Below are 243,526 nucleotides of genomic sequence, written 5' to 3'. Positions count from 1 at the left end.
GTTAATTATCATCAGGAAAGTTTACACCAAATTGTGCTGCACTTAAATATGCTGATCATAAACTACTCAGGGTCAAACTCTTGGCAGTTTGAACTGATGTTGAGTACTTAGTCATGTTGAACTTAACTACTTTCTTGTTTCCCAAGGATTATTACTCTGCTGGCTGTGGTGGTTGCAGAGAACCCTACATTTACAGGATCATGAGTTCTTGCTGTTTGTTCACAGGAGCATGGGCACCTTATCAGTGTCTATGCCCTGGGGAAAATGTCTCTCCCTTCCCCAGAAACCATCAACTGCATGTAAATCCTCAGAGATGAGAGGGGTCCCATGAGCTCCTCTTCTTCCTGTGGCAGGATGTTGACAAACAATCTTGAGCAGATACTCACAGCTGCTGTGAGTTTAAGAGTGTAAGGCTGGAGAGATGGCTCAGTGGTTAAGAGCATTGGCTGCTCTTCCAAAGGTTCTGAGTTCAATTCCCAGCAACCACATGGTGGCTCACAACCATCTGTTATGAGATCTGGTTCCCTCTTCTGGCCTGTTGGCATGCAAGCAGGCAGAACACTGTACATATAATAAATAAATAAATATTTTTTAAAAAGTATATAACAAGGGACATCTCATGCCAGGGAATCTATGTTACTATTGCTTTCCTTCTTTCCTCCAGCTCCTACATTGTTTCTGCCCCTTCTTTCTTGATGTTCCTTGAGCCTTGGAAGAGATAACATAGATGTCCCATTGATGGACATTCAGTTATCACTTGTTTTTGGTATTTTGTCTAGTTATGAGTCGGTGCAGTTGCTGCTAATGACTGAAAAAGGAAGCCCTTATAAGCAAAATTGACAGCAGCACTACTCTATGCACATAAACAGGTGGTTTAGAAAGCAATTTGACAAGTACATCCTGTCTATTTAGCAATACAACAGTAGCAGTTTCCCACTAGTACCTGTCACAGAATCATCCTTGTTGCTAAATATTTGATTACACTGTGTAAAGATATGTCACTGTGATTGGTTTAATAAAAAGCTAAACAGCCAATAGCTAGGCAGAAGGTATAAGTGGGACTTCTGGACAGAACGAGCTCTGGGAGGAAGAAAGGAGAAGACACTAGCCAGGCAGAGGAAGCAGGACAGGCAGGAAGAGAAGTAAAATCCATGAGTCACGTGGCAGCACATAGATTGATAGAAATGGGTTAATTTAACTTTTAAGAGTTAGTTAGAAACAAGCCTAAGCTAAGGCCGACCTTTCATAATTAATAGTAAGTCTCTGTGTCATTATTTGGGAGCTGGCTGGTAGGACAGAAAAAGACTTGTCACATATGGCACCCAATGTGGGCCTTGAATATCCAAACATAGGGCCTGAGAAAGCTAACAAAAGTTCTGGACAAAGAGCCAGACATGGCTTCCTAGTCCTGCAGTCTCTTAGGTAGCCGGTACCTGGCATACAGAGGCATGACTACAGGCCTCTGTCTGTGGGCTGGAGGCAGCTGCCAGCACCACACATGAGCTCCATGCACTAAGCTGAGTCACACGGTGGCTAACATAACAGTTTAAGTGGTCGGAGAATGCTGAAGGTGCTTAGTCAAGTGAAATTCAGACAGAAAATCTATAAAAAGGTTCAGCATGTTTAAAAATATGCTTAGATGCTGAAGAAAGAAAAGAAAATGGGTATGGACAGTCATAAGAATAAATAGTTTAAAAATAATAAAGTCTTTAAGGAGAGAGTAAAGTAATATAAGAAAAATAAGCCATGTAAAATATATAAGGTGTCTAGATCCTATATGGTGTTTTGTTTATTTTTAATTTTGTGAATGTTGATGAGTGAATGGCAGCTGCTGAAAGGCATGGGACTGTGGAAGAGAGTGCTGAATTAAACCAGCCCATATACTTTAGAGATGTCTTGGCTTCAGAATGGAAGCCAAAAATGTGTTGTGTTAGGAAAGAGGTTGTGTTTTTGTTTCCACAGGAAAAAGTTTTCTTCAAAGTTAGTAGAGATTAGATTTGACTGGGGGAGATCTCCTGAAAGTCTTGGCTACAAGCATTAAAAAAAAAGGAACAAAAGAAAAACTATAAGACAGGTGATGTATATGCTGATCCTTTGACATGGGAACAGCTCTGAGACTGAATGAGACATGATAAATCTTGTTGGCTACAGAATCCTCATGACTTATTATTACATGCCATCTTTTCATATGGCATGGATAGAGATTTATATTATAATTTGGTTATACAGTCCAAACAAATTTATAAAGTTAACAGATTTAACAAATGCCTTTAACAAATTACCTGTTCAAACATAAAACAAAACATCATCTTTAACTGACTGCATATTCCATATTTGAGTTTATATATATGTGTGTGTGTGTGTGTGTGTATATATACACCCATACACAAATATCACACACACACACACACACACACATATAAAACACCTTTATAAGTTTGTGTGTTTTCAGAAAAGAAAAAGGACCAGCCGGTCAGTGGTGGTGCACGCCTTTAATCCCAGCACTTGGGAGGCAGAGCCAGGCAGATCTCTGTGAGTTCGAGGCCAGCCTGGGCTACCAAGTGAGTTCCAGGAAAGGCGCAAAGCTACACAGAGAAACCCTGTCTCAAAAAACCAAAAAAAAAAAGACCAGACACCAATAAAAAACAAGTAACAGCCCAGGTGATCCAGCCTTTTAGAATATCTCTTTTGCAGTTTCCTCAAAACTCTGCATCCAGAACATCTTCAAAGCTGCTAGCTGAGATGGTCCAGCCTCACAGACTACTCTCACAAGGTCTTCAGATAAGCCTTGCACTTTCTCATTACACAGAGAATGGACAACAAATGACACAGCTAGCTCTCCCAGGACTTGGCCATTATCCCAATTTTCTCAGGATCCCCTAAAGATGCCATCACCCCAAGACAACAGGAAGTAGTATAGAGAACATGATGCTCTCATTCCCAGGAGGTGGGGTGGGTAGTTTTTGGTCATTCAGTGGGTTGTGGATGTTTGTCATTGTTTAGGGGTGGTTAATTACAAGTTGTTATTGGTAATTGACAGGAAAAATAGATGAACAAAGGAGATTAGATTTAGGGTTCTCTTTCTGAAGGAAAAAAGGGGGTATAGTATATAAATGATAGGATAAAGGGGTGTATTATTGAGTCTACTTTTGAAGAACCACTAGTCTCAAATATTTTACATTGGTATGGATTTTTGTATGTTGATACAAATTTAAGGTTATTTTTGTTAACTGTATATATGTTTCTACTCTTGTTTAAGGTATTGTACCTATAAACCTCATTTAACAATGTAATGTAACGTTCTAGTCTTCAAAAGCTATTTAGTATAGGAAAGAAATACAGGTTAATAGTTATCTATAATGATCAAACTTAAAGTTATGCTTTATATATTTTCACGGTCATTCAGAGACGTATTTTAAATAGATGGCCTTCAAACACTTCACAGACCTATACAATATGGCATTTTATTGTTTTAATAATATAGGACTTTTCTTGACCATGAGACATGTCTGCTTCTGGCAGCATCAATCTACTTCATAAAAGGATGATGGCATTGAAGAACCTCCATATAAAGCTTGCTTTTATTGTGGCAAAGTTAGTGATTGGACAAGAAACTGCCCTTGTCTCAACTGCTGACAGTATGCTGTCCAAAATGGACAAGCAGGACACAAAAGAAGGTAACTGTTGAACTTTGCCAAGACAGGGTTAGATAGTCCTTCAAAGTTTTGCTTCACAAAAAAAGTCTGTCAGGAATTCTAGGCCTGTAGGCTGAAGATGGATGCCTCATCATTGCAGAGGAAACTTGTGTGACTGTCCAGGCAGCCAGCTGTCTCTGTCATATCTGTAGTTTTGGAGGTTGCTTGCTCTGTACTTCCTGTTTATTCAGGGGTTGAAGACTATATAGTTATAGTTTTATAGTTTTCTTTGTTGCCAAATTTAAAAATGAAACTTATATCAGACATGTAAAGTTTATAAGGTTAAAAAACATTAACAGTTAAGTTGCATATCTAAAAAATGTTTTGGGATCTTGATAGTTTGGGGTTGGTAATGCAAGTTATGATAAAAAGTGGTTTAGGTATAAAATATTAAACTTATCAAATAGGATATTTTCCCCTAAATTACCAAATACAAATGGACACTGTAAATATAATCCTTACTTGATAATTGTTCTTATTGTATATAGTTTTACTATGTAATGGTTAAACTCTCCTTTTTATTTAGACAAAAAGGGGAAAATGTTGAGAGTTTTTGATTACACTGTGTAAAGATATGTCACTGTGATTGCTTTAATAAAAAGCTAAACAGCCAATAGAGAAGCAGAAAATATAGGTGGGACTTAAGGACCAAGAGAGCTCTGGAAAGAAGAAAGGGGGAGTCACTAGCTGAACACAGAAGAAGCAGGACATGCAGGAGGAGAGATAAAGTCCACATGACAGGCCTGGAGAGATGGCTCAGAGGTTAAGAGCACTGACTGCTCTTCCAGAGGTCCTGAGTTCAATTCCCAGCAACCACATGGTGGCTTACAGCCATCTATAATGAGATCTGGTGCCCTCTTCTGGTGTGCAGACATACATACAAACAGAACACCGTATACACAATAAATAAATAAATCTTAAAAAAAAAAAAAAGCCGGGTAGTGGTGGCACATGCCTTTAATCCCAGCACTCGGGAGGCAGAGGCAGGCGGATCTCTGTGAGTTTGAGGCCAGTCTAGTCTACAGAGCGAGATCCAGGAAAGGCTCAAAGCTACACAGAGAAACCCTGTCTCGAAAAAAAAAAAAAGTCCACATGACAGCACATAGGTTACTAGAAATTGGTTAATTTAAATTATAAGAGCTATTTAGAAATAAGCCTAAGCTAAGGCTGAGTTTTCATAATTAATAAGAAGTCTCCTTGTCATTATTTAGGAGCTGGCTAGTGAAACAGAGAAAGACTCATTATATATCATGGCTGGAATACTGGACCCTACACCCTAAATTTATCAGGCCCCAAGCTTCACTTCCCTTTTCCCAGCTTCTCTTTCTGTTTTGGCCATGAGCGTTCTTGGCTTCTTGATCCTTTTGGCTCCTCTCTTGGTCTTGCTGTGAAATAATGCCCTTGTACACACTGGTTTAATAAAATGCTGATTGGCCAGTAGACAGGCAGGAAGAATAGGTGGAGTGAGCAGACTAGGTGAATTCTGGGAAGAGGAAGGCTGAGTCAGGAGTTGCCAGCCAGACACAGAGGAAGCAAGATGACAAGGCAGAACTGAGAAAAGGTACCAAGCCATATGACTAAACATAGATAAGAATTATGGGTTAATTTAAGTGTAAGAGCTAGTCAGTAATAAGCCTGAGCTAATGGCCAAGTACTTATAATTAATATAAGCTTCTGTGTGATTATTTTATAAGCAAGCCACGGGACTTCAGGGGCCTGTCAGGACTGGAGAAACCTTTGGACTACATGGTCCAATTGTCCTCTGCCTTCTTCTCTCTTGCTCTTCCTCCCTCCTCACAGTCAGGCCTATTATGCTGGCCACATTCAGCCTGGACTCTTCCAGATGCCTCTTGCTTTTCTCTCCTCTCATATCTACAGTAGAAACCTCTTCTCAATCATACCTTGGAGGGGTCATGTCCTCATTTTCATTCAGAGCCCTTCCCTTGTTTGGTTTTTTTCCTCACTCAATTTTATTTCTTTGTTCTTCAGATCCTCTCTTCTCTTGTGCTTGCTCTATCCCCCCAGCTAGAGGATGTCCTAGAAGTATCAAAATCTCAGTGTTTCATTGCTTTCAGGTAATTTTAATTTACTCAAGTGATCTTACACTCATTTTTGTTTCCTGGCAGCGTGTTTGTAAGAGGTGTCCTGAGACCTTGATTGTTTCTAGCTCATGTTTTATTTTTCTACTTCACAATGTTCTATAATAAATGTCATCACACTTTGCCTGCCTCTTATCTGGGTGAAGGACAAGTGAGCTGTCTCCACAGCTCCACACTACTTTCACAAATAACGCTACGTTAAACGGGCAATGTTCCTTTAGTGACCTGTGCAAGACTGTCTTGGACTCTGAACAAGGAAACAGCTTATTGATTTGCCTGTCTCTGTTATCTTTTGTTGATTTCCCCTTTCACCCCTTGGTTTTTATTTACTTTTCATTGTCATTTTCTATTTGATTTATACTGTTTCTTTTTCTGTTAATACACTTCCCCACTTTTTTCTCCTCTTCTATACATTTACTCTCTTCTTCCTTTTCTAGCTTCTTGGCTTAAGCTCAGCCCATTAGTTTTTAATTGTTTAAGCTTTCTGATAAATCCAAACTATAATATTTCCATTAAACATTGGTTCAGTAGTATTCCAAAGACTTGATGTATAGTATTAAGTGTTTCAAGTCCCCCCCATCCTGCTGTGGGATGTTCTGTATGTCCTGTGGGAGCCCATTCTCGGGTTCCTCGTGGCTTTACCCAGCAGGTCCACATAGAGGATGATTAGGACCATGGGCCTGAGTGCAGGTGTCTGAGATGGTCTGCACTTGGCTGTGCTGTGGGATGGTCTGTATGGCAAATGTGTTGCTCTGATTGGTTAGTAAATAAAACATTAATTGGCCCGTGGCTAGGCAGGAAGTATAGGTGGGACTAACAGAGAGGAGAAAAGAGAGAACAGGAAGGCAGAAGGGGTCACTGCCAGTTGCTGCCAGGACTAGCCGCATGTGAAGATGCTGGTAAGCCACGAGCCACGTGGCAAGGTATAGATTTATGGAAATGGATTAATTTAAGCTATAAGAACAGTTAGCAAGAAGCCTACCATAGCCATACAGTTTGTAAGTAATATAAGTCTCTGTGTTTACTTGGTTGGGTCTGAGCTACTGTGGGACTGGCAGGTGAGAGTGATTTGTCCTGACTGTGGGCCAGGCAGGAAAACTAGCTACACCAACCCTTTTTTTTTTTTTTTCTGTTTAACCAACAAGTTGGTGATTGCACATGCCTATTAAAGTTTTCAGATGCCCTGGAGTTCCAAGATATGTCTGTATGCTTGAATGTAAAGATTAACTATTCAATATACTGGAGGGAGCTAAAAGCAAGTTGCTGCCATACTGAACTTACTCAGATGTGCCCTGAAGGAGCATGTGGAAGGGAGCCTCCCAGAGGGTGAGGCTTCAAGCAGAATGAGACTTTACTGTAGATGGAGAAGCAACCTGAAAGAAGGCTACAGGTAAGATCTGAGAAGCCACTGAACCATCTCCAGTCCCGCCACAAAGTCTTTGATGTACCAGTCTCTGCTGCTGGTAGATCTGGAATTCACCACAGTCATCTGCAGTTTCTCAGGCCATCTTCCTATTGTGTGAACTCCTTCCCATTCTATTGTGACAGTTCACTGAAATGAAGATCAGCAACTAGACAAAGGATTTAATATGGCATGAAGAGGCCTGTGTTTTGTAAGGGTGGGTGTGTTATAGCAATTTTGGCCACATCCACTGTGCAATCACATTTTGCATATGCTGTAGTTTGGATATGGTTTGAGTGTTTGCCTCTAATGCCCATGTCCTGTAGGCTTTGTTCCAGCATGATAATGTTTAAAAGGTAGAATCTACACCAGGCAGTGGTGGCGCGCACCTTTAACCCCAGCACTCGGGAGGCAGAGCCAGGCTGATCTCTGTGAGTTCAAGGCCAGCCTGATCTGCAGAGTGAGATCCAGGACAGGCACCAAAGCTACATGGAGAAACCCTGTCTCGAAAAATGGGGTGTGTGGCTTTTTTTTGGGGGGGGAGAGGTAGAATCTAGTGGAGGTGATTAGGTCACGGAGGCATTTTTAGAAGGGATTGATCTAGTTCTATAGGAACCCTAGTTGGTTCTTGTGAGAATTTTTTGGAGACAGGGTCTTATTATGTAGCCCTGGCTGGCCTAGAACTTGCTTTGTAGACCAGGCTGCCCTTGAACTCACAGAGATCTGCTTGCCTCTACCTCCCAGAGTGCTGGGATTAAAAGTGTGTGCCACCATGTTGTGGCTGGAGAACGAGTTCTTGTGGAGACTGAAGCTGACCTGGTTTCCTGTCTTACCACATAAGCACTTTCATATGTATTCAAACCAGAGTGATACAATCTGTCGACAGAGGGACTAACTTGTGGTGCTAATACTAGAGGATATTCAAGTTTTGACTCTTAGTCCTCAAATTATGAGCCACGATGATATGGAATGGGAAGTCTGGAACTTAGGGGATTCAGTGGATGACACAGCCACGGAAAACAGGGCAAGGAAACCACACGTCGTAGTAACTGCTGAGGTGGAGCATCCAAAGCCTTTAGTCGGAAGAGTTCCTGTTCCTCAGGAGGCTGTGTAGCATAGGTGGGGCGTACTGAAACCTCCACAGAGTAACTATCCATGGAAGAAGCTCTTAATCAATGAGGGACAAATGGCCATTATTGCCCCTGCCTCAAACAAATCTCAGGCATGCTCTGTATCTCTCAAAGGGCTCCAGGGAGAGTTAGCCCCATATTCCTAAGTGATAACTTGCTCATGGATAACTGTTTGATATGAATTGTTCCCCCCCTCCAAAGGCTCATGTGTTGAAAGCTTGATGCCAGTGGGTAGATCCAGTTACTGAGTGGCAACTGGATCGTGAGGCTCTGAGCTAATCAGTGGATTACCTTATTGAGAGATTTATGATGTGATGGCACACTTAGGAGGAGGTGGGGCCAGGATGGAGGAAGCAGGTCACGGAAAGTATGTCCTTATAGCAGTTTTATCTTCCGCCTAGACTCCTCTCCGTCTTTCTCTGCTTCCCAGCTGCCATTAACTGAGCAGATCTGTTGCAGTGTGATGCTCTGCCTCCATAAGTGCAAAGCAACTGGAGCCTGAAACCATTTAAAGAGTGAGCACAAATAGATGGTCCCCCTTCAAGCTGGTGATGGGAGGTGTTTTGATACAGTGACTAACGAACTTACTAATGTGCCCTGAGTCTACTATCTTCCTTTCCACATGTCTCACTTCTGCATTCCTCTCTGCAGATGTTCTTGGAATCATCAACACATTAAAATATCTGCATTCAAATTCGAGGTTCAGGTTGTGGTTCTAGGAAAATCCAGCCTAACACTGAGTATGTTCCCTTCAAAGAAGATTGCGAAGATCCTTGTCCTAGCCCTCTTTCGGCTCCTACCAATCTTTCCATTCTTTTCTAGCTGGGCTGACATTATAATTCATCCACCTCAGAATCCCTTCCCCTTTTGATACTGTTTGTATGAAACAGGAAATGTTACTTATTCCACTCTCTTCTTTGTGGAATGCATCTGAACAAAAAAATGAAATCAAAGGAGGAGGTCATGACGACTCCTAAAGTATGGAGAAGATTTTTATTGTAGAGATAAGAAGAAAGCAGGCAGAGGGACAAGTACAGGCTAAACATGGCCGGAGACTATGCCAGACCATAAGAGGAGAAAGTGATAAGGAGAGCAAGGGAGGATCCCCTGGCCAAGAGAAGTGGCCTGGGTCCAAAAATGGCTGAGTTCTATAAGGGTCTTCCAGGAGGAAGGGAAGTAGAAGCCCCCGACCCAGGGAGGGAGAGGTTTAGGGTAGGGCAGGATGAAAAGTCCTAGGAATCCCTAAATGTACTGAATGAGGCTGGGAGAGCTGGTTAATGTCTGCTTTGATGTGTTACTAGGCACCTCAGCCATTCCTCCGGGGTTTCTGAGACCTAACAGCATCTACCAAAAGTGTTTTCAAATAATAGGGATATGTGATTAAACTACTCAGACTTTATATTATGAGAGCCAAAGTGACATTTTAACTAAGACTTCCCTGAAACAAAAATACCTCTGATCTGCAAGCCCCTTGCCCAAGGACAGAGTTCCTAAAATGCTGGAGGATATTGCTTATGGGAGATAACAAGTTTGTTTGACCCATCTGCACTGGATGTGCTTGATCACATGTGGGCAGGAGGCTCAAAGACAGGAAATATGTCAAGATATGTTTGTCCCTGATTAGACCTGATGGGAAATGTGATGAATTATGGGTTTTCCTTCTTTTTTTCTTTTTCTTTGTGATTTTTTGAGACAGGGTTTCTCTGTGTAGCTTTGGTGCCTGTCCTGGATCTTGCTCTGTAGAACAGGGTGGCCTCGAACTTACAGAGATCAGCATGGCTCTGCCTCCCCAGTACTGGGATTAAAGGTGGGCCCCACCACTGCCCAATGGGTTTTCTTTCTTAAGGCCTTGCCATACTTCATTCTGAGCCATTTCCTGGGAATCTGGGTATGGACCTGGCCAGAACCCACCCACCTGGCCAGTGTTTACTTAAAGATTGCTTCAAATTTGGCTTTAAACTGTGGTAGTAATCTTATTCTTGATCGGTGGAATTAGCAATATGATTGAGAACATTTAAATGATTACTTGGATATAAAATTCTAAATCAAAATTTCTTCAATGCTTAAAAAAAAAAATGTGACTCTTTTGTCAAGCAAACAGACATACCCGAGCTTCAGACAGCAAGACTGTCCAAGTGGCAGGTTTTCCTGAGATGTCTTTTGAAGCCTGTAAGAAGTTTGTTTTGTACCACACATGCTATTAGATGCACGTGTACATACGGTGTCTCTGATAACCAACACTGTTTCTGAATCTGTAAGGGATTTAAAACCTTAACTGTCAATGCTATAGACTTATCCTACTCAGCCAAAGACTGTAAATTTTGTTTTAGAAGTAGAAGCTAAAGTAATACAAAACAGGCTTTGGTGTAGTTCTGTGTAACGAAACTAATTGTTGCTGGCTTTGTTATATGTAGGGATGCCACTTACACTGAGATACTCTTTAAGCCTTCTACAGATTGATAGGTATTTTGGATATTTGTAAATCTGCACACAAGTACTAAATTATCAAATTAATTTTACTCTTGTTGCTTGTGTTTTTGTAAAACTTTATAACCACATATTGGCTGTTATTTAATAAGTGTGTTTTTGTGAACCCTTATAATGGTCTGTTAATGTCCTTCAGAAGTGCCACTTCAGAAGAAGGAACCTGAGCATATTTTTGATATGCTTAGACATTACTCACAGGACAAGCAGAATGGACTTCAGGCAAGCCATCCCTAGGAGCAACCCCTTCTGCGCCTCCCACTTGCTTAAAATTGGGCCCAAAGGGTTTATTGGCATGAACTCCTTGTTATTGGTTTCTTACCTGCACAATGTGGGATCAAATCAGACCAGCCAGGACTGATGTGGTCCTGGCGATGAAGGGAAATAGAGAACAAGATACCAGACGGTTGATCGTGAGGTCTTCAGAGTGTAACTATAACCTTTGTAGACAAAGAGAGAGTTATCAGAACGTCAATGAAGTCGTGGAGGGCGTGTTGGTGTTTGCCTGTAATCCTAGGACTTGGGAAGTTGAAGTAAAAGGGGGGGGGCTAAGTGTGAGGCCAGTCTAGGCTTTGTGTCGAAACCCTGTCTCGGAACATCAAGAAGGAACTGCTTGTGCCAGCCCTTCCAAAAGTCATTAAGAGCTAAGAGGTTGAGCTAAGAGGTTATTCTGAGATGGTAGTTATGCTAGCTAACCCGACACTAACGGAATGTGTTCTAACCTTGGTTTCTACAGGTATTTGCTTATGATCTTTGCAGGCACAGACGTACCTTAAGATTTAGGTGTTAAAACAGACTGAGGAATAAAACCTGCTTGCCTGGCAGGAATGACTGACTATATATATATATGTATATATGTGTATATATGTATGTGTATGTTTGGTTTTTTGAGACAGGGTTTCTCTCTGTAGCCCTGGCTGTCCTGGAACTCATTCTGTAGACCAGCCTAGCCCCAAACTCACAGAGATGCCTTTGCCTCCTGAACGCTGGGATTAAAGGTGTGTAGCTTTTACCTCCAGGCCGGGAAATGATTTAAGCTTCTGCTTTGGCTATTGGACTGTTGAAAGAATGGACTCTAAGGAATTAGAATTTCTCCAGGAATCTCCTGCTAGGAGTGCAAGTGGCTGAAGCCCTGGGGGTATTCAAAGGTAAAGCCTACCTTCCAGAGAAATATTTAGAGCCAGTCAGATGATCTTGCAGCTGGGGACTGACCTTGAAGACGAGGATTAGAGCCCGTGCAGTTGTGGGCGAGGTACCACAGGTTGCTGCACTTCTGTAGTTATGTATATCTCTTGCTTTCTGTTTAAATTCTACCTTTACAGGACCCCTGGAGATGACCTTGACCTTTGGGAGTTGTTGGGTGGGTGTAATTTTTCCCAGTGTGGCCAATTGAATATATCTCCTTTTTCTGCTTCTTTCTTACACACACACACACACACATACACATACACACACACACACACACACACACACACACACACACACACACCTCAAGGCCAGCCAGGTCTACAAAGGGAGTTCCAGGACTACGAGGGAAAAACCCTGTCTTGAAAATAATGAAAAACAGCCCGACCGTGGTGGCACACGCCTTTTTTTAATCCCAGCACTAGGGAGGCGGAGGCAGGAGGATCTCTGTGAATACAGAGAGAGTTCCAGGACAGGCTCCAAAGCCACAAAGAAACCCTGTCTGGAAAAACCAAAAACAGAAAAAAGAAAAGAACAAAAATAATAATTCTTGCTCAACTGTGAATAGTCACGATGATTCTCCCTAGAGTATTTTCCCCTTTGTACATAGTTTTCACATTAACTGTAGTATCAAATTGTTCATATGAGATGTTGCTAAAATAATACACATTATATTTGACAATCAAAAGCATTGTTATGATGGGGCTGTAGCTCATTGGTAGGGTGTTTGCCTAGAATGTGCAAATCCCTGGGTTTAATCTACAGCAACTCTCACCCTTTCCCAATCTCAGTAAAACGATTTGTTATTACTGAGAAAGAACGCTTCAAGGGCCACCATAATTTGAATGGCAAAAGGGGCAACCACAGAAGTAGGATGCTACTTAGGTGTTCCCTCAAGAGAGAGCTTCCCATAAGCAGAGTAATGAGCAAGACCATCTTGAAGTCTCTCTCATCAGTTCCCAGGATAAATGAACCACAACAGGATATTAGATGATGAAGCTCAGGGTACTAGACAGAGAAAACGCCTCTTCAAACTGAAACTCCTTTATGAAATTCGAGTTCTGCACTGTGACGACAGAATTCTCAGTGCTGTACCCTGCTTGGGTCTTCCCTTCCACAACCTCCTTTCCTTCCTCCCTTTCTCAGGGAAGATGGTGTTGGACTATTAGCTCCCCTTACCTACTCTCCCTGCTCCCCCACCTCTAATGTACCGTGACATGCTCAGATTTCTAATTGCATCATGATGCCTGTTTCCGGGAGGACGGAGACCCATCAGAATAAGCGAGTATACTCTGTGTTAATTATTTAAGCCCAGGTCAGAAGACTCACTGTCTGATTGCTTCCTTATATGCAGGTGTTCTGCTTCTGTAGTCTACGATCCTCCATTTTTCTCTAGAACTCAGCAATGTTTGCAGTGAACTGAATTTGGGGCTCGTGTGTGTGTGTGTGTGTGTGTGTGTGTGTGTGTGTGTGTGTGTGAACAAACACATTATGCACACAAATATTATATACATATATACACACATATGAATATGTATTTATCACAGAATCTTCTTACAAGATTGCTGGCTTGATATGGTATATTTCACATTTATACTATAAAAAGAATGTCAATGCTTAGAATTATTATTATTATTATTATTATTATTATTTTTTTTCAAGACAGGGTTTCTCTGTGTAGCTTTTCGCCTTTCCTGGGATTCACTTGGTAGCCCAGGCTGGCCTCGAACTCACAGAGATCCACCTGGCTCTGCCTCCCGAGTGCTGGGATTAAAGGTGTGTGCCACCACTGCCCGGCTTTAGAATTATCTTTTGAGTCCATTCATAGTTTACTAAACAGACCAATTTTGTCACAGTAGATAGCAAGTAGGATATTGGCTGGCAGTACTTTTATTTATTTATTTATTTATTTATTTATTTTTTTGAGACAGGGTTTCTCTGTGTAGCTTTGCGCCTTTCCTGGAACTCGCTTTGTAGACCAGGCTGACCTCGAACTCACAGAGATCAGGGCTGGCAGTACTTACAATGTCACTCCTATTACTGCTTTAGCTTCAAGAATCTGTGAGCAGTTCTGATTCCTAGAAAATAAATGTTTCCCATCTTTTGCATTTTATGTTTTACAAAACATTAAAGCTTAACTCAGACACAAGTAATTCAGAGTATGTTTCCAGACTCTAATATCAACTTCATAAAGATGGTTGAAGAATATTAATTTTTTAAAGATTCATTTTTTCACTCTTATTTTTATTTATGTGTGTGTTTGTATGTGGATATATGATGTGTATGTGTGTTTATACTGAAGCCAGAAGAGGGTATTTTAACCCTTGAAGTTGGAGTTATATGAAACCTCTAACCCCATGGTGCTGAGAAGAGAGTTGGGCCATATGGTTGGGCAGCAAGTTCTCTTAACCACTCAGCTATTTCTCCATAATATCCATGTACTATCATAATATCCATGGTATGCAGATATGAACAGTGATGTTTTTGCTCAGTGGGAAGCACTAAATACTTAGCTTTCTGTTCTTATCTAAAATAGACTACTGTGGAAATACTTCATTGAACTCATACTTAGTTGTTTTTTTTTTTTTAAATAAAAACCACAGAATTAGGAGGCATTGCTTAACAGCTGCATTCTGCAACTGTACCTCAAAGCCACACCTGCACTAACACTGGGCTCTGAGTATGTACATGGCAGTCATTTTGAGGCGTTTCTTGTAAGAAAAATACCCTTGATTATCTGTTTCTGGTGTGTGTATGCTTGTGTGAGTATGTGTGTGTTTGTGAATGTGTGTACATATGTATGTGTATGCATGTATTTGTGCATGCTTGTGTGCGTGTGTGTGTGTGTGTGTATGTGTGGCTTGTGTGTGGGTATGATGGGGGAACATTTTTTTTGTAGATGCACTAGAAGTTTCTTGACTACAATGCAGTATCATTGATTTTTATGTACAATTTAGCACTCAATAATTGTTAGAAATTAGTGCCTGCTTTTTTTTTTTTTTTCCCCGAGACAGGGTTTCTCTGTATAGCTTTGCGCCTTTCCTGGATCTTGCTCTGTAGACCAGGCTGGCCTCGAACTCACAGAGATCCTCCTGGCTCTGCCTCCCGAGTGCTGGGATTAAAGGCAGGCGCCACCACCGCCTGGGCCTAAGTGCCTGCTTTTCAAGACAACTTGTTAAAAGTTGAAAATATGAGCAAGCATGAATACATTTCAAACAGTTTAAATTTATTATTAACTTTTACTAATAATCAAATCTCTTGTAATCTATAGATTGTCACACTTATAATTTCAGGCTAAATGTCTTCTTCGTCCTCCTCCTCTTCTTTCTCCCTCTCCTCTTCCTCTCTCTTATCCCCATTTTCCTCCTTTCTCTCTTCTTCTTGCTGTCCCCAGTTCCCTTCCTCATCTTTCTCCTCTCCTGGAAAAACTCTTAATGTTGAACATTGAGATGTTGAACAGAAGTCTTAATGAAGGGAATAGGCTTTTCATCTCAAATGACCGATATATTAGATGATTCTAGATCTTCTAATCTCTCCACAATGACCATTTGTAATCCTAGTGTGATTTGTCTGGCTTGGTGGTCTAACTCAGATGTGATGAAATCTCTACCTTTGACTGTATTTGTAACTCTTTTCAGTGCCTTGCTCACCCCTGCCCCAAAGTGGGGAATACCAAAATTGTATCAGCATTCTAGGAGTAGTTTGGGAAGGGTGATAGCAAGCATGTTGACATGTGAACTTGGTCTTTTTTTTTTTAAAGATTTATTTATTTTGGGATGAGTGTTTGTTTGCATGTGTATATGTGCATGATGAGCACTCCTGGTGCCTGTGGGGACCAGAACAGGGTATGGGATTCCCTGGGAACTGGAGTTACAGATGTTTGTTAGCTGATGTAGATCCTGGGAACTGAACTCATGTCCTCTGCAAGAGAACTGAGTGCCTTTAACCTCTGAACCAACTCTTCTGGCCTACCTAAATCCTTTTCGGATTCATTGCAACATTGAGTGGGTGTAATAAAGGATTGATGGGCTATTTCCATTTTCTTTTAAAGTGGTAGTGTTTTCCGTTGGTAGAAGTGTCTGTACTATTGTTTCAGTATGGTCCTCTAACGCAATAGAATTGTTTCCTAGTTATCCCCTACAACGTTTGTTTTAGAACTATGGTAGGCTACAAGCTAAGGAGGGAGAAAGAGATAGAGGAAAGACGGCACAGTGTACTAATTTGGTTTCTGTCGCTGTGATAAACACACATTGAGAGGAGCCAAGTGAGGAACCTGGAGGCAGAAACTGAGGCCAGAGATCATGGAGACATGCCAGGCTACCTTTCTTAAATATCCCAGGATTCCCTCCCTAAGGATGATAGGACCAAGCATTTAGAAACTAATTGGTGGGCATCTAAATAATTCATGAGTCAAAGAAACCCAAAGAAAGCCAAAAATTTTATGCTGAATATGTATCTTATTTTTTTAAGTGTAGCTTATCCAAGGTATATAAGGCTTATTAAACATTCAAATGTCAATCAATAATCATATTGATAAACTAAAGAGAAAAGCTGTATTATCTCAATGGATATGGAAAAACCTTTTAACAAAATCTAACACCCACTCTTGATCCAAAATAAAAACCAGAAAGTTTTAGTAAAATGGAGATGGGACATCTTCAGCTAAAAATAGAGATTTTTGAAAAACCTACAGTTAGCACCATTTTTAAAGGTGAATGCCAGCCATCTAGGATCAGAAAATAAAATACAATAATACCAAAGCTATAGTATCAGAACTCCTATTGACCACTGTGGAAAAGGTCTAGCCAATGTAAATAGGCAGAAAAGGAATAAATCAAAGGAGCATGGTCTAAAAAAGAGATGCAATTTTCTTAATTAGACAGTGAGGAAATAATCTACATAGTAATCCCACAAAACCTACAGGACAAAAATAAAACAAACAAATCAATCTGCTATGTTTATATAATCATAGGCATTAACATAGCTGGTAGGGGCTGGAGAGATGGCTCAGAGGTTAAGGGCACTGGCTGCTCTCCTAGAGGTCCTGAGTTCAATTCCCAGCAACCACAGGGTGGCTCACAACCATCCGTAATGAGATCTGGTGCCCTCTTCTGGCCTGAAGGGACACATACAGGCAGAACACTATATATAATAAATAAATAAATCTAAAAAAAAAAAGAAAGAAAAAAAAAGAAAGAAAAGAAAAAAAAAACAGCTGATAAAAGAAGAAATGAAGTTTCCACTCCCCGTGTAGAGCTCTGTCTGCAATTGTAGACTGGTAGATGCATGACTCCCCTGTGGAGAACAGGCTGTACTCTGCATGGCAAGAGGACAACAGTCCCACTGCTGTTATGACAGTGGCACCCAATGTGGTGGGCTGCTCTACAGAGTTATTTTTTAATTGTTCCTGAAAACCGCTCAAACACACAAGCTAGCTTTTCCTTGGTAACAGCCCCTCCCCCACTCCCTTTCTTCATTCCCTACTATCTCTCAAGTGTAAGATCCCACCTGCTCTGCTTTGCTCTTCCTCCATTCGGTTTCATCTAACTGCAGTCTGTCCTCCACGACAGTTATTGAAGTTACCTCTTAGACTTGAAAGGGAACCCAGTCCTTCTCTGCTTTACAGCCTTCATTGGCTTCCCTTGCCTCTGAGGCATCCACACTGTTCAGCAAGGTGTACAAGGTTAGTCCTGCCTCCTCTCCAACTTCATTTCATACAGAGAAATAAATCCCTACACTTAATATTCCAGTCAACCAAATTTCCAAAATCCTGATCAAGTTTTGTTTTCGTCTTGAACTCAGCTGATGTGATATGCACGTTATAAACCTCTTGGGTTGGGGATTTAGCTCAGTGGTAGAGCGCTTGCCTAGCAAGCGCAAGGACCTGGGTTCAGTCCTCAGCTCTGGAAAAAAGAAAAAGAAAAAGAACAAAAACAAAAACAAAACAAAACCTTCTTTCAGCTTCCTCTAAATGCTGACCTTGCTGTTCTTCTCTAGCCTATTTCCTTTCAACACGACACCTTTTCTCTCTTATAGCTCTTTTCATCTTCTATAAACTTCTTCACTCCTTAATATTAAACTGCATGTGTACTGTTCAGTTTTTATAAACTTGATGCAAACTAAGGCCCTTAGGAAGAGAGAATCCTAATGAATAATTGCCTCCCTCAGATTGGCCTGTGAATGAATATGTCTGGGGGGGGGGCATTTTCTTGATTTCTAATTGACATAGGGTCCCGTATGTATTATTTCAATAGATAAGGTTTTTCTGTATCTATTGAGATAATACAGCTTTTCTCTTTAGTTTATCAATGTGATTATTGATTGACATTTGAATGTTTAATAAGCCTTATATACCTGGGATAAGGTGCACTTAAAAAATAAGATACATATTCAGCACAAAATAATTTTTGGCTTTTCTTTGACTTATGAATTATTTAGAAGCCCGCCAATTAGTTTCTAAATGCTTGGGGATCTTTAAAATAGTTTTTCTTTAACATGGATTTTTTATTTTACCATGATCAGTGAACTTGCTGGGTATAACATGACAATTAGATCAACTGAGACTCATTTACTATTTGGCATATGACAAAGTATTTCATATGCACTTAGCAGAGCTGTGAATTGTGCTAGTGCTGAAGGTCAAGTTCTCTATCTGTAGCTCAAACTGGTCAAACTATCCTGACCTGCATCATGTGTCAGCAAGCTTGAAACAGAAAAGCTGCATGCTTCTTGGGCCCCATGAATAATTACGCTGTTCCTAAGATAGAAAGCATTTCTTGAGATTTTGTTCTCTTAAACATCTGGCTAAATTCTGTTATAGTGGTGCTTCACGTTTGATGTGTTTGATCTTGTCTTCATTCAGTAGAAGCTGGTTCAGCCCACTGCCAGTTTCTCCTTGAGCTCTTCGCTGGCAGAGTGAAGTCACTCATAGATGTTACCTAAGTGAACCTGCTTCTCTCTGCTTCAATAAAATATTTACAAAGACAGATGGGAAATGGAGAGGGATAGATTTAGTGTTCTGCCTGTAAGATGGCTGGTCCCTGCTCGACTTCCTTACTGATTTTCCATCTACTTGTTCATCAGTGACTGGGAGAGCAGTGTTAGCAATGTCACTGAGAAACTTGAATGTGCTCAGGAATCTCCTTGGAGTTCTACGAATGTTGATACGTATGTTTGGAAGCTTCGCTATTAGATATTAATCACATAGAAAAAGTACGTTTACTAACCTTGATATAACAACCATGGTGAAATAGCATTCTTTATCGTAGAAGATTTCTTTGATTGGAAGCCGGATTGATATGTTAGAGTAACCACCTCAACTTCCTTTTGGTGGTGAGTGATAATACGATAGTCCTCTGGATTAGTCACTCCTTTGGTGCTAGGAACAAATATCTAGTAAGAGGCAACTTCAAGGACAAAACACTTACTTTTGTGTTACAGTTTGAGGACGCAGTCCATCATGGCAGGGAAGGCATGGCAACAGGAGTGTGAATGGTCAGTGGCTGGGCACAGTGAGTTTTTAAGCAGAGGAAGGGAAGTCATTGGGGTCAAGTTATCAAGCCTCAAGTCTCAGTGACTTTCTTCCTTCAGCAAGGCTCCACCTCCCAAAACAGTCACACCAGCCGGGGACAACTTGTGCCTATGGGTGTCAAACCATAACAACATTTTTCTATTCTTGCCTTTAAAAAAATTTTTTTTGAGACAATGTTGTGGAATATTAGCCTAAGATGTGTTACATTCTTAAATGTGGAATATTTGTTTAATGATGCAAAGATGTGTTGCATTCTTTTATGTTGCATGTTGAAGGATATTATTTTAAGGTGTATTACTTTTGTTTATGTTGCATTTGTTTAACTCTGTAAAGGTGTGTTACTTTGCTCATCTAAAACACCGGATCAGTCTAACAAAGAGCTGAATGGCCAATAGCTAGGCAAGAGAGAGGGATAGGGAGGGCTGCCAGGCAGAGAGAATAAATAGGAAGAGAAATCTAGGCTCTAAAAAAGAGAGGAACAAGAAAAGGAGAAGAAGAAGATGGCAGGGGTCAGCCACCCAGCCACACCACCAGCCAAGAGTAAGAAGGAAAGAAAGATAATAGAATGGAAAATGGTAAAAAGCCCAGAACAAAATGTAGTTAAAGAGAAACAGGATAATTTAAGTTAATTTAAGTAAACAAGCCAAGCTAAGGATGGTCATTCATAAGTAAGAATGAGTCTCTGTGTATTTATTTGGGAGCTGTAAAAGAAAAACCAACTACAAGACAAAAGATCACTGTGTAGTTTTGGGTAGCCTGGAGCTTGCAATGTAGACCAGGCTGGCCTCAAATCACTGAAATCCACCTTTCCCTGCCTCCCAACTACAGGGATTAAAGGTGTGAACCATCATGCCTGGCTATCCTTTAACTTTTAATTTATTTGTATCTTTGTATTTAAAGTTCTTTTCACATTGGTAACATAGATTTGGGTCTTGATTTTTAATTTTCTATTTTATTTTATTTTGTTCTTCAAGATGGTTTCTCTGTGTAGCTCTGGCTGTCCTGGAACTCGCTCTGTAGGCCAGGCTGGCCTTGAACTCAGAGATCCACACCTGCCTCTGCCTCCTGAGTGTTTGGATTAAAGGTGTGTGCCACTATCCCCTGGCAGGTCTTGATTTTTTTTTAATTCATCTGACAATTTGTTTCTTTTCTTAGATTACTTGAAAAACTTAGATTGAATATGTTTATTAACAAGGCTAAGCACATTCACAAACATACAACACTACACTCTGCTTTGATATGTCATCTTATTAATATTTATTTCTATTTGACCTGAATGTTTTCTATTTCAATTGTTTTCTTTTCCTTATTTTTCCTCCCCCCATTTGGTTTAGAATTTGTATAATTTCCTTAATCTACAGTCTTTCAATCATTTATTACATGTCTGTTTTTCATCTTAGTGAGTATTTTAAGGTTTATACTATGCTTCTTTACATTGTCGTGTTTACCTTTAGATAACACTACGCTATTTCCAGGACAGCATAAATCCTCATAGTTATATGCTTTACAGCTTCTTCTCCTGACCTTTATATTACTGGGAAATTTTACTGTTTTATATGTTACCAACTTCACACTACACTGTGACTATTTTTGTTTAAAACCATTCATCTTAAAAGCTTTAAATGATAGGAAAACACGAATATTCACTAACACACTTGTTATTTTGAGGGCTCTTCATGTCTTGGTGCAGAACTTAATATCATCTTTCTGCTCTGACTGAAAGGTTTCCTTTAATAACTCTGATAGTGTGGGTATGTTGACATCTTTCAGCTTTTGTGTGTTTAAAGATGTCTAGAACCTTTTTTAAAATAATAATCTTATTAGGATAGAATTAAGTTTTTTTTTCCTTTAAAGCTTTAAGATTTTTTAAAAAAAGATTTATTTATTTATTATGTATACAGTGTTCTGTTTGCATATATACCTGCAGGTCAGAAGAGGGCACCAGATCTCATTATGAATGCTTGTGAGCCACCATGTGGTTGCTGGGAATTGAACTCAGGACCCCTAGAAGAGCAGCCAGTGCTCTTAACCTCTGAGCCATCTCTCCAGCCCCAGCTTTAAGATTTTTACTCTTTTGTCTTCTAGCTTGTCTTGTTTCTGCCATTATGAATTTTTCTACCTCTGTAAATACATTTATATATTTATTTGGGGGAAAAGCCTCCCTGTGTAGCCTGGGTTGACCCAAAGTTCTCCATAGACCAAGCTGGCATTCATATCATCACAGGCATGTGTCACCATATCCATATATATATTTGTTTGTTTTGTTTTTCGAGACAGGGTTTCTTTGTGCAGTTTTGGTACCTGTCCTGGATCTCACTCTGTAGACCAGGCTGGCCTTGAACTCACAGAGATCCACCTGGCTCTGTCTCCCGAGTGCTGGGATTAAAGGTGTGCGCCACCACCGTCTGGCCCATATCCAGATACTATTGTCTTTTTTGTCTGCTCACTTTAAGATAAGCTCTTTGGTGCCTTGGTATAGTTTTCATTCTGTTTCTTGTGTTTGACTTTGCTGAGCTTTCTAGATCTGGGACTGTACAGTTTATAAATAAGTTGGCGAAAAATCAGCAATATTTCTTTTTTTTATGTAACATAATTTAACCCCAATTCTGCTTACCTCCCAGCCCCTCCATATCTTCTCCTTCTCCCCCTGCAGCTCCAACCCTGCAAAACGAAAATTAAAACAAAAACAAAATCAAAACAAAACAAAAACAACCAAAACAAGCAAGCAATCAAACAGACAAAAACAAAATAAAACAACAGCAAAAAAACCCCCTCTATTCCCCCCCCCATACCTCTTCATTCGTCCTGGTGGCCTTGGGAACAGTGTGTCACACAGTACACCCTTTTGTCCTATCAGCTTTGTTTGCAGATGTTCATTGCAGTGAGTCATTGGTCTGCTTCAAGGCCTCTGGTTTCCGGTACACCATCATCAGTGGACCTGACCGAAACTCTCGGACCAGCGGCCAACCCCATTCATGGAGATCCTGCAGTTATCCTTCCACAGGACCAGTCCTTTCACGAGCTCCAGCAGGTCCCAGATGGAGTAAATATTAGGGTGGGTGCACCCCAGGCCCTGCTGTGGACTTGGGTTGTAGTTGAGCTGGTCAGTCCAGGCCACAGAGCCAACCCCCTCAAGGAGAGGGTAGGAGCCACCTCCCTGTGCCCTGGCCATCAACCTCAGCTCTTCCTTGCCAGTGTTTGAGGGTGGGGCCATCTCTCCTGAGTCGGTGGGCGGGGCAGGGGCGGGGTCAGCTCTCCCGTGAGGATCAGGGCCAGCTCTATTGCTGCAGCATCCAGGAGGGCCAGGGTCAGCTATCTCAGAGCCAGCGAACAGCATGGCCAGCTCGGCATTGCCCTCTCATTCCATCACGCATTGTTCCCATGGTCCCCGAAGTGATATGGGCAACAGACATCAACACAGACCCCCGCTGTAGCAGGACCATGGACCCAGATGTGGCCCTCGACAGCAGCTTGGTCCCAGATGACATCCTGGCTCTGGGTGGAGGCACAGGCTACCCAGATCAGGATGGATGGGTGGTAGCATGCCCTTGGATACCAACAAGGTCACAGATTGTACCCTGACCCCGGGCTTCCGTGTAATCTTTGGTGGCAACACAGACCCTGGCTGCGATGAGACCACAGACCCAGACATGGTCCTCTACAGCAGCTGGGTCTGGATGTCACCATAGCTCCAGGTGGAAATGCAGACCGCCCAGATCGGCACAGCTCTAGCAGCAATGTGACCCTCGAACACTAGCACACCCCACATCTCAGGTATCCACATGGTCTTCGATAGTAATAGGAACCTCGGACATCAGCATAGACCCTGGCTGCTGTAGGGCCACGGACCTAGACATGGCCCTCAGCTGCAGCTCTGTCCCGGATGTAACCATGGTATCCAGTAGCAGTGGAGGCACTCAGAACAGCATGGCCCTCAGACTCTAACAAGGACACACGTTGTTTCCCAGACCCTGGGCCTCCACGTGGCCCCCAGTGTCAACATGGGCCATGGACTTCAACACAGACCCCGGCTGCAGTAGGATCACAGACCCAGACATGGTCCGGACCTCATTAGCAGCCGGGGTCTGGACGACACTATGCCCCCTGGTCTCAGTGCTGCCCTCAGACACCAACACTGCCCCAGGTCTCAGTGGAGATCCCAGGAATCCGCATGGCCCTCTTGGCAACAGGGGCCACAGACATCAATCCAGCCCTGGCTGGTAGGTCCCAGAGAAATATTTCTTTAAATATATCGATATATTTTTTTGCTCCCTTCTTTTCGTTTCTTCCTTCAGTGACTTAAAAGTATGTGCAGATTAACCTTTGTCAACTGACCTACAATTCATTTAAAAAGTTTTCTGTAGGGCGTGGGGGCGCTGGAGAGGTGGTTCAGTGGTTACACCACACTCACATCTGGTTGTTCACAACTGCCTATGGACTCTAGGGGATCCATTGCTCTCTTCTGACCTCTATGGCACTACACACAAACACACACACACACACACACACACACACACACACACTTTTTAAAAATTAAAAAAAGCTTACTTTTCTCTCTATATATATTTTAACAGTCTTTTAATTTCTTGGTCAGAATATTAATAATTCTATCAGTAATCATATGCAATATGTTCATGTCACATACTAGTTTTAACCTTGAAAATCTTGGTGTAGTTCTTTTAAATATTCTTCATGTCTCTACTGATGTTTTTGAATGTATGGAGCACAGTTACATTTTAAAAAATGATCTATAATTCTAACTTGCTTATTCTGTAATGTTTTTGGTTGAGTAACTGATGTTTTCATATTGTCTACACTTTCTGCTTTTTCCATGGCTAGTGATTTGTATTGGAAAATTTGACTTTGTTGGGTGTTGGATGCTTCTGCAAACCTATAAATATTTTCTTGGTTTTGTTTTGTGTTTTATGTTGCTTGAGAAAGTGTTTGGTCTTCATGTTCTTAAATTTAAGATTTCATAGCAACTCAATGCTTTGGATAATCCCTATTGCTGAAATGAGTGCCTTGTTTGTATGTTCCTGGTGTTTACCGTGTTATGTTTTTTTCCGGTATGGCTAGTAGGGATAACACTACTTCTGGGCTTCTGTGAGTGTGAGTGGGTCACTGCAGGCTCAAATATTTGAAATGATCTGTAATAGAACCCCAGAAGGAATAATGCTGAGAAAAGTGGCAGAGTAACAGTGAATACTTGGGTTAATGTGGTCAGGAAAAGTTGTTCTGAGGACGGGCTTTGGAAAACAAATCTCAGTGGAAATAAAGTAGCAACATGAGACTTCAAATAATTAAATTGATAGTATTTTTAAATTCGGAAACCATTGATGACCTTTTCTATTTTCAGTGGGATATAATGAATGTAATTGGAGACAAAAAATGAGACAGTATATTTTATTTTCTTTCTGTCCTTTTTCTTTCTTTCCTTCTTCTTCCTTTCTTCTCTTCCTTCTTCCTTCCTTCCTTCCTTCCTTCTTCTTCCTTCTTCTTCTTCTCTTCTTCTTCTTCTTCTTCTTCTTCTTCTTCTTCTTCTTCTTCTTCTTCTTCTTCTTTTTTTGGGTTTCTCTGTGTAGCCTTGGCTGTCCTGGAACTCGCTCTGTAGACCAGAACTCATAGAGATTTGCCTGCCTCTGCTTCCCAAGTGCTGGGATTAAAAGCATGCACCGCCATTGCCCAGCTACATTCCATCATTTATTGTGAAAAGGAAGAGGAACAATAGGAGCTCCCCAGGCTCCCAGGCAGGATGGATGCTGTGTAATGCTGAAACTGAAAGATGTGCAGTGTACCTGCATGGAGATGCTGCTGGACTGTAACTTCATTTCCAGGGCCATCCTTTCTGATCCTGCTGGTTGTAGGCTGTGTGTGTGTGTGTGTGTGTGTGTGTGTGTGTGTGTGTGTATGGGAGAGAGAGAGAGAGAGAGAGAGAGAGAGAGAGAGAGAGAGAGAGAGAGAGAGAGAGAGAGAGAGACTGTCTGCTTGTTCTCTTAAATGTTGGGCAACTTCTTCAGGGAGTCATCACGCACAGCTTCAAAGAAGCATCCTGTTGCTGGTGGACACGTTCATTTCTTAAGTTTAGCACACATGATTTGAAGTTTCCTTCATTGTTTGTCTTACCTTCTCCCTGTTCTTCTTAGTTTTTATTTCATAGCTTACTTCCATTTCAATCTTGTCTTGCTTTCTAGATTTTCACCACTGTTTTCCTGTCTGTAATCTTCCACGGCAATCTGTAATCTTTTTCAGCAAAAATCAGACCCTTTATATATTCTGCCTAAGGGTGCTTCTCTCCAGGAAGAGCTCTAGGATCTGCCTTGTTCACTGACCTGCACACCAATGGAAACCACCCAAGGTGCTGATTTACCCACAGTTTTGTGTCCCTCTCTGGGCAAAGCTGTAGTCATTTCATGCCCAAATTCATGCCTCCCATGGCTAGTTAGCCTGGTAGAGAGGAAGAGGATCAGTCCTTGCTAGCCAGAATTCCCTGACTCATAAGGAACAGAGACCTAGGACAACAGTCTAGTTCTCCATTCACACCGTAACCTGGGAGCCTTCCTGGCAGCCATGTGGTTATTCTAATGTTATGCCCAGATCGCAAGGACCCCCAAAAGACCACCACGGAGACCGAATCCCACATGTAAAGGCAAAGAGTCTTTTATTTCAAGCTCTGGAGCTTGGTCCCTCTGTCTGTCCGACATAGTGGTGAGAGCAGAGAGCCCTGAGCCCAGGCAGGGTGGGATTTTTATCATAGCAGAGGTTGGGGTGAGGGGATTTCCAGGGTTCAGGACCCTGATTGGCTGGCAATTGTCTAGAGGTATCTGTAAAATGAAAATAGGTGTGTGCTAGACTCAAGGACATCTGGCCACCTAATGGTTGCAAAGTTAGGTATTTCCTCATCCCTAGGTGGATTCCTGCATGGTATCAGCTTGAGGCTTTTCCTGGATCTGGGTTTTGCCTGCCAGTAAGCCTGTCTCAGAAGCCATGTCTAGGCCCCTAAGCCTGTCATGGCTGCTGTGTGGTCAAGCTATTTTTGGGGCCCCTTTACCCTAACACACCTGCTGAGGCATTTTCCCTTGCCTGTCCCATTCCTTTCTGAGGCTTTGTGCCATGGAAAGTGGGTATAAAGCTTCTTTGTTGAATAATAGATCCTTCAGTGGCTATCCTTAGAAAATCACTTCACTTCGTGTTTGAGTTGCAAGTGAACTACCTGCTTCTCAACGTAAATAGATGTTTTTAACTTGACAGAGTGACTGGCAGCCAAGCCATGATTACTCCGACGTGAGTAATCACTTTTCCAAAGATGAATAAAGCAAGCTTGTCATGTCAAGAACTATAATTGACAATGTTAATTGCCAATATCAAGTTCTAGGCTTTTGAACAAGAGGGGCCAGAAGCCTTGTATGGGACTTGCCTTTTAGTACTTTTTAAAATAACTTTCCCTAAGGTTATCTGGTCAGGGGCCAGAAGCCTGCCCTCCTGGGTGACTCTTCCTAAATGATGACTCGAGATGCTCTTTTATAATTTTCATAGTGATAAATGATCTCTTTCCTTTCGAGTGGGTACCTACTCTAAAGAACTGAGAACTACACTTGGAATGTGTGATTTAGCAATTTTATTATCTTACCAGTAAGGGGCAGCAAATAACAGTGTTTGCTTGATGTACGAAAGTATTGCTTAGTTAATTCGAAACTTCTCTACCTCCTCTGTCTTCCTCTCTTAGCCCTCTCCCCTGTCATTCTCTCCCCTCCCCTCCTCCCCTCCACCCCTCCTCCTCCCCTCCCTTCTTCATTTACTCAGTGGGCCTCTGATTTTCCTGCTGTTTTTCTATTTTAATTTTCTATTCTTCCTAGTGATGCTAAAGCCAGAGCTATTGAGAGCCACAACCATGTTCAAAAGGGAAAAGAGTATATGAAAACATTTAAAAATACAACAGTGAACATGGCAAGACCTACTGAAAAGAGCTTTGTGTTAACAAATGATGATTCAGAACTTCTAAAGTTGGGTCTTAGAAATACACAGCCACATAGGAAGCATTCATTAAAATTACCTGAGTCCAGCCAGTACTGGCCTCAAGTCTGCATTTTTCTTAAAACACTGGTTTCCCATCTGAACTTTAGCTGTCTAACTTATTCATTTTATTTCATGTTAATGAGCATGTGTCCACCACAAGTCACGAACTACTACAATGCTGGACAGGTGAGAACTGAGATCAATACAACATTCTTCTCCTGGTGCTAGTGTATGGTGAGGAAAATGTCCAGACAAAGAGCGGTGCTGGGTGGGAGAGGAGACATTACCACACATCAGTGAAGAAATGGGCAGGTGACACGGTCTAGCCCCGCCAAGATGTCACCAGAAACTTCAGTCTTTCAGTGTATCTTTGATAACCTCAAGTGCTACTGTGCAAAATATAGCATGCTTTTCTCATATCTGGGTGACATCTTCTTTCTATCTGAAGGCAAAAGCTCCCCCCCAGGTAAACTTCACTATTCTAAGATTCCTGAAGTTCTCAAATTGAAGATCTGCTGTTAGTTTTCTGTCTGCGTTGTGTTCTTACCCCTGCAAGGAAACATCACGAAACACGACAGAATCCGCTTATAGAGTTTATTAGAAAACAAAGGACAGAAAGTGTGCAGGCCTGTGGGAGAGACACGTGCGTGGAGAAGAGAGTGGGGAATATCGCGCTGGACTTTTAAAACTGGCTGGGGGTGTGGCCAGGTCACGTCACTACTCTACGCGTGTGTGTAGATCACATGGTCATGTTGCGCGCTTACATAACCATGCAATGCCACGGACTCTTGATCACGTGAGACCCCTTGGCCCGGAACTTGCTAGGCGGAGATATCCGGGCCCATCAGGTATCCTAGCTACGGGACACTCTTGATGCGGAAATGGCTAGGCGGAAGTGTCCGCCTGGTAAATGTAACCGTGTTGTGAACCCTTCATCTGCTTTCCCTAAAACTTTTCCATTCTAGATTTGGGAAAAGGCTCATTTCTAATTATTTGATCTGCCTCAGTATAGTGTTATCTTTGAAAGATAGATCATTTCACATGGTGCCCAGGGATTCTCTTTTTATCTGGGCATCAGTACCAAGATGTAGTTGCAACCAGAATGAGACGTATTGTAGTGACTTTGCTTTGCACCTTAAATGGCTGTTCCTGGGTAGCTGGCGCGTGTGCCTCTTTTTCTCAGTCTTGCTCCTGCTCTGACCTGTGCATCCTTTCATGCTGTCATAGGCCAGAATACTCAGTGGTGCTGCAACAGATTTGGTCTGCTTTCAATACATTACACAGCCATATTTCAGAACTGCTTTCATGTTCTTCTTAAGTAGAAAATTCTGTGTAATACAAGAGTCTTAGATACTCAGGGTCTCAGAAAAAAAGGATCTCAGAAACTCTATTTTCATGCTCTGCAATCCCTTCTGGAGTTTTCCATGATCCATGCTTAACCTTGACTACTCAGTTGTTGGAGAATTTGAATGAGACTAATATCCCTTTATATTTCTCTTGTGTTATTCTGCCATCGAGGCTTTTTTCCCCCCTTAAACTTGAGAAGTCAATGTTTGCATTTATTCTAGGGAATTACCTTGGCTGAGAGACAGCCAAGCTAATGTAAACAGAACAGAATGAGGTGGTAACAAATGGGGGGGGGCAAGGTGAGGGGGTGGAGGGATCGGGGAGAGCTAGATGGTATAATGCATCAAATTGTTATTTAAAATTAAAACCAAATCAATGCTTAACTTCCCTCTCAGTTACAGTATATTTTAAAAAATTTTTTCATTTTACATATCAACCATAGTTCCCCTTCTCTCTCCTCCTCCCGCTTCCCCCCTCCCTCCACTCCACCCCTACCTCCTATTCTTTAGAGAAGGTAAGGCCTCCTTTGGGGGAGTCCACAAAGCCTCACATACCAAGTTGAGGCAGGGCCAAGCCCCTCCCACTGCATCAATGCTGAGCAAGGTATCCATCCATAGGGAATGGGCTCCAAAAAGCCAGTTCATGCACCAGGGATAAATCCTGGTCCCGCTGCCAGGGGCCCCACAAACAGACCAAGACACACAACTGTCACCCATATTCATAGGGTCTAGTTTGGTTCCATGCAGGTTCCTCACGATGTTTTTTTTGTGTGGTGCTCTTGCCCCCAAGGAAAAGTCAAGACACACGACAGAATTCATTAACGAGAGTTTTATCAAGACAAAGAGAAAGGGATAGATGTCATCAGCTTGTGGAAGGACACGTGGGAGAGAGAGGGTGGGGGAACATGGGCCCACCTTATAAAGGCCAGAATGCACCTGCACACACAGGCCCATGTGGCTATTCCACGAATGCACATATATCATGTAGTCATGTCTGAGTGACTACATGACCGCATAACCATGGGGCATGGGTCATGCAGGACGTATGACCAGGAAATGACTAGGCGGAGATGATTAAGTGCCCTGCCAGACATGCACGACTGTGGGGGTGTGGTTGGAATCCCTATCACTCCAGCCTTCAGTCCAGAGTCCTTGAGCTCCCATTAGCTCAGATCAGCTGTCTCTATAGGTTTCCCCGTTATGATGTTGACCCCTCTTGCTCATATGATCCCTCCTCCTACTCTTTCGACCGGACTCCAGGAGCTCAGCCCAGTGCTTAGCTGTGGATCTCTGCATCTGCTTCCATCAGTTACTGGATGTAGGTTCTATGATGAGAATAAAAGGTAGTCACCGATCTGATTACAGGAGAAGGCCAGTTCAGGCACCCTCTTCACTATTGCTAGGAGTCCTAGCTGGGGTCATCCTTGTAGATTCCTGGGAATTTCCTTAGCACCAAGTTTCTCCCTAACCCCATAATGGCCCCCTCTATCAAGATATTTCCTTCATTGCTCTCCTTCTCCATCCCTCCACCAACTTGACCATCCCCCACCCTCCCCAGTATTAATTTCCTTTTATTTAAAAACTCTTAAGGGGAGGGGTGTCTTCATTTCTTAATAATCTAACATGCATTATTTTTGAGTCACATAACATAGAAATACTTTGCAGTTTCATGAATATTTCTGCTTCAAGTTCACAAATACACATCTTCATTGTAATATTATCTCACACCACATGCTGAGGCTCCTGTTAGCAATGGACCACACATTCAAGGTGTCTTCGTAGTATTACAATGGAGTTGAAACATGCTTATCCCTGAGTAAATAGTCTGTATTCTTGTTATTCCCTTTCCATGTTTAGAGGTGTTTAGATGGGAACTTATCATTGTGTTATAGTTGCCTATCGTTCTCACATTGTGCAAGCTTTGTAGCTGAAAAGCAATAAGTTGTAACACATAGCCTATTGTGCAGTTGACTATACCATTGAGGTGTGTGAAAGTGTACTCTCATAGCTGTTGTATGATATTTTGTTTGTGTTCTTGCCTGGAGATCAGAGGGTAGAGCTAGCCACTAGTTAACCACAGAGGCTAGGCAATGATGGCACACACCTTTAATCCCAGCATTTGGGAGGAGGAAGCAAGAAGATCAGGAGTTCAAGCCCACTCTGGGCTACACGAGATTGAATCAGTCTAAAAGAGAAACAGCTGAGCAGTGATGAAGCTCACGCCTTGAATCCCAGTGCTAGGGAGGTGGAGACAGGAATATAAGATGCGTAGAGACAAGATCTCGAATTCAGTCTGAGGACTCCTAGAGACAGGCTGACCCATTCGGTCTGAGATTCATAGAGGCAGGAAGTCTCTGGTGGCTGGCTGGCTGGCTGCTTCTCTGATCTTTCCGCTTTCACTCTTGATATCGGACTCCAGGCTTTTATTGTTAAGACTAATTAGGATTCTCGCTTCAGATAACTGTGTGATGAAATTGTCCATACTTAGGTTCTAAGGCTTAGAACATTTCCACACTGTTAAACAGTGCATGGCTAGCTTCATATGGGGATTTTTTTTTTTTCTTCTGAATCTCGTTGTGACTTTTAGATTCGTCTGTAGAGGGCGGCAAAGAGCAGCTCAGTTCCTCGCTTCATGCCTAAACCTCAAAGTATTAATGTTCACATTGTCTGAAATCAACAGGGAAGATTTGCTTAACATAAGGAAGATTTTTTTTTCTTTTTGGTGTGGCTGCTTTTTTATAGAGAAAAATAAGTGTGAGACTGACAGGGAAAATAAGTAGCTAAATTTATTTTGTAGCTCTTATTCCCTGGAACTTCTAGAGCTTTCTTCCAGACAAATAGGACTTGCTGCCTGAGAGTACAAGGCAATCTGCTTCTCCTTGTAGACTGTCACATTAGTCCAACACTCAGAATTATATTCTCCTCCGGGGGAAAACAATTGCTCAGCTTTCCAAATTCCTACCTCTGTTCTCATCCCCAAATGGTGATAATTTAAACAATAGCTGCATTTGCCATGGATACTCTATCCTCCACAAATAGAATTACTGAGTCATAATTACCTAAAATGAAGCTACTTGTGAAAAAGATAGTTTTTGTAGCAGGATGTTTCATTTTGTTTCTTTGGTTTTGAGACAAGTTTTGGCTATGCAGCCCAGGCTGGTCTTGAACTCAGCACGCAGCCCAGGTTGGCCTTGACCTAGTCCCTTTCCTGCCTCAGGCTTCCAGGGCTAGGATTACAGGCATATTTCACCACACTTGGAGGCAGGATGCTACTTTTTTAAAAAAATCATCTTGTAAAAGCACAAAATGTAATGAACGATTTTAAAATATTGACATTTTCTGCAACCTTAAATTACTTCGGAAACCAGCACCTGTTAGGTCTCCACTTTCACTCATGCTCTCCGGCATTAGTCAATCCATAATCTACTTTCTGTTTATACAGATGTTTTTTCTTTACAGAATTTTCTTTTAAAAATTAAACCATACAAAAATGAATACATGAGATTTACTTTTTCCATTTTTGATAATATTTTAACTTTCATTCATGTTAAGGCATTTATCATTTCTTTTGTATTAATTTAATTCTTTATGTTTCATATATGTATGAAATGCATTTTAATTACTTTTTATTCCCATTGTTTTTCATTTTCCTTCCACTCATATTAACCTCTTTTTGTTCCTATCATTCTCTTTCTCTGATTCATGACTTTTGATTTTGTTGTGTGGCCCATTTAACTTTTTGTGTAACCTCTGGATTGGGGCTATCTGTTGGAGCCTGGTGGGGTTACCAATGCATACGTAACTAAACCAATGACTCTTCCTTTTCATGAATCTACCCATAGAAAATAATTGAGCTGTGAAGGATAGGGATGTCTAATTCTGTGCTGGGTCTATTCCCACCTATCGATGGCCCATTTTTGTGCTGATTCCGTGCAGTAAGGATGGTATTGTTGCCTTCACTCTCATTGGCAAGTTCGTCTATTCTGCTGCTGAGGCGTTCCTTCACCGGCATTAGAGCCAACTCCTTTGGGATTCCACCATATATTGAAGACCAGCCGAGACATCTTGCTTCATGGACTGAACAACTACTGGATTCTTGAACTTTCTATTAGGAGACAACTGTTTTTGGACTACTTGGACCACAGACTGTAAACCACTCTAATAAATCCACTTTTAGTACATTTAGATTTGTGTTATCAGTTCTGTTCCTCTAGAGAACTCTGACTGAAACAGTGTAATAAAACTACATTTCTCAATACTGAGACAAATGATTCATAATTATAGAAACTGACAAAAGAAGAAAGGAGGATAAAACTTGTACAAGCATCAAAACAAACCTCCCAAACTAGTGCCACCAATGAAAAGAAAAGACATAGTATCAAAGCAGAAGCAGAAGATGTATTCACACCGGATTACACTTCCCACCCTCACTTTCCTTTCCTTTCCTTTTCTTTTTTCTTTCTTTCTTTTTTTTTTTTTTTGTAGAAGGTATTACAGAATATTCTGAAAATTCTTATTCTTGTTGTCTGGTTTTGGATGCTTGTAATTGTGGAGTAAGGAGTCCTGAGCAAAAACCAACAAGCCCTGTAGAAGTACAACCTCTTGGGAATTCATCTGAAGAATAAAGCAGATTTGTGAGCTTTGATGGAGCTTCGCAATGCTGTATTGACAACCAGTCTAATCTTATGAGTGGATATCAGAAAAGAACTCAGGGGCCAGGTCTCCAGCTAAGCTAACAGAAGAGCTTCAGCACCAGAAGTAACCATCAGCCACCTATCCTGATAAGGTAGGAAGGGCGTCAATGAAAATGTATCTCTATCATATTGGGAAATAATACTTGATGGTAACTCCTGCCAAAGAAAAATACGTGATGCCGTTTATAGAGCGACACTCAAGGGAGAAGAAGCAACAGAAGAAAGTGGAAGGAAAGGATGTATGATAGAACAAAAGAAAGAATTAGAAACAAAAAAGAAAAGAAAAGATGAAAGGAAAAAACACAACCAGGAGAAAGCCTATAATTTGCAAAGTATTATTCAATATCAAGAAACAGAGTCTTTGTGAACTATGTTATGAAATAATATAAAAAAATTCAATAAAACCCTAAAAATCAAGATAATTAAAGTTAGTTAGAATTAACACATGAAAAGGAGATTTCAGAAATCAGAAAACAGTTTGAGAACATGCAGTTGTAAATGCGATAAATAAATTGTGGTGTCCAAAACAAGGGATAAAATACATTATAATAAAAAATGTGCAAGGTGGAGATGATTGTTAAGAACAGAGCAAACTTTATCAATTTAATTTCCACTGCTAGTGCTTGGTTAAGGAAGCACTAGCCAGGTCCAGGTGCTGAAAAAAGCTACAGTGCTGAGTAAATGTTTCTTTTCTTTTCTTCTTTTTTTCTGTCCTGAAACTTACCATGCAGACCAGGCTGGCCTCCACCTCACAGAGAACTTCCTTTCTCTGCCTTTCAAATGCTGGAATTAAAGGCATGCACCACCATGTCTGGCCTGAGCAAAAGTATTTTCTTTTTTTTTCTTTTTTTTTTTTTTTCGAGACAGGGTTTCTCTGTGTAGCTTTGTGCCTTTCCTGGATCTCGTTCTGTAGACCAGGCTGGCCTCGAACTCACAGAGATCCGCCTGGCTCTTCCTCCTGAGTGCTGGGATTAAAGGCGTGCGCCACCACTGCCCGGCGCAAAAGTATTTTTAAAAGTGTTTCTCCATAATTTCTCAGAACATGTGAATCACACCAAGGACTGATACAGACACCCTAGCTGCTAAGGACTGAAACCCAGGGTTTCCTGCATGCTATGCAAGTGCTCTACCAACTGAGCTGTATCCCAATGCAAACAAAATCCAAATTTAAGATCCACCATACTTGAATTGCAAATAATTCAAAAAGAAAGAAAGAAAAATGAAAACATTCTTGAGGATTTGATGGTATTATTTTTAAAGGAAAAATTAATCCAAATCCTATTTCTTGATTTGCTGGTGAGAAATCCTTTATCTTTTTCTTCTCCCATATAGTTGGAAAAACACAAGAAACATCCATCCTGTATATCCTATGCCTGAAAAAAAGGAAATGGCAGCTTTCTTGGGGTTGGCTTCAATTGGAAAGGTTCTATGTTGATTGACACCTGTGCTGGATAGTTTTATGTCAATGTGACACAAGTTATAGTCATCTGAGAGGAGACTACCTCAATTAAGAAAATGACTACACAAGATCTGGCTGTAGGAAACCTGTAGGGCATTTTCTGATTAGTGATTCATGAGGCTGACATGGTGCTGGAGAAGGAATTGAGAGTTCTACATCTGGATCCACAGACAACAGGAAGAGAATGCTACACTCGGTGTTGCTTGAGCATCTCCGACCTCAAAGCCTGCCCACAGTGACACACTTCCTCTAACAAGGCCACACCTACTCTGACAAGGCCATGCCTCCTAAGAGTGCCACTCCCTATGAGTTTATGAGGCCATTTTCATTTTCAAACTACTACAACCTGTGAGTTTTATTTATTTATTTATTTATTTTTTAAAGTAGTATCAAACATGGTAAGGATACCATACAGGTAAATGCGTTATTCCAATTTTACTTGTTTCACAAAGTTAACTGAATTGAGTTAGTCAGGCCAAGTACAAAACACAATTTACTCTGAAGACTCAACAGAAAGCTCCCCTGTGTGGCATAAAAGGTGACCAAAAAGCTGAGTAGAAGAAAATAAACTATGTGGCCTTTTTGTTTAAGTTTTGCATGAACCCAGTTGTCTTAAGCATAGTAAGGGAGTCGAAGCAGGAACGGTGCTCTGGTGACTGTCTGTGCTTCAAGGTCCAAGACCACCGCTTCTGTTGAACTTCACAGTACTCAAAGCAGCTCAAGGAGGCAGGTGCAGTTGAGTGTGTTAGGTTGGCCAGAGGGAAGCAGTCATTTGGGTCCTGGTTCTGATTAACATGGTAGCAATGAAGTGGCTGAAATCTCCAGTGAGTGTCTCTCTGAAGCAGAGCTGTAGAATACAGAGGGAAGCTAGAAGGAAGAAGGAGAGAAAGAGGAGAGGGAACCAAATAAACCAGAGCAGTGTAACTTTTCTCCAGAAGGTCCTATCACTCATTCACAAATATTTGGTACTAGGTGAGAATGTCTGACCTAATTCCCCAACTGCTACCCCAGAACATGTACTTCTCAACAATGAATGAAAAAACTCCTTTATGGGATATGCGAAAACATCTTTGACTAATAATATAACCTTTCCTTGCATCCTTTTCAATGCCAACACTCCCCGCTTTGCTGTTTATCAAGATATATTTTGAGGAAGGGATGTCAAAGAAGTTGTTTTTTCCCAATTTGATACACAATTCAATGTCGTTAGAGTCAAAGGTGCTTTTGTAAGCCTGGTCCTCAGAATACAACACATCTATGCTCAAATATTATCTAGACTACTTCAAAAACCACTTTTACTGATGTGTGTCTTGTTGTTGATCAGGAAAATTGTGTTTGTCTTAAACTGAGATTTCAAAACTCAAGTGTCAGGTCTCTAGTTTTGTTGAGGTGAAGAACCAGGGGAAGAGAAGGTGATAGTAGGTTTTACAGCTAACTTAGGAAGGAAGGTTCCCTTACACTTGGATGGCCACAGATGCTATGGAAACCCATTCCGATGCTTACCACCTCTAGAAGCTGCACGTTAGTTATTGGTTTTTTTTTTTGTAGGTTTCTGTGTTTTTAAAGGTTTTTAATTTTATGTATTAATTTTTATTGTGTGCATGGGCATATATGATGTGTGCATGTGTGTGTCTATAGAAGGTGGTGGTGGTGCACGTGCCACAGGACATATGTGGAGATAAGAGGACAACTTTGTGGAGTGTGTTGTCTCCTACATTTTTGTGGGTTCAGAGGTGAAACACACGTCATCAGATATGCACTGTCGGGAATTATACACGTTTGCCTGCTGAGCCATCTTGCTGGTCTACGTTTCTTTTTTAAAAAATATATCTACGCTGGGCAGTGGTGGCACACGCCTGTAATCCCAGTACTCGGGAGGCAGAGGCAGGTGGATCTCTGTGAGTTTGAGGCCAGCCTGGTCTAAAGAGTGAGTTCCAGGACAGTTAGGGCTACACATACATACATACATACATACATACATACATACATACATACATATATATGTGTGTGTGTGTGTGTGTGTGTGTGTGTGTGTGTGTGTGTGTGTGAAGGAGCATATGTACATGTGTACACGAACATATGTATGTGTATAGATGCCAGTGATTATTTCCTTAAGACCTGTCCACCTTGATTTTTGAGACAGGGTCTCTCCTAAGGACCTGGGGTTCATAGGCTTGTCTAGGCTCTCTGTTCAGAGAGCCCCAGAGATCCCTTGTTTCACCTCCCCAGAAATGGGATTACAGTTGGGTGCTACCATGCCTGTCTGTTTATGTGTGTACTGAGAATTGAACTCAGGTCCTCATGTTTTTGAGCAAGTATTTTACTGACCGAGCCAACTCCCCTCCCCCCTTTAGAATTCTTAGCAGAACACCACAGGACATGCTGAAATGATTAAGTGAAACCCAGCACATAGCATTTAAAGAATATGGTTTATTTCACATTTTTCTTTCTTTTAGGCTAAGCAGCATCAACTTGCTGCATATATTCATTTATCATTGTTTAACGACAGCAACAAATCAAGCAGATTCTTTTATCTGGTAGGCTGTTACAATCCATGTTTGAACATTTTCTATAGTATGAACAACTGGCATTAAAATTATTAAAATGAATGTAACTTTTTCATGGCTTTTAAAAATTAAATTAGACATTGCATATTACTTTCATCAATGATTTTGAGAAAGAAACTGAACTTGTATTTTACCTTAAGCTTAATGGCACACTTAGACCTTTACTTCAGAAATTACTCAGTGGAAGTTACAGATAAGAGAAGTCAGCTATCCAACTTGAGCCTTTGGATGCTTTGTGTATGATATGCTAACGAAGCTAGGGACACCATAGTCCTATGTGTGCATGCACTTATGACTGCATGTTTTTAAAAAATATAAATATGATAAACAGAATAGATAGGATTTAAACTTCTAAACTTATAAAGAAGATTTAAAAAAGAAAAGAAAATCAAGCTTAATACAAAAGTGACTGTTGAGTTCAGTTTCATATTTCTAAACATAAGTTAAATCAGAAATATAGTAGATTATTAACTTGTAATTAATCTCCCCCCACCCCTTTAGGGGTACATAATTAAAACTTGAGTTTGAAGGTCAGTGGACAGCTAAGGCATTAGACGTAGATGAAGAAAGCAGCTTGGCAGCCAGAGTTAAAATAGTGTGTTTTCCCCAAGCTTGGACAGATTTTCAGGTGATTGCAGAGGAAAAGGGCAGTTTAAAAGTTGCTCTTTTTATGTTTGGGCAGCTGGTCATCTCTTGGACCACAATCACGTAGGACGGGAAAATAGTTGTGGGCCGCACGTATCATCTCTGTTTAGAAGGTTGAGTTATGATGGGCGGTGGTGGTGCACAGGAGGCAGAGGCAGATGGATCTCTGAGTCGAGGCCAGACTGAGCTATAGAAAGAGTTCCAGGACAGCCAGGGCTACACAGATTAAACCCTGACTCAAAAAGGAAAGAAAGTTGAGCTAAATAAAATGGACTATGTTCCTCCTCCTACTTCAGTGTTAGAAACAGTGAAGTCAGCTTTAGATTCTCCCAGAGAGAATTGTTCTTTTGGAATGGAAGAACTCAGGGTACTTTTTACTCCACTGCAGAGATACCTCTGAGTGTAAGAAACCATTGCCTTTTCATCTGTACATAAGTCACTGAAGAGAAGAGGCCAGGGCACAGTAAGGAAATGTGATGAGTAATTTCATATGTTAGTTGGGCTGGATGTCAATAACTTAACTTTGAAATAACTGAGTGTATTTATTTTTACATCCATTTCAAAATAGTAATAAAAACATTCCCTTTGGGAATAGGCAATTACTTACATATTGCATATATAACTGATAATGCATTATAGTGATGAATACTAAATAACATTGTCATTTATTATCATGTACAAACATTTCCAGAAAAATCACTGTCCTTTGCATTGTCAGTAAGCTATCCCTAATAACTGAAAAATAAAGACTCCTTTTCTAATGTTAGTCAACTTTTAGCCTCTTCCTAATAACACACTTCACTTCTATTTCTTTACTAATCACAAGCATAAAGAGAAACCTGCAGTTTAAGTCAGTTACTAGAGGACACAGCACAGTGGACCAGGCTTGCTTAGAAAGGAGATCGTCATTGAAGTGTGTTTGGGACCATGGAGACATGATGGGAAACACCTGAAATCCCAACACACAGGAATCCCAGGCAGGAGGATCGCCAATTTGAGGTCCACTGAGTTTTTATAGTGAGACCATGTTCCAAAAAGAAAAACAAAATCTATGTGTGATGGCCTTGGCATGCCTTTGATCCTAGCACTGGGAAGGCAGAGACAGAAGGATCTCTGTGTGTTTGAGGCTAGCCTGGTCTGCAGAGCTAGTTGCAGATCATCTAGGGTGACAGGGAGATTTGGGTCAAAAAGCAGAGACAAATGAACCAAGGCCGCATGCCCCTGAATCTACAGAGAAATGAGCACGAGGTCTCTTAAGTAACTTAAAATTAAGTAACTTAAAAACTAAGATGATAATTTTAAGTATATAACTAATATTTATGAGGAAAGTTGAAATATTTAAAGAAAATAAGGAATAATTGGAAATAATGTTGTGTGTCACTGACATTAACTACAGTAGGAATTCAGTTTCAAACTGGAATTTAATTTGTGCTTTGAAGGGTACATTGCTCAACAGCAAGGAAGTAGGTGTTTGAGGGGGAAGACAATGGCTGAAGAAGCAAGGTTCACAACGTAAGGGCATGGGAGAGAGAGACCAGACCTGAGCAGACAGCGTTTGTTAGGACAAAGCAGGATAGTGGGAGATAAGATTTTCTAGAGTGTTCTTTTCTTATTAATACCAAGACTAAAAGCCACAGTGTGTACTGGCAGGAGCAATAGAGAGACAATACTACTTTCTTCAAATATTAATATTCATATAATTAAATAGTATTTTAAACTCTGTAGAGCTAAAATCTAGCCTTCCAATTTTATTTTAATCATCCGAATTCAAATGAAAATTTCTTTTAGCTATTTAATGTATAAAAATCTCGGAACATATGGGACATCATCTGAATGTATTAACAGTGAGAATGAATGGTTATGGCTACTAATTGCAGTTATGGTTTTAATTGGGCAGACAGATCGCATTACTACCTTTTACAAAGGTAAAGTAGTTAGAAGATGCCATGGTTGTAGCAATGTGGATGGTGGAGCAGAGCAAGGAGAAAGGCAGGCTAGAACCCCTAGAACGGGGCAAGGAGAGGACTGGCACCCACACATGGCCTTTGTGTGGCTTGGTAAGGCTTCTGGGCCCTTCTGCTGTGCTAGGCATGATACTTCCAGGAGAGTGAGAAGTTTCTCAGTGCTGTTGACTTGCATCTCTCCAGACTCACAGGCTCACACTGAGGGGCTGCCTGTTCCAAGTGTGCTCTCACTCATTAGGAGCAGTCATGGTGACTTACATTTTGTAGTCTTTAACTTTTGAGTATGCTCACTTTCTCTCACCATTTTATTCTCTCAACTCTACTCTGAGGAAAGGAGGATTGCCCAGGTTAATGGTTATCAGAAGAAATGGGACTCCAATCTAGCCTTTTCAGATTTTTAAATATAGAGCATCATATGTCTAAATAGCTGCTTCCTATGTCATGGACAATTTGCTCTATGCCCTGGAAAATTTAAACAACATTCTCTCTGAGAACAGAATATGTTTTATTCTTAACTAAATGTGTTATCCTCTATAATGTTTTTGGTTTTGACCTCAAATTCTGCAGTATTCCATTAGTAGTGGCAAGGTCACCTTTTGGATTCTGATTCAGTCTGTTACTAGAATGGCAGACTAATTTCATTTCAGTTCCCATACTTGACGAGCTAGGGCCTTTTAAATCACTGTTGTTCAGAACTGAAGTCCTAGGCTCCACCTTCACTGGAACAATCTAAGTGCTGAGTGCATGGGATCAGGACTGAATTCACATACTCACGTGCCCACCTTTGTAACCAACACCAAAGGTGATTTTTATTCACACAAGTTGTAAAAATCTGAAACCAGATATTCTCTCAAAAGAAATTCTCTTCTTACTTCATCTTCAAGCTCAACAGTATATTTAGTTCAGATGATTTTCCCCCCTAGATCACTTCTTTTTAACATCAACTTACTTTGCAAAAGATAAAGTAATACGTATTTGCACATTTCTATCCTCTCTACTAGGGTTAGAATTGACTCATGGCCAAGCCCACTATACTAGGCAAAATAGTTACTATGTGTGTATGTAGAGGGAGGGGAATGAATATAGTTTTCCTTTATTAATTTTGTTGATTAGTAACTTCAAGGCAGCAACTTCAGCAACAGAGTATGATTACATAACAATGATACAACACATCAATTGTGAGTTTGATTTTTGGCATACACAGTGAGTGTATATGTCTTAGGAATATTAATATAATGTGAACTATCGGGGACAAATCTAGCTTTACTGTGTCTACACAACCCAGAAGAATCATCTCAGTGTAACTGCAGAAGTGGAGCTTGTCCACAGCAAAAAGTAGGACAGACACTAAACACAAGCTTTAATGGAAAACTGCTTGGACATGAGGTTCCTCTTGATAAAACTAATAATATACCTTTTTCTTAAAGGGGAATTTTCACAATTTCTATCCCAGTCAGAGGTTCTATTATTTATCATTTAATGCCATTTTCCTGGTTAGATTTTGAACATCTTTAGGCTTTGGAGAAGGTGTTCCATATCAATAGACACACATTACAGTGTTAGGTGATGTTTCTCTCAGTCCTAAGTTCCTCATTTTAAATAGTGGAAGAAAGTCAACTAATTAAAAAGACCAAGACAAGTCATTAGAAAAGATTTACTTTATTCATGACAAAAATATTAACTTGATTCTAGAAATATCTTATGGTAAGATGAGGGTCTAAGCATGATCACTTTGGTTATGAGGAAGGTACTAGAAGCACATATCTGGAACAAGCTGCTTTAATAGGGGTGCATTTCAAAGTAAGCAGAATTATTTTTGAAGGACTTTGGGATATATAAAGAAAAAAAAACTTCCATGTTTCTACTGCACAACTTAGGAAACCTGATTCTCTGACCTAGAAATAAAAAAAGTCTATAAATTCAAGAGAAAATGGTTTCATACTTGAGGCAAAGACAGAGATTTAAATTACTTTCCCACTTATTTCTATGAAAACTTTTTGGTAAAAGGCACAAGGTTAAATGGAGGGTGTGACTATGGGGTTCAGGCTAAGGTGAGGGGATGGATTTGTTACTGATGTAGTGATGTAAGCAAAGCAGATGCCTGCCCTATGCAGGCCAGGTGCAGAGAGCTGGGGGATCAAATCCTTAGTGAAGCCAAGTGAGAATGGTTTTGGAAATTCATTAGGGAGGTTGTTCTCAAAGATGGGCTCATCGCCTTCCACCAACTGGTTATTGGTGATCGGTCTTATAAAAGAAGACAAAGAAACAAAACAAAGCAAAACACATTGACCCAGGCAGTTCATAGTCTTAAAACAAACTTGAAAGAAAGCTCCTGTTTCAAAAGCGTGTGACATTTCAAACACAGTCCATGTGCAGCTATGTGTGCTGACATATTAGACTGATTTTAATATCCACTCATTTAAATTTCTCATGACTTTTGTGTCTGGTCTTTGCTTTTAATACATCTTTTATTTGAAGAGATTTAGAAGATCACTTAATAGAATAGAATAAAAGCTTTGATTGATTTTATGGTGCCACTATAGTAAGATTCTAGTAGGAAGTACATTTTCGTATCTTATATTTAAATACCTTTGATGATATTTATGTTTTCACCTTCTGTCTTATCAGATAAAAGAGGAACCACTATATTGCATTAATTTTTTCCTTTGTGACAGTTTTTAGCTACTTAGATATTTTTTATTCAAAGAATAAAGTGAATACATTCTGAGAAGTCCATCTTGTTAACTATAATGTGTTCTGCATACATTTCAAAGGAAGTATTTGAGATGGACCACCCTTATATTGCCACCATTTAAAGATATTGAACATATATCTTGATTGATGCATGTTCACTAGTGATGGCAAAGCCTGAAACCTCAGCATGTGGGGCAAATGTAGATGAACTCATACTGCACTGTGTTGCAGCCCCTTTGGATTAAATGATGAGGTTGCAACACACCTCATCATTGAATTCGATTTTCTCCTGAGCTCTGAAGGGAGATAGATGCAACTTCTTTGTCACTTATGACATTATTTTTCTACATCTGAGATTTGGTCTAACTCAGATCCAAGGGCAGTATACGTACCTAGGTTTACTTTGCTTGAAATAGTTGTTGGTTTGTGTCTCAAGAGTTTTCCTGCCAGGTGGGATGCCTTTAATCCCAGCACTTGGGTGGCAGAGGCAGGCTGATCTTTGAGTTTGATGCCAGTTTGGATTATAAAGTGAGTTCCAGGACAGCCAGAGCTACTCAGAAAAACCCTGTCTCAAATAAATGAATTAAAAAAAAATAAAAAGAGTTTTCCCAATGTAAGTTTCTAAGATGTGTAGAAGTAACTTTGGGAAGGTCTTTGAATAAATCACAGAATCAAATTTTGGCAAGGGAGAGGGTAAAAGAAGAAAGTGGAGGATGATATGGAAGACACAAGGCGTGAGAGTGAAGGTGGAGTGGTGTGAGGATAAAGGACTGGCTGGGCGCCTTGATTGCCTGTCAGTGCTGAGGTCAGAGAGCAGTCTAATCTCATTGATGTGTCAGTTTTCATTAGGCCAGAAGTGGTCAGTAGTTCCTATGAGCTTGGGCACATCTGGAACTGCCATACTTTCGAAAAAGTCATTGTTTACCAACAGATCCTGTCAGTTAATCTCCTTCTTTCAGGTAAAGATGATCTTAGGCGCTAACCTTCTCCTACTGTCTGATTGCTGTACTTGCTGTAATCTATGGATTACTATTTCCATAATCAGAATCAGTTCAGCACTTCATCCCCCATTGCCTGGACGACTGAAGACACTATCTCCAGTACTCTCTCTGCTTCTCTTATCTAGAGAACTCCCCCCCCATCCCCTTTATGTTAGGTTTGCCCCAAGCCTGTAATATTTTGAAAATCATCATTGATAACTCAAGGGCAGCAAGAAAATTGGCAGTGCATTACTTTTCTTGACATTGAAAGTCATTCACAGTGTTCAATTTTTCCTTTAATCTTTTGATTTCCTTTGTTGCCTTAAATGGCTAGCCAATTCATGGTGTGGGCCATAATTCTTGCATGACAAAGCCTGAACTTTCTACGCTGTCACCACCTGGACTATGTCCTTTCATTTACTCATACCCAAATGCTGCTTTATTTGACACACATTTCAGATATATTGTTTATGAAAATTTCCCAGTGTTCTTCAAACAGAGGTGATCAGTTTTGTCTTGACATCATCACAGCTATGTAAATAATTCACTTGCTAGATCCTTGTTTATTACCTTTTATTATAGTTTTAATTCTGTGTTGTTTCTTCCTTTAGATAATAGAGACATTGATGGAAGAATTTGTATTTTGTCATTTCCTGTATCTTCTATCTAGTACATCTCTCATTGCCTTATGTAAAATCTCACCTCTAGATATCTTTTAAACCAGGTGTAATGTCTCACAGATATATAAAAAGCAATGCAATATACTCTTAAACACTCCACAAGGGAAGCATATTTTATAATGTACACAAAGTGGCAATTTAAAGAGGTGTGGTATATGTTGTTTTCCAGATGGTCTTGATTTATAAAATATATCCTAATTACAAAGGCAAAACAGATTTTTGTTGTCCAAGCAAAGTTTTAATATTCAATATTTTCCATTATATTCTCTACAATAAAAAGGGAGTAATGTTCAAATTCTAAGATATGGAGGAGAATTGTAAAAACTGGGCTACTAATATTAGTAGAGAGGAAATAAATTTTGTTTTAGAAGTGTGACAGCTATAGTGAGTAACTCAGGGTACTTAGTGTTTAAAGTTTTATTTCTAAACAAGGGACAATGCATATAACAATTATATAATAAATGTATAATAAACCTTTCCCCTGGGACTTTGATTTCAAATACTGATATTATATGATTAGAGATAATATTATTCTAGAAGCTGATATTCAACAAAGTGAGGATATCAAATGTACAGAAGTTTATGATATTGAAATATTTTGCTATACTTAGCCCACTGTATGATTATTTTTGCTGTCCAAATATGAGGATAATATCAAAGCCACTGAGTTTCATCTTATCTACTCTACCCAGGCTAAATAAGATCTGCTGTTGCCTTCTCTTCACTTTTTTTGAAGAATAAAATGGAGAAGGGACAAGAGAGGTATTAGAGTGAATAATATTTTTTCTGTGGATGATTAGTTATGCAATGGAGTGATGCAAAATTATCAATGGAACTATGTGTGGGAGCCCATTTTCAGGTTCCTCGTGGCTTTACCCAGCAGGTCTGTATAGAGAGGATGATTGGACCATGGGCCTGAGAGTGCAGGTGTCTGAGATAGTCTTCATTTGGCTGTGCTGGGGGGAGGTCTTTTGCTCCACCCATTGGTGTTTCTATAAATACCTTAGGGCAGAGACAGTCAGGGCTCCTTGGAAAAGGTTCCAGGCCCTCTCGAGGCTATCCTGTGTTTTCTATCTGTTTATCTCCACAATCTAAATCCTTCAATCTAATATTTCCTGCTGCTCTCACTCAAGAAAACTCTGGGGAACTGTGGGGTTAGTGGGCAAATGCCCCGCAACTATGTTAATTAAAAATTCCTCTAGTTGTTGTAAGATATAAATCTGGAAAGCATTGTAATTAATAGCATGTATATATAGTTTTCCAGTTATATTTTTAGGTATATTGCATAGACAAAAGATTATTTATAAGCTGCATAAATTATTTCCTAATTTTGATAACACTAGAATGATGGTCAAATTAATACTCTTATTTCTTGGTGCTATTAAAAATAAATTTATGCTCTTACAATTTTAGCAGTCTTAATATATTTTCTCTAAAAATTTAAATGTTTTATTACTTTACATTCATTTAGTTATCCCACCCCCAAATAAATAAAGCCTCCATCCTTTAAAAATAGACTTCCTTTAACCTAATATCGACATCGTACAAGTTTTTGGAAGGCTTTCTTGAAGTCTTCATTGAAGATGGTATAAATCAGTGGATTTATAAGGGAATTCAGGTAACCAAGCCATGTCAAAAAATTTGACATTTCTTCAGAGATTTTACATTTGTCACAGACATTAACAACCAATTCTTTTACAAAAAAGGGCAGCCAACATATGACAAATGCACCCAGGATCAGTCCTAGGGTAGTGGCTGCCTTGCGCTCTCTAGTGCCTGAGATTTTCTGTCTTCTCCACGATTTCTCATGCCTCAACTCAGACCGGGGGCTTTTCACTGTGCTGTGAATTCTCTCAAAGTCTGTCGATGGATCTGATAAGGATTTTTCTAGCACATAGGATGTGGAGACCAGTTTAATACTCTTCTCACTGCTCTCCAAAAGAACTTGGCCATTCAGCTCTTCCTTCATCATCCGACTTGCTTGCCTCTTGTGGTATAGTGTCCTTGCTGCTTTGTATATTTTGTAGTAGAGGATCAATATCAGTACAAGTGGGATGTAGAAAGCTCCAAACGTGGAGTAAATTGTGGAAACAATGTGGTCATGTTTGATGACGCATTCATCATCACGGCTAGTTCCTTGGTGCCTCCAGAAGAGAGGAGGCATAGAGATGAACACCGATATAACCCACACTATTGTAATCATGATGCCAGCATGCTTGGGAGTCCTTTTCCTGGCATATTCAACAGCATCTGTGATTGCTCGGTACCTATCCAAGGCAATAGCTGACAGATGCAGGATGGAACATGTACAACAGATGATGTCAACACTCAGCCAAATGTCACAGAGTACTTGTCCCATAATCCAGCTCTCTCTCACAATGTACACGATACTGAAGGGCATCACCAGGACAGCTACAAGAAAATCTGTAACCGCCAGGGAACAAATTAAATAGTTGGCTGGATGGTGCAGCTTCCGAGTCACAATGATTGCAGCGATCACAAGGGAGTTGATAGTGGTTGTCATCAGTGCCAGGCCAGACAGAGTAAGGGAGACTAGAATTTTGGAAGGCATTCCATTTAACAGTTCCTCGGAGGTCAAGTTTTGATCTGATGAGTTTAAAAAGTCCATTTCTTTTTTGTTTCAGAGGCTAATATAGTTGAAAAATGAATACCTGTAACAAAGGAGGGGGAGACAGTTCAGAGAAAATTTGAAGTACTTTTCTTTTTATAACACCTTAAAAAGATACATGCATGATTTTCTAGAGAATTCTATGCATTAAAATTTGAGCTCAGATTGGAGATTTTTTTCCTGAAGCAATCTAATGCTAACAGTAACAAATAGAAACTTTCAAAACATTTGTTAAAATTGGCGCACATAAAGCAATTTTTATGAGTAAACTATCCAATTAGCCAATAAAATCCCCATGATAATGAAATTATTTTTAAAAACTATATTAGTCCTATGTTTTTCTCTTTGTCTACAGCAGGAGTTATGTTTAAAAGTGCAAGTTAATATTTTATACTTGTGTATTTTGTAATGTAGTATGAGAACATTAAAGGCAGTATTCAAAAATGATAAATATATTTATATTTAATTTAAGGTCACATTGTGAACATTATTACTGATATTTGTAATGCATTTTGTGCTATGACATAGAGGCTTCATAGAGAGAAGTAACTAAAAAATACTATATGTAGCATTTTATAAAATTAGAAAAATGTTCATAGTCTTTGGGGACTTGGTAGCTAATTTGGTTTGAGAAGACAAAATAACATTAGTAGGAGTCAAATAACCCTAAATTATCTATTATAACAATGGCACACATGACCAAACAGTCCTTTCATGACCACCATACTGACAGTAATGTTGTTTTCTTTGTAAATCACCCTTGTATTGATTATATTACATTTCTGCTTAAGAAGGACCATACATCCACGGTTTATAATTGTTGCTTCAGTCTGTGATTTAATTTAATTGGAAGCCAAATAAGGGCTTGAAATATAGTTCAGGGGTAGAATACTTGCCTACATGTGTAAGGCCCTGGGTTTGAATCCCAGGACCAAAAGAACCAAAGAACAAGTAATTGGAGTGTACTCAATTCAGATACTAGTAATATTTTTTTTTACAAGATGTTTCTTTATTTCCCATTACTTTCCTTCTTTGTCTTTCATAATTTTTAGTGACCTCTTGGCTCTCAAGGAAGGACAGGAAGGAAGTAGAATCTGAGACTTTATTCTTAGTTATAATTGCTATTTTATGAGTATATATTTAAATATATTTACTTTAAAGTGGTAATGTTTCCGTTGTTAGGACTGGACTGAAAATATTTAAAATCTTAATTTTACATTCAGTATTTCATAAGGATATGAATAATCATGTATTTGTTGTAATGTTTACTATCTGCCTCTGCTTGGGTACCAGTATAAAATTTAATTTTGATTTTCAGGTATTCACGAAGCCAACTGCTGCTAAGCAAATTGAATGCCAGAAAATATTGAATATCTACTACCTGGATTAGTGACTGTCCACTGTAAAGCTGAAAGTGTCTCATATCTGTATAATGCCCATCTGTAAAGAGCAACTAAGATGTCCCACGTCTATGGAACACTTACCTGTATAGGGCAACTAAGACAAGTCTAGAGAAGCAGTGAAATGTAAATCCTTCCTAGAAATTCTAAAGCAGAAATTACTAATTTCAATGCCTCTCAGAATCACACTGAAGCCTTGCTAAATCAGATTCCAGTGTCCAACCTTTGGAGTTTGTGATGGGGCTCTAAAATCCACATTTCTGACATGCTTTCAGGTGATGCTGATGCTAGAGGACCAGAGAGTCTGGGTTTAATCATCCTGCTTGTTTCCCACACTGGTCTATTTTGTCAGTTGCTATGGCATCTATAAGTTTCTCTCAAATGATAGCATCTATGATCTTTCAAAATTTCTTCAACATGGTTCTTCCTGACATTCTTATTTATTGGAGACTCTCAAATAAATGACCTCACACTAAGTTTTCATTGGATGTGTCTCTATTTTTCATTGCTGGCTCAGTGTAGCACTCAGACATCCTATTCTAGGGCTAGTTTTCCATTCTTTCCTGAGAGAAATTTGGGTCAGATGGTCTGAGATGTAGAGAACTCACAGGCATCATCAGCACCCTCACAAAATCCTTGCCTGTGTTTTTAGTAACCCAGGATCTTCTACTCATCCATCCATCCTCCCTCCTCCCCCTCCCTCCCTCCCTCCCTTCTTTCTTTCTGCCATTTTTTTTAACTTTTCAAAAATTTTAGTTTTTACATTTATTTGGGGTGTGTGTGTGTGTGTGTGTACATGCTTGTCAAGGCACACATATGGGGGGCAACTTTGAGGAGTCCCTTCTCTCTTTCCACCATATGAGTTTCAGAGATCAAACTCTGGTTGACAGGCTTGTGCAAGAACCTTTACCTGCCAAGCCATCTCGGTGGCCCTCTCTTTCAGTTCTTGTATATACTCCTTGCAAACATTTTTAGAAAGGTCAGTGATCTTATACGAAAAGCTTACTCCAAATCCACGGACACATTTGAGAAATATGACAGACTGATTAATTTCTGCTTTGCTTCCAATTCCCTCCATTTTCTCATCATATGTTTTATGCTACAGATTCAACTAAAAAACCTGAAGTTTCTCTTTGTGTGTGTGTGTGTGTGTGTGTGTGTGTGTGTGTGTGCATGTATGTGTGCACAATACATCACAGTGTGCTCAGAGACCACAGGAGATATCCTATTGTGTCACCTCTCTGCTTTATTTCTTTGAGACAGGGCCTCTCACTGATCCTGGAGCTTGATGTCTTTTTGGCTTGGCTAGTGGCCAGCAAACCACAACTATCCTTTCATTTTTGCCTCCTGGAGAATTGGAGTTATAGGTATGTGTAGCCATGTCTGACTTTTCACCTAAGTGCTGTGATTTGAACTCGGATCCTCATGCTTATGAAGCAAGGGCTCTTACCCATTCCGCCATCTCTCCAGCCCTTACCAAAATGGTACTTAATGTCAGAAAATCCCCCCAAGTTTTTGTAATATTTTATAATTTTATGCCATATAAATATGAATTATAAGTATGTCAAGTAAATTATATTGCAGTTTACCAGAACCCTGTCCAATATTAAATTTAGAAAACTAATTAATCTTCCACAGTTATATTCACAGACAGCAAGGAAAACAGGAAACCAAATGGAGCCAATCACAATTGCGTTTGAATTTTCTTTATTCTTATTTTTCCTTCCCACTGATAAACAGAAGTTCAACAAATCATTTACTTTGCCCAATTTGGACACAGCCTTTCACTAGATTCTTTACTCTCGCTCTTCTTCAGGTTCCCCCCGTATGTCCTTGTAGAGCTAGGGACCCTACAGGTTACCTAACCCAGACTGTCCCACACATGTCACTTCTGCCCCACGACACGGGTTTCTTTTTGTATTTCAGATCTTGTTCCTGGAGAAAATTACTCTGTGAAGACCGGCAGTCACATTAGCCAAAGACTGACAGCTTCTCATACTTGAGTCAGCGTGAACATTTGACAGCTTGTTGATCTAGTCCCATGATGAATTTAAAACCTCTTCTGATTGATTACACACAATATATTTTTTTTTTTTTTGGTTTTTCGAGACAGGGTTTCTCTGTGTAGCTTTCTGCCTTTCCTGGAGCTCACCAGGCTGGCCTTGAACTCACAAAGATCCACCTGGCTCTGCCTCCCGAGTGCTGGGACTAAAGGCGTGCGCCACCAACACCCGGCACACACAATATTTTTAATCTAATGGTTATTTGCACTCAAGAGTTTGCTTGGTTATGTGTTCTAAGTTTATTGTCATCAGGCTAAAGTATCATCTCCTAGAAGAATAGTTTAATTTATTTTCTAATGAATAATTAATGAGCGAAGAGTCAGGTCATATACAAATAGTTTCCATAATAGCATTATACATCGGCAAGATTGTAAATTCAATGCTATCAAGACCTTATGTGTAGTAGGACACACCCATAGGGTCCAGGAAATTGGCTCAAACCAGTTGCCAAGGCATGAATATAACATACTTCCTTATGAGGCATCCTAGAGTCTGCCCGAGAGACTAGCAGCAGGTGCTGTTAGAGTTCCTGATCATGCCCAGCCAATGAGGAGTATAAAGACAATGAGAACCTATGTTTATGCCTGAGACTGGGGCTTCAATTCACTAAGACACTCTTGTTATAGTCTGTTTTGTGCTCTTATAACAGAATTTTTTAGACCAGGTAATTTTAAATGAACACACACACACACACACACACACACACACACACACACACACGTCTGGGAAGTCTAAGATCAGAGAGCTGTTATCTCCAAGAACCTTTTGCTGCATCATTCAATGCAGAAGATGGAAAGGTCAGAAAGAGTGAGGGGTCAAAATTCACTTTTACAATGAACTACCTCTGCCATAGTGACATTAATTTTTTTAATGAGGGCAGAGAAATCACAACCAATCCACTTCTCTGTAGGCCCCACCTCCCAGCACGATTACACTGGAGATTACGTTTCTAACATAGGAACTTTGTGAGATTCTTTCAAATCAAACCACAGCGATATGAAGTACAACACCGTGAGATGAACCCACGGTTGAACAGAGCTTTCTTTACATCTCACCCCCTCATTTACTAACTAGTATGAGCTCAGGAAAGTCATGCCAACTTTCAAAGACTCAGTTTCATTATTTTAATGTTGAGATAATAAAAGTTACACTGCAGGAAGTGTTGCTGAAGATTGATTATAAATCCCTTAGACATTACTCCTTCCCCCCACCCCCACTAAAAAACTTTGTGTATTCACTATGTAGTATAAGGCTAGAAGTCCCTGTTTTCAGAATTATGGTATACATTGTAGAAGTCACGTCATGAGTCTTAACAGAGTAAGAAGTGTTATGAAGTATTTTTTACTTCAGCCTTCATTTTAATATTATCTTTTTTTTTTTTTCAAGACAGGGTTTCTCTGTGTAGCTTTGTGCCTTTCCTGGAACTCACTTGGTAGCCCAGGCTGGCCTAGAACTCACGGAGATCCACCTGCCTCTGCCTCCCGAGTGCTGGGTGTGGCCACCACCGCCCGGCTTAATATTATCATTGTTTAACAGCATGTTTTTAAATATTGCATTAAGGAAGTGATGGGATGCAATAACATAGACTACCATAGATAAACAAATGATGTGTTTTCCTAGTAGCTGAGGGGGCATGAATGCTTATAAAAAAAAACAAAATCCAATCAATCCAGCTTAAGACAAGTAGGACAAACACAAGTTACTCTAATATAGAGAGGCAAGGGAGTCTAGGTGGGTCACTCAGGGTGCTGGAGAACTGACTGGAAAGGCTGGCCACCCTATTGTAGTTCCCAGGTCTTAGTGGTCTCTGTCATGTACACTTGAATTTTTTTCTCTCTTTACTAATTATCTCTGTTTGCATCCCAATTAATATGAAGGTCTGGCCTCAAAGCTGTACAATTCTGTTCTTTGTTTTTCTTATTTGGTTTTGGTTTTGTGCTGGTGACTCATCTCTGGCTTCACACATGTTAGAGAACTAGCCCTCTGACGATAATTCTGATATATTGACTAAAAACAATGCCATTTATGTTTTCTCTTGGCACATGAACTTTAATCTTGGATCATCTTTAGTTTTGTGGTAAATAAAGTTTTCATTTGTTTGAATCAAAGCTGTTTATGGTTTTATGGCTTAAAAATAAATTGTAGTTTAAAGCAATGTTGCGGCTACTTGAGTTTTATCTGTCTCCATTTCCCTAAGTTGTTAATGCAAAGTATAACGAGGCCCTCCTTATTGGACATGCATGTTCTCCCTGAATGTCGCTGTCCTAAGAAGCCACTCAATAAACTATTTCTAGACAGTCTCTAATTTTTATCTTTTTACAAAATCCTCCGTTGCCTCCTCTTACCCTCCCCCGTTTTTGCCACTATGACATGTTAATATCTAAAAGGGAAAATATTACCATCCACACTTACAACCAAATGTATGTCTTTTTAAATGCCATTTGTATATTTAGCATACTGAGTCTGCCATATTTAACAAGCTAAAATCATACCGAATGTTGAGTTAAAACTGAATTTCAGATAAGCAGAGGATAATGTTTTAGTCTATCTACATTACTGCATAGGCCAGGCCTATACTGACAGAAATAAATTCTGCTAACATGAAATTCAAAGATCACTTGATACTCTGTATTTTATCTGGCACCCCTAATGCCTGTTAATATAATTGGTATGATTTCAATAAATTTTATATTCCTTCTCTGGATTTATCTCCTTGTTATGCAATTTCATCTATTCTCCATTTTAAAATTAAAATACAACAATAGTGTATTTAATTATGTGATTTTGTGAAGTGCAGAGAATGCTTTTTTTTGTGTGGTCTGGCAACATAGTAGATAATATGTTTATATGCAATATATGAAATTATCAAAAATTTTCCTGAGCACAAGCAGCCACAGTCGTGTTGGCATTCTCAGGAAGAACTTTCGAATTTAACATTCCATCTCAGAATTTTCTTTAACATCTCTGTGACAGCTTTTAGGCTCCCTCTACTGATCAAAGTTTCTCTGGAGACAGGCTTTCTTCCAGCGATAAAAAAAGAACAAGGGTTTTGTTGTTGTTTAATTATTGTGTTTTATTTTATTGAGATGAAGTTTAATTCTGTAGCCCAAGCTGCCTTGGAACTCACAATGTAGCTGAAGCTGGCCTTGAAATTATGGAGACAGGAAGAGCAAGTCAAATTTGGACTAGTTATTGAGGACATCATTATTAGGGTTTGATTCTGAAATATCCCCAGTAAACATATATTTTTAATGCTTGTTCTCCAGTTGCAGGATCTCCCTTGGGAGGATGTGGGATTTTTTTTTTGATACAGGGTCTCACTATGTGGACCAGGCTGGCCTTAACTCACAGAGATCCACCTGCCTTTGCCTCCCAAGGATTCAAGGCATGCACCATCACACCCGGCTAAGGTGCAGGATCTTTAGTGAGACCTAGACAGAGGGGATGGGTCACGGGGCAGCTGCCCAGCTGCCCAGTTGCTTCTAGTCTGGTTACCTCTGCTTGTTTGGACATGAAAAGCCTTCTCTACACACTTGGCATTGTGAATGGAGCTGCCCTCCCTCCACGACTTCTCTGGAGTGGTGGGCTGAAATCGTCTGAAACTGTGTGTCCCCCCAAAATCTTCCCTTGTGGTGATATATTGTGTACCCTAATAAAATTTACCCGAAGGTCAGAGAACAGAGCAAGCCACTAGATCAAACATAGAGGCCAGACAGTGGTGCTACACACCTTTAAATCCTAGCCCGCGGGAGACTGGGTCTCTGTGAGTTCAAAGCCACCCTGGACTACATGAGATTGACTCAGTCTAGGAGAGAAAACAGAGCCAGGCAGTGGTGGCACACACCTTTATTCCCAGTACTTGGGAAGCCACACATGCCTTTAATCCCAGGATATGATGGCTGGGTGGAGAAAGGTATATAAGGCGTGAGGAGACAGGAACTAAAGGCTTTTCGGCAGAAGCGTCCCTTTTAGCTAGAGGCTTTTTCAGCTCGAGCCTTTTCAGCTGAGGAAGTTCATTAGGCCTATTGGCTGAGGATTTTTCAGGCTGAGGAGTTAATGAGGTAAGAGGTGGTGGCTGTGGCTTGTTCCTTTGTTTCTCTGATCTTTCAGCATTTACCCCAATATTCTGGCTTTGGGTTTTTTATTAAGATCATTTAGGAATCCGTGTCACGTTTCCTTTCTTAAGCTGTCTCTCTTTCTAATGCAAGAGTCAGTAATGAAATCATTCATCACAATTTCTCCATTCCTCGGATGTGGGCTATTTAAACTATTAATAGGTGCCTTTGTAGGTTAGTGGTGTTCAAAAATAACAGGCAAAGCAGAGCTGAAGCTGTGCCTCACTTGTAGACCTCCTGTCACAGAGGCATGGAGGCTTGCAGGGGCAGTGTCACAGAGGCATGGGGGGCCATTGTCACAGAGGCATGGAGGCTTGCAGGGGCGCAGTGTCACAGAGGCACGGGGATGGGGCGCAGTGTCACAGAGGCACGGGGATGGGGCGCAGTGTCACAGAGGCACGGGGATGGGGGGCAGTGTCACAGAGGCATGGGGGGGCAGTGTCACAGAGGCATGGAGGGGGCAGTGTCACAGAGGCATGGAGGGGGGCAGTGTCACAGAGGCATGGGGGGCAGTGTCACAGAGGCATGGGGGGGCAGTGTCACAGAGGCATGAGGGGCCAGTGTTATAGAGGCATGGGGGGCCAGTGTCACAGAGGCATGGGGGCCAGTGTCACAGAGGCAGGGGGGCCAGTGTCACAGAGGCATGGGGGGCCAGTCACAGAGCATGGGGATGGGGCAGTGTCACAGAGGCATGGAGGGAGGGCAGTGTCACAGAGGCATGGCCAGTGTCACAGAGGCATGGGGGGCAGTGTCACAGAGGCATGGAGGGGGGCCAGTGTCACAGAGGCATGGAGGGCAGTGTCACAGAGGCATGGAGGGGGGGCCAGTGTCACAGAGGCATGGGGGGCAGTGTCACAGAGGCATGAGGGGCCAGTGTCGCAGAGGCATGGAGGGGGGCAGTGTCACAGAGGCATGAGGGGCCAGTGTCACAGAGGCATGGGGGGGCAGTGTCACAGAGGCTTGCAGAGGCCAGTAAGGAAAAACTTGCCTCAGGAAGGCAAGACCACTGCAGCTAACGAAACAGGAGGAAAGACTTCCCCTTTAATGAGACAATGTATTTTTTCCCTTCTCAGAATTCCTGTCCCCTGCACAGTTCGCTTAGAGGGCCTCAGCCTAGCCGCATCACCATCCAGCCTCCTTTCCCGAGTTACTCAAAAACAGAGTAGCTTTTGCTCTCCTTATTTATTTATCTATTTATTTTAAAAGCTCCCTTCTAAGTACGCTTTCCTCAACATTTTGATCTTCCTTACTCTTTATCCAAAGCTGTCCTTCTTGCCATGTGGCTGCTTACACACGAGGTGGCTAACCTCCACATCGGCTAACTCAGAGGGCACGGATTTCTCTCTCTTTCCTGTCTCCCTCTTCGGAGCAGCTGCTGAGATCTACAGCTTGCCTGGTCTGGAGTCTTTTTGTTTTTGTTTTTTTAAACCCTAATAAAATTGTCCTTGAGCTGCCTTTAAAAGAATTTTTTAATTATTTAAATTTTATCCTTCAGTTAGCGACATTGGAAAGAGATAGATACATCAGAACGCACTGCAAGGTGTGGATTTCAGTTTTCGGTTAACGCCTTAGAATAGAAAGGATACAATGCAACAGATTCCTAGACCTCAATAGGCCCTCAGCACAATTGATACCACAGTAGAAACACCATTTAGGTCTTGAGATCCAGCCAGTAGGCAACACTTTCTGCCAAAACTGGTAGAAAGACTTCTGTTAGTTAATGCTTCCAGCACATGTCTGGGAAAGTCTTGGAGTAAGAAGTCCCTAAATGGACTGATGGTGCTTTTCGGCTTCAGTAGTTCCACTTCTTGCTAACTGTTCTTGCTAGCCTAAGTGTGTCAACCAGGATGTGGTTTTTTTTTTTTTTTTTTTTTTTTTTTGTACACAAAGAACCAAGAGCTATAAAGCTCGGGGCTGCAAATACAGACTTTCTTCTTGGCTTTAAGCGTATCTGCCGAGTTCCAGGAGTTCAGTCGAAGAGAGAAAAGAGGGATTCTATGAGCAAGGGGCATCAAGATCATGATGGGGAAACCTACAGACACAACCAAACCAAGCTAGTGGGATCTCATGAAATTTAGATCAACAGCTGCGGAGCCTTCAAGGGACCTGACTAGGCCCTCTGCATAGCAAGACAGTTGTGTAGCTTGATCTGCTTAAAGGTCCCCCTGGCAGTAGGATCAGGATCCATCCCTGCTGCATGAGCAGGCCTTGGGGAGCCCACTTCTATGATGGAACACCTCACATAGTCTTGAGGCAGGGGGAGGGACTTGGACCTGCCTCTACTAAATGTACCTCTCCATGGGAGGCCTTACCTTCTTGAAGGAGGGAATGAGGAGTGGATTGGGAGGGGGAGGCTGGAGGGGCAGGAGGAGGGAAGAGGGGGATCTTTGGTATGCAAAATGAATAAAATTTTTTTCTTAATAATAAAAAAGTATCTGTGCGGTGGTCTCTGGGGGGCTTACCTCGGTGCATAAACTGTTGAAGCATGCCAGAAACACTCCACTACTGACCATAGCCTAATCCTTGTGTCTAGATGCTGTCACATTGACCAGAAAGTGGCTTCACTTCATCCTCCAGCCTAGTTTCAGGCCCTTCATAGCTTCCTCAAGCTTGAGCATTCCTTTTTTCTGGACCTAGTGGTACCTCTCAGCGATGGTCTGAAGCATCCTTTTGGTCCTAGCTTGTACAAGTAAGAGACATAAACCATGACCTCAGAGAGGTGTGAAGACTCCAGAATCTTTAGCTTCAGTGTCCATTGCTGCTTTGCTTCATGTGAGGGTCTGGAGATCTCTGAGGGCCAGAGATTCCAGTAGTTATGTTGGTACTTGTAATACCTCTGGATTTTTCAGGTCTTTGGGAATTTTCACCCATAGTAGGAAATTCTTACCAGTGTCCAGGGTTCCCCTTACAGTCCCTTCAACCAATCATTTCCCAGGGAAGACTAGGTCAGGCTTAACGTTTGAGTTTCCTTTGAGTCCCTCTTAAATTAGTTTAATAATGAGACTAAGAACCCCAAGAGGAGTCCCCAGTTTCCATGGTAACAGCTACAGTCTGTTATTTTTCTCTGGGTTTTTCCAGAGGTGATCCAGCATACTACCTTTCTCTAATTGATGAGACCACACCCATTTGTCATACTTATTGCTTTTGTGAGACCCAGAGTTTTAGGAAACAACTTTTGAGGCTGCTGCAAAGGTTCCAGGCACTTCTTGTTTAGTATCAGGATTAACCTGGTAATAATTGGGAAGTGCCTCTCCCAGGATGAGTCATGCCACACCAGAAGCACAGATTGCAAATGGGCTACTCTGTTCCTGTACACATGAATTTAAACTTTTTTGTTTGTTTGTTTTGTTTTTCAAGACAGGGTTTCACTGTGTAGCTTTGGGCCTTTCCTGGAACTCGTTTTGTAGACCAGGCTGGCCTCGAACTCACAGAGATCTGCCTGCCTCTTCCTCCCGAGTGCTGGGATTAAAGGCGTGCATCACCACCTCCCTGCTTAAACTTAACAAAACTCAGGTCCAAGGAACAAGCAAAGAAGGGTCTTTGGAAACAACCTGTCGTGTGGTGCACTAGGACGGCAAGAGAAACCACACAGAGCCTTTAGAAATATTACCCTTGGCCGGGCGGTGGTGGCGCACGCCTTTAATCCCAGCACTCGGGAGGCAGAGCCGGGCGGATCTCTGTGAGTTCGAGGCCAGCCTGGGCTACCAAGTGAGTTCCAGGAAAGGCGCAAAGCTACACAGAGAAACCCTGTCTCCAAAAACCAAAAAAAAAAAAAAAAAAAAAAAAAGAAATATTACCCATAAGCCTTTTCATAATGTCTTCATAACAAATACTATTATGTCCTTTTATAGTGAAGGAAAGAGAGACTCCGAGAGGCCTTGAGACTCATTTATTGTTCCCTATGCAGTTAAAGGAGCACAATTGGGATTCAATACTGGTTCTGCATGCTCCTGACCCAGCCCGTATTCTTTGCCCGTATTCTTTTTTTTACATTTTTTTAATTTTATTTTACAATATTATTCAGTTCTACATAACAGCCACAGATTCCCTTGTTCTCCCCTTCCTGCCCCCCTCCCCTTCCCCCCAGCCCACCCCCCATTCCCACCACTACCAGATCAAGGCCACCCCTCCCCACCCCACCCCCACCCCCCGGACTGAGATCGACCTGATAGACTTCTTTATTCAGAAGAAGCTATTGAAAAATCAGTTCCTTTGCCTTTCTAAACCAGTACTGATTCTTTTATTTCCCATCGGGGTGCCTACTGTTTTTTGATACTTGAATGACTGCTTTCTGTCATGCATCTAGGATGTTTTCCAAGCTGCCAATTGGTAACCACCCACAGGGGTGGAGGAGGCACAGGAAGGGTGGATGGCAGCTGTTCCCAACATGCTGCCTGACACTGGGACTCCCTGGGGACCTTTAAAAATGTGGGTGCCTGCCTCCCACCCCCAGAAATTCTGATGTAATTCATCTGGAGCAGGGCAAGGACACTGGCTTTTTTTTTTTTTTTTCTCTTTCTTAAGAGATTTTCGTATGTCGCCATGCTGGGAATGTACAAAACAGACACATAAATATTTCCATAGAGAAGTAATGCAGAGGTGTTGATGCTGGTTGTTTATGTGGCACATTTACTCAGGGAAAATAGCTGCTGAGTCCAAGAATTCTTTCAGACGGAACCTGAGCAAGTTAGAACTTGCTCACTTCTGTTTAAAAGATGCTGGTAATCAACTCGGGTACTGGGCTGTAAAATATGTACTTATTTCATTAGTTAGGTTACTGAGTCATTCCTATTTAATATGAAAACTCATAACCCCTGTAGACGCTGTGGTGGTCTCACATCACATTCCTGTATAGATTTAATTATTCCACTAGAAAACCATATTATCAAAACAGCGTGAAATAACCTCAAACCAATATCATAAATCCTTTTACTAATTTTTAAAACCTTTTTATATTTGCTTTTCTTGTTGCTAATACTGCTGAAGTCTCATAAAGTGAACCTCAGCAGCTTCCTGGTGCCACTACACAAATCTTTAATTTTGGAAATTGACTTTCTGAGACATACAAAGTAGAAGGAAAAGACTTTACTAGATTTGATCTAGAAACAATATATTATAACCAACCCTATTTAAAAAGAAAATGTTAAAGTGGCAGAAGAGGAGATAACAATGGCCATAGGCTATAAACAGTGCTCAAGTCATCAGGTTTCAGCACTGAAGAGATGCAGGAATCTAAGATGCCATTAGATATGGCAGGGCTGCCCAAACTTAATGATATACCATATAGTACTTAAGTGACAGTCTTGTTGAACCCTCCCAGTACTAGAGTTTAGGCACTATTGCTATCCTACCCTACCCATATAGAAGAATTGGTAAACTGCAGGTTTAAACATTAAACCTAATCAGAATTCAGAGCTTCTCGTAGTAATCATGATAAGCTGTTGCCTTCTTTGTAATGATGTTTTCAGTTTGAGTTACTAAGAGATTGGTTCCATAAGAACACACACACACACACACACACACACACACACACACACACACCCCTACACATATCTCAAGTCAATACTCAGGGTAAGGTATCAAGTTAATAAGTTTGCACTTAGTTCATTTGGGGAATTAGAATTAGCTTGAGGAAATATTCATCAGGCTGAATATGAAACTGAGATTTTGGAAAAAGTTCAGAGCTAGAAAGATTTGGGTATCAAATTCATGGAGGTGGCGGTAAAATAAGCCGTGATAGCCGACTGAAAGGAGGAAATAAAAAGCAAGACTTTTTAACTCCGTGTGCTATGTGCACACCTACCTCTGCTTGTGAAGCAGAGAGCGCAAAAGCTGATTTCAGAGACAAGGCAAACAATAAAGAGAGTGTGTCACCGAAACCCAGGGAACAGAAGGGTTAAATCCTGATTTGTAGTCTCAACTACAGCAGAGGTGCAATAGAATGTAGTACTGGCGGAAGAGACTGTGAGCTTGGCTACTGAGAAGTCATTAGCAGTCTTCTGAGGGATGACTTTAGTGTTATCTTAGGGCTGAGATAAAGTCTGTGCGAGCTCACTGCATGAAGAAAAGTGTTTAGAGCCAGCATTGTTTCTGAAATGCTTCCTATGGACCCTGCACTATATTTTAAAATGAGAACGATTCTACTTGGGGACTCAGTGTTCTCAAGGGCACACAGAAATAAAGGGAACAAGAGCGCCTCAAATACAGTAAAAATTTTACATTTGTTGCAGCAAATGATAGGATAATTAGACAAAAATAAAGAAAACTGGCAAAGAAGTTTCTTTAAAGATATCAATAGAAAGGATAAAATTCTAACAAGCTCAATTAAGAATATAAAAGATGAGACTAAATTAGCAGAATCAGAAATGAAGAATGGGTCTCCATACATATCATACTCATACCAACAGGATGACGGGATGGGTCTCTCTATGCACATCATACCCATGCCAACAGGATGATGATAGGAAGAGGAGTGAATGGCAACAAATTCAGTAACTTATATAGAAAGTTGACAATTTTCTTGAATAACATTAAACTACCATAGTTTCCTCAAACAAACCCAAAACCTCAAAAACAGAATAGATGTCATGAAGAGTCTTAGAACAAAGAAAGAAATCAAATTAGTTATTAATACATTGTCATAAGGAAACCTATAGGTACATATGATCTCAATGGTAAATTCTACCAACTATTTTAAAAGAGAAAGACTTATAAATTTAAAAGTAAACCTTATTATAGATGAACCTAAAAAGGTCTTATTAGTAAAAACAAATCCAGGGCCAGGTACTGGGGTGAATTCTGAAAGATCAGAGAAACAGAACAAGCCTCAGCTTCACCTTGCCCACTTCTCAGCTGATCTTGTTTCCTCAAACTGAAATCCTCTGAGTCCTCATTTGAATGGATCTCACCTGAACTGCTACTAGAAGCTAAAAGCTTAAAAAGGCTCTAGTTCCTCATTTTCACACCTTATATACCTTTCTGCTTTCTGCCATCACTTCCTGGGATTAAAGGTGTGTGTCACCATGCCTGGCAGGTTCCAGTGTGGCTTTGAACTCACAGAGATCCAATGGATCTCTGCCTCCAGAATGCTAGGATTAAAGGTGTGTGTGCCACCATTTTCTGGCCTCTATGTATTTCTAGTGGCTGTTCTGCTTTCTGACCCCAGATAAGTTTATTAGGGTGCACAATATATTGGGGCACACAATATCACCACACCTTATGTGAATGCTTTGAGTAGAAGAGAAGGAAATATTTTAAACTAATAAAATGAATTAATTTGACATTATCCCATACCCAAACCAGAAAAGACAACAAAGAAAAGAAATTCCTATTAATATAATGTTAAAATCCTTACCAAAATGTTACTGCCCAAATCCTACAACATTTATAAAGAATAACACAGCACCAGCATGACCCAGTGAAATTTAAGTGTATGTGTGTATGTACCTATGTGAGTGTGTGTGTATATGTATGTATATGTGTATGGTGTGTGTGTGTGTGTGTGTGTGTGTGTGTGTGTGTGTGTGTGTGTGTGTCTGTAACTGTAAGCTCTGGTTCATGGAAACCAGAAGAAGGTATCACTGTTTGCCTCAGTTCTTTGAGACAGGGGTCTCTCCTGGAGCTTGCATTTTCTTTTTTTAACCTAGCTGGCAACAATTCCTGGTGCTACAGTTAGTGGTATATGTGGGACCATGCTAGCTTGTTACATGGGTGCTCAAATTCAAAGTCTGGTACATATGCTTCCACAGTTAGTACGCCTAACTTCTGAGCCATGTCTTCAGTCCCCAAGGTGACATAACATTACAGAATCACTCTAGGTAATCAAACATTAACAGAGTGAAGGAGAAAAACCACATTACCATTTATATATATATATATTATTTTACAATACCATTCAGTTCTACATATCAGCCATGGGTTCCCCTATTCTCCCCCTCCCACACCCTCCCCTTACCCCTAGCCTACCCCCCATTCCCACCTCCTCCAGGACAAGTCCTCCCCCGAGGACTGCAATCAACCTGGTAAACTCAGTCCAGGCAGGTCCAGTCCCTTCCTCCCAGACTGAGCCAAGTGTCCCTGCATAAGCTCCAGGTTTCAAACAGCCAACTCATGCAATGAGCACAGGACTTGGTCCCACTGCCTAGTTGCCTCCCAAACAGATCAAGCCAATCAACTGTCTCACCTATTCAGAGGGCCTGATCCAGCTGGGGGTCCCTCAACCTTTGGTTCATAGTTCATGTGTTTCCATTCATTTGGCTATTTTTTTTCAATAATTGAGTAAAACTGAAATTTATTATAAGCCACAGTCATCCTAGGGACCTCCATGCTATATATATAGCCTCTATGGTTCTATGGGTTGTGGTCTGATTGTTCTTTATTTTATATCTAGAATCTACCTATGAGTGAGTACATACCATGACTGTCTTTCTGGGTTTGGGTTACCTCACTCAGGATGATTTTTTCTAGATCCATCCATTTGCCTGCAAATTTCATGCTTTCATTGTTTTTCTCTGCTGAGTAGTACTCCATTGTGTATATGTACCACATTTTTTTCATCCATTCTTCCGTTGATGGGCATCTAGGTTGTTTCCAGGTTCTGGCTATTACAAATAGTGCTGCTATGAACATACCTGAGCATGTATCTTTATGGTATGAATCAGCATTCCTTGGGTATAAGCCCAAGAGTGGGATGGCTGGGTCTTGAGGTAGTTCGATTCCTAATTTTCTAAGAAACCGCCATACTGATTTCCACAGTACAATGTACAAGTTTACATTCCCACCAACAGTGGAGGAGTGTTCCCTTTGCTCCACATCCTCTCCAACATTGGTTGTCATTGGTGTTTTTGATCGTAGCCATTCTAACAGGTGTAAGGTGGTATCTCAGAGTCGTTTTGATTTGCATTTCTCTGATGATTAAGGATGTTGAGCATTTCTTTAAATGTCTTTCAGCCATTTGTAGTTCTTGTTTTGTGAATTCTCTGTTTAGCTCTTTAGCCCATTTTTTAATTGGACTGTTCAGTACTTTGATGTCTAGTTTCTTGAGTTCTTTATATATTGTGGAGATCAATTCTCTGTCAGATGTGGGGTTGGTCAAGATCTTTTCCAATTCTGTTGGCTGTCTTTTTGTCTTATTGACTGTGTCTTTTGCCCTGCAAAAGCTTCTCAGTTTCAAGAGGTCCCATTTATTAATTGTTGTGCTCAGGGTCTGTGCTGTTGGTGTTTTATTTAGGAAATGGTCTCCGGTGCCAATGCGTTCAAGAGTGCTTCCTATTTTCTTTTCTATTAAGTTTAGTGTAACTGGATTTATGTTTAGATCTTTGATCCACTTGGACTTGAGTTTTGTGCATGGTGACAGATATGGATCTATTTGTAATCTTTTACTATGTTACCATTTTAATAGAGTCAGAAACAAATATTTGCCAGAGCTTAACATTCATTCTGGCAACAAGACTCCTCTCAGAAGAATTGGACTAGACAATGTCTTCCATTTGATAAGAGGCATCTATAAGCCAGGCACAGTGGCATCCATCATTAATCCCAGCACTCAGAGGTGGGTGGATCTCTGAGTTAGAGGCCAGTCTGGTATACAGAGAGAGTTCCAGGACAGCCAAGGCTGCACAAAGAAACTCTGTCTCCAAAAACCAAAACCAAATCAAGCCAAAACAACAACAACAACAACAACAACAACAACAACAACTACTATAAAGAAATCTATACCAAACATCACAGTTCCCTGGGAAAGTCTCATCGCTAATTTCTAAGATTTGGAACAAGAAGAGCATTTGTCCCTACTGCATGTCATAGATGTTGGGGAAACACACAACACATAGACAGAGATCAAGTTATCTGTGTTCACTGGTGATACATGTATTTACTTAAGAATGCTGTAAGAATCAGACAATTGACTTGGGATTGGTGAATTTTACCATGGTTTAGGACCAAAGGTTAAAATTATCAAGTTTATTGTCACACACTAGCATCAAACAACTGATAAAACACAATTTCAAAAGTCTTATCAAAGGATAGTAACAACATAAAGTCCTTGGAAATTAATTTGACAAAACATATGTAGACCATCTGCTCTGAAAATTATAGAACATGCTAGAGAGGAATTTAAAGAAGACCTAAAAAATGGGGAGACAGATTTTTGAAGACTGAGTGAAAAATTAAGATGTCAGTTATTCCAAAATTTATCTCTCGTGTTAATATAGTCCCAGGCAAGATATAAGGAAGATCATTTTTTAGAAATTGGAAAGTTGGCTCTAAAACTTATTAAATAGAGGTGAACCTATTTTTGAAAGAACGAAGTTTCAGAATGTATAAGTTGACTCTTAGACTTATCCTGGAGTTATTGTAATGAAGGTGGTGTGGCATTGATGAGAGAATAAATATGGGAACTATGTTTTATAACTGTATAAGAGACACATAAGTGATTATTTTAGAGAGCCTAGAAATGGAGCCATGTTGGTTTCCAGTTTATGTTTGAAGATGTTAAGATAATCCACAAGGGACCTGAGAGTCTTTGAAATGTCTGATCATTGATGTGAAAGCATAACAGTTGACCCTTCAGATACACAGACAAATTTGTCATATGACAACAGAGTCAAAACTACAAAACATCTTATGTAAAACATAGAAGAAAGTTCTAGCCACTTCAGGCAAAGCAAGGTTTTCTTAGACTAAAAATTACAAACCACAGTGCAAGAAAATCAGGAAATTGGCTTTCATCAAAGATTTATCTTTTTGATTTCAGAAAAAAAAATCACTATTAAGATAGAAAAGGCCAAACAACAGAATGTAGGCAATTCTTGTGGCTTATTAATAATAGAGGATTTGTAGCTAGAATAGACACAGGTCTTCTCCAAGTCAAAAATAAGGAGGTAGACAACATTCTTAAAATGTAAAATTCAAACTGATATTTCACAAAAGAAGATGCTTGACTAGCCAGAATTTCAGAGAGTATGGTTAATATCAAGGTTGTCATGGAATTCTAACTTAAAATGATAAAATGCCAGTCTATACATTAAAATGGCTAATATTAAAAACATAAGAAATACTAATTTTTAGTGAGAATATAGAACAATTGCAATTCTCATGTCCTATATATGGAAGTATAAAATGTCAATTATATTGGAAAATGATTCAGCAGTATAAAAAGATTAAGGTCAGGGGTGTAGCTCAACGCTAGAACACTTGCGTAGCATACTCAAGGAACTTCCTTAGTTTGATCAAGCACCTCAAAAGACCCTTTCAGTTTCTAGGCCTTTTACAATGAGAACTAAAAACTCATATCCACATAGAGCCAATCTACTTTACTTATGATAATCCCAGGTTACAAATAACAAGATATGTGCCTAGAGGCAAATGGATAAACCTGGTCTGTCACCCATTCAGCTGAATGTCACTCATCAATATAAAAACAGCAAGCAGATACATATAACATGGATGAATCTTAAAAATCATTATCTAATTAAAGAAGTCAGGCAAAAATGTGGGTATTTTGTTTTATAATTTTAGTGCAAAATGCCAACTCATTTAGGTGTCACAAAGCAGATTAGTGGCTGCCTGGGTTCAGGGGCAATGAGAAAGAAGGACTGCAAAGAGGCATGAAAAATCTTTGGAATGTGAGTTACATGTCTTTTGATGCTGGTTGCGATTTCAAGGGGAAGACAACCAGTCAGATCAAAGAATTTTGAATTTCAAGTCAGTATGCCCTATGCAAATTATTCCTTAATAAACTAGATGAAGCAAATACTCTCCTATCACATACAAAACATACAAAGACATATGTTAATAACTGAAACAAAGCAGAGGAGCTAAAACCTAGGAGAATCTTCCGGAAGAATATGGCATAGACATGAACTAGTCTCAGAAAATCCAGAAAAACTGAAGTTCTACATGTAGTATGGAATGGAGTCTAAAACAAGAAACTGAACTCAGAATTCAAAAAACTCCTTTCATTGCTGTTGGGAAAATAACTTTAACCATTTTGCGAAATTAATTTTTTTTTTTTTTGTAATAAGAGTTGCCACCAGGCAGTTCTGATAAGAGAACAGGCCTCAGAAGCCAGTTCCAGGTAGGACACCAGGGAGCTCAGATAGGATGGTAACCTATGACAGACCTTGGTAAGTTTGATTAACCAACCCTAAGGTGGGGTTGGTGTGGTAGTAAACCAGCCCCAAGCTGTCATCCTTGAGAGTGCAAAGCTCCTCCCAGTGAGACGATTCAGAAACTGGAACTTTGGGAATGGCCTCCAGAATCCCACTGCCACGCTCCCAAGATACCTTCTCTAGCCTCTGTGTTGAACCCATCAGCAACAGGACTCCAGACTCTGTGCACGGCCCTGGGTTCAGAGACTGTTGATGTCCAGCACTGTTGCTGGGTTCACATGGGTCTGTCTGTCAGTGTTAAATGCTGGGCGGTGCTCTCAGTGACATTCTGGACCTCCATGTCTCTCCAGCCTGTCACAGCTGAAGGACTTCATGGTGGACATGGATCAAACCTGCAAGTCTCTAAAGTATCCTCATCAAGCATCCTCAACAGAGATTTTCCAGTGGAACCTTGTAGTAGCATTTGTGCCCAAACAATGGTTCCCTCCTTGGTGAGAAGTCTAACTTTTATATTAGCACAGCATTATAAGGAATGTTTGTGTGTGATAAATGGAACATATTTAAAAGACAAATGCTGTGGACATCCTAATTGCTGAGTGCCTTACAGCCCATAGGCCATGCTCTAAACAACTGACTCAGATTGGTTAATACTCTGTCATTATAGAGTCTTCATCCAGTAACTGATGGAAGCAGATGCAGAGATCCACAACCAAACACCAGGCCGAGCACTGCGAGTCCAGTTGAAGAGAGGAAAGAGGGATTATATGAGCAAGGAGGGTGGGTGGTCAAGCTCATGATGGGGAAATCTACAGAGATAATTGACCAAGCTCATGGGAACTCATGAACTTTAGACTGACAGCTGTGGAACCTGCATGGGACCAGACTAGACCCTCTGCATACAGAAGACAGTTGTGTAGCTTGGTCTGTTTGAGAGGCCCTTGGCAGTGGGATCAGGATCCACCCTTGGTGCATGAGTAGGAGCCCATTACCTGTGGTGGAACTCCTTGCTCAGCCTTGATGCAGAGGGGAGGGGCTTGGTTCTGCCTCAAATGAATGTGCCAGGCTCTGCTGACTCCCCATGGGAGGCCTTACACTTTTGGAGAAGGATGGGGGGACACTTGGGGAGGAATGGGGGGAGCGGGAGGAGGGATGAGAGGGAGATCTGTGGTTGGTATGTAAAATGAATAAAAAATTTTTTTAAAGAAAAGAAAGAAAAAAAAGAATTTGAATCTTCTGTTAATGATAGATGACTTAAGGTTACATTCCATTTTTTCAGTATTTAAGTTCAAATTTCCCTACTAATCTGTATCAGTGCTTAAAATGTTAATTAAATGTCTCCATTGATTATTTTTGTAACTTTTTGTAATTGGATATCAATATCATTAACAATAAACATTTGTTGTGGACACCCTACTAAGTGAAAGGAGAGCATTTTCAAATCTTGAACAACTTAGATTTCTCTTGTGTGCTTCTGAATTTCTGCTTCTCTGTTGTTGAGCTTGATAACATTTTAACTCAGTTTAAAAATTACTAATTTCACTAGAGTGAGGTGATTTTCTATTTATCTATCTATCTATCTATCTATCTATCTATCTATCTATCTATCTATCTATCTATCTATCTACAGGGTTTCTTAGCTTAACCCTGGCTGTCCTTGGACTAGCTCTATAGTCCAACCTAGGCTCGAACTCAGAGATCTGCTTACCTCTGTCTCCAGAGTGCTGGGATTAAAAGCGTGTGCATCACACTGGCCAAGAGTAGGTTGATTTTAAAAGCTGTAAATCAAACAAACAAGTGTGGCTGTGAAAATATCTTTTACATCACCAACTGACAATGCATGTGTTTCTCCTTCTTTTTCTTCTTTTTCCTTTTTAATTTTGGTTTTTGCTTCTCCTCGAACTGGTTTTCCTATGTTTTGCTTGCAGATTTTATTATATGATAGCCTTATGCTTTGGGAATTATCCATCTAACCAAACTTTTGTATCTTTGCCATTTTGTTCCTGCAATGATAAACATCTATGAATTACACACGCACTAGCTGCAGTTGGGCATATTTGTTCTTTAATTCTGTTACGAATTGTTACTATGGGCTTTCCAGTAATTGCTTCTAAGGCTTGATTGTATGGTTTCTGAGAACCTGTAGTTTCATAAAAGTTACTACTGATTTTGTTGGTGAAAATACTCAAATAATTAGGAATTACATGTAAGAAGCAATTTTTATGTGTAATCAGAAATCTCTTCCTTTGGTATTTGCAGGGGATTGGTTAGCAAAGTCTGCAGATTCTAGTGCCCTGTACTTCAAATAAGTGGTTGCCAAAAGCCCAAGCACATCCGCTCATCAACTTGAAAGCATTGCTATCTTACTTACACATCTAGTAAAAATAGTGCTTTGGAATGGTTATTACACTGCATGCTTTAGGCAATAAAAGTAAGAAAAGCCTGTGTATGTTTGGTACAGATTTGATTTTTCCCTGTCACTGATTGAATTCATGGTATAGAATTATGGACATGGAGGGCCAATTCTACAGTGCAACCACACACACACACACACACACACACACACACACACACACACACGCACATGCAGCGTGCTCTAGTTTCATTTCTGTTGCTGTGATGAAACATACTGACTGACAGCAACTTAGGGTTTATTTTAGCTGACAATCCCAGGCTACATGTGGAGATATGAAAGTGGCAGGAATTTGAGGGAACTGGGTACATCCACAGTCAAGAGCAGAGAGAAAAATGAATGCATCATGTCTGCTTGATTTCTCCACTCTTAAACCATTCAGGACCCTATGAATAGGGATTGGGGTCACCCACAGTGGGCTGGGTCTTCTCACACCAATTAACTTAATTAAGGCAGTCCTGAATATGTATACCCACAGATTAACCCAATGTAGACAATTCTTCATTGAGACTCTCTTCCTGGGTGATTGATTCTAGGTTGTGTGTCAACCTGACAATTTAAACTAACCATCACATGGTGGTTGACTCTGAACAAAGTAATTGGGATTGAAAAGAGATGTGATAATTATTGATTTTTCACTCTCCTTCAATATGCTTTATGTTGATTATAAGTTTAAAAAGCAATTCTTAGTCACTGGCTCTTTTCCATGTTGTACTTCTTTTTCAGAATGTCATATAAGAGATAGCATGAAAAATGCAAAATATGCAAAAGAAATTGAGGAATAGTTTTAAAATTTCTTTTGGAAATATTAATGACTCTGGAGAGATGGCTCAGTGAGTAAGAACTTACTTCCTGCAACCACACGGATCTGAGTTAAAATCCACAGCACCCACTAAAAAGCTGGGCTTGAGGAAGTGTCTCTAACCCCAGCATTGGGGTTAAAGTCAGTTCCCTCCTGAGAACTTTGTGATCACTCAGTCTAACTTCAGTTGTGAGCTTCTGGTTTAGAAAGACCCTGTGTCAAGGCAATAAAGCAGAGAGCAATAGAAGAAGACACCCAGTGTCCTATTCTGCTCTCCCTGTGAGCTCAGGTGTACATGCTCCTGCACAATCTCATGCATCCACCACACACACACACACACACACACACACACACACACACACACACACAAATACAAAAGAAAGTACTATTAGTAATAGCACCTACAAAGTATTAGTCTCAAGAAAACAATCATTTTAGAGAACAAATCCATGCTTCTTCTGAGCCCTTTGCAGATGACAGATCTTACTCTATCATAGAGAGTTGTTGGAGGATGATGGGGAACAAGACATCTTAATAGTAGAGTGCCTAGTACAGCACACAATTCAATATGTTGCTCTTGATAATCTTATAAATAATATGACCTAGGCATTATACTATATGTCTTGGATAAAAGTTATCTGTGATGCTTATAGTCTGAAATCAGGAGATTGTTGTGTGAATTGATTCCTCTTGCCCTTAGTAGTAGCAGAGTAGGATAACTGGTAGTGATTCTCAGATCAGGGCTTCCCTGGTGTGGTGGTTTAAAAAAAAATAGCCTCCAAAGGGAGTGGCACTATTAGGAGGTATGTGGCCTTGTTGGAGCAGGTGTGGCCTTGTTGGAGAAAGTATGTCACAGTGGGCATGGCCTTTAAGTTCTCCTGTGTTCTCCTGTCTCCCACTGTCACTTACCACTTCCTGTTGCCTATGAATCAAGATGTAAGGACTCAGTTCCCACTCCAGCACCATGTCTCCCTGTGTGCCACCATGATGATAATGGACTAAGCTTCTGAAAATGTAAGCCACCCAATTAAGTGTTTATAAGACTTGCCATGGTCGTGGTGTCTTTTCACAGCAATAGGAACCTTAACTAAGACACCTGCTCAGGGGGAACTGGAGACAGTGGAGATTTATGAAAGCACAACTCACATGACTGATTCTTGACTCACTATGGAAGAAAGTGAAATCAGAGTCATCCTGATGAAAACCAAGAGTCAAGAATAGGTTATTTATGAATGAAGAGATGAAAAAAGGAAAGGAAATGTGGTCAGAGGATCAGTTTTTGGAATTAGGATTTCCAATGGATTAGATTGAACTCATGAGAGAAATGAAAGGTGGGGCAGGACTTGTGAGAGTTGATCCTTTCTCAAGAATCAAACAAAAGTTGTTCCAGTTGGGCAGTATGAGGTTGTGGTGCCTTATGTTTGGAAATCTAAAGGACCTTGACAGGGAAGAGGAGAAAAAGATCCAATTTAAAATCTTCAGCCTTTCCCTAGGATAGAACCTGCTGCTATAATTTTGCTAAATGATCATGCTATCAAATTGCCTTCTACATATTTATCCTTATACCAATAAACTTAAGCTGCTCTCAGTCTTGATCATAGATGCTTCTTTTTGCAGTATGTAGCAGTCAATGAAAAGATGTATAACCAGTCAAAGTGCTGAGAACAAAAGACTAAGTGTTCAGCTCTAAACAAACTCTACATTGATATTGTCTCCCTCCACCCAAGGTTCAGGGAAAATTGTAGTAGAGGAAGTGGAAAGAATGAAAGAGCTGGAGGATGGTAAGGAGTGTTATAAAATATGGTCCTCTGGACTGGGCATGGCTATCACATACATGAAGTTATAATAGCTGTAGCTACCTACACAAGACCTGCACAAACAATATCAAGCCTGCCAAAATCCCAGAATCAATGAGAAGCTATTGCAAATGGATAGTTGCTTTTTTGTTGTTGGTGTTGATGTTGTTGAGAACTTGACCATTGGTAGGTTTCTGACTGGCCAGTGCATGACCCTATACCCATTTACATATGGACAATACTAACTGAACTTAGTGAATTATTTAAAAAAAAAGACATGAAATTGGTAGAGAGGCATGTTGGGGGATATAGGGAAAGTTGAAGTGGGGAAAGGGGTGAAATATTATTATATCTCATTGTATACATGTATGAAATTCTCAAAGATAAAGAAAAAAAACCATGACCTTCAAACATAGTATCACAGATCCCAATACTGTGTGGTCTTCAGGTGTAGGTTTCAAGGCAGGAGTTTTGAAGTCACAGTGGGAAAGTAGTCTGCATGCAGCCATAAGAAATAAGGAGAATGTTATCTAGTGTTCCTGGCTATATGAGTCACAGAAGAGAGGTGACTGTAGCTCTCATGAGGACTTTATAATCTGTCTTGAGACTATTTCATCTTCCCAATGTCAGTTCTTTTCTTGAGAACCTATCCTGGCCTTGAAGGAACCTGGCAGTCCTTTACAGAGCAGACCTTTCTGAAGGAGTCCTTTCAGAAGCCTGGGTAAGGGAAGCATGGAATTATATCCCCAAATGACCTTCTTTTCTCAAGATGTAGACTCATTGAAGCTGCTGTTAGTAACTGATTGAGCTGTCAGAGGCAGAGCACTTAAGTGATGAATCATTCCCTAAGTAATTAGAATGGAATTATTTGTAGGGCAGTGTTAATAATGGCCCTATAAAGGATATTTAGTCTCCATGGGGGTATGATCAACTCTCTCTCTCTCTCTCTCTCTCTCTCTCTCTCTCTCTCTCTCTCTCTGTTTCATCAATTTTTTTCTCTGAAGGACAAATACATTCGCACATTCTATCAAGTAGGGAATTTGGTTTGAAAATTCTCTTTAAAAATGGTCATTTTCCAAACCTAAGCTGTATGGAGATAAACACCCATGGAATTTAAAGAGAAGAACAATTTGGTTTGAAGCAGAATAGTTCACATAACTAATCTGAAAATAAATATACATTCTTTTTTATAGATCTTAGTAAATTTGCTCAGTGTCAAATTTTAGAGTTTAACAGCACCGAAAGGGTTGGTATTATAGTTTATTTAGTAATTATTCAAGCAAAATTCCAAAGTAGGTCTATTGGTACTGCTGTTGAAAAACCCACATAACATTAAAAATTAAATCTTCCTGGAATAGTACCCAAATAGTAATGTGAAAAGTATAATATATAAAAAAGGATACTGGCTGCCAGGAGAATGGAAATACAGCTTTTTAAAATTCATACCTTACTTGGGTATTTCAATTTATGCATATCTATTTATGCATAAGTAGATGTAATAAATAAGTAATTTGGACAAAAACACAAATCCTTGGTTACAATACAGCATCATAGAGCATCTTTATTCTAGTGACCTGGTCCCTTACTAAGGAAGGGGCACACTGCTTTTTGGTCTTTCTGTTTCATTTGAGATACAGGAAGAATTATAATCACCAACCATACAACTCTGAAAATCAGAGGCAGGTTTGCTAAAATGAATGAACCAGTCAAAGTAGTCACACTAAAATTTAATCTTAAAACTTGGAACCTTTAAAATGGAAGGTCAGAGCTGAAGAGATGGTTCAGTGGTTAAGAGCTCTTTTTGTGCCCAGAAGACTTCCAACAAGCAAGCACAGGCCACACAAGGCAGAATGGGCCAATGCCATCCCAGCTTGTCTTTGGCTCTATTGCTGCTGGGCCCTGTGCCCAACCCCAGCAGACTTCCACCACTGAGGTGTAGACCATACCAGCCACAACCACCCTCACCAGCCCATTAGTAGACAAGCAGCCCTTCCCCAGAAATCCATCAGACTTCATAGGTCAAGACACGATCCACATCACCTGGAAAAGCAGACATCATAGGCCCATGTACAGTCCACACCATTCAAAAGAACAACCCCAGCAGCTCTACTGGAGGCCAGGCTGGTCCTAGGTACTCCAGAAGAAGCTTCAGGCTTTACCTGAGGCTAGATTGGATCAAGGGACCCAGAGACCTCAAAACCCCAGCAGAGACACCCTCCTGGACCTGAAGACTCCTAAGTTACCAGAACCCTTGGCCACTTAAGCCAGAGAAAAATCAGAAACCAAGGCATCAAACATCCATCCAACAAAGACAAACACAGGAATCAACACCTAGGCTTATAATCACCTCAATTCCAGATGCCTAAATACCAGTGTAAGAATACAATCAACAACAGAAAGGACAATATGTCACCACCAGAATCCAGCTATCCTACAACAGCAAGACCTGAACATTCCAAAGCATCTGAAGCATAAGAAAATGACCTTAAAAATAACTTTATGGAGATGATAGAGGTTCTTAAAGAGGAAATAATAAGATCCCTTAAAGAAATGCAGGAAAAGATAAACAAAAAATTGGAGGAAATCAATAAAGCTTGTAAAGAATGTCAAGAAAACCAAGAAAAAACAAACAAAAACTTGATGGAAACAAATAAAACTGTTTAAGACCTAAAAATGGAAATAGAAACTATAAAGTGAGGGAATTCTGGAAATAGAAAACCCGAGTAAGTGAATAGCAACTATAGATGCAAGCATCATCATCAGAATATAAGAGATGGAAGACAGAATCTCAGTTGTTGAAGATACAATAGAGAAAATAGATTCATCAGTCAAAGAAAATGTTAAATTTAAAACATTCCTAACAGAAAAGTTCGAGGAAATCTGGGACTCTATGAAAAGACCAAACCTAAAAATAACAGGAATAGAAGGAGAAAAATCCCTGCTCAAATGCCCAGAAAATATATTCAACAAAATCATAGAAGAAAAATTTATCAACCTAAAGAAGGACATACCTATAAAGGCACAAGAAGCTTACAGAACACCAAATTGACTAGACAAGAGAAAAAGTCCTCTCACTACATAATAATCAAAACACTACTGTGGTCGTATTGTGTTCTCCAAAATATTGTGCACCCTAATAAACTTATCTGGTGTCAGAGACAGAACAGTCACAATATTAAACATAAAGGTTAGGCAGTGGTAGCACACGCCTTTAATCCTAGCATTCCAGAGGCAGAAATCCATCTGTTCAAGGACTCAGCCAAGCTTGGTGACTCACGCCTTTAATCCCAGGGAGTGATGGTAGAAGGCAGAAAGGTATATAAAGTATGAGAACCAGAAACTAGAAGCATTTGGCTGGTTAAGCTTTTAGGTTTTGAGCAGCACAGTTCAGCTGAGAGCCATTCGGATATGAGGATACAGAGGCTTCCAGTCTGAGGAAACAAGATCAGCTGAGAAGTTGGCCAGGTGAGGTTAGCTGTGGCTTGTTCTGTCTCTCTGATCTTCCAGTGTTCACTCCAATACTTGGCCTCAGGTTTGATTTCATTAATAATACCATCTAAAATTCATGCTAAACACTACACATACAGAAAAAAGAAAGAATATTAAAAGCAGGAAAGGAAAAAGGCCAAGTAGCATATAAAGGCAGACCTATCAGAATTATACCTTACTTCTAGATGGAGTCTCTAAAAGCCAGAAGAGCCTGGACAGACCTCATGCAGACTCTGTGAGACCATGGATGCCATCACTCTAGATGGAGAAAACAAGACATTCTAAGACAAAATTAAATTTAATCAATATCTATCCACAAACCCAACTCTACAGAAGGTACTAGAAGAAAAACTCCAACCCAAAGAAGTTAGTTGTTAGCTACATCCACAAAAACTCAGGCAACAGATAATCCTACACCAGAGGGAAGCATACACACACTCCATCACCACCACCAGCAACAAAATATAATAGAAAATAACAGTCACTAGCCATTAATATATCCCAATATCAATGGTTTCATTTCACCAAACAAGACACAGGCTAATAATGGATATAAAAACAGGATCCATACTTCTGCTGCATACAAGAAACACACATCAACATCAAAGACAGACAGTACTTCAGAGTAAAGGGTTGGAAAAAGATTTTCCAATCAAATGAATTGAAGAAGCAAGCTGGTGTAGCTATCCTAATATCTAACAAAATAGACTTCAAACCAAAATTAATCAGAAGAGATGGAGGACATTTTATATTCATCAAAGAAAAAAAATCCACCAAGATAATGTTTCTCTGAATGTCTGTGCCCCAGATACAAGGGCACCCACATTTGTAAAAGAAACATTACTAAAGCTTAAATCACATATTGATCCCCACAGTTTAATAGTCAGAGACTCCAACACCCCACTCTCACCAATGGACAGGTCATCCAGACAGAAACTAAACAGAAAAAAAATGGAACTAGCAGATGTTATGACTTAAATGGACCTAACAGATATCTACAGAATGTTTTACCCAAACATCAAAGAATATACATCCTTATTAGTACCCCATGGGATATTTTCCAAAATGGACCACATACTTGGTCACAAAGCAAGTCTCAACAGATCAAAAAATAATTGGAATAACCCCTTGAATCTTGTCCTATCACCATGGATTAAAGTTGGAGTTCAACAACAACACAAACTACAGAAAACCTACAAACTCATGGAAGCTGAACAACTCTCAGCTCAATTACCAAGGGTCAAGGAAGAAATAAAGAAAAAAAAAAAAGACTCCATAAAACTCAATGAAAAATGAATGCACCACATACCCAAACTTATGGGACACAATGAAAGAAGGCAGTGCTAAGAGGAAAGTTCATACACAAGTGCCTGAATAAAGAATCTGGAGAAATTTCACACTAGTGACAACATTACAATTGAAGTGCTAGAACAAAAAGAAGCAAACACACCCAAGAGGAGTAGATGACAGGAAATTATCAAACTGAGGGCTGAAATCAATAAAATAGGAACAAGGAGAATAATACAAAGAACCAGTGAAACAAAGAGAACAATATAAAGAACCAATGAAATAAAGAGTTGGTTCTTTGAGAAAATCAACAAGATAGTTAAACCCTTATCCTAACTAAAAGGCAGAGAGAGAATATCCAAATTAACAAAATCAGAAATGAAAAGGGAGACATAACAACCAACAACGAGGAAATCCAGAGAATCACCAGTTTTTACTTCAAAAACCTGTACTCCACAAAATTGGAAAATCTAAAAGAAATGGGCAATTTTCTTGATAGATACCACATACCAAAATTAAACCAAAATCAGATAAACAGTTTAAGCAAAATTATAGACACCAAGGGAATAGAAGCAGTTATTAAAAGTCTCCCAACCAAGACAAGCCCAGGGCCAGATGGTTTCAATGCAGAATTCTACCAGGCTTTCAAAGAAGAGCTAATACCAGTACTCCTCAAAGTATTCCACAAAATAAAAACAGAAGGGACATTGCCAAATTCTTTTTATGAGGCACAGATACCCTGATACCAAAATCACACAAAGACTCCACAAAGATAGAGAATTACAGACCAATTTCCCTCATGAACATTGATGCAAAAATACTCAATAAAATATTGTCAAACTGAATCCAAGAACACATCAAAAAAATTATCTACCATGACCAAGTAGGCTTCATCCCAGAGATTCAGGGATGGCTCAGCATATGAAAATCTGTCAATGTAATCCACCATACAAACAAATTGAAAGAAAAAGCCTTTAACAAAATCCAACACCCCTTCATGATAAAAGTCTTGGAGAGATCAAGGATACAAGAAACATACCTATGTATAATAAAAGCAATACACAGCAAGCCAACAGCCAACATCAAATTAAATGGAGAAAAACTCAATGCAATTCCATTAAAATCAGGAAAAAGACAAAGCTGTCTACTCTCTCCATATCTATTCAATATAATACTTGAAGTTTTAGCTACAAACAACAAAAGGAGATTAAGGTAATATGTAGTACAAACTCTAATTGATATTAATAATAAAAACCTGGAGCCAGATATTGGGGTAAGTGTTGAAAGATCAGAGAGACAAAGGAGCAAGCCACAGCCACCTCTTACCTTGCCAACTCCTCAGTCTGAAAGGGCTGAGCTCCTATCTCCTCCCACCTTATATTCCTCTCTCTGCTTAGCCACATCACTTCCTGTCTTCCCCTCCCTAGTGCTGAGATCAAAGGCATGGGATCCTAAATGCTGGGATTAAAGATGTATGCCACCACTACCTGGCTTCTATGGTTAACTAGTGAATATCTCTGCACTCTGATCTCCAGGCAAGCTTTATTTGTTAGAGCGCAAGCAAAATATCACCACAGGGATACAAGTTGGGAAAGAAGAAATCAAAGTATTGCTATTTGCAGATAAACTCCTACAGTTTAGTGAAGTAGCTGGATACAAGATCAACTAAAAAAAAAAAATCAGTAGCCCTCTTATATACAAATGATAAAAAGTCTGGGAAAGAAATCAGGAAAACAACACCCTTCACAATAGCGACAAACAATATAAAATATCTTTGGGTACCTCTAACCAAGTAAGTGAAAGACCTGTATGACAAGAACTTCAAGATTCTGAAGAAAGAAATTGGAGAAGATATCAAATCTTCCCATGTTCATGGATTGGATGGAAAGATCTCCCATGTTCATGGATTGGTAGGATTAACATAGTAAAAACAGTCTTCCTACCAAAAGCAATCTACATATTCAAAATTCTAATACAATTCTTTACAGGCCTTGAAATAACAATATTCAACTTCATATGGAAAAATAAAAAACCCAGGATAGCCAAAATAATCCTCAACAGTAAAAGAACTACTGGAGGTTACCACCATTCCTGGTCTCAAGCTCTACTACAGAGCTATAGTAATAAAAACAGTATGGTATGGGATAAAAACAGACACATTGATCAAGGGAATCGAATTAAAGACTCAGACATAACTTGTGGTGATACATTGTGTACCCTAATAGAGTTTGCCCGAGGATCAGAGGACAGAACCAGCCACTAGATTAGACATAGAGGCCAGATATTGGTGGCACACACCCTTAATCCTATCACTCAGGATGCAAAGATTCCTCTAGATCTCTGTGAATTCAAGGCCACACTGGAAACAGCCAGACAGTGGTAGTGCACACCTTTAATCCCAGTACTGGAAAGCACACTCTTTCATCCCAGGAAGTGACAGGGTTTAGAAAGGTATATAAGGTATGAGGAAACAGGAACTAAAGCAGTCCTCACCTTTCTGGTGAGGACTCAGAGACTTTCAGTCTGAGGAAACAGGACCAGGTGAGAAGTTGGCAAGGTGAGGTTGGTTGTGCCTTGCTCAGCTTCTCTGATCTTTCAGTTTTCACCCCAATATGTAGCTCTGTTTTTTTTTTTTATTATTATTATAAGACCCGTTAAGATTCGAACAACAATAACTTCACACACCTGTGGACACTTGATTTTTGACAAAGAAGCCAAAATTATACAATGGAGAAAAAAACTTTTCAACAAATGGTGCTAGCATTACTGGATGTTGGAACGTAGAAGAATGCAAATAAATTCATCTCTATCACCCTGCACAAAACTCAAGTCTAAGTGGAACAAAGACCTTAACATAAACCCAGATGCATTGATCCTGATAGAAAAGAAAGTTGAAAGAAGCCTTGAACATAGTGGCCTAGGAGACTGTTTCATGAATAAAACACCAGTAGTGGGCTGGAGAGATGGCTCAGAGGTTAAGAGCACCGGCTGTTCTTCCAAAGGTTCTGCATTCAATTCCCAGCAACCATATGGTAGCTCACAACCATCTGTAATGAGATCTGGTGCTCTCTTCTGGCCTGCAGGGAATACTGTATATATATAATAAATAAATCTTAAAAAACAAAACAAAACAAAAAAAAACCCCAAGCAACAACAACAACAACAAAACACCAGTAGCACAGATACTAAGATAGGCAATTAATAAATGGAACCTCATGAAACTGAAAGGCTTTTGTAAGGCAAAGGATACTGTCAACAGGACAAAATGGCAGCTTACAGAATGGGAGAAGATCTTCACCATCCCTACATCCACCATAGAGCTAATCTATAAAATATATAAAGAACTCAAGAAACTAGCCATTAAAAAACCTCAATAATCTAATTAAAAATGGGGTACAGACTTGAACAGGGAATTCTCAACATAGAAATCTCAAATAAAAGAGAAACAAAGAAATGTTCAACATCCTTAGCCATCAGGGAAATGCAAAATGACTCTGAGATTCCATCTTACACCTGTGAGAATGGCTAAGGTCAAAAACACTTCAGCTTATGCTGAAGAGGATGTGGAGCAAGGGGAACACTCCTTTATTGCTGGTGGGAGTGCAAACTTGTAAAGCCACTTTGGAAGTAAGTGTGGCAGTTTCTCAGAAAACTGGGAATCAATCTACCACAAAACTCACCTAAACCACTCCTGGGCGTATACCCAAAGGATGCTCAATCATATCACAAGGACACTTGCTCAACTATGTTCATAGAAGCTTTATTCATAATAGCCAGAACCTGGAAACAAACTAGATGTCTCTCAACCAAAGAATAGATAAAGAAAATGTGGTACATTTATACAAAGTAATATTACTTAGCTGCTAGAAAAAAAAGACACAATGAAATTTGCAGGAAAATGTATGAAACTAGAAAAAAACATTTTGTGTGAGGCAACCCAGATCCAGAAAGACAAACATAGCATGTACTTACTCATACATGGATTTTAGCTGTAAAGTAAAGGATAGCCATGGTACAATCCACAGATCCAGAGAGGGTAGGTAGCAAGGAGGGCCTAAGTGGGGGGATGCATGAAATCTCCCTGGGAAGGGGAAATAGAGGAGAGCTCCTGGTGGACTGTGGGTGGGTAAGCATGGAAACTTGAGGGATCAGGTTGGAAGGTGGGTGGAGGGGGAGGATTCTGAGAGAGATGGCAGGAAAGGGGGGCTTTACAGAGTTGGGTAGAAGCCTGGTGTAAGGGAAATTCCCAGGAGTCTAAAAGGACAGCCATAGTTAAGACTCCCGGCAGCAGTGCATGCATAGTCTGAACTGGCCATCCCCTGTGATTGGATTGGTGAGTACCGTGGTTGTCAGCAGAGAGCCTTCATCCCGTGACTTATGAGGCAGATTCAGAGACCCAAGGCCAAACATTGGGCGGACCTCAGGGAGTCTTGCTGAGGAGAGGGAAGAGGGATTGTAGGAGCCAGGGAGGTCAGAGACATCATAGGAAAACTCACAGAAATGGCTTGCCTGGCTCGTGGAAACTCAGAGAGTCTGAAGCAACAACCAGGAGCCTTCATGGGACTGACTTAGGCCCTCTGCATATATATATGATAGTTGTGTCGCTTGGTCTATATGTGGGACTCCTGGCAATCAGAGCAGGGGCTGTCCCTGGTGCTTTGCTGGCTCTTGGGAACCTATTCCTCATGTTGGATTGCCTTGCCCAGACAGAATACAGGGGGAGGTGCTTAGTCTTATGGGAACTTAATAGGCCACGCTTTGCTGATGCCCATGGGAGGACCTCCCCCTGTCTGAGTGAATATAAAGAGGTGGTGGTGGACTGGAGTGGGGACCAGAGGGGAGGAGAGGAAGGATGGGAGGAGAAGAGGAAGGGAAGGCTGCCATTTAGATGTAAAACAAACAAACAAACAAACAAACATATCAGAAATACAGAAAAAAAGAGTCTTTGCACAGCAGATAACAGCTATCTATAACTTCAGTTCCAGGGGATCCAATGCTCTTTTCTGGCTTCTGTAGACACTAGGCATGTCATGGTACACACAGACATACACAGGCAAAACACCAATACATATAACAAAAATAAATAAGTATAAAAAAATTAAAAAAAAATGGAAGGTTACCTAGACTTACTCTTTCTCATTCCTCTAGGATGATTGGATAAACTTTAGTGTTTTATGATTTTTATGTGAATTTTTCCCTAATTTTAAAAGTTTTATTATTTATTTATGTGCATAGTATTTTGTGTGCATGCATGTAGATGTACCATATGTGTGCCTGGTGCCCATGGAGGTTAGAAGAGGGTGTTGGGTTCCCTGGAATTAGAGTCACAGATGGTTATGAGCCATTGTGTGAGGACTGTGAGCTGAACTTGAGTTCTCTGCAAGAGCAACAAGTATTCTTAATAACTGAGTCATCTCTTCAGCCCTATAAAGTGTGATTTTTTTCAGTGAAATATAGATTTATAACTATTAGTAATATCAGATAGAAGTCTACATTTTTGACAAAATCTTATGTGGTGGTTTGAATAAAAATGGTTCCCATAGGTCCATAGGGAGTGGCATTATTGGAGATATGGCTTTGTTAGAGTAGATGTGGTCTTGTTGGAGGAAGTATGTGACTGTGGGTGTGGGCTTTGAGGTCTAGAAGCTCAAGCCAGTTCTCTTCCTGCTGCCTGCCTAACCAGATAGAGAACTCTCAGCTCCTTCTCCAGCTCCATGTCTGCCTACACTCTGCCATGTTTCCTGCCATGTCAATAATGGACTAAACCTCTAAACTGTAAGCCAGCTCCAATGAAATGTTTTCCTTTATAAGAATTGCTGTGCTCATGTGTCTCTTCACAGCAATATAAACCCTAATGAGGACACCTTACGTCTGTATGGTTTATTGAAAATTTAAAAATAGCAGAGTTTGGCCTGTGAGATAGATCAACAGGTGAAGACACTTGTACAAGCTTGGTGGTCAGAGTTCAACTCCTGGAACCCACAGAGATGAAAGGAGAGAACCAACTCTACAAAGTTGTCCTCTGACTGCCACATTGCATGCTGTGGTATGTGCATCCTCACGGATAGCATATACACAGGATAAATAAGTAAACAAATGTAAATTAGTAAAAATACCACATTTGATCCTGACATTATCAAACATTACACTAAGCCAAATTTAATTTGTTATAAATCAATTTTATCATGTATTAATTTATTGGAGGCAGACATTAACACTTTAATTTTCACGTGCAAAGGTAATTATACTTACTGACAAACATAATAATTATGCTAATACAAATCTGGGCAAAATTTTTCCAACAGTGACTTGATGTCAAGCAATTTAATTTTCTTGTACATTAGCTTAACTCATCTTTATCAAAATCCCAAGTAGTAGTACGATGATGAATCTTCATTGTCAACTGGAATCTCCTTGGTGACATACCTTTGGGCTTGTCTGTGAGGACATTTCCAGAGAGGTTTAATTAAAGAAGGTAGACTCACCCTTGGTGTGAACAGCATCATCCCACAGGCTCGGCCTGGACTGAATAAAAAGGAACAAAGGAGAAAGTGAGTTGCACACCAACATTCGTGTCTTCGGCTTCTGATTGAAGATGCAATGTGGCTAGCTGGCTCATGCCCCCGTTGCCATGCCTTCCTGTCATAGTGGTCTCTATGCCCTCAAAGCATGTGTCAAATAAACCCTTCCTTCCTTCATGGAGTTTATCAGGGATTTTGTCGCAGCAAAAAGAAAGTAATTAATATGTAGATGTTATTAGCTTATGTTACACAAACATAAACATCTTTAAGTAGGAGACAGCAATGATCAACTTTCTTGCTTCAAAACTTAACTGAAAAATAAAGAAAATTACATTTGTTTATTTATTTTGCATAGGAATGGGCATAAAAAGTGCCACAGTGCCAATGTTGTAGAGGCCCAAGATAACTTTTGGAAGCAGGTTCTCTTTTTCTACCATGTAGGTTCTGGAGACCAAGGTCAGGTTGTCAGGCTTGTGGCAAGTCCCTTGATCTGAAGTGTTATCATCCCCCCAAGTTAAGATAAATATTTTAAAAATTATTTTATGTATATACTTATATACTTTTTTTCTCTGCAAGTATGTCTGTGCAACATGCCTGATGCTCTTGTAGGCAAGAAGGAATGTTGTGGAATATTAGTTGAAGATGCAGTACATCTATTTATGCTATGGAACATTTGTTTAATGATGCAAAGAAATGTTGCATGCTTTTATATTACATTTGTTTAACTCTGTGAAGCTGTGTTACTTTGTCTGTCTAAAATACCTGACTGATCTAATAAAGAACTGCACATCCAATAGCTAGGCAGGACGGAGAAATAGTTGAGGCTGGCAGGCAGAGAGAATAAATAGAAAGAGAAGAATATGAAAGGGGAGAAAAAGAAGGAAAAGGAGAGGAAGATGTCAGAGGCCAGCCACCCAGCTACACTGCAAGTCACAGAGTAAGAAGTAAAGAAATAAATATAAACTAGAGAAAGATAAAAGCCCAGAAGCAAAAGGTAGACAGGATAACTTAAGAAAACCTGGCTAGCAACAAGCCAAGCTAGGGCTGGGCATTCATAAGTAAGAATAAGTCTCTGTGTATTTATTTGGGAGATGGGTGGCAGGCCCCCAAAGAGCAAAGAGTAAAATAAAAAGCCAAAAACAGAAGGGAGCATTGAATCCCCTGGGACTGGAGTTACAGACAACTGTGAGCCATCTTGTGGGTACTGGAAATCGAACCTGAGTCCTCTGGGAAAAGCAGTCAGTGCTTTTAACCAATGTGTCTGTCATCTCTCCAGCCCTCAAAGTTAAGTTTGTAAATGCTACACTCTAAAGTCTGTTTCATAACATTTATTCCTTCCACAATAACTATGTGAAAAAGGTTATGGCTAACACAAATATTTCTCATTCTAAACTTTACGATTTTATACAACAGCATCTCTGGAAATTGTTGCAATTCACTGAATGAAAGAAAATCACCAATAGCCAGTCATGGTGGCACACACCTTTAATCCCAGAACTCTGGAAGCTGAGTCAGGAGGATCTCTGTGAGGTCAAGGCCAGCCTGGTCTACAATAGTGAATTCTAGGACAGTCAGGAATACATAGAGAGACCCTGTCTCAAAAATTAAAAAATAAAAAAAAGCAAAAGAAAAGAAGATGGTCAATTTTATTTTGACCTTGCAATTGCACCTTAAGGTTGCCACTGAAGGGAGCATTTTTTGTTAATTAAGTTAAAAATTCATTGGAAAATTTTGTACATTATTGTGTCATCTCAGATTATCTACTCAAAGCATTTTCCCTATTAGATTAAAGACAATTTGAAAGTAAAATCACTTCATTTAGCATAGTCCTTTCTCTAATAAAAATTTCAGATTAATCTCAAGAAATGGCATGGAGACAATATGATGCATTTGTACCACTGTAAATCCAGAGGTGACAGCAAGTACAGGCAGGATGTGTGCTCAGTGAAAGGGACTCTAGCTCATCCAAGGCTCTGCTTTCATTCTCAGCATCATCAAATAAGGAAAAATAATGTATAACTGCCACTTGATTTCCAATGGGAACACATGCCAAAAAACTCATCATCAAGGTGAAAATACCACAAAAATGCCTTTGTACGCCTACTGAATGTTGCTGTGGTCCAGCACTGGTTGGCTGTTTACCTTTGAGTAAGCTCTTATTGGGCATTGTTGCTCACTTCTGCCCCCTAGTGTCATAAGAGAGTATTGTATGTAGATGAGCAAAGATTAAAATCCTAAATTTTGAGTGTCGGATTCCTACTCAATGTTTATTGTGTTGTTACCATGGCAAAGTGAGACAACAACAAGTCCAAAACAGTTATTGTAAGTATGTTGGGACCATCTGTGTTATGTAATATCATAAACTGCCAATTTAAAAACACTGATTTGTTTTTTTAAACTCTTAAAATGTACTTAGAGAAATGTTTGAAAACAAAGACAAAATGTGCTCCTAGGCACAAGTATCCACAATAATTTTCAATATAGCCATTTTATTCAGTAAAATAATAAATTTATAGTACTATATAAGGATAGATTTTTTTGTTTGTTTGTTTTTGTTTTTTGAGACATGGTTTCTCTGTGTAGCTTTTCGCCTTTCCTGGAACTCGCTTTGGAGACCACGCTGGCCTCGAACTCACAGAGATCCGCCTGCCTCTGCCTCCCGAGTGCTGGGATTAAAGGCGTGCGCCACCACCGTCCGGCAGAATTATTTGTTTTTTAAAGCTTCCTTCCATGTGAATATGTGTGTGCATGCTTGTGTACATGTGTGTACTTGTGAATTATATCTCATCTTTTTATTCATATATAGCAGATCTGTGGTAGTTTGAATAAGAATGGCCCCCATAAGCTCATATATTTGAATGCTTAGATCACAGAGTGGCACTATTTGAAAAGGATTAGGAGGTGTGGACTTGTTGGAGGAAGTGTGTCTCTTGGGGTGGGCTTATGCGTTTAAAATACTATACCAGATCCAGTATCTCTATGCCTGAAGATCAGGATGTAGTTCTCAGCTATGGCTCCCTGGGCCATGCTCCCCACCGTGATGATAATGGACTAAGCCTCTGAAAATGTAGACAAGCTTCCAATTAAATCATTTTTTATAATTATGATTTCTTGGTCATGGTATCTTTTCACAGAAATATAACAGTGACTAAGACAAGGTAAATTCTACTTCAGTGTATATTAACACCCAATCTTAAAAAAAGAGGCAGATTTGTGTTTATTTTTATCAGATAATAATCAACTCCCTTTGATTATTTCTGTCTTATGTCTGCTGAGAAACCAGGCTATAAGCTCATTATTTGATTGTACTTCTTTGCTATTTTAAAAAAAATTTTCTTGGAACTTAAATTAAGAACACAGAAAAGCAATGGGCAGGGAAGGTGAAATATGGTCATTTCGGTAAATAACATGTTTATAATGATAGCCAGTGGCATTTCAAAATTCTAAGCAGGACATTAGAACAGAGTATTTATTAAGTAGGACTAATGACAATCCCCTGATTCCACTGAGGCTAATTATAAGTTTCATTTTCCATATACAGTTGACTGGTATTAAAATGTTAATATTTGCATACTTTATGTGAACTAATATGTATACCAGTATTGCTCCAAATATTAATAAATTAGGATGCTATAAGACCTTTTACAAATACTTTTCAGTCATATTTCATATTTTTGAAGCATTTTTCTGGCTGTTAAGGACACTTATTGCAAAAATATGGAAACCACAGGTCAAGAGAAGAAATGTAACTACATAATCAACAGCCTCTTTTATTGCATGACATATTTGAGATGGGAAATGGACAGTGTGCTGAGGAAATGGAACTCTGTTCAGGTCTTCACCTCCATGATAACTGCATGCATGCATTCCACTTTATGCATTTCTCGTGCTCTGAGATTTCCCGGGGCTCTTCTTCATTTTGCATGGTGCTTTGTAGCTTACTACGTTTTGGAAAATTTTGCTGTAGCATTGATGGGAACCATTACAGATTCCGACTCCAATTTGTGATTAGGATCTTACAAACTTTTTTTTTAACAGAAAAAAGATAATTAAAAATTAATTTATTTTAAAACAAATCTTATTGTATTTTATGGTCACATCACTGAATAGATGATTTTTTTTGTTTGTTTTTGTTTTAACAACAGGCAGTTCCAATGTTGGAATCAGCAATTATGGAAATGTAGGTTTCTGAAAGGAGGCAAGACAATTATTCAGTCAAAATCCAGTGTGTTTTTGTACCATTTACATATTATTGCTGTTGTAAGTGTTAGTATCTCACTATGTAGCCATGGCTGGCCTATTAATTGCTTTTATTTGGTTAAATTTTTGGCATGGACCACATAACAATCACTGCTGCTTGTCAAAGTTCCAGCATTTTGACATTGTGATCACAATTCTCCAGCACCTTTTTATTTCCATTTTTAATAATTCTCAGTATGTGTTATGGGAATTTCCTTTTGCCTTTTCTTTTGGGAAATTTTGTGTGGGCTTTGAAGGATGGAAATGTATAAAATGGCAGCCTCTTTAAACAAAATAATTCTTTGGAAAAAAAAAATTCCTGCAACTGAGGGACCATATAGTGTGATGACTCGCATGGACCCCATTTTGACCCCCTGATTAGACCAAGAACAGAAAAGTTAGAGATTTACTAACTTGGCACACCTGACTCCAATGATGACAAGCATGCAATCCAGATCCAGAGCCTGAGGCCATTAAGGGCCAGAGTTCCGGCAGTAGGTACAGAGAAATCAGAATGGTACTGTATAAAGGAAAAAGTAAGATATCAGGACCTTCCCTTTTGGGAGCATCTGAGGGGAAGAGTGCCTATAGTCAGACTAATACAAAAGGGAATGCTATTAGGGAACAGCTCAGTGCAAACACTGCATCATGTCATAAAACAGGGAAACTTTTCTCCCCTTGCTCCTATAATCCCTCTTTCCTCTCTTCAACTGGACTCCCACACCTCAGCCTGGTGCATGGATGTGGATCTCTGCATCTGCTTCCATCAGTTACTGGATGAAGGCTCTATGATGACAATTAGGGTATTCACTAATCTGATTGCAGGGGAAGACCAGGTCAGGCACCTTCTCCACTATTACTAGGGCTCTTAGCTGGGGGTTATCCTTGTGGATTCCTGGGAATTTCCCTAGCACCAGGTCTCTCCCTAGCCCCATGATGTTTCCCTCTATGGAGCTATCTCTTTCATTGCTCTCCCACTCCATCCCTCCCCCAACTCCACCATCCAATTCTCTCATATTCTCATCCCCCCTCTCTCCCCTAGACCGACAGCTGGGGAGCCTGCAGGGGACCGAACTAGGATCTCTGCATATCGATGACAGTTTTGTAGCTTGATCTGTTTGTGGGACCCCTGGCAATGGGACCAGGATCTATTCCTGGTGCATGAACTGGCTTTTTGAAGCCCATTCCATGTGGTAGGATGCCTAGCTCAGCCTTGAGCGGAAGTGGGGGTGAGGGTGTGTGTGAAAGGTGGTGTTGGTCTTTCCTCAACTGAATGGTCCAGGCCTTGTTGACTCCCTGTGGGAGAGGCCTTTCTCTTTCTGGGGAGTGGATGGGGGTGGGTTAGGGGAGGTAAGGGGGGAGGGGGGAGGGGAAGAAGGGGAGGGAGAAATGTGGTTGGTATGGAAAATGAATAAAAATAAATAAATTTAAAAAATTGTAGTAGAGTGTCTGGTCCCCAGAGAAAGTCCTTTTTCCAAGGTTAGGCATTTGGACAAGGGCCTCTATTTCCTCAGGGGCATAAAGAAAGTTGCTGCTTACTAAAAGAATTCATTCTCCTTATCTCTGGCAGGAGGAACTGTGGGCCTTCCATTGATGTAAGAGGGTGCTTGGTGGAGTTACTGAACCTTAGAGAGCAAAAGGCATTTAGATACTTGCTGAACTTAATGCTTTTGTCTCAGGAAAAATGGTTAGATGAAGCTGATGGCCACTTTCCTCCCTAAATCATTGACCTGCTTTTAATCTTGTGGCTAAACTATTGTAGCATTATAGAGTATAAAAGGTGCAGGCTTTTTTCAATAAAGTGGCAGCCATCCCAGTTCACCCTCAGATTATATCAGTCTCCTCCTTCCCCGCGATGACTCCACACCTCCTCTGGGACCTGAACCCTCGCTGGAGCTGGGCTCAGGCACATGTTCACATTAAAAGCTGTAAAGCAGTAAATTTGGTTGTGGCATGTTACATCTACAACTGTATTTTAAAAGGGTTTTGCATGTGTGAAACTCATCCAAATATTAGTAAATTACTTAGAGAAAGTAATAGTGGTCACTGCCAATGCAAAAAGTAATGTGGGAAGTATAATGAAGGCTAATGTTTCCAAAGATAGCGATTTTTTTTTTGTGTGCCTAAAACACTTCACTTGCAGTCCATTAAATCAAATATGAGCATAGGACATGGATAAAATCTCTCAATCCCTCACTCTCTTTTGAAGATATTTTTTTTAAGAAAATGGAAAATAAATGAAACACCAAGTTATTTGTTTCTAAATTATTCTGTAATCCTACTTCTTTTTTTTGAGAGAGTCTCAGATAGCTTAGCCTGGCCTGAAATTCCAACTGACTAGCTGAGGATCTCGCTGCTCCTACCTCCTGAGCACTGATATTACAGGTGATTGTTTTTACACCTGGCTTTGTAATTCTAAATTTAATTGGACTTAGTTATTGTCTTATAGGAGAAAACTAGATGATAAAAGATAAAATGGTAAATAGAAGAATGAAATGTTGCAAAATCAACTGTCAATCAAGGGGAGAGATTCAGAACCTGTGGGGTATGGTTAACTGAAGCCATGTTTCTTTTGGGTGGTAAGAAACTCATGAAATGGCAAAACTGCTCTAGTTTCTGATCCTTGGAGTGACTGTATCATTTTAAGTGACAATAATCATTTTGAGAGCATAGTATCAATTTTAGTCATGAAATAAAAAATGTCAGATAATAGATGGACCAGTGATCTAAAGCCACTGATATCATTACATTAGAATATCTGTAGTCACCCAATACAGAATCTGATTCACAAATTTCACCATGTAGACAGAAATATTTATGTGCTTTTTAATTAAAAGTAAATGAAGATTATCCAAACTACTGATACTTGAACACATAATTTAAGGCACAGAATATGAATTTTTTTTTCAAGGCAGGGTTTGTCTGCATAGCCCTGGCTCTCCTGGAACTCACTTTGCAGATCAGGCTGGCCTTGAACTCAGATATCCACCTGCCTCTGTCTTTCAAGTGCTGGGATTAAAGGTGTATGCCACCAGTGCCTGGCACTTTTTTTTTCAATTCTTGGCATGTATGTACATATGTTTGTATATATGTATGTGTTGGGGCATTTTGCCTGCATGCATATCTGTGTGCATGGTGCCCACAGAGGTCAGAAGAGAATGTTGTTGGATCTCTTGGGACTGAAGTTACAGACAGTTGTGCTCCACCATATGGGAGCTGGGAATCAAACCCAGGTCCTCTGGAAGAGCAGCAAGTGCTCTTAACCACTGAGCAATCTCTCCAGAAGAATATAATTTATAGAGTTATTTATTAAGGAGCTAGTGGAAATTATTTGTACATTGCATAGTCATCCGTGATATGAACTTTCAAAACACTCATTTAAATTACATTAATGCAGTGTGGAATCATCACATTATTATTTAACTGGTACAATAATGTGTGTACAATTTCACTGGAATGTACTGTTTCTTGTGTGAGCAACGATTATGTGAACTTTATTTATTTGAGTACCTCCAGTTTCTGGCCTTATGCTTCCATGATGTAGGTATAAACAAATACTTGTTTTATAAATAAAAAAACAAATAGAATAATTAAGTTGAACTATCTAAAACCCTTCGTGTATATACCTAGAGATGTTTAAGCTATTATAAAGGAAAATCAGAATAAATTTGCATAACACAATTCACATCCCCTTTTATTTCACTATGAAAAGATCAGATAGCTCTAAAAACACATTATTTGAGGTTTCCAAATAGCATAAATATTACTTGGGGTTTCTACGTGCTGTAAATACTATTTTCGCCTTTGCAACTATAAGGAGCACATAAGATGTTCTAGTTAGCGTCCATGTTGCTATGATAAACACCACAACCAGAGAGCAGCTTGTGGGGAAAGAGTTCCTTTCATCAAACAGCTTACAGTCCATCATGGAGGGAAGTGAACACAGCAATTCAAAGCAGGAAACTTAAGGCAGGAACTGAAGCAGAGGTATCAGAGGAACTCTGCTAACTGGCTTGCTCTCCATGGCTTGTTCAGCCTGCTTTCTTATACACCACAGGACCTGCCCAGGGGTGGCATCATCAACATTTGGTTGAGTCCTTTCATGTCAACCATTAATAAAAAAAAATGCCCCACAGACATGCTTTCAGGCCAACCTGGTAGAAGCAATTTCTCAGCTGAGGGTCCCTCTTCCAAGGAGATTTTTTTGTGTCACGTTGAACAAACTCATCAGCAACAACATCTAATTTTTTTTTTCTTTTGTAATGTTGGGTCTCACACTCAAGGCATCACATGCTAAGTAAGTGCTCTAACAATGAGCTATGTCTGTAATCCAAAACTTGATTTTTTTTTCTGTGGTGGAAAATTGGGAGCATTAAAAACTGTGAACCAGTGAATGCGGTTTCAAACTTTCAGCAAGCGGTTTTTACATTAAAACCAAGACCCTAAGTATCTTCCCATAACTAACATAAAGGATTGTGTTTGCCTTTCTTTCAGTCTTCTGTGTACTAAGTGATGCTGCATTGAACATGGAGAGCAGTTGTCTTGCTGACACGATTTCATTCACTTCTGGCATATATCTGAGTGATACTACTAACTAATAGGATAGTGTTTTCAGGGACCCTATATCGTTTTTTATAATGAGTGTACTAACCGACATTCCCACTGAGAGTGGGCACAGACTCCCTTTTCTCTACAATCTCACCATTTTTCTTTTTACATATAAACTGCCACTATGTAGTCGTTTGAATCTCCTCCATAGGCTCTGATATTTGAACACCTGGTCCCCAGTTGGTGGTGCTGTCTGGGGAGGTCTAGGAGGTACAAATTTACTGGAGGAAGGACGTCACTGGAAGGGGGTTTGGGGATTAAAAGCCCTCCACCAGTTTGAGTTAGCTCTGTCTGCTTCATGCTTGTAGTTGAGGATGTGGCTTCTCCACTTTCTGTCCCCGCTGGCATGCTGCTTGCTTCCTTACCACGATGGGCTCTTTTTTTTCTCTAGGATCAAATAAGAGCTTTCTTCTATAAGTTGTCTTGATCATGTGTTTTACCATAGCAACAAAAAAGCAACTAGTACATAACACAATAAACCAAATGTTAGCTCGGTGGTGGTGGCACATGCCTTTAATCCCAGCACTTGGGAGGCAGAGCCAGGCAGATCTCTGTGAGTTCGAGGCCTGCCTGGTCTACAGAGTGAGTTCCAAGACAGACTCCACAGCTACAGTGAAACTCTGTCTCAAAAAAAAAAAAAAGCCAAATGTTAATATATGTTATACTGTGAATTTTAATTATTTCCTCTCCTTTTCCATGAATAGACATCTATTTTTAATTTTTTTAAATATGAAAGATAAACTTTCTTTTTCAGTGATAATTAAAATTCAGTTGAGTATGTTGTGTATATGATTACACCAAAGACCAAGTATTGAGCTTTGGGAGACCATAAGGAAGACAATAAGATATTAAATTAAAACACGAAGTATAATCAGGAAGGAAGAGAAGAAGCAGGTAGGCATAATATCATTTCAGTATGAATAAATTTAAAGTCATAGTTACTAAAATGATTTAGAACAGAAAAGAGTCACAAAAATGATCAAGTAAAGAGATATATAAGTTTTAAGAGAATAATGACAACATGTACTCAGAGAATGAGAAGACATAGAAGTTGACTTTCAAAGGAGTTTAAAGAATACTTATACCACTTAAGCACATACGACAATACTTATCACAAACAACATAGGAGAGTAGCCTTGGCATGGAGTATGGAAAAGAATGTCTTTGCTTCCTATGCCCATCTCTTTCTTTCTAAGGCACATTTGCAGATCTGTGAGGTCAAGTTCTATCTAATGAAATGTTGACAGGAGTTTCTAGGGCAGTTTTCAGGAGGAATCATAGTGTTTAATTTTCTCTTGGGGTTTTTATTCCTCCTGCTGTAGGCCTGGCTGCCAATAAAGGATGGCTGAAGTGACAGAAGCTATTTAGACCACCACGGTGGTCCTAGAGATAAAGCAATGGACTAAGGAAGCAAGAATAGAAAGAAAGATGTAGGCTTCTGAAGATACTGTGGGGTAACCACATTAACCCTCAGGTCAAAGCTCAGCTTCTGTAGAGAAAAGAAAAATAAGCTTCTGTCAGGCTTAAGGAAATTTTATTCAGTTTTATACAGATGTGCTTGGTCCTTCCAATCGATGGCAACTCGGTATCTCTAGTTCCACTGTAGTTTCACCAAATGTACCTAGTAAGTGTCAAAAAGCAAAGAGAAAGGAAAAAAAAAAATGATTTGATGGAGCCGCTCAATCATAAACCAGTGAATTGTCCCACTTTAATGCTACGTAAATGAATCATATCATGAACATACACCTAGCTGTTGTTTTTTCCCACTGTTAGTGAAAGTCGGTGCACTCTAACAGAATTTGTAAACAGAACCTTGTCAGATTTACACGGAAGCATATGGACTAGATTGTACTATGGCAATAGGCAGCATCAAAATTTCAGTACCATAAAGAGGTAGAATTTATTACTTCTTCAAGGAACACATTCTAATGAGTTAACCAGGGCTCTTTTCTGTGTAAGCACTTCATACCACATGCCAATTTATTTGCATAGCAGGGAAGGTTTGAGCTATGAACTGCTTATATTTCATTTACAAAGACTAGTTGCATGAGCTCCAAGTGATGGGGGACTATTCTTTTCCTCATTCACAGAAGCAGAAGGAACAAGCTATTAGAGGATACTGACATCCACTGTGCTACTAAATTACAACAGAGTCTTTGTGAAAAATTTCAAGCCACAATAATGTTTTTACTTTTTTGGATATGAAGTTCCACTTTAATTAATTTTGTTTCTTTAGCAAAGCTTTCCCCTGAAAGGACAAAATAAAACATTTCCTGATGACAGTTTCCAAGAGACCAATCTCTCTTTAGCAGGTTAAAGGTAATTTAGTTGAGAAATAAGTCTCTGCTTGAAGAGACATGCACTCAGATTTAAAGATTCATGAACACCCACACACGTTTACTCATCCACTCTCCTGCACACACTGACGGATCATCTGCTAAGTGCCATTTAGAGGAGGCCCACTGAAATCAAGGCACGGGGAGCAGGAATTAAAGAGAAACAGACATTATGCTAAACACTTCTAAAAGTTTTTCTCGATCTATAATTTTATTCTGAATATAGCAACTATGTTATACCCTCCAAACACATTGAAGTTGCTAGATATTTATTGGAAACTAATGACATAAGTATGATTAAGATGTCTCTGTGACATCCATCCCAGTTGGGAAATGTTAAAAAAAACAAACAAACTATACATTTATGACTCTGGGGTCTATAGATGAGGAAGATGCTGTCTGGAGACCTGACGGGAAGATAACAGTGGCACTAAGTGGTGGAAATACTTTCACTTTTGGACCAGTAGATCAAAGTCTGGGATGCTATAGGCTTTTCTTTAACCTCCAGCTATGGTTAACTTCTACTTTTATCTTCGTTCCACAGTGACATGAAAAATGCAAGATGCCATTGGGAAAGGGCAAATTCAAAATTGTAAGTTCCAACCTTGGAGGATTTGGTCAGTAGGGCCATGAATCTAGCAGAGAGAATGCCCCTCTGCCACTGCTGACCAAGGGGATTTGAGATGATCCAGCTAATCATAGCAGCATATATGTAGAACCAAGAAGACAGGATTTATGTCTGGCTCCAAGCACATAATCTCAGTATTGATGGTGATTTTGCACCCTTTGTTGGACTTCAATAGTGAAGCTTGCTGTGGAACAATCATTTTCTACACTATGAGTATGTGGTACTCTCACTGGTTAATAAAAAGCTGACAGGACAGTTAGCTGGGCAGGAAGTTAGATGGGAAAGCCAAACTGAGAATAATGGGAAGAAGGAGGGTGGAGTCAGGAGACATGAGCCAGCTGCCCAAGAAAAAATACATACTAGAGCACAGTTAAAGTCACAAGCCATGTGGCAATAGCAATTCATAGATTAATAGAAATGTGTTAATTTAAATATAAGAGCTAGTTAGTAATAAGCCTGAGCTATCTACCAAGCATTTATAATTCATATTCAGCCTCTGAGTCAGGGACTGGGTGGTTGGGACAGGAATCTCCACTTACAGGAGCCCATGAAAGATACAGTAAAGCAAAGATAGCAAGCTAAGTTCACCGTGAGAATGGTTTTGTTCAGAAACCAGTCACCACAGCTTATGATGTTTCCTTTCACAGGTTTAATTCCTTACTAGACCTGCCCCAGTGCCAATGCTCCCCAGTGACCAGCACTTGGGCAGTCTGACCTATTATGTGCCTTTCCCTATGGTAAAATATCATGACCAAAAGCATCTTAAGGACGTTAAAGAATTTATTTTCCATTATGGTTCCAAAGGGACAGTCCATCATGGTAGCCAACATGTGGAGGCAGGGGTAGAAAGCTGGATGATCACATTTTCATCCACACACAGAGTGAGACTATAAGAAGTGAGGCAAAGGTATAAACCCTCAAAGCACTTAATAGGTGACATACTTCTCCAGCAAAGCTCCACCTCCTAAAGGTTTCATAACCTTCCCAACTAGCACCACCCAGTGGTGTTTGAATACATGAGCCTATGGGGGACATTTATCATTTAAAACACCATACTTGGCAACTGAACTACCATTCTGAGTTCAACGTTCATCTTCAGAATCCTGGACACTGACAAGTACAGGAATGTAAAATTGTTATTTCCATTTTACTGGATGGATTAAGAACTTCAACACTCCTGGTTGAACATGTTATAAAATAATATAAAACATAAAAGCATAATATATATATATATATATATATATATATATATATATCTAAGTTTTTTAAGCCCATTAAAATAAAATTTATATAAATTAGGGATTATCTGCCTCCCATGTAAGGACAAGTGAAAGAAATGTTGAGGAATTGATGACCTAGATTAGGTAAGTGTAGACGTTTGTAGCAGGACAAGGTATTGGGACAGTTCTGGTGGAGGAAGTAAAGTTAGGGTAGACCATGGTACCCTGACAGCATTGATGACATAGAAGCACTGAGGGCATTTCCCCTTTGTGTCTGACACTTGGGAAATGAGTTACTTTGCTTTCGTAACATATCTGGCTTGCTTGGTACTGCCAAAGGGCAACATTTGCCAGCTATTTATATTAATTTAGAGAAGTGAAAAATTCAGAAAGCTGAAATCAGGCCACTGAAGACACAAATTAGTTCTGTTACAGAAAACTTAATGTCAGAGCTCATTTCCTGGAACATGGTAAATATATCCAATGGTTTGTTTCCCGTAGCAGAATATTGCTACAGTTTCAGAACAAAATGGGAAACAGCTCCCTGGTGAACAGGCTGACTGTATTTCTTAGGACAGAAAAATACACACACACAGAGAAGTAAATGTTATGCCTCAGAAATAACTTCTAAATCAGACTTCTAATATTCAAACATCTATTTTAAAAATAGAATCAGAATTTCCTTGCATTATTAGTTAGTAACTTTTCTTTTCCCCTTCCTTCTCCTCCCCTTTAGTTCCCTTCCCATCTCTTTCTCCCTTCCATTTTTTTGGTGGGGGGATAGGGTCTCATGTCTTCATGCCAACCTTGAGCTCACTATGTAGCTGATTAGGTTTGACCTTCTGATCTTCTAGCTTCTATTATAATGCTTGGATTTCGTCCATGTGCTACCACACTTGGACTGAGCAACCTTTCTTATGGGAATCATTTCAGAAGGCAAGTAACTGTCATTATAATGAATAAAATAGTATGCAAATCGAAAGTATTAAAAAATAGGTAAACAGAGGGTTGGAGAGATGGCTCAGGGGTCAAGAGCACTGGCTGGTCTTTTAGAGGACCAGGATTGGATTCCTGGCACCCACATGGTGGCTCACAACTTTCTGTCACTACAATTTCAAGGTACCCTATGCTTTCTTGCCCTCTTCTGCCCTCTGTGGGCAACAGGTACTCAAGTGGTACACAGACACACATGCAGACAAAACAGGTATACACATAAAATAAACAAACAAAAAAGGAAGTAAAAAGAAACAATCCTTAACAAAGGCTGGCCAGATACCATATCTAACTAATTTTTCAGCAAGGCTTACATGTAGTAAGTATTAACTTCATACTTTTAAATGAAACCATTTTTGATATAAAATACCTTTTTTCCTAATAACTATAATGTTAAGAAATGAAACATATTGTTATAACATTCTACTTTTATCTTTACATAAATCTCATGTGACTTGAATTATGATTGAGTTTCAAGACATATGCCAATCTGTTTATGTGCATTCTTTCAGTGTCTACAGGAAAAACATCAGGTGGAGGTGGAGGCTGGAGAGGTCATGTGACTCACCAAATGCCTCAGGTCATTTTATTTTTTTGTGCCTCATTTTCTGTACCTATAAACTATGAGGCTAGAACTAGAAGAACCACCATGAATCGCTGCTTCCCATTCTACCACCCGGAGACTGCACCCCAATATCAACTGCTACAGATCTGTAAACAAGCAACCCTGCTTCATAATTCACCACCCTGAGATTGCACCCCAAATCAATTGGTGCAGATCTGTAAACAAGAGACCCTACTTTATCATTTCATGACCTGGAGACTGCACCCCCAAATCAGCTGGTGCAGTTCTCTAAGCAAGAGACCCCACTTCATCATTCCACAACCCTGAGACTGCACCCCAAATCAACTGGTGCAGACCTGTAGTATTTTCTGTCAATGCTCTTGTCACACTGAACTGTAATTTGTAATTATTATATTTAACACATTTTCTGTTCCCATGGTAAAATTTTTTGACAACTGCTTCACCTTATCTATACACCCACCGACTATCTACCTAGTCACCGATGCATCTATTTCCATCTACTGAACTACCTACCTATCATCATCTACTGATCTATCCCACCTACTCATTCATCCTTCAACTCATTACTAAGCACACAATCTGTGCCAAGCTTGCAGTGATGAGGAGACATCTATATAATCCTTTATAACTCACTAAGGTAAGTCGTAGAAAGTTTCATACAATTATACACATCACAAAGTTGGCTTGTGGAATAGACAGGGAAATTTTCGACTCTGAGGTTAGGGAAGAATGTCACGGTGGTGGAAAATGGTATGGACAGATGGAGCCAAGAGACAAAATGATATACACTCAGAGTAAAAGAACACAAGATCAGGGAGAGAAGCATGCTTGCTTTTGATGTGTTGTTGATGATGCTTGTTCAGGCATGTACCTTGAAAGAGAGGTTAGAGAGAGGGGCATCATGGGAAATGAGGCTAGGGAAATTATGTTTCATAAATGGTTCTATGCATTATATGAAGTATGTCTCAGTTTAGGTAAAATTTTTGTAGCGCATAAGCATAAGCAGGTTGATATGTTCAAAGGTTATAAGTGAAGATTTAAAAGATGTTTCATTCTTTGAAAATTCCACACATGTATCTAATATATACAGATTATCCTCTTTCCCACCCTTTCTAATCTTCCTCCCATTCCTATCAATGCTCTGTCCTCCTACCATTAGCTTTGCAAGAGTCATGACATTTGAGCTTGTTTTATGACCCATTTAGCTTAACCAGGGCATCTGTATGATCATGGGATTTGAACTGTCCATTGGAGCCTGGTGCGGTCACCTGTGCACACAATGACACATAAATTAGTCCACAGCAAAGAGTTCAGCTGTGATGGATCCTCATCCATGCTTGACTCTTGACTAGCCATTACTGTGTGGACTCAGTGCAGCAGGTGCTGAGAGTTTGTGATATCAATGGCTGGGTCATGTGCAGAGGATGACATTTAATTTGATGTCCCAGCTCTTAACATTCTTTCTGCTCCCTCTTCTGAAACCTTTCCTGAGTCTTAGAGGGATGGTGGAAATGTCTTGTTAGGGATGAGCAGTCATCTCTCATTTATTCTCAGCACTTTGTGCAATGCTGTTAGGAGTGTCTGCATTCACTGCTCACTGAAAAGAGGCTTCTCAGACTAAGGCTAAGAGTTAAGCTAATATTTTCATGGGATCATTGCACCTATGAAGACATTAAAGGTGTTCTCACTTAAAAAAAGTATTTTTTAAATGTGTATGTGCGAGCGCAGGTACCCAAGGAGGCCAGAGGTGTTAGGCCCTCTGGATCTGGAGTTACCCACTGTTATGCGTTGCCAAACACGGGCACTGGGGACTGAACTTAGTTCCACTGGAAGAACAGTATGTGAAGTTAACTATGAAGCCGTCTCTCTATCCTCATGTTTCTATTTTTGAACAAAACATGTCTGACAAGATGACATTGATATGTGGCACAATAACTGAAAAATTATTTAAAATATAATTCACATAGTAAATTGAGAGATTTAACTAATAGAAAGGAATTTCATAAATATTAAGTAAAAAAAACAATTGACTAACAATAATTATTTTTCTGAGGGTGATGTCTAAGAGACTGTCACATATTCTTTTCTTTTTCTTTTTTTTCATTTTTTTGTTCTCTTAAGACAGGATTTCATTGTGTATTGTCACATATTCTTATGTATACATTTATACAGCATAAGCCTATATGTTATTATTTTCATTTAAAATCAGAGATAGTAAAAATATTTTCTTCCTTAAGAAGAAAATATTAAAGAAAAATAATAGTACCATAAAGAAATATGCTAAAATGAGAAATGCTAACTTAACTAAAATTTAAAGAAAGTGGCTTTCCTGTCTTCTGAAATGCTCACAGCTTTCCTCAGTTTGAGCTGCTTTGTGTCCAGGAGGATTCCTCTTTTTGATAGAGCTAGGCCCAAGCCTAGCTTCATTCACTGTGGAGAACATTCAGTATTATTTGGTGTAGAGATAAGAACGTGGGGATGTAAGGGCGTAATATAAACCCTTAACTTCATTAAATGATGGTTGTAAATAGCCACTGATATTACAAGGCAGCAGAGACAAAAGCAACTTAAGCTAAGCTCTTGGGTTTCATGGAAAACAGGCTGCTATCTAAATCCTTTTCAGAGAAACAATCCTTTCCGCAACAGGTTATTCTAAAATAGACATGTGGCGAAATGGGGGACACATCGTATCTTATCCTTAAAATTTTTAGGTTGTAGTTTCATAGCACCCCTAAAATAAAGTTAATTAAATATGTCCCCCCAATTTTACAGCAGTGTTTGTCTTATAAAAAATAAATTTCATTGAATATATTTAAGGTATGTAACAGGATGTTGAGATAAATAGAAAGTAAGGTGGTTATTAAGGGGAATGAATGAACATACTCATTATTTTATGATTACTTGCTTTATTCTGTCACTGTCTAGACCAGACATATCCACTCATGTCACAGAAATTGTGAGCACACTACACTGCCCTGAATTCTAGTCTTCAATTTGTATCAAGGTCTTTTAGACTTCTTTATCCTCTGTATCTGCTACATTGTATCCTTTGGCCCAATGTTCCCATTTCCATCTATCCACTATTATCTGTATGTTTTTTCAGAGTACACATATAAGTATGGTCATGCTGTTCTTTTTTTTTTTTGGTTTCCCATTGCACTTGGCCCAACATCCTTCTTGATTGGCACATTTATCATTCATTTCTTTGCTTTTTTTTTTTAAAGTCCTGAATAAAATCCCATTTTATTCTCTTTTTCTCTGTGTCTCTCCTCTCATAGTTTGCTTATCCATCTGTTTATGGACACCTCGGTGACTTTATCTTGACTATTGTATCATGAACCAGAGAGTGTAGTCATGGCTTCAATAACTGACTCCATTTCTTTAGGGTGAATCCTCAGAAGAGGGATTTTTAATTTCTTCAGGAACCTTTGTACTTTTCCTATTATGTCTTTCTCAGTCTAATTCCCACCAGCAGTGTGCAAGGGTCCCAGCTCACTGTACCCTCACCAACACTTATCTCTCATTTTCTGTGTAGTAACAGCCACACTAAATCGTGTGAGGTGATACGCTGATTTTGATTTCCCCTATGATGAGTGATCTTTTCATATAATTCTTGGCCATTTTTACAACATCTTTCTAGAAATGTCTATCCATGTCCTTTGTCCATGCTTTAACTGTGCTGTATATTATCTTGATGTTGTGTTTATGAATTCTTTATGCGTTTTGGGCACTAATCCTTTATCCGATAATGTGGTTAGCAGACCTTTATCTCAGTCAGCTCGACATCTCATTCCTCTGCTTGATTCACTTGGCACGAAGACTTCACTTTAATGTAGCCTTTTTATTTATTTTTGCTCTTTTAGCCTGAGCTCTTGCCGTATCCAAGGAACCCTTGTGAAGGACAAAGCCAGAGGCCTGATTATAAATGTGAATAACTTGTATTCATTCAGTTAACCAACTGGAATAAAGACACAGGGGATGTTCTATCTCAGGCAGCATTACAGAATGATATAAAGATGAATGCCTGTTGTCGTGCCTGGCATACAGGAGACACTCAGGTAAAAGGGCAGATGGACTCTGGAAGCCCCACCCCACTCTTCTGAAGAATGTCAAAGTTGCTGTTGTCACTTACTGACATATGCATTTAGCAGGTAAAGGCTCTTGTCCTTTAACTTCCTGAAGTCTTCTAGATTAGCTGGTGAATGGTCAGAGGGGCCCCAGCTGAGCAGTACAGGGGAAAAGCATTGTTCTCCGACAGGAGAGCATCTATTGTTCCCAGCAACGTCATGGCCACACGGTGGAGGAAACTGATGATTCCGGCAGTTTTTCTGCCCTGTTTTATTTTAAAAAGTATTTGTAATTTAGCAATGTAGGTGGCATTTTAAAGCACTCTCCTCGTAAATTCATTTTTGGAAGGGCTTCAATTCATTACTACCATAATTCATTACTTGTTCCACCACCTGCCAGTGTTTCTCTCTCCCAGCCTTTCCTGTCGCCAGCACAGCTCACCCCATCTTACTTGAATCACACGTTTGGAATTGTTTGAAAAATGTCAAGCATTTGCCGTCAATTTCATAAATAAATAAAATCTGATGATGAGATGGCCAAACACCCTAATAGTTGTGCCAGAAACCCCATCCAAGGAGTGAGGAAACTGGATGCAGAGATCCATGGCTAGGCTCCGGGTGGAGCACCGGGAGTCTAATTAGCGAGAAAGAGGAGGGTTTATATGAGCGAGAATTGTTGAAACCAAGGTTGGATAAAGCACAGGGACAAATAACCAAATGAATGGAAACACATGAACTATGAACCAAAGGCTGAGGGGCCCCCAACTGGATCAGGCCCTCTGAATAGTTGAGACAGTCGATTGGCTTGATCTGTTTGGGAGGCATCTAGGCAGTGGTACCAGGTTCTGGGCTCATTGCATGAGTTAGCTGTTTGAAACCTGGGACTTATGCAGGGACGCTTGGCTCAATCTGGGAGGAGGGGACTGGACCTGCCTGGACTGAGTCTATCAGGTCTATCCCAGTCCTCGGGGGAGACCTTGATCTGGAGGAGGTGGGAATGGGGGGTGGGCTGGGGAGAAGGGGAGGGGGGCCAGGAATGGAGAGAACAAGGGAATCTGTGGCTATTATGTAGAACTGAATAGTATTGTAAAATAAAAAAAACAAAACAAAATAAAATAAAAAAATTATGAATGTTCGCTAAACAAAAAGTTTTTAAAATGAGAAGTATGATGTGTTACACGCGTAATCTGCTAAATAACGATCAATGTAAAGATAAATCACTGGTTAGAAATATTGAGGAAGAATGACTTAGTTCAAGCTTGCTCAGTTCCTATAAAATGAACTTGCTGTTATTATTATTATTATCATTATTATTATTACTATTATTATTATTTGGTTTTTGGAGACAGTTTCTCTGTGTAGCCCTGGCTGTCCTGGAACGCTCTCTGTAGACCAGGCTGGCCTTAAACTCAAGAGATCTGCCTGCCTCTGCCTTCTGAGTGTTGAGATGTGTGCCACTACGCCTGGCTTTGCTGTTATTTCAGTAAAATCCCAAAGTGTACTTTGCGTGGTAGGGAAATGAACCTCAACCATCAGACAACTTTGTTAGAATTCTATTCGACTGGGGTTAATTTAATTAATAGTTACGGAAAATGAGGATGGAGCAGCAGCTAAGAGCACAACCACAGGGCAGCTCACAACTGTCTGTAACTCCAGTTCCAAGGGATCCAGTGCCTTTTCCTGGTCCCAATTTCCTCAGCCAATGTTGTGGGTGATTGGAACTGTCTAAGGAGATGGGACAGGACAGTAGATTGACTCATAAGCTCACGGTTGTGTTTAGCTGGTGCCAGAATGTTCAAACCAAAACGTGTGAAGTACCATTCTCTGTTCACAGCGGGGGAATGCCTCTGGAGGCTTATTATTTTTAAAATAAAAATGGGAAAGGGAGATGCCACTTTCAACTCAATTAGCGCTTTGTATTTGTGTCTTTGTGGCATACTGTCTGAACAAGTTAGAGGAGAATGTTTCCAAATCAAACCAAATTACAGATAAATCTGAAATTACACATAAGGCCTGATCTGCGTCCTTGAATACATGAATACTAAAAAGAGAAAATTCAGACTTAATAAGAGCTAGAGGTAAAAGGTCTGCTAGTTAAACACTGATCACCACAGCTCTAGTCTGAGGAAAGTGTTCTATCAAGGTTGCGGGCCTTAGTGTGTATACAGTCCAGTTGGATCCAGATCTGGATTCACTAGCAGATTCACTAAAGAAATTGAAAGAACTGACCTATCTCTGATTCTGTGTTAGCTCTTTCAGGCTAGTGGGAAGAGACTTTTAAAGACATATGTGTCTGTCTGTCTGTCTATCTTTCTTTCTGTCTGTCTGTTTGTCCGTCTATCCATCCATTTATCTTTTCTATCTATCTATCTATCTATCTATCTATCTATCTATCTATCTATCTATCTATCTATCTATCTATCTATCTATCATCTATCTATCTAGTTTATCTCTATTGTCTATCTATCTCTATCATCTGTCTATCTATCTATCTATCTATCTATCTATCTATCTATCTATCTATCTATCTATCTATCTATAGATGGGGGATGTCTTTCTGTATGCTGTGAATATATGTTGTTCCCATTGGTTAATAAATAAGCTGCTTTGGCCTATGGCAAGGCAGCTTAGAGGCAGGCAGGAAATCCAAAGAGAGAGACAGGAAGAAGAAAGGAGAGGCAGAGAGGATGCCAGCCTGCTGCCCAAGAAGCAACATGCTAGCAGACCGGTAAAGCCACGGAACACGTGGTAAAACATAGATTAATAGAAATGGGTTAATTAAAGATATAAGAGCTAGCTAGCCGGAGGCCTGCCATAGGCCATACAGTTTGTAAATAATATTAAGCCTTTGAGTGATTATTTTATAAGTGGCTGCAGGACTGCAGGGCTGGGCAGGACCAGAGAAACCTTCTATCTATCTATCTATCTATCTATCTATCTATCTATCTATCTATCTATCTATCTATATCTTTATATGCAAATATATATCTGTAGTTGGCTATATATATATTAAAGATACACAGCTATATATAAAGACACAGATCTCTCTCTCTCATATATATATGGCTCTCCATGTACATGTCATCTTCACTTGTGGATGCTATCACTAACAGTGGATAGAGAACACTGCATCTGTGCTGTATATGTCAGACTTTCCTCCTGCCATTAGTCTTTATGCACTATAGTATGACAAGTGTTTATACGATGCTTGCACTGCATTGGTGAGTAGTTTGCAAATGACTGAAAGTACACGAGTGGGGATATATATGCAGATTTTACAGTGTGTTATAGGAGGGACTGGAAAACTTGAGGATGTCGGTATCTGTGGAGAGGTTCTGCAACCAATGATCTGTAGATACGGAAGAATGGTGTGTATGTTTGTGATGTTACTTACTAGTTTCATTTTAGGGATTTAATCCACTATTTTTAAAATCTGAAGGATAATAATTGCAAACAGTTCTTTATAAAAGATTTTTGACACTAGCTACATCACAAATATTTGTTTTTATAAATATATTTTTAAATACAAAATTTTATAAAATGTTGTTTTTTAGAGATTCAAATTCATACTTACTGCTCTTCATTTCAGTGTATACAAAGACCCATTAAAGCTGAGAGTATGATTCTATAATTGAATTTTATTCATTTAAAAGTATTCCTTTAGCATATGCAACATTCTGTATATAATTAAAACTGAAGTAAATATAAACTAGAAAGTAATAATATGAAAATTATGAATGACTCTGAAATAGGTTTAATGGGAATCTAGTAGAGCCACTGAATCTAGGGAAAACATTAAATGTAATGGTTGTTTCTCATCATATCTAGGATAACAGTTTCATGTATTAGTGTTTGTTGAAGAGATCTGGACCTTGAAGAAATCATCTAAAGAATACTGATGTTTTTTTTTAATGATTTATAAGAGTTGTTTTCCTGAATCTATTTGCAAATATATGCACTGCATATCTTTGGTCATAAGACTATCTAGGCACACTTGGAGGTTGGTGTTATTGGATGTTGCTGACAATACACAATAAGGACTAAAGGTTGTGAGTGTGTGATGCTTTTGTTCGTATGACATACTGAATAAATCAAAGGGGCTTTTGACACGAGGAACTTGTTTTATCCTGAACACAACCATTTGTGTACAGCCAATAAATGTGCTTCTGAACAGAATTTCTAGGTTCATTTCTCAGAAACTGTTCCTTCCAGAGAGCCTAAAATTACATTCTGGGGTGACTCTTCCCTCTTTGGCCAGCACAACACAGAACTCCCAACAATAGCTACAATGGACTAGCGCTTCTGTGGGGTAGCTTTACAGATAGAGTATTGTAAGGTAGATGCTTTCTTTACTAATGATGAGAAAACTGGAGGATGGAAAAGTTAAGTAGAAATATGTGAAATTTGAATTCAGATTCCTTGACTGTAGCTCTGGTCCCTTCCACTATGACACACTGCCTTTGAAGTAATCACTGAAGCAACCAAATATTACAGTCATTCTGGCTATTGAAATGAGAACGCCTACTGATCATTGGAAACAGAAATGCTGTGTTAAAGGATTTGTGTGCTTAAATTTTCTTGGGAAAGTACTGATAACAGATAACAAAATTAGATAAACCTTGGTGATTTGCATCATATTCTATTATATATCTATCCATCCATCCATCCATCCATCCATCCATCCATCCATCCATCCATCCATCCAATGTATGTACACACACACACACACACACACACACACACACACACACACATACACAAAATACCATTTTTCACCAACACTTCTCAACTATTGTAACAACATTTTCCATGATCATAGATCTTTGGCTTACTAGTAATTAAATAAAATTTTATCAGTAGTTTAATTCCTTCCTAGTCACCAGTTATAAAAGCAGAAGTTGCAGATCTACTGATGAATTCTGATATCAATGAGGGGGTTGAAACACCTATGTGAGTCCAATGTGATTCTTCTTCCAATATCTACAAGATTTAGGAAGAGAAGATACTGTGTGGGATACTGAAAATATGTGTTGAGCTGGTAGCTTGACAGAAATGTGGACTTGACTTAAATTATCCCTCCTCACCCTTGAATTCTCCCCACCCAGGTATTTTACAGTAGTCAGAGAGATTGATTGCAACCAGAATTGTAAAGTTGACAATTGAGTTAGAAAACATCCCTGAAATATCTGAATGAATGGAACAAGGAATTTGACGTTCAAGGCAAAAATGACTAACTGGAGAATGGAACAGCTAATTTTATGATCTTTATTTGATGAGAAAGGGCTAAAGAGTGAGACATATTGAGAAACATCAAGATACCATTCAAATGACCTAACTGATGATGAATATGACGGCAGAGAGAGTAGTCTGAAGGAGTTCAGACACCAACTTGGTAAGAAGCTGATTGTTTTCAGTGTTTGTAAAGATAAGAATCTCAATTCTACTCAGGTAGTTAAAAGCCATGTGAAGCTTTTGCAAGAAAACTTTTGGCAAGTTCCTTTATTATAAGGAATGATTCATAAACATGTTCTAGCTAAATGATATTTTTTTTTTTGGGGGGGGGGATTTCGAGACAGGGTTTTTTTTGTTTGTTTTGTTTTTCGAGACATGGTTTCTCTGTGAAACAGTCCTGGCCGTCCTGGAACTCACTCTGTAGACCAGGCTGGCTTCAAACTCACAAGAGATCTGCCTTGCTCTGCCTCCCTAGTGCTGGGATTAAAGGCATGTGCCACCACCACCTGCCACTAAATGTTCTTGAATGACAAACTCAGATTCCCTAGTGCTGGTGCCTTTAGACACTCTTATTCTTGTCTGGGATGCCATCCTGCTCCCGAGTCATTTTGCAACAAAGAAATGTTGGTACATCAGTAAGAGAAATATGGAAATCAGGAATAAGATGTGCTATATTTAGAAACAGACTCTCAAGTCCTTATGACCACTCAGGTGTGTTTCATGTACTAAGTTTGTAGATGCTGAAGGTAATTTGACAAGGGAACTTGCCATGTTGAGAGTTACCATTTTAAAAGCGTCGGTCTGATACTAAACTTGGAAGCTTTTATTTGGAGGTTCAAGGTTATTTGATGTTGTTATTGTGATTCAACAATGAAATAATACAGTGATACGTTTTGTACTTGTGATTTTTAAGCTGGTGACTGTAAGAAGGGAGAGGCTATCTCCATGACACATATGGTGATTTGAAATAATGCTTTAGCATTCTGGAATCAGCCTGTTCAGACTCATAACTATTTGACTGTTTAAGAGCTTGTTGTTTATTAGGTTTGTAAATTATTCTTGGTAGGTGTTTGAATTGCTTGAGGAATTAGATTGTGTTAAAATTTGCAATTGTAATTTAAAGTGTCTGAGGGAATTGAATTAATTGGGCTTATAGGTGGTGGTAAATGTTTGGGGGAAATTAATCTGTCAACATTATAAGTCAATTGAGGACCTAATCAAAAATGAAGGACGAAGAACATTTTTATATTTCAATAAAATATTAGACCAGATAGACACTGATTACATAGAATTTCTTTGAAGATTTGAGAACAAAACTAAATTAAGATGTCAATAACCTAACATTCTTTTATGTGTGTGTGTGTGTGTGTGCTATTGTAGATGCATGTGCATGTATGTGTGTTTGTAGATTCATTATTCAGTCCATGCATGCCTATGTAGAGACCAGAGGATGATGCTGGCAGTCTTCTTCTATTGCTCACCACTGAGACAGGGTTCACACTGAATCCAGAGATGGCTGTTTAGTCTAGACTCGTTGGCCAGCAAACCGCCAGGGACCAGCCTGTCATTGTCCCCTCAGCAGTGGTGTCACAGACACTGCTTTGCTTGGCTTTTAAGTGACATTTAAACATAGGTCTTCACACTTGTGGGACAAACCCTTGGCCCACTGAACCATTTCCACAGCCCTACTGTATTTTATGATTTATAATTATTAAAAATTTTTTTTGTGTGTGTGACTGTGTGTGTGCCCGTGTGTGTATGTGTGCATGCGCGCGTGCATGTGTGTGCACCTGTGTATACACCACATGTGTGCCTGCTTTTCTCGGAGTCCAGAAGAGGGAGACTGGTCCTTTGCAACTGGAGTTATAGGAAGTCGTAAGATACCTTGTGGGTTCTAGGAACCAAATCAGGATCTGCTGAAAGAACACAAGTGCTCTTGACCACCGAGCCATCTCCCCAGTGACATATGTATCTTTTAAGATCAACTTAATTTTGAATGGTGAGAATCACCTTTCTTTTTATTTTGTTTTTAGATTTAATTTGTTTTTATTATTTTATGTGTATTAGTGTTTTTCCTGCATGTACATCTGGGTACTACACGGGTGTCTGGTGCCCAAGGAGGTAGTGAGCTTCCATGTGGGTACTGGAAATTGAACCCCAGTCTTTCACAACAAGTGCCCTTAACCACTGAGCCAATTGTACAGCTCAGAGAAAATGGTGTTCATTATTTCATCAAAACCCACATGATCTTTGAAATAGAATTGTACATTTTGTAATCGGAATGCAATAGTTACCATGTCTGAATCGCTGCTAAATTGCTGAGCTCATTTTTCCTTGTCAGACAATAAGTTAGCAATTACGGGGAGAAATACATTTCTGGTTATTAAATTATCAGATGGTAAATGCCAAGTTCAACATGGTTCACTTAAGGAAGACAAGAAGACAATTTTTCTTTTTGTAATCTGGATCGTGAGACAGGACAGTCCTCATTTGAAAGAACCTTTTAAATCCTTGGTATTTTTTTTGGTAGCTTCTCAAAACTTGATAGATAGGAATTAAAAAAAACAAAAACAAAAACTTCAAATCTCTGTGAAAACTTCCCCTACTTTGGGAGAAAAAGCAAAGATGTGTTCTAGGCTTAAGTTGACAATAGTAGATCTTTTGTGTTTTAGGAACTTGAGACTCTTCTTTGAGCATCCTAAACTCCACAAATGAGTCTTCCAATGTAACTGAGAAATGGCAGGTGGGAAGAAGGAAAATTTGGTATTGTAACATCAGTTATTGGTACTTTAATAATTATACCTTCTTGTGTTTTTCCTAAAATAATAGTATTATAGGTGCTTACATTTCTTGAGTGCTTATTTTGAAGAAGTACTAAGCTGGGGATTTAAAACTCATTATTTTAGTCAATCTTTATGACAATCTTGAAGTATAAGTTCTTTTATTCTTCCAGCTTTACATAAAGGGTACTTGAGATTAATGTGAATCAGTAGGGGACATGAAGGGATATGCAAAGCCCATTCTCCCAGGTACATTTACGTGATATGCTTCTAAAATAACTCAGCAATCAAACTTCCTGCTATGAAAATTTGTAAGATTAGATATAATTTTTTGACAATCCACTAAATTCATGTTCTTTGCCTTGCAGTGTTTTCCTTCATTGGAAGGACATTTCACCATTCTATGTTAATGACTTGTAGAGTCTATACCCACATCACTGTTACTGTTTCCTAGGCAATTTAATTTCAGTGGCTTTTTATCTTCAAGTTTTGATATATCTGGCTAAATTTTCCCTCAACTTGTTTGCTTTGAAAATTTCCAAACTAAAGGAGAACGGGAGGGATAGTCAAAGGGAAACCCATATAAATTCACTCCTTTTCCCACTGGTCGCTGCTGCCTCCTATACACTCTCCCCACTTTTCTCCTTTGGTGTCTCCTCTGAGGTCTTCTGCAATATGCATGAGTGCACACGGGTATGCGGTGTACCTCAGGTACCCGAGGCTGAAATTTTACGTACCAATGAATAAATTACATTTCTTGTTGAATTTATTCCTAGTAGTAGAGTAACCCAGTTAAGTTAATTCTGAATTTTTTTTTCAGGTCACCAGTGCCCCTCACCCACCAAATCCCCTTTCTCTGTTCAATACTTTTGTTTTGTTTTTTGACATTTTGTCTTTTTGTTGGTGAAATCTTTTAAAAATTGGATTTATTTTGATAAGTTTATCTTTTCTTTCAAAAAATCTCTGCTACTTTTTAAAGTCTATGTGCATGTGAATGGAAGTCAGAAGAGGTCAGTTCTTTTGCAGTGGAGTTACAGGCAGCTGTGAGCAGCGCTGTGGTTGTTGGGACTTGAACTCAGGTGCTCTGGATGAGGAGCAATTACCTTAACTGTTGAGCTTTCTTTTCAGACTCTTATTTTATTCTTTTAATCCAATTTAGTAAGATGTGGTCTATATGTAGTATAACAGATGGCATTAATTTAAAGTGTGCAATTTAATACTTTTATTTTTTAAAAATTAGTTTTCAGACTAATAGGTTTCCATATGAATTTTTGCACACATACATTTTAATAGTCATTTGACTAAAAACCATGACATAATCAAGATGAAAAGCTTCCCTATTAGTCTCCCAAGTTCCATCCTATTATTATTTTGCATCCCATCAACCCTTTTGCTTTTGACGCAGAATGCAATTCACCTCTTATCATCACTACAATTTGCAACTTTAAGAATTTATAAATAATTTCATGCCAGATCAGATTCTGCTGTCAACTTCTTGCACTAGAAAGAAAAGTTAATCTTAACTGGTCTCCACTCTCATTTTAGATTTTCATCTTATGTTTATATGCTCAGTTGCCTTCTATTTCAAACAGAAAAGAATTCAGTAGAGTCACTAGGAAGTGAATTGTTAAAGCTCAGGAGGTACATTTTAAAATTATGTACAGGTATCAACAACAACAAAACCCTGTCCAGATTGGTTTTTTTTTTTTTTTTTTTTTTTTGTCAGCCTAGCATGAGCTGGAGTTATCTGAGAGAGGAACCACAGTTGAGAAAATGTCTCCATGAGACAGGCTGGGAGGTGTTCTCTGGGGTAGGTGTGTGCAATTTCTGGATTAATGATTGGTGTGGGAGTGCCTATCCCATTGTAGAAGGAGCCATCCCTGGCCAGGGGAATCTAGGAAAGCAGGTTGAGCAAGCTAGTAAGCAGCACTCCCCAACGGCTTTTCCTTCAGTTCTTGTCTTCAGGTTCCAGCCTTGAGTTCCTGCCCTGACTTCCTACTGTGATGAAGTATGACTTGGCAGTTAGAACCAGAAGCAAACCCTTTCCTCCCCAACTTGCTTTTTGTCATGGTGTTTTATTACAGTAATAGAATCCCTTACTAAGATAAATCTTGTAATAAGTATTTACATTATTAGTTGCAAAAAAAAAATAAGACAGCATGATAGCATAAGTGTAGAGGTTAAACAAAATTTGCTCAACTAATAAACAGTGCTTACAAATTAATGCATTAGTTAGGATCTATAAGAAATGAATAATTACTATTATGGAAATATTGGTGATAAGTTATAATATATTGCAATTATGCCTGGAAAGATCTATCTCTTGAACTAAAAGTTTAAAAATCTTGAGAAACTGGCATATATTTTTTTAATGAGCAATTCTACATATACTATTGTTTTTCATATACTATTGTAGAAAATGTAATTAAAGATGCCACCTCAAAGTATACGTGTGTGTTTGTGTGAGTGGGGGCGAGAATGACATTTAATATCTTTATATATATCAAAGTTAGAACTGAATTGTCACCAGGCAGTGGTGACACATGCCTTTAACCCCAGCACTTAGGAGGCAGAGGCAGATGGATATCTGTGAGTTTGAGGCCAGCTTAGTCTTCAAAATGAGTTTCAGGACATCCAGGGCTACACAGAGAGACCCTGTCTTGAAAAACCAAACTAAACCAAACCAAATCAAAACCCCAAAGCTGAGTTGTCCTCCAGCATTGCCAAAATTGGAGAAAGAATTATGTTGTACAACTGAAAGGGTAATGAAGCATTAAATTCTTAGGGGTCAATATTTTAATTGAGAATTCATAAAATTTTTATTGTGATGAATTAAATTTAAATTCTGTTTCCATAATTCCAGTTATACTACAGATGTTACCATCTGTAATTTAAAATAATAATTTAACTAATAAAATTACATTGTGAAATCCATAAATTTTCAGGAATAGATTCATAATGTAAACTATTTTAAAAGGTTCTCTATAATTTATGACATGAAAGAAACAAAAATTTCTTTCTTTTTCCTTAAAATATTTATAGCAATGTATCTATACTTATATATAGGCTACAGTTATTTTGGAATATTAATTAAACTATATATTTCAAAGGAGAGCTCCACACCTCTTCACTGTGTTTTCAGAGCATTTAGAAATGAATATGGCTTTTCCTAAGTCCAGCCTAACGTCAAAGCAGTAGGCTTATAATAAAACTCCAATTCAAGCAAAGGCATGGGGGAAGACATAAATTCAGTAGCAATATACAACTAGCTCTTAGTGCCTAGCAATTGCTGATTCATGGTTATTGTGCCATTTTCAAAAATTTCAATCTTGTCCATTTAAAGGTCAAAAGGTTGTTCTCTCTCTTTCTCCCCACTTCCCGCTGTGTGTGTGTGTGTGTGTGTGTGTGTGTGTGTCTAAGGTAAAAACACAAAACTAAGTGAACAGCTGACTAGTAAGTCTGAAAACACAGAGACATAAGGGCGTGATTAAAAACATCTATCTATCATGTACTATACTTAGAAGTGAAATAACACTATAAGGAGAAAGAAGAGTGATTTAGTTGAGGGGACAGAATTCTTCCTTTTGCTATCACTTTTCTGGTGGAAAACATCATCATGAATATTTCTCGGACATCTACATATCTCACATATAGGTCACATGATTTATCATCTATTTCCCAGATCTTTCAGGGTCCTTCTGGGACTGTTGCTTAGGAAACTTGAAGCGTGGACCAGATTCTTAAGCAATATCTTTTTCAAGGTGATTTGACAATTAATGATCTGGGTCATGAGCGGTCTAAATTTGTACACTGGACTCTTTCCATGGTTCAATTTAATATTTCAAAGCAAAACCTCTGCTCTAGAAAGTCTGTTTTTATTATCATTCACAAAGCGATTCCCCTTATGTCTACCTCTGAGTCCACCCCCCTGCATCCCCAGTCTATTTAAACCCAAGTCATCTCTCAAGCCCCAGCTCATTTTCATTCTTCAGTAAAGCCAGTATCACAACTCAAGTCCATGCTTGCTTCCTATTAAGAGGGTCTTTCAAAGTCTTAAGTGTTAGGGAATTAAAACCCAGAGAAAAATGAGGAATATTATTTATACTCTGAAACAAAGTGTAGTTTTTCAGTATGAAGGAAAAGGCGCAACCTGGCTGCTCACTTGCTTTTCCATTTCCTCTCCTGCCCCCAAGTGAAAGCAAGACAATTCTCAATTTTAGTGATTGCCTGCTCTGCGCAAGCCTGCTTCACACACATAGGTTCATCCTCCATGCATCGTAGAGTACAGAAAGAGTTAAGAATTTGTGTTGTGGAGTCAGTTCTGCCTCTGCTTTTACTAATTGGGGCTTTGGACGTTATTTAGGGTCTCAATTTCAGGTGGCTTATTGGTAGTGGGAAGAGCAATGATGCATTTCTCATGTGTGATATCAAGGTAATATCATACAAGAATATGACAATCTGGCTGGCTGGGTATTACATTTTAATAACTTAATCACTATTACTGTTTATATTTTAAATTAATATTTTTAAACAATTTGCTGTGTAATAAAAAAACAAACCTGTTAAAAGTTTTGAAGTGCATCCAACCAATGTCTAGTGAATTGATAGGAAAAAGAAAAGGCATTGTCTATGATCAGGCAAGATAACCTAGGGACCTCATCCCACGTGGAAGGGTAACACCGTCCTATGTATTATTATAAACAACTAAGTATCATCATCAACAACAACAAAGAAAACTGCCTTGGAAAGGTGATGTGACTTGATTAATGTTATAGAATTTGCATGTGGCAAAACTTTGGTTTGTTTTCAGAGATTTTTATCTCACTACAAATTTTGTATTCTATGTCAAGTTGCTCTATTTTGCTGAAGTGGAATGACACCATAAGAATGTGATGGTGGCTTCTAAATAACATCGTAGACTGTATATTTAGTATTTTTATCCTAAAAGTACTCTGTCAAATTTTGATTTCTTTCTTTTTATGATTCTAGTTAAGAGACCTATATAACATGGAATTTATCGTCTTAAATGTTCAAGATGATAGTTGTGTGTGTGTGTGTGTGTGTGTGTGTGTGTGTGTGTGTGTGTGTGTAGCTGTGTTTGTATGTCATGGTGCAGCAGATCTCACATATTCTTTTTATTTTAAATAACTGATGTTTTGTACCCATTAAAGTCCCTTCTTTAACTCCTCTTCCTGGTTTCTAGCAACCACAATTCTGCTTTTTAGAGTTTGACTACTTTGTACACTTCAGATGATAGAATGATGCAGTACTCATCTTTTTGTGACTATTTATTTTGCTGAGCACAGTGTTTTCAAGATTCATCTTTGTAGCATATCACACATTTTCTCCCTCTTTTAAAGACTAAAAAAATTATTGTATATATGTATACATGTACCACATTTTCTTCATCCATACACTCGTCTATGGATATTTAGGTTACTTCCACCACTTGGCTATTGTATGCCAATTATCTGTGCAATATCTTGTTGCCATTATGTTGGTTATATATTTGGAAGTTATATTATTGGACTATCATATTTTCAACTCTGAGGAATGTTCATCATTTCTCAATGGTTACTGCATTGTTTATATTTCTACCACCCCTGCTCAAGTTTCCAGTCCTCTGTATCCTTGTCAATGCTTGCAGTTTTGTGCACTATTTATTCAAAGTGATGGCTATTGTAATGAGTGTAAGGTAATGTTTCATTATGTTTCAATTTGCACTTCATGGATGATTAATGACTATTTAAATGTCCCAATTGACTATTCACATATAATAGTTGATAGAAAATATCTACTTAAGTTGTGTTTTTGTGATTGAGTCATGCACCTCTTATATGGCTTATATATTAACCCCTTATTAGATATATGGTTTAAAAATATTATTTCCCATTTTGTAGATTTCCTTTACTATTGTTTCATTTGTTATGCAGAAAATTTAAAGTTGATGATTACTTTTGGTTTTTATTACTTGTGTCATGTCCAAAAATTAATTGTCTAAACCAATGTTGAGAAAATTGTCTTCATATTTCTTCTAATAGTTTTATGATTTCAGTCACAAATTAGGACCTCCAATATACCTTGGATTTACCTTTGTATATGCTGTGTCTGACTTTATTTTTTTTTTTCACATAGACGCTCTCTGTTGAGTAGATAACCTTTTCCATAATACCTAGTCTTGATATTGACACCAATGATTTGCTTGGCCATATATTTCCATTCTTTGTTGGGTTACTCAGATGATGCATCTGTCTTTATTTTGGTCCCATACTGTCTTTCCTGCTGTTGCTCCATAATGTGAGTCTATGTGAAGGAGTATGGGGCCTCTAGGAGTTTTTTGTCTCTACAAAATTATTTTTATACTGTGTACTTTGATATTCTATATGAAGTTTAGGATCTTTCTATTTATACAAAAATTCCCTTGGTATTTTGGTAGGGGTTATATTGAGACTGTAAATTGCTTGGGCATTATAGACATTTCAACAGTAGTGACATATCATCTGATTCTTAGGCCTGGGATGTCTTTCCATATTTACAGCTTAAAAATGTCTTTAGAAGTATTTGGTAGTTTTGTTTGTACAAGCCTGTTGCCTTCTTAGACAGACTTATTCCAGTGTATTTTACTTTTTTGTGATGTTGCTGTGAGATTGTTTTCTTTTTTTTTTAAATTTTACTGGCATTTATTTTCTGTTGTTTTATATTGATATTTAGCAATATTATTGCTGTTTATTTTTCCAACTCAGAAAACAAAGATTTTTTTTAAGGAAAATTTTAAGCTTCAATATGCATTAACATAAGTATATTTTAGTTTCCTTTTTTATTATTATTTTATTTTACAATATAATTTAATTCTACATATCAGCCATGGATTCACCTGTTCTCCCCCATCTTGCTCCCCTCCCCTTCCCCCATTCACCCCCCATTCCCATCTCCTCCAGGGCAAAGCCTCCCCTGAGGACTGAGATCAACCCAGTAGATTCAGTCCAGGCAGGTCCAGTCCCCTCCTCCCAGGCTGAGCCAAGCATCCCTGCATAAGCCCCAGGTTTCAAACAGCCAACTCATGCAATGAGCACAGACCCGGTTCCACTGCCTGGATGCCTCCCAAACAGATCAAGCCAATCAACTATCTCACCATTTCAGAGGGCCTGATCCAGTTGGGGGCCCCTCAGCCATTGGTTCATAGTTCACGTGTTTCCATTTGTTTGGCTATTTGTCCCTGTGCTTTATCCAACCTTGGTCTCAACAATTCTCACTCATGTAAATCCTCCTCTTTCTCGCCAATTGGACCCCCAGAGCTCCACCCGGGGCCTAGCCATGGATCTCTGCATCCAGTTACCTTAGTCATTGGATGGGGTTTCTAGCATGACAGTTAGAGTGTTTGGCCATCCTATCACCAGAGAAAAACAATGACATCATGAGATTTGCAGGCAAATGGATGGATCTAGAAAAAATCATCCTGAGTGATGTAACCCAGACTCAGAAAGACAAACATGGTATGTACTCACTCATAGGAGGATACTAGATGTGGAACAAGGATGATTGGACTGCTACTCATAACACCATGGAGGCTACCTGGAAACAGGACCCCAAGAAAGACACAGGGATCACCCAATGATGGAGAAATGGATGAGATCTACATGAACAGCCTGGACATGAGTGGGGGAAATGAAGGGCGAGGGTCGAGGGAAAGAGAGCTTGGGGGAGCAGGAGATCCCAGCTGGATCAAGAACAGAGAGGGAGAACAAGGAATAGGAGACCATGGTAAATGAAGACCACATGAGAATAGGAAGAAGCAAAGTGCTAGAGAAGCCCACAGAAACCCACAAGACCCCCAAAATAGACTGCTGGCAATGGTCGAGAGATTGTTTTCTTAATTTCAGCTTCAAATTGTTATTATTGTTAAAATTTTTGTATGTAGAATTTGTATCTCATAATTTTGCTGAATAGGACTCTGTAAATGGACTATTTTATGTCTCATGCATATATGATAATGTTATTTGTGAAAAGATAATGTTATGTCTTCCTTTCCAATTTGGTTGCTCTTTTTTTAATTTTTTTTTGCCGAATTACTCTGGCATATAATTATAGTATCGCACTGAGTAAAAGTAGAAAGAGTGAATATTTCATGCATTGAACACAATATCAAGGGAAATAACTTTCCACCTTGTTCAGTGTTTTTTTTTTTTATCATGAAAAATTGCTGAATTTTGTTATGTGAACTTTCTGCATCTGATATATGGTTAATTTTCCTTAGCATTATTTATCACATTGATTAAGATTTGTGTTGAATCATCCTTGTATTCTAGGAAGAAAGCCAACTTGTAATGGTATATAACAATTTTAATGTGCTGGTAAATCTAGCTTGCTAGTATTTTGTTAAGATGTTTTGCATCAATATTTGTGATGATTAATTTTTTATGTTGTCAACTTGATGGGATAAAAGATGCTCACATAGCTGGAAAAATACTATGTCTTAGTATTTCTGTGAGGATGAATATGGAACAGATGAACATTTGAATTGAGAAACTGAGTATATAGTAAATTGCTTTATTCAGTGCAGGTGGACACAATCCGTTTGTAGATGAATGAAACAAAATGACGGAGGAAGGAGAATTTGCTTCCTGCTTGATTTGAGTCATTCATATTTTCATGCTTTTAGGTCTCAGTGTTTCTGGTTCTCAGACCTTTACACAGAATGTATCTTTCATCATCATCCCCTTCCACATTTCTCAAACCTGTAGATTTGGACTGAATTATATTATGGGATTCTTTAGTTCTCCAGTTTGCAGATTATGGGAATTCTTTGGAGAATCTGAATTCAATACTCATCAGAGATATTGGTCTACAGTTTTTAAAAATTTCTTGTAGCATCTTGGTGGCTATCAGGGTAATAATTGCATCATAAAATGATTTTTAAATATTTCTTCCCCTCCAATATTTAACAAGAATTGTAGAAAAATTGGTGCTTATTTTTTGCATGTATGTGCTCATGTATATACAGGTTCATGTGCATGTATGTACATGTATGTGTGTGGGGGCCAGAAGACAACCCCAGATGATGAGAATTTTTTATTTTGAAGCAGGGTCTCTCATTGGATTAGAACTTTCCAAGTAGGTTAGGCTGGCTGACAGTGAGTCTATGGGATCTGCCTGTCCCTACCTTCAAAGACTAGGATTATAAGTGCATGTTATTATATCTGAAATTTTTAATATGGTTTCTGGGAATTGAAGCCGGGTCCTTGTGCTTGCAAGCCAAGAACTTACCTACTGAGCTTTCTCCCTAGTTCCACTATTATGTTTTATGTTAACAATTTGATAATTATTCAGCAAAGCTATATGGAGGGGCTTTAGTTTTTCTTTTGTGACTTCATTATTATTACTCTAATCTTTTAATTAGAAGTAAGTGTGGTAATAGCTTTTTCTGAAGATAAGCCAGGGGTAGTGGAACATTGTGGTTAGAAGATTCTTCTAGTCCCGCCCAGCCCACGGTCCCTCAGCTGCTTATAAAATAATCATTCAGAGGCTTAATATTAATTGCCAATTACATGGCCTATGGCAGGCTTCTTGCTAGCTAGCTCTTATAACTTGACCCATTTCTGTTAATTTATACATTGCCACATCATCGTGGCTTACCAGTATTTTCATATCTTGTTTCTCTTAGTGGTGCTGGCATCTCATGGGACAGGAGAAACCTTCCAGCTACAGAGCATGCCTTTAATACTTCCTCTTGGGAAGTGGAGACAGAAGAATCTCTGTGAGTTCGAGGCCAGCCTCATCTATAGAGAGTTTCAGGATAGCTAGAGCAACATAATGAGATCGTCTCGAAAAAACCAAATGAAACCAAGCCAAAACAAAACCAAAACCAAAACAAAACTCTTGGCTTTGAAAAGACTCTAGTTTTGCCAGACTTTGTAGCCAAGTTAATAAAATGCTTTGAGATCAGTTAAGACTATGCACTGAACCTGCTATCTTACTGTGTACTCAGCCTGTCCAAATTTTACTTGCCTTTAAAGAAAACAATGTGGCAGGCGTAGTGGCATACACCTTTACTCCCAGCACTTGGGTGTTAGAGACGGGGAATCTCTGTGAGCTCAAGGCCAGACTGGTCGATATTGTGAGTTCCAGGACAGCAAGGGCCACATAGAGAGAGCCTAACTCAAAAACAAAAACAAGCAAACAGAGGAAGATCATTTGGGAGTCTCATTTTACTTCATGATAAATCTACAGTTTATATATAGATTACGTTCAGAAATGTGAACCATTTTGCGATAGTTTAGATAAGGAAAATTTTACCTAAGGCAACAGAATATAAACAAAAATATCAATTGCCAATAAGAACAATAATACAAGAAACTTGAATGCCTGGGGACCTTTGGGATATGTGGAGCTTTTTGGGATCATGACCTCTGTACATATCGATGGCTGATTGCCTACTATTCCTGTAGCAGTCTCTGTGTTGAGTATTTGTATTGCAAATAATGGATAATTTTTGAAACTTCCTTAGAACACCTGATTATTGACTAAAATGAGAGAAAAATTCTGGATTAAGGAAGCTAGAATAAGAAAAAAATCAGAAATGGAAATAAATCTCTTTAATACCTTAAAATGCAAAAAAGACACCATTTCTGAATGTACATGTGGCTTGATGTTAGAATTGAAAAAAAGTCACAAAGGACACTGGAAGAATTCTCAAACTCCATTCTCCAGAGTTTGATGCAGCTTATATTCATTATACCTCACTTAAATAACAAAAGAGGCAACTCTGTCTTCCAATATCACTTGTGCATTTATACATTTTAGACACATCCTTACACTTACTAACTGATAAAGTAAATTAAAAAGTATGGCTTTTGTTTTTAATCTAGACAAGAGAATTATAAACCCCATTCCATATTTCCACTTTAAATGGTAATAAAGGCAAGTTAACTAAAATATTATTAACACTAAACAATAATATTCAGATGAATTATTATGATGCACAGTTCTTAACAAGGTTCTATGTAATAAATTTCAACCTTCTGAAGTTATCTTAAATGTCTACTGTATATTTCTCCTAAGTAGTCAATGTTGAAAAACACATCTTTAAGGACCACATTTCTATTGAAAATTAAATGTTCATATTCTTTTTGTTATTGTCATTTTGGAGTTTTGGTTTATAATCTGTTGGCTTTCTGATGAAGCATCATGATAGGACATAGCTTAAATATTCATAATTTTGATTGCTGGATGAGAACACATGGAATGAAATAATTACTCCCAACCTCCACCCTGGGCTTTGTTGAGAACCAGACATGGGATTTGAATTTGGCTTGTGTTTATCTCAGGCACAAACCCAGCATCCTGTGTGTATTCATCAGGACATGGCTGAGGTGGGTGGAATTGAAGCTTAGTGGTGTTTGCCTGTGTAAAGACATGAGGGGGAGGTGTCCCCCAATGGGGGACAGCCAACCTGTTCTGCTGGGAAACTGGTTTTGATTCACTATATGCTGAATCACAAGCCATATGCCGGACTGTTCTAGGCTGTGTCCTCTGCATAAAGAAGACAAATTCCATTTCTGGGATGCTTACAGTTTTTTTTTTTATCCTAAACAGGCTTTCATTGTATGACAATAAAAATTGAACTTGGTAAATACTAAGTGCCTTCATATGGCCAAAGCATGAAGAAGTATTTAAAGATGAAAGTTATAGAAGTCTCTCCCAATGAGCTGCCAAACCAATGAGAACTGTTATACAAGGTGGACTTAAGACACTTAAGTACAGGGCCAGCAAGATGGATCAGCATGTAAAAGCATGTCCTGTGCAAGCATTGTGACTGGAGTTTAATCTCCTGGGTACAAATAAAGGTGACAAGAGAAGACAACTCCTCAAAGTTGTTCTCTGATAGCCACAGATATGATGTACCATGTGCATGCATGCATGCACCTGTGTGTGCTCATGTGTATTTGCACACACGTAATGGTAACCAATTTTTTAAAAAGAAAAAAAAGTTACAAGTTACAGCTAAATTTAAAGTCAGTATAAACTTAGCTTCACGTATAGTAGATATTTCAATGGAATGTATTACTACCATGATTTATACAGTACTTTTGAGATATTATCTTGTGTACAAACAATTGACAGGTATATATGAAATAAGTATAAATGGCAGAATACCATGCAAGAGGCTTAAAAAGTTAATGTGCACAAAATTGTTAAAAAAACAGGACTTTAAGGAAAGGTGTGCTCTTTGGAACAAGTACAAGTGATACAAAGTTTGTTTTCTCAGGTAGACCAGCATGGAGTGCATGCCCAGATGTTCGTTTTTTAATTTGCACACAGTGAATTGTATATATTTATGGAATTCAATGTGACATCTCTCTCTCTCTCTGTGTGTGTGTGTGTGTGTGTGTGTGTGTGTTGTGTGTATACCCAATGTGTTTTAATCAGATCAGACTAATCACATATCTGTCACCTCAGATACATAATTTCTTTATATTCGATTAACTTAACTGTATCAAATAGACATCCTGGGAATCTTGTGACAATACAGATTTTGATTTAATTGATTGGGGTTGCTATAGAGATCTCAAGTCTAAAGAGCTCCAAGTGACATCAATGGTGTGGGACTCACAGACAACATTGTAAACAACTTACTTTCCAACTCTTCTGAAGGCCACCCTTACCTAGACTTTACGTTGTGCCTAGAATATTGATGATGTTTTAGGTAGAAACTTTTCCTACAGGGGTAAGTATAAAAGCAGTAGATGACCTGTTGACTAGTGTTCATGGTACTGGAAGAGACTCTGCATGCTACCAGAGGAGAAAGGTAAACACCAACATTGACACAATCCCTTTGATCTACAATGGGAACCTGCTTGCAATGATATACTGGGGAAATAGTGGCACAAACATCATGGGAATAATAAGCCACTATCTGTTTGGATTGAAGGCCTGGTCCCTGAGATAGAACCCATGCCTGACACTACTCAGTGGCTAAGAATCTGAGACTAGAAAGGTCATGGACCTAAGGGGAAACCAAATGTTATTGTTCTGTGGCGGTATTGTGTTCCCCAAAATATTGTGTACCTTAATAAACTTACCTGGGGTCAGAGAACAGACAAGCCACTAGTTAGGCAGTGATAGCACACGCCTTTAATCCCATAAGATCTCTGTGTGTTCAGGGTCAGAGCTATTAGAGCCATAGCAAGAGTGTGGCGGTGGTGGCACACGCCTTTAATCCCACAAGATCTCTGTGTGTTCAGGGATACAGCCAGCATTGGAGACATATGCCTTTAAGACCTAGGGGGCTGTACATTCAGACAGTGACGAGGCAGTCATGTGTTTGGGTTTACAACCAATGAGAAGGCAGAACAACATACTATAAAAAAACAAGCCGACAGGAAGTAGGTTCCTTTTTCGCGAAGCTGGGACAGCAGAAGGAAGGGTGAGATTTAGCTCTGAGCTCTGACCTCTCGGCTTTCTCTTTTACATTGTTTCTGTGTTTCTTATTTAATAAGACATCTACATCTGGCGCCCAACGTGACAAGAATCCATTAAAAACTGCTTGGCTTGGCGGCAGGTCCGCTTTCCCGCAAGGGCAGCAGGCGGCCCGCGGCGGTGGCGGTGGCACGCAGCAGCCGGCAGCGATCGGCTTCTTAGTCCGAGCCTGGGTCTAGTTCTGCTTGACCTCAGGCTGGACTATCGGTGAGCTGCTTGCTTAAATCCTGCTTGCTTAAAGCCGGTGCTACAAACAACTCAGAGTTGCCCTGCCGAACAGGGCCCTGCCTGTAAAGCCAACGCACGTGGTCGGAGCTTAAGGAAGCCAGACCCAAGCCTTGATTCGGCACAAGAGGGAACACGTGGCTGCATTTAAACTTTAGCCAGCTACGCTTTCTTGCGCTCTCTCTCTCTCTCTCTCTCTCTCTCTCTCTCTCTCTCTCTCTCTCTCTTTCTCTTTGGATTTACACCTGGGACACTAGGTGGCTGCTTTGAAAATCCCCTCGGATTTCTACTGTTCTACGCAGATTTGGTAAGTCATAACATATCAGATATTTTAAAGGAAACTATCTAAAAGAGAATTTTTTCCACATTAGAAAACAAATGGGTTTTATGTGTACCTTGGAAGAAAATTGGTTTTTGTTCGAAATTTTAGGCAGTCTGGCAATGGAACAACTATATAATATTAGTATTTGTGGAATTATGCACCTTATCACTATAATAATCCACATTTTAATATTTAAAAAGATAGTCAATTTAAGTGCCAGGATAACAGCTTTAGAAGAACTTGTTAAACCTGTAAAAATTCAGACAGAAGAAATTAACAGTGAAGTTGTTTCAAGTCGGGATCATAAGGTTGCAGAAAGAAAGCCTGTTTTCACACAGTCACCCTTAATTTATCCTGTAACCGTACAGCAGATGCCTGATCAAATGGCTACACAAAATACTTGGGCTCCAATTGAAATGTTGGATTTAAAAAGGTTTAAGGAGGCAATAGTATCTTATGGCATGCATTCCCCATATGTAAAACAAATGTTAAACTCTTGGTCAACATATAATAGGATAGTACCACAGGATTGGCGGGACCTTGCACAAGGTGTTCTGGAACCCAGCCAGAGACTTCAATTTCTGACTTGGTTTAAGGAGGAGGCTAAAAACATAGAAAAACAATGGAGGGATAAAGGAATACAAGTTTGCCAGGATCAGCTTATGGGCGAAGGCCAATATGCTTCAGCACAAACACAATGTTTATATGATGTCCAAACCCTAATTTTATGTCGAACGGCAGCCTTGAATGCATGGGACAAAGTTGAGGAACCAGGAAAAAAATCTGAGTCATTTACAAAGGTGAAGCAAGGCCCAAAAGAGTCTTTTACAGATTTTTTACAAAGACTGGCTTCAGCAGTAAAGAGAATGGTCTCGGATTCAGAAGCTAGTAAGGCAATAATTGAATCTTTGGCCTTTGAGAATGCGAATGCAGCATGCAAAACAATAATCAGGCCATTAAGGGCAAGATCTGCACCTATGGAAGATTGGATTAGAGAAACAATTAATGTTGAAGCTGATGAGCATGATGATACATGGGTAGGAGAAGTAATTTCAAAAGGTTTGAGGAGTGTTAGATGTTTTGGATGTGGAAAGCAAGGACATTTGAAAAGGGACTGTAGACAGGTCATTCCCAGAAACAATGTTTCTTCAAGGAACAATGGCAACAGAAGGCCCCTTCCTTCTGGAGTATGCAGAAGGTGTGGTAAGGGAAAACACTGGACCAACGAATGTAGATCAACAAAGGACAGACAGGGTAATCCTTTGCCTCAGTCTTCGGGAAACTCCCAGAGGGGCCTCGCGCAGGCCCCCAGTGCAAATCCAGTTCAAACCTTTCCTGCAGCCATAGAGGAAATGCCTGTTCTGGAGAGCGATTAAATAACCAAATGCCTATTGGAATAAATCATGCTGGTCAGGATGATGAAACAGAGAGAATAGAAAATTCAGGAGAAAACATAAAGAAAATTTTTTGGCAAACTTCTATTAATGAACAAAGACCAAAATTAACAATAAAAATAAATGGTGTTTTGTTGTCTGGTCTGGTAGACACAGGTGCGGACGTTACCATAATTGCACCAGAATTTTGGCATCCAACTTGGCCTCTTCAGGAGGTAAAAGTTCAACTGTTAGGAATTGGGACATTATCTCAGGTGAAACAGAGTGCAAGATGGCTCGAATGTATAGGTCCAGAAGGACAGAGAGGAAAATTAAAACCATATGTGGCTAACATAACTATGAACCTGTGGGGTCGAGACTTGTTGCAACAATGGAATACTCAGATTAACATCCCTCCAATCTCAGAAACAAATCATAAACTAGCACATATTACTGAGAGAAATATTAGAAGATATTGTTCTAATGAGTGGTCACCAGCCATCCATATTATACAAGAACAGGGCACAATAACTGATGATCTTCCAAAGACACCAACAGCTCTACCTTTAAAATGGTTAACAGACAAGCCTGTATGGGTCCAGCAATGGCCTTTAACAACAGAGAAACTCCAGGCTTTAGAAGAGCTGGTAGAAGAACAGTTAAATGCTCAGCATATTGAAGAATCAACCAGCCCTTGGAATTCTCCTGTATTTGTTATTAAAAAGAAATCTGGTAAATGGAGAATGGTAACAGACCTTAGAGCAATTAACAAAGTAATTCAGCCAATGGGCTCTCTACAATCTGGGATGCCTTTGCCTACTCTGTTACCAAAAGGATGGCCTCTCATAGTTATTGATTTAAAAGACTGTTTCTTTTCAATACCCTTACAAGAAAAAGACAAAGAAAGATTTGCTTTTACAGTGCCTACTTATAATAATTCTCAACCGGTTAAAAGATTTCAATGGAGGGTCCTCCCACAGGGAATGTTGAATAGCCCAACTCTGTGCCAATATTTTGTACAACAGCCATTGGAAGTGATACGTAAAAAATTTCCTAAATCTGTAATTTATCATTATATGGATGATATTTTACTAGCTGACTCAAATGCAGATACTTTAGAAATAATATTTGAAGAAGTAAAGAAAATTTTGCCTTGCTGGGGATTACAAATTGCTCCTGAAAAGATACAAAGAGGAGATTCTATTAATTATTTAGGATATAAAATAGAGCTACAAAAATTAGACCCCAAAAGGTGCAAATTAGGAGAGATAGACTACAGACTCTTAATGACTTTCAAAGATTATTTGGAGACATTTCTCATCTACGAACTATTGTTGGGGTAAAAAATGATGAACTGACTAATCTGTTCAGAACCTTAGAAGGTGACAAGGACTTAAATAGTCCAAGAGAATTATCACCTGAAGCTGAGAAAGAATTGGCCTTGGTAGAAAAGAAAGTGCATGAAGGACACGTGGATCGTATTGATCCAAAGCTGGATTGCATTTTGGTTATTTTACCTTCTAGGCGTTCTCCTACTGGAATATTAATGCAGAGGGAAGATATTATCTTGGAATGGATATTTTTACCAAATAAACCAAATAAAAAATTAAAAACTTACGTGGAAAAAATCTCTGACTTGATTTACAAAGGAAAATTGAGACTTCGTCAATTAGCAGGCATAGACCCAGCAGAAATTGTCGTACCATTAACGAAGGAGGACATTGAAAAATTATGGACAGAAAGTGAACCTTGGCAAAGAGCTTGCAGTAATTTTTTGGGAGAAATTAACAGCAAATATCCCAAAAGCAATAGAATTGATCTTATAAAGAGAGCTGAATGGATCTTGCCTCAAATTGTACGGCAAAAACCCATATCTGGAGTTCATACATTTTATACAGATGCCAACAAAGAAGGAAAGGCTGGTTACAAATCAGAAAATTTAAGTAAAGTGGTTCAAAGTCCGTATAATTCAGTTCAAAAATCAGAATTGTATGCTATTCTGTTGGTATTAATGGATTTTTCAGAACCTCTCAACATAGTAACTGACTCTCAGTATGCTGAAAGAGTGGTGTTACATATTGAGACTGCAGAATTTATCCCTGATGCTTCAGAATTAACTTCACTATTTATTCAATTACAAGATACAATCAGGAAAAGGGATCATCCTTTATATATAACTCACATTCGATCCCATACTGGTCTGCCAGGCCCTCTGGCACAAGGCAATGATGAGATTGATAAATTATTGATAGGAAATGTGCTGGAAGCCTCAGAATTTCATAAAAAACATCACGTCAATAGTAAAGGTTTAAAAAAGGATTTTTCCATAACCTGGCAACAAGCCAAAGAAATAGTAAAGAAATGTCCTACTTGTTCCGTCTACAATCAAACGCCATTACCAGCAGGATGTAACCCAAAGGGTACTCAGAGAAATGAAATCTGGCAGATGGACGTGTTTCACTTTGCAGAATTTGGAAAACTGAAATATGTACACCACACCATTGATACTTTTTCAGGATTTCAATGGGCAACTGCTTTGAGTTCTGAAAAGGCTGATTCTGCAATCACTCATTTGCTAGAAGTTATGGCCATCATGGGTATACCTGCACAAATCAAAACTGACAATGCTCCATCATATGTCTCTGCTAAAATGAAACAGTTTTTTGCTTATTACAATATAAAGCATATTACAGGCATACCACATAATCCTACAGGTCAAGCAGTTATAGAAAGATCAAACAGAACTCTAAAGGATATGCTAAATAAACAGAAATGGGTAACAAAAACCCCCAGAAATAGACTGCATAATGCTCTTCTAACTTTGAATTTTCTGAATGCCAATGAGAAAGGAACAACAGCTGCAGAGAGACATTGGATAATAGAAAAAACTACAGAATTAAATCAGCCTATATACTTTAAGGATGTGCTGACCTCAGAATGGAAACCAGGGTATGTATTACATTGGGGACGTGGTTTTGCTTTTGTTTCTACAGGAGAAGATAAGCTGTGGGTACCATCAAAATTGATAAAGGTTTGATTTGAACAAGAGAGACCTCTTAATTGAGGAGGTGATAGTTCATCAACCAGCATGAACATCCAATTTAAACTAACTTGTATCAATAAAACATGCCTTTTCATTTAATCAGATAATAACTTGCCAAAAAGGAACATCCCCAAAATTAGTCTTGGGGAAAGGTTTTTGTTTTTGTCTTTTAGGAAAATGAAGGTTAAGGAATCTAAAGAACACTGGACAAATGAGACAACTGAAGAAAAGTGACAAATCATCTATCCAAGAAACAGAATGAAATGGTGTATGGGTATATATTATCTAAAAAATTTTATGTCTTCCTAAATGTTTGTTTCTGCTTTTCTCTAAAGATTTAACACTATTGGTCTTCTAACAGTCCCAGTTCAATTAAAATTTAAAGCTGACTTTGGAGTTGGAGAATGGCTCTCTCCTTCTTTAAACTCAAGCATGTTGTTAAAAGGAAAATGCAAACTCCCTGTATCATGCCAGAATAAGAGCCATCTTCTGCTATGGTACAGGACAAAAGCAAAATTAATTAAGGGACTATTCTATTACTAATCTCAACTCTTTGATTCTATTCTGATTCTTTAAACTTTTCTCAAAGTATAAATTTTATATCAAAATTTACAAGATTAATATATATATACATTTTAAACTTGTTAAGATATGAATGGTCACATAGAGTACTAACTAATTCTAGAAAAAAGGCTAGCTGCATATATATGTTTTTGTGTTCGAGTCTCTTATCAGTTTTCTGCAGGAAATCACGGCCAGGCCTAACATCAACTGAAGTCTCCAGAAAGAAGATGGGGCCCCACAACAACAACAATTCCACGTGGACAATAATAATATCATTAAGCTGACAAACATCATCCATAGATCAGCTTTGAACTACAAGGTGCTCAGAGCAAATTTGAGATGACTAGCTGAGATGATCCAGCCTGACAGACTACTCAAACAAGGACTTGAAACAAGCCCTGAATTTTCCTATTATGCAGAGACTGGACAAACGATACAGGACTTGATGATTAACCCCAAATTTTTCTTTTCAAGATTCCCTAAAGATATCTTCACCCCTAGAAAGCAAAAAGAAAAAGAGAATATAGATATGAGATAGATCATCGAATCTACTCTGAGAAAAAAGAAAAAGAGAATATAGATATGAGATAGATCATCGAATCTACTCTGAGAAAAAAGATAAAGAAATAATAGGATAAATAGGTGGATCATTGAATCTACACTGAAGAAAAAGGGGAAGATATAAAAATGACAAAAGGTAGACTAATGAATCTATTATGAAAAGAAAAGAGAAAGAATATGGATATGATAAGATAAAAAGGGAGATTATGGAATCTACTTTTAAAAAGGAACTACTTGTTTTAAATAAGATAAGTAATGAAAATTTTTTGGTCTGAGTTTATCAGATGTTACTGGACTGGACATTGTTAATATATATAATGGAGTTTTTTTATCTGAATCTGTCAAATGTTAATGGACTAGATATCATTAATGTAATTTTTGGCTGTATATATTGTATATACTTATTGGATAGTTTTTCTTGTATTAGTTATAAGCTTTTTAAATTTTAGACAAAAAGAGAGGAGATGTGGCGGTATTGTGTTCCCCAAAATATTGTGTACCTTAATAAACTTACCTGGGGTCAGAGAACAGACAAGCCACTAGTTAGGCAGTGATAGCACACGCCTTTAATCCCATAAGATCTCTGTGTGTTCAGGGTCAGAGCTATTAGAGCCATAGCAAGAGTGTGGCGGTGGTGGCACACGCCTTTAATCCCACAAGATCTCTGTGTGTTCAGGGATACAGCCAGCATTGGAGACATATGCCTTTAAGACCTAGGGGGCTGTACATTCAGACAGTGACGAGGCAGTCATGTGTTTGGGTTTACAACCAATGAGAAGGCAGAACAACATACTATAAAAAAACAAGCCGACAGGAAGTAGGTTCCTTTTTCGCGAAGCTGGGACAGCAGAAGGAAGGGTGAGATTTAGCTCTGAGCTCTGACCTCTCGGCTTTCTCTTTTACATTGTTTCTGTGTTTCTTATTTAATAAGACATCTACATTGTTCTGCTAGAGGAGAGTAGCAATCAAATGATAGTCAATGATGTTTCTTCTATACCAGCAGTTCTCAACTTGTGAGTTATGACCCCTTTGGGAATCACATATCAGATATCCTGCTTATAAGATACATAAGAGTAGCAAAATTACAGTTATGATTTAGCAACAAGATAATTTTATGGTTGGGGGGTGTCACCACAACCTGAGGAACTGTATTAAAGGGTTTCTGCGTTAGGAAGGTTGAGAACTAATGCTCTATACCCATAGATCGGTATCTCACTCAGCCATCACCAGAGAAGTTTTTTCCTGCAGTAGATAGGAACTAATATAGCGACTCACAAGTAGACAATGTGCAGAGAGTGAGCGACCTTGGTACACTCAGTCCTAAATGGGGAGTCTTTGTCAAATCCCTCCTTAGGGCTCAGGGTACTCTGTAGAAGAGGAGGCAGAAAGATTGTAAGAGTCAGAGGAAATGGATCACACCTAGGAAACAGTCTCTTCCACACACAACAGGACTGATGCACATATGAACTCTCAGAAACTGTGGCGGCATGCAAAGTCCCTGAAGAAATCCAAACCAGACAGGGGCTCGGCACTGAGATGGGGAAGCGGAAACAAGCTCCCATCCCCAACCAAGAATCTATCTCCAATCCACAACCTCTTACAAAGGAAAATACTGGTTTCTTCAAGAGTCTCACTGGGTCTACAAACTACACTTAAAGGCAGGCTCCATCCCCAGCAGATGAGCAACATAAACTGTACTCAAAGGTGTTTCTGGATATTTTATTTTTGTCTCATATTGTCTTTTTCTTTTTACCTTACTGGTTTTTCCTTGTATATTATGGTTTTTGATTTTATGTTTTTATAGGTAGTGTGTGTGTGTGTGTGTGTGTGTGTGTGTGTGTGTGTGTGTTTAATGCTCTTATTTTGTTTGTTTTGTTTTATTCTTGTCTTTTTTTCTTTTTATTTGCCTGTTTATTCTTTTTAAGAGAGAGAAAAAAGGCATGGAGTTGGAAGGGTGGGGAGGTGGGGAGGATCTGGGAGGAGATGGAGGAGAGGAAACCATGATCAGATTATATTGTAAAATAAAATAAAGTGGCAGGAGAAATAGTGTCTCACCTGCTGAAAACAAGGGAGTGTTTTCTTCCTTTAATTTGTAATATCAGCAATTCCTTAGAATTTTGGTTACAAACAACCAATCAGTGTCTGCAAAGAAACCAATGGCTGCAAAGAAGAAATTTTGTGGTTCTACTGTAGAAGTATCATTCTGTTAGTATCTCATTTGTATTGGTGTCTGGGAAGTGACATCCTGCAGACTAAGAAACCATCTGGCCTGATTGGCCTGTCTCCAGAAATCTGATTCAAGCTAATTTAGAGTGTGCTGTATCCTTTTAGACTGATTGACCATTTAGTCAAGACTAATGTGCCACCGTGATGAGCAGTGGTAATAACCTCTTGTGCCAAAATTTCTTGAACTCAATGAAAGAAATGCATTGTTGGAGAGGGAAGTTCACAGAAATCCATTTTGCAACTGCTTGTTTCAGATCTGTGATTTTTGTAGTCCAGCCAAAGGAACTACATACAGTTAGCTATCGAGTTCAGTTGTAGGAAGCCTATAAATCAAGGCTAAACAGAATTACTGTTGAGAAAAACACAAGATGCCCATATTTTTTCCAGATAAAAATTAACTATGGAAGCAATTACAGGTACTTGCAAGAACTAAATCACATCTACAAATATGGTAATATGATTTGGTTTTTGAAAGATGTATATAGTAATATTCAACCAAGATCTCATGGGGAACATGGCACTGGAATGAATCTTTCAGAAACAATTATATAGCATCACTTCTTGTTATTATTATTATTATTATTATTATTATTATTATTATTATTATTTTACTTTCTGCATTAGATAAGCCACATGGTGAATTGATATGGAGGATTTATGATAAGGATTTCTATTTATGAAGCTAATAGAAAGACAGAAGAGACAGAAAATTACTGATCAAACCCATGCAGCTTTCTGACTGAGACTAAAGGTTTTATTGACCCCCTGGATAAGCACATAGGCCACTGCAGACCCACAAAACATCATTGTGACTCCCCAAAAGTAACTAGAATAGGTTCTGAGTTAGGATCAGAAGTGTCAGGGTCGATTATATCTCTCTTTCTCCTTTTATAATTTCTTACCAGTGGAGAGATTACATCAACTAGACACTTCCTTATTTGTAATTATTATTGCTGTTATTTTATTTCACAGCATTAGTTCACTAAAGACGTTTGAGTAATAATATTATCAATTGAGTATAATATTATCAAATTGGAATTTGAATAGCAATCGATTTTATCTTAAATTAATCTACCATATATTGGATTTCATCAAGGTATGAACTGCCCTGACTAAATTAAGTTCCAGCTCAATGGTCTCTGCCTCTGTCAATGTACCTTGTTTTAGCACAGTGACACCTCTTCTCCAATGACAAGTTTGTGTCGCCAGAAGTTTCTCGGTCCTGCCTGGCCCCAAGGTCCTGCAGCTGCTTATAAAATAATCGCTCAGAGGCTTATGTTAATTATAAACTGTATGGCCTATGTCTTCAGCTTCTTGCTAGCTAGCTCTTTCATCTTAAACTAACGCATTTCTCTAATCTGTATGTTGTCACGTGGCTGTGGCATTACCAGTCTGCTGACATCTTGTTGCTCCTTTGGTGGTGGTTTGTGTCTCTCTCGACTCCGCCCTTCTCCTCTCTGTATCTCTGCTTGGATTTCCCCTCTGGCTGTAAGCTTTCTTACCATAGGCCAAAACAACTTTATTTATTATCCAATGGGAGCCATACATATTCACAGCATACCAAAAGACATCCTACAGAAAGTTTGTGTATTGTATCTTATGACGTAAGAGGTTAATATAAGGGATAAGGCATTTGTGTAAGGCTCAAATCTTGAGATGGGATGATTATCATAGGTTACCTGAGTAGGTCCAGATTTATCAGGTGAATAGTTTAGCTGTCATCGTTAAGTCATAAAGATGAGACAGAAAAAGGAGGAGGAGAAGGTTAAGTGTGGGGAGGATACTGCCTGCTGTTGCCTTGTCGTTGCTGGAAGAAGTTCACAAAGCAAAGAATGTGGATGGCTTTTGGAATGTGGAGAAGGCAAGGAGATGAACATATGGTCGCTCCTTGAGGCTTTGGAAGGAAAACAGCTCCAAATACATCTATTTTAGCTTAGTGAACCCTAAACTGTGGAGGTTTTTGCAGGAACAGCTGAAGACTAATACAAACTCTCTCCCATGCATATAGTCTAAAAGGACAGTACATTTGAATTATATTTTCTTTAAAACTACTTATTTTTATGTGTGAGTATTTGCCTACATGTAAGCATGTGGACAAAGTTCATGCTTGGTACCCTTGGTACCCCGAAGATCAGAAGAGAGTGCTAGGTTGCCTGGAACTGGTACAACAGATGATTGTTAGCTGCCACGTGGGTGTTGGGAATAGAACTTAGGTTCTGGGTAAGAGCGGCAAGTGCTCTTAACCTCTGAGCTGTCTCTTTAGGTCCTAAAATTTTTTTCTTAACTATATCCTTTACCTTGACCTTTTTGTAATTATCCTACTATATATTATATGTAAAAATATACATTAAATTATATATGTAAATTATATATTAAATATAATCTAAAGACAAAGTATATTAGTAATTTGTCCTCCATTTACCAACTCATTCATTAATTCACTCTATGAAATTAATAGTCTATAATATATGAGATGCTGTTCTGAGTATTTCAAAAGTATAGTAACACAGTTTCTTCTTACTGTCATTGCAGTTTTCTGGTAAAGAAATGCTTGAACATGTGATAGAACAAGAAAACAAGGAGAGGAATCCAAAAGTTTCTAACTTTGTCCATAGATGATATACTCATCCATGTAAATGATCCGAAAAAAAAATCTTTAAAAAAATTGAAGAGAAGTAGCAAGGTTGTGAGACCCAGGTCAATGCACACAAATGAACAGCATTCCTGAACAAGAGCAATGAGCTAGTTGGATTCAAATTTTCAAGCACAATGTCATTTGTGTTTGTGTCATCCTGATTTGAATAGCTTTAGTATAACTCTAGAAGAATACACATGAGGTATATATGACTTAAACTACAAAACCCTGGTGCAGAAAATTCAATAAATAATAGTTTATGTTCATTGATAGGAAGATTCTGCATTGACAAGTTTCCATTCATCCCAAGTTACTTATGAAGTCAATACAGTCCCAGCTGAGACACCCAGAAAATAATTTTTGTGGCTGCTGACAAACTGATTCTAAAGTTTGTGTGGATTTATAAAATTCATAAAAGGCTAATAGAATACTGCATGAGAGTGCCACTGAAGGAACGGCACTACTTGACTTCCATGCTTACTATAAATTGAGCAGAAAAAAACAATGTGGTATTAGTAAAAAAAAAAAAAAAAAAAAAAACATACACACAGATAAATAGTTTTCCTTTAAAAATATTTATCTTGGGCTGGAGAAATGGCTCAGTGCTTAGGAGCACTGGCTGTTCTTCCAGAGGTCCTGAGTTCAATTCCTCAATTCCTAGCACCTACGTGTTGGCTCACAACCATCTGTCTGTAATCCCATGGAATCCAATATCTTCTTCTGGTGTACACACATGCAGACAAAACACCCATGTACATAAAATATATAAGTAAGCAAATCTTTAAAAATTTATCTTAATTTATGTGTATGTCTCTCTCTCTCTGTGTGTGTGTCTGTATCTTTGCCTGTCTGTCTGTCTGTCTGTCTCTGTGTATGCCTGTACATGTGGGTGATGTTGGAGGTCAGGAGAACATCTCTAAACCCCTGAAGTTGCAGTTACAAGTGGCTGTGAGCCATCAAACATGGGTACTGGGAACTGGACTCACGTACTCTGGAAGGGCAGCAAGTACTCTTAACAGCTGAACCATTTCTCTAGCCCCAGATGAATAGTTTTCCTGGAGCTGTTCACTAAGGATGTTGACTTGATAGGTAGATTTGAATTAAAAAGATACACTGGGCTTTGAGGGTACCATCTGGGAGTCATTGGCAAAAAAGACAATGTTGTGCCTGTGAGGGAACCCAGAGTGACACCATTCCAGAAACGGCTGAGTGGAGGGCGAGCAGCTGACAAAGCTTTGGACACACAGAGTCAAGATTTACAGCAAACTCTGTAGGGCACAGAACTCCAGAATTCCGTATGTAACTCTTACTCTGTTTAACATCCCGGAAGGCTTTTGAGATTGTGTCTTTGGAATGGTATAGACATTATGGATATCTGAGAGACATTGAAATGCCTTCTTCACAATGACTCCTCACTTCTCTGTTTTTGTCTGCGGCAACAGTATTGGGGTCATTCTTTCTTTTAGAAGGTAGTTGTCATATGTGATGTCCTGTTTTCCTGACTTTTGCTAGTGGAAATGTTAATTTTAAAAACTATACTTGTCCTACCCACCATAGTCAGCATTTGTAAGATGGATTGGAGTTATTTAGTCATTTGTTTCCATTCTTTTCTATAACCAGAAAACTTTTATTGGACCTTTCTCCCTTTACTGGAAAACATTTTAATTTGGCACCATGTCAAGTGATTTGCTGTTTTTTTTTTTTTAACTGATAATCCACAATTTCCTCTTCTTGTCTCCAGTCTGACAAATATTAATTGTTCTCTTCAAGAAATAAGAGTTAGCATGGGGGGAAATAATTGCTTCATTTCACAAAATAGTTCCCAATAGAGCAATATCATGAAAAATGGGGTAAGTCATAAAAATGTTAATGAGCACGGAGATACATGAGGGTAATATGGACTGTATCTCCGCAAGAGTCAGAATCCATGGCAACTGACACATCAGCGCCAGGACCATTCTGGACCTTTGCAGGGCAAAAGCTAATGTAGAGACATGCAGACTGGATTCCACAAGAGCAGTTGATGGAATTCTATTCTATTCCTGAAGAGACAAATACAGAATCATTTTCTACCATATAACATCTGTCTATATACAAATATTTATATCACACGCAGGGAAAAAGTGGTCAGTTGCATATTATGAATTTTTTTAAAATGTGTCTTTTGGTTTAATATTAGCAATTGACTCAAGATTTGTATTTTCAGTAGGTACCTGAAGAAGTTATTTGCTGAAAGCAGTTTTGTGTATGTCCCAAAGGACAGATATACATCTGTGTTATATAAATTAATTAGCTATAGGCTGTCTTCAGTTTTTTTTTCATTTTACATACCAATCCCAGTTCCTCCTCCTTCCCCTTCTCCTGCCCCAATCTCCCCCATCCCACCTCCCGTCTGCTCCTCCTTAAGGCAGGACCAAGCCCCTCCCCGCAATGTCAAGGCTGAGCAAAGTATCCCATCCTGTCCTCAGTTTTAAATCATGCTCAAATGTACTTACTTCTCTATTTCTCCTTTTTAAAGCAGATGAAATTTACTTTTGGAGCAATTGTAGGTTTCTAGTAAAACTGAATATTGAGTACAGAAATATCCTTTGCATACATGCTATTCCCCATTCCTAATTTTAAGAATGATACTTTATTTTAATTATAATTGACCAAATTGATAAAAAAAAAAGATAGTTTTAGAAATGTGGAAGCCTAATTTTTTTCTGCTCTGACTATCAAAATAGATTCACTCTCTTTTCTGGATCCCTGATGCCTACTATGTATAGTGGGTAACTTGTTACTTCTGGAGAAAATCTTTGGTGTCTATGGAGTAAAGATCTGATCAGAGTGAATCTAGGAAGTACTTCATGCATCAGTGTCCATGAACAGAAGAACAATGACTAAGGAAAAATAATCAGACTTCCAAGTTTTTGTTTGCTCAAAGAGCCAAAAGGATGCTAAACAGTGAGCTCTGTGCCTAAGACTGAGTGAGCTCAATGAAGAAGCAGCAGCCATGTCTAGATGCTGGGGAGAAAATCAAGCTGACTTCTGGACTGCTGATGTAATGCTGTGTAGGACTGAACTGCTTGCCAATCATTCATGTGGGATTTCAGTGCTAAAAGAATCGAACAGGTTGAACAGAAGCCTGCTGAATACCAGAGAAAATATAACAACATATTATGAAAAAGGATTGGGTGTGAAAGAGAGGGAGAGATGGGGATAGAAAACCTGGCCAAACAATAACTCAGGAACAAACTGTGTGTGTGTGTGTGTGTGTGTGTGTGTGTGTGTGTGTGTGTGTGTGTGTAAGAAAATCAGTTGATGACTGAAGGGAAGGTTAAGTAGTGGGATAATTGACTAATTTCATGGATAGAATTCCAGGAGGAAGATGGCACCAAGCCACATGATGTATCTGATTTTTTCTTCAAATAAATGTTTATTTTTCTGATTATAAATAAAAACAGATGTGAAAATTGTGTTTTCAGATCTTTACTACTCAGAATGTAAGAGTCACTATTGAAGATTACTTAAACAAAAGTGGAATTAATGAGATATTTAACCCTTTACATCAAAATAAAAGAAAATCAAAATTGAAGAAAACAAAACAAAATTGAAAATTGTACCCAGAAGAAAGCTAAAGCCATATTTACTATTTTAAAAAAGGAAAACTAAATAATGATGGATGTCAGAAAAATGATAAGACAAATAATAAGTAAAGATAAAAGATAAAATAGAGAAAAAAGTTTTAGAAATGAAGAATGAATATGAAATGTGACTCATAAGTAATTAAAGTACATAAAACATTAATAAATATATCTAAGAAAAGAGACATTATTATAATATTGTTCAAATCATCTCATAGTATGTACAATTAGACCAATGAAGGACATAAAAATATGAATAATTAAATAATGAAATTTTGAAGGAAATTACAATTCGGATGAAAAAGTTTAAGTTTTTGTTGTTTGAAACACCTAAAACAAAAAGTCTAACAACTTTTTTATATGACTGACACCAGAAAAAGGTTTTTCAAGTTATTTTTGCTTTCGCATTGAAACAGGGTATCACTAAATAGCCTGACTGGCCTGGAACTCTTATGTAGACCAGGCTAGCCTCAAACTCAGAGATATACCTTCCTCTGCCTCCTAAATGCTAAAATGAATGATGTATGCTACCGTGTGTAGCATAAGCTAATAGGATACTTCTAACATCATTTCTAGTACACAGACAGGGAAAAAAAAAAAAAACCTATGCAGGTTTCATTGTATGGACCAACTTGAATAATGGAGTCTTCCAGCCTTGCTTAGGATGTAGAGATCATGAAAGCATGTCTAAACTTTGATCTGCATGTTGCTTTGTTATAAACAGCCATGGTGTCTGCAAGGCAGCCTTCCAAGTCTGGGTCTGTGTTCTATTCCTGGGAATGGACTATTTCAGCTTTGGAAAACTGCTTGACTTGGATCTCTGTTAGAGAAAAATCTATTTCTCCTAAAGGAGCATTCCTTATAAACTAGAGGTTGAGTACCCAAATGTTATTTTATTGAGGAGAAGTCTTAAGACATTTCCCAATATGTGACCTCCAGGGATTTTTCAGTCTCTTGATTTTTCATCCAGAAAGTTTGGATACCATTTTGGAATAGAAAATTTAGAGCTATCACATACATGGTAATGTTTTATTATGACTTCTGTGACTTTCAAAACAGTAGTTGCCTATTACTTTATCATCTCTACCTGGAAATTACTTCATTAAAATAAAATTCTAGGTGTATCAAATTCTGTTATAACCAACGTGATGTTTCAGAAGCCACTCCAGGGCGTTTAGTGTCCTTATGTAAATTTGAAAGGGTGAACTGCTGCCATTCAGAGGCTTCATTTTCTAGAGGAAAATATGATACAGCCCCAATAAGATGATAGACTCTTTCCAGACTTAATCAACTTGTAGTTTTAGAGGGAGAAGGAAAAAAACCCCATGTGATCAGGAGCAAGTTATCCATAGAAATCTGTAGGAAGTCTTTAAAAGATCCATTTTACTCTGGCTTTCAAGGTCATTGAACCTCCCAGAAGCTTAAAGCATCTATATCCATATATATATCTATATTTCTCTATATATCAGAGACCAGAATCCCTAGTTTCCTATATTGATATTAGTATCCCATAGTATTTTAATTCCTCTATTCTCAATATAATTGTCGGTAAAGAAGAGAGGAAGAATGAATTTTCTCCAGGGACAAGCCCTTGATAGGTTATCTAATCCCAAGTGCTCATCCCTACACACGTGGACTCAATAGGTTTTTATATAGGTATATATAAGTATATACCTATATATATGTGTATGTGTGCATAAATAATAATAACAATTAAAAAGAAGAAGTCATACATTCAACAAGGGGTGGGAAAATATGGGAAGAGATGGAGGAGGGAGAGGGTGGGTAGAAATGATGTAAATATTGTACTCATGTATGAAATCCTCAAAGAAAAATAAATGTTATGAAAAAGACTTTCATTGCAAGATTTGACTATAAGGATTTATAATGGGGGTTTCAGAGGGCAAGGAAACCTGGAGAAATTTTTCTTTTGGCTTTTATGAAGAAGAGGAAGTGTTAGATTCAGATGTGAGGCACCTACTCTACTTAGATCCGGAAGAGTGTTCCTTTGGGATTTTTCCATCAAAGAGAATACTAGTTTAAATAAAGTAGTTATTCCTATTAATTATTTCCATAATGCATGTGAACTGCTCAATTGCCCAATTTATTTTAGTTCATTAGTCATATAGCAGCAATTTAAGTGCAAAACTCTTCAACTGCAAAGCCACAAATAGTCATCCCAACAACAAAAATTGGTACACCCTATTGATGCAAACAAAACCTTGGTTAAATCTGAAGTACATCATGCTGAGTGCATAAAACAAAACAAAAAAACGAATCTCAAAATTACACATACAGCGTTGTTCCATTTAGAGAACCTGCATGAATGAAGAACCTGAGGAGATGGAAGACAGAGCAGAGCTCAGGGCTTGTGGGAGGAAGAACAGTTGTCATTACGAAAGGGAACATCACAGAGGCTCATGGTGACGTAATGGCTCTGTGTCTCACGTGCAGCGGTTACATACACCCACACACCTGGAAAAAAACATGGCAGAACTGTGCAAGCACACTTGACTGAGGATCATTTTCTGCTTCTGCTACTGAATCATAGTTTCATAACACACAGCTGTGCGGGGAGGCTGGTAAGGTGTACCAGGAAGCCCTTTTGTATTATTTTGCAGTCACGAGACTTTTTATTTTACAATTTGAAAGAGACCATCAGTATTAACAAATAATCTGTGTCTTTTCATCACAGGAGACTGTCTCCAGCGAATGCCATTTTAGGGTAGCTTTTTGTGCCTGTTCTGTCACTTACTAAAGACACCAAATAAACCCAAACTAGAAACCTTGTATTATAGTTTCTTTCATCAAAGTCTTCAGTGTTCGGTAACCTCCCATATATATTATGCTGTAGTAACAAATAAAACAATTAAAAATATGAAAGGGAAGACATAAAATGTAGCCAGTTGATCCTAACAAATGCCCCAGTTGGTACGGTGTAAGGAAGTGTGAGAGGAGGAAGGAAGGGAAGGATTACAGTTATTATTACAGCTTTTACTGGATTTCCTGCTTAGCCACAAGCATCCTGTGTCAAGACTACCATAAAAGAGCTTTCATTTTAATGCCTCTATACAGACTGAAGACGTACAAGGATGAAGGTGATAACAGTTTCTCTAGACACGAGATAATAGAGGCAGTATCCATCCTGGATGAGCAAATCTGTGCTCAGCTTTTGTCTGTGTAAAATGCTAGTTGGGAAATTTAATTGGACATAACTTGTAGAAATCCCTTTAGAATGGCTGGAGGGCGTTAGCACATAAAAAAAAAAACATGGCATCAGAGTTAGTAATTCCATCTCTATGGAAATCGGTAATGAAAATACATGAATGGATCAAGGAAATGTAATATAGATATACACAATGGAGATCGAGTCGACCATAAAGAATGAAATCATGTCATTTGTAGAAAATTGGATGCAACTGGAGAGTGTCATGCTAAGTGAAATAAGTCAGACTCCAAAAAGCAAACATCATGATTCATCTCACTTGTGTATCCTAGATTTTGTATAGTTGCATAAAATTATGTATGTATATAGGACATGAGAGGAGAAATGAGGAAAAAAGGGGAAATAGACGGGAATAATGGGGGGGAAAGTGAGAAAGTATTACGTGGGAGTAAATACAATCAAAGCACATGTTAAAAATATAAGAAAGGGTTTAAAAATGTCTCTGTGAAACCCATTGCTATGCATCGTATATATGCCAAGATTTTATATTAAAAACATACTAGTAACAAACATTAAGAGCTGTATATGTGAGGAATTCAAATGGCACGTGGTTGCATAGCATTTGAAGCCACTGGCAAATTTATAACTCATAAACTTACCTGTAATTTTGATAAAATGGGATTTGATTTTAATAGTGATAACTGCCTAGGAATAAATGGAAGATGAAAAGGTGAACGCTCTCAGATTAAACCACTTTTAAGATTTTAGGTGCCAAAGAAAGGAGACACATTGGGCAGGAGGTAGACAAAGCCAGGCATGGCGGCATGTACCTCTAATCCTAGCATTAGGGAAGCAGAGGCAGGCAAATCACTGAACCGGCGGAGGCTCAGTATTTGAATTTTATGTGCATTGATGTTTCTCCTGCAAGTACGTCTGTGTAAGGGTGTCGGATCCCTTGGAACTGGAATTACAGACAGTTGTGAGCTACCATGTGGGTGCTGGGAATTGAAGCCAGGTCCACTGTAAACATGCAGCCAGTGCTCTTAACTGCTGATCCATCTCTCCAGGGGGAGAAGGATGAGAGGAACCCGAAGGGTCAGGGACATCATGAGAACACAGCCTACAGAATCAATTGACCAAGACTCATGGTGGCTCACAGAGATCAGGGAGCCTGTAGGGGTCTGACCTAGGTCGTCTGCATATATGTTGTGGCTGAGTAGCTGGTCTTCTTGTGAGATTCTGAACAGTGGGAGCAGTCACCGACTTTTCTGCCTGCTTGTGTGACCCTTTTTCTCCTACTGGGTTACCTCATCCAGCCTTGATGTTATAGTATGTGTCTGGTCTCTTAAGGTAGCATATTATGCCATGTTTGGTTGATGTCCCTGTGAGGTCTGCTCTTTTCTGAGGGTACATGGAGGGAGAGTTGATATAGGGGAGAGTGGAGGAGGGGGGAGACTGGGAGGAAGGGAGAGGGGGGAGACACTGTGGTCAGGATGATATGAGAGAAGAATAGGAAAAAATACCTAAAAAAGAAAAAAAAAGCCAGGCATGGTAGCACATGCCTTTAGTTCCAGCACTCAGGAGGCAGAGGCAGGTGGATCTCTGTATGTATGTGGGGGCGGGGGGCGCAGCCTTGTCTACAGACTAAGTTTCAGGATAGTTGTTACATAAAAAACCCTGTCTCAAAAACAACAAAAACCAAAAACCAATACAAACAAACAAAAAAGAACTTAGACAAATATCGATTGCCTGTCATTCCTACAAGGTATGTGTATAGTTCATCACAGCCCACCATTGAATGATATTCTAAAACTGTAAAGATACAGCAATTCAACTAGAAAGAAATCACTGTAACAGCAAAGAGATCAAAGTATTGGCATAAATAATAGCGTGGCTGCTCTTACTGTTATTTCATTGAGTAAAAAAAGCCAATCTCAAAGTTTATGTCCTTTGTTATTTATTTTGTATATCCTTGCTTAAATAAAAAAAATGATAAGGATTAAAGTAAGAACAGTTTTCAGTAGCAGAGAAAATAAATGAGGGGGGGGAGGGAGACTGAAGGCAGAGATGGGGGGATATGTGGAAGGCTGAAGTGTTGCTATGGCTAGAAGGGGCTGGCTTCCAAGCCAAGGCATTCCAAGGGTCTCTGCCATTGAGGGAGACAGAGCACCAGAGAGATGGTGTCTTGCTCTGTCCTTTATTCCAGCAAACTTGGCTGTTCTCCCTGAATAGACAGGCTGATTTGAGGAACTATTATACCACTAAAGATCATTTTCTCTTTTTATTTTGTTAAAGTGGGTCACATAAGGCCATTTTCATGAGAGTGTATAATGTGCTCTGCATCTTCTCCTTCCATGCTCGTGCCTCACATTTCTCACCCCTCGTGGCCATTAGTTTCCTTTGATCCCTTAGATAATTTTCCTTCTACTTTCATGTCCTGTGCACATATGTAATTTTATGTACTTTATAAAATCTAGTTGGAAGAGGCAGAGAGAGGATCAGGGACTTTGCTGTGAGATTGTGTCTTCCAGGAACATCCTACCAACAAGACTGCCCAAACATGAGCTGACCAAGGACACCAGCAATCATGCCAAACTGCATGGGGAAAAGTCTGTGAGTCCTCAAGTCTGCACCAAGAACTCAACAGGTTATATTTGGGAATATAAACATATATACAAATACATATGTGCATACAATAACAATTGATGAAAAGAAAGGCCATGACTGAACTCTGGGAATCCAATTGATGAGAGAGAGGAGAGATACTGCAGGCGAGGGACGTCGAGATCATGATGGGAGGACGTGCAGAGATGACCGGCCACACTAGTGGAAACCCGTGAACTGTGGACTGGTGGCTGTGGAGCCCCCATGGGACTAGACTAGGCCTTCTGGATACGGAAGACGGTTGTTTGGCTCAAACTGTTTGGGGGGCACCCAGGCAGGGGGTTTGGGATCTGTCCCTGGTCTATGGGCAGGCTTCTGGAATCCGATGCCTGTGGTGTGACACCTTGCACAGCCTTGGTGCAGTGGGAAGGGGCTTGGACCTGCCTAGGGTCAGTGTGCCGGGCTCTGTTGACTCCCCATGGGAGACATCGCTTTGGGGGATGTGGGGATGCGGGATGGCTTGGGAAAGAGGGCTGGGGGTGGGAGGAGGGAGGAGGGGGAGTCTGTGGATAGCATGTGGAGTGAGTAGAAAATTTCTTAATAAAGAAAAATGAAAAAATAAATTAAAGAAGATTTTTTAAAAAGATTAAAATAAAAGAAAAAAGAAAGGCCATGAATTTGAAAGAAGAGGGGGGGGGCGGGTGTTGCAGGGTAAATGGGAGGACTTGGAGGGAGGAACGGGAAGGGAGAAATGTTATAATTAAAATATAGTCTTAAAAAAATCTAGGACATAAAACATGTGATATCTATCTTTATGAGAGTGGTTTTATTAAATTAATATGATTATCCCATATTGTGTTCATCTTCCTGAAGGTAACTTCACTTTTCATTCCTTTTACATCATCATTTTCATTATCAATTCTTTTCTGCAAGGGACATCACCTCATTCTTTCCAGGGTGAACCTTTTTTTGAGGTTTGAATCTTGAGATTTCATGTGAATATCCTTCTTACTTTGTCAGGGAGATGTTCAATAACTTCCAGAAGTATTTCCAGACAGCATTCACACAGGCAAAATAAATTTTATAAAAATATTAATGCTCCAACAGAAATGCACAGCCAGTTATGGTTTAGAGATAAAATTATTTTCTAATAGTGATAATGATAATGTGATAAAATAATATTTAATCTACTTTAAGTCACGGAGGTGAACTTAGTATAATTTAATAAAAATTAAGCTGAATGGCAGAATAGCATTAATTGAAAGATATGTAATATTTCCAAAACAAAACAAAAGGCAAATTTTAGGAAATTGTCGTGCAACATATAACATGCTTTCAATTAGAAAAATAATCTAAAAATAAGTTACCTAGATAGGTTTGGGTCCTTAGACTCATCTTTTTTTATTATTAAATTTCAGAGGTCAAGTGATTGTCATTCGCTGTGGACACTTCAGTTTCCTTCCTTCCAGTGACAGACCCCAATTGCCCTCAGGGAGCTTTCCCCTGCATCCCTTTCCCTCAGAGACTGGCCTTTCACTCTTGGCTTCTGGGTGGTGAACACTCCTTGGGTTGACCAAGTGGGTAGATCTAATGATGTTCAGCTGCAGGGCTTTTGTTTTCTCTGTTGGAAAAGAAGTTTCTGTTCTCTTGGCTTTGCTAAACTACGGTTCAAAGAGAACTGGGGGCTATAATTTGATGGGGATGTCAAGAAAGCTTGACTCCCTGCTGTGATGTGATGGGGCATGTCATGAAAGCCTGACTTTCTGGGGACTGCCTGATTTCTACAGAGATAATGAAGGTTTGATCATGCAGATGAAGAAGCAGAGCTAAAAGACTGGCATTGTGTGAGAATCCAAAATTCTTTTCAAAATTGATTTTTTTTTTACAGTTTCCTAAGATATTTAATGTGCTGTGATTGCATTTGCGCTGACTGTTCCTACCCTCTCTCTCACCCTCTGAACCTTCCTTCTTCCCAGCCACAGCCTTCAAAACTCTTCACTTGTTCAGTCATGGAAGTCAAATCCTTCCTTCTCTCTTAAAACAAGATGATTTGATTGATTGTCTGGAATTTGTAACTAAAATGCTATTGCTATTTAATGCTATAGGAAATGAATATCCAATTGTGGAATTAATATAGAATTGTGATCTATGCTAAGGAACCCATGTCATGCTGAATTCTTCATAAATATAATAAACCTGGAAAATGTTTTTTATTGCAAAAGAAACTTAGTCACACATAACTCTGATTTGGAATGACTTGCATCTAGTAAAAATTGTTTTATTGTAGTCATTCTGCTTTAACATCTTAAAAGTTAAGCTGGGCGAATTGATGCATGCCTTTAATCCCAGCATTTAGATGGTTCAGGCAGGCATATCTTTATGAGTTTGGGCCAGCCTAGTCTACATAGTGAGTTCTAGAACAGCCAGGGCTCTATAGAGAGACATTGCCTCAAAAACCCAGCCACCAACCAACAAACCCTTAAAATTAGCATTGTTAATTAACAAATACAGAATTGGGGATAAGAATGAATAGATACTGCATAGGACTTACCTAGGTCCTCTACATATATGAGACAGTTGTGTAGCATGGTCTACTTGTGAGACTCCTAACTATGGGAGCAAGGGTTGTCCCTAATGCTTTGGCTCTTGTGACCCTCTTCCTTATACTGGATTGCTTTGCCTAGTCTTAATACAAGGGGAGGAGCTTAGTCTTATTGCAACTTGATATGTCATGTTTTGTTGATATCCATGGGAGGCCTGTCCCTTTCTAAACAGAAACAGAGGAGTAGTGGGTTGAGTGGGGAGGACAGAAGGGAGGGGAGAGGCATTGGGAGGAAAGGAGGGAGAGGAAAGGGGAAACTGTGGTTGAGATGTAGAATAAATAAATGAAAACAAAAGCAAAAAGAAAATGAGCTCCAAGTCTTTGTTTTATTCCATTTTTTTCCTGATACCAAGTTGAGGCTGTTTGGTCTTTAGATGTAGAAGGTATAGGATAGAACTGATCCACATAATAAAATTGTTTTTCTCAGGGATGTATCTAGAAGGTCAGAGGATTCCTTCTGTACTGGCTGTTGTCTTCTTTGGGATAGGGGCATCACTAAGAGAACTTGGAGTTATTATTTGGTAGACGGTGTTGGCATTCTTATAAATGCCAGTCCTTAATAAGTTGCAAACTAATTAAACTTAAAATATTAAAGGATTCTGTATTTTCATTTTAAACAATTGCTTCTATTTTTTTACTTCTATTATTTACAACAAATGGCAGGGGTTTATTAATATAAAAACCAAACCTCTTGTAGATAATAAGTTATTTTCTAAATAATTGAGATTGATTCAAAGTGCAGGCAAATCAAATCTTCTGGGAGATCATTATTTACCAGGACCCACTATTATGTAACTCTTAAGGCAAAATGCAAACACAGAAAGCTTACCCTCAAATTAAAAATAACCACAATTTCAATGGGTAAAATCTAAGCTTGCAACTGGAATTCTGATTACTTCAAGTTTATTTGCAATCTTAGTTCTACATTAACATAGTAAAGTTAGTGCTTCTCTCTTCAAGCTGTCAATTGGTTGCTCAGAACCACAACTCCCCTCCCAGGAAGATGAAGTATTTTCAATACCTGACAAAGTGATCAACGTAGTTTTCTACAGAGAATGCATTTGGAAGCTTTGCTTAGAGCAACAGGAATTGTGGGTACTGCCTGTTCTGCTGGCAGACTCCTGGGATGACCTCTGGAGTGACCTTTAGGAATATCATGGGTCCTAAGACATTTCTGTGTATATTTGGTGTGGGTTTAGTGTTTGGGTCATAAAATGCTGGAAGTAGGATTGGATCCTTTGCACAGGCAAGACAATAAGACATATGAGCTCTGAAAATGCCCGGAGTTGTTTCTGTTTCTGTAAGGTGCAGAGCCAGAGTGTGCAGGCTAGCTAGTGAGTACTCTGGCAAAGACTTACTCTCAAGGAACCAAAATGACTACGTCTGATGGCTCAATTTATGTCCAATTTAAACATGGTACTTAGTCTTTTATGATAGGAATAGCACAGCCTGACTCAGTCCTGCAAGGATGAACACTGATGATTGCTACGTTTGCAAGGTCTGCTGGGATTTGAGAGCTTTGCTGTTGTGTATTCACTTCGAATATTTACTTATTTTTGATTGGCATATCTTCGTTGTACACAGCACTGGGTTTCATCACAATGTTTACATACAAGTACATAGCACAGTTTGGCCATGTCTCTTTCTGGGCCCCTCTTGCTGTCCCCTTTCTCCTCTTCCCTCTCTTTAGTCCCCTTGGTTCCCATTTTACTTTTGCTTTCACGTCATGCACACGCACATGATTTTATGTATCACTATCAAATCTACAAGCAGCGAAGATATGTGTCTTTCTGAGCTCAGTGTGATTCGCTTACTCTGACGTGCCTCCATCCAGTTGGAAGCTGTTTTCGGCAGCTATTCCTAGCTCCCACGGTAACTGGAAAGCTGGGGCTCATATGAATCCTTTTACGTGTGAAGGCATCATACTCCATTATGTCGTGGCCAGGGCTGGCTTCCTAGGAAGCATAGCCAGTGCTATCAAACCCAGAGAAGCCCTATGGTTTGGATTTATTTGCTTTGTGGTTGCTGTCTCTTGAGATTCTCGGCTATTTTCTCTCTGAATTTCTGTGTTAATGAAGTTCCATGGGAAGCTTGAGCCAGGGGCCTGGGGCTCTATTTCTTTTCAGTGCTTCTTTGTTGCTGCTGCCCTCTGCTGGGGGGTGGGACATATGTGTGCACTGATCCTAACCTGGTATGTAAGTGTACATGTGTGTAATATAGATACATGGGACATCTCACAATTCTGAACAGACAGTCACATTTTGTAGAGGAATCCCAACTTGGGATTTGAATTCAAATACAACTGTCCCACAGTAAAGGTAGAGGGTCAGTTCCAACATTCCTATAGATACCAAAATTCTTGGATGTGCCAGTATTTTATGTAAATGTAATTATGTTTGTCTATAACCCATACATATCCTCCTATACACTAATCATCTTTAGACTACTTATAATATTTCGTAAAACGTAAATGCTTTGTAAATAGTTGTTACACAGCACTGCCTAAAGAATGATTTATTTACTATGGATGTGATTTTATTTTTTGAGACAAGGTCTCACTATTTCCTCTGGCTGTCCTCGAACTCCTTATGTAGATCAGGCTGGCCTAGAACTCAGAGAGCTGACTGCCTCTGCCTCCCGAGTACTAGGACAGCTGCAATTTTTAAGGAGTATTTTTAGTGTACAGCTGAATCCTCATGCATCTCCTAAGGATGTGGAAGGTCGACCATAGACTGTACTTGTTTTAGAATCACGCCTACTAAAATAAATGAAGAAGGTGGCTCTCAGGAACTTTGCAACAGCTAGTATATTCATTTCATTTTTTGGAGCAGTTTCTTGCCATATATAAAACAAGGTAAGACTGCCAAGTAAAGCTGCCAATTTGTAGAGTTAGAAGATACAATGAAATAACATTTTCAATAATAAAAATTAAACATGTAAATATCCATTCTAAATGTATTCATTGAAAAGGAAATGCATGCTTGCTTCAGAGTACAAGGTTAAGAATCAGTGTCCAAGTATAAATTACTTAAAAATGCAAAAAAAGATTTTATTTAAATAGGCTTTATAATGAGGAGGCATCACTTGAGTTGTTTGCTGAAATACTGTTTTTCTGGTTCCCGCTTGGGGGCTGTAACTCAGAAGGTCTGGAGCGAGGCTAAGAATTCTGTTTTTGGAACAAGTAGATTAGGTTATTTTGATATGGCAGGCTCGGGGACAGCACTTGTAAAATTGCTTCACGAGGACAACAGTGAAAGATTTTGTTTTCCCAGTTTCAGTTTGGGAATATTCTAAGCACTTAAGGGAGGCCCGAGTCCCTGGCCTATACGCCTTGACTGAGAACAAGCTACACAGGAAGCACCGTCTGCTGGTGGAAATGGTAGTGCAATTACAGGCCAACTTGAGGCCAGAAAAGAAGATTGCAGACAAAGACAAATGCTTCCCCTTTCAGCTGAAGAATTCTAAACAAGAGGGTCAAATCCACATATCTGATTGCTCCCAGACAGCTGGGAAGGCTGCGGCTGCTGAGACCTCACAGCGTAAAGAACTTTAGAATATGGAAATGGTTTCCAGACACACCGATCCCAGTCACAGCAGTTTGAAGATAGCAAATAACAGAAGAAATATTTGCTCTGACCCAGTATTCAGAATGATTTTTAGTTTCTGAAGCTTTATTGGCATACATTGATTATAAATAATGGGCTTCATGATGATATTTTTGTACATTATGTGAAGTATTCTTTTTTTTTTTTTTGTTTTTTGTTTTTTGTTTTTTGTTTTTTGAGACAGGGTTTCTCTGCGTAGCTTTGCAGCTTTCCTGGAGCTCACTTGGTAGCCCAGGCTGGCCTCGAACTCACAGAGATCTGCCTGGCTCTGCCTCCCGAGTGCTGGGATTAAAGGCGTGTGCCACCACCGCTGGGCTGAAGTATTCTTATCATAGTTACTGTATTATCCTTTCCCGGTCCCTTTCCACTCTCAGGTTATTGTTATGTGGTTTCATCTATTACTCTACCATCTTCACCACCATCACCACCACCACCATCACTACCACCACCACCACCACCACCATCACCATCATCACCATCACCATCATCACCATCACCGTCATCACCATCATCACCATCACTGTCATCACCATCATCATCATCATTTTTACGATTGTATTTTGAGACAGGGTCTCTCACTGAAGCTAGAGTTCACTGATTGGCCTGTCTGACTGGATAGCGAGCTCACCTCTCCTCCCTGGATGCTTCTTTTGCTGCCTCCTTGTCCTGGGATTATAGGCATATGCTGTCTGTCACTCTTGGTCTTTTATACAGGAGGCTGGGCCTCACATTTATAGAGCAAGCATTTTACCCCCTGAGACATCTCCCCAAACCCTCAAACCTATCTTTCCAATATCACTATTTTCTTAATATGGGTTCTTGATAATGGTGAATGTGAAATAGAGCTGATAAAAATATGGCTCGATTCCTCTGGAGAGGCAATGCTTTCTTGCCTTTATTATGGATTCAATCACAGAATGCATAAAACTCTTTGTATTAATCTATTTTAGAGGGGCTATGACTATGGGAAAACCCAAGTGAAGATTTACTTGCAGATGATTTGAGTCTTTGGTTTTTTGGTTACACATGTCCAGCTACTTGCTACTCAGTGTCCACTTCATTGGCCACCATTAAGGGAAGAGTTACCATAAATACAAATCACAGAAAGAACTCAAATTAATTCTCCACTCTAAGCAAACTGAAAATGGTCATTCAGAGCAAATGTTTAATATGCTCCTAAAATAGAATTTTGGATTATCTGTAGATCCTAATTTTCTATTCCCCATTGTTATAGATAATTAAGAGTTACATTTATCTTTAATCTGAATTTGTTAGAAAATTCTTCTTCTAAAGCAATAGAAAGAAGCTAAAAATACTCTTATCTTCCTCAAGGCATGATAGTAATATATTTTTATGCTTAGCTAAAAGAACCTGAATGACACTCGCAGCTCAACCTGTCATCAGGAAGTACAAGTTCCCTACTTGGTCAAGTTTTTTTCTTTTCTAAACAAGGTAGGGATTTGAAAACTTATATATAAGACAGAGAGTAAAAAGATATATTCCATACCATCAGAATATTGTGAGACGGATAGACGTTAAATTATGAGGCTGTTCTCATGATGTGCATAATAAAAGCACATCATGAGGCAGGAAGGAAAGCAGCCACTTTCTGTCCTCTGCCCAGACAGAACCACAGCAAACCCCAGCTCTTCTCTAGACCCACCCCAGAAAACAGCTGGCTAGGCTCTAACTACTGATCTGTCTGGCCTTATCTCAGAGAAGTAGATCCTGTGTAGACTGTGATAGCTCAGCTATTCTAGGAGTAGAAGATACCGTGAATGCCTGCCACCTGTTTCCCTGACTGTAGAAGGGAAAGACCACATACCAGCAGATGCCAACTGGGCTTAGATTCCTTCATGCTTCTCTATGTAAGGAGTCTCTCTCTGAGGGCCATTGTAGTAGGACACATTCATTTTTATTTATTTATTTAATTTGGCCACCAGCTTGAGATACAAAAGAACATTGGGAAGCAATTTTAAATGTTTATTTTGAAAGTTGTTCACATTATGATGGATTGCTTTCCAGTTTATTTATTCAACAAACTGGCAAAATATGATTAATTTAGCTAAGGCCTTTCTTTCTACAAGGAATTTGAAATTTCTCAGCTTGAAATATTAATTACAGAATGTGATTTTCATGCAAATGAGGGTATATATACTCAAGTATTCATCTGGGTTTTTAAGTCTTGGTGTTCAGGATTATCTGAAAATAGTGCTTGCATAAAAATTAAATTTGTTTATGATACAAAATACAAAGCAATAACAATGTGACAAAGATAGTTCAGATAAGAATGTGACTGTCTAGAAAAAGAAAAATAGTTAAGGGCGGAAAGGATAATGATGACAGCATCCATGATTTATTACTTACTTATGGACCTTCAAGCACACTGTTACCCATTCAGAAAATTTATATGGCAGATACTAAGACAGATGTATGATGACAAGATACATACTTATAGAGACATATCAGTATGCACTGGGAACACTAAGCCAGGAAACACAGACTTCCGGAGGGGAAGGCAAGTTTTGCAGTTTCTATAGAGGACTTCTTTTAGAAATACTGAGAATTTACTGGAATTGCAGGGAAGAAAAAGCATTCTAATTAAAGTGACTGGCCAGGCAGGGCATTGGGAACGTTACGAGAAGACTAAGTAAGCATATAGGAGAAAGGATACATATCTCTATTTCTTTATTTATTCGTCTGTCTGTCTGTCCTTTTATCCATCTGTCTATCTGTCTGTTTACCTACTTATCATCTCAATGTATAGCAATAGCTGATTTCACAAAAGAATGAGAGGGCAGAGAGGTGGAAGGTAAGTAAGAAACAAGTTTTTAGTGTTACTTATGACTCCAGGGGAGTTGCTGAATAAAAATAACATGAAGCAAAGGAGTTTACAGTATTGGAGAATTAAGATCTGGAGAACCATAAAGACAAACAGATACCCTAAAACACAGCATAAAGCCTCATCCAGGTTTCACTGCACTGTTTGAAAAATAAGGATTCACTGCACTGTTTGAAAAATAAGGAAATTCCTGGTCCCCACGTAATGGTAATGTCAGAGGTCTAGGAGAGCATGCATAGTTCTGATGGTGCATTTGATGGTGCCTAGAAGTGGTAAGAGAATATGAGCAGGACACGATGTTCTGGTGAGCATCCAAACAGATCAGCTAGCACCTTTGAGGGCATGTGACCTTATTTAGTCTTCACAACCACTCTATGTCACTTGATTTATCACCTCAACATCAAATGTGAACCCCCTCCCCCAGGGTCATGCCATTGGAAAAAACCAAGGAGGAGCTTGAAGCTGTGCCTTTCTGTCATCCAAACTGACTCTTTTTTTATTGCATCTCTTACCACAAGTGGCTTCTCTGTGACCTAGTATACAACAGCAAGATGGCCGTTTCCAGTTCCCACTACCTTTCAGGGAGAAATCGTTGGGACCTGGCACTAGGCTGGCTCCTCTCTGGTTTTTATGTCAGAGGACCATGCAGTCAGAAGCCAAGTCAATGTACCTCTTTGAAGCGAAAACTCCTCCATCTGCAAATAAGGCTATGATGCTAAAGCAAGGAGATCAGATGCCAGAGACATTTCGTATGCAGAACTGAGAGTATGCAGTGACTCATTTGATATATGACATGGAGCAAAGCAGACATTAAGGAGTGACTCTTCTGGCATGAAAGGATGGATACAAGGAGGAGCTGTCAACAGCATAGAAATATGAGAGGAGGAGCGACTTCCATGTGATTAAATCTTATCTGGAAATAATGAGATGCATTTTAATAACTTCTAGATGCAGTAGGGAGGTGCTACAAATATTACTATAGCACACTTTTTTTGTCATTAATTTATTGTAGGACCTAGAATACAGTGGGCTACAAATTCATGATCTGTGAGGTCAGATCATCTTTGAGAATTATGATTTAAGAACATTTAACTGTATTAAACAGTATTTTAAGTACTGAAAGACATTCTACTTTTCTGGTGAGACACATAAGTCACACTGGAGAGTCTATTTGTTATGGCTATTGCCAAAGAGTTGTTAGGGCAAATAAGCGATGCAGAAGGATAGCCCTTCTACTATTGTGGCAGATTTTCACCTGCTCTCGCTGTGACACAAATTGGAATAGGTTGCCATATTGATACTTATTCCTATCACTATCATTGGTCTGAACACCATTGTTTTGCTCTGGGAGGAAGCAAAAAAAAAAAATATGTCCAAGTGTAAGATTTCAGAAGGGTAGTTAAAGACAGACAGTTCAAAACAGAAACAAAGGCATTGCCTTGTGCGGCTGACCAACGCGTTTATTCCTATACATCTAACTGTAGTTGACAACAGGCAAAATGACTTACTTAAATCAGTATAAGAGACTACTTGTAGTGAAAAACAATGACAGAGATTGTACTTTTACAAAGAACCTATTTACAAAAACACACCTGTATCCATCTCCTCAGCTAGGATACTCATGATCACACACAGTTGCCAGGCTGATTCCCAACACATTTCAGGCCTGTTTCTGCTCAAGGAATTTTATGAAAGCTATACATTCATTAATTTCCCAATATTATTAAGTGTTTTCAATATATTTTTACACTGATTTTGGTGTGGTCCCAAAAAAAACAAAACAAAACAAAACAAAACAAAACAAAACAACTCCTTACTAGCAACTGAGTGATAATAGATTAAAAGATAAATATGATTCATTAGAGGGATGTATTGTACAAGGAAACATATGCATGTTTCATGAGATGGAATTGAAATAGGGGCCAGAGATCCAGATAGATATTTTATAAAGATGATGAGGATCGCACATTGGTGTAGCACCAATAGGACTTCATGATGGGCCGAAGGTCCAAGAAACAGAGAAACAGGTGGTAAAAATTGTGCTTACATTTGAGCAGTACAGAGTTGAGGTGGAAGATGGAGAAGCTGATTTGGTAATATTTATTTTGTTGTGTTGGTTAGACATACAACAGGAACTGCATAGTTTGATATCTGAATCCCGAAAGTTTGGCAGATTAAGGGCTGGAGGTACAAATCTCATGGACTTCTCCATTTTTATTTGTAAGTCCAATTAGGTAAAGCTCAGTGTGGAGAACAAGGGGAAAGAGTGGAAGATGGCCTGAAGCATCCACCATGCAGAGGTCTTCAGAAATGAGATAAGCTGAGAAGTTGACTGCACAGGACAGTCTAGGGTCAGAAACAGCATCTCTGCCACAATGAGGAGCAACACACTACAAAAAGAAAACTGTCTATAGACAATTCCAGGCCGAATGAGGACCACTGGACTTCTCCAAATCTAATATAGAGAACTGTGAGAGTGGAAGCTGTTGAAGATACTTGTCACAGACAGCACAATATGGCCATCCATCACTGAACTGTAATGGGAGCTTACATTAGATGGCATATGTTAAAATATGTATAGGACAGCATGATTATTCTAAGGTCGCACTGTTTTTATAAATTGAGGTTTGTATTGGTGAAATTATTAAGGCCACTCCATGTAGTTAAAATGGAGGTTTATTTTGTGGGGTAACTTACAAGTGAAGGGATAGTTTACCGGGTCTGGGAAAGGTGTGGCGCAGTCTGGCAGTATTCTTTGGAAAACTCTGCTCAGTCTAGCTCCAGTGTCCAGGGTCCAGGAACCAAGAGGGTCGGCGCATCTGGATCTCAGGTCTTTAGGGTCCTCCCGTGACCTTGCCTTGTAGGTGTGACAGTTACTGAAGCCTCAATGGGGTTGGAACTTCCAGATCAAAGTTTGAATGGCTACCCACTACAGTTTTGTTATGTGACAGTTTCAATAACGTGTATAATATGTTATGATTACTCTTTCCAGCTCTTGTCTCCCATCCATCCTGACCAACCTACTCCCCGACCCCTTCGCTAGCAGCTGCTGTCTGAGTTTCATGACTTTGGTTTTGTTCTGTGACGCAGTTACTTTAACCACGGCCATCCATGACCCTCAGATTAGAAAGCACTAATTTTTAAAAAATAATAATGTGGGCTGGAGAGATGGCTCAGCGGTTAAGAGCACTGGCTGCTCTTCCTGAGGTCATGAGTTCAATTCCCAGCAACCACATGGTGGCTCACAACCATCTGTAATGAGATCTGGTGCCCTCTTCTGGCCTGCAGACAGAACACTGTATACATAATAAAGAAATCAAAAAAAAAATAATAATGTGCATAAATCTGGATGTGGAAGCACAAACTCCTAATCCTAATGGCCAGGTCATCCTAGGTGACATATTGAGTTCCAGGCTATCCTGAGCTATATTGTGAGCTCTTGCCTCAAACAACAATGAAATAAATAACAGCAATATATGCATATATAAAGCTTTCTTTACAAAGAAATATTCAATGAATCCAAACAACTATGTATGGTTTGGTAGGTGAATATTATCTTGACCATTTTGCTAATAAATATAACAGACGCTGAAAAGCTAATTTGATTTGATTAACATCATCCAGCAGGGGTCTAATAGAACTGTTTTGATGCCAGTGCAAGAACAGTAGGACTCCTAACCTGTCTTCCCAAGCTAAGGAGGTACCATACCAGTAGACTTCTTATGCACATTTAGAATCACAGGCAATGTAAACAGGTTGAACTGGCTTCAAATCGCAGATATGCTATGAATTATCTCCTTGCCACGGGCAGTATGCACCATGAGCACCACATACAATGGTTGCGCTTAACAGAGTACTTTGAGAAGTCACGTGAAGCTATGACCTATAATTGAGTTTTCATTCCATTGAGGCTAACTACCATCTTTTGAAATAATGGCAAACTAGATTTTGTAAATGATGATTATTGATGAGACTCTTAAGTTTAAAATTCTGTAGGCTAGTTTCCTCACACAGTACGCTGTGTCACTTTTCATCTTCTATAAACACTTCACTAAATACACTCCTTTAATTTATGTTACACTCCCCCAAAAGGTTCTCATAGCCACATTCCAAGTTTCTCCCCAATTTTCTTCTAGTAGGTTCCAGCTGACATGTTTCTGTTCACTGTTAAAGATTCCTGACATTGATGAACAGTAACCTGCACTTGTTGGAAGGAGCTCCATCTACACCATCATCTGTTTCTTTTGAAGGTGGGGCCTCTTTCTGCAGTTCAGGCTTAACAGGACTCACTTTGTAGACCCAGTTGATTTTAAACTCAAGGGAGTCCTCTTGTCTCAACCTCCCAAGTCCTGGGATTACAGATATGAGCCACCATTCTTATGTAAAGCATATTTTAATATGTTATTAGAAAACATTTTTAAGATTTATTTGTGTGTGTGAGTGTGTGTGTGTGCGTGCACGTGAGCATGCCACATGTGTGCAGGTGCTTTTAAAGGCCTCTGATATGCTGGATCTGGAGTTACAGGCAGTTGTGAGTTATCTGATGTGGGTCCTGGAGACCCCATTCTTTCTTGTCTTTGGGAAGAGCAGCACTGACTACACTCTTAACTGCTGAGCCATCTCTCCGGCCCCTTTGTAGTTTTTTGAATGTAAGGACTTGTTTATCTATTTTTATTCTCTTTGGCTGTACTTGGTATAGAATTCAGTGTTTTTGCCTCCTAGGAAAGTGCTCTATCACTGAGCTTCATCTCCAGCCCCTTGCATTTGTATCAAAGGCCCTACAGACTGATTAACATTGAATAAGCAGAGCATCATGGCTGTGAAGAGAAGAAATGTTGCAAGTGGAGATTTAAAATGATCTTGGTCATTGTTAGTCTCCCTAACAGCTGTGTGTGTTAACTTCTGAGTCTGGCATAACATTCTTATTAATATTGTGTAAACTTCTTGAATTGTATCACTAAGTCCAGATGACCTCTAAGCTCCGTCGACTGTGACTCAGAGGGCAATCAGCAGAACACACCATCTGAGACCTGCAGAAGAGACTTCATCTTGTAGCTACCCACCTACTGGAGGTTCCCACCGATGTGATTGATAAAACATGGAATTATGACTTTCTTTTATTCTGTGATTTTTTTTTTAAGTTCACAGAACATCTTCCATGGTGGAATATATCATTCAATGTAACTTGAATCTTTGGTCACTCATATTTGGTTATTTAATTTATGTTATTTTATTTTAACAGAATCTATTAGTGAACAGCATTGCTTGTCACTGTGAGCAGACTCACACCACTCCTAAACCCTTCCCCTTTGCTCTGGTTTCTTGATCCACTATATTGTATTTTTTTAAAATTTTTGCTAATATTTAGCTTATGTTTTTTCTCCCTGATGTAGTTCTAAGAACGCTTACCGTGGTGTGATGGGTTCAACTGTTGGTTTTCATTCTCACTTCACTTCCTGATCTTGTGAGAAGTTAGCGAGCTCTTTCCAGTACAATTCCATTTCAACTCAGCTTCCCCTAAAAAGAAACAACAGAAAACGACTTCCTTTTTATTCTTCTGAAAGTTTCCCTCTCACAATAAATTGTTGCCCTCTCTTCTTTCTCACTAATAAACACCCGTTAAAGTGAAACATCGAGAAGTCAAAAAAAAAAAAAAAAAGAGAGAGAGAAAGGATCACATGGATGTTATCTTCAATTGTATTTCACACAGTCATAAATGCCTACAATGAATTTTGACTTAGTCACACTTACTATAATTCGAGTTAAATTAAAAGTAATCTGAGTTAAGATGCAAACAAACTTCACAAAACCTAAGTAGGATAATATATACCCTAGCTTTTCAAGTCTGTAAATCTTAGTCATTCCTCTAACTAAGTAGGTTATCCAGTCCCAAGTGATCATTCCTAAGGACATCTACATAGGAAGAGCCCCTAAAACACTCACAGACTCAACAGGTTTCACACACACACACACACACACACACACACACACACACACATATGAAATCATGAAGTGGAGAGGGAATGAAGGGCACAGGAGGAACTGGAAGGGGGAGAGTGTGGGATAGCAATAATGTACATATAACACTAATTTTAACAAGAAATTGCAGCATGATGATACTGCTGAATGGCTGAAAAAAAGAGACAATGAAAGAGATGATAGTCAATATGATATAGTTTACTAAAATCTCCTTCTAGTCTTTTCCATGTAGAAGATCTATTCATACAGGTTTGATTTCGCTCATAAAAATAAGCAAAATATACTACTATTGGCATAAATATACCGGTAATTCTAAGCCAAATCATCATAACATTTTGTATCAGTTAGATTATAAATTCAAGTGCATGTATGCATACTTCTAGGTTTCAGGAAAATGAACAAAATCATACAAGTTAAAGTTAAAAAATTCTTCTCAATATGCAACTTATTCCCTTAAATTTCATGTTATTTGATTAGTAAGTATATTATGATTTTTTATTTACAGAATACTTTAGTGAAGTAAAACAGTATGCACCTAAGACAATTCACTGAGCTGTTTACAGTAGTCAAATGTAAAAGTCAACTTTATTGTTTCACATGTAAGAGGATGTGGAAGGATATTTTCCCTGGAGTTTATGGCTCAAGTTTACAAAATAAGGAGTAGTTAATACACAAGTTAATAAGTTCCCCAATGAAGTGTTAGTTGTTGAAGTTGGTCAAGTTACTGAAGAACTTAAGGGATGGGTTGTAAGTCTGCCTAGGTGTACCAATCTTTCTCATCTGCTGATGCCTGCTGGGGTGCAATGAAAACTCATGGCCTGAGGACAAAGTTTAAGGAGCCCCTACACAACCCTGAGAGTAAATGTCTCCTGAAATGTGCTCTCTAGACTTTATTGTCACTGGATACAGGTTTCCCTGTAGACTGGATGGTGCCTATGGTACACATAAACAGAAAAGCATAGTAACATAGAGGTAGTAACAGAGAAGGGTGTGGGGAACTGAGACATGGCATCAGACGAGCTCAAAAATGCTGTCACTCGGAGATTAAGCCTGCAGATCAGTCTCTCTAGGGAGATACTTAGATCTGAGTCATCACCCCTTTCTCCTGCCCTCTTTCTTCCCAGTTCCTCTGGTGTTGGAGCTGCCTCCTCCCTGGGTGGGATAGTTGGCAGGAGGGTCAATGTGGATATAGTCTAGGTTTTCCATATGCATAGGAAATATGCAACCTTGCTATGTCAAACAGTGATGCTCTGAAGTGTCTCAGTTGTCTCTCTTCTTTAGTACAGTCTGCTGTGGAAGAATTACACTTATTTCTTGGTATTCAAGGAGTCTTGTTTCAGGATTCACAGAACATACCAGAACCCATGAATATTCAAGTTCTTTATTTATAGTGTCAGGTTTGCCTATAACCTATGCACTTCATGCAGTGTACTTAAAAATCACCTTTAAATCACAGTAGTTAGTACTAATAAATCCATCTATCCATCCATCCATCATCATCCATCCATCCATCCATCCATCCATCCATCCATCCATCCATCATCTTTGTCATCTATCTTTCTATCATTGACATGTAATGCTATAGAAATAACTTACACTGTAAACAGTTATGTTTATGGCATAATGACAAGGAAAGAGGCTGTGAGAATATAGTGCAGTCACATTTCCCCTGAATATTGTTGATGTGATTGGTTAAACCCACGTAAGATAAACCAATAGCCACAGAGGGAAAATTACTTTGAATGTTCCTACCACAAACTCTGTCTATTTACATTGATAATGTCAATAAAAAAACACACTCAAAGTTTTTTTTTTTTAAAACCAGATATATTAAGTACAGTTCTTCACAGCATTGTGGCTCATTCATCGGGACGTTTGACATCTTTGCCAGTGTCTATCGTTGAGAGATCTTCAAATAAGCAGCAACTTATACATGCAGTGGTCCCAGGACCTCACCACATGGATGGATTTCTCTAGCACAACCAAGAATAAGCCATAAGAACTCTTCTTACTCCCTCTAATGCCGACTGTTTAGGATCCCAGAAAAGTAGAGTGCTATTTCTGAAGGTTCCGATGAATTCGCGCTTGACAGTTCCATTTCAGACGATGAATACCTCTCGCTCAACTCTCCTGGATTTGACAGAGCCGTGCTTTATTTAGCATGCATCAGTAACAGGAGCAACAGTACCAAGGCAGCATTTGCAAAGTCAGTGAGTGATAAGAATTTTGACACACGCTTAAAGCACGCTGGCAATCTTAGCTTCTGTTTTATTTAACTTTTTATGTTTAAACTTTCTGTGTGTCATTGGGAGTGACATCACCAGAAAAATTGCTAGCCGGTGAGGACAAGCCAGGCTTTGGCCATGCACTGTCTATAATGCCTTTCAGTGTGCAGAATGCTTCCAATAGCGTTGCTTAGCTCACGTTCATAACCAGAGCCCTCAGCACTGTAGCAAGAGAAGCCTTGTCAATTGGTCCAACACTGGGGATTCTTAAAGCTTTGTTAGTTAACATGCAAATCCTGTGTGGAGGAATTTTGGAATGCAGTTAGAATGAAGAATTGATTTTTTTTATAGCTTATAGATTTTCTATTGCTTCCTGTCTTGTTTATAATCAATAAGTAGCTACTGTCAATATCAAAGATGTTTTTTAGTGACTATATCATTATACCCTATACAGAATTGTATTTCTCAGCTTTCAGGAATGTAAAACCTAACTGAATAATAATGATAAATGGAGATTGAAAAGCTATCACATTAAATAGAGCAACATGTCCTTGAGAGTACTCAAACAAGAGACTACCAAATTAAGGAGGATTGTATTTTTCTTATGTGTTGGGAAATGTAGGAATTAGTAAAGGTCAAAATCCAGGAACTCTTGATTTAATTTATCACACTTCATTCCATTCTCTCTCTCTCTCTCTCTCTCTCTCTCTCTCTCTCTCTCTCTCTCTCTCTCTCTGTGTGTGTGTGTGTGTGTGTTTGTGTATGCATGTGTGCATTCATGCACAAATGCACATATTTGACTACTTGAAACTTCAGTAAAACAACAGATTCATAATAATTGGCCTATTAATGCATTTACATTTACAAAATAATTTTGCAATCAAATTCCTTTTGTTGAAAAACAAAAATGATATGATTGTAAGTGGAAAGGTGATGCAAAAATTATTATCTCCCATTTCAAGATAAATTATTAAACAAAACTTATGGGAGCCACTGTTTTAGACTAAGCTTCTACACTGTGCTCCAATGGGCTAGGTTAAAAATAAAGGTAGAGTCATCCATGCTACACTCCACATCACCAAGCAGTTATTAGGCTGTTTATATGAGCTCCTGAGAAATCAGAATTACAAAGATGATGGCCAAATTTCCCCAACAGGGCAGCTTCATGGTATGATAATTAAGTTCTCTCTATTTTAATCCTCACACAAAAGAAGTAACTTGCCATAACCTAGTGTCACCTAATCTGTAACATTCCCAGTGTTCTGGCTCCCTGTCACTGATTTATAAAAAGACAATTCAGAACCAATATGTTAGAGGTCCTCCTTCTTCTTCTCCTTCTCCTTCTTCTTTTCCTCTTTCTTCTTCTTTTCTTCTTCTTCTTCTTTTCTTCTCCTTCTCCTTCTTTTTCCTCTTCTTCTTCTTCTCCTCCTCCTCCTCCTCCTCCTCTTCTTCTTCTCCTTGAACTATTTTTAGCTTTGGTTCATCTATAAACCCAAACTACTGCTGAACCATCAGAACACTTCTACTTTTTAGAATAAAATATTAATTAATTAATTATCATTAAGCTTGTTGTCCTTTAACAAAACAAAACACAAAGCTTAGCAACTTGACCAAGATATTACTAAGGATTAGTCAGCATTTGTTGAAATTTCATTTAGTGCTTCTGTGAGGACAGAACAAAACAGCAAAGCAATTCAGATTTCAATGGAAGTAAAGAGTAAGAGCCAGTGTACAGATTTGAGAAACAAAAACAACAGGCAGGCTTATGAGCCCTGGTAAACACTCTTTTCACTAGAACCAAAGAACTGATAAGTCAGGGACAGTCTGCATGGCAATTGGAAAAATATACACAAAGCTATTGAGTTTGGGATTGTTTTTTTAACTTCCTACAGTGGGAAGTAAAAATCCAATCTCCTTGCATCTCTGCACCTACTCAACCATACAAATACAAAGAGCCGCAAGATAAATATGGCGAGCTAAACATCTACATACAGGGCAGAGTATAACTCAGGAAATAGTAATTAACGGACTACACACTCTAAAATGTTTAACACCAAACACAAACTTAGGAATGTGGAGGTCCACTGTAAAAGCTAAAAAACATACTCCAGATGTAGGGCAGATACACACCACGTATTCCAGACTTTCCACGCAACATCCTAGGCTATCAGTTTAGAATGGCCAGAGCTCCTAAATTTAGGAGTCTCACTGTTTTCTTTGCAGTGCTGGGGATGGTGCTCAGGACCTTGCACACACCAGGCAAGTGCTCCCACTAAGCTACATCCCCAGCCCTTGGGCATTTGTTGACTTTTCTTTAAAAAGCCTATTTTATTCACTAAACACATAGGATCATAGGCATTATCTTTTGCGATTCAAAAGCTCATGGCATAGTGAAAACGGGAGCTATTTTCACATGCAACCAATACATACTTGTAGTAAATTCAACCATACATGTACAAATAAGAGGCACAGAAACACAATAAAAAATTAAAATCAACAGAGACTCTGGGAAATTTTTGTTTAGGATGTGATTGCTAAGAAGTTCTACATTGAGAAAATCAAAATCAGGATCTCAAATGAACCTAGTTTAGACATGTTGGAAATGGAGAAGCCAGATGGTAATGAGTGCTAACATTAGGTTAAGGACATTTGGTTTCATCACTCTTCAACTCTCTTACTTTACCACACCCCATTGGTCTCCAAGTACTATGAGAGTGAAATCAAATTATATTGAGTATGGGAAGAAGAGTTTAAATGTCAGAAAGATCAAGAGAGCTTTGTCATAGAAACTAATTAGAAAGAACCAAAGAAATGGTTTCAGGAAATTATAGTCAAAAGCTGCCCAGGGATAATGTAGGGCAGAGGCTAAGGATTGTTTAGAGGATATTGGTAATTTTAATAATAACAAATAGACGGGAGTGCTATACCCCCTAGTCACTCCAGTTAAGTCCCCATTCTTGATTATGATTGCTAGCTGACAAACTTATCTTTTCTTTTTCTTTTTTTTTTTTTGGTTTTTCGAGACAGGTTTCTCTGTGTAGCTTTGCGCCTTTCTGGACTCACTTGTAGCCAGGCTGGCTCGAACTCACGGAGATCCGCCTGCTCTGCTCCGAGTGCTGGGATTAAAGGCGTGCGCCACCACCGCCCGGCAACTTATCTTTTTCTTAATCATGTCTTTCTACCATGTTTAAAATTCCAGCAGATTATCTGCAAGTGGAGCTGAAAAAATAATGCAAAGTAATGTACCTCAAAGCACTTAGGTCAACTTATTCTTTAATGAAAACTTGAAATAATTACCCAGGCCAACTTGTGTTTTGTATATTAGAAAGGACAGCAGACTTCTTTTTTATTTTACATTTTTAAAAAATTTTATAATTAATTTAACTCTACATATCAGCCACGATTTTCCTGTCCTCCCTCCTCCCCCCCACCTCCCCCTAGTCCTCTCCCCATTCCCACCTCCTCCAAGGGAAGGACTCCCCTGGGGATTCAGCTCAGCCTGGTAGATTCAGTTGAGGCAGGTCTAGTCCCCTCCTCCCTTTACGAAGGCTGAGCAAAGTATCCCAGCATAGGCCCTAGGTTCCAAAAAGCTAGCTCATGCACCAAGGACTATCTTTTGTTGTCTTTCAAACTTATACACTTTACACATCTTTAGTGAGTTTCTTTTCTGAATTTGTTAACAAGGAAAACTATAATTATAATTATCTAGTCTAAAACTCCTTCAGAGACCCGAGAAGGAAATAACACTAACCAAGTAAGCTGCAGGTACAAACAAGCGACTTCTAAATAATGTGAGAAATGACAGAAACAGCTGTCTGCCTGGATAGTCACCCAAGATTTCTCTGCAATGGTGGGGCATCCACCTTTGGCCTATAGGCCTAGCATATCTGACAGACTCATCTGTAAAGTAGGATTCTCAAAAGGGCCTTCCTATTTTCTTCCTATTGGCAAGGTTTGGCAATCCTTTCTTTTGTGTCCTGCTTGTCCATTTTGGACAGCATACTGTCAGTAGTTGAGGCAAGGGCATTTTCTTGCCCAGTGGCTAACTTTTGCCACAAAGAAAGTAAACTCCACATGGAGTTTCTTTGATGAACATCATCTTCTTTGAAGTAGATTGATGCTGCCAGGAGCAGACATGTCTCATAGTCATTAAAAAAAAAAAAGAATCTATGTTATTAAAACATCTTAAATGCCATATTCTGTAGATATCTGAAGTGTTTGAAGATGACCCATCTGTCTAAAATATATCTGTTGGACTTTGAAAAGTACCTAATCTGACTACACATTTGTACTAACTACCTACTAACTTTCATTTCTGTATATCCTAATTAGTTGGTAATAATGACTTTCAAGGACTAATAATTTGCCTTACATTGTAAAATGATCTGTATTGATACAATACCTTGAACAAGATTAGAAATATATGTACTTATTTTCTAACAAAATCATTCTAAAATTTGTATCAATATACATAATTTATATACAATATACAAAAATCCAATCCAATGTCAAATATTTAAAACTATTAGTTGTCTTTTAAAAGTAGATTAAATAATCTACCTTTTTATCTTATATCCATATTCTCTCTTTTTTCTTTTCAGAGCAGATTCAATAATCTACCCTTTATCCATCATTTCTATATCTTTTTTCCATGGTAGATTAAATAATCTACCTTTTTATTATATTATATCCATTTTCTCTTGTTTTTCTTTTCAGAGTAGATCCAATAATCTACCCTTTTATACTATATCTATAGCCTCTTTTTTTCTTTTTCTTTTTTTCAAAAAAGAATCCTAAATCTAATCTCTGTTTAGCCTTTTCCTGACCATTAACAATACCAACTTGTAACCAACCATCCTAAACAATGACAATTATCCATAACCCATAGAACGACCAAAAACCTCCCATTCGACCCCTTGAGAATCTGGGTGGTGTGTTCTTAAAATTGCTTCTTCCTGTCTGGGGGCTAAGGTATTTTAGGAAATCCTGAAAAGGAAATTTTTGGGTTAGTTGTCAACTCCTGGGAGAGTTAGCTGTATCATTTGTCCAGTCTCTCCATAATGGGAAAATGCAGGGCTTGTCTTAAGTCCTTGCTTGAGTAGTCTGTGAGGCTGGATCATCTCAGCTAGCCATCTTGAAATTGTTCTGAGCAGTTTGTAGTCCAAAGCCGATGTTCAGGTGGTATTTATCAGCTTAGTGGTATTATTATCATCCTGATGGAATCATCATTATGGGGCCTCATCATCTTTTTGGAGACTTCAAAGTCACTGTTAGGTGTGGTCATGGTTCACTGCAGAAAATTGATAGAGACTCAAACCCAAAATCATGTACAGGAGGCTAGATGAAACCTTTTTTTTTTCTAGAATTAGTTAGTACTTTATATTATCATTGATATTATGACAAAAATTAAAAAAATATATTAATCTCATAAATTTTGATATAATATTCATAACTTAAGAAAAGTTTTAAAGAATCAAAATAAAACCAAAGAATTATGAGATTAGTGGCAATAGAATAGTTCCTTATTTTTTTTTCTGTCCCATATCAGTTGGCTCTTCTGACATGATACAGAGATTTTGGATTTTCCTTTTAACAATTATGCTTGGGTTTAGTTAAGTGGTAAATTTGTAGTGAATCGAAAACCAAATACAAGAAAATCAAACAAACAAACAAACAAAAAACTAAAAAAAACAAAAAAACAAAAAAAAACAATTAAAATAACTTATATTATCCATGTACAATCACTCATCAATTTTATCTTCTATGAACAAGGACCATGTTTTCTCTTCCCTTGATAGAATAGAAAACAAAGTTTGGTATGGTATTCCTTCCAAGTGTCTACATGTCTCTGGAACTATCCCTCCTACATAATGGAATCATTAAGGTGTCTGCACAGGTGTATAAACACTGAACTCATGGTAATCTCTTTCCCTATGATGCTCCATCTTCCTACTTCATTACAAATTTCTGAGGAGTAATGACAGGAAGAAAGAAAGGAGTAATACAGAAGCTAAAACAAAAATAATTTATAGCCTATTTATATGCCAGATATGTTCATATTTGTTATAATTTAAATCATCACATGGTTTGCTACATGGTTTTGATATTTTAGAGTCTTACCAATAAATCAACTAGGCCTGAACATGTGGATCTCATAGAAACATAGTATAATAATGATTACAAAATGAGAAGGGAGGGCTAATGAATGTCCAAGGATGTAGCATTTCCATGAGACAAAAGCAGTAAAAGTCCAAAGAACTACTTATTATACAGCAAGGGAATTATAGCAGACAATAGTGTATTAAATATTTGATAATATATATTTAAATATTCTCATCAAAATTGTCATGTGAGGCAATTCATATATCTATATTAGTTTTAATTAGCAATCTAAATGTATATCTCAAAAACATGTTCTACATTCCAAATATTTATAATTGTTTTTCAAGACAGGGTTTCTCTGTGTTACCTGGCTGTCCTGAAACTCCATCTGTAGACCAGGCTAGCCATGAACTCAGAGATCTGACTACCTCTGCCTCCCAAGGTCAGGGATTAAAGGCATTCACCACCACTGCCTGGCTACCAAATATTTATAATTTTTATAACCAAGAAAAAAACAACAGCAAAGAATTAGATGTAGTACCTTTGCCAAAGGTATACAATAGATGGTAGTACTGGGTTTCAAAGAGATCATTTTCTGATCCTGTGGTCTCTCAGTAATTTTAAAAGTGAAAGTTGGGTTGACAGGATGGCTCAGTGGGTAAGGTTACCCGCTGTAAATCCTGACAGTTTCAGTTCAATCCTTGGTACCAGTATGGTGGAAGGAGAGAACTGACTCTCACAAGCTGTCCTCTGACCTCACTCACACCCCATGTAAAAATGTGGAACTCATCCCACACTGGCACATCTGTTATTTTAGACATGAAAGTGTATACCTCTAGGCACAAGACACCCTTTATCTGTGGTGGTATTCTAATTGTACTGAAATGTGATTTTGATTGTATGTTAATAAATAAAGTTCCCCCGGGGGTCAGACCTATTAGAGCCATAGCAAGAGTGTGGCGGTGGTGGCACACGCCTTTAATCCCAACACTTGGTAGAAGAGCTAGGTAGATCTCTGTGTGTTCAGGGATACAGCCAGCATTGGAGACATATGCCTTTAAGTCGTGGGGGGCTGTACATACAGACAGTGACGAGACAGTCACGTGTTTGGGTTTACAACAAATGAGAAGGCAGAACAAAAGACTATGAAATGACTTACACACAGGAAATAGCTCTCTTTCGGGAAGCTAGGAGCTCGCAGGAGGAAGGGTAAGATTTTAGCTCTGAGCTCTAACCTCTCGGCTTTCTCTTTTACATTGGTTCTGTGTTTCTTATTTAATAAGACGGTTGGTTACATCTACATTTATCTGCTTCAGCTTGCTCTCATATTGCTGGGTAGCCACAGAAAAAGTGCCACAGAGTTTATGACAATTGTTTTCTGGGGCTGGCTCTCACTGGTTCATGAGAGTCACTTAGTGGCATGTTTCATCCTGAGTCTGTTCAGCAGATTTACGTGGGCAGTTTGAAACCTGCTACAATGAGAGTATTTTAACTTAAAGTTGCAAATTGAACTGAGCTATACATTCACCAGAACACCACCAACCAAAGGACTTTCCCTGAGACTTTAAAACGTCTTTTCAGAGTTTAAACCTTAAACCTTTGCTTTTGCATATCTTTCAGAACTGAATTTTCACCGCTTGATATTTGAAAGATCCTGGGCCACATCTTTATTTTCAAAGACTTCTGAATATTAAACTATGAGACCCATCAACTTTCCTTTTCCCCTATGTTATTCATGGGTTTTCTTTGCTTCTTTGTAAGACTAAAATTTAAATTAATTATACTAAGAATGATTACATGTCAAGCTGTTTGAATGCTTGTTTGTAGGGATATTTCTTTTTCACAACAGAGGTCTACTGAATTTCCCTAAAAGAAGTAACTGCAAGACAGATCTACAGTTAATCATTTAGAGATCCTGGAAGGCCTGAATATTGGAGAATTTACAGTTTTGGGAGCACCGTTTGTGTCTAATTTTAAGCAGTTCCTAAACAAGAATCTAATGGAAAATGAAGTAAGATGCTGTTGTGAACAATGATAAAAATTGTGTCAATCGAATTGTCTTAGATCAGAATTCTTTACAAGTATGTATTCTATGGCTCAATGATACCTTCAAAAGAAAGACATTATTTGGAAGAGAGCAAGAGAATATTTTAATATTCTACTATTAAGACCTGGTAGAGTATTTGTTTCAGGAAATTCATTCAATATTCACACATACAGTCTTAAATTCTTAAATAACAACTTCTGTGTGAAGTTCCCACTTCCCCTTCTTCTTATGATACACAAACTGTGTTAAAAGCTGCAATCCAGGGACTTTCCAAAATTGTGCATAAAACTTCATCCATCTTAATCTATACTGAAGTAACTTATAAATGAGTAAAGGAGCAAATAACTGAGTCATCGAAGAAATTAGGGCTGATATCTTCTTGACCAAACTTTCAGGAAGCTTTGTTTGGAAATAGTCTGAGCCAGCTTAATGGAAAGTGCAGGGGTAGAAATATGACATAAATTCATCTCCTTCCGAAAGGCTGAAATGTGGGAAGTGAGGATAACCATGCTGGCAACTCAACTAGTCACATCTAGGGGACTGCTAAAACAATAACTCCAAATCAAATGGGAGGAAAATGAAGAATTATTCCCGGGTCTGCTGTCTGCCTGGAACATAGGGAGGCTACTAATATCAAAGAAATATGTGGTCTGGTCTCACACAGACTAGGCACCTGTGAGTAAAATGTGGGAAAGATGTTAACAACAACAACAACAACAACAAAAAGAATAGATGAAGGTATTTTGCTAAGAAAGGTGCTTTTGTAACTCTTTGTTCTTTCGACTTCTTGATAGGCTACAGGAGCTCAGAGATCACAAGGAATTAAAATAGAAGGACCTAAACTAATTTCTAGGAGAAGCTATATAAGTTCTATTTGACTATAAGTGCAAATTTCCAAAATGGATTTTCACCTGAGAGAATAAAGAAATCACATTACGCCTTGCCCCCTCCAAAGAAAACATTGAAAGTTGCTTGGTCTAGGTGAAATGGAATCTGATACTTATAGTAGCTAATTATTATCAAAGTTGAATTAATCCAGCACAAATGGAAAAATGATCAAATTTTGTATCCAGCTTGAGTACAAATAAAATTCAACACTATTTTGTGCATAAGAAAAATCCCAAAGTAAAGTAACCTAGGCCAACAAATTTTAAGCAAACCTAAAGAAGAGAGGCTAAAAAACTAATTTAAGCTGATCCTAGATGGGTGAATTCTGGATAAGAAGTAAATTTTGCATAGGAAGCTGCATCATGAATTTTAAATGCCTCATTATTAATACAATAGACAATTGGCTATAAGTTAGGACGAATGGAAAACAGGTAAATACAATTGTAGAATGCTGTGGAGCCATCTTTTTGTACACCATGAATATGTTTTATTCTCATTGGTCAAAAAAGAGCTGACTGGCTAACAACTAGGCAGTAAAAGGTTAGGCAGGACTTGAGGACAAAAAGAGAGCATGGGGAATAAGGGCAGAGTCAAGGAATCTTCAGCCAGATGCAGAGAGAAGCAAGATGAATATACCATGCTGAAAAAAGGTACCTCCCTCCATGTGGCAGGGTGTAGATTAGAAATATGGGTTAATTTAAGATGTAAGAGCTAGTTAGTAACAAGCCTAAGATATCAGCTGATCATTTATAATTACTATTAAAGTCTCTGTGTGGTTATTTGGGAGCCAGCAGTCCTGATGAAAATCTCTGCCCACAGTAGAAAGTGACTTTAATGTACATAGTGCATCTACAGTAGCTCAACCATGTAAAATAAGATGACAACTATTGAGTGGAATCCTGGACTTCAGTGTTGTCACTCAGTATCTGTGCCACTGTCTTTCAGCTGTGTAATGGAACCTTATCAAAATTAGCCTTGTGTGAGCACAAAGGAAATCTTGGTTAAGCATGTCAGAGCTTTGCTGGTCAAAATTTAGTAAGACCAAGCAGCAACTGAAAACATGCAAACAGAAAATCTCATAATTTTGAGATTTAAAACAGTTTCTGACGCTGGAGAGATGGCTTAGTGGTGAAGAGCTTTTGCTGCTCTTGCAGAGGACCCTGGACTGGGTTCCCAGCATTCACATGGAGGATCACAGTCATCTGTAACTTCAGTTTCAGGGAATCTGCTGCCCTTTCCTGGTCTTTGAAGGCACCACACACATGTAATGCATATACATACATGCAGGCAAGCACTCAAACACATGAAATAAAAAATAAACAAATATTTAAAATAGTGTCTTCAAAATCACTTTTGGAACAAAGCATAATCGAGGTGTGCTTGTGGTCCCAACTAAGAAGGAGGTTTAATCAGGAGAATCACCTTAAACTTGAGCCCAGGAATGTAATGTATGCCTGGGTAGCATAGTTAGATTCTGCCTCAACACAGACAAAGAAAATAAAAACAACAAAATGAGCTTCAGTGGTAAACAATTTGATTATTATTGCTGAGAATCATATGTATATTTTAATACTGATAGACTAGTTTTATAAATATAATTATATTGTTTAGAACATAAAACATAAAATATTGCTAAGGAGCACTTCAGAAATCCTTGATATATGACATAATCTCATACTAAGAGAGAAACAAAAACCTTGAAAGACGTGGTATAAAGTAGACAGGGATGACTTTTTTTTGCAAAATAAAATCAAAGTAGCAGCTGGTTGTGGTGGTGCATGTCTTTAGCCCCAGCACATGGGAGGTGGACACAGGAAATTTAGAGTCTAAGGTCATCCTCTACTTCTGTGATGGCTGTTCTTGGTTGTCACCTTGACTACATCTGGAATTAACTAAAACCTAGATGGCTGGGTACACTTGTGAGGGATTTTTTTTTCTTAATTCAATCAGTGAAGTGGAAGATCCACTTCTAATCCAGATCTTGGGTGGGCTGATCTACCTGTAATCCAGGCTACACCTTCTGCTGGCAGCCTATATTAAAGTACACAGAAAAAGAAGCTTTCTCTCTTTGCCTGCTTGCCCTTGCTGGCAAATCCTTTCATTCACTGGCATTACACCTATTTCCTCAGGATTCCGGCATGCATGGAGAACCAGCTGAGACATTCAGCCCTGTGGACTGAACAACTACTGGATTCTTGGACTTTCCCATGGTAGACAGCCATTGTTGGGCTAGCTGGACCAACAATGATCAGAATGTAGCCATTCTCATAATCCCCCTTTCTGTACATATATATGGAGATTCACTTTATAAATTTTGTTTCTCTAGAGAACCAAGACTAATGCAGTTCCATAGCAAATTTGAGGCCAGCTTGGGATAGATGGGAGCTTGCCAGAAACAAAAATATCAAAATAAAAACAAATCAGATATGATAGTGTCAGATGCATAAAAACAAAAAACAAAAAACAAAAAACAAAAACAAAACGCCACCACTAAACATGAACATCTAGGTAATCTTGACATGGAAAGTGGTAAACTTTCATAAAATTAAACTAAAGTAAAAACAAAATTAAAAGACATAATTTAAGCTTAGGTCCTTTCACTATATCTCAAGCAATGAGTTCAACAAAGGGGACAATATTGTAAGAAAGTTTGGGAAAAAATAAATATCTAGAGTAATATAAGCAAAAACACCCAAACCAAACCAAAACTGCCAAATAAGTCAAACTGGGGAAACTTAAGTGATCATAAAAGTACTCTCAGCCTTAAAAGTAATCCAATGAAAAACTTAACAGTAGTTTCAAAAAATCGAAATATGTGATTTTTTAGCATCAGCAAGACATTTTAAAAAATGTAGTATTCAACTTCCATGAGGATGCTTTTATAGGAATATGAAGATTTTAATTTTTTTTCCTTTAAAACATATATTCATGTTCTCTGCAAACGTTGTTTGAATAAAGTCACATTTCATATATTGGAAGCATATAAAGTGACTAACATAAAAGAAAACAATTTGGGGAGTTTAAGCATAAAATTGGCAATTCTTTTCTCTCTTCTCTCCTCCCTGCTCTCTTGCTTGGTATGTGTGTGTGTGTGCACATGCCGTGGACATCTACCTTTCTTCCCTCCCCCTTCCTCCCTGCCTCCATCCCTTCATCCCTCTGTTCCTTCCTCCCTCCATTCCTTCTTTCCTTTCTTCCTTTCGGACAGTGTCTCCTTGGCTAGGAGCTCCCAAACAGGCTAGGTTGGCTACCCAGCAAGCCTCAGGGATCTTCTAGTCTCTGCCTCCTCACTACTGGGATTACAAACTAAGTCACCACATTGTCTTAAAAAAGAAAAGAAAGAAAAAAAGAAAAGAAAAGAAAAGAAAAAGGCTGAATTCACAAGGTCCTTATGTTTGTAATGTAAACTTACTGAATGAAACATCGTCCTGGTCCCTCATCATTATCTTACATCTAGCAGTCAATGAACTGAAGAAACATAGCAAAACTAAATACAGAGGAGGATACATATTCTCTCACATAATCTAGTTACAAGGGTAACACAGATCTCTAGTTAAAAGGTCATTGGAGGGGCTGGGGAGATGGCTCAGTGGTTAAGAGCACCAGCTGCTCTTCCAGAGAACCCAGGATCAATCTCCAGCACACACATGGCAGCTAACAACTGTCTGAAAGTTCAATTCCAGGGGATCTGATACTCTCTTCTGGCCTTAGAAGGTATGGTCTGTGCCTGGGGCATAGATGAACAAGCAAACAATAACACCCATACAATAAAATAAAAATAAGTAAAATCTAAATAAATAAATAAATAAGTAAAGTGCTTAAACACATACAACAAACAAAAAAGGTGATTGGACCAAGTTGAAATGCTAAATTATGTCCCAAATTTAACTATTTACAACCCTTGCCTGTGAGGTGAACTATTTAATGCCTTTGGAATCATGTCCCCTCTTCTGTAAAGCAAAGATAATTAAGCCTATTCTGCTGGGACAATAAATGTAATAGTATATTTGAATGCAACTTTGAAACCTGCCAAACAGAATTTTTTGCAAGATCTTATGATGGTCCTCAGGGCTTCACAGGTAGTATAATTCTAAATTCTTCTGGCAGTTATACAGTTACTTTGTATCCAGGGCGGGGTAGTGTTCCCTTTTATGTGGTAAGGATTTGATACTACTTTTGTATGTCACAGGTAAAAAAACAAACCATTCTCTCAGAAAGCACATACTTCCTTACCTTCCAATTGGAGTTTTACATATTTATATACTGCAACAGATTAGTTGTTTCCAGAGAAACATCACATTCCTGTATGTGACATCGGTTTTAATAGGAGCTTCCTTAGTCTCAGCAGTACTGCTTATTTACAATTTAAAAACAGTGTGGCATGCTTTTAAAAGAATACAGCAATTTTAACAGGTTTTTCTCTATATCCCCAGGCCGCATGGTAGCAGTAAGAGTTTGTATTTACTTTTGATGTGAAACTAGACTAGGAGGAATAACAATTTGCAGAGAAGTGAGCTTAGTCTTGGTAAATTTCTTTTAGACAAATTTTGTCCAACCTTTAACCCTTCATTCGCAGGCCCTTCCTAGGATTACAACTATAAAATAAAAATTGATTTCCTGTAATATTTCATAAAATTGATGGTGACAGTTTGAACCAAATCAGGAACTAAGGAAGAGTGAGACACAGATGAATTTCAGAGAAAATGGTTCTTTGACCACATAAATTCTGGGCGTCTCTTGTCAAAATAGAAACCCTTGAGAACATACAACCGACACTAAGTTATAAGAGGTGACGGAGAAGGCGCCACTGCTTTTACTTCAACCAGAATGATCAAGATTGAAGGGTCCTTGACTTGTCCAACACAGCTGCCTGGACTCCAAAGAAGAACAAAATGATGCTTGAGTTATCAGTGCTGTGTAGCAGGGACTGAATTGGAGATTTTTGCAGGCAGAGCATGGACAGGACCACTTTTCAAACCTGTAGCTTATTACTGTAAACATTTAAGAAAAGCCTCAAGAAGATGCAGCTAACTCATTCTCTGTTATTCTTTGAAACTTGCTTTTGAAGGTAAGGCTAGTCTCTTCAGAAGTAAGTAATACAGTACTCAGAAATCTTGCTTACAAGGCTAACTAGAAAACAAAGTTATGCGTTATATATTTTATAAAGTTTTAATAATGTCTCAAAAATCCAAGTATTAGCAGATGAAAACATAGTTATAAAATGTTGCAAAGTCATTTTAGATATAAAATAAAAATTTAAATATAAAATGCTGACACACAAACCTTGACTATTTTAATGTATATGTACTAATCTCTACTTACATGGAATACTCCCCACAGCTTTTATTCTATTAATTCTCAGTATGAGTGTTAGTACACTAATACATTATTTACAAGATAAAAAGTAATAAACAAACAAGCTTAACTATAGGCAGAGACTTCTGGGTAAAGCAGAAATTTATATATTTGTAAAAGAAGTATATTAGTAACTCCTTTTTAATTGAAATATTTTGTTTACTATTTTTTAAAATTATTTCCAAACAGATGAAATATTGATGTAAAAAATGTAGCCTCATATTCTTATTTCAAAAAGATGAGAACTACAGAATTGTCAGCTATATATTTGACAATGTCATTTAAATATATCTACATCTATATCTATATATGAATGAATGATCTAAAGGCTTTAGAACACTAAAGTGGGTTATTGAGAGAGTTTATGAAATTTTCTTCTCTTGAGGTTTTGTTATATAACAGAACTGGCCATCTGGCTTGGAGATGGTGGGCACAGAAGATCGTGTGACGAAGCTTCTGGGTTTTTTTTTCTCTTAATCTTATGAACGAGTTTGAGAGAACTGAAATGTCAGAGAGAGTCACCTCTGCAGAGAGAAAGAGGAAGAACTGAGGAGGTTTCTAGGAAATCACTCCCACCCTAGACCAGCTGTGGCATAGTCAGCCATGTGGCTTGTTGACAGTTTCCCTTTCATGCAGAGCTCAGTGTTTCCTTCTGTATCCTGACACTAAGATCAGAAGACTCCGTCCCTCACTGTGGGAACTTGCCGGCCTAACTGGCAAGAAGGGGTACACAAGTAAATAAAATATAAACATAGCACAACATAGATGCTCACGAGCTGTTCACAGACAGGAGGCTGATGAAGAAAGTTCTCGGGAAGGGGAGAAAAGGACACCGTAGTTCTGGCAAATGACTAAGAATTCGGCATGATAGGCAACAGATCTGAGTGAGGGATGGAGAGCGCCCTACAGGGCAGAGGAAGAGTGTGTTTGTGATACACTCGACAGGCAGGCAAGGTACTGTAGCTAAATATTGTAAACATAGGTCAGCACTAATTCTAAAATTAATTTTGTGGTGATATGGGAAAAGGATCCATGGGGGCAAGGCACAATTCAGGGAGGTGACTGGGAAAGGCGTTAAAAGAGTCCATGGTTGCTGGGTGGTGGTGGTGCACACCTTTAATCCCAGCCCTGGGGAGGCAGATGCAGGGGAATCTCTGTGAGTTTGGGGCCAACCTGGTCTACAAAGCGAGAACCCGGACAGCCAAGGCTGTCAAACGGAAAAATCCTGTCATGAAAGAAAAAAAAAAAAAAACAAGAGTCTTAAATTCAGTAATGAGTGTTCAGGAGAGTAGAGTAGATTCAAGGGGACAGAGGTAGACTGGCGGACTTGAATTAAGGAATGTGGGAAGGGAGAAATCTGGGAGTCTCCCTGAGGAGACATAAGTGATTTATATTCTTAAAAGAGTCAAGAAAGTATAATTGTGAACCTATAGACAACGGCTTAGGGATCTTTATTTTGATTTCCAGTTGCTTCAGCTGAATCTTAAAGAGGTTTGAGATAGATACACAGAAGATGGAACACTTCACTCAAATGTGAGTTCGGTACCATTGGCGCTACTAGTATAACTCCCTGTCACAACACTAAGTGACGCTGTTAGAAAGCGGGGAACTCACTCTCTCCTGAATTTTCTTGCTTTTTGTACTACACCCTGGTACACTTCCAGTTTGGTGAAACATCTTTATCTTCTGCTAGTCTTTCCTTTTAAGCTAAAAAAAATGGGAGTCAAGTTTAATGTCAAGACTTTTAGCTGATGCTAAGTACATAAATGAAATTAACAGAAGTACTATGCTTATCTGATAGATTCTTTCTTATTATGTTTTGCTATTGGTGGTATCAGTTTTCCAGTATTAACAGTGGTAGGAATTTTATTTTTTATTTCTATATCAAAAGATCACCAAGTTTAAGGAGAAATTCAGAAGAACCAATGAAAGACTCAGACATGAAAACTATAATGCAGTTTGAATCAGCATTTGGGACATCTTCATCAGAAGTATACAGTTAAAAATAGACATAGTGATTTGTGCCTATGATCTCAGCATTTGAAAGGTTGAGACAGGGGGAGTGAGTTGTGAGCTGTGAGTTGAAGCCTGTTAGGGCGTATCCTCATATACAGAATACTTCATATTTACCATTTTATTTGGGGTGAGTGAAATCACAGTAGCTGATATATATTAATGAGAAGGTCTCAAGAGAGCTTTCTCTCACTCTACAGATGGGCTTCAGAGAGTCCTCATTATTTGAAATCACCTGCAACTATCTGAATCTGATTTTTTTCCCCTGGAAAGAGAAACAGCAGTTGTTTGTGTCTTTGATTTTTTCTTTTTTTTTTTGAAATTTTGCTTTTTGATTCTTAAGGATCATTGAATAAAAGAGAAAAAGAAAGGTAGAATTGAATGGAGAAGATGGCTACAGACAATAGCCAATGAGGCATGGAAAAGCATCTCTTCAAGTGTAGAAAGTGGGTCAGGATGGTGCCATTTCATCTGGAGAGGGAAGAGATGAATCTCAGAGCCTGTGGGAGAAACCGCCAAGGGTTACCGTTCTTAACCATCATTATGCAGTCCAAGAAGACAAGGTTTCGTGGGGTGGTGGGAGTGTAAGCCAGACGGTGGTGGGAAAGAAATTAATAGCGGGGAGATGGTGAGACAAGTGTGAATTAATTTCCCTCATCCAAAGCTGGCTGACAAAGAGAAGACTGGCTAGGGTTGTAGCTGAAGGGCTCAGTATCCTGTGAAGCTTCTCTGCTTGTCTGAGTGGTTTAAACATGGGAGCCATCCCATGTTAATAATACACTTACATGATGGGATCTCTTAATAATGAAGAGGCTAGATCCCATGTTGATAATACACTTACATAATGAGATCTCTTCATAATGAAGAGGTTAGATCTCATGTTAAAAGAGCACACAGTTAATAACCTAATTACCACTCTGCCCACCTTCTCAAGGGTATGTCACCCTTGAGGTAACATACCCACTTACACAATGGGTAACCCACTTACACAATGGGTCACTGAATAGCAAAGAGGTTAACATTTGGAAGGGTGAAGCAAAGCTATTGTAGGACTCAGAACACAGGGGGAGGGGAGCTAGACCATAGGCTTTAGGGGAAGGAGAATAGCTTAGCAGATGAACTGACGGGTTGGAAGTGGTGAGGGAGATGGATGCCTGAGGGCCTCTCAGTCCCCTAAATTCAGAGTACAGTAGAATCCTGCTGACGGTAAAGGAGACCCGGGCAAAGCAGCTGCTTTCTCAGCCAACCAAATCTCTATGGAGCCCACAGGCCGCTGGCCAGCTGCTAAGCAGCACTAGGGAGAGCCAACCAAGGGTGAGAAAAACCTTGATGCGAAGGGCTTAGGGAGGAGCGACTTCAGAAGTGGAGACTTTGTGGAGCCTCAATCACCGTAATTTATACAAATGACCCGTGCAGCAGTGAGCTTGGGCATGTAGCATGCTGGCCAACACACAGGTCCACGCCTGAAGGTTTCTAGAATGTGCCTTTCTCATTGTTCCTAGCCATGGCAGCTCTTTTTCTTCCAAATGCCCAAAATACTACCCATACTACTTGCTAAAGGAATCTGCTCTCCAATTGTCCTTTTCATTATTATTTTTTTTTATGAAAGTCAATTTTTCTTTCTGTTGTAGTTTAATTTAGGCATTAATGGCTCCCATTTTAAAAACGAAACCTCCATGGCTCCCTCCAGCTACCTTTAATCTTCCTTTTGAAAACGCCTCAAAGATTTGTGCTATATATAGTATTCACTTTTCACCACCACATCTTTTCTTTCCTCTTATTATTTTAAATGACATGCTTCAAAATTATGCATAAAATTTTATTTAGGGTTTTGAATAGGTAACTGTGTGCCTATAATTCAAAGGCATTAAGTGTTGCTTGGGGGCAGAACGGTTGCCTAGCAAGTATAAGACCCTGGACAGGTTCACTCCCCGGACCTGAAAATAAAACAAAACAGAAGAAAACAAAGGCCCCCCCTTTTCCCAGAGCCTCATATTCATTATGCTCTACCCTGAACTTTCCCTCCCTACAAGCAACTGCTGGTGCCTCTTGATTTTTAGACAAGTTTTCACACATAACCTTATTTTTCTTTGTTAAATCAGTAATAAGTCATCAAGTCTGATTTTTTTTTTGTTCATGTTGAATGTACTTGGAAGATCTTTTCGTTATAATACATGGAAAGCTGCCTTAATAATTTTTAACGGTTGGAATGTTTTTTCACTGAATGGATATTCATAGTTTATTTTGCTTTTTAAATGTATACACATTTACATTTTGCAGTTGTCTGCTTAACTTTGAACATATATTCATTTACCTAAATATAACTGTGTGCCAAAGAAAAGTTCCAGGAATGAGAACCACTGGGTTTACAATTTTTTGTTCACTGTTATGAATCAATATTTAATCATCATTATCATTTGGACTGAAATGACTCATATGAACATTGCTGTAAGGGCTGCAAGTGGAGGGGGAGTGAGAGGGATGGAAATGATGTAAACACAGTATTCACATATGAAATTCTCAAAATTTAAGTAAAATAAAGAGTACCAGAGTGTGAGAATTTTTTCAAGCCTAGTCTCCCTGAGTACCCTAGCTCTCTATGTGTTAGGTTTGACTCCAAAGCTGAGATACAGTTTTGATCTCAAATGTCCCCCAAGGCCTTGTCTGTGTGTTGAGACATTGAGAGGTGACATACCCTTGAGGAGGTGGGCAGAGTGGTAATTAGGTTATTAACTGTGTGCCCTTCCTTGAATGGGATACATCTTTCCCTCTCGGCTCCAATCCTCAGTGACGTACTGAGCCATCAGAGGCCCAAAGCAACAGGGCCCGGTTATCATGCACGGAAATCTCTGGCATTGGATGTTCTTGGGAATTTTGATACAGTCATAGAAAGTTGACTAGCCTGACGACCATTTAAATTCTAAAATAATTCTTCGTTCTCACTTCACTGAAGGCTTCAGCAGCCTGAACATAGTTAATAAGACCTTCCTACTTACAACACTTTTTTTCTTTTGATGTCTCTGGTCTCACACATTTCTGCAAGTCTCTTGGCTCCTCTGATTCCTATGCCTTAACTTCCTTTCCTTGCTTCTACTATCAATATTCGTGATCTGTACTGGTCTAGATTGTTTGATTCTCTGAATGTATTGACTTCTGTTTTTTCCCCCCATAAAATCCTATTGTTTTGAATGCCATTTACAAATGGATGATTCACACTTTCATCTCCAACTCTCCTCCCCTGAGTTCTGACCAACAACCCCAATGAAACCTCTGTACAGATGTCTAATAAGCTTCATGGAACCTACTTGTCCCTGGCAGTCAGTCTCCCATGCTGCTCAGGGACAACTGCAGTCTCCCAGATGCTCCACCCATAAATCTAGGCATGAACTGTGGTTCCTCTCCCTCTATCACCAACCACATCTACCCATCAAGTCTTGCCTCTCTTACCTCCAAATACATTCCACACCTCACTGCGTCTCACCACTTTCTGTTGTCATCTTCTGTTAAAGATGATGACAAACAACTCTACTTCTTTCTAACAACCTTCTCGAAGGTTCTATCTTCCAACAGATGAGCTTAGTGTTATAGCAAGGGTATCATGGTAAAGCATTTCCTGCTGTAAGAAATGTTATTTCTTCCCACATGCACCGAAACAAAGAGAAATTCCACACTGTGCATAAAAGGGCCACAAATAAGAGCTGACAGAAGAAAGGATCATGAAGGAGCTGGGGAGGTTGTCGCATTCGTACAGTCTCCGCTCTCAAATACTCAGGTGTACTTGTTGGTGTCATTTTGGCCTACTTATATTCCTCTCTCAGTTCTGAAACATTTCTTGTTACAATTTCAAGTGGATGGATCATTTCTGTTAGAGCACAAGGACTAATGTTCTATGTGGGTCTCTTGGATGACTACAGATTCCTCCTTATAGATCACAAGATCTGGTAGCATCACATTTTCTTTGCTCAAAAGGCACTCCTCCTACTTACGAAATTAGTGATGAATAAAAGAATCCTGTCATGGATTTAAAAACAGTATATTCAGGGACTGGAGAGATGGCTCAGCAGTTAAGAGCACTGGCTGCTATTCCAGAGAATTTAAGGTTCAGTTCCCAACACCTATATGGCAGCTCACAACCGTGCATCAATCCAGTCCCAGGGGATCTGACACTCTCTTCTGGTTGCTATGGGTACTGCATGTACATTATGAACAGATACCCATGTACATAAAATAAATGAAAAAAAAATCATGTCCACATTGTTTTACATTGCCTATTTAATAGTAATACACTAGAAAATGTCCTTCAAACATCCTTGAAACTGTTTCAGTAATAGCTCATCATTTCAAAGGGGACCACCTTTACTAGAAGAGAATTTAGGATGTCTTCTTACTTTTAGTGAAGATGCTATGATTTTAGAAGCCTATGAAAAACTACATGTGCCAAACTTCAAGTGAAAACAAAACATTTCCTTACATAAATGTGCTGTTATAACCAGCAGTTCTGTGGTAGTATTTATAAGAGCAATGCATTCAAGAACTTTAAGAAAAGCAGATGAGTGTTTTTATTAATTTGAACAAATTGAAAGAGCCTTTTCAATGTGCCTCACAGAGGCTGCCCCAAGAGGCAAGGGGCAAATACTGCATTGTTCCTTACATCTTCATCCTCATAAGCAAAGCCCTTGGTTTATTGTCGGAGTGGAACACTTTTTTAGTAGAACACAACCATTAGCTCCGCAATAAGCCTAAGTGGATGAAGCTTGAACAAATGTCACATATTGACTAAAGACTGCATGGGAAAATTTCCTAAAATCTCTTCGATAAAAGTGAGGAAGTTACTTGGTGCATATGGAAACTCCTGACTAATACCAGGCAGGTACAACATTTGTCCTGCAACATCTCCGTTCTTTGAAGAACCCCTTACACAGAGATGAGTAGACCACTTTTGAGTGAACTCAGTGAATAGCAATGTTCCTTACAGAACTGACCTTGAACAGGCTTGACTGTGATGAACAGATGCAAGAGCTACTTCCTCTTATGAGAAAACTGCAAGTGGTGATATTAGAATTTGCTTTTAAGTTTACAGAGTGGGGAGAGAGAAGAGGAGGGGCAATTGTAAACCATAGATAAGGGCTGTTTCCTCTGTCTCCTTCAGCTGTGTGGGATTGTCATTCCTTCAGTGGAAGCCAGCCCAGTTCAGTCTGTCTCCCCATAAACAGACATATAGAGCAAATACAATGTAAATATTACTACATTGTTGATCACCAAGTCCAAGTTCACAGATGTATATGTAAATGGGATAGAAACAAAAATCATTTGAAAGAATATTATTATTGTTGTTGTTGTTGTTATTTTTGGTCTAGGGACTGGTAGCATCTATAATGCTGTTAAACAACAATTACCTTGGTACTCTAGAAAAACAGAGAGTGCTGGGAAGGCTACCTGCTTAGGTCATCTTAAATGGTCACATGCCATTTTGTATTTCCATCAGTGAGGTGCTTAGGAGCTACTTAGCTACAAGAAAAAAAAAACGAAGTCTCTGTCTCACTGTTTTCCTCAAGTGCGTGGCAGTACATGTCCGTCGTGTGCCCAGTGAACAAACCAAATTCGGCACTGAAGGCAGCCCAAACGCCGACCTCTGTGCCCAGGCATGCTCCGCATCATCTCTCCATTTCGTCCCTTAACTTTTGGCACGCAGCTACCAGTTCCTTCATCCCCTTTAGGGTGTGAGCACCCGAAACATGAGCATGGCCCTTCCTTCTGCCACCCCCTCCTTTTCTTTGCCTATTGGTCTTTGTAAAGACGAAGGGGCCAAACAAGCCTTCCTTGGACAAGCCCCCACAGCAGCTGGGGACTCGATGGAGGCAAGGTGAGAGGGTCTGTTTGGCGCTTTACCTCATCGATCCCGACCTATGGAAAGTCAAGTTGGAAAACTACCCCTGATTTCTGGTCTATACCCTTCCGAACTCCTACACAGATCCTATCGTTTTCTGTTTGGTTGTCTCCAGATATGACGACCAAGTGATGGATTCGATGACATCCCTGACCTCTAGTTGGATTTCAGTACACCCTAGCCTTTATCCTTGGCAGGCTCACCCGGTGCCCGCACCCTAAGGGGTGTTGGCATCACCGTTTGGAATCCACACCTCTCTCCAGGGTCTGGGACCAGATCCCTCCACGCACCAGAGACCACCTGCTCCACCCAGGACCGTGCCTGCTCCTCAAAGTTAGCCCTAGGGAAGCAGAGGCTAAGGGGAGACGGGAAAGGGCGAGCTTCAGTTCCGCGCGGTTCCATCAAAGTAGCAGGGGGAAGGAATTGTCACCATCACCACCACCCCCTGTCCCCCAGCCCCTATCCCAGCGCTTGCCAGGCTGGGGCCACGCCACCCTTCCCACCAGCGCGCCACCAGCAGTCTGCCGCCCGCTGCGCGCTCTCTGGTGCCCGGGGCAGCTCCGTGTACTCACCTTAGCGAAGCTCTGGGGGCTCTGGTCCCCAGCCCGCCGCGATCGTGCCCGGGCGACAGCGGCGCGTCCCGGCTGCTCCTGGGCGGCGAGCTGACTGCGCGCTGCAGCTTGGGGCGCAGCTCCAGGGCGGGTTCCAGACGCCAGCTCGCCCGAGGGCCGACGCTCGGGGGCTCCCCTCAGCACCCGGCTCTTCCTGCTTCTTCCACTTTTCCACCTCCCCGTCTCTTCTTTTTGTCCCCTCCCTTCCCTGGGACTGACGCTTGGGGAAGGGAAGGGGGAGGAATAAAGTCCCGTCCCTTTAACTCCCCTGATACCTTGGAGATTATCTGTTCGTGGAATCTGGAAATGACGCGAACCACCTTTCTGTGAACAGCTTAAAGCAAATGATCTTGTTTCCCTTAACTTTTCATCGTTGGACGGACTCCTTAAAATCTCTTTGGGAGACTAGAAATAAAGTGAGGCTCAGATGAGGGGTATATATAGGCGTTTGAGGTAACAGTCATGGAGAGTGCCTTTACAGTTCTGATAATTACTGGGTGGCTCCGGACATCTGTTTACCCACAATGTCACAAAGTAGGCATTTCTCGAAAAAGAACTAGAGTTGGGGGCAAAGGAAGGAGGAAGGGAGGAGAGGCACTGAATTCAAGGTTTATTCAGCTTCTTCCTACTCATGTGGTTTATGCCAGAGTATATCTTGGAATATACTGCTTTTGCTGGAATGTGACCTTGAGAGGATATTTGACCTTTGCTGTTGCTATTCTGTTTGGTTTTTCCTTCCAGACTTGCATTTCATGATGCCTGTAAACAGGGGCTTCATCAGCCTACCTGGAATTACCAAAATCTGTTTTGACTGACCTTGGAATGTGACTGTTTCCTGGAAGGCAGGCATTTTGTAAGATTTAAGCAGGTCTCCATTGATAGCAGAGGAGAGACGGACTTTTCCTGGCCAGAGATACACCTACTGTCCATTTGGTGAACCCAACCAGGACAGAGCTGCACCTTGGGGCTGACTAAGATTTACCTTTCTGGGAAAAGCCTGTCATGTAGATATCCTTTCTGCTCTCTCAAATGCCAGCACCTCCTATGATCCATCCAAAGCGAAGTTTTAGAAATCTGCTTTATAATCCGAGCCTGTCTTTTCCAGCCCATGGTCCTCCTGTTGTGACGCCATCCTTGTTCTCTTGCATCCTATATTTAAATGAGATGCTGTCTTCAGACATAACCGGCTATCACTTGGTAAACGTTAGCTGAGTTGTGGTCACTACAGATGGATGGCAGCATTTATTTCGCACTCTTATTCCCTCCCATATTTCTTAACTCACGTCCCTGTGTTGTGAATTGCACAGTTCTAGCCCCTGTTGCTTATAAATATGTGTCAGCGTAAATATATTGGGCTTATTTAGGAAATAAAGTGGAAAGAATTCCAGAGGAAGTCAAGATTTATAAGAGCAAAATGCAGTTATTTCCCTCGCTATTGTATTGACCATCTTGGTTTTACCTCCAGCATACTGTACAACAAATCTCGTCAGTGACAGCTATAAAGCCCAAGGTTATGTACCCACCTCCACAGGCCGATTAAGAACATCTCCAACTTCAGCCATTTCTGGAGTGACATTGCCCTCAAGAGATACAAAGATATTCTGAAAATGTAGAAATCAAATAGGTTTTGTCCTTCGGTTTAAGAAGGACAGTAGGAGCCAGCTTGAAATGAGAAGCTGAAGACCTCAGGTTTTAGAATAGTTTCGGATGGCACACTTGGACCTGCACAACTGGAAAAAGCAATTTGATAATGAATCGAGGGGAACAGATTGTATTCAGCGCAGGTGTAGAAGAGATTACACTTGTAAAGCAAAAGGGATCTAAGTTTCCAGATGCCCCCGCTGCTGCTTCCTGCAGGAAATGAATGTGCTTAGGCTGGGTGATGAAATACACCTTGCATGCTGCAGTAGGACCTTCTGCCCTAGAGGAGTTCCATTGTTATTCAGTGCACAGATTCTTAAGCCAGCAGTCAGGACACCATCCCAGCCCTCAGCAAGTTTTCTCTGGGTGACTGGAAGATAATGCAGAAGGAGCTCCTTACATCTCTTCGATAGACATTGAACTAGACTGGAGAGTCCCAGGTTTTGGTGAAAAATCTCATCGGAACCAGTTTTTAAGTTCAAGACTGATTAAAGCATTCCAAACAAGGTATTTTCTTTTTGCTAGTCCTTTTATGCTTTTATTAGTGTACACTAACTGTACAAAATAATGGGCTTTATTACACATTTCATGCACAGTCTATAAAATGCTCTGATTGTACCCATATCTATTATTACCCTCTACCTTGTCCCTCTCAAGAATCCTCTTTCTTTTCCAAGTAGTATCCTTTCTATTTTCCAGACTTTTGTCTTTTTAATTCACAGAGCAAACATGTGATGTCTTTCTGAGTCTCCCGAATTTCACATAACACGATGACCTCCCGGCCACCACTTCTGGAAGGGAGTTCTATTTGAAAGTTTTTGTAAGAAATCAAAGACTAACAAGGCATCTCAGTGGCAGAATGCTTGCCTGGCACACCTGGGGACCTGGGTTCTTCATCTCCTACTAGAAGAAATCAAGGACTAAGTTCCCACAAGTACAACTGGCCAGTGTATGTCGATCCATGCCTATAAGCCAAGCACTCCAGAGTTGAAGACAAGTGGTAGATGTGTTTGAGGCTAACCCAAGTGACATAGTAAGACTGTGTCAAAAATCAAACCAAATCATACTCCCACAGACAGCATCACTACTCATTTATTTTTAATCGTAAACATTTGTAGCAAAGGATATATATCAATATCTATATCTATATCTATATATGTCTTACTGAGTAATATGCTATTTCTTGATCTTTTGCCAGAGGGTGATTTTCACCAAGGTCAAATTGCACCCTTTCAGTAATATTGATCTCAATTAAAAGCTAAGTTGAAGCGCTGTCATTCCTTTCAATTAAGCTGACGGCACCCGTGAGATAATTGTATAATCCAGGCACAATTAGAACAGACAGTGCAGGCATAGGTGACGGGACCGTTTCAGAAACGGGTAATGTTTTCCTCAGTTATTTGCCTAAACATAGACAATTTACCTAACTCCTGTGCCTCCTAAGTAAGACAAATGGACTAATTTCACAATATCACAAGGCCAATTTATGGAGGATTACTTTCAATAACCTTTTCTGTTTTGGGAAAAAAAAAACAGAGTGAAATGAAAACTCGACATGAAAGGAAAAGCAATCAATACACATCTCTTCCCCAAGTTTATGAGAAAAACAATTTGTACAAAGGTTTCATGCCATTAAATCTTTGGGTGGTCACTTCCTTCATTCTTGTGGAAGTAAGTAAAAGAACAGATACAAACCAACAATTCTATAGCAAAGAGAAGACTAGATTGAAAATAATCTTTGTGATAAGATGTTATTTTTGCAGAGATAAAAAATGTTTTGAAGCTACTTTTCAGATATTATCTGTAAAGAACTGACTCAAACTTCAGGCTCATGAACTCGACTGGTTTTTTGGCATTATTCATTACAATTTCCATGGCAGATAAATGCATGCCATCTACTAGGCATGAACAATGTGATGTAAGGGAAAGCTGGGTAAAGAGGATGCTTCTGTATCTGCCATTGTGGTCAATTAAGCCACAGGTAGCTCACCTCTGATTTGAGAAGACCAGTAATGAACAAAATGAACAGAGACATCAGCACAATTTCTTATTTATTGCCACAGTTATATCACAACATTCTTTTAAAAAAATAGTTTTTCTTTTTTCTTTTATTTTATATCCCTGCCACAGCCCACCCCCATTTTCTCCTCCCAGTCCCTCTCTCCCATTTCCACCCTCCAATCCCCCCAAACCCCTCCCCTTTCATCTCCATCCAGGAAAGAGCAGGCCTCCTATGAGTATCAATAAAACGTGGCATATCAAGTTGCAGTGAGACTAAGCACCTCCTCTTGTATTAAGGTTGGGCAATTATGAGGAGTAGGATCCAAAAAGCCAATAAAAGAGTCAGAGACAGGCCCTGTCTCCATTGTTAGGAGTCTCATAAGAGGACCAAGCTATACAACTGTGACATATATGCAGAGGGTCTAGGTCAGTCTCATGCAAGCTCCCTGGTTATCGGTTCAGTCTCTGTGAACCCCTGTAAGCCCAGATTAGTTGATTGTGTGAGCCTTCCCATGGTGTCCTTGACCCCTCTGGCTCCTACACTCCTTTCTTCTGCTCTGCAGGATTCCTAATGTTTGGCTGTAGGTCTCTGCATCTGCCTCCATCAGTTGCTGGATGATGCCTCTCTGATGACAACTGGGCCAGGCACCAATCTGGTCACAGGAGATGGCCAGTTCAGGCTACTTATCCACTGTTGCTAGGAGTCTAAGCTGGGGTCCTCCATATAGACTCCTGGGAGATTCCCCTGTACCAGCCTGACCTGAAATGCATCTCTCCAGCAGTCCACCCCAGCACTCAACCCCTCCATACCAGCCTCCCAACCTGATCGCTCATGTTCCTATCCCCACCTGCCCTCAGCCCACTCACAAAATCTGTTTTATTTCCCCTTCCCAGGGAGACCTAGGTGTCTCCCAATGAACCCTCCTTGTTGCTTAGTCTCTCTGGGTCTGTGGATTGTAGCATGGCTATCCTTTACTGTATAGTAAATATACACTATATGTATAGCTAATATCCACTTATGAGTAAGGACATATCATGTTTGTCTTTATTGGTCTGGGTTACCTCACTTAGGATGATGTTTTTCTAGTTACATCCATTTGCCTTCAAATTTCATGATGTTATTGTTTTTAACAGCTGAATAATACTCTATTGTGTAAATCTATCACATTTTCTTTATCCATTCTTCAGTAGAGGGACATCTAGGTTGTTTCCAGGTTCTGGCTATTACCAATAAAGTTGCTATGAACATAGTTGAGCATGTGTCTTTGTGGTATGACTGAGCATCCTTTGGGTATATGCCCAAGGGTGGTATAGCTGGGTCTTGTGATTTTTTTTTTTATTTTTGTTTATTTATTTATTTATTTTTTGAGACAGGATTTCTCTGTGTAGCTGTGGTGCCTGTCCTTGATCTGGCTCTGTAGACCAGACTGGCCTGGAACTCACAGAGATCTGCTTGGCTCTGCCTCTTGAGTGCTGGGATTAAAGGCAAGCACCACTACTGCCCAGCAGATTTTTTAATTTTTAAAAATGTTATTAGTTCTTTGAGAATTTTATATAATGTGCTTTGGTTACACTCACTCTTTACTTTCCTCATCTACCCCCATCTTCCCTACCCACCCAACCTTTGTGTCTTCCTTCCTTCCTTCCTTCCTTCCTTCCTTCCTTCCTTCCTTCCTTCCTTCCTTCCTTTCCTTCCTTCTTCCTTCCTTTCTTTCTTTCTTTCTTTCTTTCTTTCTTTCTTTCTTTCTTTCTTTCTTTCTTTCTTCCATCTCTTTGTTTCTTTCTTCCTTCTCTTTCTTTCTTTCATCTCTTTGTTTCTTTCTTCCTTCTCTTTCTTTCTTCCTTCTCTTTGTTTCTTTCTTCTCTCTCTCTCTCTCTCTCTCTCTCTCTCTCTCTCTCTCTCTCTGTCTCTTTCTTTCTTTCTCATTAAGACCAATTTCTGACACCCAGATATTATTCTTAGAATTATGATCGTCCTTTGGAGCATGGTTGGTTTACCAGAGGCCTCACTCTCAGAACTGTTGCTTTCGCCCCTAGCAGCTAACAATTGCCAATAGCACCATGGCTAGGGGTGTGATTTCATGCTCCAATCCCACCTTCATGTTGGGATTGGGTCTGGTGTGGGCTTGCACAGATCTCCTGTGTCTTGTCACAGCCACTGGGAGTTCATAGGTGCAGCTGTGTTGCTTGGTCCAGAATACCAAATTTCATTTTAATAACCCACCGCCTCTGGCGCTTACACTTTTTCTGCCCCCTCTTCTGCAATGATCTCGGTGCCTCGAGAGGAAGAGCTGTGGTGTATATTTTCCATTGAGGGTTGAGAATTCGGAAATTTCTTATTCTCTGCACGTTGGCCAAAAATGGATCCCATTATTAATCATCAAGTACTGCAAACAAAAGCCTCTCAGGTGAGGGTTGAGGAATACATTGATTTATAGGTATAACAATAAGTCCCAAGGAGTTGGTTTAATACTATATACATTTAGCAAAAACAATAGCATTAGTGTTTTCCTTAGAGCCCATGGCCTGTATATTCCTTGGTCTGATAATGGTGTCAGGTATGGGTTTCATTGTACTTAAATCCAATCAGAAAGTGACTGGTTATTCCCACATGTTTGTGTCGCTATAGCGTCAGTGGATATGTCTTTCCAGGCCAGTCGCTACTGTAGCTTTCAAGGTTCACAGCTGGGGATGACTGATGGTCACTTTTCTCTTTTGGCAGCTTCTAGCACTACGAAAAGCCGCCAGTAGAGATAAAGCTTCCAACTGAGTACCAGCTTCATATCTCCATGTTTTATGACTCGAGTGTGTGGTCTCCTCAGCATCCGACAGTTTTGGGCATGGGGGATCACCAAGAGCAATGGCAATAGCCATGTGTAGCATGTCTTTCTCTGTCCTGCCAGCCAGCTCCCAAATAATGACATGGAGACTTACTATTAATTATGACAGCTTAGGCTTGAGTTTCACCAGCTCTTATAGCTTAAATTAACCCATTTCTATTAATCTGTGTTCTGTCAAGTACCATCCATCCTGCTTCTTCTGTGTTTCCTGGCATCCCTCTTTCTCTTCCAGATGCCCTCTGATGCTCTATGATTATTTTCTGTCAACTAGTTGCTAACTCAGCCTCCCGACCCAAGGTTAATTTTATTTAACTAATGCAAATGAAAACTCGGAGTTCACAGTGTGATCAAATATTGCCCAACAGCCATTTTGGGGTCTATGGAACCTCACTGAGTAACAATTCCAAAAACAAGTAAGCCATTCCTGGCACTGGGCCTTTTCTTAGTTAGCATTGGATGTCTAACAGGGGTGTTGTTGCCCTGTTGTAGGGTAAATCCGTTTTAACTCTTTGTATGTGAGTGTGCGTGCACGTGAGTGTGTGTGTGTGTGTGTGCGTGTGCGTGTGCGTGTGCGTGTGTGTGTGTGTGTGTGTGTGTGTGTGTGTGTAATTTAGGGAGGCTTTTCACAGGTTTCCATATGACTTTAAAATATCTTTAAACTCCTCATACTCTCTCCTGTACGCCTTCTTTGTTGATATGTTTGTCATTTGCCGACAGGAAGGCCACTGACTATTAGATGCTAATTTTATATCCTGCTCCTTTGCTAAACTTTGCTAAAAGTATTTATCATCTGTAAAGGGAATCTTTAGGGTCCTTTATGTATGGTATCACATTATCTGCAAATAAAGATACTTGATTTGTCCTTCTAATTTATATCTCCTTTATACTCATTATTTGTCTTATTGCTCTAGCTAAGTCCTTAAGCACTATGTTTTACAGGAGCTGAGAGGGAAGACGTCCTTGTCTTACTCAGTTTTTTTTAGAAATGCATTGTACTTTTTCCATTTAGTTTGATGTGGGAGGTGGGCTTCCTATATATTGCCTTTATTATGTTGTATCTTGCTATTTTTTTTTTTTCTGAGACAGGCTTTCTCTGTGTAGCCTGGGCCATCCTAGAACTCCCTCTGTAGACCAGGCTGACCTCAAACTCAGAGATCTGACTGCCTCTGCCTCCCAAGTGCTGGGATTAAAGAAGTACTCCTCCACCACCACCTGGCATATCTTGATATTCTTAAGAAAGTTAAGCATAAAAACCTTGAAGGAACTTTCATTAAAATGGAATTAATTGTCCATAACTAGCCAGATGTAGTGATGCATGCCTGCCATCTAAATATGTGTAAGACTGAGGCAGGAGGATCAAGAATTTTAGGTTTGTCCTCATTGTATTTTAAATGCCAACCCAATGTGGGCAATTTTCCCCAGACTTTGTATCAAAAAGAAACAAACAAAAGAAATGGCAGAAAAAAGATGAATTTGGCCCTTAATTTTATCTATTCACTAACTTGTTTGATGATTTAAAGAAGGAAATTAACATCTTCCAATTTCAATCACCAAAATTTAGCATCATAAGAAGTCAGGTATGTCTATATCCAGAAATTACTTTGAGTGGGGGGGGGGATATAGTTTATGGAGTTATATACAGAATAAGGTAGTGCACTATATGAAATCAATTATTTTGTGGAAAATAGCAATAAAATCAGAAGATTTTAACACTTAATGAAGTATTTTTTAAATTAGTATCACCATAAAAAGCTAATTTGAAACTGAAAGTGTTTTGTCTGGGTCAACCAAAGGCAGCACTTTGTGTCTATCTGGATCTAATGCCTCTTTCTGTACCAGCAGGTACTTGATCAATTAGAGTATGATGAGAAAATCAAAATGATAAATAATAATAATGAAAAACAGTGTATGCATAGCATGAGCAGATTTTTTTCTCCTTGTCTTCCTCACAAACTTTTCCTTACTATACAGATGTGGGAAGATGAGGCCATAGAAAACAAACGTGGTTTTAAAAGCCAAGGTAAAGGAGACACTAGGTGCTGGCTCACTGCCAACTCATGGTAATATCCGTAAAACAGGCTTGAGCGCAGTGAGTGTCTCATTATGGAATTTTACTGGGATGAAAAAAGTTTAAAACGAGATTCTGAATATTTAATATGGCACACATTTGTCTAGAATATTTAATATTTAAGAGACTAATATATGTCCTTGATGGAAAATAACCTGTGATTATTTAAAAAAATAATGTTCATTATAGCTTCATACAGATGCTGAGTCTCATGAATGTGAAATGAGACAAATTAACAGCTTCCTAAAGCTGTTGATGTATTGCTATTGCTTAATTAAGTGCAATTCTTGAAGGCTTTTAATGAAATTTGTTCAAAGGTCTATGCTAATTCTTCTTCTTCTTTTTTAATTGAGACAGGGTTTCTCTGTGTAACAGTTTTGGCTGTTCCAGAACTCATTGTGTAGACCAGGATGGCCTCAAACTCTCAGAGATCCACCTGCCTCTGCCTTCTGAGTGCTGGCATTAAAGAAGTGTGCCACCACCATCTGGTTTCTATGTTAACTCTTTATCCACTCCAAGTGCCTTCCTACTAATAGCCCCAGGTTGAGAACAGAATTCACCATGGCTGTAGGTCACAGAATACATTCTACTAGTACAAGTAGAGTCCTACTATGGATGCTTGATGAGTAGTCTTTGAAGCGGTGTTCACATATAAGTGGGTTTTTTTTTTTCACATATAAGTGTTTTTAAGAAAATTTCTCCCAAATCAAGATTTCCCATATGTGGGGATATGTGGTAGCTTGGGAAAGAGGTCTGAGGGGTGGGAGGAGGGAGGAGGGGGGATCTGTGGATAGCATGTGGAGTGAGTAGAAAATTTCTTAATAAAGAAAAATGAAAAAAAAAATTCTCAATTGTTTTTAATTACAAAATTTCTCCTCTCTTACTTTAAGAAGTATATGTGTGCATGTGGAATTGTGTTAGTGACTTTGTTTAAAAGACGTTGATGCTGCTTTGGGAACTAGACATTTAACCTTTTCTTAAATAGTGCTCAGCTTATATCCATTTCATTACTTTGTGATTTATCATATCACTGTAATTATGGTGTGTGGGGAGAGGACTGTACATTCATTGCTTTTCTTATAGACTCTGAACTGCTTTAGGAAGCCATTTTAGTTACCATTAGTAATTTGTCTAATTAGAAAATATGAAATAATTGTTGAGATGCATGCATGAGTAAAATATACATATATTTAAACTGCAAATGCAATGGAATCCATCATCTACAATTTTCCCAAAATTGACATTTATCTCATGGTAAAAGTTGCTCCATGTCTCTTGCATCATTCAATGGTCGCCCCCCCCCCCCCACTGAGGCTTTCTGCTTTACTCCTTATAGATGTCTTCCGACACCTGGTGTTCCTGGGTGTCCATTAGTCTCCAGAAAGGGGGTGCAGAAGCCCTATTTTTTAAGATCCCACAAGCGGATTCTTCCTACAAGCTTTGCTAAAACACTGCTCCATGACTTGGGTATTCTATGGCAAGAGAGAATGTCCACTCTGGGGCTTTCAATTATGAACCAATTACAGAGATTTTTTTCAGTTCCTTTCATAGAAACCTTTTGAGGATAGTCAGGAGTAAGGAAACTGCCTAAGCTAGTCTTCTTTATTATGTAGATTAAAAAATGCATAATCCTGTTATTTTGTGGCTGCTCCTGGAAGTTCTACTGGAGTAAGGGTAGGGAAGTTACTGCCTGCCTACAAGAAAGGTGACAGGACCTAGCCACCTTCTTTCATTACTCATAGAAGAATTACTGGTAACACACTTTTGATCATACATTGTATCTGCCTGTTCACATGCCTTGTACCTCATGGGCCAAGCATCTCATGGGCACCAAGGGCCAGTCTACCACCCATTTATCTCCTTTCTTTCATTGCATACATTTCCCACACTCCAGAAAATATGGGTATGTTATGTCTGCTGTTAGTTTATTCCTTTTAGCTCAATGTCATTTTATTTCTTGACTGCCATTTTTGCAGGAATGTTCTGGACAAATGCACAGAAACATAATATTTAATTAACCTGTCGAAGTCAAAGGAGGACCTCTCTGTAAAATAAGCAAATGTTTGGTCATAATTACTATGTGTTATTATGTACTATAATGTGCTATGATATGGTATTGCCACATGCACAATTTATATGATAGTTTTGTGTTTTTAGTGTCCATCTTAAAAACTGACAGAAGAACAAAGAATTTATTTCTCTCAAGTGCATATTTTCTTGATTTTCCCCTTCCCACCTTTTCTTCTATTAGCCTTGAATTTTCTGTATATCTGGTTCTGGTTTTAGTTTTCCTTGCTCTGGAATTTTCTTTTCTTAATAGAGAAACTACCACTGTAGCTGTCATCATTGTGAAACTTGATGGATGCCCTTAAGATCGGATATTTATGTTCATTTTTTTCTGTATTTTCATATACAATGAGATTTTTTTGCTGCTTGGTAACTATTTCATGTAAAACAGAAAGGAGGAGCCCTTATACTGGTTGCATCTGATAGAGTTAGAAACAATACTCTATTAAGTAGTCAAATTTGGATTATGTTACTGTAGAACTTTCTGTAGAAAACTAATTGTGATCAGAAATCATCATAGTGAATAACAGTGATGCTCTTGTCTCTGCTTCTCCAGTGCTGGGATCGCAGCTGCCACAAAAAAGCCTGGCTTTTATGTGGATGGTGTGGATGCTGGGGGTGCTAGGGATTCTGGGGATATTGGAGATGCTGGAGGTGCTGGGACTGCTGGTGGTGCTGGGGATACTGTGGATGTTCAGGATGCTGGGGATACTGGAGATGCTGGGGTTGCTGGGTTGCTGGGGCTGCTGGGGGTGCTGAGGACACTGTGGATGTACAGGATGCTGGGGATACTGGAGGTGCTGGGGTTGCTGGGTTGCTGGGGCTGCTGAGGATACTGTGGATGTTCAGGCTGCTGGAAATGCTAGGGATTCTGGGGGTGCTTGAGATCCTGGGGTGCTAGGGATTCTGGGGATGCTTGAGATCCTGGGGCTGCTGGGGCTGCTGGGACTGCTGAGGGTGCTGGGGATATTGGGGATATTCAGGGTGCTGGGTATCCAGCTCAGGTCCTTTTGCTTTCATGGCAAGTAGTTTTCTGGCTGCATCATCTTCCATGCCTCTGCTATTACTTAAAGTCATGGAGAGTAGTTACATGGTACTGTGTTATAAGTATTTTATTTTTTTTTTTGTCACTTTATTGAATTTTTTCAGTACCAGGAGTTGAACTCAGATCCTCATGAATGCTAGGCAAGCATTCTACTGTTGAGCTACATCCTCACCCAGCAATATTAACTACTTCTATTAATGTTAAAATTTCTGTGTTAGTGTTTATACACTTTCCAAAATAACCTTACCAGCTAAAATTCTGTGTTGCTCAACCTCATCCCCTTGTGATGTTTTTCTTCATGAATTTCCTATTGCTTTGCTGGTTGACTGATATAATACACTCATATCTCAGGTATAGTCTCTTCTGTTTAACAGATACATTGGGCCATAATTCATATACTTTAAAACTTACCCATTTAAAATTTACAACTTAATGGATTTTAGTATATTCAGAGTTATACAACCATCATCACAATCAATCTTATAATATTTATCATTACTGAAAGAAATGCCCGACCCATTCATTAATAGTCACTCCTTGTTCTGCCTGCTTTATTCTGTTGTATCAGAGAACCATGAATCTATTCTTATCTCTATAGATTTGGCCATGATACTAAGTTTATGTACCTGGAACCAAATCATCTTCAGCATTTTGTTAATGGCTTCTTTGCTTTTGTGCATTTTAAGGTTTATCTACTTTGAGCCATGTATCTGTTCCTTTTTATTGCATAATTTTGTCTATTCTACTCTATGGTTATACCTAACATTACTCAGCCATTTATTAAGTAAAGGGCATAGAAACACTTCTAGCTTTTTACTTCTATTAATAATTGTGTAATAAAAACTTGCATACAATTTTTGCATAATCAAGTATTTTTGCTTATAACTGTACCTTGAAATTACTGTTCACATTGTAACTATGCATTTATCCTGTTCAGGAACCATCAGAGGTTTGTTAAATCATTTGCACTATTTTGCATTTAATATAAAGGTTACCATTACTATATATCCTTATAAACCCTCTTATCTGTTTCTTTTTTCTTTTTCTTTTTCTTCCCCTGAAACATGGTCTCTCTACACAGCCTTGGCTATCCCTGCACTCACTCAGTAGACCAATCTGACCCCAAACTCACAGAGATCCTCCTGCCTCTGCCACCCAAATGCTGTGATTGAAGGTATGTGTCATCATACTTGGCTCTCTTGTCTGTATTTTTTTTTTTTTCGAGACAGGGTTTCTCTGTGTAGTTTTGTGCCTTTCCTGGAACTCACTTGTTAGCCCAGGCTGGCCTCGAACTCATAGAGATCTCCTGCCTCTGCCTCCCGAGTGCTGGGATTAAAGGCATGCGCCACCACCGCCCGGCTCTTGTCTGTATTTTGATTATCTATCTTAGTGGGTGCTTCATCGGTGTTTTGATTTATGTTTCTCTGATGACACATGACTCTGAGTATATTTTGTTTCTTGGACATGCACATCTCAGACAAGAGCATATGTGCTTTTCGGACATCCATACCATCGGAGAAACGTCTGCTCAGATCCTTAGCTCATTTTCAATTGTGTTATTTCTTCTCTTGTTACTGAATTTCAAGAGATTATTTTTATATAGTCTATATATAAGTCTTTCATTGACTATGTAATTTGCAAAGATTTTCTCCAATGCTATGGTCTGTCTTTTACAAAACATGTTTATTTTCAATTGAAGAATTATAATTGAGTATGTTTATGATAAAAAGTGATATTATAGTTCATGAATTTGGTGTAGTATTAAATCAAGGTAATTAACATATTCATCATGTCGAATGCTTTTCTTTTTGTGATGACAATTTTAGAAATTTACTTTTGGCAATTTGGAAATACATCATGCAATATTGCTAACTATATTCATCACACTGTGAACTTTGCAATAGGCTTTAAAAAAACCCTTAAATCTTATTTCTTCTGTCAAATAGATGCTTTATACTGTTTAGCAATCATCTCCCCATCTCTGAGTTTGAACCTCACTTACTGATAATGTCTGTTCTCTCTCTGCTGAAACAAACAGTTCAATTTTGTTCAGTGCCACATACATGCGAGAACACTGATGCCTGTCTTTGTGCAAGTTTATTTTACTTAGAAGAATGTTCTCCAATTTCTTCCATGTTATCCATGACAGGTGTTTTATTTATTTATTTACATATTTATTTATGCATTTATTTATTTTTACATATATGTGGGTGATGTGAAGGTATATGTATGACATATTTGCTTGTATGTGTGTGCATTTGTATGTGTGATTTTTGGTGAAATTATTAAGGCCACTCCATGTAGTTAAAAGGGAGGTTTGTTTTGTGGGGTAACTTACAAGTGAATAGATAGTTTACAGAGTCTGGGGAAAGGTGCGGCGCAGTCTGGCGGTGTTCTCTGGAGAACTCTGCTCGGTCTATCTCCAGCGTCCAGGGTCCAGGAACTAAGAGAGCCCGTGCATCTGGAACCTAGATCTTCAGTGTCCTCTCTCAGCCCCACCTTGTAGGCGTGACCGTTACTGAAGCCTCAATGGGGGTTGGCACTTCCAGGTCAAAGCTGGAATGGCTACCCACTGCATGTGATTGTTAACACAACACATGTGTGGAGGTCAGAAGACAATGTCAAATTTTTGTCCACCTTTTCTACCTTGTTTGAGACAATGTCTCTTTGTTGTTGTTTGCTATGTACAGTGATGCTCTGTTCTTCACTTCTCATGTCCTCAGAGACACGGGCTACAGACACTGTGCTACATGTCTGGCTTTTTACATGGGTTTTGGGGATTTGAACTCAGGACATCATGCTTGCCTATAAATCGCTTTATCCACTGAACTGTCTTCTTCACCCATAAAATATTGTCACTGCAAATAGTTTAAGAATACTATTGTATTTGTTGGTTAAGGTATATTTTATCTGATATTGGTATATCCACCCCAGAATTTGGTTTGTTGGTATGCTATATCTGTTTTCATAATTTCACTTTCAAATGATATTTGTTTGGGATCTAAAGCATAACTCCCATATGCAACATAAATTTAGATATTATTTTTATTACATTGGTTAATTTTTGCCCTTGAGTAGATTTTAATTCTTGAATTACATGTGCTATGAATGACCATGATTTTTCAATATCATGTAATGAGAAATATCAATATTTGATAGATAGGCATAGCCCAGTAAGCTGAGGTATTCTGAAGATGTGTTGAACTGTTTTTTGACAACTGGACACAAACTACATCCATCTAGGAAGAGGTATTGCCTCCATAAGATCGGCCTGTCGGTGAGTCAGTAGGGTGTTTTCTTGACTAATGACTGATGTATAAGGGAGCAGCCTACTGTGTGCAGTGCCATCCGTGGGCCAAAGTGATCAAAGTATGGAAAGCAAGCCAGTAAGCAGCTTTCCTCCATGATTGGTGTCCCTGTTCCTGCTCGGGTCCTTGCACTGACTTACCTCAATGATGGATTAGGATGAGATATCTAAGCCAAACCCTTGCCTCCACATGTTGCTTTTGGTCATGTTGTTTATCACAGGAACAGAAATCAGACTAGATCAAAAGGTATATAAAGCTATGTGTGAATAAAGTGTTTGTTCAAAGTGTAAGGAAGGCTTGTACATTTTGATGTATTAGAGATTGTTAAGTTTATTGATGTGTTTTCTGGCTCAACAACTTACCTTTAAGAAACTATCTCATGTTGGATATTGAGATATTTATAAAGCTATTTATAATGATCTCTAGAGCGATCAAACATTCTCTCTTTTCAACTACTTGCTTATGTAAGACGTTTCTCCATAGAGTTACACAAAGAAAATATCACAATATACAGAATGAAGAAGCACACGTGAGAATTTGCTTACAGAAGAAAAATCTCTCCTGAGCCTCTGGCCTGCTTTTATATGTTCACAAAACTAACTACCTTTTTTTTTGCATTTTAAAAGAGCTATAATTAAGACAAAGCAAGTCAATACCAACACCAAGAGAAGAGAAAATAAAATAAAACAGTAAAAGGCCATGGACGACTGCAGTGTCTTCCACACCTATTATCTAAGATCTTTATAGAAAGGTTTGCCAACATCTTCAATTCTTTTCACAATATTTCTTCTATCAGCTTCTTATTTTGTTTATGACTTTTGCTTCTATTGAACTTAATTTCTTAATATTTTTATTCTTTAAGTTCTTTTCTACTTTTAATAAAGAATATTCTGAATAAAAGCCATTCTTTTCTTGGTTGCTGTTTTAAATTTGAGGTATTTTTGGCTTTTCCATTCATGGGGAAAGGATATGGCTACCACTAGGATGTAGCTGGGATTCTAGTGGCCCTGCTTTGCACAGAACCACCTCATGCTAGGACAAATGGTCCCATACTTTGACTTCTTAAACCTCATCCAGACATCTATTAATTTGAGCACATATTTCAGTGAGCATGGAGTTAAGTTTACTTATTAAACAAACCTTTGTTTACAGACACTGTACACTGAATTACTTGGGAATGCATTATTATATTCATGTGGATACTGTTCTCTCGTTTATTATTTATTCAGCCATTTAACATAGTCATTGATCATAAATCATGTGTTGTTAGGAGTTCTGGAAATGCATGTATAGAGGCAAAGACAACTTGTCTTAATGGGAAAATGTACAATCAGGAGCAGTATAGTTTCAATTACGCAGAGGTAATAAACAACACAATAAAAGCTTACTTCTTACCCGGGGACACAATACATAGTAATGGGTTTTAAAGTTGATGATTTTCACAAGTGACTCTAGTCAATAGAAACTCTTTCGGTCAATAATTATACATCCCAGAATATGTAGCCTTTTTGTTGAGCATATCAGCAATGCCAGAGACTCTGCTAAAGTTTTATGATTTATAGTTTAGCCAGAATGTGGGGCATGGAGTTTGACTAACAGGACAAATTCCATATTTTGAAGACAGTGTAACCAAACTGGCCTCACCCAACTTTGAACTATATGAAAAACAAGGGGGCAGCACACAAACACATGTTGGGTAAAAATATCTCACTCATACAGAAAGTAAGTTACACAGTCAGAAACATTTCACTTGCTGTGGAGAAAGACAACAAAGGGATGGGATGAATAGGTAGTGTGATGGGAAGAGGTGAACTTTTAAATGTGAGGTAAGACCTCACTAGAAAGGTAACATCAACAAAGCTTCGAATAAGGCAAGAGTAGGTGCCGTGTCTACCTGGGGAAAATGCAGTGCCATTCAGGAGTGTATCATTCAGCCTCTAATTGCCATGTATTTGTGTAATTTTTCTCGCTATTGATTTCTAGTTCTATTCCACTGTAATCTGACCACATAAAAGAAATCATTTTCACTCACTTGGTATTTGTTCCTACTGGCCTTGGGACTGAAATATTTTATTTTATGGAACATCCCATGAGCTACAAAGAAGAGTGTGGGGTCTGCAGCTGCTGGATAGAGTGTTCTGTAGGAGTCTGATATGACCATGTAATCTATGGTGATGTTTAAAGATTTTTTGTTGATTTTTTTTTTGTCTAGATAATCTACCTGTTGAAGATAGAAGTCACTATTTATTTGATTTTAGCCTGCCTGACTCTTCATTTTCAGTATTTTTGAAAAATCTTATTGGGTACAACAATGTCCAGTACACATATATTTATAGTTGTTTTTATCCTCGTGATTATTTTTGTAGTAATACATAGTAACCTTTCTCTTTTTTGACTACTTTTGGTCTGAAGTCTACTTTACCCCCAAACCTGCTTGGTTTTGGTTTCCATTTTCTTGATACATTGACTCCCCCGTCCTCCCATCTCTGTGTGTCTTTGACATTGAGGAATTTTTTTTCTTTTTTTTTTTGTAAACAATGAACATTTGGTTTTTGTTTTTAATCCAATCAGGCAGGGAGAATTAAGATGATTTACATACAGAATTTTTATTGAGAGGAGTTTTCTGGTTCCTGTCATTTTGTTAGTTGTTTCCTGGGTTTCTGTAGTTTGAGTGATAAGTGTTTCCCTTTGGATCATGTGTTTGAATACTTGCTTCCCAGGTGATGATGTGATTTGAGAATGCTATGGAACCTTTGGGAGGTAGTGCTTTGCTGGGGAAGTTATTGGAAGCTGGCTTTGCAGTTTTATAGACTAGTCCCTACTTCCTCTTTTCTATCTCTGCTTCCTGTCTGTAGAGAACATGTGGTCAGTGTGCATCTTGACTGCCATGCTGGTCTCTGGTTCCTGCTTCCATGACTTCCCACTATGATGGACTGTGTCTCTCATGGAACTGTCGATCAAAATTACTCCCCCCCCCTTTTTTTTTTGTCTAACTTGTCTTTTGTCAGGGCATCCTGTCACAGCCAGCAAAAGAACAACCACTGCGAATCGTTTTATTGTTGGTTAGGCTAGGGATTTTCTGGTTTCCTGACTTGGGCTCTATGGATTCTTTCTTAGCACTTTTCCTGGCATGAAATTTATTCTTTCCCATGCTCTTATGATTGAAAATGCCTTTCTCTTCTTTATGTAGGATTTACTTATTTTATGTAGTGCTGGCTTGATGGTTGTGAATTGCACTAGTCTGTGCCTATTGATTTGAAATCCATTGATTTGAAAGATAACTTAGCTAGATATAGTGAACTTGGTCAGCAGTCACTTATTTTTAGGGCTTAAGAACCTGGGCTTTAGGGTTTCTGCTAAGAGGACTGAAGTTACTTTCATGAGTTTCCATTTTTAGTGAATTGATATCTTTCTCTCTGAGCTTTTAATATCATTTATTTGTTTTGTAGTTTTGGCATAGTGAGTGTAATACTTCATGGAGAAATTTTTCTCTGGAGATGTCTATTCGCGATTCTAAATATCTCTTGGGCTTGGATGTCCATATATTTCCCTAGGCTTGGGAAATTTTCTGCTGTAATTTCATTAAATAGATTTTCTATGACTTTAAAAAAATTAAACCTCAGTTCCATCTTCCACACCATAGAATCTCAAGGTTTATACTCATAATCTTGCCCCATGGTTCTTAGAACTGGAGTCTTTCTTGTTAATTTGTTCTTTATTGATTTCTAAATGTAGTTTTTCCTTAACCTTGACTTTCATCTCCAGTATTTTGTCTTCTGCCTGTCTACTGGAGATACTTTCCAAAATGTTGCTATTTCTTTAGCTTTTGAATCCTAACATTTCTCTTTGAATTTTTAAAAATCACAATCACTTTTCTTTTTCTTAATTTCTTAATCATATTCCCGAGTTTCTCCTCTACATTTGTGCTTTCTTCTCTGTGTCCCAGGTTTATGTTTTTTTTTTTTTAGTTCATTCATCTGCTTGTTTGCTTTCTCTGAAGTCATCGCTTATTTTTAGAAGTAGACTTTGGATTTAGTAATTGAGCAAGATTTCTTGTAGATGTCATGTTGCCTTTAATTTCATCTTTCTTGTTTTCCTGTGTTATACTCTGTGCATCTGTTGTTTTGGATACCTTTTCCTATTTTATTTGGGGCTATTCCTAGTGTATATACTACTCTTGTTGGCTCATTCATGAAAGAAAAAGCACAAGGAGCCAAAAAAAAAAAAAAAAAAAAAAAAAGATGAAGTGTAGGAGCAGCTTGTTTCTGGGTTATCTAAATTGGAGTCTGCCAGGTGGAGGTGGGGGGAGGCAAGTTGAAACTGGTGGCCTGTGTTTCTATATAGGCTGTTGCTGGAGCAGGGCCAGTGAAGGGCCAGATGTTCCTTGGAGCTTTCTTGCTTCTAGAAGCTGTCTTCTTATTGTATCAGGATACTTTGCTGGCTACACTTGAGTTTACAGTCTGTGGATTGGGTTGGCCCTCTTATACACTCAAGACTTCTCAGCTTGTATACTCTGGGGTAGCTAATGTTGTAGTCTGGGGTTTCTCCTGAGTATATTTGGAATAGGAGAAGCAAATGAAATATTGAGATTTATATAGACTGTCTCATGACCTAATTAACATAAAATGCTACTTGCTGTAGGAATGAGACTGCGGAAGACAATTCTACTGGAGAAGAATCCACATTTCTGTTTTCCAGGAATTTTTCCCTTTAATTCCTCATAAGTAATCCTTTATGATTCTTATTTTAGATTGTCTTAGTACCTGGAGATGTGACTAGTCTGCACACAAGTGATTTTATTTATTTTTTTGTTTATTTATCTATTTAGTAGATTTAGAACAAGAGTCGTTTTAGCCAAGGGACTGTAAAATACTACAATTACCTCAGCTCCTTTGTAAATTTGGATTTTAAAATAGTCCTCACCACATTCATCTTGTAATTTAATTTGGTCTATTTATTCAACATTTTTTGTGTCCTGATGCTTGAATCTATTCAATTAAAGTAGCATCCTTTTCATTGCATGGACTTAATGAAGCTAAATAATTAATAAATGGTAAGTAAATTAATTCATATAAAGAAACGAGGACTATATAGTATGTAGAAAACTCTCATTAGATATTATTATTATTATTACTGTTATTTCAAATACATTGGGTCTCCGAGAACTGCTTGTTCATTGTTTTATTAAAAACCACACTCCCTTTCTAATCAAAAGGATTATTTGTGCAATCAAATTTCATTTTCTAGGGTTCTTCGCCTTTTTTTGTTGTTATAACCCTTACTAGAGGTCCACGTCAACAAATTCGTACAATGTAACGTTCAATGAACTCATAAATTGTCCTCTCAAAAGTCATGGGAACATAAAATCTAGCCCAGTGTTTCTTAAACTTTAAAATACATAAGGATCATCTGAACATCTTTTTAAAGGGTAGATTCCGATCTGTTTTGTTAAGAAAGGAAAGACTTTGGCTTTCAGTTTGGAAATTTCAGTACACAATTCTCAACTCCGTTATTGTTGGACTTGTCACGAGCCCGAGCATCGTGAAGGAAGTGAGGGAGCCATGGAGGCAGAGAGAGAGCTGAGGAGGCTTCTCTTCCGGGTCCCCTGCTACTTCCTCTCTCTCAGCCCCTCTCACAATAATCTCGACGTATTATGAGTTTGTTTAAGGACTAATGCTCTGCTTAAGCCTGAGCCTTCAGAATTCTAGTCATTTCACTGAGGGCCACCAGCTTAGGTTTTAAGTCTTCAGGGAACATCTCAGGTTAAATCGTAACAGCTGATTTAGAATGAAGCCTGGGAGTGAATTGCTAGCAAGCCTCCAGATGGCCACAGCACTGCGGCTACTAAAACTCCATCCTGTGGAACAGGGCTCTGACTTTCTCCCTGTGAATAAAACTCACTCCTTTCCCAAAGATTCACACACAATATATTTATGAAGATCAGCTATGGCTCCACTGGTGAGCAGATCCAAGGAAAATGGTATTAATGAAATGATCATAAAAATGCGAAGACATTTTAGTTCTAAGATTTCAGGGTCCCTAGAGGACATTCATCATATTTTCTTCTCTACCCTTGCGCCCTTGCCTTCACACTACTGAAATCTGTGTGCCTTTCTCAGGAGCTCACTTCCTTTGGGGAGGTTAGGTGGCACGCTCCTTTCTAAGGGTCTTTGCTGGTTTTCCTATGCTCTCACTTTCCTCTCTTAAGATGGAGTGTGTCTTCCTCCTGATGACAATGTCTAGATCTGCTCCATGCTCCTCTAGGACGTGCCTTTGTTTCACCGCACGAGACCACCTTGCCTGTCTTACTCTTTGTACAAAGGAGGCAACTGGATAGAGAACGTGTGTTTCTGTCTCCTCATTAAAATTATTGTTTAAACTACTTTTTTTGAAGGAGAAAAAAAGCTTTAAAAGAAGTAAATTATTGTTTTGATAGTATATAAGAAAATTTAGAATGGTATATATGATAATGTAAAAATATCTCATGCTGAATTTTTAAAAAAGTATGATGTGACTTCACAAATGGAGCAGCTCTGATTTCATAGCAATATCCTATCCCAGACTAGCTTTTATGTGTCCAAAATGATAGCAGTCAGTTAATTTTGTAAATAAAACATTTAGAAACAAAGAATAATGGCAAAATAACTTCTACCTAATTTGGAGTAAATTGTCAATCTCTAATTACATAGGCACATGCTATCTCTATTGTGCCACTGTCTATATAATTTAGAAAAGGTTTGGTGCACAATTATGGAAGCTGGCATGGTGGAACAATGTTTATAATTACCATATACCATTTCAGATGATTAGCACATAACATTTCAATGGGAATATTAACTTTTTAACCTAGTCGGTGGCAACCACGTAAGCCATTTGGACCAGTTTTGAATGGTTGTGAAACTATAGCAATCTTCAGTTTCAGATGAAAAGTTATTTGCAATTAATGTGAAAGCAAAGCGGTGTGTCTTTGACAGTCGCCAGCTGCAGCCTAACTTCAACAGACTTGACTGCGGGTTTAATGTCTACATTATGCATATTGTAATTTAGTAAGCAAGTATGTACATAAACTATCGTACATTAATTTTTTATGCAAATAGTAATTTATGCATAATAAACCCCACAAACTCTGGCTTAATGTGGGCATTTTTTTAAAATTCATAATACTGTTAGCCACTAGGCAAGTTAAGGTAATTGCAAATCAGTCAAACTTAAATTTTTTATATAAATATTTGTTCATATAACTAATGATCATTATATTAAACTCAGCTAAGAGAGATATATATTTTCTAAAAATGTACAGCAAAAATAACATGCACCATCACATACCACTGGGTACTTGGGTGTATTCTGACTTTGCCACCTAGGGATATAGTTTTATTTATTGGCTTACTACTCATTCAAATGAGAAGTAGAGTTAGTGTTTTCTCAGATCCAGTCTTTCTTTAAATTTTAATAATTCTATTGAATTTCTTATTGCTTTAATGGTCTGTATTTGCAAAAAAACACATATTATTTACGAGACTATTTGTTGTCTCCTGTTTATCTTGTAATCACACTAGGAGGGCATAGACTCGTCAGTTTACCAAGTCTCTTCATGTATGCTTAAAATTAAGATAGGTTCTGGGGAACTTTTCAACTTGTTTTTCATGTAAAAATGAAAATTTCTAACAAAAAAAAAAAATCCTCCCCCAAAGTCTAACTCCTTATGTGCACACTCTACTAGGTTGTGTAGGCAAATTGTTCTCTTGAAGAAAGCATTCTCATTAGCATGTCAGAAGCTCATACAGAGTCCCCAAATGGGGAAATCTTCCCCTATCATTTCTGCTGAGGATCTTTTGTTTTGGTGCTTTGTAGTCTCAGAGCCTCTTCTCAGTCTAACCAGCAATTACCTTTTTAGTTTTTTAATTTTAACTTTTTTTTTTCAGAAGCTGAAGCAATGAGAGAGCTGGACAAAAAATTTTTTAAAAAAAAGTAAGAAAGAAAGAAAGAAAAGGATTAATAGGGAAAAGAGAATATTGGCCTGCTTCATGCAAGTTAATACCATTAAAAAGGTGTTCTCTAATTTAAGCATTATGCTTCTGTGTAATTAAGAGCCTTCCGTTAGACATTGTTGTCTGAATACTTGCCAGTATGTTCTGCTTGGTAGATTATAGAACTCACAGTTCAGCGAACCCATGTGGTTTTTTTTTTTCCCCTTTAGGAATTTTGATGATACTTATTCCTCTTTCAGGCTTTCATCCGACACCCCAAAGTGTGGTGGTATTGTGTTCCCCAAAATATTGTGCACCCTAATAAACTTATCTGGGGTCAGAGACAGAACAGCCACAATACTAAACATGAGGATAGGCAGTGGTAGCACACGCCTTTAATCCTAGCATTTGAGAGGCAGAAATCCATGTATTCAAGGATACAGCCAAGCATGGTGACTTTAATCCCAGAAAGTGAACCTTTAATCCCAGGGAGTGATGGTAGAAAGGAAAGATATATAAGGCGTGAAGACCAGAAACTAGAAGCTTTTAGCTGGTTAAGCTTCAGGCTTTCGAGCAGCAGTTCAGCTGAGAGCCATTGGGATGAGGAAAATGAAGCTTCCAGTCTGAGGATCAGCTGAGGAACTGGCGAGGTGAGGAAGCTGTGGCTTGTTCTGCTTCTCTGATCATCCAGCGTTCACCCCAATAACTGGCCTCAGGTTTGATTTTATTAATAAGACCTGTTAAGATTCCTGCTACACCCAAGCTAGCAGTCTTTGATAGTCTGCATCTTGTCTTTGTCCTTTCTACCTTCCTCTTCTTTGACTTTGTTTTATTGTTGTTGTTAGTTTTTTGTTTGTTTGTTTTTTGCTTTTCTTTGTTTTGAGACAGTGTCTCATGTAGCTCTGGCTAGCCTTGAACTTACTGCATAGTATTGGGGATAAATCTGGACTCTTCGTCCTCCTTTGTCTGCCTCTCAAGTGCTGGGGTTATAGGTTTTCATCATTATGCTCAGTTTGTGTTTCGTTTTTATGAATTGTAAAATGTTAATCATTTTAGCTGGCATATTAAAACAACAGACTTCATTATAATTATACTTTGCTCATATTTTCTCTCTTACTAACCTACCCCTATGCTGATCCTTTTCTTCAAGTATTTTTCTATTTTTCATGTTGGCCATGTATGCACAATTTGTGTTCGGATCTGTATGGAGAGGAAACATGATTTATTTTGTTTTCTTAGTCCCCATTATAGTCTCATATTAGCTTTTTTTAGACCATTTCCCCTCTGCCTTCTATTTTCCACGTGTGTGTGTGTGTGTGTGTGTGTGTGTGTGTGTGTGTATATATATATATATATATATGACAGTACAGAGTCCAGGAGAGAGTGTTGAATATGCCAGTGACACTGGTGCTGGAGTTATAGGCAGTTGTGAGCAGCCTGATAGGGTTACTGGGATCTGAACTTGGGTCCTCTGCAAAAACAGTCCGTGTTTTTCACACTGAGTCACCCTCAAGCCTGGCTCACTTTATGTAACATGATGATCTCCTGTGGCATACATTTCTTTCAAGCACATAAATACTTCTTTCTTACCAGATAAAACACCACTGTGTATATATACCACACATTCATTATCCATTCACTTGTTCACGGCATCTAGGCTGGTTCTGTATCTTGGCTATTATGAAGAGTGCTAAAAATAAGCATGAATGTGTAAATAACTCCATGATACTCCTTTTGAGAGAAAAGCCTACCTTCTGATTTCATAGATTTTGTAAATACTTAAAAGCACAGGGGGATCTCCGCGACAGAGTGTATTATAAACTATCACCTGCTATTCAATATGGTTAATAGTGGAGAATGCTATTGCACTCACATTTTTTCAAGTCAGTAACTTACACATGAATTCACTCAACTTTTTAGTTATCGAACTCTCAACCATTGTTATCTGATAGTGCTTACTGTTGAATAGTCATCTGTTTTATCAAAATATAAAAGAACCACGGTCCTTCATTTTGAGTTTATAGTAGAGCTCTTACGTCTTAAACTTTTTTAACCAGAAAAGTAAACTTTTAGTCTCAAAAACATGATAGAGAATGCGTTGTTAACTATTGTGCCAGTATTGTTGCTCACTCAAAAATCTAGATCCTTTCTTTTCTTTTGATTCTTATTTTGTTTGTAACAAAAATGGGCACAGAGCCTGCCAGTAATAATGTGTGGCTTAATCAGTACTAGATTTCTGTTCTTTATTCTCCTAGTCTTTCTTGTTGCTAATGATGACCAGTAAGATCTAAAGAGGATCACCTATTCAGGAGTTTTGTTTCTTGGCTAGGGGCAAGTGGTGGCCAGCATCCTGTCTTCTCATCTAAAGCAGACAGAATACCTGCAGACAAATTGTTATCGTAACCTAGTATTTATAAGGTAAATTAATAGGCTAAAGATGGCATTGTGAAAAGACAGGAAGCAATTTCATTTCAGCTGAGTGAACTACAGCAATTTCCAGGTGTACACTTAGCATGTGAGAAAATAGGTTTTGCTTACTGTACATCATTACAAATTGGATTTCTGATTCTTATTGTGGAGTCTGCTCCTAAGAGATACATGTGCACTAGAAAATCAATGGAGGATAGAGCACGACAGCATAAATTAAAAAGATTTCTAGAGTGCATTTTATATTCTTAACAACCACAAAGGCTAAGTGGGAGATTTACCATGAAAACTTCCGGGTGTAATTAGATCTGAAGTGTCTTACAAAATATCAATAGTTTATCAAGGGTAGGGACAGGAGGGCAGGGTAGAGGAGGTTATGTGGGAAGAGCCCAAAAACTTTAAAGACTTTTCAAAAAGTCACATGGGAACCTGCTACTGTAGAAACTTCCATATATGCGTACATACACATACACATATGCACAAACAGACATGGGTATTAAAGAGTTAAAATGGAGTTAACCTATAATGGGGCAACAAATGTATGTCCACACTATATACTACAGATCAACAAATAAAAAGCCAATTTCAAGGTATGGGTCTCCTTCTGTATGTCCTGTGGGAGCGTTCTTGGGTTCCTTGTGGCTTTACCAGCAGGTCCGCATAGAGGATGATTAGGACCACTGGCCTAAGTGCAGGTGTCTGAGATGGTCTGCACTTGGCTGTGCTGGGGGATGACCTGTATGGCAAATGTGTTGCTCTGATTGGTCAATAAATAAAACCTGATTGGCCGTGGCTAGGCAGGAAGTATAGGTGGGACTAACAGAGAGGAGAAATAAAAGAACAGGAAGGCAGAAGGAGACTGCCTGCCGCCCACCAGGATAAGCAGCATGTGAAAATGCCGGTAAGCCACAAGCTATGTGGCAAGGTATAGATTTATAGAAATGGGTTAATTTAAGATATAAAACAGTTAGTAAGAAGCCCGCCACGGCCATACAGTTTGAAGCAATATAAGTCTCTGTGTTTACTTGGTTGGGTCTGAGTGGCTGTGGGACTGGCAGGAGACAAAGATTTGTCCTGACTGTAGGCAAGGCAGGAAAACTCTAACTACAGTCTCCTCCTTTGGAATTATGTCCCCAAATCCCTAAAATTATGGGTTATTGACAATGTTCATGGTCACCCTTGAGAATTGATGGTAAGATCCTATTACTGAAGACAACACCCACTTGAGACATTAAAATATGGAGAAATTAAGTTGGTACTAACCTGGCTAGCTTTCAGTTTTGGAAGTTGCTATGCATGCTACTGGAGGAGAAAAGCAAGCATCTCTCTTATCACCATTTGCGAACATTTGGAGCTAAAAAAATGATTGGCTTGGCAAGACATGCACATCGGTGCTACAGTGACATGAAGGTCATGAGAGAGTAAATCACTCACTGAGTGGATTTAAGTTCCACTCCACAAGATGACACCCATGCCTGGCACCATTATCTGGCTGAGCATAATTTGTTTTCAATAGTGTAATTACTTCAGTGGTAGCTTTATTTGTATTATTTAAAGAGCAAACCATATCAATCAATTAAGAATGAGGAAAGTTGGGTAACTTGAACCTCAAAAGTATTCAAGGTCTCTTTGGCATACCATTTTATAAAATGAGGCATTTTATCGCTCTTCATTGAATCATGAGCTGTGATTATTTTTTGCATATACGATTATGGGAAATTTTAGAAGAAAAAGACAAAGGGTGAGAATCGTGATTGCAACAATTTACTTATATAAAAGCAAAGGCAATTTGTATTTTAATCCCATTTCTTCATAAAACATTGATGAATTGAGTCACTTAAGAAACTTTGCTGCATTGAAAGGTTGTTCTGATTTTATAAATAGATAGGAGTCCATGTGATTTCCAAATAGTTATTTATATTTTGAGGAGAATAAGATTGTACAGAATTTATCTGGTTGTGTTAATCGTGAGGTCTTGTAGCATACTTTGTAAATTTAAAAGATTTAACTGTAAGTAAGTTTCTTCTTGGAGGACCTTTATTCAATGAGAGCAGATGGTGATTGCCAGTGCAAAGTGAAAACATACGGAGATGCCTAGATGTGTTATTTACAGCTATTATGGAAGCGAAACCAATAGAGCTGCAAGGAACCTCATGATAGCTCAAAATGCTCTATTTTATTTATGGCACAGAACTATTGGCACCTCATGGAAATAAACGGAGAACTAACTGAATTATTTGGGATCCCTATATCTTTGAGGATGAGGTAAGGCAAGTCAGGAATGCTTGCTTCTGCGAGTAACTTTGTTATTAGCATGTAATTGTTAACTGAGGATATGCTGCAGGCATTGCTCTCTATCTAAAAGATATGCTCAGGCTCTGTCCCATTACTAACTGTTTAGAGTTTACAAGTTTGTTTTGCTCATTCCTGCTTTCGAAGCTTCTTTATTTTGCATTTTACAAAATTTAGTGTGAGGTGGAGGGGACACATGTATACATGTACCAGAGCACACGTGTGACAGTTAGGGGACAGTGTACAAGAATCCGTTCTCCCTTCCTACCATGTGGTTTCTGGGGATTGAACTCAGGTCTGCAGGCTTGGAAATAAGCCACCTTACCAACAGAGCCATCTTGCAGGGCCATCATTCTTATCTTCAAAATATAACCATCTTGGAAAAGGCCTCTCTGGAACTACTTGCTCTTTGTTCAGTCTTGGGATTTTGAAATTCTTTCTATTCTTGTAGCTTAGATAGCTTTCTAAAACTCAGAACTGATAATATCACATCTTTCCCTGAAACTTTCAAATGGCTCATATAGGGCATGATGTCTCCTCAGTATTTAATGACAATTGTTTCCAAATTGATCAGATCATCTTACCAAAATATTTATTAATGGTTCTCCCTAATTTTTTTAATATCATCCTTTCTGTTCCATCAACTTGAATGACAAAGGCCAACTCTGCTCCAGCTGTGATAACTTCTTTTATACAGGAGAAGCAGTTAGATCAATGGACATGTCACATTAAAAAAAAGAAAAATAGCTTCATACTGACTGAAACTTCTTCAGACAAACCTCCTTGGGTAGAGAACTGCAGCTTGTCAATTCATTGGCCAGAGAGAGTTACCATCTCTCACAAGGAGGAAGCAGAGAGGGAATTCACCAATTGTTGAGGCTCATTGTGGCTTGTGCCTACTTGTCCAGTAGATTAAGTTCCACTTGAAATACAGGCTTGACCCATGATGGAGATGAGTGCATGGAGGAGGCTAGGAATGTGTGATGCCATGAGTTCTTCTGTGAAGTAAATACTGCAGGCTAGCCACTCACCCTCCTTTAAATGTGACACAAGGTCTTATGTAGCACAAGTTGTTTGTTTGTGTGTGTGTGTGTGTGTGTGTGTGTGTGTAGGCCAGAGGACTTATTCAGTTGTTCCATATTTCATTTCATTTATCTGTCTGTCTGTCTATTGATCTATCTGTCATCTATCTGTTTGTCTATCAATCTATCATCTATCTATCTATCTATCTATCTATCTATCTATCTATCTATCTATCTACCTATGTATGTATGTATGTATGTATATATGTATGTATGTATGTATGTATCTATCCATCTATGAATCTATCTATCTACTTATGTATGTATGTATCTATCATCTCTATCTATCTATCTATCTATCTATCTATCTATCTATCTATCTATCTATCTATCTATCTATCTGCAGGTTCACTTACTGGCCTGGAACTCATCAAATAGGCAAGCTGGGTGGCAAGTGAGATCCAGAATCCACCTGTCTCTGTTCCCCATTGCTGGGATTATAGGTACATGTCATCATGTTTGGCTTAAAAAAGTGGCGTCTGGGGATCAAAATGACATCCTCCTTTTACAAGGTAGGCAAGCACTGAGCTATCTCCTCAGCCCTCATAATGTTCAAGGTAACACTATGGTTTCATTTTGGGCCCCATTCATAGCTACCCTGCAATGTATGTGACCCACAGGATGTAAGTTGGACCAGCATCACTTTGAGCATAGAAACAGAAAAATAATATGTTTTCCAGTGAAACTATTTCAATTCTAGTTTTAAATACATGATCCATATCTGACAGAAAAGACCTTTTAGAATGAGGCAGAACAGAGATGAGAATCTAGACTATTTGGGCCAATAAAGTACAAAAAAAAAAAAACCAAACCAAAAAACAAACAAACAAACAAAACCTTTTAAACAAACAGACAGTTTGAAAGGATGGTTTGGAAAATTCTGATTTAGCTCTTGCTGTTTCTCTGGTGTTTGGTGTAAGTGGGAGCAGCCTGGATAAGTGTCCCGAAACCTAGGCTGTCAGCAAACCTGTCGATGAAGAAGCTGTGCCACAAATGACTCACACTAGTAAGAATGAAAACCCCACTGAGACTTCCACCAGTCAGCATGTCTTCAGATTCCAGCTTTCTAAACACTCTCTTGCCTCAGGTATCAAAGACGTCATTGGATTCTACTGACTCTTAGAGATGCCGGTCATGTCTTTGTGCTTGACACACAAAATCCCACGCAGGGACAGTGAGAGCAGCATGGAGTCTTTCCTCAGGTAAGCAAATGATAAATTGGAAGAAAGTCTAGGAACAGTTTAAGTGGAGTCAGTAGTCAGGATGTTAGGGTGGTCGATTTAATGGAGGGGATGGAATAGATGATTTATTGGTAGTTTTGTCTTTTTACCAGAACTTCCTGCTACTTTATTAAGAGGCTGACCCCTTGCTTTTTTTTTCCCCAGAGAAAATATTAAAACTGTGTTCCAAGTGTTTGGGGATTGTGTTAGAAAGGCCTGAGCCTTTTCTTCAAATTGTTATCAATGGTTTCTTTGATTCTATGCAGATGAGCAAAATCATTACTCCAATGCAACTAACTGGTATCTAGTCACAACTGAAAGGTTTAAAAAGATTTTTTATATTTTTCAATTAATAGGACCAAAACTATGACTGTAGTTGTTTGCTTTTTACTCTTATTCTTTTGGCTCTTTGGGGTAGAGGGAGCTGCCACCTAGCTCCCAAGTAAATCACATGGAGGCTTATTCTTATTTATGAATGCCCAGTCTTAGCTTGGCTTCTTTCTAGCCAGCTTTCCTTAACTTAAATTATCCCATCTATCTTTTGCCTCTGGGGTTTTACCTTTCTCTATTTCTGTATATCTTTTCTTTACTTCTTACTCCATGGCTGGCTGTGTAGCTGGGTAGCTGGCCCCTGGTGTCCTCTCTTCTTCTTTTCTCATGCCCTAAATCTTTTCTTTTCAGATTTCTCCTTCTATTTATTCTCTTTGCTCGCCAGCCCCACCTATCTTTTCTCCTGCCTGGCTATTGGCTGTTCAGCTCTTTATTAGACCAATCAGGTGTTTTAGAAAGGCAAAGTAACACAGCTTTATAGAGTTAAACAAATAGAACATAAAAGAATGCAACACATCTTTGCATCATTAAACCAACATTCCACAGCATAAATGAATGTAAGACATCTTCAACTAATATTCCACAACACATGACAGAAATGGATGGCTATTTCACTGACTATACCTACCTAACTCTATGGAGACAGGCATGAAAGACACTTGTATTCCATGAAAGGACACTGTGTACAGATTAGTCTTACTTCACGTGCTTAGTAAAATACTATTTGTTACTACTATCAACACTGAAATTTTCTATCTGAAAATTTCTTTCTTGTGCTGATCAGACAAATCAAAGCATTGTGTCTCAATATTTCCAAGGCTTTCCAATGACAAGCTGTCTTAGGGTTTCTATTGCTATGAATAGATGCCATGACCATGGTAACTCTTAAAGGATACACTTAATTTGGGACTGGATTACAGAGATTTAGTCCATTATTATCATGGTGGTAGAAAGCATGGCAGCATGCAGGCAGACATGATGCAAGAGAGGTAATTGAGAGATCTGATACATCCAGATTGGCAGGCAGCAGGAAGGGACAGTGAACCACCAGGCCTAGCTTGAACTTCTAAAACCCACTCCAGTGACACACTTCCTCTAACAAGGCCACACATCCAGCAAGACCATACTTCCTAATAGTACCTCTCCCTATGGGACCATACAGAACATTTTTATTGAAACTACTATATTCCATTCCCTGCCAACCATAGGCTTGTAGCTATATCATAATGCAAAATATGTGTAGTCCAACTTCAAAAGTCCCTATTGTCTGTAATAGTCTCAAACATTTTTAAAAGTCCAAAGTATCTTCTGAGACTCTTGACAATCTCTTAACTGTAACCCCTGGAAAATCAAAATGAAAAATCAGATTACATACAACACATAATGACACAGGATATACAATACTGTCCCAAAAGGGAGGAAAGGTAGGAAACAGAGGAAATACTGGACCAAAGCAAGACCAAAACTCAGCTGGTCCGACTCTAAACTCTGCATGTCCATTTCTGATGTAAAAACACTCTTCAGGTCTCCAACTTCTTTCAGCTTTGTTGACTGCAACACACTTCTTTCTCTGGGGCTGGTTCCACTCCCTATTAGCAGCTTTCCTTAGCAAGTATCCCACAGCTCTGGCATCTCCAACATCCTAGAGTCTCTGAGGTAATCCAGGCTTCACCTTCAGAGCTTCACGAAATGGCCCCTCTAGGCCTCCATGCAGGAATATCCTTGGCACATGCCTGGCCTCAGTGATGTTCCTTAGTCATAGAGGGAGATTCCATAACCCCCTTTCTATCCTTGATTCTGGAGCCAGACATATGTGGCTGACGCTGCCAAGTTCTGCTGCTTGCTGGGGCTAGAACATGGCCCTCCCCCCATTCAATTACATCTTCACCAACTTTCTGTTTTCAATTATTTCTTTCACTGCCTAAGCTTCGCTCTTCTGAAACTCCATGTGTAGATAAGGCTGCCCTCAAACTCAGAGACCCTCCAGCCTCTGTCTTTGGAGTACTGGAACCAAATGAATGAATCACTATGCCTGGTGTTGTTGGAGGGCTTCTCTCCAGGTTTCCCAAGCCCCACAGTCCCACAATCCACTTGTAAAATAATCACTCAGATGCTTATATCACTTATAAACTGTATGGCCGTGGCAGGCTTCTTGCTAACTGTTCCTTTATCTTTAATTAACCCATTTTTATAAATCTATACCTTGCCACGTGGCTGGTGGCTTACCAGAGTCTTTACATGCTGCTTGTCCTGGTGGTGGCTGCAGTGTCTCTCTCCTCAGCCTTCTGCTTCCCAGAATCCTCCTCTCTCCTTGTCCCACCTACTTCCTGCCTGGTAACCTACTTCCTGCCTGGTCACTGGCCATCAGTGTTTTATTTATATAGAGCAATATCCACAACACCTGGCCCTAGGATTTTCTTTAATTTCTTTTCGTAAGTTAGAAGTTGAGCTGGATGGGGTCCTGCCTTGAGGTCACCACTCCCTTTATTCCATTTAGCAGCTTTTTCTTTAAACTTTTAATCTACATTTTGCATTTTTCCTTGCTTAGCTTGCTCCTTTTTATTATAGAGCTGCATAAGACTGGTCACTATTAACGACACAATGTGGTCAGTGGTAGGTTGTTCAGAAATCTCTTCTGCTAAAGCTGTTAATCCATAACTCTTCAATTTAGCCTGAGGCAATTTTTTCTGGACAAGGGTAGAAAGCAGCCATATTCTTCACCAAAACATAACAAGAATAATATCTAGGTCACATATTAATATTCTTCTCCTCTGAAACCTCTTGAGCTGGTCCCCAACAGTCCAAATCACCACCATCATCACTGTCTTCCATGCTCCTGCTAGTATGGTCCTTTAGGCCTGCTTAAAATGTCCAATCATTTTTCTTTTTTGTTTTTCTAGTCGAAAGTCCCAAAGAGTTCCATATTCCTCTAAGCAAAAGCATGGCCTGGCCTATCCTAGCAGTTCCCCAGCCCCTGGTACCAACTTCTGTCTTAGTTAGGATTTCTATTACTGTGGATAGATGTCATGACCATGGCAACTCTTTTAAGGAAGCATTTAATTTGGGGCTGGCTTACAGTTCAGAGATTTAGTCCATTATCATCATGGTGGGAAGGAGGTGGCTCTCAGGCAGATGTGGTGCAGGAGAGGTAGCTAAGGGTTCTACAAGCAGATCAGCAGGCAGCAGGAAGGGGCAGTGAGACACTGGGCCTGGCTTGAGCTTCTGAAACCTCAAAGCCCACCGCTAGTGACATACTTCCTCCAACAAGGACACATCTACTCCAACAAGATCATACTTCTAATAGTGCCACTCCCTATGGGCCTGTGGGGGCCATTTTTATTCAAACTACCACACAAGCCATTGAAGTAGAAACTAAGGTAGAGTTTAGGTCATTCTGAAATGCTGGTGACATCTAATGGGCTGGATTCCACACAAAATGAAAGGGGATAAAAGAGAAAGCCAGATCAATGCTAGGTGGATGTTTTGTCACCTTCTCCCAAATACCATAGCAATGGTGAACAGAATTTCTGTTTTAGGAAATGTGATTATTCCTCCTTTGAATATGACTCTGAATAATAATTAAACAATGAGCCAAAAGGGTTAAATGAAGTGACATACAATATCTGTTGCTTTCCTTTCATTTTCTTTCAAAGGTACAGTGAAGACTCTAGACCTTAATTTCATAACCTGGCTCTGTACTTGTTTTTTTCCCCCCTTGTCTGTCTGTCTTTTTTTTTTATTAGGAAATTTTTTTATTCATTTTTACATACCAATCACAGATTCGCCTTGCTTCCCTCATTCTCCTGCCTCATAATCTATCCCCCCCCCTCATTCCCTCCTCTGAAAAGGTAAGGTCTCCCATGGGGAGTCAGCAGAGCCTGGTACATTCAGTTGAGGCAGGTCCAAGCCCCTCCACCTGCATGTGGCTGTGCAAGGTGTCACACCATAGGTAATGGGCTCCAAAAAGCCCGTTCATGCACCAGGGACAGTACCTGATCTGTACTTGTAAATAGCTGGGGGCACACACTTTATCCACAAGCACATTGTTTTGTGCATGTCTGTGCAGGAGGCTGAGTGATCTGTATGTGTGACCTGTGCAAGTACAAAACACGTTCACCAAACTCTCCTGGCCAAAGCTTTTCGCATCTTGTAGTAGTGATGTCCTAGGGCTCTATCAAAAAGGGTCTCATAATCTTCTTTGGACCTTTAATTAATTAGCTAATTAATTAACTTTGTGTGGATGAGTGTTTTGCCTACATGTGCGTCTTTGTACCATGTGTGTGCCTGGTGCCTGTGGAGGCCGGAAGAGGTTGTTGTTTCTCTTGAGACTGGAGTTACCATGGAATGTAAACAGCTATGTGGGTACTGGGAACTCAACTCGAGTCTTCTGTAACAGCACCTGGTGCTCTTAACCCCTGACAACTTTAAAGACCATGGAGTGGTTAATAATGATTGAAATAAATTTTGGGCAATTATTTTTCCAACTTTTTGTTTGTTTACTTTTTGAGACAGGATTTCTTGAGTGCTACTCTGCTAGGCAGGAGACACCTTGCTCAACCCAACTTTAGTTTGAAAAAAACAAGACTGTATTTTTTAGATTTGAAAGGCTGTCGATACCCTTCTGAGGCTTTCAATCTAAAATAGGCTATTGCAGTAGTTACTCCGTCAGTCGCTGTGACCAAAGAGCTGGTAAAAAAGCAATCCAAGGGAGAAGGGTTTATCCCGCTCCTGTTTTGAGGCTACAGGGCAGCAGAGCAGCAGGAGTAGCGTGGGACAGTGGCCACATGAGCAGAGGCTGCTGTCTTATATCCTGGCAGGTCAGGAAGCAGAGAGTGATAGATTCCAGCACTTACCTGGCTTTCTCTATTTTCTCCTTTCCTCCTGCCTGGGACACAGTCCATTGGATAGGACCACCAACATTTAGGGGAGGTATTCCCCTCCAGTTAATCCTGTCTGTAAAAATGCCCACAGATACACTGAGAGTGTGCTTCACTAATATTTTAGGCATTTCTTAATCAAACAATGTTGACGAAATTTATTATCACATGAATTAAGTCAGTGTTACAGAGCATTAGAATATTTAATGACCTCGAAGTTAATCTTGATTTTATGAATAAGTAATAAAATGTAGTCAGAATATGTCTTAAGGAAACAAGAATATAGATGATGCATTTCTAAAGGAGGGCATGGCTAGGGTCATTGATACGGTTCAGGTGACAAACGAACTTGATGACCTGAAGAGTTCAGTCCCTGGGATTGATGTGGTGGGAGAGGACAGTGTTGGCTTCTGACATTCGCATGCACAGGAGTGCACAGAGGCACACACAACTACATAAATGTGATAAAAAGGATTTCTAAATCCTCACAATAATGACCTGAATGCTTTAAAAGACACTGTTATAGCATCATGTAGTATTTGTGAATCCATTTACTCCTTTAGAAATTGATATCACCTTTATCATCACTTAGTTCAAACTCCCAATATTTTTTTGGATATAGAAAGTTAAGTAATGCGTTTAAGTGTGCTCTGACAAAGAATGATGGGGCCTTGGTTCTTGTGGAGGCTTGTAGGTTTCATAGTTCAGTTTATTTTTAGAGTTTTTGATTCACAAAGCAGAGGAGAGATATTCATTTTTCCTTTTCCTAAAAGTGAAATGTTTACAGTCTCAAATAGCTAGTGATCAAAATTCTGAAATCCCTCCCCTCTGGGTTCAGGAAACCCTGAGGAAGAAGAGGTGGGAAGACTGTGGGATACCGAGGGGATGGATGATACCAAGGAAACTCTCTTCCAGACACAATAGGACTGTGAACTCACACAGACTGTCGCAGTGTGACAGTCTACAATCTGCAATCTGCAATCTACAAATTAGTATTTTGCAATCATGGGGACTTGAGTTCAGATTCCAGTACCCCCCAAAGAAGCTGGACATGGTACATATGCCTGTAACCCCAGCTCTGAGGTAAGCAGAGATAGGAGGATTACTGGGCTCTGCTGGATTCCTGTCCAGCCAAGAAAATAAAAGGCCCTGGTTCAGGGAAAGACCATGTCTTAAAGCAACAAACAGAGAATGGCAGAGAAGGGTATTGACACCTTCTTCTGGTCCCCAAACACACACACACACACACACACACACACACACACACACACACACACACACACTACACAAATGTACACACCCCTCCCCTATATACAACTCAGATACATGCAACACAAGTAAATCTTTACAAAATTCTAAATGAAGCAGTGGAAAGAACTACTCATTTATTTTTGTGTTTTTATCATGTGTCAAGTCTTTGTAAGACATATTGAAATAATTTATTAAATTCAGTATTAAATTTAATAAATAAATGTACTAGATCCACATTTTCAGGGATTAAAAATCTAAAACACTGAAGTATTCTGGTCTTCTCAAGGCCACTAAATTCCAAATTGATTTGTAGACAGTCTCACTGTGACTGCCAAACCTGTACCAGTGACATAACAAAGTCAATGGTGCCTGGTCTAAAAAAATAGTCATGGGTTATGAGGAGATGTGAGTAATAAACTACCCATAGGTTTAATTTTATAAATTTGCACACTTTTTTTTTCAGTTGAATGACTCCATTCTCAGGTAAAACTGCCCACATGGTACTTAGGAAGGGTGAGTCAGTTCTCTCTTCTAGAAGCGTCTCCAAGGAACTAGGGCCATCATTTGAGGAGACTTCCAGAGGGTAACAATTATAGAATACAGCAATTAGAGGTTGATATTCTTAAACACTTGTAGGTCTCTCATAACCGCCCCTAAATGACAAATCACCATAGTTTCAGAAAAGAGTAACAGTCAGAGTGGCAGAGAAGTGGCCTTCATTGGCGTCGCTGTGTCCTTGGGAAGAAAGTGTTTACAATTGTCTGAGTCCCCCATGTGGGATCTGCACCAGGCATGTTGATATCATCTCCCAAGGTCTCCTTGCTGTCTGTAGGAATTAAGAGTTCATGCTGAGCATTTGCACCTAATCCTTGTTTGGGGCAGTGTACTGGCTGGTTTTGTGTCAACTTGAAACAACTTGAGTCGTCAGATAGGATGGCGCCTCAGCTGAAGAAATGCCTTGATGAGAGCCAGCTGCAGGTATTTTCTCAATTAGTGATCAATGTGGGAGGGCCCCGATACCATTCCTGGGATAGTGGTTCTGGGTTCTATAAAAAGAAGGCTGAGCAAGCCAGGGGAAACAAGTCAGGAAGCATCATCCCTCCATGGCCTCTGCAGCAGCTCCTGCCTTGCCTCCAGATCCTGCCCTGCTTGAGTTCCTGTCCTGACTTCCTTCAGTGATGAACAGCAATATGGAAGCGTAAGCCAAATAAACCCTTTCTTCCCCAACTCGCTTTTTGGTCATGGTGTTTTGTTGCATCAAGAGAAACCCTAACTAAGACAGGCAGATTATTTAGAGGCAGTCTGACTGACCTATCTGGTTTTCAAATGCCACCACTTGGGGGATATTCATTTGGCCACAGAGCATTAGAAGAATAACTACAAGTATAGGTGTGGGGAAGAATTATCGACAAATGTTATGAGAGATTGGGGTGTGAAAGATGGAGACTTTTACTGTGACCGACAGCAGTGACCATCAAGTGATCCTCGGAGCCTCCTGGTGGGGGAGAAAAAGCTGAGGAGCCTTTTTAAGTTCCAAGTACTTGAAACTTTTATACCCTATTGCTCATGGTAGATGAAGGATGAAACATTTTTTAGTTCCAGATGCTTGGAACCTTTGTGCCCTGTTGTTGATGTTGGATGAAGGATGAATCCATGCAGTGATGTGAAGGTCTGGGCAGTTCAGGCTTGATCAATAGTGTGGTTCTAGTCTGTTTCTCCAGACATGGCCGTCTACACAACTCGATCAGATAGTTCAGTGTGCAGCCTGGATTCGTCTTCACATTTCATGGCCACACAGATAGATTGGTAAGAAATGTGACAGTCCTTAGATTTCCAAATAACTGGATAGATCTCTAGGTCTCTGGAAAGTGCTACAGTGTCAGTGAGGATGTGACTAGATCCCACAAGGGGATCACTCTCCTGAGTTATAAGAACAGTTTGAGATCTTCTCACTGGGTGGAACCAACCGATTTCTTGAATTTAGCACAGATGGCCTGTCATTTGAAATGGCCTTGTGCACACAATCAGCTTTTAATTTAGTAGGGCCATTAGCAATCCAGGTGCAGGTATTTTGAGAAATCTCACCAATGTGAAGACTCCTTGAACAGGCAGCTTTTGCTGAGGCAACCGAATCAGGAATGAAGTATCCCTACAGGATCAGTTGCTGCTTTATCATGGAAAGCCACAAAACCTTGATGTGGTCATTTGGAAAGTGACATTTTCCTTTGACAAGAGAAGCTTGCCTGTACCTTGTCTTATTAATGGTAGATTCTGTGTTGACCCTTCTCTAAACAGAGATGCTATATCAGAGACGCATGACACCTTCCTCAGAAATACAATTTCAAGAAATCCAGTATCAAATGTTCAAATCCATAAGTTGAATGTATACAGAGGATCTACTTGACATTGCTAGTGATTTCCTTAAATAAACACAACACTCACAAAAGCTTATCACTCAAAAGAGTCATCCGGATTCTGAGCCCCCGTCTGATGGCAAGTTTACCATGGACCATTTTGCTTGGGCCTGACTCAAAGCAGGCTATGTTCATCTGTCTGCTGCAAAAAACCAAGACAGAGTATCTAGTGGGACATGTACCATTCCCAGTGTAGGCAGAACACAAGAATGTGTGGAGAATCTGTCTGTGGCGGTGAGAGTAAATCTTACAGTTAAATGAACTGAGAGTTTGGCATCTGCTGCATATTGACCTGAATACTCTGATGGTGCAAAGAGATTGATGTCCCAATAAGTTGGAACTCATGCTTCTTTTTTCTGTTTGCCTGTATGTATGTCTATATTCATATGCACATGAGTGGGCATGTATGCTTGTGTGCTGAGACTTTGTATTAGGGGGTTCTTTTACAATCTTAGTTCTTTGATGGATTTTTTTTTTTTGAGACAGTGTTTCTCTATGGCTGTCCTGGAACTCACTGTGTAGATCAGGTTGGCCTCAAACTCACAGAGATCCACCTGCCTCTGCTTCCCAAGTGCTGGGATTAAAGCTGTGCACCACCACCGTCCGTCCAATGGTTTTGAGTAAGTCTTGAATTTGAAATTAGTCAACTTTATTTATTTAACATTTTTAATTTTTCTCTCATATATTACATCTCAACTAGTTTCCCCTCCCTCCTCTTCCCTCTGTCTCTCCCCCAACCTCCCCTCTCCCCCAGATCCAATCCCCTCTGCCTCCCCTAAAAAAAGCAGACCTCCTAGGAATATCTATCAAACATGGCATAAAAAGCTACAACAAGACCAGGCACATACCATCATATCAAGTATGATTGAGGCAACCTAGTAGGAAGAATAGGATTCCACAAGCAGCCCAAAGAGTCTGACCACCCCTGCTCCCACTATTAGGAATCTGCCAAGAATACCAAGCTACTTAGCTACAATTTATATGCAAAGGACTTACATTAGATTCCTACAGCCTCCTTGATCTGCAGAGTCCCAGTCAATTAATTCTGGGGCTGTGTTCTTGTGGTGTCCCTGACCCGCCTGGTTCCTCTGATCCTTCCTCTCCTTCCTCCACATGACTCTCTGAGACCTGCCTAATGTTTGGCTATGGGACTCTGCTGGATGAAGTCTCTCTGATCTCTTTGATGACAATTCTGCTAGGTTCCCATCCCAGAAAACCTCGCAGCAGGACAAAGTGTAGGTCAAAGGTTTTGTGGCTGGGTTGGTGTTCCAATCCTTCTACTTGAGGCCTTGCCTGACTATAGAAGATGGCTCTGTGTCTCCCATTACTAGGCATCTTTGCTAGGGTTACTTTTATACATTTCATGGAGTTTCCATTGCACTAGGTTTCCACCTCAACTCTCAAATCCCCCCCCCAATACCAGTTATTTCTCCCTGTACTTTCTTCCCCATCCCCAACCTGATGCTTCCTGTTCCCAACCCACCCATTCCCAGTAAACCTGGGAAATCGATTTTCCTTTCTCAAGGAGATCCTTGTGTCCTTCCTTAGCCTTTCTTGTTACCAAACTTCTTTGGGTCTGTGGACCTTAGGAAGATTATCTTTTATTTTACAGCTAATATCTACTTTAAGTGAGTACATACCACATTTGTCTTTCTGTATCTGAGTTACCTCACTCAGGATGATTTTTTTTTTTCTGGTTCCATCCATTTTCCTGTAAATTTCATGATGTCATTTTTTTAATAGCTGAGTAATATTCCATTGTGCAAATGTACCACATTTTCATTATCCATTCTTCCATTGAGGGACATCTAGGTTGCTTCCAGTTTCTAGATATTATGAAAAAAGCCACTATGGACCTAGTTAAGCAAATGAACTTATCATAGTATGGAATGTCCTTTGGGTATATGCCAGGAGTGGTATAGCTGGGTCTTGAGGTAGATCAATTCCTTGATTTTTTCTCTGAGAAACTACCACATTGATTTTCAAAGTAGCTGTACAAGTTTGTACTGCCACTAGCAACGAAGGAGTGTTTCCTTCCCATTCTCTCCAGCATGAGCTGTCACTTGTGTTTTTGATCGTAGCCATTCTTCCAGGTATGGCATAGAATCTCAAAGTTAAAGTTGCATTTCTCTGATGACAAAGGATTTTGGGCATTTCTCTAAGTGTTTTTCAGCAATTTGAGATTCCTTTGTTGTTAATTCTCTATTTAGATCTGTACCCCATTTTTTAGTTGCATTATTTAGTCTGTTGGTGTCTAGTTTCTTGAGTTCTTTACATATTTTGGATATTAGCCCTCTGTCAGATACAGAGTTGGTGAAAATCTTTTCCCATTCTGTGGGCTGCTTTTTTGTCCTATTGACACTGTCCTTGGCCTTACAGAGGCCTTTAAGTTTCATGAGGTTCCATTTATTAATTGTTGGTCTTAGTGTCTGCACTATTGGGCACTATTGGTGTTTGTTCAGGAAGCTGTCTCCTGTGCCAGTGCATTCAAGGCTGTTCCCACTTTCTTTTCTATCAGGTTCATGTAAGTGGATTTATTAAGTTGAGGTCTTTGACCCAGATGGATCTGAGTTTTGTGCATCATTATAGACATGAATCTAATTGCACTCTTCTACATACTTAGAGCCAGTTAGATAGACCAGCACCATTTGTTGAAGATGCTTTCTTTTCTCCATTGTATATTTCTGACTTCTTTATAAAAAAATCAGGAGTCCATAGGTCTTTGATTTGATTTCAATGATCAATGTCTTTGATTATTTCATTGATCAATGTGTCTGATTTGTGCCAATACCATATCTTTTTTATTACTATAGCTCTATAGTACAGCTTGAAATCAGGGATGGTGATGCCTCCAGAAGTTCTTTTATTTTAGTTATCCTGGGTTTATTATTTTTTCATATGAAGTTGAGTATTGTTCTTTCAAGGTCTGTAAAGAATTTTTTTTTTTTGAATTTTGATGGGGATTTGATGGGGATTGCATTGAATCTGTAGATTGCTTTTGGTAGGATATCCATTTTTACTGTTAATCCTACCAATCTATGAGCCTGGGTGATCTTTCCATTTTCTGATATCTTCTTCAATGACTTAAAGTTTTTTTTTTTTTTTTTGGTTTTTTGAGACAGGGTTTCTCTGTGTAGCGTTGGCGCCTTTCCTAGAACTCATTCTGTAGCCCAGGCTGATCTTGAACTTACAGAAATTTGCCTGCCTCTGCCTCCTGAGTGCTGGAATTAAAGGCGTGCACCACCACCGCCTAGGGACTTGAAGATTTTAATCTTAGTTCTTTGAGTATTTTGAGTAATGTCTTGAAGTTGAAATTAGTCAACTATTTTTTAATTGAATTTTTTTTCACAGAGCATAGTCTGATCCCATCCCCACTACCTCTCCCCAGATCATCCCCAACTCCCCACTTACCCAACGCCAAGTCCTTCCTTTCTGACTTTTTTTTTAATTGTGAGTACGAGAGCATGATTTTCTTTAGAAAATTGGCAGCTTTTGAGGAATAATATAGGGAGAAAAACAAAATCAAAACTTAATAGCATCATTAACTAACCCTTCAGAAATATTTTGAATTTCTTGCACAATTGTTTTGAAGATGAACTAGTCATGTGGTTATAGTTAGTGAACTGTGTTCTTCCCTTATATCCACCTCTATGCATCAGGGCCATCCTCACACCTTGGACTCTACCCCTGTGCATCACAATCTATAATGATGATGTAACTTGGTTAACTTTACACTAATACTAATTATTCATACATTTTTGGATTTATTGAATATCATGACTTGATGCTTGTCTAACCACCTTCAGTTTTATTCACACATTTTGTTGTATATGCAAGTGATACAATTTGTATCCCATTAACCAAGAATGATTGACTATAACTACTGAGTTTTATCTGACCAGTTCAAATTCTGAATGAGATGAAATATTTTTCTTTATAATTTTCATTCTTTTTACAAAAAATAGATCTCTTAAATTAATGATGTGTAGTGTCCTTTATGCTCAGTTTATTTTGGTCATGCTTAAAGAAAATCTAATTCTTAAAGAATATAAACATGTTATTTCTCTGAGCATTTTTTTTTAATATTCAACTCTTTTGAATCACTTCTACTACTTCAATTTAAAACCATTTTTAATAATGTAACTAATTGTACTTTCAAAGCATGATAAATTATGAATATTTCCGCCCAGACCTATTTATATAAAATATTTTCATATGTGTTGAAGAATTATTAAAAACTTCCACATTTTGCATAAAATTCATTAAGTTCTTATTGTCTTCAATTTCATTAAATAAATGTTTATTTAATTTAAAAATTAGTCAAAGTATTATATTATTCCAGGATATTATTTTTATTTTCCTAGCAATGAATTTTCAAGGGAAATGAATTTTTGCTTGAATGATAATAAAAAAAACCTTGCAAAATGAAAATATTGACTGGATACTACCATCCAAACTCATTGATATGAGATTATGGGACTAGAAATACAGGCTGCTATGGAAATATGGTGCCTAAAATGTAAAGAATTTGTTTAAACCAGTTATCAAGTTATGAGATGGTCACTACAAATCTTTAAGAAAAAAGTCAGCGGATGGGGGAGTGCAGGCAAATTATAGTAATTTTAACAGTGCAAAGATCAAGGTTTTATGTAAACACTATGGGAAAAAGAACTAGTGTTGAGTGATTTCTGTAGGCTATTATAGTCAGAGCCAAGTGTTTTAAAGGATGAAACCAACCCCAATCACTCAAAGCACAAACCTGAGGTTCCTTTTTTAGTGATGACTATGAGGGCCCAACACAGAGTTCTAAACACAGTGTGGGTGGAGTCAATCTTATGCTCACAGGATTCCAAGTGAAGCAAAGTGTTGAAGGAGAAACTAACCTTCCCTTTGCAAGCAGTTGTCTATTGGAAATAGCTTCTTGGTTAGCGAGGGATAATCACGTCCATCCCCCCACCAGTGCTGAGACTCCATCTCGCTTGGACTTATCTTTTTGAGAAATTTAAAGAAAAGCAGTGTAAGTTGAGGGTATCAATAATGGGCAATGCCTTAGAGCAGTGGCCTCTTTGGCTCCTATAACATCTCATGGGTCATTTAAAGAAGTCTTGTGATGAAGTCGTTTTGAATGTAGTTCTGGCAGATATCCAGTATGTGTCTATAGTTTATGTACAGAAAGGAAATGATTTTTATGCCTTTTTTTAAAGTGCATCTGCTATCTCTTTTTAAAATGGTGTGTGCGTGTGTGCATGTGTGTGTGTGTACAGGCCATGTGTGTGAGGGTGACAGAAGTAGTAGAGGGTGACAAATCCTTGGAAGCTAGAGTTACAGGTGGCTGTAAGCCACCTAACATTGTTGCAGAAAGCCAGACTCATCCTCTGTCTTTTCCTTTGTTTAATTGAGTTGACATTTTTCCTCCCGCGAAATATTCAGTTTTTTCTCCAACATAAAATAGCTTACAGTTTAGTAGTTTGTAGTTCTCTCCATGAAATTATTGTTATATTAGAAATTGGTATTCTTAATACAATTTTTTAATCAATGATTTAAAATTCAGTGATTTCATTTAGCAAGTCTGGGTTTTTCACATCTTACATACTAAAGTTCTCACATGTCTCATTCCCAGAAAGTAGTCATGACACCCATGAGGTACCTTGTCTTATGCCACTCTTGATAGTCTAGGCTGGAATGTAATTTTTGCACAAGTCCTGGATCACATCATCTGGTTTGACCTTTGGAGAGGATGGGTACTAAGGGCAGCCATATGGGCAGTCAACATTGCTTACTCAGTCTACTCCCAATAAACAATGCTGCACATCCATGCTCAGGTGAGTTATCACTGGTTGGTGCCTATCACTCTGGCACACTAAGTATTGCCTGTAGGACTTCACCAACAGAGGATTCATGGGTGCTGAAGCTTGAGCTCTAAGCATATCTTCTCTTCACTGCTTTTTTACTCAGAACCCTTCTATCTTTCTGCTTTATAAGGATAGTGATCTTTATAATGGTTTTTCTGGTTCCTGAATATTCTCAGAAAATCATGAAAATTAAGAATGGTCTTAGGGACCAGAGAACTATACAGACTATTCTCAAGTTGTGATCCTTTCAAAAGTGAGATGGCCTCCAGCAGTAGGAGAGAGAGAGAGAGAGAGAGAGAGAGAGAGAGAGAGAGAGAGAGAGAGAAGAGAGAGAGAGAGAGGCTAAAAAGATTATTTTTCATAAAACAAGCTAACTGACCAACTACACAGCTAATTGACTTTTTTTGAAATCCTCAAGCTAACCAGATCCTAAATATAAGATGTTCCCTCTGTTTTCTTTATTAATTTAAGTCTGTGGAATTAGAACATATTTTCCACATGAAATGTAAAAGTAGTATAGTAATGTTTAATAGTCTTATTCTCTTTCAAAATGGAATCAAAGGAACATCATATTCATTGGTTGGAAATTTTATGACTAGAATTTAATAAGAATATAAATCTTCTTATAGAGTTATTTGCTGTCTAGTAAATAATAGCAATGGATTAGTTTCCATTTTGTAGGTATTGAAAATAATTGTTTTTGGCAGTCCTAGGAATTAGATCAAAGGCCTTGCTTTTGGTAAGCAAGTGCTATAGGACTGAGCTATAACCAGGCTCACTGCATAGCCTTGACTATTCTGAAACTCACTGTGTATACCCGGCTGACCTGAAAATCACAGAGAACTGGCTGCCTCTTCCTCCCAAATGCTAGGATTAAAGGTGTGTACCACCATACCCAGATATTTCTTAAGAAGTTAAAATATTTTTTTTTTTCTGTGAACTAACTATAGAAAGAAAATTGTTCGTCTAGATCTGGAAGACATTCCAAGTAAGGCAGCTTTTTAAAGTCTTTTATTAGCTAGCTTTGTGGCATCAGTTAATGTGGGTGAATATAAATATTTTCTAAAACAAATTTATTTAAAAAAGAAAGCAATATGCTATTATCAGATTCATGAATTATGGGTTGAAAGCATATACACATGCCTGTAAATTATTGTTATGCATGTCTAATAATGATTACTGTAAAACCCCATGTTTATTCCCTATGAAATGAATATTGACATCAATCAGAAGGATGCATTTCCTAATGCCATAGACCTTTATCCAGTTCTGACTTGTTGGACATCGTAATACCCAATATAAAGTTCAAAGTACAGTTAAAAAGCACTGTGGAAGCCGGTTTCCTTTTTCAAGGAGATATACTGGCAGCGTCTGTTTGTTCTCAGCTAACTCTTTAACATCTTTATTAGTTTAGGAAAGTGTGGGCTAGGTGGAATCTGGCTGCAAGTCCTTTCCCTCTATTTCCTCCATGTGAAAACAAAGAGTCTTTTATTTTGATGCAGAACAATTGTAAGTTTGAAACAGGCAATTACAGATTCTAAGTCTTCTTGTAAAGTGTGGAGACTTTAAACTTTATGTTAGCTAACATAGCTACTACTCAAAATAATTTATCAGGAATGTAAGAAAACTTGATTTGAAGGTATTTTAAAGAAGTGTTAAGGAAAATATGATTAAATAGATACTTTGTTGGATTTCATATATATTAACATCATCACACTGGTTTTTTTTTTTTTTTTTTTTTTTTCTGAATAAGCAAACATAGCAAAAAGGTGCAGGGAAAAGAGAAGTCGGTTGGGCTTGTCTTCTGAGGGCAAGCAAAGAGAATCTGACTCTCACATGAAAGGTTTTGCAACATCATTAAAGCTTCCTACCTCACTTGGGTAAGTTTCTGGGGTGCCCATAAACTGGCTTGCTAAAAGATAGCTATTTTCTCCTTCGTATTTCAGGAGGGTAGAAGCTTGAAATCAAGGTGTCAGTGGAGTTGATTTGTCTGAAGGCTTTGAGAAGAAGAGATTTCATCCACATCTCCCTCCTAGCATGAGATGGCTACAGACAATCTTTGTTTATTATGATTTAATTTTATTTTTTGGTTTATACATGATTTTAATGTATACTTCTATATTCCTATGGAGTCTCTCCTTTTGTGTCTCCACATCTGAGCACCCCATTTCCTTTAATGAAAAAGGATTTGCTATGGACTGAGGGCTCATCTTAAAAAAGTGTGACATCCACAATGTGACTAGTTGCCTCTCATTCCTGCCTCCATGACCTCCTCATCATGATGGAGCTCTTCAACTATAATCACAAAATAAACCTTCCTTTCTTCCTTAGGCGGCCTTTGTTGGGTTATTTTGTTGCCAAAATGGAAAAAAAAAAAAAAAAAGAGAAAAAAAAGTGTGACATCATCTTAGCTTGATTACATCCACATAACTCTATTTCCAATATTTCCAAGTAAGGCCATATTTGCATGTTCTAAGTGCACATAAATCTGGGGCAGGGGAGACATTATTCAACCCAGTAAATTTCTAGTTTAGGCTGATTCAGCAAAGCTGTATAATCTGGGTGATGCATACAGAAATTTATTCCTTACTGTTCTTGATTATGGGAAATCTAACATGAGGGTACTGGGAAATTCCATCTGGTTATGCACCATCCTGGCTCACATATGGTACATCTCACGGAGTTCTTACATGATGGAAGAGATGGGACAACTGTTTTGAGCTGTTCTAAGAGGGCTGCAATATCAGTTATGAAGCTCTGCTCTTAACAACCGGTATACCTTCCCAGAGGCCCCATATCTTAATGTGATAACTTTGATGTTAAAATCCAGCACATAAAATTTTGGGGAAACATGTTAAAACCACAGGATCTGTTAAGTCATAAGTCAGCCCCCAAATGGCAATGCTGATAGTAATATTTTAGGGTAACAGCTCGACTGCCACCTGAGTTTGGCTTTTCTAGAAACCCAAAGCATTTCTCAGAAGCTCTTAAAGGCTGGGTGAATACTGTTAAATGCAACTTTACTTGTTTAAAGTAGACCCTCTAACAAGCTGGCTGTTCCAGCATTTGAGCAGCCTCCCCATATATGTGCCCATATAAAACCTAACAAGCTTTTCAGTTGTTGCTGTCTTCCACTGTCCTAGGGTGCCAAACAGTGTTGTGGAACATTATTTTAAGATGTGTTACAGTTGTTTATGCTTTAATGATGCAAGATGTGTTGCATTCTTTTATGTTGCAAGACGTGTTGCATTCTTTTATGTTGCATTTGTTTAACACTGTGAAACTGTGTTACTTTGCCTGTCTAAAACAGCTAATTGGTCTATTGAAAAGCAGAGTGGCCAATAGCAAGGTAAGAGAAAGAATAGGCGGTGTTGGCAGGCAGAGAGAATAAATAGAAGAGACAAAAGATAAAGGAATGAGAAAAGGAGGAGGAGGACATCAAGGGTCAGCCACCTAGCTACAAAGCAAGCCACAGAGTAAGAAGTAATGAAAGGTATACAGAAATAGAGAAAGGTAAAAGCCCAGAGGCAAAAGATAGATCGATTTAAGTCATGAAAAACTGGTTAGAAACAAGCCAAGCTAAAGTCAGGCATTTATAAGAAAGAATAAGCTTCCTTGTGTGATTTATTTGGGAGCTGGGAAGTGGGTTCCCCAAAAAAGCACAGAGTAAAAACAACCAACAGTTTATTTTTTTAATTTAATTGTTCTTTTCCAAAATGTGACTGTATTTGGGGTTTCTTACTGTGCCTAATACAGCAACCTTCTATTTTAATGGTAAGTGTAGCAATACAATATGTATAGTAATACAATTCTATAGGAAAGCCACCATTAAAGCAACAGCATGATGTTGGATTGTTTTTTGTTTTTTTTTTTTTGGTTTTTCGAGACAGGGTTTCTCTGTGTAGCTTTGCGCTTTCTGGAACTCACTTGTAGCCAGTGGCTCAACTCACAGAGATCGCTGCTCTGCTCCGAGTGCTGGATTAAAGGCGTGCGCCGCCGCGCGCCGCGCGCCGCCGCCGCCGCCGCCGCGCGCACACCGTCGGCACTGTTGGATTGTTAATGACAGCTTTTGGGCTATGCTTTGGTCTGTATTTTCTTCATTATCTCTTTACAGCACAATAGCAAATCATTTCACATCCATTTCAGTAAATAATGGAAGAAGTCGAATTAAACAGAAAACATATTGTTTTCATGCACTCACTGTACTGATGGAGCACCTCTCTTAATCCAGATGCAAATTCCTACAGTTTAGAAGGTCATGTTTCAATCTTCATTACTGCTTAAAACCTCATTGGGCAGCTTTGTCAGAGCTAAGTTTACAAGTCTCAGGCTCCTAACTTGCTGGGATTGTCATGTTGAGACTCTACATGTGGCATTTACTCTAAATCACATGTTACTGTATCTGCTTCAAGATACAATTTAAAACTATTTGAATACACTCACTACGCTTGTGCATTGACTATTTTCACCCCTTTCCTGTTAGAAAAGGCAAGCGTTTCACTGTGAGGATGATTTGTACTTTTGAGAATATTCAAAGATAACATTCTTCCTTCAAAGTATCTTTTATCTACTACTCTTTGGGGGAAAACCCAATGTGAGAGATGTTCATTGTTATTGATAAAATACCTTTGAGGAACTGTCCTGGGAGGTTGGAGAGGTGGCTCAGCAGTTAAGAACGTTTGCTGCACTTCCACAGGACCTGCGTTCACTTCGTAGTCCCTATGTCAGGTGACTCATAACTGCTTGTGACCCTAACTCTAAGGAATCTGACACCTTCTTCTGCCCTCTGCAGGCACCCAAACACATGTGGCATGCAATCACAGATACACACATTCATATAAACAAAAATAAATTTGGACAAAACCCAAGAATTATCACGGCCTTACCCAAACTAACTTAGTAATATAACTATAATATCCCAGGCCTGTCTAATTCTAATAAGAAATATTACTGTTGCATGAAATTATTTGCATAAAATTGTTCTGAAAGGGTAAAGCAATTAGAGAAATACTCTGAAACCAATAACAGAAAAGACTATGAAAAATGCACCGGAGTTACATGTACATTCTGCACAAGCATCTCTGACTTTAATGAACTAGAATTTTAAGACATTTAGAAAATTAAAAGCTAATAAGGTTTAAGGCAACAGATATGCATATATACCACATGTACATTTAGTGCTATGTTTTCCTCTGTACAGTACTGTACTTCATATACACACACATCATACACTTTCTTCCCTTGAAATATGTTTTGAAGCAAAACAAATCCCACGTCTTTGGGAAAGGATAGGATCAACTACTTTGCAGAATAATGAGCTAATGTTTTATACCCATTTTATTGTGGAAAATTAAATACTATTTTTTATTGAGATGGGTCTTAAAACCCGAGCACATGTGTACCAGTCAAGTGTCATTGATGTGGACTTATATAGTAGGACTAACACAACATGACCAAGAAGCGAAGCTTCAAAGCTAATTGGAATGGATTCAGACAGGAACATGAGTGTGTTTAACTAACATTAATAAAATATGAACTACCTCATCAGTCTAATTTTTTTGTCTGAGGCAAACATTTAACATAAACAAATCATGCAACCTATTAAAAATTCCTAAATAAGAGGTAAAGTTCCAAAAATGGTTAGCTCCTCACTGAGAAAACTTACATAGTAGCTAGAAACCAGCCCCTACACTCCTAACAATTGCATCACTCATACTCTCTGTACCACCACACAGCTTTAACATCCTTTCCAATGTTATTGTTTAGTACTGTTTCAAAAAGATGCTTATTTTGTGATGGCGTTAGCAGATCCCGAGTCAACCCTGAACCCATGATGACCCCAGGACAATTCCTCCTTCCCTGAAGTTGCCCACCCTAGGAGATAACCTTGGACAAGGCCAGTGATCTGGGTGTATAGTGTAGCTGTGTGAACCCCAGTACTATCCTTGTCCTTTCTGAGACTACTTTCTCCAAAGCCCAGAGCATAATAAGGCAGCTGTATAGTCTACCTGTTCCCAGCCTGACTCATCCTATTCAGGGTCCTTTCAGCATGTGGTAAGGGTGAAGAAGCCAATGTGTAAGTGGTTGTCTAGAATTGCATCACAGTGTTTCTTTACATTATAGTTATAATAAAAATTATAATCTAAATTTTTGATATATGTTGAAAAACTCCTTTCCCTTATTAACCAGCAATTTAACTTCTCAAATACCTGAAAATAAAATATTTCTGAGTCTTTGATAAATATTTCTCCACACTAACTAGATGCAAGTTATCTTCCCACTTCATTTGTAATTTTACTGTTGAGAGTTTATTCTTTGCCCTGACACTTGAGGACATAAAAAACACAGCTTTCACTTTAAACGGAATAAGGGGTAGTTTACTCTGGGGCAAAGCCTGAGTGACCAGTGGTTGGGAACACAGATTTAGATTATCATGAATTTCATGTAGTTTTTATAGTAATAGAACAAAGAAAGTCATACATCAGGATACTTCAGATATGTCCGTAGGAAATCAGATATGCAAGTCAGCAACATTTAAAAAACTGCTATTGGTTTCAGGTGTTGACTGATGACATTCTTTGCTTTTGAGTTGGTAGAAGCTGGGTTCTGTCTAAATATTCCAAAAAGATTTTATTTAACAGTAAAGTGTGTTGGTATTGTGTTCCCCAAAATATTGTGTACTCTAATAAATTTATCTGGGTCAGAGAAAGACAGCACTAGATAAAAGCTAGAAAATGGTGGCACTCACACTTTAATCTAGCATTCAGAGATAGAAATCCTCTGATCTCTGTGAGTTCAAGGCAATTGAAACAGCCAGGTATGTGACAACACTTTAATCCAAAAGGGAGCTTTAATCCAGGGAGGTGGTAGACAGCAAAAAGATATATAAGCGTGAGACCAGAAACTAGAAGCTTTTGGCTGGTTAAGCATTTGCCTGGTTAAGCTTCAGGCTTTTGAGCAGTAATTCAGCTGAGACCATCGATGAGACTCAGAGGCTCCAGTCGAGGAGACAAGACAGATGAGATGGCGAGGTGAGATAGCTATGGTTGTTCTGTCTCTCTGACTACCAGCATTGAAATAACTGTATTGATTTTATTAATAAGAACTTTTAAGATTCCTGCAACAAACAAGGACATCAGAACTCACAAGAGAAGACAATAAATGGTTATTGGGGCATTAAAATAGGCAGAGATAATTTGCCTCTGGACCTACAATATTCCAAATCTCTACCATTATTACATTCTAATCTATTAATCAGCCTTGTAGAATGTTTAATGTTTGTGTGTGTTGTTTTTATTTTGTTTTATTTTATTTCTTCTGGGAACTTAACTGACTTAATCTATGGATGTGGTGATTTGAATTATTATGACCCCCACACATATATATTTGAATGCTTGGTCTGCAGTTGGAACTGTTTGGGAAGGATCAGGACATGGGTGTGGTCTTTTTTGAGGAGATGAGTCACTGGGGATAGGCTTTGAGGTTTCAAAAGCCCACACCCTTCCAAATTAGCTCTCATTCTCATGCCTGTGGCATCAGATGTAAGCACTCAGCTACCTCTCCAGTGTCATGCCTACCAGCTTGCTGCAATGCTCCCAGCCATGATGGTCAATGGACCTCAACCTTCTGGAACTATGAACCTTCAATTAAGTTATTCTATAAGAAGATATAAGTTGCCTCAGCTTATGGTGTCTCTTCACAGCAATAGAAAATAACTAATGATAAGTTTTAGGCCTCCTGAAGGCCTCTCTGCCGATGCAGCAAACCGAATCATATGGAATTGGAAAGCCCAAGTTTAATGGGTAAAGCACTCCTATGCCATTCTCTGGCCCTCAGGGAGGATATGGGCACATGAGACTCCGGAATAGCCAGTGTCTGTTTTTGGGGATGTGGCTTATATACACTGTGGGAGTGGTCTTGAGTTTGTCTGGGAGAGGAGCTGTGTTTGGCGGTTTTTGAAGGGGCAGGGTTGGGGAGGAGCTGTGTTTGGGGCTTTAAGGGGTGGGTTTTGGGGAGAGGGCTTTGAAGGGGTGGGTTTAGTGAAAGAGATGGGGAGGGGAGCTGAGGTGGGTCTTTCACCAGACTCCTTCCAAACAACTAAGACAGTGGATATTACATATTAATACTGTTCTCTATTAACTAAGAGCTAAAATTTGAATTTTAGCTCATATTGTTTTATTAGAGCCGTACCTTGTTTGGAGATATCTAATTAGCATAAATAATGTAGGTATAACTGTAACATTGTGTTTTTTGTGTTTTCTCTTTGGGGGGGGTGCCACCCAGCTCCCAAAGAAATCATACACAGAGATTTATTCTTAATTGTAAACACCTGGCCTTAGCTTTCCTTATTTCTAGCCAGCTTTCCTTAACTTAAATTAGCCCATCTACCTTTTGCCTCCGGGATTTTCCTTTTCTATTCCTGTATACCTTTCTTTGTTTCTTGCTCTGTGGCTTGCTGTGTAGCTGGGTGGCTGGCCCCTGATATCCTCCTCCTTCTCTGGCTACTTCTTTTTCATTTCCCTCCCCCATATTTCTTCTTCTGTTAATTCTCTCTGCCTCCTGGCTCTGCCTATCCTTTCTCCTGCCTTGTTATTGGCTGGTCAGTTCTATTTTTTTTACTATCAACAAAAAAAAAAAAAAAAAAAAAAAAAAAAAAAAATTACAACACTATTCTTTTTCTATTTATCATTTTTTTAGATTTTTTTTTTTTTTTTTTTTTTTTTTTTTTTTTTTTTTTTTTTTTTTTTTTTTTTTTTTTTTTTTTTTTTTTTTTTTTTTTTTTTTTTTTTTTTTTTTTTTTTTTTTTTTTTTTTTTTTTTTTTTTTTTTTTTTTTTTTTTTTTTTTTTTTTTTTTTTTTTTTCATACACTATATTTTGATTAGGATTTCCCTTCCCCTAACTTCTTTCAGATCCTCCCACTTCCCTACCTACCCAACTTCACAAGGAAAATCAGTTTTCTCCAACAGAGTGTCACTGGGTAGAATAAGATAATATTTACTTGTATTTTATTTATTTGTGTTCATTACTTTCATTTCCAACCTTTTATTACTGTTTAATATAACTTGCTTATAAACAAGTGTAAGTAAAGTTCACTTTTTTCTTTATTTTTTGAGATTATAATTTAATTATACATGTCTCCCTTCCCTTTACTCCTTTCAAACCCTCCCATACACCCCTCTCCACTCTCCTTTAAAATTTATGGCTCTTTTTTTTATATTAGTTGTGATTGAATGCATATGTATTTACATATACATATATGTTCTTAGATATAACCTGTTGAGTTCACATAATATTATTTGTACATATGGTTCAGGCCTGATGGTTTGGCTGGCGTTGGAGTTCACCTTTTTTCTTTCTTCCTTTTTTTTTTTTTTTAAACTCAGTCTCTATGTAGTCCTGGCTGTTCTGGGGCTCATTGCATAGAAGAGGCTGGCCTCAAACTCACAAAGATCCACCTGCCTTTGCCTCCTGAATGCTAAGATTAAAGGTGTGCACAACCACTCCTGGCTGGATTCACCTTTTGAACTCAGCCCATTGTCTGATTTTTTATAGCCTAACTCTGGGTCTTGTTTTTGCTATTTCTTCATCGTAGATCTAACTGGTATGATTAATTTTTTTAGTGATTGCTTTTATGCTTATAATTTTTTAGGATTATATTGTTTTAATTCAAATAGCTTAAATGGTTTCTTTTGAGAATTTCATACATGAGTTTTGCACCATGTAATTTACATCATGGTCCACCCTTCACCTCCCTGCAACTCCTCCCACATCTCCCCAGTGCCCTCTCAAACTCAAGACCTCCTCTTTAATGGTCGTTACGTGGATTCACATGTGTGAATACCCACATCCTGCTGTTATATTTGCTCCCTGCCTCCTTTGCTGCAGAGATATCCAATGCTGTGGGTCCCTAGGGCTGGAGATTCTGCAGCAGAAATTAGACTCCATTAGTTTTCTTAACTTGACAAGTAGATGTTTTGTTCTCTCAGATAATCCATGCCTGTGACCTGGTTTTGTTTGTTTGTTCATTGTTGTTCTTTGCTGTTCCCTGTGCTCATCAGGTTATGTTGTAAATCCTCTACTTGTAGATTCATTGAACTTCAGGGGAAAATGGCATTGTATGTGTATTTGGTGCAGAAATTCAGAGTTTGATGTAAATGCCAGTGTCTTATCAAGGGAGATCTGGAGGAGAATTGTTCTCCCTCAGTCAGCTCAGCACAGGACTGCACATTCAGAGTTGAATCAGCTCTGTGTTTCCTAAGAACACTCTCTCTTTGGTTCTTTATCTCAGTGCCTTGCAGTCCCTGGTCACTGCCACATACTCTGCCCTTGCCTTGGAGTTAGGCAAGACTCTGTTCTACTCCCTGGAGGAAAGAGGTCCTCAGTTCAGCTCTGCAGGAAGAGGAATTCAATTTTTTTTGAGTCAGTATATGACTAGCATCATTTTTCCTCTGTAAGCCTTTAAAATGAATTTTCTGACTATGTTAGTGTGTGATGTTCCTAATCAATCATTTCATGAGCAATGTAAAAATAGTTGTAAAACTCAGAAGAGATGAATCAGAGCATTAGAATTCCAGGTTTGAGTGCTAGGGACAGTGAGATAAAGTTCATGTCAGTGTCTTTTAAATTAAGACAAGGCAGCTGACTTTTCATGAGAATGCCTGCCTGTTTGCTCAGGTTTGCTGGTGTCAGATTTCCTTTCTGTGTGTATCAGTCGGTCCCATTCTTCTTCCCCACCTCTCTTCCTCTTCTCTTCCCCCTTCTGCTTCTCTCTTCGTCTATCTCTATCAAGAACATTGTATATGTTTACATAAAACATGTCTGTCCAATTAGAACTAGTAAAGAGAAGTATGGTAAGTTTAAACACACATCTGAGTAGATAATTAAACAGACACAGTTTCTGTGATTCGGGTTCATCTTCTGACTTACATCCCGATGAGTCCGGCAATGTGTGGAGGAGATGCAACCAGTACTCCAAAGTTGTATGCCATAGCATTGGAGTTCTGAGATCATCAGAGGATGAGAAAAGCAGGTAAAGAAGAGGTCTCAGGATCTGCCGCCACGTTTCCCAGCATACAAACAGCCTCCACTCATGCATGGTGAGCCAAACCAGACACAAGCAGGGTGTCCCTGCTGAAGCACATGCTGATTGTGACAGATGTTCTGCTCACAACATTTACAAAATGAAGGCAGGAAAAGAATAAATTTGGAGTCCCAGAAGCCCGTGTTTCTAATGTCATCTCTGGAACATGTTGCCTATAGAAATTTTGCTTCAATGATATGGATTAAATTTTTTTTAATACAAAGAATTGGTTATATTTTTACTTTGCTAAGAAACTGAGCACCTCATTTTTAAAATAAATATCCATTACAGTGAAATTCTGTCTACTATTTGTCTGTGACCAATTTTTAATTTTCTCCTTTTGCAAACTGCTAGATCCACCGGGTGTCCTCCAGCTTAGATTCTTGTGCCTTAGTTTATGATAACAAATCTCACCCTAAGAAATCCTTCCCTTAAAACTTCCAGGGGTCTATATTCTATCCACAGTTTGCTGCAACCACAACTTTGTCTTTTGCCCAAACTTTAACCTTTATCTAGAAATATTGTCCCTGCACTGTGAATAGCTATGATTTATTCAGATACTGATTCTGTTCTCTCTCTCTCTCTTCTCTCTCTCTTCTTTTCTTTCTCTCTTTTCTCTGTGTGTTTGTGTGTGTGTGTGTTGTGTGTGTGTTGTGTGTAGGTGCATGTGTGCATACATGTGAGATCCAGAACTCACATTCTGGCATTGTTCTTCAGAAGATGCCCTTCTTGGTTTTTGGGACATGATCTCGCAGTGGCCTGGACCTCCCTCATTCAGCTAGACTGGCTGGCAAGTGAGCTGGAATGATCCAGCTGTCTCCAACTCCTTAGGACTGGAGTGCTTGCTATCATGGGTGATGATTTTGTACATGTATGGAGTGTGTGTGTGTGTGTGTGTGTGTGTGTGTGTGTGTGTGTGTTTCTGGTGGCTGAACTGAGAACCCTCTGCCTATGTCAGCAAATACCTTCAGTGACCGAGCCGTCTTCTCTGCCTTTATAATTGTTTCTTGATCATTTCTCATATTACAAATATTAGCATAATTATTGTAGCTGGCTATCAGTGTTTGAGTTTCTAAGGAAAAATAATATCATATCCACAGTTTTGATATTCTGAGCATCTAGTAATGTCCAACATCTTCAGAGCAGTGGTTCTGAAAAGTACAAGCTCTGAACTAATAGCATCACCAAGTCTTGAGTACCTGTCAAAACATTGAGCATCAGGAGGTTTGAGAAATGGGGCCCAGCAGTCCTTAGCTCAATAAGCCCTTCAGTTACTTCTGACAGCAGCTAAAATTTGGGTAAAGCTCTTATAAGCATGCAGAAAATATCTGTTGAATGAAGAAAGGCACAATAAAAAGATGAATACATTTGATTTTAAGTAAACATGACGACGTAATTATCTTTGCTGCTGAAGCAATGGTGATGAGATTTGGACATTTTGAAACACCCGAATTAGCATGAGAACAAATATATCCTTACTTCCTAGCTGTACTTCTGGACTGCTGCCTTTCAGAAACACTTAGGAGTGAATGCTGAAACTCTTCATGCCTGTTACAGATAAATCACGTAGAGATGGAGAGAGTCACTTTTTTCCAGTTTAAAAGAAATCTGAATTGAACATACATGTAACTCATGAGTCCTTTTAGAATGCTGAGTTGATTGACATGCCAGTGAGTGTAGCTGACATTTTCTCCAGTCTTGCCCAGCCCCATGAACCCTGCAACTGCTTATAAAATAATCACTCAGAAGCTTTTATTAATTAAAATTGCTCAGCTATTAGCTCAGGCCTACCACTGACTAGCTCTTACATTTAAACTCAGCCCATTTCTGTCAATCTATATGCTGCCACGTGTTCCATGGCTTTACCTGTGTGCAGTTACATGCTGCTCCCTGAACGGCGGGCTGGCGTTTACTGACTCAGCCTTCCACTTCCCAGAATTCTCCTTGTCTGTTTATCACAGCTATATTTCATGCCTCGCTACTGGCCAATCACCTTTTTATTTACCAACCAATCAGAGCAACACATTCACAGCATACAGAACATCCCACAGCAAATAAGGGTGTTTGTATTCTGCATTTCTAAAAAGCTCTTGATGGATACACCATTGCTGGCACTGGGGTTACTTTACTAGGCAAAGGACTGTAACATAATGTGGGTTTGAATTTAACAGGTCCACTCAAACCACTGTGCAAATGTGGATGGGACTTGGACATCTGGGGGTTAATTTTCCTCCCGTGAGCTTTCCAACTTCTCCTGTGAACTATAAATGAGGTAGAAAACATCTACATATGTGCCTGACAGTAAAATATTGCTTACTAGTCGAATAAAAATTAACAACATACACTAAAAGAAGTGCCTGAGTATTGTGGCTTCATGTTCCTCCTGTCTCTATGGACTGGGACACAAGTGGTTAACCCTTCTCTCGTGTATTCACTTGGACTGTGAAAGCAATAAAATTGAGTTCTGCTGTCAACAGCTTCTGTAATTTTAGCTGCGCTGTCTGCCATTGACCTGCAGCAGCTGAAATCACAGGTGCAACGTTTTGAAAATTGAGCCCAATCTCCTGGCACCACCCTGATTATCAGTTACCCCTGACAGAAAGGAAGAAAGCTGCAAGCCACGGGCTGGACACATTTCATTTCCGATATTATACATTAAGGAATCCTGGCCCACAGAACCATCTATCTTACTGCATTTGGATCTCAGCATCAGACAGTTCAATAACTCATTATCCTTCAGGGGTATGCTATGGGTATCATGCATTAGCTGAAGTGTTTGTTCTGCTTATCACATGCTACTTAGCATCTACGGAAAATTAGACATTTAAACTACTTAACACAACAGGACAGACTTTCTTTTCTACTCCTCAGTCAGAAGCCATCCAATAAACTATTTTTATTGTTTGCCAAATGAGAGTCGGTGCTCATAGAGATGCATTTTGAGTGGCAGTCAGATCACATTCTGAGGAGTTCTTTGGGAATTTCTCACATTTCAATATAACAACTAAATTCTTAAAATATAATGATTCCCTTGAAAAATATGTGCTTCAAATCCAAAGAATCACAGATTTATCCCTAGAGATTATTTTGAATGACAATAGATTAAACATAGGGGAAGATATGTAGGTAATATGAAATTGTATTTTTTTTTTTTATGAAATTGAGAAAGAACAGAGAAGTAAATGCAATTTTCTAGATCTTAGGTGCTGACAGAGTTTGGGAACAGAGAAAATACAAAGTATTTTAAAATGATTTTGTGTTTAAGATCCATAGTTGACAGTCAAATTATTCTTGAATGTGGTAAGTATATGCTAAAATGTTCCATAGCTTTTTATTATAAAAGTTTGAATTTGTTTTCCTATTAAATATTATTAAAAATTAACTCCAAAAGCCAGGTTTAATTAAAGTTGGCTCTGATAACCAACCGTTGGTCTGTGTTAAGTAATGCTTATGTAAGGAGTCAATGTGTAATATCTATACTAGATAGCTATATTAATAATTAATTTATTATCATGCTTCTAGGGATGAATATATGAAAGTAGCTCAATATAAATATTCCTGTATATTTCTGGAGAATTAGCATTCAGGTTATTTATATAATTAAATTCCAAATTTATATAATTTGAAAATAAGTAAAGCATAAGGTAGTCGTGTTATTTTGAGTTTTTAAAATATATTAAATTTTTTCTTTCTTTTTTATTTTTTGAGATAAGCTCGTACTCTGAAGCCCAAGATGGCTTAAAACTCACTATGTATCACAGGTTGGCCTTGACCTCATAGCAGTAGTTCCCCTGCCTCAGTCTTTGAGCATTGATTGCCGGTGTGAGCCACTTTGAAGGGATGTGAATATATTTATATTGTTAATGTTCTTTAGAAGATGTTTTCTCTTATGAATGAATGTTTTA

At 39.0% G+C, this 243,526-nt stretch overlaps 1 protein-coding gene across 1 annotated transcript; it reads right to left on the bottom strand.

Moving 5' to 3' along the window:
* Positions 1–45,650: 45,650 nt before the first annotated feature.
* On the bottom strand, positions 45,651–184,265 carry Htr1f (5-hydroxytryptamine receptor 1F). Its single transcript, XM_028892680.2, has 4 exons — positions 183,818–184,265; positions 158,159–158,266; positions 83,155–83,194; positions 45,651–47,240 (listed from the first exon to the last, which is right to left on the bottom strand). The coding sequence occupies exon 4, from the start codon at positions 47,195–47,197 to the stop codon at positions 46,097–46,099; it is 1,101 nt and encodes a 366-aa protein (XP_028748513.1). The 5' UTR covers positions 47,198–47,240; positions 83,155–83,194; positions 158,159–158,266; positions 183,818–184,265; the 3' UTR covers positions 45,651–46,096.
* Between the last annotated feature and the right edge of the window lie 59,261 nt (positions 184,266–243,526).

The sequence above is a fragment of the Peromyscus leucopus genome, chromosome 12 (assembly GCF_004664715.2).
Source record: "Peromyscus leucopus breed LL Stock chromosome 12, UCI_PerLeu_2.1, whole genome shotgun sequence".
In the NCBI taxonomy this organism is placed as follows: Eukaryota; Metazoa; Chordata; class Mammalia; order Rodentia; family Cricetidae; genus Peromyscus; species Peromyscus leucopus.
Note: the sequence above shows the minus strand (reverse complement) of the source record. Positions and strands in the feature narration are given on the sequence as shown.

Bases quoted from the DNA above. Each gene is read 5' to 3' on its own strand.
- Htr1f (XM_028892680.2), bottom strand. From the start codon at position 47,197: ATGGACTTTTTAAACTCATCAGATCAAAACTTGACCTCCGAGGAACTG.